The sequence below is a fragment of the Rhineura floridana genome, chromosome 9 (genome assembly GCF_030035675.1).
Source record: "Rhineura floridana isolate rRhiFlo1 chromosome 9, rRhiFlo1.hap2, whole genome shotgun sequence".
Classification (NCBI taxonomy): Eukaryota; Metazoa; Chordata; class Lepidosauria; order Squamata; family Rhineuridae; genus Rhineura; species Rhineura floridana.
Window position 1 is genome coordinate 105,726,106 of NC_084488.1, and position 203,093 is coordinate 105,929,198.

Consider the following 203,093-nt stretch of genomic DNA (forward strand, 5'->3'; position numbering starts at 1 on the left):
ACTCCACCTCCCTCCTGGTAAACAACTCTCTAAACCCCACCAAGCAATCCACTCTTTCTCTTCTCCCCCTAGATTCCACAATTCACCACCTCACATTCACCCAGATTTACCTGTCATCCTTTCATTTATACTGTCAGCCATTTTAAACATTCAGCCTATCATCAAGCATTCTATTGCCCATTCACTCCCCCTCCTCTTTCACTACTTACCATGTATACTCTAAACAACCAGCACTTACCATATATACACTAATATATAGGAACATCACATTTCCCCCCCCCCTTAAACAACTGCAGAGTATTATTCCTGTTCCAGGATTTATACGTCGCGTTAACAAATAAAAGTCTCTATGGGGAAAATGTCTTTCTTTGTTCCTCTGTCTGGTCACGTCACTGCAGTCCCAGCCACTTGCCTGGAAAGTCCATCGGCCAGTACATTGTCCTTGCCTTTGATGAACTGGAAGTCCACTTGATAGTCCTGTAGGGCCCAGGACCACCTCTGCAGCATAGTGTTATGTTTTTTCATAGTCTGCAACCATAACAAGGCCCGATGATCCGTAGTCACTGTGAATCTTCATCCCCACACGTATGGGCGCAACTTGTTCAGTCCCCACACGACCGCTAGGCACTCCTTCTGGACCGACGAATAGTTTTTCTCCCTCGGCGTCAGCTTGCGACTCAGGTACGCCACTGGATGTCTGGTGCCTTCTCTCTCCTGCGGCAAGACGACTCCCAGCGCGAGGTCCGACGCATCTGTAGCCACGATGAATGGTTTCTCATAGTCTGGTGCTATTAATATGGGTCCTTGGCACAAGGCTTGCTTCAGTAGATCAAAAGCCTTCTGACATTCATCCGTCCATACCACACACTCAGAACACTTCTTCTTTGTTAATTCATGCAAGGGGGTTGCTATTTCCTCAAAATTTCTCACAAACTTCCTATAAAATCCAGCCACACCCAGAAATGCCCTTACTTGTTTTTTGGTTAAGGGGATCGGCCACGCTTGTATTGCCTCCACCTTGCTCCATAAGGGGGTGATTTTCCCACTCCCCACCTTATGTCCTAAATAGATTACTTCCTTTAGTCCAAACTGGCATTTCTTAGCTTTTATTGTGAGGCCTGCTTTTCTTAAGGCCTCCAATACTGTTGTCAGGTGTTGGACATGCTCAGGCACCGACTTGCTAAACATGGCCACGTCATCGATATAGGCCACTGCAAAATCTGACATGCCTCGCAACACAGTATTGATTAGCCTCTGAAATGAACTTGGTGAGTTCCTTAGTCCCATGGGTAAGGTCACAAACTCATATAACCCATCTGGTGTACTGAAGGCAGTTTTGGCTCTGGATTGCTCGTCTAGTTCCATTTGCCAAAATCCTTTACAGAGATCTAGTATAGAGATAATGGTTGCTGCCCCCAATAACTCTAACATTGCATCTACCCTAGGCATAGGATACGCATCTGGGACAGTAATTTTATTGATTAGCCGATAATCAATGCAAAACCTGGTCGTTCCATCTTTTTTCGGAACCAGGACAATACTTGAGGCCCAGGGACTGATGGATTCCCTGATCACTCCTAATTCCAGCATCTCTTCCACCTCCTTTTTGATCTCATTCAAAACTTTCCCATTCACACGGTACGGAACAGATCTGATTGGGGCATGATCTCCAGTATCAATGGAATGTATAACTATACGGGTTCGGCCAGGTTTGTTGCTAAAGAGATTCCTATAGGTTTTCAAAACTCTCAGAATCTCCTCTTTTACTTCCTCCTTCACCTCCTCTGACCATTCCACTTGATCTACCCCTCCTTTGTCTTTGCTTTCCTGTACCAAATCTGGAAGTTCAGGCCCACTTCCCTCAGGGAATAAGGTAACTTGCAACACCTTTGCATCCCTGGTATGGTAAGGCTTTAACATATTTACATGAACCACTTTGCTTTTGTTTAATTGGTCTGTGGTGATTACATATGTCACTGTGTCAAGCCTTTCTCTGATGGTATATGGTCCTTCCCAGTTAGCCTGTAATTTGTCATGTTTCCTGGGTATGAACGCCATAACCATATCTCCCACATCATATACACGTTCTCTGGCTGTTCTGTCATACCAGTAACTTTGCTTCTCCTGTGCATGACTCAAATTCTCTTTCACTACTTCCATCATTGATGTTAATTTATTGCGGAATTCCAATACAAAATCTACTACAGAAGTTTTGTACTCTCCCAGAGTTCCTTCCCATGAATTTTTTAGCAGTTCCAAAGGTCCCCTCACTTTTCTAGTAAACATTAGTTCAAAGGGTGAGAAGCCTGTTGACTCCTGAGGGACTTCTCTGTATGCAAATAAGAAGCATCCCAAACGTTCATCCCAGTCTTGTGGGTGATCTTGAACATAGCTTCTTATCATGCCCTTCAAAACTCCATTGAATCTCTCAGTTAGCCCATTAGTGGCAGGATGGTAAGTAGTGTTCTTTAGATGTTTTAGACCACAACATTTCCACATACATTGCATCACTTCTCCCATGAATACACTGCCTTGATCTGTCAGCGCTTCATGAGGGAAACCCAGCCTCATAAAGATTTTTAATAAAGCCTCTGCCACTACAGGGGCTTCTACAGATCTCAGTGCTTCTGCGTCTGGGTACCTGGTGGCAAAATCCACCACCACCACTAGATATTTCTTGCCATGCCTTGTGGGTTTGGAAAAAGGGCCCACCAAATCTATTCCCACTCTATAAAAGGGTTGTCCAATTATAGGAAGGGGCTTTAAGGGTGCCTTGGTCTTTACTCCACTCTTTCCCACCTTTTGGCATATTCCACAAGATAGACAATGTTGTTTTACATCCTTGGAGATATTTGGCCAATAATAATGTGCAGCCAATCTCCTCTTGGTCTTTTTAATTCCCAGATGTCCTGCACATGGGACATCGTGGGCTACCTCTAGCAATCTGGTTCTGTATTTGCTAGGTACTATCAATTGCTTCGCTGGTTCACATTCATCCTTTCTCTCAGCAGGCAACCACAGTCTATATAAAATCCCATTCTCACACACAACTTGATTCCTCAGTTTGTCAGTGAAAGGAATCTGTTGGGTCAGGGCTTGTTCCTTTACCTGCTTCAAACTGATATCTTTATGCAGCTCTTCCCTGAATTGCTCTGCTTCTTTCCCAGAGACCACTTGATACAGTTTGTCTTCTTCAGCAGGCCTGCTAGTGGTTGCTATGGTGACCTGAGGCTGGTTAACAGATTCCACCCTGTTTGTTTCAGCCCCCCTTAATATGGCTTCTTTTTCTCTGCCAATTTGCTGTCTGGTCACTACATAGATCTTTCCTTGGGCGCCCATTACATCCCTTCCCAGTATTACTGGTTCTTGTTGCTGGGCATTAATGCCTACTTTATATCGGCCCTCTCGGCCTCTCCAAGTCATTTCCACCAGGGCCACAGGCAAACTTTCTGGTTGACCCCTCACTCCTTGGATAGTCACAGTTTCCTGAGGTAATATTACCTCAGATTTTATTAAATCTGGCCTCAGTAATGTCTGAGCGGCACCAGTATCAAGCAATGCCCAATAATTTGCCCCTTGTACTCTCACTTCCTCTCTCAGACTTGAATCAAGGTCTGTTACTTCTGTCCAGTTTATCTGGCAAAACTGAACCTTTTTCGCTGTTTCTAAAGCCTTGGGCTCTGTTTTCACTGCCCTTGTCTGAGCAGGATTACTAATGGGGTTGGCAACCTCACATTGAAAACGTAGGTGCCCCAGTCTACCACATTTGTAGCATAATTTCTCCTCACTTTTAGGGTACACAGATCCACTCTGGGGTGTCCTGTGCCCTTCAGATTTTACTGGAGGACTCACTCGCTGTGGTACCACATCCCTTCTGCCAGCACTATATGGTCTGGGTTTAAACTCTCTTGATGTTTTCCCCACCCAGCCAGTTCTATTGGAGGCGAAGTGATCCGCCATCTCTGCGGCCTCCTGCACAGATGTAGGGGAACGGTCTTTGACCAGGAGCCTTATTTCTGGTGGTAACTGATGGTATAATTGATCCAGTATCATGAGGCTTTTCACCTCTTCCACTGACTGAGCTTTGGCACTACTCATCCACTTTCCAAATATATCCATCAACTTTGCTCCCAGTTCCACAAAAGACCTCCCTGTCTGTATCTGGCAATTTCTGAAAAGCTTTCTAAAATAATCAGGCCCCAGTCTGAATCTTTTAAACACTGCTTCTTTGAATTCAGCATAGGTGACGGGCTTGTCTGAGGGGAAATATTGGTATACCTCAGCCAATTCCCCTTTAATCAGGTTTGATAAATACTGCATGTATTTATCTTCAGGTAGCCCCCACAACTGAGCTGCTTTTTCAAAGGTACTGAGGTAAATTTGAGGATCTTGACCAGGCTCATAGACAGCAAAGCCCTTTGGAGTAATTTTTATTCTTGCTCCATCTCTGTCCTTTCTTGTTTCATCAGAATGAAACTTCTCTCTTTCAAATTTTAACTTTTCTACTTGTAATTCAGCATCCAATGCTCGTTGCTTCTCCCTCTCCTCAAACCCCAATCTCATTCTCTCAATTTCCAACTCCCTCTGTTTTTCCTTCTCTGCACCTTCCATCCTCAATCTCTCAGCTTCCAACTCCCGCTGTTTATCTTTTTCCTCAGCCTCCATCCTCAATCTCTCAGCTTCCAACTCTCTCTGCTTGTCTTTTTCCTCAGCCTCCATCCTCAATCTCTCAGCTTCCAACTCTCTCTGTTTTTCCTTCTCTGCACCTTCCATCCTCAACTTCTCTCTCAAGTACTCTATATAAGCGGGATTGCTTAAATATCCTTCTGGGGTCTCTTCTCTGACAGGTTGTTTTTGCTGGGCAGTTGCAAATCCTATAAGTGCTACCCTCAATTCATCTACCCCTTTACCCTCATGAGGTAAATTGAATGTTATGCACTTCTCCACCAGCTCCTCTCTTTTCATTTTTATGTATTCAGCCATGGTGTTTGAGTTCACTCACTCTTTGCCACACACTCTTTGCCAGTCACTCTCACAAGAAATCTTGTTTTGTTATTTCTGTTTGCCACACAACTATTAGGGATTGTCTAGTATTCGTATCTCACTGCTACAGCCAACACCTGTGACGTAGTCTCCTTTGTCACCACGTGTCTTTGGGACTCTCTTTGGTTAGTATCTGGATTCTCTGTTGTTCGTATCCCACCGCTACTGACACCACATGTGATGCGTCCTTCCCTGGCTCTCCCTGTCAGGTTCCTACCTGCTCGTGGTTACTGCCTGTCTCTAGGCACCACCAGGGACTCCACCAGTCCGGACCGCACTCTCTTATGATTTACCTATCCCCGCTCTAGCACAGATCTCAACAGATCCCCCTGCTAGACAACCACCAGTAACGTCCCAATACTAGTATTCCCAGAGACTCTGAATACTGGTATTGTTATTCTCTTCACCGCTGCCACCATTTGTTACAGTTCCCCTTCAGCCTTGGTCATTACCTTACCCTCCCTTCTGGTCTGTGAAACCCCAGCCAAGGATCAGGCCTTTGGTAAACCAAATTAAGTATTTATTACAGATAACAAAGCTAACAAGATTAACAAGATTTCTTCTTAAGGCACATAAGCATATGGTTTTACTCAATACTAATCCGAACTCCACCTCCCTCCTGGTAAACAACTCTCTAAACCCCACCAAGCAATCCACTCTTTCTCTTCTCCCCCCAGATTCCACAATTCACCACCTCACATTCACCCAGATTTACCTGTCATCCTGTCATTTATACTGTCAGCCATTTTAAACATTCAGCCAATCATCAAGCATTCTATTGCCCATTCACTCCCCCTCCTCTTTCACTACTTACCATGTATACTCTAAACAACCAGCACTTACCATATATACACTAATATATAGGAACATCACAATACTGCCTTGCAAAAATGTGTGTATTAGGCAACATTGCATATAAAAATATGTATAGTAGGAGAAATTCACACAAAAACGCTGACACATTTTCATGAGAACTTTGTTTTTAAAAACAGCAAACTGATGAAGAAAGGTGTAGGATTGAACTTAATATTGAACGACAAAGAGAAAGTGAAACTGACATATTTGTCCACCAGTGGTTGCATCCAAAGGTACCAATGGAAAGGGTCTCCCTTTGGAGGAAGGCATGCAACCTAGATAAGTCCAAGGGTGCTTTGAGATGGATGCTTTTATTGTGGGATTGTAGCCAATAGGAGGCTTTTGCAAGGCTACTTGTAGCATGGAGCTGGTTTTGGGGGGAAGGGGGGAGTTGGCAGAACATTAAGAGGGAAAGATTTAGTCATTCCTACCCTGTGTTGACTATTCAAGAATGCATTCCTGCACCAGTGGAATGTGGCTCTCCAGGCAACTCTGTTTGGCCTTCAGAAGTCTCCCCAGGCCATATCCCTCACTGGTCTTGCTTTGCACCCTGAGGGTTATATTCAACTTACTCAGAGAAAGCCCAATGAAATTAATGAACCTAAGTTGGTCAAATACATTCACTTTAGTGGGTCTACTCTGCGTAAGACTAGCACTGAATACTACCCTGAAGGCTTCTGCCTGTCTGGAATGTATCCTTGAACTCTGATAATGCCTCTTGCTTCTCTGGATGGAGGATAGGGAGAGATGTGTACGTGTGTGTAGAAACTAGGCTACTGTACAGAAGCATTTGTTGCTCTGCCCATTTTTGCCTCTGACTCCTCCCACCACTGGTATGTGGCCCTCAGAAAGTTGCCAAGAAGGGAATGCGGCCCTTGGGTTGAAAAAGGTTTCCCACCCCTGAGACAGGAAATAAATTCTGTTCTAGGAGAGGGGTCAGCTCCAGGTGCTCTTGGATGAGACCGATTATCTGGATCCGTTTCAATCCGGTTTTAGGCCTGGTTTTGGCACTGAAACAGCCTTGGTCGCCCTGTATGATGACCTTTGTCGGGAGAGGGACAGAGGGAGTGTGACTCTGTTGATTCTCCTTGATCTCTCAGCGGCGTTTGATACCATCGACCATGGTATCCTTCTGGGGAGACTCGCGGAGTTGGGAGTTGGAGGCACTGCTTGGCAGTGGTTCCGCTCCTACTTGGCGGATCGTCACCAGAAGGTAGTACTTGGGGAACATTGCTCGACTCCTTGGACTCTCCATTGTGGAGTCCCTCAGGGGTCGGTTTTGTCCCCCATGCTTTTTAACATCTACATGCAGCCTCTGGGTGCCGTCACCAGGAGTTTTGGAGTGCGTTGCCACCAGTACGCTGATGACACGCAGCTCTATTTCTCCTTTTCATCTTCTACAGGTGAGTCTGTGGATGTGCTGAATCACTGCCTGACCGCGATAATGGACTGGATGAGAGCTAATAAACTGAGACTCAATCCAGACAAGACTGAGACACTGTTGGTGAATGCCTTCCCTGCCCAGATGGTGGATGCTTACCCTGTTCTAGATGGGGTTACACTCCCCTTGAAGGAACAGGTTCGTAGTCTTGGGGTTCTTTTCGATCCTTCCTTGTCTCTGGAGGCGCAAGTGGCCACGGTGGCAAGGAATGCATTCTACCACCTTCGGTTGGTAGCCCAGCTACACCCCTATCTGGACAGGGATGACCTCGCCTCAGTTGTTCATGCTCTGGTAACTTCTAGGTTGGATTACTGTAATGCGCTCTATGTAGGGCTGCCCTTGAAGACAGTTCGGAAGCTTCAGCTAGTGCAAAACGCAGCAGCCAGACTGCTGACGAGGACCAGCCGGTCAGCGCATATAACACCTGTTCTGGCCCGTTTGCACTGGCTACCTATTTGCTTCCGAGCCAGATTCAAGGTGCTGGTTTTGACCTATAAAGCCTTACACGGCGTGGGACCGCAGTATCTTGTGGAACGCCTCTCCCGCTATGAACCGACCCGGTCACTTCGCTCAGCGTCTAAGGCTCTCCTCCGGGTACCAACCCATCGGGAAGCCCGGAGGACAGTTACTCGATCTAGGGCCTTTTCTGTAGTGGCCCCCGAATTGTGGAATAGCCTCCCCGAAGAAATACGCCTGGCATCGATGCTTCTATCTTTTCGGCGCCAGGTTAAGACCTGGCTATGCTCCCAGGCATTTTAATGCGTTTAATGTTACAATTTTAAATCTCTTTGTTTCAGTTTATTTATTGTGATATTTTGTATTTCTGTACTTTTAATCTTTTGTACACCACCCAGAGAGCTATTCGCTATGGGCGGTTTAAAAATGAAATTAAATAAATAAATAAGATAAAGAAATAATTTCCCAATTTTTATAAACAAAATGACAACTGGTAAATGCTTATGGTGTGCTTAAGAGAGAGCCAGTTTGATGTAATGGTTAGAGTGTTGGACTACGACCTGGGAGACTAGGGTTCGAATCCCCACACAGCCATGAAGCTCACTGGGTGACCTTGGGCCAGTCACTGCCTCTCAGCCTCAGAGGAAGGCAATGGTAAACCATGTCTGAATACTGCTTACCATGAAAACCCTATTCATAGGGTCGCCATAAGTCAGGATTGACTTGAAGGCAGTTCCCATTCCCATAAGAGTAAAAAGCAGGCAGCCAGCCTGAAGACTTGGGTGGGTGGATGGAATCAAGATAGATGACTGAGTATGAGAGAAAAACCCATTTCATTCTGCCTTGGCCATATTGAGGGGAAACTCTTTTAAATTGGTCCGTAGATGGTAACTGATTCCCCACTCTTAGCAAAATTACCCAGAATGTGGATCCCATGTATTGGAGGGGGCCTGGGGAGACATTCTTCCATATACTATTCACTAATAGGCAAAAAATCTTGTGGTTTAAGAACGTACCTATAGCCCACAGATATTTCTATCCAACTTTAAAAAGCAGGGAAATTGGGCAGCTATAGTGAATGCACTGAGATATTGTACTGACCTACAAAGTTGTCAAAATACAAACACAATTTGGGTTGGTCTTTCACAGTCCAATCCACCTCCTGTGTAGCTTGGAAGAATTTGGTCACATGTGCCTCTGAGCATATGGTGAGTGGTGGCAACATCTGCAATTAGCCCAAATAACAGAAACAAGACATGTGCTGTGCTGATCTTGTTTTAGCAGGGAGGAAGCAACAATATTAAGAAGGACATGGGGAGTGCGACCCTGTTACTCTTACTTGATCTGTCTATGGCTTTTGATACAATTGACCATGGTATCCTTCTGATTAGCCAAGCCAAACAGCTGTTAGTCGGGCTTTTAGAATGCTGACAGTTGGTTCTTACTGAGCATGCTTGATGTTAATACAGACTTCAATGCTGAATTTCTTAAATTAATTAAAAATCAGCAAGGCATTTTTTAAGCTTTTAAACTGCAGAAGATGAAGGTCAGAGTATAGGGCAAGGTCAGTAATAAGATTACTGGCTGATTTTTAATTCATTTCAACAAATTATGAGAACTCTGACAGAAAAAAGTCCAAAAGGGGTCTGTTTTTTTTCTTTTTACACTTTGAACTCTTGATTCTCTCTGACTGTTTTGTGTATCGCCATGAAAACATAGAGGCTTGTTAAGCAAGCGTTTCTGAGTTCAGGACTATAAGTTTTGTAAGGTTTTGTTCTGAAATGAGCTCATGGGAAGCATCAGAATGCTATGGGGGTATTTTCAATTTAACATTGTGGAATGCGAAGAATCCACACTGGCTATGGTATACAGCCACTCTTGTGGCAGTATAATATATGGTTGACTTGCCCAGTTATCCAGATTTTTTTGGGAAAAAATAGTGTAATGAAACTGGTGTTATCACAGGACAGAAATTACCTCCTGATTCCCTTATGGCCCCACTATCGATTTTTCACCAAGAACATAAGACAGTACAGTTTAAAGACTTGGTAGCGTCATTGCAGCGGCTCGCATTGTTATTGCACATCACTGGAAAAAAATAGATTGTAACCTGATTGAGGAGCGGTATAACCAGTTATGGAATGTAGCACTCATGGAGAAATTAATCTAGCAACTGAGAAAGTGACAAAACCCATCAAAAAAGCACACGTTCCATACAAAATGGTTCATGGTTATAAGCTTTATTGCAAGTAAGGAACATGATCAGAGCCCATCTTCCATACATACTTCCTTATGGAAAAATACTCTTGGATAATCTTATACTGCTAAATTAACTTTTCTTACTATTTATGTTTCTGACCACTCGGACGATCTGTTCTTTAGTTATAATCTCCATTCCCTGAGGCAATGCACAATACATGTATGGTGTGGGACTTGTATGTTGAACTTATAGTGTAATGTAACACAAATAGACAACACCTGCTTAGTTACTATTGTATGCCCTCATTTCTCTTCCAATTTAATGTTGTTATGCCTATCTGCTCCTTTTTATCTTGTTTTAGTCCTTCTTTTTATACTTTATTGTATAATGATTGCTTTTCCCCCCTTTGTCATTATGCTATGAAGCAGGCCATATACACTGCCTTCTACCTTGTTTTCTTATAATGCTGAAACTTTAATAAAAATATTCTCTTTTTTAAGGGATGGTTGAATGAGATCAGTGTTTGAACTGTGAATAAGTATATGTGCCAAATATATTGTGACAATGGAAGAAAGTTTGGTGTGCTCTGCAGGAGGGGAAAACACACCAAATCCTGTTTAAAGACAAATCTTTACGTACTCCTAGATGACTTTTGTATGAGACATCTGAGCTTCATTCATGCTGTTTCTGTCACATGTCAGTGAGAAGTAGTGTGGGAGCCTATATGTCTGAAATTTGTCACTTGCATATATCATAATCTGTGTTCATTTTATGGTTCACAGGTGTAAAGCTTCTTCATAAAGATGGCTCAAAATCCACAAGTCAGTATCCCAATGTCAGAATCCAGTACAAATGGCATCCCAAGCAAGAATTTGATGAAAGCCACCACTGTCAGCTTTCACAACATTTGCTATAGAATGAAGACCAAGAGTGGCTTTATAGATTGCCGAAAAACAGTTGAGAAAGACATTTTGAGAGATATCAAGTATGTATTTCTTGCTATGTGCTCAGTTTCATTCCTTTATGATAATACTTAATATTTATATAGTGCTTTTAGTGTCCACTGTGTTTCACCTACATTCACATTATCTCTTTAATTCTTACAGCAACCCTGTTATGTATACTGGTGTATTATTATCCCTATATTACAAATGAGGAACTCAGCTCAAGATAATTGCAGTTATTTAAGGCCACTGGGTGAATTTATGGAGGATGGGTGCCGAATATCTTGACATACCAGCATAACCAAATCCCTTATCTGTTGTGCCAACTGTTGGTGAATCCCAGGCCTTGGGAAATCCACTGGGGCTTGGGTGATACTGGCTAGGACATGGAGACTGCAGAGTCCCTTCAGTTGGCCTTAAAATGCTCTGTAAAGTTAGTTGTGAGTCTCTGGGATGTCTTTAAAATAGTAATAAGAGGTCCTGGTTAATACTGGAATGGGGAAGAGAAAGCAGCATAAAATCAGAAGGAATGACTTGGTACGGGAGTTGGAGGTTCTAGAGAAGATGTATAAGCAAGATCTTTCAGATGCCATGAGAGGTTGGTTGTATTGAAAAATAGGGTTGACCTGCATGATACGATGACTGCAGAGAAATCTTTGGCAATGACAAAACAATGGTATTTAAAAAAGGCGGCTAAACAAAATAAGCTCCTCGCATGGCAGCCTACAAAGCAGCAAAAACAAAATTTGATACCTATGATTTAGACAGTTGTGGGACAAGTAAAGACCGATAGGAAGGTGATTGGTGAGTTTTGTAAGTATTATCAAGACCTATATACATCTCAAAACCCATCAATACACAATGTAAGTCAGTTTCTGGGAACTTTGCATACTCCTACTTTTACAGCTGCGGACAATCTATTAAAGGTCCAATTACAGAGGAGGAAGTCAAGTCAGCAAACGAAGAAAAACAGGACTCCCGGTCTTGATGCCACTAAAGCTTTTGATATAGTGGAGTGGTCATACTTGAGTTGAGGAAAGTTTGCAATGTGGCACCTAGGTTTATCAATGATGTAAAGTCAATATATTCAAGTCTGGTGGCAAAGGCTGTATAAAAGGCTGACAAGTTGAGTTTAAAAAGAGGGCCCTGGCAACAGAACCACTGGCCTGTGCTATCAGGGAGGAGCCACAAATTAAAGGTATTGAGGCCTCAGGGTCTCAGATCAAGATCACTCTTTATACGGATGACGTCATGCTCTCTATAGTTGATTATAGAGCTAGTCTTGCCCCAGTCTTTCGTATAATTGATCCATTTGGTAAAATCTCTGGGTACGAGATTAATAAACAGAAGACAGAAATTCTGACTATAAACTTGGCAGAGGATGAACAACAATTCATTGAGTAAAACTATGGGTTGAAGATTTTCGATCACCCAGTGAAATATCTGGATATAAAATTGGTAGCTGATGTGAACAAAGTTGCTAAATTGAACTATGACACTGTGGTACAAGCAACTAAAGCAGAGCTCAGTAGATGGCAGAAGCTAAATTTATCCAGGCTAGCCATGCTAAATTCCATTAGGACCAGAGCTTGGAAAAGTTACTATTTTTGAACTACAACTCCCATCAGCCCTAGCCAGCATGGCCAATGGATTGGGCTGATGGGAGCTGTAGTTAAAAAAAAGTAACTTTTCCAAGCTCTGATTAGGATGTCAATTGTCCCAAGATTTCTGTATGAGTTCACAATATTGCCATTATCTATTGATTTCAGAGAATTGAAAAGGTGGCATGGGATCCTAGACAGTTTTATCTGGAATGAGAAATGTCCCAGAATAGATTTCAATACTATGAAATGTCCAAGGCAAAAGGGAGGACTGGCTGTTCCAAACTTGGGGTTGTATTATGAGGCTGTGCAGCTTGCCTGGCTCCATGTATGGCTTTTCCCAGAATATAGGATATTATATAACCTGGAACAACAATTTGTAGCTATCTCACTGAATTCTGTTCCCTGGTGTCCTATAAGGGCAAGGGACATCTCAGTTCAGCAGACTTTTGTTCCACAACAATTACTGAGGATGTGGGATAAATATAAACACATTCTAAGTCTGGGAATCTCACAGTGGGACCTCTATTATAAGACCTGTGAACACCCTGCCACATCCAAAATGTTTGAAAAAAAACCCAAAACATTAGGTTGGATTCCACTGTGCTTCTGGTATTTTCAGATAAGATATTTTGTAATTAATTTACTAAGCCCAAGGCTGATCCTTAGCGAAGTGACTAAATGGGAAGAGGTGCTTGATAAGACTGTTATCAACCAATGACAACATATTGTTGGGTTTGAAAGCTAAAGAACCTGTTTTGAGGAAAAGATGGGAGAGAGACAGGAAGGGCACTCCCGGTAGACATGTGGATTAAAATTTGATTGATAAGACCTCTCTCTCTCTTTGTATGTGAATCCTAATATAAGTTGATGCTAAGATGGTAAAGTAGGGCCCCACTCATACGGCAGGTTCCATTCCGGACCGCTGCTGTAAAGCGAAATCCGCTGTAAAGCGGAACGCATTGACTAACATTGTCTAAAATGGCATCCGACGCCTGAAAAATGCCATAAAACCGGAAGAAGCGCCGTAGGAGCGGGGCCTTTCCGCAATTGACAACTGCTGTATCGGTGGAACGCTGCAAAGCGGAGCGCTGCAAAGCGAGGCCCTACTGTATCTGACACCAGAATATTTATACAAAATGCAGTCTGTAACTATAGTTTGGATGCTGGAAATGCCGCATTGTTAATGCCAATCTCAGACATAGGTGGTGGGATTGCCCCATTGTTTCGACATACTGGTCCCACATAATCCATGTTATCTTAGATATAATAGGTTCCCCCTTAAGATTAGCTTTGATGCTGATAATCTTTTAAAGTAATTCCAGATATCATTTTGGACTGTCTTAAATCACTGGTAGGTATAATGATCACAGCAGCAAAAGTCGTATGGGCCAGAAGGTAGAAAATGGCACATGACCCCACTTAAATAGCATGAATCACTAAAACTTCTTCCCCCAATTGCTGGAGGAAGTGCGGTGCATTGGGTTCTTACAAACACCTATGGTGGGAATGTAAACAAGTGCACTTGTTTGGGGTTTGTATTGTGAAAGAGATTATAAAGAACTGCCAAAACCTCATTCTCACTCCAGAACTGGCATTGTTAAATTTATTTGGGGGGGGGACAATTGTGAGACTCTTTATGAGAAACTGATAAGCTTTATGTTGATAGCAACTAGTATAATAGTTTGCTTTTGGAGAGAACTGAAGGGACTAACAGTAGATTGTTGGTATAAAGAACTATGGGAAATTGCCCTGCCGGAGAAGCTCATGATTAAGTTATAAATGTGAAAAAGAAAGAAGAAAAAGATGATTTCACAGCAGCCTGGTGGACATCTAGTTCTTTTATTGCAGGGGGTGGCATGAATCACCAAGTCCCAACGCCTTTTAAAGAGCTATGGGTAGTATAATTTTTTTAATTCTTATTTGAAATCAATGTATGCCTTGTCTGTGAGGATGTGATTAACAAGATTTTATCATTAAACAGGTGTTCTAGGGAGTGAAGGCTTGAGGGTGTTTCTTTTCTTATAGATCTGATATTGTGACTTCCGGGAAGGGTGACTTAGCCTGTGCCTGCTTTTGAGACGGGCTCCTGCCTCAAAAGAAGCTTATTCAGATATATCAGTCAGTTTTTTCTTTTTTTTTTGACTGATTAAACTTCTCCCGGGTAGGGAGAAACGAAGAGATTAACCTCAAAGCCTATTTTTGTTGGGACGACCAGATCTCATTAATTTATGGGACGAGGTCCAGCCGACGAAGGTGGGACGGATTTTCAACAGCAAGCTCTATCTGTTAAAGCGAACGTTCATCTTATCTTCTAAGAGAGAACGCACTAACAGGCAAGCACCCTTCTTTCTATATTTTTCTTTTACTTGACTTAAATTGTTGCTGTTTAAAAGAGATTTGCCAGATTGATCAGTTTTTGACATCTCACTGGGGAGCCATAACTTCTCTCTGCTACGCACTAATTAATAGCTTATCTCTGTTTTTGTTGCAAAAAGCTGTCCTGGATTTGCATTCTAAAGATATACACAGAAGAGGGATTTCTATTCCAGATTTTTATTTTGAAAAATATTATACTGTTTTGAGACTACTCTCTTTTTGGTCTATTTTATTTTGACGAATCTGTTTCTTGACGATTGCCATTAATTGTTTCGATCCTGGGAACTGCATTTTGTTTACTTAACTATTGGAGAGATAAGGCTGTCTGCTCTGTTTATACTGTGATGTCACCAAGTTTGGAGAATTAACCCAATTGTTGCTGAAATAAGAAGTGGTTTTCCTATATTTTTCTTTTAAAATGGCAATTAAGAAAGTGGCTGAAAATCTGGAAATAACTATGTTTCAGAAAATAATGGATGAGATTGAGATAATGAAAATTGAATTGAGTAAAATGAAGCAGGAGATTAAAGATATAAGGGTCCCTGTGAGAGAGGTGACCCTGGAAGGGGTCCCTGTGAGAGAGGAGACCCCGGAGATTGGAACAGGGGTCCCTGTGAGAGAGGAGACCCTGGAGACTGGAATAGGGGTCCCTGTGAGAGAGGAGATCCCGGAGATTGGAACCAACGTGGAACAGGAACAAGATTTGGAGTCTATGGACTTTAGAAATAAAATCTATTGTTTGGAACTCAATGTTATCTCTGAAGAAATGAATGAAGATTCTAGAGATAAAGTTATCAATGGCATGGATAATCTTCTGGACTGGAATGATGTGATGGAGCCCAATATAGAGAAAATCTATGGAATTAACTGCAGCCATGTGACAATGGAAAAACTTTTAAGAGATGACCCAGTGTATTTTGAAAAAAAGAACAGAGATATGATTTTACAGCAGTATTTCAGCAACCTATTCAGAATGGATGGCAAGAAAATATTTGGGATAGAGGTAATTCCCATCAGACTCTTACTATATGACTATGGCTTTGACAGCAAGATTATTATGGAATACTGATAATGGAAGATTGGATATTGAAATTACTGGACTTAACAAGACTACTGAAGATGGAAGATGGAAAATGGAACTAATAGAGATAATAGAACAATGGCTACTGAAATTATTGAACCTAACAGATTCTGATGTGATGGATTAATTGAAATGTTTATTTTGACTATGGTTATGACAATAAGATTATCATAATTAGTAATGAGATGGATTAATCGATATGCTTATCTGGAAAAAAAAATTGATAGATATATTTCTTAAAGAATTGAAACCTCTCTTTGACTTTTTGTGGAAAGAATAAAGTAATGTTTATGAGATTTGATGATTAAGTAAGATAACTACTGGAGGAAAGTGATTTTATAATATGACTTAAGAGACAGGATTGTTATATATTATAGACTTATAACTGATTTGATCTTTGACAAATGGGAAGTCAATATTTTACTTTTTATTTTTTATTTTTGTTTTTTTTTTTCTTTTTTTCTTTTTGTTTAACTATTTTTGATTTTGTTTTTTGTCTTTGAATGTTTTATGATTTTGTCTTGTATGTTTTATGAAAATCTGAATAAAAATTATTGAAAAAAAAAAAAAAAGATCTGATATTGTTTCTCTTTATTTTATTTATATTGTGTGAAAATTCAAATTTCAGAAATGTAATGAATAAAATGAAAAAAGGAGAAGGGAAAATGGCACAAACTCCTAATGAAAATGAATGGCTGGATAAGTGTTTAGAACTTGCTATAATGGACAAGTTTACTTATTTTGGGCACAGGAGAGAAGGGATATTAAGAGGCACAGAGTTTATGGAAAGGTGAGCAAAGTTTATCTAATACCAGAATGGCAGATATGGAAATTACAAGGTCAAGATGTTTTTCTTCCAGTAATTTACAATTAACTGACAGGAAGTGGGAAATGATTAGCTGTATTTTTTTTTATGTAGTGAATGTCCTTTATGCTTTTGAGTCTTGAGAGGACTTTTTTTCTCTTTGTCTATATAAATGGTAAACAATTAATATGTCTACATAAGCTTCCACTCTTCCTTTCTTTTCCTCTTCATATACATATAAGAGAGCCAGTGTGGTGTAGTGGTTAAGGTACTGGACTACAACCTGGGAGACCAGGGTTCAAATCCCTACGTAGCCATGAAACTCACTGGGTGACCTTGGGCCAGTCACTGCCTCTCAGCCTCAGAGGGAGGCAATGGTAAACCCCCTCTGAATACTATTTACCATGAAAACCCCATTCATAGGGTCACCATAAGTCGAGATCCTCGAAGGCAGTCGAACTTGGGACCTTCTGCATGCAAGGCGGATGCTCTACCGCTGAGCTACAGCCCCTTAAAAAGCTGTGCTTTTTAAAAATTATTATTTAATAACTTTAATTAGCAGTCACATGGGATAGAGGCTTAGATCAGAACCACCAGCCTGATTAAAATCTTCCCACAAGTGTATTTTCACACTGGAGAGAAGCTTTCATCCTTGCCAAATAGCAACTTTTGGAAGTGGGTGGGATGTGGCTCAGGGGGAAATAGTTAAATCTTCCTCCCTGCATGCCATTATCCTGATTGACCCTCCCTGAAGCTGCTATTTAGGGTTTAAAAAGCAAACATGCATCACCAAACTATGTGCCCAATATAACATGTAGTTTGGCATTTTGTGGTGCTGAGCAGTATTAGGTTAGTTTCAAGTGTAGCCTCTGTGGTGCCAATAGATGCTTCCTTTTAAATGCAAATAGCAGCTTCAGAGAGGGCAGTGGCAGGGAAAGAGTTACTCTACACACATGCACACACACACCATTAAATGTGCACATTAATTGCACACATTAATTAATTAATAATGTAATGGGTGATGTAGGTCATTTTGGGGGACAATTTAGTTCTTTTACCGCAGGGGGTGGCATGAATCACCAAGTCCCAAAGCCTTTTAAAGAGGTATGGCTAGTTTTAAACAGCTATGGGTAGTTACCCCCTCTAGGATGCACACCTTAACGTGGTGAGGGGGTTTCAGAGTGTTGAAGAAGCTAAGAGCAATGCCGTCAAGATTGTAGACCAAGAGGCTAGACTCCTAGCAGGGGCACCCAAGGTGGAATGGTCAAAGCTGAAACACCAGACTAAGATGCATCCAAACTCAGAGGAAGGCAATGGTAAACCACCTCTGATATCTGTTACCACGGAAACCCTATGAACAGAGTATCCAAAATGCAACACGAGATAGTGCTGGAAAATGAGACCCCCAGGTCAGAAGGCACTCACTGAGCTACTGGCGAAGAACAAAGGACAAGTACGAGTAGCGCTGTGACTATCCTTCACTAAAGTGACTATCCTTCACTAAAATAAATTTATCTAGACAGAAAACGTGGCTTCATATATTGAAGCCCAAGAAGGTCATAGTCCAGTCCTGAACAATTTTGCTGGAGTATTTGACTGTTCATACGATTCTTGTAAAATGCTGTGACCATGTCCCTGACTCTGATTCTCAGTGGAGCTGTTTAAATGATGAGTATGTGCTAATGGTACTCAATATTTTAGTCTTGACCAGGGAAAGCCAGGTAGAGCTATAGAGAATTCTTAAGTGAGGCCACATTCACACTGTACATTTATTCCACTTTAAACAATCACTCCTAGAGAATCCTGGGAAGTGTAGTTTGTGAAGGATGCTGAGACGAGACTCCTATTCCCCTGACAGCACTCCAGTGGCCAGAGTGGTTTAACAGTCAGCCTCTCTGATTGAAGCTCTGTGAGGGGAACTGGGCATCTCCTAGCAACTCTTAGCACCGTTCACTAACTACACTTCCCAGGATTCTTTGGGAGAAGCCATGACTGTCTAAAGTGAAATAAAGATCTGGTGTGGATGTGACCAGGGACAGCTTTGGTTTAAATTTGGGAGGTAGGCTACATGTGCCTGCTGTAGAATAAAAAAATGTGGGAAATGCTGAAAAGCAATGATACTGTTCACAATGTTTTCCTTTTGGAAGGGAAAGGGGCTTCCCCTCTTCCGAGTGCCCACCCACCGAATCTCCTCCCCCCTCCTTTTACCCTCCCTGCCCCTCCCCCAGGTCAGTGTTGGGTTACGACCTGGGAGACCAGGGTTCAATCCCCACACAGCCCCACATTTTTGTTGATGGCACGCATGTGTGCTATGCACATGCAGGGCTGCCATCAACCAAGATGGCGGCAGACATTTCAGCCTCTTAGGGAAACCTCAGCTGCCATTTTGGTTAAGGGCAGCGCTGTGCGTGCAGCTGCAAAACACAGGAAAGGTAGGTGGAGAGAGAGAATGTGCGGACGGTGCTATCTGCGGCCACGATTCTGCCGCGGATCGCGGAAAGGGAGCGCTATTCTCTCAACCTAAAGAGGGGCCCTGGGCCACAGGCCCTCAGCCAGGGCCCAATGTCACCGCCCTTTAGGGCTGGCTCTCCAGCCCTCCCTCCCTCCCCCCGGTTACTTTCACCTATCCTAAGCATGACTGCATTTGAGTAAATCCCACTAAACTCAATAAACATGCAAATGATCAAACCTGCCCTCCTCCCCTCCCCCTCCTTCCTGCTCCCCTCCGCCCTTCCTCCCCTCCGCCCTTCCTCCCCTCCCTCCTCCTCCCCTTCCCATCCCCTGTGGTCAGTTTCACTTTATTTAACATTTATTCAACACTATTTAATAAAGGTTAACATTATTAAGACAGTTGACATAGTTCAGATAGTCACTTTATGTCTGATTTACTTTGCAATTTTAGTGAAGTTTCCTATAGGAAATCATTTTCTTTTGCTTCTGTTTCAATGAATATGTGAAGTACAGCAACACTTCGCAAAATTTACACTAAAAAAAGCCAAAAATAATTGAGGAATAATGGCAATGACTATTTTGCAGAATAGTCTCCAGTGGATATCAGGAGTGTCTCAGTTTGCACAAGATAAAACAGTGGGAGGCTTCGAAATTAATAAAAATAAATTTGACACAGGTTTCTAGGGTGAATAATAAGAGAAATAAATTTGTCTAGATTAGATTCTCTGTAGAAACAAGAGTAACACAGGGATGAAGCAAAGTAAGAAGAACACCAACAAACATAAAAATGTAATTCATCTTTGGAGATGGCAGGTATTGCCACCACTCACCGTACGCTCAGAGTCACATGTTACCAAATTCTTCCAAGCTACACAGAAAGTGGATTGGACTGTGAAAGACCAACCCCAATGGTGTTTGCATTTTGACAAATGTGTAGGGCAGTCCAATATCTCAGAGAGGAGGTCAGGTCTCCTGCTCCCCTGGTGCATTCACTATAGCTACCCAATTTCCCTGCTTTCTAAAGTTTGATAGAAATTTCTGTTGGCTATAGGTACGTTCTTAAACCACAAGGTTTTTTTACCTATTAGTGAATCTCCTCACAGAGCTACAATTCCCAGAATGGTGGAAGAGTCAGTCCCTGCAAAACTCTTGGAATTGCAGCTCTGTGAGGGGAATAGGGGTCTCTTAACATATATTAGGGGAAAGTGGGCATAAACATAAAAATATTAGTGAAAATAACATACAAAAATGCATTGTGTTAGGAGAAACTGTTTGCAAAAATATGTACATTAGTCAAAACTCCATACAAAAATGTTTTTATTAGGAGAAAGTCGCACTAAAATGTTGGAAGAATTTTCATGTAGATTTGTTTTAAATTGCAAACTGCTGCAGAAATCTGAAAAACTGAATTTAAGATTGGAAAAATGAGAAACTGAGAAAACTGAAACTGACAGATCCTTCCATCCCTAACTACAACTCCCCTCATTCCTGGCCTTTGGACATGATAGCTGGGGCTGATGGGAACTGTAGTCCAACAACATCTGGAGGGCACCACCTTGGCTACCCATCATTTATTCATTAGTGTTGGTGTAATAAAACACATTCTCCACAAGATCCAAAATAGTTATTTGAGAACTTCTAATGTCATATCAAGTATGAACATAATACTGTAGGAACATAGGAGGCTGCCTTACCAAGTCAGACCATTGGTCCACCTAGGTCAGCGCTGTCTACACCAAGTGGCAGCAGCTCTCCAGGGTTTCAGGCAGGAGTCTCTCCCAGCCCTACCTGGAGGTGCCAGGGATTGAACTTGGGACCTTCTGCATGCAAGGCAGATGCTCTACCGCTGAGCTACAGCCCCTTAATATTTTCAATTTTTCCATTTTTATTAATTTTATTAATTTTCTGTTTTAAATAAGTATGCTTGTTATGTAAAATTGAATGCAGATTATAAATGTAAGAAACCAACACTTAGTTTGGCGAGCTGTGCTTTTTAAAAATTATTATTAAATAACTTTAATTAGCACTCACATGGGATAGAGGCTTAGATCAGAACCACCAGCCTGATTAAAATCTTCCCACAAGTGTATTTTCACACTGGAGAGAAGCTTTCATCCTTGCCAAATAGCAACTTTTGGAAGTGGGTGGGATGTGGCTCAGGGGGAAATAGTTAAATCTTCCTCCCTGCATGCCATTATCCTGATTGACCCTCCCTGCAGCTGCTATTTAGGGTTTAAAAAGCAAACATGCATCACCAAACTATGTGCCCAATATAACATGTAGTTTGGCATTTTGTGGTGCTGAGCAGTATTAGGCTAGTTTCAAGTGTAGCCTCTGTGGTGCCAATAGATGCTTCCTTTTAAATGCAAATAGCAGCTTCAGAGAGGGCAGTGGCAGGGAAAGAGTTACTCTACACACATGCACACACACACAATTAAATGTGCACATTAATTGCACACATTAATTAATAATGTAATTGGTGATGTAGGTCATTTTTGTGTTCTAGACTACTGGATATTTTAGCTGCACGGAAAGATCCTCATGGCTTGAGTGGCGATGTTCTAATCAATGGAGCTCCTCAGCCTGCCAATTTTAAATGTATATCTGGATACGTTGTACAGGTACGTAATTGATAATCTGATTTTATTATTTTACCATTTACAGAAGCCAGTGATAAATCAGGATTGTCCGATGTGAGGTGCAGTGAAGTTTCCTATATTCAACTAGGTGTGTGAGCAGAGTGGACTGTCCAATTCATTTTTAATTTAGCATTGCAGAGCCTAGAATAGAGAATGTTTGCATGGAGCTCCACGTATGCTTTGAGGCTTTTGTATCCACCTGGAGCTCCTCCTTGTGGAGACACATGTCCAAATGTTTTCTTTGGATTGTTTAGGATGATGTGGTGATGGGGACCTTGACCGTGAGAGAGAACTTCCAATTCTCAGCTGCCCTCCGATTGCCAAAGACTGTGAGGGAGCAAGAAAAGAAGGAAAGGGTTGACCAGATACTCAAGGAGCTGGGATTGACAAAAGTGGCCGATTCAAAGGTAATGGCTCAGTGTTTGTAATTGTAAGGGTGCTTCCAGACTGTTGATATTTTTGTCGTGGATTTCAGTGGCATACTGGCAAATTCAGGTTGTGCAATTGAAGTGGAATTGAAGGGTTTGCATGACAAACCCACTTCCAAATACATAGACTTTTTTGCAGTAAAGAAAATGATGATAAAATGCACTGAAAAGCCTGGGACAACAGTTGTTTGACCTGATATATAACCTTCCTGCAAACAAATCAGAATGAAAGCTCAATAAATAACCAATGTCCTTCAACTTTATACAAACAAACTGGGGTGAATGTTCCATAAAGAGGTCATCTGGGAGTGACCTAATTTTAAAGAGTGGAAGTGTCACATTTTAACCTCATTGTGCCCACCACCACCCATACTGTAACTGATTTGCTCTTACAATTGGATAACGTCTGGATGCTTCCATTAGAGATGATATGCAATGTTAATCCCAAAGACCATTGTTGAAATTACAGATTTAGGATTGTATCCAATGCTGCTATGGCACCGGCTGAACAGAATTCCATCTATGCAGCGGGACTTCCCTTTCCTCTTCTCCTCCCTGCACCCTTCCCCCGCACCCTCAAAATCTGCTCCAAAAGGGTTGGGAGTCGTGGAAGGAAGGAGAGCTCCCGTTGTGAGTGGAATTCCATTCATGCAGTATTGGATACAACCTTTAATGAGTAATGTTAGATATCACTTCAAGTGTTTAGTGTGGAGCTGTCATGATTTGTTTGCTCACTTTTTATGAGGCATCCATAGGATGCCTTCATTCCACCATTGTTCTGTTTTTCCACTGTGGTTCTTCCATCTTTTCTCAGATTGCAGAATGTCATACTTTTTTTCCAGAAGAACAGGTGTCTTTTTTAAAGCTTGGGTATTTGATGTGGACTGTGTCATACTGAGAAGGTGAACCCATCACAGCTTAGCACACATTATACCATTTATGGTGGGTCCCATCTTCAGACCTCTCCTTTTTAAATTGATCTTTCATTTATCAGTAAAACACACTCCCAGCTATACAAAAAAAATGAAAGAGAGGTATAGCACAATGCTATAATGCTGTTTTGTTTTTTAAACTAACCCTCCCAAAAGATTAAAAGAGAAACACACAAACATTCCAATTACTTTCAGTAACAATGTTGCTAAAACAGTGGTAACCAGATTTTAATTATTAAAATTAGTATTATTGCAATATAGTGTTGCATTATAATGCTGTACCTCTCTTTAATTAAAATAAAGTATAGCTATGTCCAATCTCAAAAGCCAAGAATTTGGAAGTCTTTCTATATAGGCACCAGCATTGGGGGGATGGGGGATCCCTAATTTAAAGGTGTACTATGAAGCCTGCCAGCTTAGCCATATGGTCTCATTTGTTCTGGAAGACCCAGTGAGACAATGGGTGCATCTGGAGCTTACAGAAATCAATGGGGGTTCCAATCAGTGTGTTCCCCTTTTATAAACAGAAGCTCAAGTCCCTCACTTGGTTAGACAATGATTTCACCCTCGCCGTATTTCGGGTATGGAAGGTGAGGGCACCTTTGTTAGCCCCTGGTTTGTCTCCTTTGGTTCCCTTGGCGTTCCACCCCGCCTTTTATAACAAATATAGATTGAATAAGATGGTTAGATGGAAGACCCAGCAGCTTTATAGGCTTCATGACTTTTACAGATGGGGTGGACTGCTAATGGAGTGGGAAGTCAGACAGAAATTTTAAGGGGTGCGGCTTTCCTGGCTGACTTGGAACCAAATTAATTCATTTATCTGTGCCCCAGCAGTGAGGGTTGCTGCAACTAGGAATCTGACCCAATGGGGACATCTGGTATTCTCAGATGCAGTGCGTTACAAAGGGCTGATCTTGCAGACCTATAAGATGCTTGTTGAATATTATATCGGCAGCCCTGATGCCATACGGCTGATCTGGGAAGGAGATTTAGGGGTACATATAGATGGAGCAGATTGGAATGCTTTATGGGACAAGCCTCCATTCCAAACTACCTCAGCCCAACATGGAGCGACAGCACTCATAGTGCTGCACAGATGGTATCTCATTCCCAAGCATCTCTCTTGCATTCGATGTGAGTCCCCTACCGCATGCTGGTGAGGGCATACCACAATTGGGACATATCTCCATATGTGGTGGGAATGTGCAAAAGTAACATCTTTTTGGCAAGCGGTTTTTACTGAAATTAAAAGCATTAGCAAGCAGACAGTTGAGAGAACCCGGAAATGGCTCTGCTTAAACTTTGTATAGGAGCTCTTAGAGATCTTAAATCTAAAGAGCTCATTCAACTGCTGCTAGTCGCTGCCCGGGCAGTCATCACGGCAGAATGGAAGACCCTAGGTGGCACCTCTCAAAGGTACCAATGGTATGACCGCACATGGCAACTTGCTCTCCTGGAGAAATTAACACAAAAGGTGTGGGTGGCCTAAGGTCAGAGTAAAAGCGACACCTTCTTTGCCATATGGTTTGATTTTATTGACTATACTAACCAACCAGAACATGGACGCTCCCCACCTTCAGCCTATGCACGGCAATGGATTTTGTAATACAAATCCCCCCTTTTTTCCCTGGTAGAGGTCTTTTTTTCCATTAACCAACTATTGCTGTTATTTCCGGACAACCTAGAAAAAGAAGTGATATGGAGGTTAGACCATGCTCCATATTATAATTACTCTTTCTGTATTTTGACTTCTCTATGTGTTTTATTGTATATTTTCTATATATTAAAAATTCAATTAAAAAGTTATTTTAAAAAAAAGTATAGCAGAGTGGTAAGCGGCAGTAACACAGTCGAAGCTCTGCTCACGGCCGGAGTTCGATTCCAACGGAAGGAGGAAGTCGAATCTCCGGTAAAAAGGGTCGAGGTCAACTCAGCCTTCCATGCATCCATGGTCAGTAAAATGAGTACCCGGCATATGCTGAGGGGTAAAGAAAGGCCAGGGATGGAACTGGCAATCCCACCCCATATATACAGTCTGCCTTGTAAATGTCACAAGACGTCACCCTAAGAGTCGGAAACGACTCGCACTATAAGTGCGGGGTCACCTTTACCTTTTTGAAAAAGCATTTTAGTGATAAAAGAGAACATTGAATATGCTTAACTTCAGATGGCCCTACCGCAGCAGCTATGTTGGGGATGGAATATAGTGAGATGTACACATAGAAAAAGTACAATGCTCTGATAATATGAAAATTCTATTGCAATTCTGCTTGTTGTAGCATACACCAGGAAGGCAATGATTGGGAAGTGCTAGGAGCCTCTTGTGACATATAACTGATTTCGAGTTAAGTCAAGCAGTTTCCTTTTCAAATTCATTATTCCGTCTTCTACTGTTGGATATAAAAATCAATGTCTGTATCTGAAAACACTCCTATTTGGAAGGATTGTCAGTCAGACAATGTCATGGAAATTCTTGTTTTTTATTAGGTTGGAACCCAGTTTATTCGTGGTATATCAGGGGGAGAGAGAAAAAGGACGAATATCGGAATGGAGCTTATTACTGATCCTGCAATCTTGTTCTTAGATGAACCAACTACTGGATTGGATGCTAGCACAGCCAATGCTGTACTGCTTCTCTTTCAAAGGTATCTATAGAAAAAGTATCAGCCTTTGGCTGTGTCTGGAATAAAAGAATACCTCTTTCTTCAACTTTGATGCAAGGAACTGTGATGTCAAAACTATGATTCTTTTGTGAGCCACTGGGATTTAGTGGATAGGGTTGGAGTTGGACCAGGGAGACCAGCAGTGTTCAAAGCCCTACTTAGCCTGTTATTTATTTATGTGAGCCTACCCTACCTCACAGAGTTGTCGGTGGGGGTAAGAAGGTCTCTTTACTTTGCACAACTGTATATTGCCGCTCTGAGGTCATATTGGGAGGAAGGGTGGGATATAAACCTTAATAATAATAACAATAATAATAATAATAATAATAATGTTGACCTGTTTTTTAGCTTACAGGAACAATATGTCTCACAAAACCTTAATCCAATTGACATCTTTCTTGCTGCCTACTCTGTTTACAGGATGGCCAGGCAGGGAAAAACAATAATCTTTTCCATCCATCAACCTCGCTACTCTATCTTCAGACTGTTTGATAAATTGACCTTACTGGCTGCAGGAAGAATGCTCTATCATGGACCTGCTCAGAATGCCCTAGAATATTTCAGATCTATTGGTAAGGTTTCAGAAGGCTCTGTATTGAATATTGTGGGTATGGAGAGCCAAACTATATGTAATTAGTGATCAGATCTCCCGATGTTGTTTTCTCTTCCTAAAGGAAGCTATGGGGCCCCACAGTCTAAGAGGATACTAGACCAGGAGGACCTTGGGTCTGGCCCAGAAGGCTCCCTTTGCCTCATGTTAAGGGGTACAGTCTGAGGAGGACCATACCATGTGCCTCTTCTGTTTCAGTTGGCCTTTATAAACCTTCTGAAAGATACTCCAACTGTTGTTTTGGCAAATTTTGAAAAGAAGAAAATGCCACATATGAGGGGCATCTGCTAAGAATGACTGTACTTTTTTGCTGTCCTAACACGGTGTGCATGGGTAATTCAGTGTACCCAGCCTTAAACCAATTTAAGCCTACTTATATTAAGCATGGGAATGCCAGTATTTTGTTATGTGCCTTCAAGTCGATTACGACTTATGGCGACCCTATGAATCAGCAACCTCCAATAGCATCTGTCATGAACCACCCAGTATTTATGCCAGTATTTATGTGGTCACAAGTGGGAGAAATCATGTACTGTGTAAACGTTTGATAATTTGGAGCCTGAATCCCTTGTCCCAAGTGCTTTGCTGTACATTTCCATCATCTCCTTGTTGAATGACCTGTGAGTATTTTATTTCTTTGTAGGTTATGAGTGCGAACCATACAACAATCCTGCTGACTTCTTTCTGGATATCATTAATGGAGACTCAACAGCTGTGGCTTCGAACAAAAATGATGAAATTGATATAGGTATGCAAAACAGTTTCTTTAGAGTTGCCACCTGCTGTGCAACATGGAGATGAATTTTGCACTGGTTAGCTTTATCCAGGATGTGGTCAACGCGTTGTTGTGGGAGGGAGTGGTTCCAGCAGCCCTGAAAGAGGTGGTGATCCGACCACTCCTGAAGAAGCGCACCCTGGGTCCATTGGTTTGTGACAACTACCGCCTCATCGCAAATAACCCCTTTTTTAGGAAGGTGATTGAGAGGTTTGTGGCGCAGCTATTGCAAGTACTCTTGGATGAAACAGATTATCTTGACTCATTCCAATCTGGGTTTAGGCCTGGTTATGGAACTGAATAGGCCTTGGTTGCCCTGATGGATGACCTTTATGGGGAGAAGGAAGGGGGACCCTGTTATTCTTGATGTCTCGTTAGCTTTTGATACCATTGACCATGGCATCCTTCTGGGCTGACTTGGTGAGATGGGTATTGGAGGTACTGTTTTACAGTGGTTCTGATCCTATCTCCAGGGTAGTTTTCAGAGAATAGCATTGGGCGATTGTCTTTTGGCCCCCTGGCAATTATGCTGTGGGATGCCGTAGGGTACCATCTTGTCCCCAATGCTGTTTAACATCTATATTAAGTCCTTGGGAGCGGTCATCAGGAGACTTGGGGCAAGGTGCCAGCAGTATGCTGATGATACCCAGCTCTGTTTCTCTGTAACACCTGAATCGGGATCCGACCACTCCTGAAAAAGCTCACCCTAGACCCATTGGTTTGTGACAACTACTGACCGGTTGCAAATACCCCCTTGTTTGGGAAGATGATTGAGAGGGTTGTGGTGCAGCAACTGCAAGTACTCTGGGATGAAACATATTATCTTGACCCATCCCAGTCTGGGTTTATGCCTGGTTATGGGACTGAATTGGCCTTGGTCACCCTAATGGATGACCTTCATTGGGAGACGGACAGGAGGAGCGCAACCCTTTTATTCTTACCTGATCTCTCAGTGGCTTTTGATACAATAGACCATGGTATCCTTCTGGGCCTACTTGGCGAGATGGGTATTGGAGGCACTGTTTTACAGTGGTTCCTATCCTATCTCCATGGTCGCTCTCAGAGAATAGCATTGGGTGACTGTCTTTCGGCCCCCTGGCAGCTGTGCTGTGGGGTGCCGCAGGGTACCATCTTGTCCCCTGTGCTGTTTAACGTCTATATGAAGCCCTTGGGAGCAGTCATCAGGAGATTTAGGGCAGGGTGCCAGCAGTTTGCTGATGATACCCAGCTCTATTTCTCCATAAAATCTGAATCAGAAGAGGCCATGCAAGCCCTGGACCGGTGCCTGGACTCGGTGGTGGGCTGGATGAGGGCCAATAAACTGAGTCTGAATCCTAGCAAGACGGAGGCACTGTGGATTGGTGGTTCCCAAGTTTGGATAATTGGTCAGTTACCTGCTTTGGATGGGGCTGTACTCCCTCTGAAAGAGCATGCCCGTAGTCTGGGGGTGCTCCTGGATCCATCTTTGTTGCTAGAGGCCCAGGTGACCTCAGTGTCTAGGAGTGCCTTTTACCAGCTTCGGCTGCTAAGATAGCTGCGGCAGTTTCTGGACTGGGATAGCCTGAGCACTGTTCACGCACTGGTAACCTCCAGTCTGGATTACTGTACTGCACTCTATGTGGGGCTACCCTTGAGGTTGATCCGGAAGCTGCAGCTGGTGCAAAATGAGGCAGTGAGACTGCTCACTGGGGCAGGGTATCGCCAACATGTCACCCCGCTACTGAAAGAATTTCACTGGCTGCCCATTTGCTACCAGGCCAAGTTCAAGTTTCTAGTCTTGGTGTACAAAGCCCTATACAGCTCGGGACCAGGATACCTGAAAGACCATCTTATTCCTTATTTACCCAGTTGATCACTGTGTTCTGCAGTTGAGGGCCTCCTGCCGATGACATCTTATCAGGAGGTTCGTTCTGCACAATATAGGAAATCCCGCTGCTGAAAGAATTTCACTGGCTGCCCATTTGCTACCAGGCCAAGTTCAAGGTTCTAGTACAAAGCCCTCTACAGCTCGGGACCAGAATACCTGAAAGACCATCTTACTCCTTATATACCCAGTCGATCACTGCGCTCTGCAGGTGAGGGCCTCCTGCAGATACCATCTTATCAGGAGGTTCATTCTGCACAATATATAAAATGGACCTTAGTGTGGCAGCACCTACCCTGTGGAATTTCCTCCCTTTGAACATTAGGCAGGAGCTATCTCTGCTATCGTTTCGGCACCTTTTGAAGACTTTCCCCTTTCAACAAGCCTTTTAAGTTGAGACCTATCCCAGTCTGCGTCTGTTAGAATTGCTTATTAATATGTGTTTTTTTAATAATATGTTTGTAATCCTTTTTTAAAAGATTTTTTAAAGATTTTTTTAAGAAATGTTTTTTTGTTTTAATGTATTTTAAGGTCTGTTTTTATGGTGTTTTAAAGTGTTTTTAGCGCTTCTGTTTGCCACCGTGGGCTTCTGCTGGGAGGAAGGGAGGGATATAAATCAAATAATAAATAAATAAAATAAATATTAAGAACATAAGAACATAAGAAGAGCCTGCTGGATCAGGCCAGTGGCCCATCTAGTCCAGCATGCTGTTCTCACAGTGGCCAACCAGGTGCCTGGGGGAAGCCCGCAAGCAGGACCCAAGTGCAAGAACACTCTCCCCTCCTGAGGCTTCCGGCAACTGGTTTTCAGAAGCATGCTGCCTCTGACTAGGGTGGCAGAGCACAGCCGTCACGGCTAGTAGCCATTGATAGCCCTGTCCTCCATGAATTTGTCTAATCTTCTTTTAAAGCCATCCAAGCTGGTGCCATTACTGCATCTTGTGGGAGCAAATTCCATAGTTTAACTATGTGCTGAGTAAAGAAGTACTTCCTTTTGTCTGTCCTGAATCTTCCAACATTCAGCTTCTTTGAATGTCCACGAGTTCTAGTATTATGAGAGAGGGAGAAGAACTTTTCTCTATCCACTTTCTCAATGCCATGCATAATTTTATACACTTCTATCATGTCTCCTCTGACCCGCCTTTTCTCTAAACTAAAAAGCCCCAAATGCTGCAACCTTTCCTCGTAAGGGAGTCGCTCCATCCCCTTGATCATTCTGGTTGCCCTCTTCTGAACCTTTTCCAACTCTATAATATCCTTTTTGAGATGAGGCGACCAGAACTGTACACAATATTCCAAATGCGGTCGCACCATAGATTTATACAACGGCATTATGATATCGGCTGTTTTATTTTCAATACCTTTCCTAATTATTGCTAGCATGGAATTTGCCTTTTTCACAGCTGCCGCACACTGGGTCGACATTTTCATCGTGCTGTCCACCACAACCCCGAGGTCTCTCTCCTGGTCGGTCACCGCCAGTTCAGACCCCATGAGCGTATATGTGAAATTAAGATTTTTTGCTCCAATATGCATAATTTTACTCTTGTTTATATTGAATTGCATTTGCCATTTTTCCGCCCATTCACTCAGTTTGGAGAGGTCTTTTTGGAGCTCTTCGCAATCCCTTTTTGTTTTAACAACCCTGAACAATTTAGTGTCGTCAGCAAACTTGGCCACTTCACTGCTCACTCCTAATTCTAGGTCATTAATGAACAAGTTGAAAAGTACAGGTCCCAATACCGATCCTTGAGGGACTCCACTTTCTACAGCCCTCCATTGGGAGAACTGTCCGTTTATTCCTACTCTCTGCTTTCTGCTTCTTAACCAATTCCTTATCCACAAGAGGACCTCTCCTCTTATTCCATGACTGCTAAGCTTCCTCAGAAGCCTTTGGTGAGGTACCTTGTCAAACGCTTTTTGAAAGTCTAAGTACAGTATGTCCACTGGATCACCTCTATCTATCTGTTGGCAGTTATCTGTTAATACTGTACTGTAAGCTGCTTTGATAAAAAGTATAAAAATATCTAAACGTGCTTCTAAATGGATGTTTATTGAGGGATCAGTGCTCCTCATTCAAGCAAGTTGCTTGCATCATATTCCACACAATGTTGTTGGCATCAAATGCTAGAGTGTATTTTTTCCCCCAGGGAAAATCTGGTAAGCAAAAACAACAACCTGTTGCCAATCACTTGTTTGTGTTATCTCAATGACCCGTTTGCAAATTCAGCCTCTGTCTGGAAACACCCTACATAAATAAATAGATTGATGCACTCCCACAGACTTGTGGCATAGGGACAGGCATACCCATAGCTTTTTGTAACTAGTAATTCTGAACTGTTCTCATTTTAAAAGTACAGGCATTCATAGTTTTTCATATACCCATTTCAGCAATGGTTCATTTCAGTCAAACAAAAGATAAAATCAAATTGAAAGGGAAGAGCAAAGGGCTTCACCTGACTAAGTGGTCTGTAGTCCATGAAACCTTATGCCATGACAAAGTTGCTGGTCTTTAAGTCATGGCACATGATGATTCTTTGTTGTGTTTTGTACTCTAGCAACTCCTATAGATCCAGAAGATCTTATTCAATGTAACCAATTTCCTCCCCTCTCTATACTCTGAAGATACCATTGACGAACGCACCTGTCACAATAAGTCATTGGCAGAGAAATTAGCAGAGAAGTATTCCAGTTCTGCTTCCTATGAAGAAACCAAAACAGAATTAGAAAAGCTGTCCTCGGGGAGCCAAAAGGAGACCACTTGTCGAGAAATCACCTACTCTACTTCCTTCTTTCACCAGCTCAAGTGGCTCTCTAAACGGATGTTCAAAAATCTGCTAGGCAACCCACAAGTCTCCATAGCACAGGTAATCCTAGCCATTTAAAGTGTTATCCATTTTACACACCAGTCCTACAACTCTTGCCACAGTTTGTGAAGCTGGTTGAGGCACTGTTGTGTGGACATAGAGCATGCTGATTCATGCAGGACACAACTGTAACCCATTGGGGGCTTCCAGGAGGGAGAAATCTCCCCACATTTTGTTTTGTGGATGGTAGTTGCATGAGTATATTGAATGATGCTCATCTGATATAACTCCTAAACCATTTATTTATTTATAAGATTTATATCCCATCCTTCATCATAAATGATCCCACTATAAATAATGCAGCTATTAAATATATCACAGCAATATAAAAAACACAACCAATAACTATGACAGTTAAAATAAGCAGAATCAAAATTTGAGTAAAATTCAATAGCAACCACATAGAGGTTCCATAACATTCACATCAACTACTACAGTTAAAATGCCTGGGAAATAGGTATGTTCTGAATTGGTACTGAAGGGACAATATGTAGGCGCCAACCACACATCTGGGGAAGAGCAATCCAAGCCATGGCACAACAACAGAGAAGGTTTTATTTTGTATTACTTCTTTTACTCTCTTGTCTGTATCACTTTGAATAACTAGGAGTCAGCACTCTCTTAAATTTCCCCTTCTATGTTTCTGTTCCTGCCTCCCACCACCAGCTTTCTGTTCATATGCTTGTCTCCAGGATTGCAAAATATTAATAATAATAATAAAATAGCAGCTAATCTTGTCTCCCAGCTCCTTCCTGAGAAGCAGTGCCCATGCCACTGAGACCTACGAATTGGGGCTCGGGGAAGTACATGCACTGTGGGCCAAACTAGAGATTTCATAGAGATCTGAGTTGAGGAGCCCAGGTGTCTGCCAACCATCTAAAACAGGGGTACAGAATCTCAAGGTCGGGGGCTAGATGCATCCCTCCAGGCCTCTTTATTTGCCCCTTGGGATGCTCCCCAGGCCATGTCCCCTCCCGAGGCACCCTCTCTTTCCCTAGGCCACATCCCTCACAGGCCTTGCTTGATATCGTCCATGGGTGTTTTGCCTGGCCTTTGAACTTCAATAATGACTCTTCCTTCTCTGGATATGCGGTTGTGTGTAGAAATTAGCCTGTTGTACATAGGAAAAATTCAGATTTGTTGCTCTGGACACTTTTGCCTCTGGCCCTGCCCACTGCTGGCATGTGACCCCCCACCCTCCCCCAAAGGTTGCCGCCAAATGAATGTGGTCCTCAAGCTGAAAAAAGGTTTCCCCACTCCTGATCTAAGATGTGGCAGAGATAAGGTATGGTTTGAAGTGGTGAGTGGGGGGACGGTGCTTAACCCAAGGCAACCTTATCCCTGCATTCTCTTCTCCAGGTGCTTTTCTCTGTGCCCCAACAAGCAAGCATCTGGATATTCTGAAAGAGGAGAATTATCTTGGGAAGGGGAGCGCGGGAGAGAAGAGGTAGGCCAAAGAAGGGTTGAGTTTCTCCCACCCTTGCACTTTAGATGTTCAGTAGAGTCCTGGACCTATTAGTCCCTTATAAGTCAGGCTCTAATAAAACACATAATTAGATCTGTTTGATTCCTTGTTACATCTTTGCTGTCCACAAACCAAACATCTCAGAATGCTGGCCTTTGATTCTGTGTTTGTTGATATTATGGAGATCTCTCTTAATTGGTTTCTAAAAGCTTGACCTTGTGACAAGAATTATGCCCTTTTTGACTTCCGGGAAGGGTGACTTCGCTTGTGCCTGCTTTTGAGACGGGCTCCCGCCTCAAAAGAAGCTTATTCAGATATAAATCAGTCAGAACATTTTTTTTTTGACTGATGAAATTTCTCCCGGGCAGGGAGAAATGTAGAGATCAACCTCAAAAGCCTGTTTTTGTTGGGAGGACTGGATTTCATTAATTTATGAGAAAAGGTCCCGCCAGCAATGCCGGACGGACTTCCGAACAAGCTCTATCTGATTAATGCGACACGTTTATCTTTTCTTCAAAGAGAAAACGGACTAACAGGCAAGCACCCTTCTTTCTATTCTTTTTTTTACTTGGTTTAAATTGTTGCAGCAAAAATAGATTTGTCAAATGAATCAGCTTTAAAGAACTTCTGGGTGAGCTATAACTCTTCTCTGTTATTCACGAAATTAACAGCTTATCTCTGTTTCTATTGCAAAAAGCTGTCCTGGAAGTGCATTCTAAAGATATAAACAGAAGAGGGATTTCTATTCCGAGGAGAAAAAAATAAAAAATATGAACTTTGGAACATTATATTGTCTGGGACTATTCTCTTTTTGGTCTATTTTATTTTGACGAATCTGCTTCTTCACGACGCCACTAACTGTTTTGATGCTGGGAACTAAATTTGTTTTGTATTCTTGAACATAGAGAGATAAGGCAGGCTGCTCTGTTTATACTGTGATGTCATCAAGCCTGGAATATTAACCCAATTGTTGCTGAAATAAGAAGTAGTTCTTCTTTATTTTTGTTTTGTTTTGTTTTCGTGGTTTTAAAAATGGCAATCAAGAAAGTGGCTGAGAATCTGGAAGTAATTATGTTTCAGAAAATAATGGATGAGATTGAGATAACGAAACAAACCCTGCGACAGGGCAGTAAGGAGCTGAAAATTGAACTGAGCAAAATGACGCAGGAGCTTAAAGAAATAGGGGATCCTGTGAGAGAGGAGAATGAGATCAGAGATGAGAAAAGAAAAAATAAAGGGAAGATACAAGCCCTGGAGATTGGAACAAATGTGGAATTGGAAAAAGATCTGGAGTTTATGGATATTAGAAATAAAATCTACTGTTTGGAATTTAACGTTATCTCTGAAGAAATTAATGAAGATATTAGAGATAAAGTTATCAATGGCTTGGATAATTTTCTGGACTGGAATGACGTGATGGAGCTTGATATAGAGAAAATCTATGGAATTAACTGCAGCCATGTGACAATGGAAAAACTCTCAAGAGATGAGCCAGTGCATTTTGTAAAAAAGAAGAACAGAGATATGACTTTACAACAATATTTCAGCAACTTATTCAGAATCGATGGCAAGAAAATATTTGGGATAAATTCCCATCAGACTCTTATTATATGACTATGGCTAGGTAGTGGTGAGGTACCTTGGTGAGGTAACTTGTCAAACGCTTTTTGAAAGTCTAAGTACACTATGTCCACTGGATCACCTCTATCTATATGCTTGTTGACACTCTCAAAGAATTCTAATAGGTTACTGAGACAGGACTTTCCCTTGCAGAAGCCATGCTGGCTCTGCTTCAGCAAGGCTTGTTCTTCTATGTGCTTAGTTAATCTAGCTTTAATAATACTTTCTACCAGTTTTCCAGGGACAGAAGTTAAGCTAACTGGCCTGTAATTTCCGGGATCCCCTCTGGATCCCTTTTTGAAGATTGGCGTTACATTTGCCACTTTCCAGTCCTCAGGCACGGAGGAGGACCCGAGGGACAAGTTACATATTTTAGTTAGCAGATCAGCAATTTCACCTTTGAGTTCTTTGAGAACTCTCGGGTGGATGCCATCCGGGCCCGGTGATTTGTCAGTTTTTATATTGTCCATTAAGCTTAGAACTTCCTCTCTCGTTACCACTATTTGTCTTAGTTCCTCAGAGTCCCTTCCTGCAAATGTTAGTTCAGGTTCAGGGATCTGCCCTATATCTTCCACTGTGAAGACAGATGCAAAGAATTTATTTAGCTTCTCTGCAATCTCCTTATAATTCTTTAGTACACCTTTGACTCCCTTATCATCCAAGGGTCCAATTGTCTCCCTAGATGGTCTCCTGCTTTGAATGTATTTATAGAATTTTTTGTTGTTGGTTTTTATGTTCTTAGCAATGTGCTCCTCAAATTCTTTTTTAGCATCCCTTATTGTCTTCTTGCATTTCTTTTGCCAGAGTTTGTGTTCTTTTTTATTTTCTTCATTCGGACAAGATTTCCATTTTCTGAAGGAAGACTTTTTGCCTCTAAGAGCTTCCTTGACTTTGCTCGTTAACCATGCTGGCATCTTCTTGGCCCTGGCGGTACCTTTTCTGATCTGCGGTATGCACTCCAGTTGAGCTTCTAATATAGTGTTTTTAAACAACTTCCAAGCATTTTCGAGTGATGTGACCCTCTGGACTTTGTTTTTCAGCTTTCTTTTTACCAATCCCCTCATTTTTGTGAAGTTTCCTCTTTTGAAGTCAAATGTGACTGTGTTGGATTTCCTTGGCAATTGGCCAGTTACATGTATGTTTAATTTAATAGCACTGTGGTCACTGCTCCCAATCGGTTCAACAACACTTACATCTCGCACCAGGTCCCGGTCCCCACTGAGGATTAAGTCCAGGGTTGCCGTCCCTCTGGTCGGTTCCATGACCAACTGGTCTAGGGAATAGTCATTTAGAATATCTAGAAACTTTGCTTCTTTGTCATGACTGGAACACATATGCAGCCAGTCTATGTCCGGGTAGTTGAAGTCACCCATTACTACCACTTTTCCTAGTTTGGATGCTTCCTCAATTTCATATCTCATCTCAAGGTCTCCCTGAGCATTTTGATCAGGGGGACGATAGATCGTTCCCAGTATTAAGTCCCTCCTGGGGCACGGTATCACCACCCACGATTCTGTGGAGGAGTCTGCCTCTTTGGGGGTTTCCAGCTTGCTGGATTCAATGCCTTCTTTCACGTATAGAGCGACTCCGCCACCAATACGTCCTTTCCTGTCCTTCCGATATAGTTTATATCCATGGATAACCGTATCCCACTGGTTTTCTCCATTCCACCAGGTCTCCGTTATGCTCACTGTATCAATGCTCTTCTCTAAGACCTTTTTTTAAAGATGTCTTCAAAGCTTTTTAAAAATGTTTTTACAGATGTTTTGTTTTAATCTATTTTAAAGTATGTTTTTATGATGTTTTAAAGTGTTTTTAATGCTTTTGTTTGCCGCCCTGGACTCCTGCTGGGGGGAAGGGTCGGATATAAATCATATAATAATATATAATCACAGCCATTGCCAGTTATGATACTTATTTTATTATTTATTATTATTATTTTATTTCAAAAGTATAGCCTGATTTCTCTTTATCAAATAAACTTAAAGCTGCTAACAAACCAAATAATAAAACACATTAGGGATGCAGTTCTATGCTCTAAGCTTGGGAGAAAGCCCCATTGTACTCAAAAGGACTTACATCCAAGTAGATATAGATAGGATTGGATTACACTGTAAAAAATCGATACAAAATAAATAAATGAAGCAAATCCATCACACTACAATATAAATAGCAGTAAGAGATAAAAATAAGACCTCACTAAAACAGCAATAATCAGAACAATAAGAATCAATGGTAAAACAGAAAACAACGCAGACAGCTTCAGGTGATTCCAAATGCCTCTTTCAAGAACCAGATATTTATCTGTCATGTAGTTTTTGAGCTACCAGGAGGATCAGCCCACAGAATTCCAGACTTCTATATGAAACCATGACGACTGTGGTGCTTGTGATGGTTGGCAGATTCTCTAGGTCAGGGGTTCCTAAACTGGTCCATGAGCTTCATTCAGGTGGTCTGTGGCATGTCCATATGACAGATTCATATTGATTTTTACTTGTATTTTATTCTTGTATTTCTTACGATGAAATACAATATATTACAACTTGAGTTCTGTGGAATGCAAATTGTTACATTATAAACAATGTAAGAAATAAAAACAATAAAAATACAACTAAAAATCATACCACATCTAGTACAGTCATTAAAGGCAGAAAAATCATTAAGCGGCCCGTCACGACCATCAGCATTTTTCAGTTGGTCCATGGAGGAAAAAGTTGGGGAACCACTACTGTAAAGTATTTTGTTGTTATTGATGGCTCCAATTTTCAAAGAAATAAATGTGCTTTGGGCCCTGCTGGAACAGGGCACCTAAATTATATTTGCCTTCAGACTTGTTGTAGATTGTGAGTGATGTTTGCACCATTACTGCATGTAAAATACCACTGCTGTATATTTTGTTGGATTGTTTATGTTTCAGCTATGTGCTACCATTTTCCTGGGATTAGTCGTAGGTGCCATATTCTTTGGAATGACAGACGATGCTAGTGGTTTGCAGAATAGGTGAGTAATTTGGAGCTGTGTGATGATAAAACAGCTGTTGTTTGATTCTACAAGAAACTTTCATCACTGAGGCTTGAAATGCAGTTTTGTCACTTTAAAACACAGCCTGTAAAAATAATGACTAGTTTCTGCTTGGACCTTGCACATTTGTTTCATTCTTAGGCTGGATAAGGTTGTCAACCAACCAGTATCTTAATGCTCAACTTGTAAAACCAGGCAAGGTATATTTGAGTATGAAAAGACAATACACTTCTGACTATGCCCTGGCTCTGACCCTTTGATCTGCTGGGTATCCCTCTAGCTCTTCCCTTAAAATTTTGGGTTCCTCCATGCTCTGCTGCTGTCCTGCAAGATTATGTGCTGGTTTCTCCCACTCTGGCTCCATTCCTCCCAAGGGGCTGTGGTGCTTAATGGAACATACGATCATCTGCATGCAAAGTAAGTGCCCTGCTACTGAGCTGTGAGCCTTCAAACAGCCATAGCTGGTTAGAGTCTTCCTGACAGCATTAGTGTCCTGTCTCTACTTTGCAGGAGCTCATGTGGGCACCCGTACTATAGACTCCAGAACCCTGACCCACAAACTAGCAGGATTTTAGCCAGTTTATTTCAGTTGGGGTTAAAATTGTTACTGGTTTGTGGATTTGTGACCTATTGTGCCAATACTGTGAATATTCTTTTCAAATCGAACCAAACAAAATTGGGACTTTATGAACTCCTAAGAGGTATGAAGGCTGTCGCTCATAAATCAGGGCACTTGTATTTAGGCCCGTTCAGGTCTCATAAAAGGAGGGGGCAACATTAGCACTCCCTCTGTTTCCAACGTTGAAAGGTGAGTGGTGCCATCCACACAGAAGAGGGAATTAACTGACCACAGAATGCTGGCTGACTGTTGGAGGGAGCATGAAATGGAAAACCAGTGGGCGGGATGAATGGAATGGAGTGTCTTCCAAGATGGCATGGCTGGCTAGCATCCTGAACAGGAACACTCCATGTTTCTACATTTTACAAGTGCTCCCACTTACGTTATATATTTTTGTAGCTGTACTTTGTACTGCATCAGGAAAAGAGATATTTTACATTTGGTACAAAGAGTAGAGCCATCCAGCTTCCAGTGCATGTGCCGTGTGAAATTAATGTTAAGAAAAACAGGCAGTATGCTGCTTTGCTGTTGGAGCCCAGCACTGCCTAAAACGCTATTTGAAAAGTCACACTTGCAAGTCTGTCTCCTGCTCCTTTTCTACCAGTATGTTGTGACTGCTGTTTGTATGCCCTGCAGTAGGACTGCTGGGAAAGCAGTGGCACAGCCAGCCATTGTATATGGGCTAAATAAAGAGGGAATTGGGTGGCAAGGGAAGATGAGATGAGGAAATAGGATTGTTCAGGGACACGTTTCTTAAAGAAGTGGGTTTTGAAGAGGAAAGAGGCTCCTTTTAGCTAATACCAAGTTATTTTTTAAAGGCTTGGTTTTGGATAGTTGACTTATATAGTGGTGATCTGATTTTCCCCCCCATAGGCTTGGTGCCATATTCTTTATGACCATCAACCAGTGTTTCAGTAGCATTTTCGCTATTGAACTTTTTGTTGTGGAGAAGAAGATATTTATGTAAGTAGAACATTGCTGAACAGGCAACACTGTTTTTTCAGCACCATTGATTGAGGTTTTTTAGATTGCAGTCCCAAAAAAGTACCACATTGTGATTGGCTAATAAGACATTTTCTTGCCACCCTGGGCTCCTACTGGGAGGAAGATTGGGGTATAAATCAACTAAATAAATAATAAATAAACTTATCAACCACTCACAGCTATGTGAGTGACCACAAGACCATTATATGAGGTACTAACAATGTGTGAATATGTGCAAACCTTAATTGATTAAATTAGCCATTTGAAATTTAACCATAGATTAAAAACATATACTGGCCTGGATTGAATGTAACGCTAAGTCAAACCATGTCTTAGTGCCAGAAACAAGTGTCTGGGCTCCCAAAGTGGAGATCATGGCTGCTTTGTTCCTTCCCATTTGTTTGTGTTAAGCTGTGGTTTGCCTTACATGTCATCTGAACCCAGGCTCATGATTTAGCTCTCTCTAGACAAAACATGAGCTATAACCCAGGATGGAAGGATCTCACAATTTTGGTTCTCTCAGTTGCTCATTTTTCCGATCTTAAATTCTATTCTCCACATTTTTGCAGCAATCTGCATTTTTTAAAATGAAGTCTCCAGCATTTCTTCTAATAAACACATTTTATATGCAGTTTTGAATAATGTACACATAAGTACACATAATGTACACATTGCAAGAAATTTCTCTTAATATAATGCATTTTTGTATGTTATTTTCATTATTCATTCTTATGCACAATTTCCCCTAATATAAGTATTTTTGTAAGCATTGTTAGGTTAGAGACCGCATTGCAAAATTCTGATGAGAATTTTGAAGGATGATTATGTATGAGTTCTCATATTGTTTTGGAAGGTGTGAATTTGATAGATTTGGATTCAAAACCAAAAAAAATTCTCCCCCATCCCTAGCTATGACCAAGGTTTGTCCTATGGTTTACAAGCTCATGGTTCATCTAGAAGAGCTAAATCAGGAGCCAAGATTCAAACAACATGTTAAGCCAACCACAACTTAGCGCAGCAGCAAAACAGCTGGAGAAGAGCAAAGCAGTCACAATCTCCTCTTTGGAAGCCTGCATGTTTGCTAGTTGACACAAAACCATGGCTTGGCTTAGTGTTACATGCAAACCAAGGGCACTGGGAGAAAAGTAAAGCAGGAGTATGAACTGAGGATACGTATGGATCGTTTTAATTAGATAGAAGTTGGTTTGCTATGAACAGTGGAGATAACACCATTACTGTTTTGTGATTAATTTTGTAACTTATTTCTACTAAATTTATTACACACCCCTCATCAGTAGGTCCCAAGGTGGGTCACAATATAAAATATAATATTAAAAACAGTTTAAAACAAATTACATTTACAACTAGAGAGGGTCCGAAAATGCATATTTTAAGTGTCAAAAACCAGGGTGAAGAGGTGCATCTTCAGCATATGATGAAAGGTGTTCAGTGAAGGTGCCATTTCCTGTGGGGAGGGAATTCCACAACCTGGGTGCTGAAACAGGGAACATATCACAAAAGTGATACATATTAATGGTCCTCTCTGTATACAAACATATTGGGTTGTATCCAGACCCAATCATGCTTAGAGTAGACCCACTGAAATAAATGAGATTTAAGTTAGCCGTGATTAGTCCAACTGAAATCAATGAGTCTTAAACTAGGTCTGTTTTAAGCATGACTAAATTTAGATCTAATCTATTGGTTTTAGGACCTTGTTCTATTTCCACCCCAAGGAATCCTGGGAAATGTAGTTTAGTGAATCTGTGTTAGAGACACTAACATCTCTTACTTAAACTACAATTTCTAGGCTTCTTTGAGAAGAAGGGAAAACTGTTTTATATCTGTGGCCTGGATGAACCCAGTGCCCATCTCTTTAAAATGATTTAGCTTCTAGTGTAACATATTCTTGAAAGACTGAGAAATCAAAGTTTTGCGCATGTATGTATAGATGCTGTTATTCTAATCATGATAAATTGAGAGTTTTGTCAAACTGCATAGAACATATCTTGGTTGTTTCTTTTGTGAAATTATTTGATTACTTGACTTGGTGATATTTTATTATTTATATTATAGACACGAGTACATCAGTGGATACTACAGAATTTCTGCATATTTCTTCTCAAAGCTAATAGGCGATTTAATACCCATGAGGACTTTACCGTGCATTATTTTCACGTGCATTGTTTATTTCATGTTAGGCAAGTATACTGACCTTTCAACTGTACAGCAGCACTTAGCAAGTGTGTCCTGCAACAAAATTACTCCTGTTCAAGTTGCCAGGCAAGTAGCTCTGCCTTCTTCTAGGATATTTCAATGTTTCTCTCCACTGTTCCTTTTTGTACTTTTGTAAACTTTGGGATTCTCTCTCATTACTGCTGATGCTTTCCTTTTTTTCCATGGATGATGTCATTTTGGCTACATAAGGATCTACATCCAGAGCACTGAATTATTATTAGCATGTAATATATATGGCTGCATACAAACTATACATTTAAAGCACATTATTTCTCCCGAAGTATCTTGCGAAATGTTGTTTGTTAAGGGCGCTGGGAATGGTAGTTCTGTGAGGAGTGAATTACAGTTCCCAGGATTCTTTAGGGAAAATACTGTATGGTGTGTATGCAGCCTCTATATCATCTGTATATAGTATATTTCTGTTACCCTTGCAATTATAACAATTGAAAATTCCCCCCATGCCGGACTTCCCAGGAGGATCCCTCCGCCTGTGCTGCCTCTGAGACGGGCTCCCATCTTGGATGAAACTTATCCAGTTTTAAATTCAGTCAAAAGGGTTTTTTCTGACTGGGGATGATTTCTTCCGGATAAGGAAGAAGCGTGAGATCTGCCACATAGTTTTGTTTTGATTGTTGGAGCCTGGAATTCATCAGAATTGTCTGTCTTCCAGCAGTTCAGACAGAGTAAGGATTTTATGCTAGCTCAGCTGGATAAGTGACCCGTTTTTTTTTAACGGACTAGCAGGCAAACCTCCTGTCTACATTTATCATTTTCTTATCTATATAGCTAAAGAGATTTGTCAAAGTAACAGCAATTAAGATAACCTAGATGAGGTAAGACTTTCCTTCTTTATTTACGGAACTAAGGGGGAAGAAAATATAAATAGCTTATCTTTTTTTTTTTATTGCAAAAAGCTGACATGGAAAATTGCGTTTTAAAGATTACAACAGATGAGAGCTTTCTGATTGGGAGAGATAAGAAATCTTTTTGATTTACAAGACTTTTGTGTAATATATATAAGGGACTATTTTTTCTGATCTACTTTTTTGTTGTTGTTGTTGACGAATCTGCTCATTCTCTCTGCTACTAGTTATTTGAACGCTGTGAACTAAAAGCTGTTTTTGCACTTCTGGACATTTAAGAGATAAGGACTGTCTAGCGTGTGACGTTAGTTGGTTGGAAAGATTAACTCCTTTGTAACTGGATAAAGAAATAAACTGCTCTTTGCTTGGGACATTGAAAATTGAAGGAGTTTTGTTCTTTTGGTTTTAAGAATGGCAATTAAGAAGATCATGGATGTACAAGAAGGGACTTTATTTCTAGACATGCTTCAGAAAATAATGGATGGGATTAACTCAATAAAACAAGAACTGAGAAATAATAGACAAGCGTGGAGAACTGAATTTCATGAAATGAGACAGGAGCTGAAAGAAACTCAGGATTCTATGAGAAAGGAGAATAAAGATAGATCTGGAAAACAAAAAAAGGATGAAAGAGAAATTAAAGGCAAGGTTCAATCTATGGAGATTGGCTTAAATATGGACATGAAAAAAGATTTGGATTTCCTTGTTGTGACGGATCCTGGAGATAAATATTACAGTTTGGAATACAGCGCTGTCTCTGAAGGAATTGAAGAGATTGGAGATAAAGATATTATCGGTTCAAAAAAATTCCTGGACTGGAAGGATTTGATGGAACTTGAAATGGAGAAAGTTAATAGAATTAATCCCTGTTTTGTGTCAATGGAAAAACCTTCAAGAAATGTACTAGTGTATCATGTGGAAAAGAGGAGCAGAGATGCGGCTTTGAAACAATACTTCAGTGTTACGTTTGGATTTGATGGTAAGAAAATATCTGTGATGGAGGAAATTCCTATCAGACTTTTATTATATGACTATGACAGCAAGATTTTTGGGTGCGTAAAGATGGAAGATGGACCCAATATGGATAATGACAGAAGAGCGATTTGAAACTACTGGACTTAGTAGACTTGATGAGTTGGATTATTTGACATGTTTATTTAGAAAAAAAAATTGATTGACATATATCTCAAGGATTGGAAACTTCTCTTTGACTTTTTGTGGAAGATTAAAATGATATGATGTTAATGAGATTTGAAACCAACTAAGATAACTGCTGGAGGAAGGTGATTTTATAATCTATTAAGAGATAGGTCTGTTATATATTATAGATTTATAGTTGAATTATAGTGTTTTGAAATTACTGGATTTAGTAGATTTGATGAGCTGGATTAATTGGCATGTTTATTTAGAAAAAAAATGATTGATATATATCTCAAGGATTGGAAACTTCTCTTTGACTTTTTGTGGAATATTAAAATGATATGATGTTAATGAGATTTGAAACCAACTAAGATAACCGCTGGAGGAAGGTGATTTTATAATCTATTAAGAGATAGGTTTGTTATATATTATAGATTTATAGCTGAACTATGACAAATCGGAAGTCAATATTTTTATATATATGTATTTTTTTTGTATTGTATTAGTTATTGATTTGTGTTGTTTTCTTTTTGTATTATTTTGGTTTTGAAAATTAGAATAAAAATTAATTGGAAAAAAAAAGAAAATTCCCCCCATGCCATTCTGATGCTTCCCATAAGCTCATTTCAAAACAAAACCTTACAAAACTTATAGTCCTGAACTCAGACACACTTGTTTAACAACCCTCTAAATTTTCATGGCGATACACAAAACAATCAGAAAGAACTGAGAGTTCAAAGTGTAAAAAGAAAAAAAAAGACCCCTTTTGGACTTTTCTGTCAGACTTCTCATAATTTTTTGAAATTAAACAAAAATCAGCTATGTTCACAGAGTACCTGTAATCCTATTACTCTGACCTTCATCTTATGCAGTTTAAAAGTAAAAAAAATGCATGGCTGAATTTTAATTAATTTAATAAATATAGTATTGAACTCAATGATAAGGCCAGGCACGTTCAGTAAGAACCAACTCTCAGTGTTCTAAAAGCCAGACTCATAGCTGCTGGGCTTGCCTAATCGGGGTCACACCCACACCAGACCTTTATTTCACTTTACACAGTCATGGCTGCCCCCAAAGAATCCTGGGAACTGTAGTTTATGAAGGGTGCTATGACGAGACTCCTGTTCTCCTGACAGAGCTCTATTAGCAAGAGGGGCTTAAGTGTTAGCCACTCTGATTGAAGCTCTGTGAGGGTAATAGGGCCTCTCCTAGGAACTCTCAGCACCCTTCATTAATTACACTTCCCAGGATTCTTTGGGAGAAGCCATGACTGTGTAAAGTGAAATAAAGGTCTGGTGTGGATGTGGCCAGAGAGCCAATGTGGTCTAGTGGTTAAGAGTGTTGGACTGTGACCTGGGAGACCTGGGTTTGAATCCCCACACAGTCATGAAGCTCACTGGGTGACCTTGAGCCAGTCACTGCCTCTCAGTCTCAGAGGAAGGCAATGGTAAACCACCTCTGAATACCACTTACCATGAAAACCCTATTCATAGGGTCTCCATAAGTCACAATCAACTTGAAGGCAGTCCATTTGTCATTTGTTTGTGGATGTGCCCAGGAACAGCTTTGGTTTAAATTTCGGTGGGTGGTTACATGTGCCTGCTGTAGAATAAATAGGTGAGAGAAACCCTGAAAAAGAATGATACTGTTCACAATGTTTTCCTTTTTGAAAGGAAAGGGGCTTCCCCTCTGCCCACCCATCCAATCTCCTCCTCTCCCTCCCCTTCTCCCCCCTCTTGCCCCTTCCCTGCCCCTTCCTTCCTTCCTCCTTCTCCATGGTCAGTTTTACCTATCCTAAGGATGATTGCATGGGTGTAAATCCCACTGAACTCAATAAGCATGCAAATGATCAAACGTGCCCCCCCCTCCTCCCTCCCATCACCTCCCTTTTGCCTGTTCCTTCCCCCTTCCTTCCCCCTTCCCCCTCCCCTTCCAATCCCCTGCTTCTCCTTCCCCTTCCAATCCCCTTCTTCCCCCTCCCTCTCCTTCTGCTTCCCTCTCCCCCCTTTCTCCTTCCCTCTACTTTTAAAGATATTCACTAATAGGCAAAAAACCTTGCGGTTTAAGAACGTACCTATAGCCAACAGATATTTCTATCAAACTTTAAAAAGCAGGGAAATTGGACAGCTATAGAGAATGCACTAGGGGAGCAGGAGACCTGACCACCTCTCTAAGCTATTGTACTGCTCTACAAATTTGTAAAAATGCAAACACAATTTAGGTTGGTCTTTCACAGTCCAATCCACTTCCTGTGTAGCTTGGAATGATTGGGTAACATGCGCCTCTGAGCATATGGGAAGTGGTGGCAACATCTGCAATCAGCCCAAAAAACAGAAACAAGACATGTGCTGCGTTGATCTTGTTTTAGCAGGGAGAAAGGAACAATATTAAAACAGTTGATATAGTTCAGATAGTTACTTTAAATATGCTTACTTTGCAATTTTAGTGAAGTTTCCTATAGTAAATCATTTTCTTTTGCTTCTGTTTCTGTGAATATGTGAAGTACAGCAACATTTTGCAACGCTAAGAAAAAGCTCCAAAAACAATTGTGGAATAATGGCACTGACTATTCTGCAGAATAGTTTCCAATGGACATGAAGAGTGTCTCAGTTTGCACAAGATAAAATAGTTTGTTTTTTCCAACAGCTAGATTTATTGCTTAAGTAGCAACATATTGTAATCAGTCTGATTTTACATCAAACTACAGTTTCAGATTCAACTGTTAATGCACCCAAAATAGAAATACAGCATAACCTCCAGTTTGAAACACAAAAGACTATCTTCACCATATGACATTGTCCAATAAAAAGGCTTTGAAATTAATAAAAATAAATTTGACATAGATTTCTAGGATGAATAATAAGAGAAATATAATTTTCTAGGTTAGATTTACTGTAGAAACAGAAAAGAAGCAAAGTAAGAACACCAACAAAGAAACAAAAATGTAATTCTCCATCTTTGGAGATGGCAGGTGTTGCCAACACTCACCATATGCTCAGAGGCCCATGTTACCAAATTCTTCCAAGCTACGCAGGAAATGGATTGGACGTTTGCTGACGACACTAAATTGTTCAGGGTTGTTAAAACAAAAAGGGATTGCGAAGAGCTCCAAAAAGACCTCTCCAAACTGAGTGAATGGGCGGAAAAACGGCAAATGCAATTCAATATAAACAAGTGTAAAATTATGCATATTGGAGCAAAAAATCTGAATTTCACATATACGCTTATGGGGTCTGAACTGGCGGTGACCGACCAGGAGAGAGACCTCGGGGTTGTAGTGGACAGCACGATGAAAATGTCGACCCAGTGTGCGGCAGCTGTGAAAAAGGCAAATTCCATGCTAGCAATAATTAGGAAAGGTATTGAAAATAAAACAGCCGATATCATAATGCCGTTGTATAAATCTATGGTATGGCTGCATTTGGAATACTGTGTATAGTTCTGGTCGCCTCATCTCAAAAAGGATATTATAGAGTTGGAAAAGGTTTAGAAGAGGGCAACCAGAATGATCAAGGGGATGGAGTGACTCCCTTACGAGGAAAGGTTGCAGCATTTGGGGCTTTTTAGTTTAGAGAAAAGGCGGGTCAGAGGAGACATGATAGAAGTGTATAAAATTATGCATGGCATTGAGAAAGTGGATAGAGAAAAGTTCTTCTCCCTCTCTCATAATACTAGAACTCGTGGACATTCAAAGAAGCTGAATGTTGGAAGATTCAGGACAGACAAAAGGAAGTACTTCTTTACTCAGCGCATAGTTAAACTATGGAATTTGCTCCCACAAGATGCAGTAATGGCCACCAGCTTGGATGGCTTTAAAAGAAGATTAGACAAATTCATGGAGGACAGGGCTATCAATGGCTACTAGCCATGATGGCTGTGCTGTGCCACCCTAGTCAGAGGCAGCATGCTTCTGAAAACCAGTTGCCGGAAGCCTCAGGAGGGGAGAGTGTTCTTGCACTCGGGTCCTGCTTGCAGGCTTCCCCCAGGCACCTGGTTGGCCACTGTGAGAACAGGATGCTGGACTAGATGGGCCACTGGCCTGATCCAGCAGGCTCTTCTTATGTTCTTATGTTCTTATGGACTGAGAAAGACCAACCCAAATTGTGTTTGCATTTTGACAAATTTGTAGTGCAGTACAATATCTCAGAAAGGAGGTCAGGTCTCCTGCTCCCCTGGTGCATTCACTAGAGCTGCCCAATTTCCCTGCTTTTAAAAGTTTGATAGAAATATCTGTTGGCTATAGGTCCGTTCTTAAACAGCAAGCGTTTTTGCCTATTAGTGAATATCTTTAAATGTTTTAAATATGTTTTATAATTATTATTATCAACATCACCATCAACAACATTTATTACCCGCCCTTCACCCAGAGAGGGTTACAACAAGTTTAAAATATGGCATTTAAAACGACGTAAAATTACAAAATAAGATGGGTCCTAACAATATATGTCTCAGGTGTCAAAGGCCAGGGCAAAGTGCATTGTTTTACTACTTGGTTTGCCACCCTAGGCTCCATTGGGACAAAGGGTGGGATGTAAATTTAATTAATAAATAGAATAACATAGATGATGTGGGTAGAATGTTGAGGCCTGAATCTAAGTGACAATTTCTAATCTTATTTTATTGATTGGATGCGTTCAGTCATTACTTGGCCCAGATTCTATCATGATGAAATCGTATATTCTCCCCTGCTCCTCCTCAGCATGCGAAGGAGAGACCAAATATACACTCAACACACTCAACATTTCTTCAAAAGCAGACTCTTCTGCTTTGGTGGTGAGCAGGGTATGGAAGGAGCAGGCAAGGATTTAATCAAGATCAAGGCCTGTTCCCATTCTTCCCTTTGGCATCATCCCAAAGGCCAAGTAATGGCTGAATGGACCATTGGCATGTTGCCCTCTTTCATCTTTCTCCCTAAAATTACAATAATAGTGTGTTACTTCACAGGGATGTTGTGATGATGCATAAGGCATATAAAACATTTTCCCATTCAGACATTATTAAAATAAGAATGCATGGTTATGAAAGTAAAATGTATGCAGTTTTTAAGTTGTATAATAAACTAGTAATATGGTACAAATTTTTACTGCAAACTCTCTGCCAACATTACCCTTCTTCTATTCTCTTAAGGTCTGAAACCAACAGCAAAGGCCTTCTTTATAATGATGTTTACTCTGATGCTGGTATCTTATACAGCTACTTCTATGGCGCTAGCTATTGCCACAGGACAGAGTGTGCTGGCTGTAGCTAATATACTCATGACCATCACCTTTATTTTTATGACTGTGAGTATCCTTAAATTGTTCACAGACTGTCATTGGCATTGTAGCAGCTAGGAAGCTGACAATGAAAAATGGCTAGCATCCAAACCAGGAAAAAAGAAGGGCAGAAACCAAGATACTAGAAGAGTAGGAATTTATTGTTTGTAAAAACCCAACGTGTTTCAGCCTGTTGATTTTCAGGCCTTCGTCAGGGGCTATAAATAAATGATACAGCAGGGACAAATTACTCACATAAACATGTAAAATCATACATATGAAATCTATAAATAAATCTGAAACTTACATTATAGGCTGGTGAGAAATTCAAATGAGCAGACCGCTTAAAACAGTGTAACAGTATAAACACCTCAAAGAACAGGACATGGGCGTGTGTATATACACAAGCAACCAGAAATGAGATGTAGGTGAAATCACTTAAACATTCTTCTTATTGTTAAATAACAAACACCTGAGAGTGGAAAACAAGTAAGGGACCATGGATATTATCTGGATTTCATAATAGAGGAAGGAGCTCGAATTCCTCATTTAAACCATTAGGGGTCATCGTTTTCAAATTCAATATCCATGATATCTCTCTCCTGAGTGAAATGTCAATGTTTTCATACTTTCTCCAAAACCCAAAACTTAAGCTTGGCAATAGAATAATGGCGATTATTGAAATGATCCAGTAAGGGGGCTCCAGCCCTCTTGTTCCTTATATTGCTGAGGTGTTCTCCTATGCGTTTTTTAACAATTCTAGAGGACTGTCCAACATACAATTTCAAAAATCCACACTGAATTACATAAATGACTCTGGCAGTATTACATGTTGAAAAATGGTTCAAAGTGTACTTTTTTATTGATAGGGTTGATAAACTCTGTCATTTTACAAGTGAACCTACAAAAGGCACAACGTCCACAGGGGTGGTGACCCTTAGGTGCGTTACTGCCTTGCAGGATACCTGTAATGGGATGAATATTATCCCTAAATTCACTTTTAATCAAGATATCTTTTAAATTCCTGGTTCTCTTGAAAGAAATCAGAGGTTGTTCATGACAACCAGGAATGTGATGTATGATATGCCAGTGTCTTTTTAGCTTTTTTGCAATATGTTGGTAACATGGTCAAATGTCAAATTGCAGTTTAAACAATCAGGAGCTTTCTGTACTGTTTGGTGCAAAACATCAGTGCGTTCTCTGTGGGCAACTTTCTTAAAACTATTTTCAACAATATGGCTAGGATACCCCCTCTTAATTAATTGGTTCGTCAGAATATGAGATTGCTTCACGAAGTCTCTTTCGGAGGAACAATTCCGTTTGATCCTTAAAAATTGCCCATATGGTAAATTCTGCCTAAGGGTCTTGGGGTGGGAGCTGTCAAATCTTAAATAGGTGTTCCTATCAGTGGGCTTCCTATATATTGTAGTGTACAGATGATTGTTTTCTTTTTTTAACCAATAAGTCCAAAAAATTGACCTCCCCCAAACTGTGGTGGAAATCAAATTGGATATTGGCACTCCTGTTATTAACCCATTCAAAGAATTTGTTTAGATCTACAACTGAACCCCTCCAAATCAAAAAGACATAGTGTATAAATCTCCACCACCCCACCAGTTGTTCGGAAAACAAACCAGAGGGCACGATGATTTCTTCTTCAAAGGATTCCATAAAAAAATTGGCTACTTCAGGGGCCATGGGGCATGCCATGGCTACCCCTTTAATCTGCCAATAATATGAGTTGCCAAACTTAAAATCATTTTTGCACATAGCTATTTCTGCCAAAGCACAGAGAAAATGTGTGGGAGGATGTCTGACAGTACGCTTGTCCAAAGTGCACCGAATAATATCTAGGGCTTGTTCTTGGGGAATGTTGGTGTAAAGGGATCTGACGTCCACGGTGACCAGGATATCCAAAGGTTCTATGAGGATGGGTTGTATCTTGTTCATGAAATCTGTGGAGTCCCTTATGTAGGATGGAATGGTGGGTATAAAAGGTTTCAAGAAGTGATCAACACACTGCGACAGGGGTTCCAAGATGGAATTGCAACCTGAAACGATGGGACAACCAGGAAGAGGCGTAACACCTTATAATGATGTTTACTCTGATTCTGGTATCTTACACAGCTACTTCTATGTCGCTAGCTATTGCAACAGGACATTGCTGGCTGTAGCTAATATACTCATGACCATCACCTTTATTTTTATGACTGTGAGTATCCTTAAATTGTTCACAGACTGTCATTGGCATTGTGGCAGCTAGGAAGATGAACCAGGCGCATGCCTGGACATGCAGCTAGCTGAATCTGTGAAAGTCCACACATATGTTTTTGGGCCAGTAATGACCATGTTGGGCACAACCCGTTTCAGTCTGCTAGGACATACTAGTGTGCTCGAAGAGAAGCTGGAAAAAATGTAGCATTTTGGATACATTTACTAACCATCTATGGGTCTTTGAGGCAAGAAGCCCCATACAGCCTTGATCTGCCAATATACAGGCACTTGCATCATTCCAGGAAGGAAATAAGGGAATGTTTGGGTTCCCTGATGGAAGCTAAGCAAAGTTAACAAACATTTTGAGGGGTTTCTGAAGAGGATTCTCCATTGCCCAGAAACCGCAGTTCTATTCCCCTATTAATTGACTAGGCAGAAGTTAGGCTGCCAGAAGGCAGTATTAACAGGACTGGATAGTTGTGAGAGAAATGCCTGCATACTGCAGTGGGAGCTGATTCAGAAAGTATAAATGAATTTTTGAGTGTAACAGTGAAGTATGCCTCTGGTTATAATCCTAAAAACAAAAAATGTGTCCTAAATACCAAAGGTATTTACCTGGTGTGATTACTGCATGGCCCTTCAGTTATCTGGTTATTTACTCACAATTCAATCACGCTGCTGAAGTGACATGTGAGCCAAGCCTCTCTTAATGAAATTATACATGCAGAGTTCAAATCAACTCTTATTCTGAATCTCATCTGTGTTCACTAGGACTGAATGCTCCACTGAGCAACTAACTAGATTACCTAGTGCGCCCAAAGTAATTTCCTAGTAATATCCCCCCTCTCATTTTCCAGAACAGTTTTTTAAAAAAACAACACTACATGCTTGTTTCTACCACAGTCTGTGTCACAGACAAGTTTTGCAGTTTTACTATAGTGACAAGGACTAGCCTTTGAGTAAGCGAATCAAACAGGAAATCCTGTTGTGTGGCCAAATGTAGCCTCATGCCCTATATTGTTTATGCATCCCCTTTGCAGATGATCAGTCACAACACTAACATGTATTTCTCTGCAGTTCTTCAAAGACTGCTTAAAACTGAGGGTTTGGGGAATAGCTCTGTTTTATACATCCTGCATATAGAAGAAACAGAACAGCTTTAGGTTAGAACATACACAATTCTAAAGGCTTTGTTGGTGCTGTTCACTGAGGTATTGCTTTCTTTAATGATAACAGTTAAATAACTACATTGGATTTAGATTTTTTAATTATGGTTTTGTTTGCAGATTTTCTCTGGATTGTTGGTAAATCTCACCAGTATACTGCCTTGGCTTTCTTGGCTCCAGTACTTCAGCATACCTCGATATGGGATGACAGTAAGTGCTACAATGTCTTGCGCTTTGTGCTAAGAATCATTGTTCAAAACGGAACAATTCTATTTATAATGGAATGTTGGTGAAAGACAGACTAACCAATTTGGCTCAAGTTCTTAACAAGTCTGTCCAGTATTTAAAAAACATATTGATTGATTTACAGAGTTTAACAGGCTTAGGCCCCCAATCCAGCTAAAGTCAGTTGTGAGTGACTAAGGTTGCAATTCTAAACATACTTGCTAGAGAGTAAACCCACTGAATATAGTAAGTCATACTCCTGATAAGCATGAATAAAATTGTGCTGTAAGGTCCGTTGAAACAATAGGGCTTAAATGGCTTTTAACATAATCCTGAAGCCTCCCACAATGCCAGGCTTAACATCTGCCCCTAAAGTTACATTCCTTTAGGACCTGGGCTGGAACACTTCAGGGGGTATCTGTATATTGAGCCATTTTATTGGGAGTGGGGAACAGCTTCCTTTCTTCTTCCCCACATACACAAAAAGGCTACTGTCCTGATATGCACCATTTTCAAACAACCCATATTTTAGATGATGATGATGCAAAGAATATGCCACATTCCTCAAATGTTCAAAGTATTTCAGATACATCTTTTGTATTCCTTACAATATTACTCCCATGTTGCCAATGGAAGAGAAATACCTAATGATAATGGCTTGCTCAAGGCTGCCTAGTGAACTTTAGAGCTGAAGTGAGGACTGAATCAACAAAGCAGACTCACAACTCATTCTCTATTGTATCCTAGCTAGAAGAGAATAATCTGCATACTACTACTTTTTTTACATGAAACTACACTGCAACAATTAAACCAAGCTCTCTTGCTTTTTATGCCTTTATAGCATTTTCTTTCTTACCTTCAAAGGCACTGCAGTTTAATGAACTTACCAATCTCAAGTTCTGCAACTTAAACGCAAATGAAAATTGGAGCAATTCTAACTGTTCGGAGGTTACCAAGTTACAGATGTAAGTACAATCTATCTTTTCATTCCAACCAATTCTACCCAAACAGCTGGAGGCACCTACCACCCCCCCGCAGGAGTATCGGTCACGTTAATATGATGGCTGCATTCAGACATCACGCTAAACCATAGTATAGCGTGATGTGAATGAGCTGAGGCGAGTCTTGGATTCAAGTGCTCCCCCATCCTTTCCAAAAATAGTCTTTGTTTTGGATGTCTGCTAAACAAACAAAATGGTTAGAAGGAAAAAGATATGTTATTATTTTTAACACTACACTATTTATTATAGTAGTAATCCTATGAATGGCTGTAGTCCTTTTCCCTTTAAAGAAGGAGTCTGGAAACCCCTGAGCCAAATCAGGTCTGAGAGACGCTTCCCTATATAAGTATCGAGTTGCATTACATGCACACAAAGAACAGTCATCTTAACTACAAATTAAGTAAAATCACATAACTAGGATCATGTTTACTGCCCACATTTATGCATTAGGAGAGTCCATGCATAGTCTGTAAGCTTTTCTTCTCTGTGCTGTACGTCTTTTAGAATTGCAGCTCAAACAAGAATTATTATTTATAACGGGTCTAAAATCGCTACACACAGTACAAAAATTAAAATAAGCACAGGCAGCCTGCCCTGCCTCCATTTTATGCAGAGTTTCTGACTCCTGATGGCAGTTGGGCCAGATGGTCCCACAGAACATAGCAAGTAGCTTTTCTTCAGGGGTGGTTAACCCTCAGCCCCAGCATTTTTTTCTCACCATCACAAGATCCAACCAATTTTGGCAAAAGTGGCAAAAAAAAGAAGAAAGTCAAAAGTAGGCACAACACTGGGTGGGGGTGGAGAAGTTTGCAGCTCTCTTGCCAAGCCCAGCACCCTATTGAGGATACATATTGCTCCCTCCCTGGTCATCAGATTGATCATTTGACGAGTGAAGAGGGCATGATAAAGCTTTTCAGCAGATATGAATGGATCAGTTGAGGATGGGGACTGTGTGATCATGAGAATGTAATGTCACCCGTTTTCATCCACATCCATTGCTGCCATGGAGCCCCACAGAGGTTTGGCCAAGGGTGAATGCAGCCCTTGGGGAAAAAGGTTAGCCACCCCAGCTTTATATTGAATCAGACCATTGGTCCAGCTGGTCAGTATATGACTATGAGCTATCCTAACCATGGGCTTTACCACTGAGCTACAGCCCTTCCCATGTGCTCTCTCCCTCTCTTAAGCTACAAAGTTGCTGGCTGCTGCCAGAGTCCAAGAGGGGAACAATTAAAATACATTGCACTAGATTAATTCTCAAAACCTCTTCTTTGTAGGTGCACTGGAGAACAATATCTGAAAAGCCAAGGGATCGAAGCAACTGCATGGGGCCTGTGGCAGAATCACATTGCACTTGCTTGCATGATGATAATTTTCCTTACAATTTCATATATCAAGTTACGGTTCATGAAAAAATTCTCTTAAAGACAAGTCTGTGATCCAGACTTCCCTGGGGATGTCCTAAGTAGAAGAGTTGGAGGCATGACTATTCTCTTAAGTCTTTTTTTCTTGAACACGTAATGGAAAAAACCAGTATTGCAAAATATCTGCATTTATAGTACACCTAAATATTATTTTTCTATATTGACATACTTGTTTGTGGCACGTCTACCCTAAGCAGCCAAAAGTCTGAGCAGTTTGGCAGGATCCAATCAAGACTGAGCACTTGCAAGCTCTGTAGATATAGGTGGGAGAGAGTTAATCATGTGCTTAATTCTCCCATAGAAACCAATGGGATATAAAGTGCTTAAGTCCAAAAGGATCAATATTAATTAAAATGCAGAACAGTTTTAAGAGGCATTGTCATGAACCAATGCAACTTAGGAGCAAGAAAGTTGGTTTTCTAAAACTAAGCTCTTTTTATTCACAGGATTATAGAATACACCTTCTGCTACTGCTTAGATGGCACTTCTGGTGTGTTCAGAACATGTCACACAGATTAGCACTATGCATATGAACCTCCTCATGTGTTCAGTGTATGACTGGAAGGAGCAAGGAACAGGACTGCATTTGCAGATCTCATTCCCCGCATTATGTGTTTCACCGGCCCTGGTCCCCGTTGCATTTGGCATGATGTTTGAAAAGGGGAAATATGTGCTTGTATACACACAAGCCTCCCTTTTCAGACACTACACAAAACATGTGGACTTGGAGACGGGGGTGGGGGCTTCCATGTGTTCATTGAATGTGGGGATGAAGTGTCATGTGAAACCCCCTTGGTTAAGTCAGTAAATTGGTTATGCCCAACTGCACAGGTTAGGCTCTTAACATCAAGGTTTGTTTTAGTGTTTAAGAAAGGCAGCTTTGAAAGAGGGTAGATTGTGGAAAGCGGGGAGGAGAACGGGCATTCATCCTTTTCCTCACTCCAGATCACCTCCTTCCCTGAATGGCTTCCTATCCACAGAGTTTCGCATCAGCTTGCCCACTCATACCAACTGAAAACTATTATTTCATTGCAATGTTCTCTTTTATGTAGTATCTTATTTCTAACTCCACCCCAAATAGGAGCCAGTCAATTAATTAGGATACCTCTAATTTAATTTAGAAATGCCTATATTTAGGGCATCAAATGAGTGGAAAGGTTTTGTATACAAATTCTGACTAAACAGCTGAAAAATGCTTAGTGTGGTGTAGTGGTTAGAGTGTTGGACTACGACCTGGAAGACCAGGGTTCAAATCCCTGCTCAGCTATGAAGCCCACTGGGTGACCTTGGGCCAATCACTGCCTCTCAGCCCCAGGGGAAGGCAACCCCCTCTGAATACCGCTTACCATGAAAACCCTATTCACAGGGTTGCCATAAGTCAGGATCGACTTGAAGGCGGTCCATTTCCATTTTATTATATATTTCATATAAAGGACTATGTTGAAGTGCAGTCAGACACCCAGTATAATTCTTTTGATTTTTAAAAAAACAAGTATTTCCTGTCTGTTTTGTAGTCTCTGTGGCCCACTCTGAGTTTAGGATGAGAACAGAACCTCATGAGCTGAGATAGATGCTGCATGGTTTACAGCTCTAAGATCTCGCCTCTCCCTGACCCTCCGCCACCTCTATCCCTGGGTGGGTTGAGGTTCTTGCTTAAGATTGTGAGCCATGGGGAACAAAGGCAGACTGGGTCTGTTATTTTATACTGGTACAGCATCTTGTTTCTGTTGATACCCTGGAAATTAAATAAATGAATAAACCAGATGCAGTGAATTAATGCAAGCTGCTGCTCCCTAAAATGGCAGTGTTGTCAGCACATGACATTTGGCAGGAGTCCAGGGCTCCTCACGCAGCAGGAGCAAGCACCACATTTTGAAGTACTGAAGTACTAACCCGTCCCCATTTAAAGAGAATCCCCCCACTGTAAGACCTCAACTAACTGTGCTAATGTCCCCCCACATTCCAAAAAGGGGAGAAAAAATAGTCAGCAACACTATCTTTAACTGAGCTGAACAGTGGGGGGAGGGGGAGTAAACCTGACAAATGCACTCAATACATTTTGAAACAAAATCTTCAAATTTTGGTAATCGTGAAAAAAATTATATTATTATCAGTACAAAAAAGCGCCTCCCTCTCTCGCCCATACACTACAAAATGTACAACCCAGAGACAGGTGGCACCAACCCGCAATTCCACACTCTTACATTGCTCAGCCCCGTACAGACTTCCGCTTCTGGGGCTCTGGTGTGGGTACCGTTTTTGGCACATGTGCAGCACCTCACCTCAGCAGTAGCTTCGTGACTGGATGAATGTGAGGGGTGAAGGCGGCTGAGTTGAAACAAGGGGAGGAGAAGGGGCTGGGAATGGAAGGGAAAAAAAGAAAGAAAGGCTGTGTTCTAGTACTCTGTGGAAACTATAGCAGAGGGGGGCGGGTGGTATGAAGGGCAAAAGCAATTTTTCATGGGGAAAAAAGAGGGAATCCCTCAGGAAACAACAACCGAGCACCAGCCAAACTTTGCCCTTTTTAAATTAGTTGAACTTCCGACTGGTCCTGTGTCCCTACCTGGTGGCTCTGAAATGTAGGTGGACCGCTGTATGAATGTTTGTAGGTGCTACATACACGTGGATCCAGAAGTGGGGGTTGGGGTTGGGGAGAGGATCTGACATTTAAGGGGAAAGGGGGCGATTCCCGAAATCATGATCATCCTCCAGTGACAATGCCGTATTTCATTTATATATTTGATTAACAAGAATATAATCCCCAACTCATAAACATATGACATCATTAAAACATAACATTATAAAATACAGAATAAATGACCAACGCTGAATCAAATTAACTGTCTAAACACATGCACTCTCTCTCTTACAAATACACCCACACTTTGCCTAGATACTCAACAGTGAGAAACTTAACAGCACCATTATATTTGTGTGCTTACTCAGAAGTAAGCTGTGGCCCATTTAATGGTGCTCATAGGTTGGTGCTGGGAAGGGTGTGCCTTTAGCAGATGATCTGTGGCTTGAGGGTCGCACTGGCCTTTTGTTGCAGCATTTTTAGTAGGTGCAACATGTGCTAATGATTTAAGGAAACATTTATATCCCACCTTTCCTGAACAGGGTTCACAAGGTGGCTAACAAAAAACAAAACCACAAATAAACAACTCAAGCCACGTTATTATCTTACTAATGTGAGGTATACCAGTGAGGAAGTTGTGTCACTCTGCTGTGGAAAGCAACAACAATGAGTCTTTGGCATCTTAAAGGCTCACAAATATGTAGTGGCATAAGCTTTTGTGAGTTCACTTCTTCCCAGATGCATAAAGTGCTCATCTCAGTGGACAGATTTATATATCCTGAATATATATAATACATAAAGAGAAGAAATAAATACATTTATATATCTTTTGTTGGCAAAGCCTTAATATAGGTCTGGAGGGAATTTTATTGGGCACGGGGACTACAAAATTTGCTGCAGTGTGGACAAGGAAGAGGACATTCTCGCAGACACAGACATGTCTGTATTAAGGCATATCTAAGAAGAACATTGCTGGATTAGACATTCCAGCCTGACACCCTGTTTTCAATGGTAGGCACGCAGCCAGATAGTTCTGGGAAGCCCATAAACAGGGCATGAAGGTTATAGCCATTCCCTGTTGGTTGCCCCATTGCCAGCCACTGGCATTTGGAGGAATGCAGCCTTTCAGATTAAAAATCTGTATATTGCAAAGGAAACATAATCATGTTTCCCAGTTATTGGGGAATAATTGTTCCAAATAATTGCCTTCACTGTGGGAGACGGGAGAGTGCTATTGCACTCAGGTCCTACTTTCATGCTCCTTCGGGAGGAAGGGCAGGATAGAAATTCAATTAACAACAATAATAAATAGTAATATGGATCTGGTTGTTCACTGGGAGAACAGGATGCTGGACTAGATTGGCCATTAGCCTGATCTAGCAGGCTCTTCTTACGTTCTTATTTTCTTGTGGTCTGAATTTTCATAAGCAAGAGCACAAGGCTAATAGCCAACCTGGTACCCTCTATATGTTGTTGGGACTCCAGCTCACATGCATCCTAGCCAGCATGGCCAAAGATCAGGGATGAAGAGATATGGGAGCCCAATGACATGTGGAGGCCACCACAGTGGCTATCCCTAGATCAGATGCATTAAGAGTATCTAGTCAATATATACCCAGTCGATCACTGCGCTCTGCAGGTGAGGGCCTCCTGCAAATACCATCTTATCAGGAGGTTCATTCTGCACAATATAGGAAACGGACCTTTAGTGTGGCAGCACCTGCTGTGTGGAATTCCCTCCCTTTGAATATTAGGCAGGTGCCATCTCTGCTATCTTTTTGGTGCCTTTTGAAGACCTTCCTCTTTCAACAAGCCTTTTAGGTTGAGACCTATCCCAGTCTGCGTCTGTGCTAGAATTGCTTAATATGTTTTTTAATAATGTTTTAACCTTTTTAAAAAGTTTTTTTAATGTTTTTAACACTGTTTTGTTTTAATGTATTTTAAGATCTGTTTTTATGATGTTTTAAAGTATTTTTAGCACTTTGTTTGTCGCCCTGGGCTCCTGCTGGGAGGAAGGGCGGGATACAAATTAAATAATAAATAAATAGTATGTGTGAGATGTGGAATTTGTATTACAAGGCAAGTTTTAAAGAAAAAGGTACATATCTGAAATAATCATACATACAACCATATATATCACCTTATAAAATGAAGTTCACCCATAAATTTGACACAGATTTCTAGGATGAATAATGAGAGAAATATAATTTTCTAGGTTAGATTCTCTGTAAAAACAGTAATAACACACAAAAAGCAAAGTAATAAGAACACCAACAAACATACAAAAATATAATTCTCCATCTTTGGAGATGACAACACTCACCATATGCTCAGAGGCCCATGTTACAAAATTCTTCAGAGCTACACAGGAAGTGGATTGCACTGTGAAAGACCAACCCAAATTGTGTTTACATTTTGATAAATTTGTAGGACAGTACAATATCTCAGAGAGGAGGTCAGGCCTCCTTCTCCCCTGGTGCATTCACTATAGCTGCCCAATTTCCCTGCTTTTAAAAGTTTGATAGAAATATCTGTTGGCTATAGGTACATCTTAAACCGCAAGGTTTTTTTGGCATATTAGTGAATATTTGCTAAGGCAAAGCAAAATGGAGAGATGGCAAAACATCAAATCACAATGTGAACTGCCCCTTAATGCTAAGCCAGACCATGGCTTGTTTCCTGGCAACACAACATTTGCAGTAGCGTAGGAGGAGCAAAGCGCCCATGATTTTTGCAGTGTGCACATTTAAACCATAGTTTAGTGATGTGCAAAGCTGCCCAGTGTGTGGCTTAGCTTACTTGCTTGAGTTATTTGATGCCACTTGCTGCTATTTGTCTTGCAAGCAGCCTTCCACAGTGCACACTCTTGCCACGCTCTTAGCATACCTTGCTCTGGATTATGTGAGTTGGCAGGGAAAAGCTGGTGGATGGATAACCAGAGAGCTGGAACAGGTGGCCCTTCCCTTTGGGCACTGGGAAACATTCTTTCACTCAGGGCACACTTTCTTTGCTCCCGCAGCAGCCCAGATGGAACAGAGCCAAACTCATACAGACTAGTGTTTTACCGGTAGCAGCAGGGACTCTTAAGTATAATGATCTTACTGTCAACACCATGCCCAGCTACCACTGGGGGAGGTGAGGGCTGTCTTTTCCAGCCAGAGCTTTTGGTGCCAGCCTTGCCTGCTTCCTCCCTCCCAACTTTGTGTGAAGCATATACTGCTGCCTCGAGACAAAATAGACTTACAAGGAGGTAGTCGGTGTATTTTGTTCAAAGCATCACCGTGATAGGTGAAATGGTGGACATATCTCCACATTAACACACATGTAGCCTTCATCTTTTTTTAAAAATAAATACAGAGAATTCTTTCAAAAACATTATTTCTTATATGAATGAAGGGAAAGGGATGGATTTGGTAAAGGGAGTTAAGGGCAGGCAGGCAAGAATTTGGCAGGGGGAGAGAAGGAAGTTAAAGAACGAGATAGTAAAATAACTACACTTTATGGCAGTTGTGGGAAAGATCTTTAAAAGGTATTTGTTTTTTGCTTTGGCCATGCCCACTTTTCCACCATGGCCACACCCATTTACCATCTTGGCCACACCCACTTTGCCATGCTGCTCTTGGAAGGTTAGATCAGTATGGCCCTCAGTCCCCCCAAAAAGGTAGCCCCCACTGCTTTACATACAACAAGTACCTAGCAAGGCAGTGCTTGCCAAAATGAAAAAGTCTTCACCACTGGTAAAAGACAACTGGAGAGGAGGCCATCCATGCTTCATGGGGCTAGGCAGTCCCTAAGAAGAGGGATTGATTGTTAAACCACTCTGGGAATTGTTCATGATTCAGATAATGCTAAGCACTCGTGTTCCATTGGTTTAAGCAATTGCTTACACTGTCCCATTGAAATCAGTGGGGGTTAAATATGGTTGGATCATACCTTTTGGGTTATAGCTCCATTAAATTAACTAGCAAACATACTTTCTTGTGTGCTTAGGAAAATCAATAGTGTGTCAGGGATGGGGAAATGCACCCCTTAATCATAATTATAACAATGCTGTGAAAGAGGAAAGATAAAAAAAGAGATGCTTCCATCTAGTGGATATAATGGGAATTGGGAGTTTTGAGTTCCAGACTAGCAAGAAGAAATGTTAGAAGTCAATGATCTTATGCTTTGCAACTTTAGATCCGCATTCCTTTGGGGATATGTTGTGTGTATTCTGTGGCGTATGGAGCCAGAGCAAAATGTGGGCAGAGTTTGCAGGATTGCATCTCTCTCTCTGCCACCCCATGTCCCTCTCTCTATCTTCCTATATCTCTGTTTTCCCCATTCTATATGTCCATCTGTTTCAGTTCTCCCACCCCCACTCATTCCAGCTTCTCCATTAACACAGTTCCATACTGATCCCTTGCAGAGAGGGCTTCCTACCGTTTCCTTCCATTTTGGTTTCCTTCATTTCTGTTTTCACCTTCCCATCCTTCCTTTCTCCAGGCTCTCACCGCTTATTACAACTCCCCTCACCATGATCACACCTACACTTTACATTTAAAGCACTCTTCTACCACTTTAAGAGTCTTGTTGTTGTTGTTATGTGCCTTCAAGTCGATTATGACTTATGGCGACCCTATGAATCAGCGACCTGTAAGAGCATGTCATGAACCACCCTGTTCAGATCTTGTAAGTTCAGGTCTGTGGCTTCCTTTATGGAATCAATCCATCTCTTGTTTGGCCTTCCTCTTTTTCTCCTCCTTTCTGTTTTTCCCAGCATTATTGTCTTTTCTAGTGAAGTCTTGGCTTCCCCTAAAGAGTCCTGGGAAATGTAGTTTGGTAAGGGTGCTGGGAATGGTTGTAGCTCTGGGAGGGGTCTCCTAACAACTCTCAGCACCCTTAACAAACTACAGTTTCCAGAATTCTTTTGGGGAAACCATGACTCCTAAAGAGGTTAGAAAAATACTTTAAGTGTATGGTGTGTCTGCTGTTGCAGCTACACCTCCTTCTCTAGCTCTCTCTCACACACAACATGGACAGTGGCTGCTAGTTTCCATCGGACCTGGTGAGACAGAAGGCAGGGCAGCGAATAGCAGATCGAGGAAGACACAAGTTACAACCATGGAGCTGACAGTAGGCATTTTCTGCATTTGTTTTTTTCTACTGGTCCCACTACTGTACCTTTAATAGCAGCCTGACATGAAAAAATGAAACAGATGAAGCTATTCATGGCATGGTTATTATCAACGGTGAGAAAAACTTGCAGCCTGAGCTTTCGCATGTGTACTTAGAAGCAAGCCCTGTAGTGATCAAGAGGATTTACTCCTTCGAGCACAGGGTTGCAGCATTCATCAGCTTATTTTTGCCTATCAGGCTGCTGCTAAACTCACAGGAGTAGAGAAAATAAAAGAAAGTTGGCAAGCCTGCTGCCACCATGCAGTTTAGAAAGATGCCACAGGCCTTACACTTGCAGGGGCAACTTAGTAGGGTTACTACCTTTTCTCCTCCAAGGGCTCAAAGCCTCCAAGAACTACCACTTTTGAGATATTTTTACTTCAGTTCTCAGGATAAGATATAAGATAAATGCCTATACATCCATAGTAAAGCAGCGAATACTGCATGCACACATTTAAGAACATAAGAACATAAGAAGAGCCTGCTGGATCAGGCCAGTGGCCCATCTAGTCCAGCATCCTGTTCTCACAGTGGCCAACCAGGTGCCTGGGGGAAGCCCGTAAGCAGGACCCGAGTGCAAGAACACTCTCCCCTCCTGAGGCTTCCGGCAACTGGTTTTCAGAAACACTTTCTCTGACTAGGGTGGCACAGCACAGCCATCATGGCTAGTAGCCATTGATAGCCCTGTCCTCCATGAATTTGTCTAATCTTCTTTTAAAGCCATCCAAGCTGGTGGCCATTACTGCATCTTGTGGGAGCAAATTCCATAGTTTAACTATGCGCTGAGTAATACCTGTCTGCAAAATTATCTTGTAAGAAGTCACCTTGAGAGTCCTGATAATTTAGGACTATTTTGTTGATGTAAACTGCTCTGTGCTGGGTTTCTGGATCAAAAGTAGGGGAAGAAACGCTCTTGAAATAAGCAAAAGTCTGTGATATATGCAATGCCAGTCAACTTCATTGACTGTGACAGTTCCTGAGGCCTGCTGTACATATGCAGCAGAATGAGGTGGTAATGTTCTGAGGTGATAGAATGGACTGTACCACATCAGGTCACAGGTGGGAAATACCACTTTTGAATGTGTAGGAACATAGGAGACCATTGATCCATCTAGCTCAGTATTATTTTCTATTGACATATAGCAATTCTCCAGGGTCTCATATATGAGTCTTTCCCAGCCTTATTTGGAGATGTCAGGGATTGAACCTGGGACTTTCTCTATGCCAAGCATGTGTTTTGCCACTGAGCAATGACTCTTAGGCACTCTGACCAGTCAGCCCCCTGATTTCTCATTTGCCTGTGGGACCTTGACTTGTCAGAGTGCATAAGAGAATGGGGTGCTATGTGGCCCTTTAGAATATAAACGTTCTTACTGTCCACCTGACAGTAAGCAAAGATACTCTAACCTCCTTCACAATCAGGGTGCTGCCACAAAAAAGTCCATGTCCTTCATTCCAGCCAACCTCACTTCTTCGGGTGGTGCGATACACAACAGGGTCTCAGAAGAGGATTGTTATCTATGGGCAGATTCATATGGGAGGAGGTGGTCTTTCAGATATCCTGATCCCTAGCCATTGTGGACTTTATAGATAAGCACCAGCACCTTGAACTGGACCTGGACCTGGATACAAATAGGAAGCCAGTGCAGTCCATGTAAGATTGGTGTAATGTGGTCTCTGAAACACATACCCGAAATCAATTTTGCACCACCTGCAGTTTCTGAACACTCTTCAGGGGCACTCCAACGTAGAGCATGCTATAGTAATTTAACTGGGAAGATACTTAGACATGCATCACTCTAGCTAAATCTGTCCTTCTTTAGGAAGGGAAACAGCTGATGCACAGGCATCTTCATCATTATGAATTTCAGTCTGTTTCGTATTCATTCCTAATAACCAAATTTTCACTTCCACAAGACCCTTGAGAATTTTGTTTTCAGGGAGTTTTATGGATTAAAGCTGCAGTCCTGAGAATGTCCCACTGACCTCAATGGGGCTTACTTCTGAGAAGACAGTATGCATAAGATAGCACTGTAAAGGAGTCAACAATCTCTTAAAGGGGGTACATATTCAATAAGTGAACCCTGAATAAGGCCAAGAAATGTCTGCTTTTAAGCAATCCCAACATACTTGGTATGGAGTCATATCTTGTCTTCCAGTCTTAAGTAAAATTTCAAATAAATATTTCCTAAAACATTGGTCAGAACTCAAAATAGTTTTCATACCTAAATCATGGCTTAGGATGAAAAAGCTGTAACATAATTTACTAATTGTCATAAATGCCTGATCTAAAAGGCCAAACACTTTTATACACTAGCTACTGAAGGGCATAATCAGTTTTTATTATATGGCTGTATTTGTATGGTTATACAAGTGGCTATCATGCATTTCTAGCAGAAAAGAACCCTGCTTTATTAACAGGGAGGAGAATCTCTCAATTCTCTCATATAATACCATGCTTCTTTACTGCACATTAATGAAACTGGGATAACTATTCATCACTCCATGATGAACTGAAACTTACATTAAACTCAACATAATTTTTAGTGAGGTTTCACTGATACGGACATTATCACCTTGACTGTTGTAATTATATCAGGAAAAGACTTGCCCAGAGCAGCTGACAGTGCAATTCCTTTTCTTTTCTACTCAGATGACCTACTGAACTCAGTGAGACTTCCTCCCCAGGTAAAGGGGTATAGGATTGCAGTTGAATAGTGCAATCTACACATTCCAAAATAAAGTCCCATGGAGTTCAGCGGGGCTTACTCCCAGAAAACAGTATAGATCCCTAACCCACAGGAGTCCCCCCATCCAGTGCAAACTACAGTTGCAGGCCTCCCAATTGGGGCTGCAGTGGGGGGCAGGGAGCAAAGGCTTAAAGTCCCCACTACCAGTGCACATGGAGACTGGCAGGGCAGAAGACAGAGGAACCAACAGTGAGTAGAGGCAGAGCCAACTAATTCTGGTTTGTCCTCTTCCCTGCTGAATTCCGCAAAGGCAATACTGAGACTAAGGCACAGGTAGCTGATAGGCAGTGCCACCACCTGGACTGGTTGCAAATAAGAAGGCGGGCAGGAGGGGACTGGCTGAGGGCAGACTGAAGTTGGTGGAACAGTGCCCCCTAATGGAGCAGCCTCCACTGCCCACCACCCATGCCAGGGTCCCGATCCAGATTGAGTCTCCTGTACAGATAACCTGTGAAAGAAAAAGCTTGCACTAAAGGACAAACTACATGATAAAATGTCACCTGTAGTTTAGCCATTAGCGTCTGGTAGCCAGCTTATCGCCAGGCATGGCACTATGGTAGGAATGTATGTTACTTCAGGGCCCCGCTTTGCAGCTTTCCATCGATACAGCAGTTATCAGTTGCAGAAAGGCCCTGCTCCTACAGTGCTTGTTCCACTTTTACGGTGTTTTTCGGGCGTCGGGCGCCATTTTAGACATTGTTAGTCAATGCGTTCTGCTTTACGGCTAATTTCGCTTTGCGGCGGCGGTCCAGAATGGAGCCTGCCGAATGAGCGGGGCCCTACTGTACTTTAGTGGCAAATGTACATTAGCCTTCCCCAACCTGGTACCCTCCAGATGTTGCTGGGCTACAGCTCCCATCAACCCCAGGTATTGTCCATGCTGGCTGAGGCTGATGGGAGTTGGTCCAAATTTTGGAGGACTCCTGGCTGGGGAAGGCTCTTCTATTTACTCTGGAAGCTAACAGCTTAATTCATGTACTCCCATATGTTCTGGGTTCTGTAAATCCTATTACCAGTACTTGCTCCTTGGGATTTCAGTGTCCCCATTTCTTACATTGGTCATCCCTTGGCCTGCTGCCAACACCCTGCTGGGTCCTCCTAGCTGTGTATAGGAAACAGGCAGAAGAAATGGGTGCAGGAACTCTGGGACTTGTTCTTGAGAGCATGTCACATAGATAGGCACTCTTCTCTCTGTCACTCAAGCCAAAAGCTCCAGAGTTTCCTGCAGAAGCTTTCTTTCAGTGTATGGGCCAGCAGCTCACTGTTCAAAACATTGCTCAATCCAATCTGCCTCTGTTTGGTCCTAGCCAAATCTCACAAGATCAGGACACAAATTTCACAGATCTGGAATAGACCCCTCTTTCCCCCACAGAGTTGCAGAGGTTCAATTCCTCTTCTCAGGGAACTCTGAGAATTGTCCCTGTATGAGGGGAGTAGCAGTCTCCTGACTACTGTCAGCACCCTTAACAAACTACAGTTCCCAGAGTTCTTTGGAGGAAACCATGACTGTTTCAAGTAGTGTACTACTGCTTTAAATGTATAGTGTAGATAGGGTCAAAGATACAGGGAAATCAGTTTGTATAACCAATTTTAAGCATCCTCAAGGAGGAAGATCTACATTTAGCCTTAATTTCCCCCTCACAATTATGGGCTTGCAGGCTAAATTGGGCCACCCTGAACCTACAGGGCCAGGTAAAATGCCCCCTTTCTCCCTATCATGCTTGCATCCTCCTCGCGTAGGAACAGAATGGAACTTGGTGTGTTGCTGAATGCCAACAAGTTTCTGCACACACATCAGGCTGCTCCTGTGGCATTGCCAGCTATCAGTCAAGAGAAAGTGTGTCTCTGTGCTTGCCCCTCCCTAAAGGAGACCTTTCAACCCTCCTTTAATTGCTGCAGAAAAGGGGAGGGATGAACTGTCTCCTTTACAAGGCCCTGCAAATAGGACTTGTTTGGGAGTGGAAGGGGGAGAACCTAGCTGGCTTCTCCGTGGATTACAGAAAGTGGTCCCTTGGATGCCCCATTCAGGGGAAGACTTTGCCTTCTTGCAAACTCTTCAGAAGGCTAGAACTAAAGTTTCACCATTCAGCCTTTCTTCAACCACCTCCAGTTTTGCATCTTCGTATATTATCCCATTCTGCTACTGCTGCCTCTTACACTCACTAAAGGTAAGTCCAAAATCGGCTTCTAGGAGCTGTTCTTCTGCTGTTTTTTTAAAAAATGTGACAGTTTTGCTCAAACTTACCATCTTCTGTGCATGATTGAAGAAGGGAGAGCAATAAGGAAGCACTACAGTTACCCACTAGCAAGAGAACTGGTAGGTTTCATAACTGTTCTAAGCTGATAAGCAATGCAGCAACTTGGGTGACTTTGGCCTGTTGCTTTTTGCCTATACTGTACATTTTATTCAAATTAAAAGGATTTTTTGGTTCACAGACCAAGGGAAGAAGGAGATGAAGACTTGCTACCTGCCTCTAAAGATATCAGTAGTTAATGAGGGAGGGATCCACCACATTACTTAAAATGACAGAAATATATAAATAGGTGTGAATGAGTATAATTGAGGCAAAAATGGGCAGAGATAAAAAGTTTTGGTGATCTAAGCCTGTGCAATGCTGATATCAGTTTAAATGTCCAGTAGCAGCATCTGATGGAATTTGAAAGGTTTTTCAACTTGACTGTAAATTGCTTAGAAATCTGTGTTAGGGGACTAACTAATAAAGTAAATACTAATGGCAGCTCTTGAATGGCTGATGGGGATAGGAAGAAATTTGGTTCGGTTCATGTATTTCTTCAAACAATATGCAAACCGAAACACAGCTATCCTTAACATTTGCAGTTCTGTATTGGTGAAAATAACATACAAAAATGTGTTACATTACAGAAAATTGCTTGCGTATTTGTGTAATTGTGTATTATAGGCAAAATTGCATTAAAATGTTTATATCAGGAAAAATGTGCAGAACTGGAAAAAAAAACCACACAAGAAATGTGGCAAACAGAATGTAAGAATGGAAAAATTAGGAACAAAGGGAGACCGAATTAGACAGATTCATCCATCTTTTTAAGTATACCAAGCATTGCGTGTTTTTTTAAGGGACTGATTCCAAACTCTTTAAAATAAGCAGGAGTTCAATAACTTCCCTGAGAGATGATAAATAATTAATTTAAAAATAAATAAACAGGAAGGCAGCTAACTAGCATAAAAGAGATTATTCCGCCTCCTCCCCTCAAGTAGCTTTCAAAAAGGCTCACGTTTAGCTAATACACCTGGCATAGTGAGGAAAAAAAAACTTGCATTTTCTTTGAAAATGTAGGGCTTCTTTCCCCATATCCATCGCTGTGTGTTTTTTTAAAAAAAATTGTAGACACTAAAGCATAGATTTATTCCGTTGCTATCACGTGTCAGTTCAGTGGGCTTTTACATATATTTTCTCATGTTGGTAATTCAAGTGTTAAAGTTTCAATGAATTTGAAAATGACTACCGTTTTCAGTGCCACATAAACAACATTTAAAAAGAATGAATTCCAAAACTAACAGCATGGTCCTGCTTGCTCATGGCCTGCTTCCGGCCTTCCCAGAGCCTTGCTAAACTAGATGGGCCTTTGGCCTGATCAAGCAGGGCTCTTAATGTTCTTATATCTTTGTTATATTTTATATAGACATTGATTAATATGAGAGCCAGTGTGATGTAGTGGTTAAGGTGTTGGACTACAACCCAGAAGACCAGGGTTTGAATCCCCACACAGCCATGAAGCTCACTGGGTGACCTTGGGCCAGTCACTGCCTCTCAGCCTCAGAGGGAGGCAATGGTAAACCACCTCTGAATACCGCTTACCATGAAAACCCTATTCGTAGGGTCACCATAAGTCAGGATCGACTTGAAGGCAGTCCATTTCCATTTTCATATGTAATATGAATTACACTTGAAGTAGGGCTTTCTTCCAGGAATGTGTGCATAGGATTATAATCTAAAAAGCATTCTTAGCATTGAGAGCACTCCACCTAGGATTTGTTTCCAATATTGCAATTAAGATATGGGTACAGTTACTCAGAATACAATATACAATTTGGGTTCAGACAAAAGGTACATGTAGTTTGCCACTTTGGAAGGATGCAACAGTCAGTGTTAGTCCATTCAAAATATGTGAGAACAGTGCCTTTCCTGGCCTTCCCGCTGTTTGTGTATATTTTTAAAGGGAGAAGTGGTATAGTCTGATGTGCTATGTGTACAACATCCTTCCAGATACTTGCGCTACATTAAATGCAATGAAATATCTGGTTCTTAATTACGCAGGCTGCAGCCCTCACAACCTCACAAAAACAATGGGATGCACAAGACCCCTGTCCCAATTTCAATATTTTCAAATAACAGGAGCAATATTTTCATTAATAAAGAAGTATGGAGCACTGAGAGATGAAAATAAATGTGAAATGTTGTTTACAAGCACAGATAAAACAGGGATTATTGCCAAATTCTACAATTTGATTCTAGGATTAGAAGATAAACCTGGTCATTTCATGAAGAAAATGGGGAAGGGATATAGGCCAGGATATAGACAATGAGGAATGGAGGTGACTCTGGAACCAGATCACACCTAAATTAATTGCTACAGATTAAGGACATTTTCTTCAAAATGCCATACCAATGATATCTGACTCCTCATAGGTTAAGCATGATCTATGAAATAGCATCAGTTAACTGTTGGAGATATGGAACTCAGTGAGCTGACTTTATGCATATATTTTATGAGTGCCCAATTATTCAGACTTTCTGGAATACAGTATGTAATATAGTTACTGAAATGACAGGATATTTATTGTCATTAGATCCCAAAATATTATTTTGGGATACTTAAAAATATTGTCCCATATGTAGATTTAGAGATTTATATTAAAAAATCTGATTTGTTAACATCTGTTAACAGCAGCAAAGGTCTGCATTGCAAAGACCTGGGCAAAATAACGTTCCATTAATACTAGGTTGATTTTTAGAAGTCTGGTCTACCGTAACATTGATTAAACTGACATATTATAGGAAAACACAGCACTGTCAGCTAAACAGATTTATGGAAAGATGGTCTCTGTTCATTATGTTTTGGAATTATACATTTGAAAGTGTCCAACTATATGTTACGTTATGGTTAGGGTTGCCATATTCCAGTCCCACAAATCCGGGCAGACTAATTTGCATATTATGCAAATTATTTGCTTATTAATATTTGGATTGTCCAGTTGTTTGGTTTTTGTGCCTAGGAATTACCACCAAAAACTGGGGAAAGATGTGAGAAATCTTTTTTTTAAAAGCAACATTTTCAGCCTTAAATGCCCAGACTAGTTTCCAACAGTATGGAATATTTATTGATTGATTAAGAAGATTTATATCCTGCCCTTCTGCTGTTAAAAACAGAGCTCAGCACAGCTTACAAATATAATAAAAACAATAAAAATACACAATCAATATAAAAACATAATAAAAACACAAAATAGCAACAAACAAAGTAAGTCAGGGCAGCAGTACGGTTAACCATATACGATATATTTCAAAGATGTGGTGGGTGGAGAAAAACGAGAAGCCAAAATGTTAGGAAAAGGAGTCTTTCACACCACATGGTCAGTTCTAAATACTGTTGCAGCAAGTTTTACAAGTTCCTTCAGTATTCCACTGGTGCAGGCACTCAGACATTTGAAGTATCTGTATTTTTCTTAGGTTTATAAAAGTGTAACAAACGCCCACAATATTTGTTTTATTGTTAGGTGAGGATCCGCTCCCAAGTACAAGGTTTCAATATTACTCAAGGAACGACGAAACGGTCTTAAAAGTAAAGCCAGAGTTTTATTGAAGCACTTGCAAGTGGAGAAACGAACAAAGCCGAGTCTGCCCCTCCCTGGTCGCAGCCAGGTCTTATACCCTTGGCACCACATACATCATGCATACATTAACTGCCTGCTCAGCCTACTTCCTTATTCCCAATCTTTTCCATATAAGGTCTTTTTGGCTCTTGGCCACATTCCTGAGACAGGCGTTGTCTCTTCACTCGGTGCCATTTGAAGCACTTGCAAAACTGGTTTTGCAAGCCAAGGTAGTTTACACAAACAAAGAGATAGCCAGGCCAGCTTATGTAAACAGCAAAGTACGTGCCTATGGAATGTTCACTAAGTCACCGGTATTGTCTTTATTTTCCTGAAGCTAAGCAAGTTTTACAAAAGCAAAATAAGCATTAGTTCTGGCAGCACTATTTTCTATTTCCTACAATTCCCCCCTCAAGAGCCCATTTTAATTTTACTAAATGGGCTCTTCCTTCTTCTCTCCTTTTGTCTCCCATGGATCTTCTTTATATACCCTTTGATACATTATTTTTCCATACAGTTGCATACTACTTCTTGTTGCTGCATTGTCCGCTATACTACGAATGCCATTCATGATTATTGGTAACAGACAGGGTAAAAGCATACATCCTACTAAAATTAGCATAACTAGTATAACCATAGTCTTCATTCCTCTGAACCAGTTGAACCATGAATTCCAATCCCCAAGATCGAGCCCTTTCCAGGTTTGTACCGGTACGTGTGCAAGCTTCTTCATCCTATTTGCCACATCTTTTACAATCTCACCATTGTCATCTATTTTGAGACAACATTCCGTTAGGTTGAGGAGCCCACAGACTCCTCCCTCTTTTGCCAATAAGTAGTCCAGAGCTAACCGGTTTTGGAGTATCCCCTCTCTCATTTGAGTTGATTGATCAGCAAGCAGAATTAAGGAATTTGCCGTCTGATTAGTGAGAATTTCTACCACAGCTTGTAACCGGATCAACCTATTCAATAAATAAATAGGAGTCCTGTATCCATACATACTATCCTGTGCCCAGGAGGCTGGATCATATGTGGCGATGATGCGTTCAGGTGGCCATTCATCCCTCCATCCATTGTCCTGTCCTCTTGCTAAGTTAACATTTATGGAGCGTTTTCTCTTATCGGTTCGCTCCTCATCGAACACTGGAATTAAAGGATTAAAACTACCTCCTTTTATGGTATAGAGGGGTTGTATGACTCCAACATAACAGGTGCCGGTCCAATTTAAGGGGAGAATGGCATACGCCTTACTCCCGCAAATCCAATAATGTCCTTTTAACGCAGGCCTAGTGCTATTATGCAAGATTGGGGATTTCTCTTTGTAGGGGATATAATAACTGTCCTCTGCCCCAAGGGGTCCTGTAACTATCCGGTACCCTCTCTCCTCATAACTGCATCTCCATATGCGAGAGTCATTTTTATATTTACAGATAGCGTAGTTATTAGTCTGATTCCATGTAGTCCAATAGTTATGAAATCCCTTGACGACCATTCCATTGAGGTGCGTCCACAACCAGCCTTGGTCCTTTAAGATTGTGGGAATCGTTAGATTCCTCTCCTGACATTCATTCACTTGGATGTCTACATTGGGATCATCACATTTGGATCGGCATGAACTTTGATTATGTGCATCAGGGATACATGAACACCATGTACCGTTTTTGAGTCGAATATGTGTGTTATTCCATTGAGAGGCCAACTGAGTACAGTTGGTGACTGGACAATCCCGTATGATGCAGTATGGGTGCCATCCCAATGTCCAATTACATCTGCTATCCCCAACTTGTATACCTCCCGTGATGTTCTGATGAATACAGTATTTGCCTACCCCTGCCCCGTGTAATTTCCAGATATGGGGTTCTGTCCAGGTGCTTAAATTAACATGCACTTCACTTACATTACTTAAGAGCCACCGGGGTGCCACCGGGAATGCAATCCACGGCCACTCTGGAAAACCTTTTGGACTCCCACAAATCCAGCAGTTTTTGAGATAAAATACTTTGGACACCTGATGGGCAAGTTCAACAAATGTGTTTGTCCTATCCATCTCGATGGATGCGGACCTGATATTTCTCAACTGCTCATTGCGAGATCGAGGTTGGTTAAAGAAATTTACACACAACAATACAATTAAAATTAGGGAACATAAGAGAATCGCCCCCAATCTAAATTGTAATACAGGATTCATGATTATAAACTGTCCCTTCTCCTGGAGAACTTGAGCTTCAGGTCAGAGCCCGACACGACCCTCGAAGACCACTTAGCTTTGGGTTCTTGATTGTTCACCCCGCCAGTTGGAGGGTCCTTCGCTACCCTCCTCTCTGGTTCCTGAATGGTAAGTGGTTCAGATGCTCTCTTTATACGGGAAACATGGATCCATTTGTCGCTTCCAAATACTTTTACTGCTGCCTCCGTCACGAGGGCGACTTGCTTCTCTGGTCCCCAGGTTGGTAGAAGGGGCTCCTTTTTCCACTGCTTGACCCGGACCCAATTGCCTGGACGGTAATTATGGATTGCCAAATCCAATGGAAGTCTCTGGAATTCTCGACTATGCCTGTGGAGAGAGGAGAGAACATCCTGCAAGGCAATTACATACTCTTTTAAATGTTTTGCACCCACATCCCCTGTTATGGGAGCCCTTTCTGTCTGGGGCCGTGACTCAAGGGGAGGTCGTCCGAAAAGGGACTCAAATGGTGTCAATTTAGTTTTTCCTCTGGGAGTGTTTTGCATAATGGTCAGAGTCAATGGTAAGGCTTGAACCCATTTTAGTGATGTCTCTCGGCACACCTTGGTCAGCAGTGTCTTAATTGTCCGATTGGCGCGTTCTACCTGACCGGATGATTGGGGCCGCCACGGGGTATGTAACTTCCAGTCAAACCCCAAAGCGGAACTTATATTTTTCACAATCTGGCTGACAAAGTGGGGTCCTTGATCTGATTCAAAAGTCTCTGGTAGGGAATACCGTGGGATGATTTCCTTCAGTAGGACTTTAGCAACAGTATTTGCAGTGGCATTACGAGTGGGAAACGCTTCTGGCCATCCCGTTAGTTGGTCAACGATTACCAACAAGTACTTATAGCCTTGGTTGCGGGGCATCTGCTATAGGGAGGACCACTTCAGGTGCCAGATCAGTGGCATTATTTCCTGTCCTTTGGTTTCGGGCTGCCTCCGCCCTTGCCCGGGAAAGAACGAGGCTCTTTTCCTCTTGTGTCAACAGCATATTCAAAAGTGTCTGTATATCCACCCAAGTGGGGTTGTGATTGGCAAAAATGGAGTCCCACATTTGATAATGTTTATCTGGGTCCTCCCGTAACCCCGGCATTTGGTTTTTCCAATTAAATAAATCTGAAGTGGAAAATGGGGCATGCACAAACGCGACCTGGGCATTTGCGTCCAACACCTCCCTCATTGGTGCCACAAAATTTATTTCCGAAACTGAGTTGGATCTATTCCTCCCGTATTGCTTTCCCCCTCTTAATGTCATGGGATCCTCCATTGTCTTTATAGCATTTATCAGCTCTTGTCTTTTCTTTGCAGTAGCCGCGGGTAACTCCTCCCGTTCCCTCTCTGCCAATTTCTCATAGAGTCTTAACATGTTCTCGTGTGCCACGTCACGTTCCCTTTGGGTCTGAGCCAACTCCTCCCGTAACTGTCGGGACCGAGCCAACTCCTCCCGCTCTCTTTCCGCTTGGTCGGGGTGCTCAGGCGGGGCAGTTGGTGGTGGAGCCCCTGCCTGGTCAGCATAGGGAGGCGGGTTCCCTGGTGGTGGCTGCGGAGGGGGCACTATTTGTTGTGGGGGGTGGGGCAGAGCTAGAGCCGGGCCCTCACCTGCACCCTCAGGTGGTGCCGGTGGTGCCACGACCCTCCTCCTAATGGCCAGATCATTAAAATCATCGCTGTCCGGCAGGACAGGTTTTTCCCCTTTGGACTGAGTCATGACCATTTCCAGCGCGCATTCTGTTGGCGGATTACGGCTTACTGCCCTCCACCCCTCTGCATAATGCCAAGAGTCGGCCGTCTCTGGTAAGGCATCATACAGAGTGGATATTAGGCGACTGATTTTCTTACTGTCCCAAGTCCCACCCGGTGGCCACGAAATTCCCAATTCTACCCAATCAATAAGACAAAACTGTTCTAATTTCTCCGGTGTTGGTACCGGACCCCCCGCCGAAACAACCCCAATTTTGAAGCTCAAGAAATCACTCAATACGCATTCAAGCGGTGTTTTACCCGGTTTTCCCTTTAAAGGCTGCCCACCCCTCCGCTTCGTCTTCTGGGCTGTCCCTTTGGCAACGGCTTTCGACGCACCTTGTCCCATGCTTGGGGTATTTTGGTGTCTAATACGAAACGCTCGTCCTTCAGGTGACAAAAACCCACCCTGTCTGTCTGTAACTATTTATCAGGTGACCCTCCCGGTCCCCGTTTCCCTTGTCAAGTGACCCTTTTTCGGTCCCTGGTTCCCCTTCTTTCTTTCTCAGAACACAGACAAGGACTTACGGACGAAAACAGAAAGGACAGACAACTTGCTCTTCCCTGCTGTCGTGGCCCGGCCTCTCGCGAGGACGCGGAAAACGCACTACTGGCCGGTCCGCTCTCGCTTCGGGATAACCGTTAGGATTCATCCCGTCTCATGCACACCTCATACACACTCTTACATTCACAAATTTCTTCGGCCCTGTTCCGGGCGACTTACCCCTTCCAAAGTCTGGCTTTACTCGTTTCGATTTCTATGGAGAGGCTTGGCGCTTACCCCGGCGCCCCGGCGCGCCCATCAACCACGCGGAACAGGCCTCAACGGGGCCCGGAGTGCTCTTTCCGCTCGGCCACGTCGCCCCGGAATGCCGTGGGGCGCTCAATTGCCTGTCCCTTCGTGGTCGCCAGTTGTAACAAACGCCCACAATATTTGTTTTATTGTTAGGCGAGGATCCGCTCCCAAGTACAAGGTTTCAATATTACTCAAGGAACGACGAAACGGTCTTAAAAGTAAAGCCAGAGTTTTATTGAAGCACTTGCAAGTGGAGAAACGAACAAAGCCGAGTCTGCCCCTCCCTGGTCGCAGCCAGGTCTTATACCCTTGGCACCACATACATCATGCATACATTAACTGCCTGCTCAGCCTACTTCCTTATTCCCGATCTTTTCCATATAAGGTCTTTTTGGCTCTTGGCCACATTCCTGAGACAGGCGTTGTCTCTTCACTCGGTGCCATTTGAAGCTCTTGCAAAACTGGTTTTGCAAGCCAAGGTAGTTTACACAAACAAAGAGATAGCCAGGCCAGCTTATGTAAACAGCAAAGTACGTGCCTATGGAATGTTCACTAAGTCACCGGTATTGTCTTTATTTTCCTGAAGCTAAGCAAGTTTTACAAAAGCAAAATAAGCATTAGTTCTGGCAGCACTATTTTCTATTTCCTACAATTGCAGAGCTTCGCTTAACTAAAAAATTCTTCTCCCTTTGATCAACCACATCTACACAGGTTCCACCTCCATACTCAAAATGAAACTGGGCCTGGAAGTGTGCAACAACCCCACACATACTTTGCTAATTAGATTACCAATGCCAGGATGTCTGTTTTATCAACTACTCTCCTGGTCCCTCGTCCCCCCCGGGCATCATGAAAGACCCAGTCCTGGGCTCAGAAAGAAAATAAATATCTAGTCCTCTTCAAAGTATTGATAAGCCTCTTGTTTTAATTGAAATAATAATTATAAATTCTTGCTGTTATCACTAATGGGAGTTAATTATCTTGCATATGCTGCTGTTGCTTCTATGGCTGTAACGGAGTGAGGTTAAAGATAAGTGAAATGCAAATAGGAAAAAAACAACACAAAAGGCAGTATCACTTTCCTAAATGTAATACCATACCAACCACAACAAGATTCTTATGAGTGAGATAGAAAACTCAGCATCCCACAACCAGTCAGGATTCATAAGCAAAAACCCAAATGAAAAAAATCCTAGCAGACAGTCAGCCAAGGTCACAGAAATCCCCATGCAGCACAACCTGACCTGGGGACTGCAGTTAATGCAGAATGCTGCAGCACAATTGCTGACATGAGTGAGATCCTATCAGCACATAATACCTCTGCTTTGAAATCTGCATTGGTGCTGATTTGCTACCAGGCCAAGTTCAAGCTGTGCTTTCCATGTTATGGGTGCCACATAGTACTTGTTCTGCTCTTGTAAAAAATCAGTCCTGTAAAGTGGCAGCACCTACACTTTGGAACTCTTTGCCTATTGACATTAGGTAGATGCCTCTTTTCAGCACCTGCTAAAATCAGTTTTCTTGAGGCAAGCCTCTCTAGGCATGTGGAAGCTATTGTGTTTTTAAATCTGTTTTTAACTCATTGCTCGTTTTATTATTTTGAATGTTTTTAAGTATCTGTCCTTAACGCTTTTGCCAATAATTTTATTGTTTTAATTCTTTCTGTAAACCGCTTTGAGATTTTTTACAATAAAGCAGTATATAAATGTTGTAAATAAAATTAAATAAATGTTGGAGTCACTGTGGCCCTTGAGTCTCTTCCCACTTTTAGGAACCAAGGAATCTGCCTTATACTGATTCAGGCCATTTCGTACCATGATTTTTTAAATGCAATACCATACCAACCACAACAAGATTCCTATGAGTAAGGCAGAAAACTAAGCATCTCACAACCAGTCAGGATTCCTAACCAAAAACCAAAAATATGATAAATGAAGAAATATTTATATAAGCATGACTATCAAATATATTTATTATTTACACAAACTGTAAAGATATTTATAGTGTAATCCTAGGTTTATTTATTCAGAAGCAAGTCCCAGTGTATTCAGTGGGGCTTACTCAAACAGGGACAGAAATGCAACCTCAAGTGATAAGCAACTTCATTCACACAACCCAAAATTCCGAATCATGCCACTTTACGCTGTTTTGCAACTGTTTATACTTGTTTTTATGGTTATTGGATTTTAAATGGCTTTATTTCTTGTTGTGAGCTGCCTTGGTTTCCAACCTTATCTCACAGGGTTGTTGGAAAGACTCCATACACACACGCACACACTGCAGATGTATAAATACATACAGCCCATATACTAGTTTATTGTCAAACCAGTTGGTCATTGCAGAAAAATCAATATTAGTTTAAAAAAAATCAGTATTAGTTTCCTGCAGAATAAAACCTGTAATACCTAAGTAAGCCCTGCCTACTTGCTTTAAAATAGGACTGGAGGGGGGGGGACAGAAAGAGAACACAAGCACAATTCTTTTTTACATTCACTCCAAAGTCCCATTGATTTTCAGCACATTCATAACCATGTCTACTCAAAAGTAAGTCCTATTGAATTCAGTGGGATTTACTGTGGGCATATGGGATTAGCATTGCTTTTACAAAAAGCAAGTATTGGGAAGGTTTTCAAAACACTGCCCAAGATCTGACTCCTGCACGCAAGAGGAAAAGAAACTGAAATGTATATACTTACCCAATTTATGAGATTTTCAGATAAACGGGGGGGGGGGGACCACCATTTTGTTTTCTAGGCACTGCCTCAGGTCAATGAAACTGAAATAATCCTGGCTTCACTGATTGGCTGCAATCCTGAACGGGCGGAGTTAAAGCTACAAAGTGCTATAATACTGTATACAGTACAGTTTAAAGAAAGATTTAACAGTCGGGGGGGGGCGGCTGACATTTTTATGTATATCTCAAGAACCGGACCACCTAGAAACTTAATTTTTTTAAAATTAAAGCTGAGAATCCGGGGCACCTAAGGGGCTAGCCGGGCACCGGGTGGCATGCAAAGAATCCGGGTAAAACCCGGCTAACCGGGCAATATGGCAACCCTAGTTATGGTTTATTTCTAGGCCGCCTTTTGGCCAAAAAGGCCCCCAAGGTGGGTTACACACAAATACAAAATACAAATAAAAACAATACAATTTACAAAAATTCAAGCCAACAAAATCCTAGCATTTCTAAAAAGCAACAACAGCTAAAAACCAAAAGTACTCATCTTCCTGATAAAGGACAGTCCCCAGAAAAATGTCACTAAGAGAAGGGGTGAGGGGGCAAGGCAGGTGGAGAAGGTTGTCCCTTGATGGTCCCAGCACAGTCTCACCCCTGCAACTATATAATGTTTTTGCCTTATTATAAATATGTAAGCACTATGTGTATATATGTTATGAGTGTGCAAACTCTACTTCTTTTAATAAAAATATCTCGCTGCAAACAAATGGGAGCAAATGTTCAATAAAGAGCAGATATTGTATAACAAGCTTTGTGCAAGCAAATCGTGATGAATGCTCAATAAACAGGTTGTATGGAGGAGCTCGGCTGGATTGTGCTCAATGTATGTGGGTTGTTGGTATGTACTGAGGGCCAGTTCACACAACCTGTGACTCTTGCTGGGCAAGAGGAACATCACTTGCAAAGCCTGAATGTGATGGGTCCCCAAACTCTGATGAATTGTGTTTGTGTGCCTGTTGCCCTATCATGTAACCTTGGCTTGGAGAAGTGCTAGAAGCAACAGCACTTCAGATATACTAAAGCTCGCAGATGGATGTAGAATTAATAGACTAGAAAGACAGATTTTTCCTGTGTCTACCCGATGCTCTTCTGAACAGGTCCTGAATTTGTACCAATTTTTACTTCCTGAGTTCCATATACATATTCACTAATATGCAAAAAACCTTGCAGTTTAAGAATGTACCTATAGCCCACAGATATTTCTATCAAACTTTAAAAAGCAGAGAAATTGAGCAGCTATAATGAATGCACCAGGGTAGCAGGAGACCTGACCTCCTCTCTGAGATATTGGACTGCCCTACAAGTTTGTCAAAATACAAACACAATTTGGGTTGGTCTTTCACAGTCCAATCCACTTGCTGTGTAGTTTGGAAGAATTTGGTAACATGTGCCTCTGAGCATATGGTGAGTTGGTGTTCTTCTTACTTTGCTTCTTTCCTGTGTTACTAATGTTTCTACAGAGAATCTAAACTAGAAAATTTTATTTCCCTCATTATTCATCCTAGAAATCTGTGTCAAATTTCTTTTTATTAATTTCGTATCCTTTTTATTGGTCAATGCCATATGACGGTGAAGACAGCCTTTTGTGTTTCAAATTGGAGGTTATGTTCTATTTCTTTTTTGTGTGCATTAAAAGTTGAATCTGAAACTGCAGTTTGATGTAAAATCAGACTGATTCCAATATGTTGCTACTTAAAGCAGGGACTGTCGGGAAAAACAAACTTGGCCTGCCCAAGATGCATGTTTTCAGCCTGCTATGCTTAAACTACTCCACTTAAGGAAAGGTGGGCATGGTCAATTAAAAACACAGAGTATATCTAGCATTTTGCTAGAATATATTTCACCTCCCACTGGTTTAACTTGTGGAAATTGAGACACTTCTGAGGTCGACTGGAGACTATTCTGCAGAATAGTCAGTGCCACTATTCTACAATTATTTTTGGAATGTTTTTAGTGTAAATTTTGCAAAGTGTTGCTGTACTTCATATATTCACAGAAATAGAAACAAAAGAAAATGATTTCCTATAGGAAACTTCACTAAAATTGCAAAGTAAATCAGACATATTTAAAGTGACCATCTGAACTATATCAACTGTCTTAATAATGTTGCTTCCTCCCTGCTAAAACACGATCAGCACAGCACATGTCTTCTTTCTATTATTTCGGCTGATTGCAGATTTCATTCTGCCTCGGCCATATTGAGGGAACACTCCATTAAATTGGTCCATAGATGGTACCTGGCTCCCCACACTCTCAGCAAAATTACCCAGAATATGGATTTCACATACTGGAGTGGGTCTGGGAAGACAGAGACCTTCTTCCATATACTATTTATGGTGGACATGCCCAATCGTCCAAACATTTTGGAATTTTTTTTTTTTATGAAACTGGTATTATCACAGAACAGATTGTAACCTGGTTGAGGAGTGGTATAACCAGTTATGGAATGTAGCACTCATGGAGAAATTAACCTAGCAACTGAGGAAGTGATGAAACCCATCAAAAAGCACACGTTCCATACAAAATGATTCATGCTTATAAGCTTTATTGCAAGTAAGGAATATGACTAGAGTCCACCTTCCATACATACTTCCTTATGGAAAAATACTCTTGGATAATCTTATACTGCCAAATTAACCTGTTTCTTACTATTTATGTTTCTGACCCCTAGGATGATCTGTTCTTTAGTTACAATCTCCATTCCCTGAGGCAATGCACAATACATGTATGGTGTGGGACTTGTATGTTGAACTTATAGTGTGATGTAACACAAATTGACAACACCTGCTTAGTTACTATTGTATGCCCTCATTTCTCTTCCAGTTTAATGTCCTTATGCCTATCTGCTCCTTTTTATCTTGTTTTAGTCCTTCTTTTTATACTTTATTGTATAATGATTGCTTTCCCCTCTTTTGTTATTGTGCTATGAAGCAGGCAGTGTCCACTGCCTTCTACGTTGTTTTTTATAATGTTGAAACTTTATAAAGATATTCTTTAAAAAAAAGATAGATGAATGAGATCAAAATTAGAACTGCAAATATATATAGCTGCCAAACAGATTGTGATGATGGAAGAAAGTTTGGTGTGCTCTGCCAGAGGAGAAAACACATGAAATCCTGTTTAAAGATAAATCTGTATGTACTCCTAGATGACTTTTGTGTGAGACATTTGAGCTTCATTCACACTGTTTCTGTTGCATGTCAATGAGAAGTAGTCTGGAGCCTATATGTCTGAAATTTGCATATATCATAATCTGTGTTCATTTTATGGTTTACAGTATGGCTCAAAATCCACAGGTCAGTATCCCAATGTCAGAATCCAGTACAAATGGCATCCCAAGCAAGAATTTGATGAAAGCCACTACTGTCACCTTTCACAATATCTGCTATAGAGTGAAGACCAAGAGTGGCTTTATAGGTTGCCGAAAAACAGTTGAGAAAGACATTTTGAGAGATATCAAGTATGTATTTCTCAGTTTCATTCCTTTATGATAATACTTAATATTTATATAGTGCTTTTAGTGTCCACTGTGTTTCACCTACACTCACGCTATCCCATTAATTCTTACAGCAACCCTGTTATGTATACTAGCATATTATTATCTCTATATTACAGATCAGGGACCGAGACCAAGATAATCGCAGTTACTTAAGGCCACTGAGTGAGTTCATGGAGGATGGGTGCCAAATATTTTTATATACCAGCCATAACCAAGTCTCTTATCTGTTGTGCCAACTGTTGTTGAAACCCAGGCACTGGGAAATCCACTGGGGCTTGTGTGATACTGGCTAGGACATGGCGACTGCAGAGTCCCTTCAGTTGGCCTTACAATGCTCTGTAAATTCAGTTGTGACTCTCTGATATGTCTTTAAAGCAGTAATAAGGGGCCCTGATTAATATTGAGGAGGGGGGGAAAGGCAGCATAAAATCAGAAGGAATGACTTCACACAGGAGTTGGAGAATCTGCAGAAGAGGCACAAGCAAAATTTTTCAGATGACATATATGAGAGGTTGGTTGTAGCAAAAAATAGGGTTGACCTGCATGATACGATGGCTGCAGAGAAATCTTTGGCAATGACAAAACAAACGTAAGGTGGAGTTAAAGCTACAAAGTGCTATAGTACTGTATACAGTACTGTTTAAAGAAAGATTTAACAGTCGTGGGGGCGGCTGATGTTTTTATGTATATCTCGAGAACCGGACCACCAAAAGGGCTAAACAAAATAAGTTCCTCACATGGCAGCTTGCAAAGCATCATAAACAAAATATGATACCTATGATTCAGACAGTTGCAGGACAAGTAAAGACCGATAGGAAGGTGATCGGTGAGTTTTGTAAGTATTATCAAGACCTATATACATCTCAAAATCTATCAATACACAATACACAAGAAAAGGAAAGCCTTCCAGATATGGCAGAAAGACACTAACTGTGCTGCTAAGAAAAAAATCTATGCCAGTGCAAAGGCTGAGGTCCAAAGAAGAACTAGAGAATTTAAGAACGCCTGGTGGATAAAGAAAGCTCAAGAAATCCAGCACTTTACAGATGCTCATGATGCACAGGGCTTTTTTAATGCCACAAAGGCTATCTATGGACCAACAAATTACGGTACAAATCCCTTATGTTCAATGGATGGTACCAAACTACTTAAGGATAAAGAGTCTATTGCACTGAGCTGGAAAGAGCATTACCATGACCTCCTCAATCGTAACTCTATTGTGGCTGATGAGGTCTTCTTGCAAATTCCACAACAACAAACTAGAGATGAGCTTGCAGTATCCCCAAATTTGGATGAAGTCAGTAAAGCCATTAATCAAATGAAGAACAACAAAGCTAGTGGACCTGATGGGATTCCTGTTGAAGTCTTTAAAGAAGGTGGGCCTGAACTTACACAACAACTTCATAAGCTCATTGAAAAAATCTGGATGAGGGAGGAGATCCCAGAAGACTTTAGGGTTGCTGTAATTATCACCCTTTTTAAGAAGGGTGATAGAACAGATTACGGGAACTGTTGAGGTACTCCTTTTCTGGCTACCACAGGTAAAATGCTTGCAAGGATCCTCGCAAATGGCTTCCTGCCGATCTCAGAGGATGTCCTCCACAAATCTCAAAATGGTTTCCATCCTTCCAGGACATGATCTTCACTGCACAACAGCTTCAAGAAAAATGCCAGGAGCAGAATCCACCTTTATATATGGCATTTATTGATCTCACTAAGGCCTTTGACACTGTGAATCGAACCGCTCTCTGGACCATCCTTCTGAAAACTGGATGCCCTGATAAATTCGTGAATATTTTGCTACTCCTTCATGACACCATGACAGCAACAATTTTGGACAACAATGGCTTTCAGAGCGATCCATTCAGAGTCAGATCAGGCGTAAAACAGGGATGCGTCATTCTTCCTACCTTATTTGCTATCCTTATTGCTGTGATACTACACCTTATTGAGGGAAAACTTCCTACTGGTGTGGAAATCATATATCGAACAGATGGAAAGCTTTTTAATCTCAGTAGGCTGAAAGCAAAAAGTAAGGTAATGTCAACCTCTGTCATAGAACTTCAATATGCCGATGATAATGTAGTCTCTGCACATTCAGAGAAAGAACTTCAAACTATCCTAAATGTCTTTGCAGAAGCATATGCAAAGCTTGGGCTCTCACTTAATATTAAAAAAACCAAAGTGCTTCATCAACAGGTGTAAAACTAGTCCCTCTGTAGCACCATCAATCCAGCTTAATGGTGTGACTTTGGAGAACGTTGATCACTTCTCCATCTCGGCAGCCATCTCTCTGTAAAAGCTGACAACGATGCTGAAATTCAACATCGTCTGAGCTCTGTGAGTGCCTCATTCTCCCGAATGAAGCATAGAGTGATAGAGGATTGGTATATTCTCAGGGAGACAAAAATGCTTATTTACAAAGCCATTGTACTACCGACCTTACTGTATGCCTGTGAAACATGGACCATTTATAAACGCCTGTCGTGCCCGGGTTGGGACTCAAGAACAGAATCACTTGATGAAAGCAAATCAGTTTTTATTAGAGTAATTTCCAGACATAGGCTTCTCCGCCTTATGAACTCTTAACATGAACCAAAACCCGTGACATGGAAAAGAGTTGATAGAACAGAGTATCAAACATTCCCTGTCCCTTATCAAGGGGGCTTTCGGGCGCGAATTCTCTCGCTCTGCCTCAAATTGCCCACATCTACGCCCCTTCCCTCCTCTTTTCTTTGGCGCCTTTTTAACTGTCTTCGGGTGCGGGGCGATGGGGGGGCGGCTGCCTCCTCCCCTTCTGATTCGGAAAGGATGGTAGGGAGTGGGGGGGGTTGGCCCAACACTTCAGGCGATTTCTCTCTACCCTTCTCTGCAGCCGGAGGGCCTTGGTCTCCCTCCTCCTCCCCCTCTGTCTGTAACTGCTTCACATTCCTAAGGAGGGAGTGCGTGGGAAACGAGTCTGTTGCCTGTTCAAGGTTTTCCCCTTCTATCTGGGAAGCCTCCTCCTCCCCTCCAGACGACTCAGCCCAACTGCCCCCCTCTCCTAGCTCATTCTCAGAAACATCAGAATCCCAACCATACATCCTGAAAACGCCACTCCCATCTTCTTGAAAGATTCCACCAATGCTGCCTCCGGAAAATTCTTCAAATTACTTGGGAAGACAGACGGACTAATGTTAGCGTTTTGGAAGAAGCAAAGACTACCATTGTTGAAACAATGATCCTTCAACATCAACTTTGCTGGACCGGCCATGTTGTTCGAATGCCTAATCACCGTCTTCCAAAGCACCTACTTTACTCCCAACGTAAGGATGGAAAACGGAACGTCGGTGGATGGCAACAGAGGTTTAAAGATGTTCTTAAAGCGAATCTAAAAAAATGTAACATGAACATCAACAACTGGGAAGTCTTGGCCCATGAACGTCCCAAATGGAGGTCGGCTATTATCAAAGGTGCTGTGCACTTTGAAGAAGCACGAATACAGGGCGAACGGGACAAACAAGCTAAGTGGAAGGCATGTCAAACAAATCCTCATCATGACCATCTTCCATCTGGAAACCTATGTCCTCACTGTGGGAGGCTGTGTGGATCCAGAATTGGCCTCCACAGTATGGACCCACTGTTAAAGACCTTATCTTGGAAGACAATCTTACTCGGCCACGAATGATCGCCAATGAATGAATGAATTATATTATCTGAAAATTTAATTTAAAAAGTATAGAAAAGTAATGAATAATATAAAAAAGAAGGGGGGAATGGCACAAACTAATGAAAATGAATAGTTGAATAAGTGTTTAGAACTTGCTATAATGGACAAGTTAACTTATTTTGTGCATAGGAGAGAAAGGATATTAAGAGGCACAGAATTTATGGAAAGGTTGGAAAAGTTTATCCAATACTGGAATGGCAGATATGGAAATTACAGGTTTGAGATGTTTTTGTTTTAGTAATTTACAATTAACTGACCATTATTTCTAGTACATTAGGGTATTACAAAGAGGAAAATGATTAGCTCTAATTTTTTTTATGTAGTGAATGTCCTTTATGCGTTTGAGTTTTGAGAGGACTTTTTTTCTCTTTGTCTATATAAACGATACATCATTAATATATCTATATAAACTCCCTCTCTTCCTTTGTTTTCCTTTTCATATACATATATATTCTATGTATTTTTTCTTTTTATTCTTTTGTGTATTCTTTTTGTGTATGTGCTAGAAATGAATGTATACTATATTTTTAAGCAATAATTTAAAAAAAATCATAGGGGGAGACATAATGCTGCCCTGTTGGTTGTATGATGTAACATTAACAAATCTTCCAAATAAGATGACAGAGTGGAATTTTGGTGGGAACTGCTGGATCTAAAATGGCAGTCCCTGCTGAGGAAAAGTTTCTGTATGAGCTATACCGTATGTTTAAATTTAGTTGTTTGTGACATATATGTGGAAAAAACTGAAAAATTAAATAAACAAAAATGGATCGGAGGCTTCCTGGTTCAAAATTCAGTCTCCTAATCGCTAAAATATGCAAGCTTACTTTCTAAGATAACAGACATCATCAAACAAGACTCCCCCCGACACCTACAGTGACCTCATGAGGAGGGAATGGGATTGCTTCCTCTGGCCATGTCTATTGGCCACATCCCCTGCTGCAGCCAACACATCTGCAGGCCACACTTTCAGGTGATCTCATATTCAGAATTAGTGAAAAAGGGCCCTATGCATGCATAGTTGTACATAGGGCTCTTCCTGTGATCAGAAACCCTGGACCAGTGGACCCACTTTATAGTCACAAGGAAGAACCATATATGTCTGGAGAGAGAGAGAGAGAGAGAGAGAGAGAGAGGTTTGACCAGAGGCAGTGGCCCTTCACATGCCCACTGAATGCACAGGGATGTGTCATGTGGACACTCGTAATGAGCTGTCCATCCAGAAGACATTGCTGAGTAGAATTCTTTTAACAGTGCAGATGTAGGAATACTATGCCCTATGTAATATTGCTATTGAAATAAATTAATGTGTCAGTGTGTTCATTTCAGTGCGTTGTATCAGTGGTGGCTTTATGCTAGGGGAAAGTGCGTTCACTTGTACAAGGTGAGGCATCTGCTTTTTGCTAGTCCCCATATCTACAGCAACCCTCACTGTCATATCTCATACTGTTCTAAAAGGTCGCTCAACTTGCAGAAGCAGATTTTGGGGAGACATGAGATCTGCAGTGGGCAATAGATTGGGGGCCTCACCTTGTGCTTTCCATGCAAAGTCATAATTGAATACAACCCGGTAAATGGGTTTATTTATTTTGACAATGTGTATGCCACTAAATTACAATTATGTATATTATGCACAGACAACTCAATGCAATGGAACTAAAAAAAGAGTTAAAACAATACAATCATAATTCAATTAAAAAGCCCACTGTTTTGCTTGCCATCTTAAAAAACCCAAGGAGACAAGACACTGCCCAGTTCTAAAAGTGGCTTGCCTCTCCAGCAATTGGAAGTGCTAAGAAAGAAAACACAACCACAGCAAGCAAAGCTCAAACTTCACGCAAAGCTCTCCCTTGTGCTTGCATGATTTTTCTTTGGATATTAACCTCAGACTTTTATTTTCCTTCAGTGTTAAGATATTTAAAGTCTTTGAAGTTCAATATTATATGACATCACACTGTCATATGGCTATAAATAATTAACTGAATTATATTGCTCTGTGTGCGAAAGGTGACAAGTCCACTCCCTGCAGAATATTTGGTAGCTTGCGGGAAGATAAGCTGAAACGATGTGTTATGAAAGCAGTAGGTATTAACTACAGGCAGCCATAGAGTTAATATGTAAGTTTTAGGGAACACCTGTGGATCCATGATCACAGGTGGATTAAACATTAGGCTACCAAGCCTTACACTGTCATGTTTTTTTAGCCCCTCACTGCTCAGGTGAATGACCTTGGGTTGGGTCACTCCTCTTTATTTATTTATTGCTTTCCTATCCTGCCTTTCTTTTCATGATTGAAACCCAAGGCGGCTTACATATGGTTCCCAGGCGGTCTCCCATCCAGGCACTGACTAGACCTGCTGGCCTTATGTGCCTTCAGACCATAGTCTGGGACTTTCTCCTCTCCTCTTTCTCAACCTTATGTTTCTCACAGGGTTGTGATTATTGTGAGGATCGGGATGAAAGGGAAATCCATGAGTGCCAGAGTGGTGTAGTGGTTAGAGTGTTGGACTGACACCTGAGAGGCGATGATGATGATAATAATAATAATAATAAATGATATGTATGCCATCCTGAAGGACAGCTTGTTCAGCATTACTGCTCTTGCGCTGTTATGTACAGCAGCATGGGCATGCTGAGAGTGTTGTATGGGAGTACTTTATGAGACCTTCAGCCTTTCATATCAATCTGCAATTTGATTAATTTTGATTAATAGATACAATGTACCAAATATGAAACAACTCACAAGAATTATGCTGGTTTTGTGTTGCAGTGGGATAATGAGGCCTGGACTGAATGCAATTTTGGGGCCAACTGGCAGTGGCAAATCTTCGTAAGTCTTGTGGCAATGAATGAAATTGTTAAGCATTAACTTGATTCCAATTCATATCCTTCACTAAAAGAAATTGATCCAGGCAGAAATCATGGCTTCACATATTGAAGCCCAAGAAGGTCATAGTCCAGTGCTAAACAATTTTCAACAGGGAGTATTTGACTGTTTCTACAATTCAGTAAAATGCTGTGACCATGTCCCTGGCTATGATTCTCAGTGGAGCTGTTTAAACAATTAGTTTAATGAGTACTAATGGTACTCAATATTGTAGTCTTGACAAGGCAAAGCCAGGTTAGAGCAACAGATAATTCTTAAGTGAGGCCACATTCACACTGTACATTTATTCCACTATTATGTCCATGCTCTGGTAACCTCCAAGTTAGATTACTGCAATGCACTCTACGTGGGGCTGCCTTTGAAGATAGTTCAGAAACTGCAGCTTGTGCAAAATGCAGCGGCCAGATCGGTAACAGGGACCAGACGGTCCAAACATATAAAACCGATTCTGGCCCGCTTGTATTGGCTGCCTGTATGCTTCCGAGCTCTATTCAAGGTGCTGGTTTTAACCTATAAAGCCTTACACGGCTTGGGACCACAATACCTGATGGAACGCCTCTCCTGATACGAACCCACCCGTACACTACGCTCAACATCTAAGGCCCTCCTCCGGGTGCCTACTCTGAGGGAAGCTTGGAGGGTGGCAACAAGGGAGAGGGCCTTCTCAGTGGTGGCCCCCAAATTATGGAATGATCTTCCTGACGAGGTGCACCTGGCTCCATCACTGTTATCTTTTCAGTGCCAGGTCAAGACTTTCCTCTTCTCCTAGGCATTTTACCATATGTTTTTAAATTGTTTTAAATGTTTTAATTGTGTTTTAAATTGTTTTTAAACGATGTGTTTTAAATTTGTATATTTGTTTTTAATGTTTTTAGGTACTGTAAACTGCCCAGAGAGCTTCGGCTATGGGGCGATATATAAATACAATAAATAAATAAAATAAATAAATATTATTCCACTTTAAACAGTCATGGCTTCCCCCAGAGAATCCTAGGACGTGTAGCTTGTAAAGGGTGCTGAGAGTTTTGTTAGGAGGCTCCTATTCTCCTCACAGAGCTACAATTCCCAGAATGGTGGAAGAGTCAGTCCCTCTTCGCAGGGAACTCTGGGAATTGGAGCTCTGTGAGGGGAATAGGAGTCTCTTAACATATATTAGGGAAAGGTGTGCATAAACATGAAAATATTAGTGAAAATAACATACCAAAATGCATTGTGGTAGGAGAAACTGTTAAATATGTACATTAGTCAAAACTCCATACAAAAATGTGTTTATTAGAAGAAATTCACACTAAAATGTTGGAAGAATTTTCATGAGGTTCTTTTTAAAAATTGCAAATTGCTGCAGAAATGTGAAGAACTGAATTTAAGATTGGAAAAACGAGACACTGAGACAAGTACAACTCTCCTCATTCCTGGCCTTTGGACATGATAGTTGGGGCTGATGGGAATTGTAGTCCAACAACATCTGGAGGGCACCACCTTGGCTACCCATCGTTTATTCAATATTGTTAGTGTAACAAAACACATTCTCCACAAGATCCAAAATAGTTATTTGAGAACTTAAAAGAACTTAAAATGTCATATTAAATATGAACATAATAGGAACACAGGAAGTACCAAGTCAGACCATTGGTCCACCTAGGTCAGTGCTGTCTACACCAAGTGGCAGCAGCTCTCCCGGGTTTCAGGCAGGAGTCTCTCCCAGCCCTACCTGGAGATGCCAGGGATTGAACTTGGGACCTTCTGCATGCAAGGCAGATGCTCTACCGCTGAGCTACAGCCCCTTAATATTTTCAGTTTTTCAATTTTTATTAATTTTATCAATTTTCTGTTTTAAATAAGTATCCTCCCTGCATGCCGTAGTCCTGATTGCCCTCCCCTGCAGCTGCTATTTAAAGTATAAAAGGCAAATATGCGTCGCCAAACTATGTGCCTAATATGACATGTAGTTTGGCATTTTGTGGTGCTGAGCAGTATCGGTGTACTTTCAAGTGTAGCCTCTGTTGTGCCAATAGATGCTTCCCTTTAAATGCAAATAGCAGCGCCAGAGAGGGCCGTGGCAGAGAAAGAGTTACTCTACACACACACACACACCATTAAAATGTGCACATTAATTGCACACATTAATTAATGAATGGAAATGTAATGGATGATGCAGGTCATTTTTGTCTTCTAGACTACTGGATATTTTAGCTGCAAGGAAAGATCCTCATGGCTTGAGTGGCAATGTTCTAATCAATGGAGCTCCTCAGCCTGCCAATTTTAAATGTATATCTGGATATGTTGTACAGGCAAGTAATTGATAGTTTAACTTAATTATTTTACCATTTACCGAAGCCAGTGATAAATCAGGATTGTCCGATGTGAGGTGCAGTGAAGTTTCATATATTCAACTAGGTGTGTGAGCAGAGTGGACTGTCCGATTCATTTTTAATTTAGCATTGCAGAGCCTAGAATAGAGAATGTTTCCATGGAGCTCCACGTATGCTTTGAGGCTTTTGTATCCACACTGGAGCTCCTGATCGTGGAGACACATGTCCAAATGTTTTCTTTGGATTGTTTAGGATGATGTGGTGATGGGGACCTTGACCGTGAGAGAGAACTTCCAATTCTCAGCCGCCCTCCGATTGCCAAAGACTGTGAGCGAGCAAGAAAAGAAGGAAAGGGTTGACCAGATACTCAAGGAGCTGGGATTGACAAAAGTGGCCGATTCAAAGGTAATGGCTCAGTGTTTGTAATTGTAAGGGTGCTTCCAGACTGTTGATATTTTTGTCGTGGATTTCAAGGAGCTGGGATTGACAAAAGTGGCCGATTCAAAGGTAATGGCTCAGTGTTTGTAATTGTAAGGGTGCTTCCAGACTGTTGATATTTTTGTCGTGGATTTCAGTGGCATAGTGGCAAATTCCGATTGTACAATTAAAGTGGAATTGAAGGGTTTGCATGACAAACCCACTTCCAAATACATAGACTCACCCCAGAGTTTTTTCAGTAAAGAATATGATGAGAGCCTGGGACAACAGTTGTTTGACCTGATATATAACCTTCCTGCAAACAAATCAGAATGAAAGCTCATTAAATAACCAATGTCCTTCAACTTTATACAAACAAACTGGGGTGAATGTTCCATAAAGAGGTCATCTGGGAGTGACCTAATTTTAAAGAGTGGACGTGTCAAATTTTAACCTCATTGTGCCCGCCACCACCCATACTGTAACTGATTTGCTCTTACAATTGGTTAACGTCTCGATGCTTCCATTAGAGATGATATGCAATGTTAATCCCAAAGACCCATTGAAATTACAGATTTAGGATTGTATCCAATGCTGCCATGGCACTGGCGGAACAGAATTCCATCTATGCAGCGGGACTTCTCTTTCCTCTTGTCCTCCCTGCACCCTTCCCCCGCACCCTCAAGATCTGCTCCAAAGGGTTGGGAGTTGCGGAAGGAAGGAGAGCTCCCATTGTGCAAGTGGAATTCCATTCATGCAGCATTGGATACAACCTTTAATGAGTAATGTTAGATATCACTCCAAGTGTTTAGTGTGGAATTGTCATGATTTGTATGAGGCATGCACATGATGTCTTCGTTCCACCACTGTTGTCCTGTTTTTTTCCCATCTTTTCTCAGACTGCAGAATGTCATACTTTTTTCCCAGAAGAATGGAAGAATAGCATGTAGACAGTGTCATACTGGGAAGGTGAACCCATCACAGCTTAGCACACATTATACCATTTGTGGTAGGTCCCATCTTCGGACCTCTTCTTTTTAAATTTATGTTTCAGTTATCAGTAAAAAACACTCCTAGCTATACTTTAAAAAAATGAAAGAGATTTATAGCACCATAATACCAAAATGCTATAATGCTGTTTTGTTTTTTAAACTAAAAAGACCCGCAATGATTAAAAGAAAAACACACAAACATTCCAATTACTTTCAGTAACAATGTTGCTAAAATGGTGGTAACCAGACTTTTTTTGTATTACTGAACACCAAAGTCAGGATCATTCAGACCATGGTATTCCCCTCTATGTATGGATGTGAAAGTTGGACAGTGAGAAAAGCGGATAAGAGAAAAATCAACTTATTTGAAATGTGTTGGAGGAGAGATTTGTGCATACCATGGACTACGAAAAAGACAAATAATTGGGTGTTAGAACAAATTAAACCAGAACTGTCAACTAGAAGCTAAAATGATGAAACTGAGATTATCATACTTTGGACACATCATGAGAAGACATGTTTCACTAGAAAAGACAATAATGCTGGGAAAAACAGAAGGGAGTAGAAAAAGAGGAAGGCCAAACAAGAGATGGATTGATTCCATCAAGGAAGCCACAGACCTGAACTTTCAAGTTCTGAACAGGGCGGTTCACGACAGATGCTCTTGGAAGTCACTGATTCATAGGGTCGCCATAAGTCATAATCAACTTGAAGGTACATAACAACAAGACTTTTTAAATTTTTAAAATTAGGGTTATTGCAGTATAGTGTTGCGTTATAATGCTGTACCTCTCTTTAATTAAAATAAAGGATAGCTATGTCCAATCTCAAAAACCAAGAATTTGGAAGTCGTGCTATATAGTCACCAGCATCAGGGGGGATGCGGGATCCCTAATTTAAAGGTGTACTATGAAGCCTGCCAGCTTAGCCATATGGTCTCATTTGTTCTGTGAGACCCAATGAAACAATGGGTGCATCTGGAGTTTACAGAAATCGTTGTGGGTTCCAATCAGTGTGTTCCCCTTTTATAAACACAAGCTCAAGTCCCTCACTTGGTTAGACAATGATTTCACCCTCACCATGTTTCGGGTATGGAAGGTGAGGGCACCTTTGCTAGCCCCTGGTTTGTCCCTTCTGGTTCCCTTGGCATTCCAACCCACCTTTTATAACAAATATAGGTTGAATGAGATGGTTAAATGGAAGTCCCAGCAGCTTTATAGGCTTCATGACTTTTACAGATGGGGTGGACTGCTAATGGAGTGGGAAGTCAGACAGAAATTTTAAGGGGTGCGGCTTTCCTGGCTGACTTGGAACCAAATTAATTCATTTATCTGTGCCCCAGCAGTAAGGGTTGCTGCAACTAGGACTCTGACCCAATGGGGACATCTGGTATCCTCAGATGCAGTGTGTTTCAAAGGGCTGATCTTGCAGACCTATAAGATGCTTGTTGAATATCATATAGGGAGCCCTGATGCTATGCGGTTGATCTGGGAGGGGATATAGGGGTACATATAGATGGAGCAGATTGGAATGCTTTGTGGGACAAACCTCCATTCCAAACTACCTCAGCCCAACATAGAGCGACAGCACTCAAAGTGCTGCACAGATGGTATCTCATTCCCAAGCATCTCTCTTGCATTCAATGTGAGTCCCCTACCACATGCTGGTGAGGGCATACCACTGTTGTAACATATCTCCATATGTGGTGGGAAAGTGCAAAAGTAACATCTTTTTGGCAAGCGGTTTTTACTGAAATTAAAAGCATTACCAAACAGACTGTTGAGAGAACCCTGGAAATGGCACTGCTTGAACTATGTATAGGACCTCTTAGACATCTTAAATCTAAAGAGCTCATTCAACTGCTGCTGGTCGCTGCCCGGGCAGTCATCACGGTGGAATGGAAGACCCTAGGTGGCACCTCTCAATTGTACCAATGGTATGACCGCACATGGCAACTTGCTCTCCTGGAGAAATTAACACAAAAGGTGTGGATGGCCTAAGGTCAGAGTAAGAGTGACACCCTCTTTGCCATATGGTTTGATTTTATTGACTATACTAACCAGCCAGAACATGGACGCTCCCCACCTTCAGCCTATGCACGGCAATGAATTTTGCTGTTATTTCTGGACAACCTAAAAAAGGAAGTGATATGGAGGTTAGACCATGCCCCATATTATAATTACTCTTTCTGTATTTTGACTTGTCCGTGTGTTTTATTGTATGTTTTCTGTATATTAAAAATTCAATTAAAAAGTTATTCAAAATAAAGTATAGCTGAAAAAGCATTTTAGTGACAAAAGAGTACATTGAATATGCTTAACTTCAGATGACCCTACTGCAGCAGCTATGTTGAGGATGGAATATAGTGGGACGTACACATAGAAAAAGTACAATGCTCTGATAATATGAAAATTCTATTGCAATTCTGCTTGTTGTAGCATACACCAGGAAGGCAATGATTGGGAAGTGCTAGGAGCCTCTTGTGACATATAAATGATTTCGAAGAAGTCAAGCAGTTTCCTTTTCAAATTGATTATTCAGTCTTCTACTGTTGGATATAAAAATCAATGTCTGTATCTGACAACTCTCCTACTTGGAAGAATTTTCCAGTCAATCAGACAATGCCATGGAAATTCTTGTTTTGTATTAGGTTGGAACCCAGTTTATTCGTGGTATATCAGGGGGAGAGAGAAAAAGGACGAATATTGGAATGGAGCTTATTACTGATCCTGCAATCTTGTTCTTAGATGAACCAACTACTGGATTGGATGCTAGCACTGCCAATGCTGTACTGCTCCTCCTTAAAAGGTATCTACAAGAAAAAGTACCAGCCTTTGGCTGTGTCTGGAATAAAAGAATACCTCTTTCTTCAACTTTGATGCAAGGAACTGTTATGTCAAAACTATGATTCCTTTGTGAGCCACTGGGATTTAGTGGATAGAGTTGGAGTTGGACCACGGTGACCAGCTGTCTTCAAAGCCCTACCTCACAGAGTTGTTGGTGGGGGTAAAACCCATGTCTTCTTTCCAGAGCTCCTTGGAGAAAAAGTGTTATACAAATATGGTAAATAAATGAGGGTTTGGAATATAGGCAAACAACCCAGCAACTTCAAAGTAAAGTTTTTGTTATTCAGAGAATCAATATTACTGTAGTTACTCTTTCCCACTTACAGTAACAGCACTTGTTTTGTCAGTGCTATAGTTCTTTAATGAAACCTGTAATCCTTCCAGCCTCATAACCAGACTCTGACAAATGAGGGAAGTACAGTGATAATAAATGCAAACTGGGTAGTGTGGTAAATGAGTGGGCAAGGCTTTGTATTCCTTTTTATGGTTTCCAGTGGCTCCTCAGTGAGGAATTGTAACAAGTCTTTAAAAAGCTCATTTTCTTGGAGATGTGTAGTGCATTTCTGTATTTACAGTTGAGCAGGTATTACAGAAGTACAGGAAGTATTAGTAACCTAACAATATCAATAATCTCAAACCCCGAAGCTGCTAGCCTGCTACCAGGTTTATATTGCCAAGACAGAGTTGATCCCCCCCCCAAAAAAAACCCCAATCTGCTGTGCCAAATGGGAGGCCTGGACCAGCTTTTCAGGTGGGTGGAACACTGACATCCCATCAATGCCTGTTATGCAAGTAGCAGTAGCTAATGGGCTCTACAGAAGAGAGAGAAGGGGGAGGAGCCTAAAGAGATGGTCTCTTCACGTTGTACAACTGTATATTCATAATGTTGACCTGTTTTTTAGCTTATTTCTCACAAAACCTTAAGCCAATTGACATCTTTCTTGCTGCCTGCTCTGTGTACAGGATGGCCAGGCAGGGAAAAACAATAATCTTTTCCATCCATCAACCTCGCTACTCAATCTTCAGACTGTTTGATAAATTGACCTTACTGGCTGCAGGAAGAATGCTCTATCATGGAGCTGCTCAGAATGCCCTAGAATATTTCAAGTCTATTGGTAAGGTTTCAGAAGCCTCTGTATTGAATATTGTGGGTTGTTGTAGTTATATGCCTTCAAGTCGATTACGACTTTTGGATACATTCACAAGATTTTCATGGTAAAGGGTATTCAGAGGTGGTTGACCATTACCTTCCTCTAAACCTATGGCACCCGTATTCCCAGGCGCTCTCCCATCCAAGTACTAACAAGGCCTGACCCTGCTTAGCTTCCAAGATCAGATGAGATCAGGTGTGTTCAGGGTAATATGGCCATAGATATTGTGGGTATGGAGGGCCAAACTATATGTGATTAGTGAACAGATCTCCCAATGTTGTTTTCTCCTCCTAAAGGAAGCTGTGGGGCCCCACAATCCAAGAGGATACTAGAGTAGGAGGACCTTGGGTCTGGCCCAGCACAGCTCCCTTTGTCTCGTGTTAAGGGGCACAGTCTGAAGAGGACCATACCATGTGCCTTTTCTATTTCAGTTGGCCTTTATAAACCTTCTGAAAGATACTCCAACTGTTGTTTTGGCAAATTTTGAAAAGAATAAAATGCCACAAATAAGGGGCATCTGCTAAGAATGACTGTACTTTTTTTGCTTTCCGAACATGGTGTGCATGGGTAATTCGGTGTACCCAGCCTTAAGCTAATTTAAGTCTACTTATTTTAAGCATGGGAATGCCAGTATTTATGTGATCAAAAGTTGGAGAAATCATGTAGTGTGTAATGTTTGATAATTTGGAGTCTGGATCCCTTATCCCAAGTTCTTTGCTGTACATTTCCGTTATCTGCTTGTTGAATGACCTTTTATTTCTTTGTAGGCTATGAGTGCGAACCATACAACAATCCTGCTGACTTCTTTCTGGATGTCATTAATGGAGACTCAACAGCTGTGGCTTCGAACAAAAATGATGAAATTGATATAGGTATGCAAAACAGTTTCTTTAGAGTTACCGCCTGCTGTGCAACATGAAGAGATGAATTTTGCAATGGTTAGCTTTATCCAGGATGTGGTCAATGCGTTGTTGTGGGAGGGAGTGGTTCCAGCTGCCCTGAAAGAGATGGTGATCCGATCGCTCCTGTAGAAGCGCACCCTGTGCCCATTGGTTTGTGACAACTACCACCCTGTCTCAAATAACCCCTTTTTGAGGAAGGTGATAGAGAGGGTTGTGGCGCAGCAATTGCAATCTGGGTTCAGGCCTGGTTATGGGATTGAATTGGCCTTGGTTGCCCTGATGGATGACTTTTATTGGGAGAAGGAAAGGGGACCTTGTTATTCTTGATCTCTCGGCAGCTTTTGATACCATTGACCATGGTATCCTCCTAGGCTGACTTGGTGAGATGGGTATTGGAGGCACTGTTTTATGGTGGTTCTGATCCTATCTCCAGGATCTTATTATTATTATTATTATTATTATTATTATTATTATTAGATATCTCCCAGCAGGAGCCCGCCCTTCCTCCCAGCATCCCGCCCTTCCTCCCAGCAGGAGTTTTCAGAGAATAGCATTGGGAGATTGTATTTCAGCCCCATGGCAATTCTGCTGTGGGGTGCAGCAGGGTACCATCTTGTCCCCAGTGCTGTTTAACATCTATATGAGGTCCTTGGGAGCGGTCATCAGGAGATTTGGGCAAGGTGTCAGCAGTACACTGAAGGTACCCAGCTCTCTTTCTGTGTAACAGCTGAATTGGGAGAGGCTATGCAAACCCTGGTCCGCTGCCTGGACTTGGTGGTGGGCTGGATGAGGGCCAATAAACTTGAGTCTGAATCCTAGCAAGATGGAGGGGGTGTGGGTTGATGGTTCCCGAGTTCAGATAATTGGTCAGTTGCCTGCTTTGGATGGGGCCATACTCCCTCTTAAAGAGCAGATTTGTAGTCTGGGGGTGCGCCTGGATCCATCTTTGTTGCTGGAGGCGCAGGTGACCTCAGTGGCTAGGAGTGCCTTTTACCAACTTCGGCTGGTAAAACAGCTGTGGCAGTTTCTGGACTAGGATAGCCTGACCACTGTTGTCCACGCACTGGTAACCTCCAGTCTGGATTATTGCAACGTGGTGTGTGCGGGGCTGCCCTTGAGGCTGATCTGGAAGCTGTGACTGGTGCAAAATGCCAGTGCTTACTGGGGCAGGGTATTGCCAACATGTTATTCCGTTGCTGAAATAATTGCACTGGCTGCCCATTAGCTACTGGGCCAAGTTCAAGGTTCTGGGTTTGGTCTACAAAGCCCTATGCAGCTCAGGACCAGGATACCTGAAAGACCATCTTATCCCTTATATACCCAGTCAATCACTGTGGTCTGCAGGTGAGGGCCTCCTGCAGATACCATCTTATTAGGAGGTCTGTTCCGCACAACATAGGAAGCAGACCTTTAGTGTAGTGGCACCTACCCTGTGGAATTCCCTCCCCTACAACATTAGACAGGTGCTATCTCTATTATCTTTTTAGCACCTACTGAAGACCTTCCTCGTTCAACAAGCTTTTTAAGTAGAGACCTTATCCCAGTTAACGTCTGTGTTGAAATTGCTTTTTAAGATGTTTTTAAAGCATTTTAAGATGTTTTTAAAGCTCTCCAAGATACGTCAGTAGAACCACTGATTTGTATAGTGCAGATGCCAGCAGATTGCTCCTTTCAGCTGTGGCCTGTAGTCCATGAAATCTTATGTCCTAACAAAGTCGTTGGTCTTTAAGTCATGGCACATTTCTTTCTTGTGCTTTGTACTCTAGCAACTCCTATAGATCCAGAAGATCTTATTCAATGTAACCAATTTCCCCCCCTCTCTATACTCTGAAGATACCATTGATGAATGCACCAGTCATGATAAGACATTGGCAGAGAAATTAGCAGAGAAGTATTCTAGTTCTGCTTCCTATGAAGAAACCAAAACAGAATTAGAAAAGCTGTCTTTGGGGAACCAAAAGGAGACCACTTTTCGAGAAATCACCTACACCACTTCCTTCTTTCACCAGCTCAAGTGGGTCTCTAAACGGATGTTCAAAAATCTGCTAGGCAACCCACAAGCCTCCATAGCACAGGTAATCCTAGCCATTTAAAGTGTTATCTTATCCATTTTACACACCAGTCCTACAACTCTTGCCGCAGTTTGTGAAGCTGGTGAGGTGCTGTTATGCTGATTCATGCAGGACACAATCTTAAGTCATTGGGGGCTTAAAGTCACATCAACCACTATCGTTAAAATGCCTGGGAAATAGGTATGTTCTGAATTGGTACTGGACAATATGTAGGCGCCAACCACACATCTGGGGAAGAGCAATCCAAGCCATGGCACAACAACAGAGGTTTTATTTTGTATTACTTCTTTTATTCTGTTGTCTGTATCACTTTGAATAACTAGGAGTCAGCACTCTCTTAAATTTCCCCTTCCACGTTTCTGTCCCTGCCTCCCACCACCATCTGAAGCTTTCTGTTCATATGCTTGTCTCCAGGATTGCAAAATATTATTATTATTATTAATAATAATAATAATAATAATAATAATAAAACAGCAGCTAATCTTGTCTCCCAACTTCTTCCTGAGAAGCAGTGCCCATGCCACTGAGGAGACCTATGAATTGGGGCTCAGGGAAGTACATGCACTGTGGGCCAAACTACAGTCTTCATAGAGATTTGAGTTTAGGAGCCCAGGTGTCTGCCAACCATCTAAAACAGGGGTACAGAATCTCAAGGTCGGGGCCCAGATGCATCCCTCCAGGCCTCTTTATCTGCCCCTTGGGATGCTCCCCAGGCCATGCCCCCTCCCGAGGCACCCTCGTTTTCCCTAGGTCACTTCCCTCACAGGCCTTGCTTCATATCATCCATGAGTGTTTTGCCTGGCTGGAATGGCCCTTGAACTCCGATAATTACTCTCGGTTCTCTGGATATGTGGTTGTGTGTAGAAATTAGCCTGTTGTACAAAGGAAAAATTCAGATTTGTTGCTCTGGGCACTTTTGCCTTTGGCCCTGCCCACTGCTGGCATGTGACCCCCCACCCTCCCCCAAAGGTTGCCCCCAAATTAATGTGGTTCTCAAGCTGAAAAAAGGGTTTCCCACTCCTAATCTAGGATGTGGCAGCAATAAGGTAAGATTTGAAGTGGTGAGTGGGGGGACGGTGCTTAACCCAAGGCAGCTTTATCCCTGCATTCTCTTCTCCAGGTGCTTTTCTCTGAGCCCCAACAAGCAAGCATCAGGATATTCTGAAAGAGGAGAATTATCTTGGGAAGGGGAGCGCGGGGGAGAAGAGGCAGGCAAAAGAAGGGTTGACTTTCTCCCACCCTTGCACCTTAGAAGTTGCGCTCTATAAAACACATAATTAGATCTATTTGATTCCTTGTTACGTCTTTGCTATCCACAAGCCAAAAATCTCCTCAGAATGCTGGAGTTAATGGCCTTTGATTCTGTGTTTGCTGATATTATGGGGATCTCTCTTAATTACTTTGTAAAAGCTTGACCTTGTGACAAGAATCATGCCCTTTTAGAGCTTTGTAATCTTCCAGGGTTAATGGTCCTGACTCCCCTCCCCAATCATTTTGATCTCTTTAACCTCATTAGGAATTGATTAGAAATGCGATCTTTGAATGCTCCTCAGTTCATTTAGCCCTCTTTGTTAAACTTCTAAAATTGGTCTTGCTATGATCCTTGTTTTCTACTACAATTGGCTTAGTGGTTGGATTATCCTTGACATTTGGTCCTGTCAGCAGGTTCTTAGCACTGTGGTACCTTGTATGGAGGGCCCTTTACTGTTCAAGCCCTGCTGCTAAAAAATGGTACTAAACTGCCTAATACTATCATCTTGGCTGCATTGTTAAATCATTTCTACTTAATTCTTGACACATAGACTTAACCATTCTGATAGTGCCAGTGAAAGACATTTTGGGTCCAAATTGCACCTCATCCACACTTTAAAACAGCCTTCTTCAACCTGGTGCCCTCTAGGTTGTTGGAGTACATTTCCCATCAGGCCCAGGCAGCATGACCAGTGGTTGGAGATGGTGGGAATTGTAGGGCAGTTTGGAAAAAATTGAAGACTGGAGAATCCTTCATCCATTCAAACACCAGTCTTTGCCCTCAACCTCTGTTGCAGCCCGGTGCCCTCCAATTATGTTAGTATTCCAATAGATATTCTACCTGTTCAAAAAATAAAATGTTCATAAACTGTGATGCTTAAAAAAACCCTTGTACACCTATCTTGCCTGTCTTTCGCAATTGATAAGTCTTGAACCGACATCCTCCCTCAAAGTATGTTCTGTATATAATCACAGCCATTGCCAGTTATGATACTTATTTTATATTTATTTATTTATTTATTTATTCAATTTATATGCTGCCCCATAGCCGAAGCTCTCTGGGCGGTTTACAACAGGTAAAAAACATCTGACATACAATTAAAACCTCATATTAAGCAGTTTAAAAATAAGTTAAAATATCAAGAATTAAAACATAATTAAACACACACTAAAATGCATATTAAATACTACTAAAATGCTGAAAATGCCTGGGAGAAGAGGAAGGTTTTTATCTGACGCCGAAAAGATAATAATGTTGGCGCCGGGCGTATCTCATCAGGAAGAATATCCCATAGTTTGGGGGCCACCACTGAGAAGGCCCTTTTTCTTGTCACCTTCCGGGCTTCTTTCTGAGTAGGCACCCAGAGGAGGGCCTTCGATGTTGAGCGCAGTGTGCTGGTAGGTTCATATCGGGAGAGGCGTTCCATCAGGTATTGTGGTCCCATGCCGTACAAGGCTTTATAGGTTAAAACCAGCACCTTGAATCGAGCCCGGAAACATATAGGCAACCAGTGCAGGCGGGCCAGAATCGGTGTTATATGTTCGGACCGCCTGATCCCAGTTATCAGTCTGGCCGCCGCATTTTGCACGAGCTGCAGTTTCTGAACCGTCTTCAAGGGCAGCCCCACATAGATTGCATTGCAGTAGTCTAATTTAGAGGTTACCAGAGCATGGACAACTGAAGCAAGGTTTTCCCTGTCCAGATAGTGGCATAGCTGGGCCACCAACCGAAGCTGGTAGAACGCACTCCGTGCCACCGAGGCTACCTGAGCCTCAAGTGACAGGGATGGATCTAAAAGAACTCCCAGACTATGAACCTGCTCCTTCAGGGGGAGTGCAACCCCATCCAGAACAGGTTGTACATCCACCATCCAGTCAGGGGAACCACCTACTAACAGCATCTCAGTCTTGTCTGGGTTGAGCTTCACTTTATTCGCTCTCATCCAGTCCATTATCGCAGCCAGGCATCGGTTCAGCACCTTGACAGCCTCACCTGATGAAGATGAAAAGGAGAAGTAGAGCTGCGTGTCATCAGCATACTGGTGACAACGCACTCCAAAACTCCTGATGACAGCACCCAGCGGCTTCATGTAGATGTTAAAGAGCATGGGGGACAGAACTGACCCCTGCGGAACTCCATATTGGAGAGCCCAGGGTGCCGAGCAATGCTCCCCAAGCACTACCTTCTGGAGACGACCCGCCAAATAGGAGCAGAACCACCGCCAAGCAGTACCTCCAACTCCCAAATCCGCAAGTCTTCCCAGAAGAATACCATGGTCGATGGTATCAAAAGTCGCTGAGAGATCAAGGAGAATCAACAGAGTTACACTCCCCTTGTCTTTCTCCCAGCATAAATCATCATACAGGGCGACCAAGGCCGTCTCCGTGCCAAAACCGGGCCTGAAACCCGATTGAAATGGATCCAGATAATTGGTTTCATCCAAGAGTGTCTGGAGCTGGTCCGCAACCACTCTTTCTAGAACCTTGCCCAGGAATGGGACATTCGCTACCGGCCTATAATTATTAAGATTTTCTGGGTCCAGGGAAGATTTCTTCAAAAGTGGTCTCACTACCGCTGCCTTCAGACAGCCTGGGACCTCTCCCTCACACAGTGAGGCATTAATCACTTCCCTGGCCCAGCCGGCTGTTCCATCCCTGCTAGCTTTTATTAGCCAAGAGGGGCAAGGGTCCAGAACCGAAGAGGTCGCACACACCCGTCCAAGCACCTTGTCAACATCCTCAAGCTGCACCAATTGAAACTCATCCAAAAAATCATGACCAGGCTGTGCTCCAGATACCTCATTTGATCCAACTGCTATAACATTGGAGTTCAAGTCCTGACGGATGCAAGAGATTTTATCCTGGAAGTGCCTAGCAAATTCATTACAGCGTGCTTCAGATGGTTCTACCGTGTCCCCAGGGCCAGAATGTAATAGCCCTCTGACAACTTTAAAAAGCTCCGTTGGACAGCAGATAGATTTAATGGTGGCAACAAAATATTGTTTTTTTGCGGCCCGTACTGCCCCTAAATACATCTTGGTATAGGCACTTAACAGTGCATAATTGCATCCATTAGGAGTTCGTCTCCATCTGCACTCCAGCCGTCTCCTATTCTGTTTCGTTGCTCTCAGCTCTGAAGTATACCATGGAGCTGTATGAGCTCTACATAGGAGAGGGCGCACAGGAGCGATCATGTCAACTGCCCGGGTCATTTCAGCATTCTACAGTTCGACCAGTGTTTCTACAGGAGCGCCAGTCCTATCAGCCGGAAAACTCCCCAGAGCCTTTTGAAAACCATCCGGATTCATTAGTCTCCGGGGGCGGACCATCTTAATGGGTCCTCCACCCTTGCAGAGGGGAAAAGCCGCTGTAAGTCTAAACCTCAACAAGCGGTGATCTGTCCATGACAAAGGGGCTGATGTAAGACTCCCTACATTCAGATCACCATCTCCATGTCCAGTTGCGAAAATCAGGTCTAGAGTATGCCCTGCCACGTGTGTTGGGCCAGTAGCATATTGGGACAACCCCATGGAAGCCATGAAGTCCTGAGCCGCCCCAGATAAGGCGGCCTCAGCGTGGATATTGACATCCCCCAGCACCAACAGTCTGGGTGATCTCAACAATACATCCGAGACCACCTCTGTCAGCTCAGTTAGGGAGTCTGTGGGGCAGCGGGGTGGACGGTACACCAACAGAATCCCCAATCTGTCCCCCTGATCCAACACAAGGTGCAAACACTCCAGACCAGTAATTGTATGGACATGGTGCTTGGAGAGAGAGATGGAACTCCTATAGACCACAGCAACCCCCCCCCTCCGGCCCTCAGATCTACCCTGATGCTGAACCAAGTACCCCGGTGGGCACAGCTGGGAAAGACTAACTCCTCCCTGCTCACCCACCCAGGTCTCAGTTATACACACCAGATCAGCTGCCTCATCCACAATTAAATCGTGGATGAGAGAGATCTTATTATGTACCGATCTGGCATTTAGGAGCAGCATCTGGAGATTGGAGAACTGGCTGATAGGACAACCAACAAACCTATGGGTGTGTGGAGGACCGGAACCCAGCACAGCCATTAGCTGCCTGGGCCGAGTTCCCCTCACCTGGCAAGTCCTCCACACAACGTCATATCTCCCTCTACCCATCACTACACTAATTGGGGCCCCCTCAAATCTTCCCAGTCGAAGATTATTATTTATTATTATTATTATATTTCAAAAGTATAGCCTGATTTCTCTTTATCAGATAAACTTAAAGCTACTAACAAACCAAATAATAAAACACATTAGGGATGCAGTTCTATGCTCTAAGCTTGGGAGAAAGCCCCATTGTACTCAAAAGGACTTACATCCAAGTAGATATAGATAGGATTGGATTACACTGTAAAAAATCAATACAAAATAAATAAATGAAGCAAATCCATCACACTACAGTATAAATAGCAGTAAGAGATAAAAATAAGACCTCACTAAAACAGCAATAATCAGAACAATAAGAATCAATGGTAAAACAGAAAACAACGCAGACAGCTTCAGGTGATTCCAAATGCCTCTTTCAAGAACCAGATATTTATCTGTCATGTAGTTTTTGAGCTACCAGGAGGATCAGCCCACAGAATTCCAGACTTCTATATGAAACCATGACGACTGTGGTGCTTGTGATGGTTGGCAGATTCTCTAGGTCAGGGGTTCCTAAACTGGTCCATGAGCTTCATTCAGGTGGTCTGTGGCATGTCCATATGACAGATTCATATTGATTTTTACTTGTATTTTATTCTTGTATTTCTTACGATGAAATACAATATATTACAACTTGAATTCTGTGGAATGCAAATTGTTACATTATAAACAATGTAAGAAATAAAAACAATAAAAATACAACTAAAAATCATACCACATCTAGTACAGTCATTAAAGGCAGAAAAATCATTAAGCGGCCCGTCACGACCATCAGCATTTTTCAGTTGGTTCTTGGAGGAAAAAGTTGGGGAACCACTACTGTAAAGTATTTTGTTGTTATTGATGGCTCCAATTTTCAAAGAAACAAATGTGCTTTGGGCCCTGCTGGAACAGGGCCCCTAAATTATATTTGCCTTCAGACTTGTTGTAGATTGTGAGTGATGTTTGCACCATTACTGCATGTAAAATACCACTGCTGTATATTTTGTTGGATTGTTTGTTTCAGCTATGTGTTACCATTTTCCTGGGATTAGTCGTAGGTGCCATATTCTTTGGGGTGACAGACGATGCTAGTGGTTTGCAGAATAGGTGAGTAATTTGGAGCTGTGTGATGATAAAACAGCTGCTGTTTGATTCTAGAAGAAACTTTCAACACTGAGACTTGAAATGCAGTTCTATCGCTTTAAAACACAGCCTGGCAAAATAATGATTAGTTTCTGCTTGGACCTTGCACATTTTTTTCATTCTTAAGTTGGATAAGGTTGTCAACCAGCCACTGTCTTAATGCTCGACTTGTAAAACCAGGCAATGTATATTTTGGTATGAAAATACAATACACTTCTGACTGTTCCCTGGCTCTGACCATTTGATCTGCTGCGTATCCCTCCAGCTCTTCCCTTAAAATTTTGGGTTCCTCCATGCTCTGCTGCTCTCCTGCAAGACTATGTGCTGGCTCCTCCTACTCTGGCTCCACACCCTCCCAGGGGGCTAGTGTCTTTAAAATAAGTTGGCAGCTGCCCACTGGCACGCACTGGAAAGCCTGTCCAAGCTTTTCTACCACAAATAGAAGTTCTGCCTCTTTTTCCCCACAGCAGGTGAAGGTTGGGTGAATGGGACTGGGAGAGAGGCAAAGTATATGAAGCTGCTCTCCGCTGAATTGGGCTATTGGTCCATTTTGGCCACTACTGGGTATTCTGAATGACAGTAAGGATACAGGCCTCTTCCATCACCTGCTCTCCTTATCCTTTGATTTGTGGTGCTGGATTGAACATGTGATCATCTGCTTCCCAGCAAGTGCCCTGCTACTGAGCTCTGGGCCTTCCAAAAGCCATGGCCGGTTAGAGTCTTTCTGACAGCATTAGTGTCCTGTCTCTGCTTTGCAGGAGCTCATGTGGGCATCCATACTAGAGACTCCAGAAGCCTGACCCACAAACTAGCAGGATTTTAGCTAGTTTATTTCAGTTGGGGTTAAAATAGTGTTGTTGGTCTGTGGATTTCAGCCCTATTGTGCCAATACTGTGAATATTCTTTTCAAATAGAACCAAACAAAATTGGGACTTTATGCACTCCTAAGAGATAGGAAGGCTGTAGTTCATACATCAGGGCCCTTGTGTTATAGGCCTGTACAGGCCTCATAATAGGAGGGGGCAACATTATCGCTCCCTTTCCAATGTTAAAAGGTGAGTGGTTCCATCTACACAGAAGAGGGAATTAACTGACCACAGAATGCTGGCTGACTGTTGGGGGGGGCATGAAATGGAAAATCATGGGTGGGATGAATGGAATGGAGTGTCTTGCAAGATGGCATGGCTGGCTAGCATCCTTAACAGGAACACTCCACGTTGCAACATTTTGCAAGAGGTCCCACTGTAGTCTTATATATTTTTGCAGCTGTACTTTGTACTGTATCTGGAAAAGAGATATTTTACATTTGGTACAAAGAATAGAGCCATCCAGCTTCCAGTCCATGTGCTATGTGAAATTAATGTTAAGAAAAACAGGCAGTATGCTGCTTTGCTGTTGGAGCCCAGCACTGCCTAAAAGGCTATTTGAAAAGTCACACTTGCAAGTCTGTCTCCTGTTCCTTTTCTACCAGTATCTTGTGACTGCTGTTTGTATGCCCTGCAGTAGGACTGCTGGGAAAGCAGTGGCACAGCCAGCCATTGTATATGGGCTAAATAAAGAGGGAATTGGGTGGCAAGGGAATATATGAGGAAATAGGATTGTTCAGGGACAAGTTTCTTAATGAAGTGAGTTTTGAGGGGACAAGAGGCTCATTTTAGCTAACACCAAGTTATTTTTTAAAGGCTTGGTTTTGGATAATTGATTTATATAGTGGTGATCTGATGTTTTCCCCGATAGAATTGGTGCCATGTTCTTTATGACCACCAATCAGTGCTTCAGCAGCATTTCCGCGATTGAACTTTTTGTTGTGGAGAAGAAGATATTTATGTAAGTAGAACATTGCTGAACAGGCAACACTGTTTTTTAAGCACTACTGATTGTGGGTTCTTTTAGATTGCAGTCCCAAAAATGTACCTCATTGTGATTGGTCAATAAGACATTTTCTTGCATTTATTAACCACTCACAGCTATATGATCTCTTGGAAACTCACAAAACCATTATATGAGGTACTAACGATGTGTGAATATGTGCAAACCTTGATTAAATTAGTCATTTGAAATTTAACCATAGATTAAAGACATATTGGCCTGGATTGAATGTAACGCTAAGTCAAACCATGTCATAGTGCAAAGAAACAAGTGTCTGGGCTCCCAGAGTAGAGATCATGGCTGCTTTGTTCCTTCCCATTTGTTTGTGTTAAGCTGTGGTTTGCCTTACATGGCACCTGAACCCAGGCTCATGATTTAGCTCTCTCTAGACAAAACATAAGCTATAACCCAGGATGGAAGGATCTCTCAGTTTTGGTTCTCCCAGTTTCTCATTTTTCCAGTCTTAAATTCTGTTCTCCACATTTCTGTAGCAATCTGCATTTTATAAAATCCTCATGAAAATTCTTTAGCATTTATTCTAATAAACACATTTTTAATATGCAGTTTTGACTAATGTACACTTTTTTCAAGAAGTTTCTCTTAATATAATACACTTTTGTATGTTATTTTCACTATTCATTCTTATGCACAATTTCCCCTAATATAAACATTTTTGTAAAGATTGCTAGGTTAGAGAACTGCATCACAAAATTCTGATGAGAATTTGGAAAGATGGCTGTGTGTCAGTTCGCATATTGTTTCAGAAAATGTGAATTTGATAGATTTGGCTTTAAAACCAAACAAAATTCTCCCCATCCCTAGCTATGACCAAGGTTCGTCCTATGGTTTACAAGCTCATGGTTCATCTAGAAGAGCTAAACCAGAATCCAAGGTTCAAACAACATATTAAGCCAATCACAACTTAGCGCAGCAGCAAAACAGCTGGAGAAGAGCAAAGTAGTCACAATCTCCTCTCTAGGAGCCTGGATGTTTGCTAGTTCACATGAAACCATGGCTTGGCTTAGTGTTGCGTGCAAACCAAGGGCATTGGGAGAAAAGTAAAGCAGGAGAATGAACTGAGAAAGGTATGGATTATTTTAATTAGATGGATGTTGGTTTGCTATGAACAGCAGACAACACCATTACTGTTGTTTTGTGATTAATTTGTAACTTATTATTTCTATTAAATTTATTACACACCCCTCATCTGTAGGTCCCAAGTTGGGTCACAGTATAAAATATAGTATTAAAAACAGTTTAAAACAAATTACATTTACAACTAGAGAGGGTTCTAAAATATATATTTCAAGTATCAAAAGTCAGGGTGAAGAGTTGCATCTTCAGCATATGATGAAAGCTGTTCAGTGAAGGTGCCATTTCCTGTGGGGAATTCCACAACCTGGGGGCTGAAACAGAGAACATACCACAAAGGTGATACATATTAATGGTCCTCTCTGTATTACAAACATATTGGGTTGTACCCAGACCTAGTCATACTTAGGAGTAGACCCCCTGAAATAAATGAGATTTAAATTAGTTATGATTAGACCAACTGAAATCAATGAGTCTTAAATTAGTTCTGTTTTAAGCATGACTAAATTTAGATCTAATCTATTGGTTTTATGACTTTGTTCTATTTCCATCCCAAGGAATCCTGGGAAATGTAATTTAGTGAAGGGCTGAGAAAATCTGTGCTAGAGACACTTACTTCTCTAACAAACTACGATTTCCAGGCTTCTCTGAGGGGAAAACTGTTTTAAATCTGTGCCCTGGATGAACACAGTGCCCATGTCTTTAAAATGATTTAGCTTCCTGTGTATCATATTTTTGACAGACTGAGACATCAAAGTTTTGCACATGTATGTACAGATGCTGTTATTCTAATCATGATAAATTAAAAGTTTTGTCAAACTGCATATAACATATCTTGTTGTTTCTTTGGTGAAATTATTTGAGTATTTGATTACCTGACTTGGTAATATTTTGTGTTTATATTATAGACATGAGTACATCAGTGGATACTACAGAATTTCTGCATATTTCTTCTCAAAGCTAATGGCTGATTTAATACCCATGAGGACTTTACCGTGCATTATTTTCACGTGCATTGTTTATTTCATGTTAGGCAAGTATAATGACCTTTAAGCTGTACAGTAGAACTATGCAAATGTGTCCTGCAATAAAATGCTGTTGTACACAATACTCCTGTTCAAGTTGCCAGGCAAGTAGCTCTGCCTTCTTCTAGGATATTTCCATGTTTCTCTCCACTATTTCTTTTTGTACTTCTGTAAACTTTGGGGTTCTCTCTTATTCCTGCTGATGCCTTCCTTTTTTTCCATAGATGATGCCATTTTGGCTACACGATCCACATCCAGAGTACTGAATTATTGTTAGCATGTAATATACAGTATATGGCTGCATACCCACCATACATTTAAAGCACATTGTTTCTCCCAAAGTATCTTGGGAACTGTCATTTGTTAAGAGTGCTGGGAATGGTAGCTCTGTGAGGAGTAAACTACTGTCAGGCCCAGGATGGGACTCAGGAACCAGACTGGTGGTTGAAAGCAATTCAGTTTTTATTAAGGTAATATCCAAACAGAGACTGCGCCTTCTCATGAAGCAACACAGAGTTACAGATCCTGCGACGTAGAAAGAGAGTTGACAGAGCAAGGGACTGCTATTCCGCCTGTCTCTTAAGAAGGGGGCAAACGGGCGTGAAGTCTTTCACTCCGCCTCAACGTACCCTCAGTCACCACCCTTCTTCCCCCCCCCCCTTTCTTGTCTTTTCAACTGTCTTCGAGTACGCGGCGACGGGGGAAGCACGGGCCCCTCCCCTTCTGAAGTCTCTGACTCCGGTATGGGGGAAAGAGGGGGGTCAGGTTTTAAACTGTCTTGCGGTTTCTCTTTGCTTGTCTCTGACTTAGGAGGCCCTCCCTCTTCCCCCACCTGTTCTGAACTTCGGAGAAGAGGAGGCGTGGGAACTTCAAGGGAAGGCTCTGAGACTGTGAAGCTTTCAAGGTCTCCGTTGCTAGGCAACTCTATCTCTGGAATTTCCTCTTCTTCTCCTTCACTCCGGCGAAATGGCCCCCTCCCTTTCCTCCTCTTCTTCTGAATCCTCAGGACCCCAACCCTGCACCCTGGCAACTACAGTTCCCCAGATTCTTTAGGGAAAGTGCTGTATGGTGTGTACGCACCTACATCTATATTGTATGTATATAGTATATTCCTGTTCCTGCTAACCTTGCAATTATTAGTGTGAGAGTATGTGACTGTTTTTAAAATGTTTTTATGTCTTATTATTTTTAAATGTTTTAAATATGTTTTATTATTATCACCATCATCAACAACATTTACGACCCACCCTTCACCCAGAGGACGCAGGGCAGGTTACAACAATGTTAAAATATGGCATTTAAAGCAACCTAAAGTCACAAAATAGGATGGGTCCTAAAAATATATGTCTGAAGTGTCAAAGGCCAGGGCAAATTGCATTGTTTTACTACTTGGTTTGCCACCCTGGGCTCTATTGGGGCAAAGGGTGGGATGTAAATTTAATTAATAAATAGAAATAAAAAAAATGATGTGGATAGAATGTTGACATCTGAATCTAGGCGACAACTTCTAATCTTATTTCATTGATCGGATGCGTTCAGTCATTACTTGGCCCAGGTTCTATCATGATGAAATCAGGAGAAGGCCTTGAGCTTGCTTATTCTCCCCTGCTCCTCCTCAACATGAGAAGAAGGGACCAAATATACCAGCACACTCAACATTTCTTCGAAAATGGAATCTTCTGTTTTGGTGGTGAGCAGGGTAAGGAAGGAGCAGGCAAGGATTTAATCAAGATCAAGGCCTGTTCCTATTCTTCCCTTTGGCATAATCCCAAAGGCAAAATAATGGATGAGTGGACCATGGGCAAGTTTCCCTCTTTCAACTTTCTCCCTAAAATTACAATAAGAGTGTGTTACTTCGCAGGGTTGTTGTGATGATGCATAAGGGATGTAAAACATGTTTCCCATTCAGACATTATTAAAATAAGAATGTGTGATTATGGAAATAATGTGTATGCAGTGTTTAGGTTGTATAATAAACTAGTAATGTGGCGCAAAATTTTACTGCAAACTCTCTGCCAACATTACCCTTCTTCTATTCTCTTAAGGTCTGAAACCAACAGCAGAGGCCTTCTTTATAATGATGTTTACTCTGATGATGGTATCTTATACAGCTACTTCTATGGCGCTAGCTATTGCCACAGGACAGAGTTTGGTGGCTGTAGCTAATCTACTCATGACCATCACCTTTGTTTTTATGATTGTGAGTATCCTTAAATTGTTCATAGGCTGTCACTAGCATTGTGGCAGCTAGGAAGCTGAACAAGGCACATCCCTGGACATGCAGCTAGCTGAATCTGTGAAAGTCCACAGATATGTTTTTGGGCCAGTAATACCAAATGGAGACAGTAGTCAAGAAATCAGAAGAAGGCTAGGACTGGGGAGGGCAGCTATAAGAGAATTGGAAAAGATCCTCAAATGCAAAGATGTATCACTGAACACAAAGTCAGGATCATTCAGATCATGGTATTCCCAATCTCTATGTATGGATGTGAAAGTTGGACAGTGAAAAAAGCAGATAAAAGAAAAATCAACTCATTTGAAATGTGGTGTTGGAGGAGAGTTTTGCGCATACCATGAACGGCGAAAAAGACAAATAATTGGGTGTTAGAACAAATTAAACCAGAACTATTACTAGAAGCTAAAATGATGAAATTGAAGTTATCATACTTTGGACACATAATGAGAAGACATGATTCACTAGAAAAGTCAATAATGCTGGGAAAAACAGAAGGGAGTACATAAGAACATAAGAAGAGCCTGCTGGATCAGGCCAGTGGCCCATCTAGTCCAGCATCCTGTTCTCACAGTGGCCAACCAGGTGCCTGGGGGAAGCCCGCAAGCAGGACCCGAGTGCAAGAACACTCTCCCCTCCTGAGGCTTCCGGCAACTGGTTTTCAGAAGCATGCTGCCTCTGACTAGGGTGGCAGAGCACAGCCATCATGGCTAGTAGCCATTGATAGCCCTGTCCTCCATGAATTTGTCTAATCTTCTTTTAAAGCCGTCCAAGCTGGTGGCCATTACTGCATCTTGTGGGAGCAAATTCCATAGTTTAACTATGCGCTGAGTAAAGAAGTACTTCCTTTTGTCTGTCCTGAATCTTCCAACATTCAGCTTCTTTGAATGTCCACGAGTTCTAGTATTATGAGAGAGGGAGAAGAACTTTTCTCTATCCACTTTCTCAATGCCATGCATAATTTTATACACTTCTATCATGTCTCCTCTGACCCGCCTTTTCTCTAAACTAAAAAGCCCCAAATGCTGCAACCTTTCCTCGTAAGGGAGTCACTCCATCCCCTTGATCATTCTGGTTGCCCTCTTCTGAACCTTTTCCAACTCTATAATATCCTTTTTGAGATGAGGCGACCAGAACTGTACACAGTATTCCAAATGCGGCCGTAGCATAGATTTATACAACGGCATTATGATATCGGCTGTTTTATTTTCAATACCTTTCCTAATTATTGCTAGCATGGAATTTGCCTTTTTCACAGCTGCCGCACACTGGGTCGACATTTTCATCGTGCTGTCCACTACAACCCCGAGGTCTCTCTCCTGGTCGGTCACCGCCAGTTCAGACCCCATGAGCGTATATGTGAAATTCAGATTTTTTGCTCCAATATGCATAATTTTACACTTGTTTATATTGAATTGCATTTGCCATTTTTCCGCCCATTCACTCAGTTTGGAGAGGTCTTTTTGGAGCTCTTCGCAATCCCTTTTTGTTTTAACAACCCTGAACAATTTAGTGTCATCAGCAAACTTGGCCACTTCACTGCTCACTCCTAATTCTAGGTCATTAATGAACAAGTTGAAAGTACAGGTCCCAATACCGATCCTTGAGGGACTCCACTTTCTACAGCCCTCCATTGGGAGAACTGTCCGTTTATTCCTACTCTCTGCTTTCTGCTTCTTAACCAATTTCTTATCCACAAGAGGACCTCTCCTCTTATTCCATGACTGCTAAGCTTCCTCAGAAGCCTTTGGTGAGGTACCTTGTCAAACGCTTTTTGAAAGTCTAAGTACACTATGTCCACTGGATCACCTCTATCTATATGCTTGTTGACACTCTCAAAGAATTCTAATAGGTTACTGAGACAGGACTTTCCCTTGCAGAAGCCATGCTGGCTCTGCTTCAGCAAGGCTTGTTCTTCTATGTGCTTAGTTAATCTAGCTTTAATAATACTTTCTACCAGTTTTCCAGGGACAGAAGTTAAGCTAACTGGCCTGTAATTTCCGGGATCCCCTCTGGATCCCTTTTTGAAGATTGGCGTTACATTTGCCACTTTCCAGTCCTCAGGCACAGAGGAGGACCCAAGGGACAAGTTACATATTTTAGTTAGCAGATCAGCAATCAGTAGAAAAAGAGGAAGGCTAAACAAGAGATGGATTGATTCCATAAAGGAAGCCACAGACCTGAACTTACAAGATCTGAACAGGGTGGTTTATAACAGATGCTATTGGAGGTCGCTGATTCATAGGGTTGCTATAAGTCATAATCGACTTGAAGGCATATAACAACAGCAACAATTCTTTAATGAAATACCACCCCCAAAATGTCAGTTTTAAGCAGTCTTTGAAGAACTGCAGAGAAATACATGTTAGTGTTGTAGTTGTGACTGATCTTCTGCATAGGGGATGCATAAACTATATAGGGCACGAGGCTACATATGGCCACAAAACAGTATTTCTTGTTTGTTTCACTTACTCAAAAAGCTAGTCCTCACCACTGCAGTAAAACTGCAAAACGTGTCTGTGACAGAGACTGTGGTATAAACAATCATGTCATTTTCTTTAAAAAAAATGCTGTGGAAAATGGGAGGGGGGATGTTATTAGGAAATGACTTTGGACAGACTAGATATTCTAGTTAGTTTCTCAGTGGAGCATTCAGTCCTAGTGAACACAGATGAGATTCAGAATAAGAGTTCATTTGAACTCTGCATGTATAATTTTATTAAGAGAGTCTTGGCTTACATGTCACTTCAACAGTGTGATTGAATCATGAGTAAATAACCATATGGCTAACTGAAGGGCCATGCAGGAATTACACCCGGTAAATCCGTACTTGAGAGTTTCCCCAACCTTTGGTGTTTGGGACACATTTTTTGTTTCTGTTTTTAGGATTATAACCAGAGGCATACTTCACTCTTACACTCAAAAATATACATTTATATTTTCTGAATCAGCTCCCTCTGCAGTATGCAGGCATCTCTCACAACTATGGGATTATTTTTTTCACAGTCCATAGTATGCGAAAGCTCTCCTCTAACACCACATTTTAAATGAGTTGATTTTTCTCTTATACACTTTTTTCACTGTCCAACTTTCACATATAGAGAGAGAGATCGGCAATACCATGGTCTGAATGATCCTGACTTTAGTGTTCAGTGATGCATCTTTGCATTTGAAGACCATTTCTAGTTCTCTCATAGCTGCCCTCCCCAGTCCTAGCCTTCTTCTGATTTCTTGACTATTGTCTCCATTTTGATTAATGACTGTGCCAAGGTATTGATAATCCTTAACAAGTTCAATGTCCTCGTTGTCAACTTTAAAGTTACAGAAATTTTCTTTTGTCATTACTTTCATCTTCTTGACATTCAGCTGTAGTCCTGCTTTTGTGCTTTCCGCGTCAACTTTCAGCAGCATTCGTTTCAAATCACTACTGGTTTCTGCTAGTAGTATGGTATCGTCTGCATATCTTAAATTATTGATATTTCTCCCTCCAATTTTAACACCTCCTTCATCTTGGTCCAATCCTGCTTTCTGTACGATATGTTCTGCATATAGATTAAACAAATAGGGTGATAAAATACACCCCTGCCTAACACCCTTCTTGATTAGGAACCAATCGTTTCCTCCATATTCTGTCCTTACAGTAGCCTCTTCTCCAGAGTATAGGTGGTGCATCAGGACAATCAGATGCTGAGGCACCCCCATTTCTTTTAAAGCATTCCATAGTTTTTCATGATCTACACAGTCAAAGGCTTTGCTGTAATCTATAAAGTACAAGGTGATTTCCTTCTGAAATTCTTTGGTCCATTCCATTATCCAACGTATGTTTGTGATATGATCTCTGGTACCGCTTCTCTTTCTAAATCCAGCTTGGACATCTGGCACTTCTCGTTCCATATATGGTAAGAGACCTTGTTGTACAATCTTGAGCATTACTTTACTTGCATGGGATATTAAGGCAATAGTTCAATAATTACTGCATTCCCTGGGATCTCCTTTCTTTGGAATTGGGATGTATATTGAACGCTTTCAGTCTGTGGGCCATTGTTTTCTTTTCCATATTTGTTGACAATTTTTTGTCAAAATTTGGACAGTCTCAGAAACTTGTAGCAACTCTATTGGTATGTCATCTATTCCTGGTGATTTGTTTCTTCCAAGTATTTTAAGAGCAGCTTTCACCTCACATTCTAAAATTTCTGGTTCTTCATCATATGGGTCCTCCATGAATGAATCTGTCATCCTGGCATCATTATAGAGTTCTTCAGTGTATTGCTTCTATCTTCCTTTTATTTTATCTTGGTCAGTCAGTGTGTTCCCCTGTTGATTATTCAACATCCCTACTCTTGGTTTAAATTTCCCTTTCATTTCTTTAATCTTTTGGAATAGGGCTCTTGTTCTACCCTTTTTATTGTCCTCTTCTATTTCTATACAATAACTATTGTAATAGTTCTGTTTGTCCCTACGTACTAGTCGCATTTAGGGTTCTAACCATGTTTCTTTCTCCTTTTGCTTTTGCTTGCCTTCTCTCTTTAACCATTTTAAGAGTTTCTTCAGTCATCCATTGAGTTCTTTCTCTTTTTTAACTAGAGATATTGTCTTTTTGCATTCTTCCCTGACAATGTGTCTGACTTCAATCCATAGTTCTTCTGTTTTTTTGTCAACTAAGTTTAAAGCCTCAAATCTGTTCCTCATTAGATCTTTATATTCTTCTGGGATGTTATTTGAATTGTATTTTGGCATTATGATTGCTTTGTTCTTCTTCTTTAGCTTTACTCTGATTTTCGATACAACCAGTTCATGATCTGTACCACAGTCTGCTCCTGGACTGGTTTTTGCAGAAAGTATGGAACTTTTCCAACTTCTGCTACCAATTAGATAATCAATTTGATGCCTACATTGACCATTTGGTGATGTCCACATGTACAGTCATCTTTTCATTTGCTCAAAAAATGTGTTTGCAAGAAACAAATTATTGGCTTCACAGAATTCAATGTCTTTCTCCGGCTTCATTTCTATCTCCTAAGCCCCATTTTCCCACAATTTCTAGTTCTTCTCTGTTCCCTGCTTTTGCATTTCAGTCCCCCATGGTTATCATCACATCTTGTTTTGGTGTGTGATCAATTTCTTCCTATACTTCTGCATAAAATATCTCCATTTCCTCTTGTTCTGCATTTGCGGTTGGAGCATAGATTTGGATGATGGTTATGTTCGTAGGTTTCCCGTTAAATCTCATTGATATAACTCACTCAGACTTTGAGTTATAGCTCCTAATTGCTGTTGCTACATCACTTCTCACTATTAAAGCAACCCCTTTTCTTCTTAATTTCTCATTTCCTGCATAAAAATATTTTGTAGTTGCCTGATTGGAAATGTCCCATTCCTCTCTGTTTTAATTCATTCATTCCATGTATTATAATGTTGATACATTCCATTTCTTGCTTGACAATTTCTAACTTTCCCTGCTTCATGCTTCTCACATTCCATGTTCCTATTTTGTACGTCATACAGCTCTGGACTCTACTTTCGCATCTGTGCACATCAGCCTCTGGGCTTCCTTTCGGCTTTGACCCAGCTGCATCATTAGTCACAGCGCTACTTGTACTTGTCCTTTGTTCTTCCCCAGTAGCTCGTGAGTGCCTTCTGACCTGGGGGGTCTCATCTTCCAGCACTATCTCGTGTTGCATTTTGGATAGTTTACTCATAGGATTTTCATGGAAAGAGGTATTCAGAGGTGGCTTACCATTGCCTTCCTCTGACTCTGGATGCATCTTAGTCTGGTGTCTCAGCTTTGACCATTCCGCCTTGGGTGCCCCTGCTATGAGTCTAGACACCTGATGGCATTACCTCCTCACCATATTAAGGTGTGCATCCTAGACGGGGTCACTTAAGAATAGCTCTGTTTTATACATCCTGCATATAGAAGAAACAGAACAGGTTTAGGTGAAAATATACACAATTCTAAAGGCTTTTTTGTTGCTGTTCACCAAGGTATTGCTTTCTTTAATGATCAGTTAAATAACTACATTGAATTTAGATTTTTAATTACGGTTTTGTTTGCAGATTTTCTCTGGATTGTTGGTAAATCTCACCAGTATACTGCCTTGGCTTTCTTGGCTGCAATACTTCAGCATACCTCGATATGGGATGACAGTAAGTGCTACAGTGTCTTGCAGTTTGTGCTAAGAATCATTGTTCAAAACGGAACAATTCTATTGATAACGGAATATTGGTGAAAGACCCACTAATCAATTCAGCTCAAGTTCTTAAAAAGTCTGTCCAGTATTTAAAAGCATATTGATTGATTTATAGAATTTAAAAGGCTTTGGCCCCCAATCCAGCTAAAGTCAGTTGTGAGTGACTAAGGCTGCAAACCTAAACATACTTGCTAGAGAGTAAAACCACTTAATATAGTGAGTCATACTCCTGATAAGCATCCATAAAATCGTGCTGTAAGGTCTGTTGAAAACCATAGGGCTTAAATCGCTTTTAACATAATCCTGAAGCCTCCCACAACACCAGGCTTAACATCTGCCCCTAAACTTAAATCCCTTTAGAACCTGGGCTGGAACACTTCAGGAGGTATCTGTATATTGAGTCGTTTTATTGGGAGTGGGGAACAGCTTCCTTTCTTCTTCCCCACATACACAAAAAGGCTACTGTCCTGATATGCACCATTTTCAAACAACCCATATTTTAGATGATGATGATGCAAAGAATATGCCACATTCCTCAAATGTTCAAAGTATTTCAGATACATCTTTTGTATTCCTTACAATATTACTCCCATGTTGCCAATGGAAGAGAAATGGTAATGGCTTGCTCAAGGCTGCCTAGTGAACTTAATAGCTGAAGTGAGGACTGAACCAACAAAGCAGACTCAGAACTCATTCTCTATTGTACCCTAGCTAGAAGAGAATAATCTGCAAACTACTACACTTTTTTTACATGAAACTACACTGCAACACTTAAACCAAGCTGTCTTGTTTATGCCTTTATAGCATTTTATTTTCTTTCTTACCTTCAAAGGCACTGCAGGTTAATGAACTTACTGATCTCAAGTTCTGCAACTTAAGTACAAATGAAAATTGGAGCAATTCTAACTGTTCGGAGGTTACCAAATTACAGATGTAAGTACAACGTATCTTTTTATTTCAACCAATTCTACCCCAACAGCGAGGCACCTACAATCCCCTGCAAGAGTATTGGTCACGGTAATATGATGGCTGCATTCAGACATCACGCTAAACCATAGTTTAGTGTGATGTGAATGAGCTGAGGCGAGTCTTGGATTCATGTGCTCCGCCATCCCTTCCAACAATGGTCTTTGTTTTGGATGTCTGCTAAAGAAAAAAAATGATTAGAAGGAAAAAGATATTTTGACACTAACTACTTATTATAGTAGTAGTCCTACGAATGGCTGTAGTCCTTTAAATAAGGAGTCTGGAAACCCCTGAGCCAGATCAGGTCTGAGGGACGCTTCCCTATATAAGTATCTTGTTGCATTACATGCCCACAAAGAACAGTTATCTTAACTAGAAATTAACTAATAATCACAAAACTAGGATCATATTTACTGCCCACTTTTATGCATATGGATAGTCCATGCATAGTCTGTAAGCTTTTCTTCTCTGTGCTGTACGTTTTGTAGAATTTCAGCTCAAACAGGAATTGTTATACAGCCACATGAGTGGCTGTATACTATAGCAGCATGGATTTTTCGCATTCTACAATGTTAAATTGAAAATACCCCCATGCCATTCTGCCGCTTCCCATAAGCACATTTCAAAACAAAACCTAACAAACTTACAATCCTGAACACACAAACACTTGCCTAACAACCCTCTGTTTTCATGGTGATACATGCAACAGTCAGAGAGGATCGAGAGTTCATAGTGTGAAATGAGAAAAAAATCCAGACCCCCATTGGACTTTTTTGTCAGTGGTCTCGTAATTTGTTGAAATTAATTAAAAATCAGCCATATTTACAGAGTACCTGTAATCCTATTACAGACCTTGCCCCATACTCTGACCTTCATCTTCTGCAGTTGAAAAGTTAAAAATATGCCTGGCCAATCTTAATTAATTTAAGAAATTTAACATTGAAGTCTATTATAATGTTCAGCATGCTCAGTAAGAACTGACTGTTAGTGTCCTAAAAGCCAGACTCATAGCTATTTGCTTGGCTACTCAGGTGGCCACACCCATGTGAGACATTATTTCCACTATAAACAGTCATGGCTTCCCCAAAGAATCCTTGGAAGTGTGGTTTGTGAAGGGTGCTAATAGTTGTTAGGAGACTCCTGTTCCCTTCACAGTCAACCACTCTCATTGAAGCTCTGTGAGGGGAACAGGGCATCTCCTACAAACTCTCAGCACCCTTCATTAACTACACTTTCCAGAATTCTTTGGGGGGAAGCCATGACTATCTAAAGTGAAACAAAGGTCTGGTGTGGATGTGGCCAGTGACAGCTTTGTTTTGAATTTAGGTGGGAGACTACATGTGTTTGCTGTAGAACAAAAAGGCGGGGGAAGCCCTGAGAAACAATGATACTGTTCACAATGTTTTGTTTTTGGAAAGGAAAGGGGTTTTCCCTCTGCCCAGTCCCTGTCCACTCAATTTCTTCCCCTCCCACTTCCTCCTCCACCCTGCCCCTCCCCAAGTTAGTTTCATCTATTCTAAACATGATTGTTCAGGGGTAAATCCCACTGAACTCAAAAAGCATGCAAATGATCAAACCTGCCCCCCACTCCTCCTTCCCTTCCAGTCCCCTCCACCTCCTTCCCTCTCTTATCCCCTCCCCCTCCCCATGGTCAGTTTTACCTATTCTAAGCATGATTGTATGGGAATAAATCCCATTGAACTGAATGAGCATGCAAATGATCTGACCTGCCTCCTTCCCCTCTCCTCTCCCTCTGCCCGCACCAGTACTCCCTCCTTCCTCCTCCTCCTCCTTGCCCATGGTCAGTTTCACCTTTCCTAAGCATGATTGCACCGGAGTAAATCCCATTGAATTCAATAAGCATGCAAATGTCTAATCCATTCTCAGCAAACTTGCACAGGATCCCATTTCATACCTCCCAGATTAAAAAACAGAAAAATTCACTAATAGGAAGCTACACAGGAAGTGGATTGAACTGTGAAAGACCAACCTAAATTGAGTTTGCATTTTGACAAATTTGTAGAGCAGTACAATATCTCACAGAAGAGGTCAGGTCTCCTGCTCCCCTGGTGCATTCACTATAGCTGCCCAATTTACCTGCTTTTTAAAGTTTGATAGAAATCTCTGTTGGCTATAGGTAGGTTCTGAAACCGCAAGGTTTTTTTTTGCCTATTAGTGAATTATTTATAAAGGGTCTAGAATCACCTCACACAGTACAAAAATGAAAATGAGCACAGAGCCTGCCCCCAGGCTCACAACTGAAACATTGTTAACGAGATGTCAAGAGGCCAATGAAAGGGTCTTTTTCTCTCTTCATTTTATGCAGAATTGCTGACTCCTGGTGGCAGCTGGGCCAGATGGTTCCACAGAACATAAAAAGCTTTTTTTCAGGGGTGGTTAACCCCCAACCCCAGCATTTTTTCTCACCACCACGAGGTCCCACCAATGTTGGCAATAGTGGCAAACAAAGAAAAAAGTCAGAAGCAGGCACAACACTGGGTGGGGGTGGAGAATTTTGCAACTCTCTTGCCAAGCCCAGCACCCTATTGAGGATACAAATTGTTCCCTCCCTGGTCATCAGATTGATCATTTGATGAGTGAAGAGGGCATGATAAACCTTCTTTTCAGCAGATATGAATGGATCAGTTGAGGATGGGGCCTGTGTGATCATGAGAATGTAATGTCACCCATTTTCATCCACATCCATTGCTGCCATGGAGCCCCTGGGGGGTTGGCCAAGGGTGAAAACAGCCCTTGGGCAAAAAGGTTAGCCACCCCAGCTTTATATTGAATCAGACCATTGGTCCAGCTAGTCAGTATATGACTACGAGCTATTCTAACCATGGGCTTTACCACTGAGCTACAGCCCTTCCCATGTGCTCTCTCCCTCTCTTAAGCTACAAAGTTGCTGGCTGCTGCCAGAGTCCAAGAGGGGAACAATTAAAATACATTGTACTTGATTAATTCTCAAAACCTCTTCTTTGTAGGTGCACTGGAGAACAATATCTGAAAAGCCAAGGGATCGAAGCAACTGCATGGGGCCTGTGGCAGAATCATGTTGCACTTGCTTGCATGATAATAATTTTCCTTACAATTTCATATATGAAGTTGCGGTTCATGAAAAAATTCTCTTAAAGACAAGTCTGTGATCCAGACTGCCCTGGAGACGTCCTAAGTAGCAGAGCTGTAGGCATGACTATTCTCTTCTATTAAGTCTTCTTTTTTTCTTGAACACGTAATGGAGAAAAACAGTATTGCAAAATATCTGCATCTATAGCACACGCAAATATTATTTTTCTATATTGACATACTTGTTAGTGGCACTTTTACCCTAAGCAGCCAAAAGTTTGAGCAATATGGCAGGATCCAATCAAGACTGAGCACTTGCAAGCTCTGTAGATATAGGTGGGAGAGAGTTAATCAAGTGCTTAATTCTCCCATAGAAACCAATGGGATATAAAGTGCTTAAGTCCAAAAGGATTAATATTAATTAAAATGCAGAACAGTTTTTGAGAGGGATTGTCATGAATCGATACAATTTAGGAGCAAGAAACTTGGATTTCTAAAGCTAAGCCCTTTTTGTTCACAGGATTATAGAATACACCTGCTGCTGCTGCTTAGATAGCACTTCTGGTGTGTTCAGAGCATGTCACACAGATTAGCACTATGCATATGAACCTCCTCATGCGTTCAGTGTATGACTGGAAGGAGCAAGAAACAGGACTGCATTTGCAGGTCTCATTCCCCATATTATGTGTCTCACTGGCCCTGGTCCCCGTTGCATTTGGCATGGTGTTTGAAAAGGGGAAATATGTGCCTACTGTTGTGTACACTCAGCACCCTCCCTCTCTCCCTTTACACAAAACGTGGACTTCAGGGCCAGGGGGCTTCCATACGTTCATTGAATGTGGGGGTGAAGTGTCATATGAAAGCCCCTGTTAAGTCAGTACTGCATATACATGGTTCCTAACACCAAGGTTTGTTTTAGTTTTTAAGAAAGGGATCTTTGGAAGAGGATGACTACATGCAGAGATTGTGCAGTGGGGGAAGGAGAAAGGGCATTCATCCTTTCCTTGCTCCAGATCACCTCCTTCCCTGAATGGCTTCCCATCCACAGACTTTCGTATCAGCTTGCCCACTCGTACAAATTGAAAACTATTATTTCATTGCACTATTTTATGCAATATCTTATTTCTCTTTCCACCCCAAATAGGAGCCAATCAGTTAATTAGCATATATAAAATTTAATTTAGAAATACCTATATTTAGGGCATCAAATGAGTGGAAAGGTTTTGCATACAAATTATAACTAAACTGCTAAAGAATAACTGCTTAGTTATTATATATTTCACATAAAGGATTATGTTGAAGTGCAATCAATTAGAAACATTACGTATTTCCTTTCTGTTTTGTAGTCTCTGTGGCTCATTCTGAGTTTAGGATGAGAACCGAACCTCATGAGCTGAGATAGATGCTGCATGGTTTACAGCTCTAAGATCTCGCCTCTCCCTGACCCTCCGCCACCTCCATCCCTGAGTCGGTTGAGGTTCTTACTTAAGATTGTGAGCCTTGCAGAACAAAGGCAGACTGGGTCTGTTGTTTTATACTGGTACAGCATCTTGTTTCTGTAGATACCATGGAAATTAAATAAATGAATAAACCAGACGCAGTGAATTAATGCAAGCTGTTGCTCCCTAAAACGGCAGTGTTGTCAGCACATGACATTTGGCAGGAGTCCAGGGCTCCTCACGCAGCAGGAGCAAGCACCACATTTTGAAGTACTGAAGTACTAACATGTCCTCTTTTAAAGAGAATCCCCCATTGTAAGACCTCACCTAACTGTGCTAATGTCCCCCCACATTCCAAAAAGGGGAGAAAAAATAGCAACACTATCTTTAACTGAGCTGATCGGGGTGGGTGGGGAGTAAACCTGACTAATGCACTCAATAAACTACATTTTGAAACAAAATTTTCAAATTTTTGTAATCGTGAAAAAAGATTATTATTGGTAAAAAAAAAAGCGCCTCCCTCTCTCCCCCGTACACTATGAGATGTACAACCCAGAGACAGGTGGCACCCACCCGCAATTCCACACTCTTACATTGCTCAGACCCATACAGACTTCCACTTCTGGGGCGCTGGTGTGGGTACCATTTTCGGCGCATGCGCAGCACCTCACCTCAGCAGTAGCTTAATGACTGGATGAATATGAGGGGTGAAGGTGGCTGAGTTGAAACAAGGGGAGGAGAAGGGGCTGGGAATGGAAGGAAAAAAGAAAGGAAGAAAAAAGAAAGGCTGTGTTCTAGTACTCCATGGAAACTATAGGCACATGTTACCAAATTCTTCCAAGCTACACAGGAAGTGGATTGGACTGTGAAAGACCAACCCAAATGGTGTTTGCATTTTGACCAATTTGTAGGGCAGTCCAGTATCTCAGAGAGGAGTTCAGGTCTCCTGCTTCCCTGGTGCATTCACTATAGCTGCCCAATAGAATAGCTGTGGGCTATAGGTATGTTCTTAAACTGCAAGGTTTTTTGCCTATTAGTGAATTTCCCTGCTTTTTAATCTGGGAGGTAAGAAATGGGATCCTGTCGAAGTTTGCTGAGAATGGATGGATCATTTGCATGCTTATTGCGTTCAATGGGATTTACTCCCCTGCAATCATGCTTAGGATAGGTGAAACTGACCGGGGGAGGGAGGGAGGGCTGGAGTGGGCAGGGGAGGAGGAAGGGAGAGGAGAGGAGAGGGGAAAAGCAGGTCTGATCATTTGCATGCTTATTTTCAATAGGATTTACTCCTATGCAATCTTGGTTAAGATAGGAAACACTGACCATGGGGGAGGAGGAGGGGAAGTGGGAAGGAGCGTATTGGAGGGGGGCAAAGGAAGGTGGAGGGGAGAGCAGGTTTGATCATTTGCATGCTTATAGAGTTCAATGGTATTTACTTCCGTGCAATCATGTTTAAGATAGGTAAAACTGACCATGGGGAGGAGGAAGGGGAAGGGGAAAGAGGGGATTGGAAGGGAATGGGGAGTGAGGGGCAAAGGAAGGGGGAGGGAAGGGGCAAGAAGAGGGGATAGGAGGAAAGAGAAGGGAGGGTGGGTTTGATCATTTGCATATTTTTTGAGTTCAGTGGGATTTATTTCTATGCAATCATGTTTGAAAATGAAAATGGACTGCCTTCAAGTCAATCCCGACCTGTTGTGACCCTTTGAATAGGGTTTTCATGGTAAACAGTATTCAGAGGTGATTTCATCATTGCCTTCCTCTGAGGCTAAGAGGCTGTGACTGGCCCAAGGTCACCCAGTCAGCTTCATGGCTTTGTGGGGATTCGAACCCTGGTCTCCCAGGTCGTAGTCCAACACTGACCCAGGGACGGGGCAGGGAGTGGGAGGGGAGGAGATTGGGTGGGTGGGCACTGGGCAGAAGGGAAGCCCCTTTCCTTTCCAAAAGGAAAACATTGTAAACAGAATCATTCTTTTTCAGGCTTTCCCCCACCTTTTTATTTTACAGCAGACACATGTAGCCTCCCACCCAAATTTAAACCAAAGCTTTCCCTGGCCACATCCACACCAGGCCTTTATTTCACTTTGGACAGTCATGGCTTCTCTCAAAGAATCCTGGGAAGTGTAGTTAGTGAAGGGTGCTGAGAGTTGCTAGGAGACGCCCTGTTACCCTCACAGACCTTCAATCAGAGTGACTGACTGTTAAACCATTCTCTCAGGGGAATAGGAGTCTCTTAGCATCCTTCACAAACTACACTTCCCAGGATTCTTTGAGGGAAGCCATGACTGTCTCACATGAAATCAAAGTCTGGTGTGGGTGTGGCCCTCCGATTAGGCAAGCCCAGCAGCTGTGAGGCTTTTAGAACTCTGACAGTTGGTTCTTACTGAGTATGTTCCACGCTATCATTGGGTCCCAGGCAAAATTTATTAAATTAATTAAAAATCAGCCAGGCATTTTTTTAAACTTTTAAACTGCAGCAGATGAAGGTCAGAGTATGGGGCAACGTCAGTATTAGGATTACAGGTACTCTGTGAACATGGCTGATTTTTAATGAATTTCAACAGATTATGAGAACAGAAAAAAGTCAAAAAGGGCTCTGAGGTTTTTCTCTTTTTACACTTCGAACTGTCGATTCTCTTTGACTGTTTTGTGTATCGCCATGAAAATTGAGAGGGTTGTTAAATAAGCGTTTTTGAGTTCAGGACTATAAGTTATGTAAGGTTTTGTTTTGAAATGAGCTTATGGGAAGCATCAGAATGGCATGGGGGTATTTTAAATTTAACATTGCGGAATGTGAAAAATCCCTGGTGGCTATAGTATACAGCCACTCTCGTGGCTGTATAATACAGAACAAATGACCAACATTGAATCAGATTAACTCTCTAAACACATGCACTCTCCCTCTTACATACAAATACACCCACACTTTGCCTAGACACTCACCTCAACAGTGAGAAACTTAACAGCACCATTATATTTGTGTGCTTACTCAGAAGTAAGCTGTGGCCCATTTAATGGTGCTCATAGGTTGGTGCTGGGAAGGGTGTGCCTTTAGCAGATGATCTGTGGCTTGAGGGTTGCACTGGCCTTTTGTTGCAGCATTTTTAGTAGGTGCAACATGTGCTAATTATTTAGTGAAAACATTTATATCCCACCTTTCCTGAACAGGGTTCACAAGGTGGCTAACAAAAAACAAAACCACAAATAAACAACTCAAGCCACGTTATTATCTTACTAATGTGAGGTATACCAGTGAGGAAGCTGTGGCTCTCTGCTGTGGAAAGCAACAACAATGAGTCTTTGGCATCTTAAAGGCTCACAAATATGTAGTGGCATAAGCTTTTGTGAGTTCACTTCTTCCCAGATGCATAAAGTGCTCATCTCAGTGGACAGATTTATATATCCTGAATATATAATACATAAAGAGAAGAAATAAATACATTTATGTATTTATTTTTTGTTGGCAAAGCCTTAATATAGGTCTGGAGGGAATTTTATTGGGCACAGGGACTACAAAATTTGCTGCAGTGAGGACAAGGAAGAGGACATTCTCTCAGACACAGACATGTTTATTAAGGCATATCTAAGAAGAACATTGCTAGATTAGACTATCCAGCCTGGCACCCTGTTTTCAGGGGTAGGCATGCAGCCAGATAGTTCTGGGAAGCCCATAAACAGGGCATGAAGGTTATAGCCATTCCCTGTTGGTTGCCCCATTGCCAGCCACTGGCATTTGGAGGAATGCAGCCTTTCAGATTAAAAATCTGTATATTGCAAAGGAAACATAATCATGTTTCCCAGTTATTGGGGAATAATTGTTCCAAATAATTGCCTTCACTGTGGGAGACGGGAGAGTGCTATTGCACTCAGGTCCTACTTTCATGCTCCTTCGGGAGGAAGGGCAGGATAGAAATTCAATTAACAACAATAATAAATAGTAATATGCATCTGGTTGTTCACTGGGAGAACCGAATGCTGGACTAGATTGGCCATTAGCCTGATCTAGCAGACTCTTCATAGGTTCTTATTTTCTTGTGGTCTGAATTTTCATAAGCAAGAGCACAAGGCTAATAGTCAACCTGGTACCCTCTATATGTTGTTGGGACTCCAGCTCACATACATCCTAGCCAGCATGGCCAATGATCAGGGATGAAGGGATATGGGAGCCCAATGACATGTGGAGGCCACCACAGTGGCTATCCCTGGATCAGATGCATTAAGATTTTGGACACGTGTATCTAGTATTAGTGTGAGAGGTAGAATTTGTATTACAAGGCAAGCTTTAAAGAAAAAGGTACATATCTGAAATAATCATACATACAGCCATATATATCGCCTTATAAAATGAAGCTCACCCATAAATTTGACACAGATTTCTAGGATGAATAATGAGAGAAATATAATTTTCTAGGTTAGATTCTCTGTAGAAACAGTAGTAACACACAAAAAGCAAAGTAATAAGAACATCAACAAACATACAAAAATGTAATTCTCCATCACTGGAGATGGCAGGTGTTGCCAACACCCACCATATGCTCAGAGGCACATGTTACCAAATTCTTCCAAGCTACACAGGAAATGGATTGGATGGTGAAAGACCAACCGAAATTGTGTTTACATTTTGATAAATTTGTAGGACGGTCCAATATCTGAGAGGAGGTCAGGCCTCCTTCTTCCCTGGTGCATTCACTATAGCTGCCCAATTTCCCTGCTTTTAAAAGTTTGATAGAAATATCTGTTGGCTATAGGTATGTTCTTAAACCGCAAGGGTTTTTTTTGCCTATTAGTGAATACTTGCTAAGGCAATCCAAAGGAAATTGAGAGATGGCAAAACATCAAATTGGAATGTGAACTGGCCCTTAATGCTAGGCCAGACCATGGCTTGTTTCCTGGCAACACAACATTTGCAGGAGTGCAGGAGGAGCAAAGCACCCATGCTTTTTGCAGTGTGCACATTTAAACCATAGTTTAGTGATGTGCAAAGCTAGCCAGTGTGTGGCTTAGCTTACTTGCTTGAGTTATTTGATACCACTTGCTGCTATTTGTCCTGCAAGCAGCCTTCCACAGTGCACACTCTTGCCATGCTCATAGCATACCTTGGTCTGAGTTATGTGAGTTGGCAGGGAAAAGCTGGTGGATGGATAACCATTCCTTATGCAGCAGAGAGCTGGAACAGATGGCTCTTCCGTTTGAGCACTGGCAAACATTCTTTCACTCAGGGCACACTTTCTTTGCTCTCGCAGCGGCCCAGATGGAACAGAGCCAAACTCATACAGACCACTGTTTTACCGGCAGCAGCAGGGACTCTTAAGTATAATGATCTTACTGTCAACACCACGCCCAGCTACCACTGGGGGAGGTGAGGGCTGTCTTTTCCAGCCAGAGCTTTTGCTGCCAGCCTTGCCTGTTTCCTCCCTCCCAACTTTGTGTGAAGCATTTACTGCTGCCTCGAGACAAAATAGACTTACAAGGAGGCAGTTGGTGTATTTTGTTCAAAGCATCCCCTTGACAGGTGAAATGGTGGACATATCTCCACATTAACACACATGTAGCCTTCATCTTTTTTAAAAAAAAAGAAATACAGAGGAATCTTTCAAAAACATTTCTTATATGAATGAAGGGAAAGGGATGAATTTGGTAAATGGGGTTAAGGGAAGGCAGGCAAGAATTTGGCCGGGGGAGAGAAGGGAGTTAAAGAATGAGGTAGTAAAATAACTACACTTTGTGGCAGTTGTGGGAAAGATCTTTAAAAGGTATTTGTTTTTTGCTTTGGCCATGCCCACTTTTCCACCACGGCCACACCCATTTACCATCTTGGCCATGCCCACTTTGCCATGCTGCGCTTGGAAGGTCAGCCATATATCAGTATGGCCCTCAGTCCCCCTAAAAAGATAGCCCCCACTCAGAGCTTGGAAAAGTTACTTTTTTGAACTACAACTCCCATCAGCCTCAGCCAGCATGGCCACTGGATTGGGCTGATGGGAGTTGTAGTTCAAAAAAAGTAACTTTTCCAAGCTCTGCCCCCTCTGCTTTACATATAACATCAAGTACCTAGCAAGGCAACGCTTGCCAAAATGAAAATGTCTTCACCACTGGTAAAAGACAACTGGAGAGGAGGCCATCCATGCTTCATGGGGCTAGGCCAGCCTTTCCCAACTAGTGGGCCACCAGATGTTGTTGGACCACAATTCCCATCTGTCCTGACCATTGGCAATGCTGGCTGAAGCTGATGAGAGTTGTGGTCCAACAACACCTGGTGCCCCACTAGTTGGGAAAGGCTGGGCTAGGCAGTCCCTGGGAAGAGGGGCTGATTGTTAAACCACTCTGGGAATTGCTCATGATTCAGATAATGCTAAGCACTCTTGGTCCATTGGTTTAAGCAATTGCTTACACTGTCCCATTGAAATCAGTGGGGGTTAAATGTGGTTGGATCATGCCCCAAGTCTGGTGTGGATGCGGTCCCCTGATTAGGCAAGCCCAACAGCAGTGAGTCTGGCTTTTAGAACACTGACAGTTGGTTCTTACTGAGCATGTCTGATAATATCATTGGCTTCCAGCCAAAATTTCTTAAATTAATTATAAATCAGCCAGGTGTTTTTTTAACTTTTAAACTGCAGAAGATGAAGGTCAGAGTGTGGGGCAAGGTTAGTAATAGGATTACAGGTACTCTGTAAACATGGCTGATTTTTAATTAATTTCAACATATTATGAGAACTTTGACAGAAAAAAAGTCCAACAGGGGTCTGTTTTCTCTCTCTTTTTACACTTTCAACTCTTGATTCTCTGACTGTTTTGTGTATCGCCGTGAAAATTTAGAAGATTGTTAAACAAGCATTTCTGAGTTCAGGACTATAAGGTTTGTAAGGTTTTGTTTTTAAATGAGCTTATGGGAAGCATCAGAATGGCATGGGGGTATTTTCAATTTAACATTGGGGAATGTGAAAAATCCATGCTGACTACAGTATACAGCTACTCTCGTGGCTGTATAATTTGCTGTGTGGTGTTTTTAGTTCAAGTGAAAAGGAAGAAAGGAGATTGGTGGAGATGCTGTTTATGTCACAATGGCCATAGCTAAGTACAGCCTGAGAGTGAAAGAGCTGGAGGTAGGATCAGCGACCTTTTCACCACCGGGGTGGGGGGAGAAGTAAGCGTCATCATTTTGGTTCCTGGTTCACCTGGTCAGCTTCTTTCTCCATCTATCACCTGGTTGGCCACCTCTTCCTCTTGCCGCAGAAGCACTTGAATGGATAGGAAGAGCATTGCAAAGATGGTATTGGGCATACCGGAGACTGAAGCCAGTGAGGATATTAAGGGTTTTATATTTATGTTATACCCTGCTTTTCAGGTGAAGTCCTCAAAGCAGCTCAGGTCACTTACGGTAGCGGGGACAAAGTGAAATGGAATGAGCCCAGCAGGAGCTTGTGCCTATTTCTACCTGCCTTCCTCTCTCCTTCCTGGCCTCCTTCCCAGAGAGCAGTTGGTTTCAGATGGCACTATGGTGGGGGAAGGAACTGTCCATGAGGCAGTGGCGGCTGGTCTATTAAGGCAAATGGGGGCACTGCTCCAGCAGCCTCAGTCTGCCCTCAGCCAATCTCCACCTGCCTGTTTTCTGACAACCATTCCAAAAAGTGGCACTACCTGTCAGCTTCTTCCACCTTAGTCTCTTGCCCTTGTAGAACTTAGCATGGAGGAGGATGTGGACAAAATTAGAATTAGGCCATATCCGCACCATTCATTTAAAGCATTATTATATTGCTTTAACTGTAATGGCTTCCCCCCCCAAAGAATCTTGGGAACTGTAGTTTGGTAAGGGTGCTGAGAGTTGTTCAGAGACCCCTATTACCCTCACAGAGCTACAATTCCCACAATGGTTTAATAATCAATCCCTCTTTCCAGAACTCTGAGAACTGTAGCTCTGTGAGGGGAATAAGGGTCTCCTAACAACCCTCAGCACCCTTCACAAACTACAGTTCCCAGGATTCTTTGGGGGAAGCCAAGACCCCTTAAATGGTACAATAATGCTTTAAATGTATAGTGCAGATGGGGCCTTAGTTGACTCTGGCTGTCATTAGCTCTGTCTCCACCTGTTGTCCTCTCTGCCTTCTGCCCTATCAATGGGCACCAGCTACTGCTGCTGTGAGGCAGCCACCTCAGACAACTGATTTTGGGTGTTGTGAAAGCACAGCACATTTTAAATATCTTGTTATAATTTAATTGGAGAGAAGCTCGTATGGTTTTCTACGTCACGTATCAAAAAAAAATTGTCTGGCCTCAGGTCACATGCACCTTGACCTGGTTTGTGGGGAAGAGTGTCATTTGCTGTCCTGCTTCAGGCAACAAAATGTCTTGGGCCAGCGCTGCAGCCAGAGCAGGCTGTGAGGCCTTCTTCATCTGCAACCCTTTCCCATAAAGCTTCCCACAGGACAGTTGGTGTTAGATGGCCCAATGGCACGGGAGGGGACAGTCCCCAGCTGGAGCAAGAGCAGGGCAGCAAGCCACAAAGAGGCTATATTGGGAAATGGCTGATTTTGCCCCAAAAGTGCCACCCAAGGGCAGGCTTTCAGCTTGGCTCGTGATTGGATGAGAACTGAGGAGAATGGAGCACTGAGGTTTATCAAGATGATATGGATGATGATGTCCTCTAACTGGAGAATAGTTAAGAGTAGTTTGTTTCAGTGTTACTTGGTGCCAATTGGGTTCCTGTTGCTGAATCTGGTTGATTCTCTTGTCAGTTGGCTTTTGAGTTAATTCTGAGTATGTTGAGCTACATCATTTTCTCTCATGTAGCACTCTTTAAAGAGAATTTTTATGGGCTGCATTAGGGAGGCTGAGCTGCCTAGACCCTCCACCTTCCTGAGGGGCTTTGCCTGTTCTATCAGCAGTGTTATCGCTGCTGGGATCCTGCAAGGGGGCTCCGTTAGTGTCCTTGTATCACCATCACTGTTAGGGTCAGGGAAGGCCTTGTAGGTGAGCTCACAAAAATGACTACAAACCTGCATTTTATTTACTTTTAGAAGCCTGCTCATACCTTGCTGGCTACAGAGGAGGAGAAGTAAAATAATAATAATAATTTTATTTATTTATTTATTTATTTATTTATTTATTAAATTTCTATACCGCCCCATAGCTGAAGCTCTCTGGGCGGTGCACAACAGTCAAACATAAAAATACAATAGGTCACATATAAACAAATTTAAAAACTTTTTAAAAACTTTAAAATTATAAAATACCCAGAAGAATCAAGACAGTTTTCAACACGTACTAAAATGCTAACATGCCTGGGAAAAGAGGGAAGTTTTAACCCGGCGCCGAAACGATAGTAATGTTGGCGCCAGGTGTACCTCATCAGGGAGATTGTTCCATAATTCGGGGGCCACCACTGAGAAGGCCCTTTTCCTTGTTGTCACCCTCTGAGCTTCCCTATGGGTAGGTACCCGGAGGAGGGTCTTCGATGTAGAGCGTAGTGTACGGGTGGGTTCATATCGGGGGAGGTGTTCCACCAGGTATTGTGGTCCCACGCCATATAAGGCTTTATAGGTTAAAACCAGCACTTTGAACCTGGCCCGGAAACATATAGGCAGCCAATGCAAGCGAGCCAGGATCGGTGTTATATGATCGGAACGCCTAGTCTCTGTTATCAATCTGGCCGCTGCATTTTGTACAAGCTGCAGTTTCCGGACCATCTTCAAAGGCAGCCCCACGTAGAGTGCATTGCAGTAATCTAACTTCAAGGTTACCAGAGCATGGACAACCGAAGCGAGATTCTCTCTATACAGATAGGGGCGTAGCTGGGCCACCAACCGAAGTTGGTAAAAAGCATTCGTGCCACCGAGGCTACCTAAGCCTCAAGTGACAGGGATGGTTCTAAAAGAACTCCCAAGCTACGAACCTGCTCCTTCAGGGGGAGTGCAACCCCATCCAGAACAGGTTGAACATCCACCATCTGGTCAGAAGCACCCACTAACAGCACCTCAGTCTTGTCTGGATTAAGCCTCAGTTTATTAGCTCTCATCCAGTCCATTGTCGCAGTCAGGCATCGGTTCAGCATATCGACCGCCTCACCTGAGAAAGATGAAAAGGAGAAGTAGAGTTGCGTGTCATCAGCATATTGATGGCAGCGCACCCTAAAACTCCTGATGACCGCACCCAGCGGCTTCATATAGATATTAAAAAGCATGGGGGACAGAACCTACCCCTGTGGAACCCCATATTGGAGAGCCCAGGGTGCCGAGCAATGTTCCCCAAGCACTACCTCCTGGAGACGGCCCGCCAAGTAGGAGCGGAACCACTGCCAAGCAGTACCGCCAACTCCCAAATCAGCGAGTCTCCCCAAAAGGATACCATGGTCGAAGGTATCAAAAGCCGCTGAGAGATCAAGGAGAATCAACACAGTCACACTCCCCCTGTCTCTCTCCCGACAAAGGTCATCATACAGGGCGACCAAGGCTGTCTCTGTGCCAAAACCTGGCCTGAAACCCGACTGAAATGGATCTAGATAATAATAACAACAAAACAGACTGCTAGAAAATTGGCTTCTACTAGGAAGGCTGGTGGAGGGGAAACAGAGAGAGACAGCCCCCAGTACTGAAATAAGATCCTCTACATGCTTGTCTGGATGGAGGATAGAGAGGGATGTGTATGTGTGTGTAGAAACTAGCCTACCGTACAAAAGCAATTTTTTCATTTGTTGCTCCACCCACTTTTGCCTCTAGCTCCTCCCACCACTGGTATGTGGCCCTCAGTCAGTTGCCCAGAAGGGAATGCAGCCCTTGGGCTGAAAAGGGTTCCCATCCCTGAGACAGGGAATGCATTTTGTTCTAGGACAGGGAATAAATAAATAATTTCCCAGTTTTTAGAAACAAAATGACAACTGATAAATGCAGTGCTTAAGAGAGAGAAAAGCACGCAGGCAGCCTGAAGACGGGTGGAATCAAGATAGATAGATGACTGAGTATGGGAGAAAAATCCATTTCATTCTGCCTTGGCCTTATTGAGGGAAAACTCCTTTAAATTGGTCAATAGATGGTACCTGACTCCCCACACTCTCAGCAAAATTACCCAGAATATGGATTTCCCATATTGGAGTGGGTCTGGGGAGACAGAGACCTTCTTCCATATACTATTTATGGTGGACATGCCCAGTCATCCAAACATTTTGAAAAAAAAAAGATTTATGAAACTGGTATTATCACAGGACAGAAATTGCCTCCTGATCCTCTTAGGGCCCCACTTTCGATCTTTCACCAAGAAGATAAGACCATACACTTTAAAGACTTGGTAGTATCATTTTTTTGTAGCAGCTTGCATTGTTATTGCACATCACTGGAAAAAATAGATTGTAACCTGACTTAGGAGTGGTATAACCAGTTATGGAATGTAGCGCTCATGGAGAAATTAACCTAGCAACTGAGGAAGTGACAAAACCCATCAAAAAGCACACGTTCCATACAAAATGATTCATGCTTATAAGCTTTATTGCAAGTAAGGAATATGACTAGAGTCCACCTTCCATACATACTTCCTTATGGAAAAATACTCTTGGATAATCTTATACTGCCAAATTAACCTGTTTCTTACTATTTATGTTTCTGACCCCTAGGATGATCTGTTCTTTAGTTACAATCTCCATTCCCTGAGGCAATGCACAATACATGTATGGTGTGGGACTTGTATGTTGAACTTATAGTGTGATGTAACACAAATTGACAACACCTGCTTAGTTACTATTGTATGCCCTCATTTCTCTTCCAGTTTAATGTCCTTATGCCTATCTGCTCCTTTTTATCTTGTTTTAGTCCTTCTTTTTATACTTTATTGTATAATGATTGCTTTTTCCCCTTTGTCATTGTGCTATGAAGCAGGCAGTGTCCACTGCCTTCTACTTTATTTTTTATAATGTTGAAACTTTAATAAGAATATTCTTTTTAAAAAAAGATCTGCCAAACAGATTGTGATGATGGAAGAAAGTTTGATGTGCTCTGCAGGAGGAGAAACATGAAATCCTGTTTAAAGATAAATCTGTATGTACTCCTAGATGACTTTTGTGTGAGACATTTGAGCTTCATTCACGCTGTTTCTATCGCATGTCAGTGAGAAGTAGTCTGGAGCCTATATGTCTGAAATTTGCATATATCATAATCTGTGTTCTTTTTATGGTTCACAGGAGTAAAGCGTCTTCATAAAGATGGCTCAAAATCCACAAGTCAGTATCCCAATGTCAGAATCCAGTACAAATGGCATCCCAAGCAAGAATTTGATGAAAGCCACTACTGTCACCTTTCACAATATCTGCTATAGAGTGAAGACCAAGAGTGGCTTTATAGGTTGCCGAAAAACAGTTGAGAAAGACATTTTGAGAGATATCAAGTATGTATTTCTCAGTTTCATTCCTTTATGATAATACTTAATATTTATATAGTGCTTTTAGTGTCCACTGTGTTTCACCTACATTCACATTATCCCATTAATCCTTACAGCAACCCTGTTATGTATACTGGCAAATTATTATCCCTATATTACAAATGAGGAACTTGGATCAAGATAATTGCAATTACTTAAGGTCACTGAGTGAGTTCATGGAGGATGGGTGCCAAATGTTTTTACATACCAGCATAACCAAGTCCCTTATCTGTTGTGCCAACTGTTGTTGAAACCCAGGCACTAGGAAATCCACTGGGACTTGTGTGATACTGGCTAGGACATGGAGACTGCAGAGTCCTTTCAGTTGGCCTTAAAATGCTCTGTAAATTCAGTTGTGATTCTCTGGGATTCTTTAAAGCAGTAATAAGGGGCCCTGATTAATACTGAGGTGGGGAAGAAAAGGCAGCATAAAATCAGAAGGAATGACTTTGCGCAGGAGTTGGAGAATCTGGAGAAGAGGCACAAGCAAGATCCTTCAGATGACATATATGAGAGGTTGGTTGTAGCGAACATAAGAACATAAGAAGAGCCTGCTGGATCAGGCCAGTGGCCCATCTAGTCCAGCATCCTGTTCTCACAGTGGCCAACCAGGTGCCTGGGGGAAGCCCGCAAGCAGGACCTGAGTGCAAGAACACTCTCCCCTCCTGAGGCTTCCGGCAACTGGTTTTCAGAAGCATGCTGCCTCTGACTAGGGTGGCAGAGCACAGCCATCACGGCTAGTAGCCATTGATAGCCCTGTCCTCCATGAATTTGTCTAATCTTCTTTTAAAGCCATCCAAGCTGGTGGCCATTACTGCATCTTGTGGGAGCAAATTCCATAGTTTAACTATGCGCTGAGTAAAGAAGTACTTCCTTTTGTCTGTCCTGAATCTTCCAACATTCAGCTTCTTTGAATGTCCACGAGTTCTAGTATTATGAGAGAGGGAGAAGAACTTTTCTCTATCCACTTTCTCAATGCCATGCATAATTTTATACACTTCTATCATGTCTCCTCTGACCCGCCTTTTCTCTAAACTAAAAAGCCCCAAATGCTGCAACCTTTCCTCGTAAGGGAGTCGCTCCATCCCCTTGATCATTCTGGCTGCCCTCCTCTGAACCTTTTCCAACTCTATAATATCCTTTTTGAGATGAGGCGACCAGAACTGTACACAGTATTCCAAATGCGGCCGCACCATGGATTTATACAATGGCATTGATATCGGCTGTTTTATTTTCAATACCTTTCCTAATTATCGCTAGCATGGAATTTGCCTTTTTCACAGCTGCCGCACACTGGGTCGACATTTTCATCGTGCTGTCCACTACAACCCCGAGGACTCTCTCCTGGTTGGTCACCGCCAGTTCAGACCCCATGAGCGTATATGTGAAATTAAGATTTTTTGCTCCAATATGCATAATTTTACACTTGTTTATATTGAATTGCATTTGCCATTTTTCCGCCCATTCACTCAGTTTGGAGAGGTCTTTTTGAAGCTCTTCGCAATCCCTTTTTGTTTTAACAACCCTGAACAATTTAGTGTCGTCAGCAAACTTGGCCACTTCACTGCTCACTCCTAATTCTAGGTCATTAATGAACAAGTTGAAAAGTACAGGTCCCAATACCGATCCTTGAGGGACTCCACTTTCTACAGCCCTCCATTGGGAGAACTGTCCATTTATTCCTACTCTCTGCTTTCTGCTTCTTAACCAATCCCTTATCCACAAGAGGACCTCTCCTCTTATTCCATGACTGCTAAGCTTCCTCAGAAGTCTTTGGTGAGGTACCTTGTCAAACGCTTTTTGAAAGTCTAAGTACACTATGTCCACTGGATCACCTCCATCTATATGCTTGTTGACACTCTCAAAGAATTCTAATAGGTTACTGAGACAGGACTTTCCCTTGCAGAAGCCATGCTGGCTCTGCTTCAGCAAGGCTTGTTCTTCTATGTGCTTAGTTAATCTGGCTTTAATAATACTTTCTACCAGTTTCCCAGGGCAGAAGTTAAGCTAACTGGCCTGTAATTTCCAGGATCCCCTCTGGATCCCTTTTTGAAGATTGGCATTACATTTGCCACTTTCCAGTCCTCAGGCACAGAGGAGGACCCGAGGGACAAGTTACATATTTTAGTTAGCAGATCAGCAATTTCACATTTGAGTTCTTTGAGAACTCTCGGGTGGATGCCATCCGGGCCCGGTGATTTGTCAGTTTTTATATTGTCCATTAAGCCTAGAACTTCCTCTCTCGTTACCACTATTTGGAGATGCATGCCTTGGTCACATCCCGCTTAGACCATTGTAACACGCTCTACGTGGGGCTGCCTTTGAAGACTGTTCGGAAACTTAAATTGGTACAAAGAGCTGCAGCCAGAGTACTAACTGGGGCTGGTTACAGGGACCATACAACTCCCCTGTTACAACAGCTCCACTGGCTGCCAATTTGTTTCCGGTCACAATTCGAAGTGCTGGTATTGACCTACAAAGCCCTATACGGCTCAGGTCCAGACTATTTGACAGATCGCATCTCCCTACATGAACCTGCCCGGGACTTGAGATCTTTAGGTGAGGCCCTTCTTGTGTTCCCTACACCTTCGCAAGCACATTTGACGCGGACACGAGATAGGGCCTTTTCGGTGGTCACCCCTAGGTTGTGGAACTCCCTCCCAAGTGAGGTACGATCAGCTCCCTCCTTGCCGTCTTTTTGGCGACAAGTAAAGACTGTTTTATTTCAGCGGGCATTTGGGACAGAGAACGACCAGGAGTAATGTCTTATAGGCTTGGTGATCATATTATATGATTATTATTTTAAATTGTTCGCTGTTTTAACTTTTATCTTATAGTTTTTAATTTTCCCTTATAGTTTAATTCTTTTTTAATAATATACTCTGTATGTTTTAATGATGTTGTTTTTAGTTGTAAGCCACTCTGAGTCCTATTGGAAAAGGGCGGGGTAAAAATAAAGTTTTATGATGATGATGATGATGATGATGATTTGTCTCAGTTCCTCAGAATCCCTTCCTGCAAATGTTAGTTCCAAGTTCAGGGATCTGCCCTATATCTTCCACTGTGAAGACAGATGCAAAGAATTCATTGAGCTTCTCTGCAATCTCCTTATCGTTCTCTAGTACGCCTTTGACTCCCTTATCATCCAAGGGTCCAATCGCCTCCCTAGATGGTCTCCTGCTTTGAATGTATTTATAGAATTTTTTGTTGTTGGTTTTTATGTTCTTAGCAATGTGCTCCTCAAATTCTTTTTTAGCATCCCTTATTGTCTTCTTGCATTTCTTTTGCCAGAGTTTGTGTTCTTTTTTATTTTCTTCATTCGGACAAGACTTCCATTTTCTGAAGGAAGACCTTTTGCCTCTAAGAGCTTCCTTGACTTTGCTCGTTAACCATGCTGGCATCTTCTTGGCCCTGGCGGTACCTTTTCTAATCTGCGGTATGCACTCCTGTTGAGCTTCTAATATAGTGTTTTTAAACAACTTCCAAGCATTTTTGAGTGATGTGACCCTCTGGACTTTGTTTTTCAGCTTTCTTTTTACCACTCCCCTCATTTTTGTGAAGTTTCCTCTTTCAAAGTCAAATGTGACCGTGTTGGATTTTCTTGGCAATTGGCCATTTACATGTATGTTTAATTTAATAGCACTATGGTCACTGCTCCCAATCGGTTCAACAACACTTACATCTTGCACCAGGTCCCAGTCCCCACTGAGGATTAAGTCCAGGGTTGCCGTCCCTCTGGTCGGTTCCATGACCAACTGGTCTAGGGAACAGTCATTTAGAATATCTAGAAATTTTGCTTCTTTGTCATGACTGGAACACATATGCGGCCAGTCTATGTCCAGGTAGTTGAAGTCACCAATTACTACCACATTTCCTAGTTTGGATGCTTCCTCAATTTCATATCTCATCTCAAGGTCTCCCTGAGCATTTTGATCAGGGGGACGATAGATCGTTCCCAGAATTAAATCCCTCCTGGGGCATGGTATCACTACCCACAACGATTCTGTGGAGGAGTCCCCCTCTTCTGGGGTTTCGAGCTTGCTGGATTCAATGCCTTCTTTCACGTATAGAGCGACTCCACCACCAATACTTCCTTCCCTGTCCTTCCGATACAGTTTATATCCAGGGATAACCGTATCCCACTGGTTTCCTCCATTCCACCAGGTCTCCATTATGCTCACTATATCAATGCTCTCCTCTAAGACCAAGCACTCCAGTTCTCCCATCTTGGTTTGGAGGCTCCTAGCATTGGCGTACAGGCACTTGTAAGCAGTGTCTCTCTTCAAGTGTCTTTGGCACTTGTGGTTTGGCCTGTGGTAATTTTGCCCTTCTGAATTTATATCCTGTGCCCCTGCTCTCACAATGGCTACTTCTAGGCCTACCCCTTTTACAATTTCATCATTTCTTTGGTCTTTATCCCAGGGGGGAGGTTTATTCTGAACCGGACCTTCCTCAGCTCCTGTTGGGTTTCCCCCCTCAGTCAGTTTAAAAGCTGCTCTGCCACCTTTTTAATTTTAAGTGCCAGCAGTCTGGTTCCATTCTGGTTCAAGTGGAGCCCGTCCCTTTTGTACAGGCCCGGCTTGTTCCAAAATGTTCCCCAGTGCCTAAAAAATCCAAACCCTTCCACCCAACACCATCGTCTCATCCACGCATTGAGACTGCTAAGCTGTGCCTGTCTGGCTGGTCCTGTGCGTGGAACCGGTAGCATTTCAGAGAAAGCCACCTTGGAGGTCCTGGCTTTCAGCATCCTACCTAGCAACCTAAATTTTGCTTCCAGGACCTCACGGCTGCATTTCTCCATGTCGTTGGTGCCAACGTGCACCATGACGACTCCTCCCCAGCACTGTCTACCAAACTATCTAAACGACGGGCAATATCCGCAACCTTTGCACCAGGCAGGCAAATCACCTTGCGGCCTACACGCCCATCACACACCCCACTGTCTATGTTCCTAATGATCGAATCACCCACTACAAGGATCCCTCCACCCCCTGGAGATATATCCTCAGCACGAGAGGATAGCTGCTCATCCCCCAAGGAATGGGTTCCTTCTAAGGGATCGTTTCCCTCTTCCTCAGCTGGATGCTCTCCTTCCCTGAGACTGTCATTCTCCATGATAGCAGAAGAGCTATCATCCTCGGAGTGGGACACAGCTATAACGTCCCTGAAGGCCTCCTCCACACACCTCTCTGCCTCTCTCAGCTTTTCCAGGTCCGCCACCTTGGCCTCAAGGAAATGAAGTCGTTCCCGGAGAGCCAGGAGCTCATTGCACCTAGAGCACACCCACGACTTCTGTCCAACAGGCAGATAGTCGTACATGCTGCAGGCAGTGCAAAACACTGTAAAGCCCCCACACCCCTGCTGGCTTTTTACCTGCATAATTTTGTTTAAGGTTTATTACGTCAATGGGTTGGGGACTGCGGTTTAGTTGAGGTCAGGGAACAGACGGGCAGAGTGGGGGGCCCTGGCCTCCTCGCCCTGCTGCCGAACTCGCTCTGCTGCTTAACTCGCCTTGATGCTTTGTCAGCTGGGGCCTTTAAGGAAGGCTAAAGCTGCCCTTTTTAGCAAGGACTGAGCTGACTCTCTCCCTGTATGTATTGGTGGAGTTTCCTTTTTTCCCTTCTCTCCGACTGGAATTTAGCCTTGTTTACAGTGTCCCCTGAAGCTTTCCTGCTAGGGTGGTGTTGAAGATTAGCTTTCTATAGGCTTCCTTCTCCTAGGATCTGTCTCCTAAGATATAGGTTCTTTCAGGATTTGGCTCCTAGCTCAGGGTGACCTTAGGTTGCCCTTATTACTTATTGCTCTGAGCTGTTTTAATTCAATTAATTAACGGAATAAATGGGAGCTACTTACCCTCTTTTCACTCTGCTGCTTAACTCGCCTTGACGCTTTGTCAGCTGGAGCCTTGACGCTTCGTCAGCTGGGGCTCCCTCTAGGATTGACTTGCATGATACGATGCATGATAGAATTGACTTGCATGATACAATGGCTGCAGAGAAATCTTTGGCAATGACAAAACAAACGTATTTCAAAAAAAGGGCCAAAGAAGATAAGCTCCTCACATGGCAGCTTGCAAAACATCATAAACAAAATCTGATACCTATGATTCAGAGAGTTGCGGGACAAGTAAAGACCAATAGGAAGGTGATCGGTGAGTTTTATAAGTATTATCAAGACCTATATACATCTCAAAATCATCAATACACAATGTAGGTCAGTTTCTGGGGACTGCATATTCCTACTTTTACAGCTGCAGATAACCAAGCTATTAGAGGTCCAGTTACAGAGCAGGAAGTCAAGTCAGCAAGCCAAGAAAAACATTTATTTTTAGGGGGACAATCATGAGGCTCTTTATAAGAAACTGATGCTTTATGTTGATAGCAGCTAGAACTATAATAGCTCACTTTTGGAGAGAACTGAAGGGCCTGACAGTGGGTTGTTGGTATAAAGAATTATGGGAATTGCCCTGCTGGAGAAGCTCACAATTAAGTTATGTATGTAAAAGAAAAAAGAAAAGGGATGATGTCACAGCAGACTGGTGGCCATTTATTTCTTTTACAGCAGGGGGTGGCATGAATCACCAAGTCCTGAAGCCTTTTAAAGAACTATAGATTTTTTAAATTGTTATTTGAAACCAATGTATGCCTTGTCTATGAGGATGTGATTGACAAGAATTTTGTGTTAAATGGGTGTTCCAGGAAGGGAACTAGGAAGAGCGTTTCTTTCCTTATAGATCCGATATTGTTTCTTATTATTGTTTATTATATTATATTATATTATATTATATTATATTATATTATATTATATTATATTATATTATATTACATTTGTATACCACCCCATAGACGAAGCTCTCCGGGCGGTTTACAACAATTAAAACATAAAAACAAATATACAAATTTAAAAACACATATTTAAAAGCCAATTAAAACACATGCTAAAATGCTTGGGAGAAGAGGAAAGTCTTGACCTGGTGCCGAAAAAATAACAGTGTTGGCGCCAGGCGTGCCTCGTCGCAGAGATCATTCCATAATTTGGGAACCACCACTGAGAAGGCCCTCTCCCTTGTTGTCAGCCTCCCAGCTTTCCTCCGAATATGCACCCAGAGGAGGCCCTTGGATGTGGAGCTTAGTGTATGGGTGGGTTCATGTTGGGAGAGGCGTTCCAACAGGTATTGTGGTCCCAAGCCATGTAAGACTTTATAGGTTAAAACCAGCACCTTGAATTGAGCTCAGAAACATACAGGCAGCCAATGCTAGCGGGCCAGAATCGGTTTTATATGTTCGAACCGTCTGGTTCCTGTTAGCAATCTGGCTGCTGCATTTTGCACAAGCTGCAGTTTCCAAACCATCTTCAAAGGCAGCCCCACATAGAGCACATTGCAGTAATCTAACTTGGAGGTTACCAGAGCATGGACAACTGAAGCCAGGTTATCGCTGTCCAGATAGGGGCGTAGCTGGGTCACCAACCAAAGTTGGTAGAAGGCACTCCGTGCCACCGAGGCTACCTGAGCCTCAAATGACAGAGATGGTTCTAGGAGATGGTTTCTATCCCACCTTTCTTTTCATGATTGAATCCCAAGGCGGCTTACATATGGTTCCCAGGCGGTCTCCCATCCAGGCACTGACCACAACTGACGCTGCTTAGCTTCAGCAGGGTGCTGGCCTTATGTGCCTTCAGACCATAGTCTGGGACTTTCTCCTCTTGTCTTTCTCAACCTTTCTCCTCTTTCTCAACCTTATGTTTCTCACAGGGTTGTGATTATCGTGAGGATAGGGATGAAAGGGAAAACCATGCGTGCCAGTGTGGTGTAGTGTTAAGAGTGTTGGACTAACACCTGAGAGGCGATGATGATGATGATGATGATAATAATAATAAATGATATGTATGCCATCCTGAAGGACAGCTTGTCCAGCATTACTGCGCTTGCCTGTTATGTACAGCAGCATGGGCATGCTGAGAGTGTTGTATGGGAGTACTTTATAAGACCTTCAGCCTTTCATATCAATCTGCAATGTGATTAATTTTGATTAATAGATGCAATGTACCAAATATGAAACAAGAATTATGCCGGTTTTGTGTTGCAGTGGGATAATGAGGCCTGGACTGAATGCAATTCTGGGGCCAACTGGCAGTGGCAAATCTTCGTAAGTCTTGTGGCAATGAATGAAATGGTTAAGCATTAACTTGATCCCAATTCATATCCTTCACTAAAAGAAATTGATCCAGACAGAAAACATGGCTTCATATATTGAAGCCCAAGAAGGTCATAGTCCAGTCCTAAACAATTTTCAACTAATGGTACTCAATATTTTAGTCTTGACAAGGCAAAGCCAGGTAGAGCAACAGAAAATTCTTAAGTGAGGCCACATTCACACTGTACATTTATTCCACTATTATTCCACTTTAAACAGTCATGGCTTCCCCTAGAGAATCCTAGGACGTGTAGTTTGTAAAGGGTGCTGAGAGTTTTGTTAGGAGGCTCCTAGTCTCCTCACAGAGCTACAATTCCCAGAGTGGTGGAAGAGTCAGTCCCTCCTCGCAGGGAACTCTGGGAACCGGAGCTCTGTGAGGGAAATAGGGGTCTCTTAACATATATTAGGGAAAGGTGTGCATAAACATGAAAATATTAGTGAAAATAACATACCAAAATGCATTGTGGTAGGAGAAACTGTTAAATATGTACATTAGTCAAAACTCCATACAAAAATGTGCTTATTAGAAGAAATTCACACTAAAATGTTGGAAGAATTTTCATGAGGATTTTTTTAAAAAATTGCAAATTGCTGCAGAAATGTGAAGAACTGAATTTAAGATTGGAAAAACGAGACACTGAGACAAAGGAAATTGACAGATCCTTCCATCCCTAAGTACAACTCCCCTCATTGCTGGCCTTCGGACATGATAGTTGGGGCTGATGGGAATTGTAGTCCAACAACATCTGGAGGGCACCACCTTGGCTACCCATCGTTTATTCAATATTGTTAGTGTAACAAAACACATTTTCCTTAGGTGGTCCGACATCATGTGGGATATAGCGCCATCTAGCGTTCAAACACAAGAATGGATCGAAGTCAAGACCTGGGGCATCGAACCCCTCCCACTCCAGTTCATTCTTGCCTTCCTTCGTTGGAGGCGTTTGGATCTTCTATAGCGTTGTTAAGTTTGTAATTGAGTATGTGGGACTGTGACTTTTCCTCTTGTTCTCCCTCCCTCCCTCACCCACTTTTTGTATTTCTGGGACGTTTTGGGGGGGGAATTCTATTTTATTTTTGACTCTTTTGTTTGCTTCCCTCTTTCAGTCCCTTAGTTGGGGAATCCGGCGGCTGCCGTTTTCCCTTTAGGCTCCCGTCTCTGTGAGACGAGCCTTAGCTGAGAGCCGCCATTGCGGCTCTCTCTTGAGCCACTTCATTGCCTTGCCGCCGTCTCTCTCCCAGGCGGCTGCTGTTTTGTGTGTGTGTGTGGGCTCCCGTCTGTGAGACGAGCCTTTGTTGAGAGCTGCGGCTGCGTCTCTCTCTTCAGCCCTTTCCTTACCTTGCCGCCGCCTCATATCCCAGGCGGTGTCCGTTTTTATTGTTTGTCTACTGCTTTCGGCGGCGGCTGCTATTTGGAGACTCCTGTCTCCTTGCTAAGCGGCGGTTGGAGCTCGCTGCTGCGGCTTTCTTTGATCGTTTTTACCGCCAGCGCCTTGATCTCCAGGCTTGGGGGGCACTTACAGGCGTTGCTGCCTCCCCCCCCCTAACTGTTGCCTGCCACTTACCGCAGCCGTGTTAGGCCTTTTTGGAGTGCGTGGAACCCTCTGCTTGTCCACCATTACTCCTCCTTCTTCCCGGCCGCCATTTTTAATTCAATTTCCCGCCCTTTTTTGCCGGCGCCATTTTAATTTCCCCCGTTTTTCTCTCCTTTTTTGTCCTCCTTGCTTGATTGTATAGTTACTAAAAAAAAAAAAGTCTCAAAGAAAAAGCCTGCAAGTCTAATTTCTACAACAGTGTCTCCACACTTGGTGGCATTTGGTGCTGTTCACCCCCCCCACACCTGTGGGCGTGTTCTAAGCTTTTACCTACACAACGTATTTACATTGGGGCTTACCTGCGCAGCAGCAACACATTGGAACTGTATATTGGGACTAGGGTTGCCAGGTCGGAACCATTCAAAAACCTGAGAAAATGGGGGCGGGCCCTAGTGACATCATGGGGTGGGCCGTAGTCATTAAACATGATATATTGTATCAACCACAGTTGCTTGGAGTATACCATTCAAACAAAAACATTTCTCTGATTGGAGATTAAAATAGAAATCTTACCTAAAATAGGGTGTTCCTAGGTCCATCTGAAGTGACAAGGTCATTCTTTCTCACAAGCTTAGGGTGATGCAAAATGGAAATGGACTGCCTTCAAGTTGATCCCAGATAGGATCTTCATGGTAAGCAGTATTCAGACAGAGGTGGTTTACTATTGTCTTCCTCTGAGTCTGAGAGGCAGTGACTGGCCCAAGGTCACCCAGGGAGCTTCATGGCTGTGTGGGGATTCAAACCCTGGTCTGCCAGGTCACAGTTCAACGCCTTTAGGGAACATTTAATCTAGCTTACTTGCTCCTGGCAAGAAGGATTTACGTGCCCTCAGGCCAGGCCATTATTGGAAGAAAGGAGCTTAGTGTTGCAGAGATGTTAGATGGGAGCACAGAGGGATGCCCCTGAAGGCAGCAACTGTAAGCATGCTTATTAAAGAACTAAGCCCCATAGAACTCAATAAGACTTACTTTTGAGTAGATACGGTTGCAACCATGTTAAGGACAAGGGAGGGCATTCTTGGCAAAACACAAATAATTGGGTCTCAGAACAAATTAAACCAGAACTATCACTAGAAGCTAAAATGATGAAACTGAGGTTATCATACTTTGGACACATCATGAGAAGACATGATTCACTAGAAAAGACAATCATGCTGGGAAAAACAGAAGGGAGTAGAAAAAGAGGAAGGCCAAACAAGAGAAGGATTGATTCCATAAAGGATGCCACAGACCTGTATTTACAAGATCTGAACTCAATAAGACTTACTTCTGAGTAGATACGGTTGCAGCCATGTTAAGGACAAGGGAGGGCATTCTAGGCAAGCAGTTGGCAACTGCCTGTCAGCATTGTGCTATTGCTAAGACTTGACTGGGGATCATCCACAAAGTTATCCATAAGGCACTGCAACTTTATGTGTTGGCTGGCTACTGTTCTATCCGTCTCTATTCAAAGAAATTGAACAATCACAATTATACAATTACCTCTAGTATTAAGGTAAAGGTAAAAACGTGAGAGAGAAATAAAACCAATAACACCAGGTTACAAACTATTTTTTTATTAACAAACACTATCTTTTAGAGAACAAAGGCAGGTTACATCACCAATGAATCTGCTAATCATAATCCAATTGCTAGTCCCAACTAGAGTACAGACCCACTGAAGCAATGGAATTGCAGCTGGTTTTAGACATTTATCTCTCTTACAAAAGAGAAGTGAATGACATCCAAGGGATGTTTTCAACCATTATAAACATTATAAACAGTATTTCTCTTTATAAAAGAAAAACAGAAATAATGAACAAGGTGCTTTCACTGTAGGAACTGGTGTTAAATAACTAAACAGGCTGAGTTTAGAATTTGTACTTCTAATTTGAAACACAAGCTTTAAGCAACCTTTGCTCTTCCTTCACATATTTAAAAAAATCAGCACAGTTCATGCCAAAGTTTAATTTGACACAAAGCTCTGCTTTCACAAGGGAAGATAATATACGGTTCCTGTTGTCAGTCCATACGTTGCCCATGAGTGAAAACACTCTCTCCATGAAAGCATTGCTTACTGGGATGGCAAACACTGCACTGACAACCTTCACCAGAATTTTTGATCTGATGCTCTTTAGCAACTGCACCCATTTCTCATCCAGAGAAAGATCAGATGTTTTGACCTCAGGCACAAACTTTTTAACCAGGCAAAGTTCATCAAAAAGTCCATCAACATCGACTTCAATGCCCAGATTTGAAGCCACTTTACTAACATGGTCCACTGTTAGCTCATCTGACTCTCTGTCCAGATCAAAGGCTGTGAAATCTTTTAATTGTGAGTTCTCAAAATCATACCATTTATCAAGGTATGGTATTGTCCGATTGTACATCTGGAGAGCATCTGTAGTGAAAGATGGACGTTGAGATTCAGGGAGGTGTTTTAGACCAGAAAGCACCTTTGCTCCAAAAACTCTGTTGTCCACACGATTTACCAGCTTCTCCCTCAAGCTGCACATGAAGGTGTGGAGATGTGGACTTACTGAGTGCTTTCTTTCCAAAATACTAATAGTCTCATGAAACAGTTGCATGTAGTGATGCACAAAGTAGAGGTAACATTCTGGGACAGAAATCTTTTCAGTTGTGTCACCAGTTGCCTCATCTGCCTGGTCTCCAATAAAGTTCCATATCATCTCATCGGTCTGTTCTTCCCCAAGCTCCAGGAAATAGGATTTTATAGCAGGCCACAATTGGAGTAGCCGCTCAACAGCTGGGAAAAGAGAGAGCCACCGTGTGTTTCCATGATTAATTACTGCATGGTACTGCATGCCTAGCTCATCAAAGCATTCCCTCAGTTTCTCATTTTTAAGGGTGCTCCTGGAGAACTCCGTGTATACCTTATGAACCAGATACGCAACATTGTACTTCCTGTTAAACCAGCCATGCCTGGCAGCATTGTGTAGAACATGGCAAAAACAGTTTGCCTTCACAATGGAACTGTTCTGTTGCTTTAGGAACTGGAATACAGAGTTCCTTACCCCGTAATTGACAGCAGCATTGTCTGCTGTGTAAGCCACTATATTTTCAACAGATAATCCAGATCAGTCATAGTCTTCAGAAGGCTATTGCTGATGGCAACAGCAGTCTCTGATGGTAACTCATAGAAGTCCAGCAGTTTCTCTTGAACTCCAAGGTCAGCATCAAAGTAACGCACAGCCACAGGAAACATTTTACGGTTGCCTTTGTTAGATGCATCCGTGGCAATTGAAAAAGAAACTTTTTTAGTGGAACATCCACCCAGTGCCAGCACCACATTTTCTACTGATTTTGGTCCAAGCACGTTTTCAACAATGCACTCTGCCTTGGTTCTTCCACAGTGCAGTTTTTTAACAAGAGCAGAGTCCTCGATAGTTGCAGAAATCAGTTTCATTCCACAATCCATGCTCATGTAACTGTGCTGGTGCATAACTGCATGATACACGTTGCTAACCTCTATAGCAGCAACACGGAGCATTTCTGGTGTACTTTTCTTTGCAAAGAAGGATGTCATGGCAGCACTCTGATTCACCATTCTTGAGGCTCTAATGTGTGCAGCATTTTCCTTGTGTCTCCGAACGGCCTTGACACCATCGTGTTTCACAGTGAAAGTAGAATTACAGTACTTGCATCTGGCAAGAGAGTCATCTACTTTTACGATCCAGTCTTTGAAATTATCATTCTGCAACCATTCAGTCTGAAATGATGCTGCATATTTCTTCTTCGGCTTCTCTCCTTCTGGCTGCATTGAAACAACAGATGTGCAGCACAACAGCACCTGTACAGGAAGAAGAGAGTGTTCATAAATCCACAGCCAAGCAATCCGTTTGTTAAGATCAACCCAAATGTCACAAACTAGTAAGCAAACTTTCAAGTTCTCCACAATGTTTTACCAAGCTGCATGGCAAAGCTGGCTTGCTGTTGTTGCCACAGAGTCTACATCTGGTCGCAGTCTGGACGGAGTGTAGGAAGAGGAGATTGTATTTCTTTACTTTATTTATTAGGTTTATATCCAGCCCTTTCTCCCAGTATGAGCCCAGGACGGAGATACCAGACTGGCAGCACAATCCTAAACTCAGAAGTAAGTCCTGCTGAATTCAATTGGGCTTACCCCTAAATAAGTGGAGTTCGGCTTGCATCCTTAGGCTGCCCTCTCACTTACTTGCCAAAAAGCCCTATTCAAGTCAATGAGACTTACTGCTGACCAGACATATAGAGGATTACACAGTTACGTTTGATTACTTTGCAAATCTCATTGCATTTAATGTAACATAGTAAATGTGTTTATTATTGAATCTGTGCAGTTGGATTAATTGGATGCTATGTGGTTTTCAGGTTGTGTTTCTCAATGTAGTAAGAATATGCTGATGGCAGTATGCATAGGATCAGGCTACCTGGACAGAGTTCCATCAACATAGCAGTAATAATTTTAAAAACTCACCACAGTGCTGTTGACTGTGCTTCACAAGTCAATCAAATGATCCTCCAAAGTTCTTCACAGAATATCCTTCGCTGCAGTGACAGGAATGAGTAATTGTCAAGAAGATTCTCTACAATTTATTGGCTACCCTGTTGTGGGCAGCTATAAAATCACTTTGAAAGACAACCCAAATCTAGTGAGTAATAACTGACAGAGAGAAAACACCCATGGTTTGGTCTATCTTCACAGGCAACAGCTTGTGAACAACAACTGCAGCCACACTTCCAAATATGTGAATTCTCTTTTACCATTAGTGGGCAAAAAACAAAACATCATGCATCCAACAAGGCACATCATCAATGGGTTTTAGGGGGTTGAGCTGACCACATGGAACCACTGTTGTTGCTTCTATGGATGTAAGGGAGGAGGGTCAAAGGTACATGAAATGCAAACAGAAAATGAAAAAACAAGACAGTGATGCTTTCCTAAATGCAATACCATACCAACCACAGCAACACATACCAAAGGGCCAGCGTAACCCTTCAACCTCTGGGTAGAACTCTTACTAGGACATTAGGGACATTTCTTGGGAGGTGCAGTTCTGATGCCTTCAGAAAAGAAGTGTCTTAGTTTTTTCTGGCCCGTGGAGGGTTCTTGCCATCTTGGGCACCGCAGAGGAAGAGGAAAGTTTAAGAGAACAGTGAAAGATGTTATCTGGAAGTAGGGACTAAATCAACCAACCTTTATTTATTTATTTATTAGATTTATATACCGCCCCATAGCCGAAGCTCCCTGGGCAGTTCACAGCAAACTAAAACTTCAGTATACAATTAAAACACATAATTAAACAATTTAAAACATAACATAGAAAAATTTTAAGATTAAAACATTTTAAAACACATACTAAAATGCTGAAATGCAAAAATGCCTGCAAGAAGAGGAAGGTTTTAACCTGGCGCCAAAAAGATAGTAGTGTTGGCGCCAGGCGTACCTCATCAGGAAGATCGTTCCATAATTCGGGGTCCACCACTTAGAAGGCCCTTTTTCTCGTTGTCATCCTCCGAGCTTCCCTCTGAGTAGGCACCCGGAGGAGGGCCTTCGATGTGGAGCGCAGTGTACGGGTAGGTTCATATTGGGAGAGGCGTTCTACCAGAACCTTGGCTTCCTTTGCGTCATTCAGCTTTCCTCCACTTACTAAAACTCAGGCCACATTCACACCAGACATTTAATCCACTATTAAACTGCTACATCAGACAATAATTTGCATTAATTAACTTATTTTGTAGAACCCGGACTTTCTTGTATATCTGTAGGAGTGTCATAGGCACTAATGCAGGGGCCTAGTGTTTTATCCTGCACACAAGTATGCCACAATGCTGCTGGAGGAGCCCTGTTGGATCAGAGTAAAGGCCCTTCATATCAGAAGCTGTATGGCTCTGTGTACCATTTGCTGGGAATCACAAGTGGGGACAGCGCTGCTGCACTCGGGTCCTGCTTGTGGGCTTCCCACAGGCATATAGGTGGTCACAAACAAGACGCTGGACTAAATGGGCCTTTGGCTGATCCAGCAGGGCTGTCCTTATGTTCTTCAAACCCAGCATCCAACCCTGGCCAGTCAAATGCATCCTGTAAACACACAACCAGACAGCAAGGCGATAGACCAGGGATTTGCAAACTCACCACCACTACTTGAACATTACTGAGGGTCTTGGCAGACCACTTAATGACTTTTTTGCCTGCTGAAGCAATCGAATGTTTTTTAATTGCATCAAGATGATACGTCTTATAAAATATTATACAAAATAAGAATAATCTTTTATAATGCTTGGGAAAATAGCAGGGAGTAGAAAAAGATGAAGGCCAAACAAGACATGGATTGATTCCATAAAGGAAGCCATATGATTCCATAAAGGCATGCCTACCAAGATCCTGCTGTGCGTGCTTCTTGGATGTTCTGGACCTCGTCCCGGCTATCTACAGCAAGATAAAGGTGGAGGGACAGGCACATCAGCGCTGAGAATTGTGTAGCCCACAGCCGCCCCCCCTCTCTCTGGGGTTATGCAGCCCATTGCTCTCTCTGCCACCCCCTCTGAGGTTATGCAGCCCTCTCCCTGAGGTTCTTCAGCCCCTCTCTGAGGGTTATTCAGCCCTCTCCCTGGGGTTCCTCAGCTCATCTCCCTGGGCTTCTTTTTTTTTTTTTTTTTTTTTTTTTTTTTTTCAATAATTTTTATTCAGATTTTCATAAAACATACAAGACAAAATCATAAAACATTCAAAGACAAAAAACAAAATCAAAAATAGTTAAACAAAAAGAAAAAAAGAAAAAAAAACAAAAATAAAAAATAAAGAGTAAAATATTGACTTCCCATTTGTCAAAGATCAAATCAGTTATAAGTCTATAATATATAACAATCCTGTCTCTTAAGTCATATTATAAAATCACTTTCCTCCAGTAGTTATCTTACTTAATCATCAAATCTCATAAACATTACTTTATTCTTTCCACAAAAAGTCAAAGAGAGGTTTCAATTCTTTAAGAAATATATCTATCAATTTTTTTTTCCAGATAAGCATATCGATTAATCCATCTCATTACTAATTATGATAATCTTATTGTCATAACCATAGTCAAAATAAACATTTCAATTAATCCATCACATCAGAATCTGTTAGGTTCAATAATTTCAGTAGCCATTGTTCTATTATCTCTATTAGTTCCATTTTCCATCTTCCATCTTCAGTAGTCTTGTTAAGTCCAGTAATTTCAATATCCAATCTTCCATTATCAGTATTCCATAATAATCTTGCTGTCAAAGCCATAGTCATATAGTAAGAGTCTGATGGGAATTACCTCTATCCCAAATATTTTCTTGCCATCCATTCTGAATAGGTTGCTGAAATACTGCTGTAAAATCATATCTCTGTTCTTTTTTTCAAAATACACTGGGTCATCTCTTAAAAGTTTTTCCATTGTCACATGGCTGCAGTTAATTCCATAGATTTTCTCTATATTGGGCTCCATCACATCATTCCAGTCCAGAAGATTATCCATGCCATTGATAACTTTATCTCTAGAATCTTCATTCATTTCTTCAGAGATAACATTGAGTTCCAAACAATAGATTTTATTTCTAAAGTCCATAGACTCCAAATCTTGTTCCTGTTCCACGTTGGTTCCAATCTCCGGGATCTCCTCTCTCACAGGGACCCCTATTCCAGTCTCTAGGGTCTCCTCTCTCACAGGGACCCCTGTTCCAATCTCCGGGGTCTCCTCTCTCACAGGGACCCCTTCCAGGGTCACCTCTCTCACAGGGACCCTTATATCTTTAATCTCCTGCTTCATTTTACTCAATTCAATTTTCATTATCTCAATCTCATCCATTATTTTCTGAAACATAGTTATTTCCAGATTTTCAGCCACTTTCTTAATTGCCATTTTAAAAGAAAAATATAGGAAAACCACTTCTTATTTCAGCAACAATTGGGTTAATTCTCCAAACTTGGTGACATCACAGTATAAACAGAGCAGACAGCCTTATCTCTCCAATAGTTAAGTAAACAAAATGCAGTTCCCAGGATCGAAACAATTAATGGCAATCGTCAAGAAACAGATTCGTCAAAATAAAATAGACCAAAAAGAGAGTAGTCTCAAAACAGTATAATATTTTTCAAAATAAAAATCTGGAATAGAAATCCCTCTTCTGTGTATATCTTTAGAATGCAAATCCAGGACAGCTTTTTGCAACAAAAACAGAGATAAGCTATTAATTAGTGCGTAGCAGAGAGAAGTTATGGCTCCCCAGTGAGATGTCAAAAACTGATCAATCTGGCAAATCTCTTTTAAACAGCAACAATTTAAGTTAAGTAAAAGAAAAATATAGAAAGAAGGGTGCTTGCCTGTTAGTGCGTTCTCTCTTAGAAGATAAGATGAACGTTCGCTTTAACAGATAGAGCTTGCTGTTGAAAATCCGTCCCACCTTCGTCGGCTGGACCTCGTCCCATAAATTAATGAGATCTGGTCGTCCCAACAAAAATAGGCTTTGAGGTTAATCTCTTCGTTTCTCCCTACCCGGGAGAAGTTTAATCAGTCAAAAAAAAAGAAAAAACTGACTGATATATCTGAATAAGCTTCTTTTGAGGCAGGAGCCCGTCTCAAAAGCAGGCACAGGCTAAGTCACCCTTCCCGGAAGATCATCTCCCTGGGCTTCTTCAGCCCATCTCCCTGAGGTTCTCCCCTGCCTGCCTGCCTGTGCCTCCGCCTCTCTCTCTCTGCGCGACGCCTGAGCGAGGGCCTACAAACGAGCCGGCCTCCAACCTGCTCCTGCCACCCAGCGCCCTTCTTATCCTGAGTTGATTCGAAATGACGAGGTGCTGTAGCGGCCGCGATGGAGACCGCAGGCAGAGACTGCTCAGCCCCATCGCGGCCGCTCCCACCCATCGGCGCCCACAGCACCTCGTCATTTCGAATCGGCTCCGGAGTCAGAAAAGGCCTCTGGGTGGGAGGAGCGGCTCCGATCGAGCTGAGCCGGAGGCCTTCTCACCACAGAGCCATGCCACGACGTGTTCTGGTCCCCGATCGGCGGCAAACCAAACTCACCACCACCACTGCTTGAACATTACTGAGGGTCTTGGCAGACCACTTAATGACTTTTTTGCCTGCTGAAGCAATTGTAATGCACTGTGTTAGATGCTGAATGGTTTTTAATTGAATCAAGATGAAACGTCTTATAAAAGATTATACAAAATAATAATAATCTTTCATAAAAGATTATAAAAGATAATAATGCTTGGGAAAACAGCAGGGAGTAGAAAAAGAGGAAGGCCAAACAAAAAGAGGAAGGCCAAACAAGAGATGGATTGATTCCATAAAGGAAGCCACAGACCTGAACTTACAAGATGTGAGCAGGGTGATTCACGACAGATGCTCTTGGAGGTCGCTGATTCATAGGGTCGCCATAAGTCGTAATCGACTTAGAGGCACATAACAACGGAAACTGCTGCTCTTACACTTAAATGTGTGTTTTAATTTATGTTTTTAACTGGTTGCCTTTCCAAAAAATCTGTTCCTACCCAATGATCATATAGCACTGTTGTGATATTGCTTTTAAAATATATATGATCTATTGTGGATGATAATGTTGTTAGCCGCCTTGGGGGCGAATTCTTTTTTTTTCTCTTTAAAGGCAGGGTACAAATTAAATTAAATAAGGGTGAGGTTCTTGCAAAGTGTAACCTCTAGAACGGGTGGGAAACCTTTGGCCCTCCAGATATTTCTGAACTACGACTCCCATCAGCCCCAGTCAGCATTGCCAATGGCCAGGAAAGATGGGAATTGTAGTCTAGCAACATCCGGAGGGCCAAAGGTTCCCCAGCCCTGCTCAAGAATGAGAGTGGGGAAGTGGAACAGGATCTGGCCAGCAGGGCTGATTCGTACCTCCCCATCCCAGCCAAATTCGACAGGCATGCCTCCTGGAGGAGGAATGGCTTCACCTTCTGGCCAGACAGAAAGAGGCCAAACCGGGGAGGCAGTGTGGGGGCAGGCATAGTACCCTCTAAACCCCTTCCCCTCCACAACCGGAGCCAATCCCAGAATGGAGGAGAAACCCAAATCCTGGCTAAACCCACCTTCCTCCACAACTGCATCTATGTTTTTTATCCATCTATGTTTTTTAATAATTTCGACAACCGCTTAAGCCTGTAGTTTCTAAGTGGTGTACAACATACACAAGAAAACGGTTTAAATTAACCGTAAGATCAGAAAAGCTCAGTTAAAATGCCTGTTTTACAGAAGCACTGGAAGTTCAACAGAGAGGGAGAGCTGTCTGATGTCAGCTAGGAGGGGGTTCTGCAGAATTGGGCTTGGGAGAAGGAAGGTGGGACACAGCCCACAGCTGCACATATCAACCCCTCACACTAAGGTATAGGGAAGGCTCCCTCCAATACTAGAATGGAAGAACCAAGCAACTAACTCTCTCCTACAAGCAGAGATCCCCCGCTGCCACCACCATGAGACAACATTTTTGCAAAAGGCAGGAAGGATAACCATCAGCAGCCTCTCTTTCTCTCTCTCTCTCCAGCCTCTCTTTCTCTCTCTCTCTCCAGACTCTCTCTCTTTCTCTCTCTCTCTCCAGACTCTCTCTCTTTCTCTCTCTCTCTCCAGCCTCTCTCTCCAGCCTGCCACCCACAGCAGCAGTGGACGCTGGACGGGGCCAGCTCCTTCTTAGCCCCGATGATGCCCGGCCGCTTCACCCCTCCTGCTGTGGGCACCGCTGGTGTGGGGGGAGGGGAATCACATGTTTGAATACTCCCACACCTTTTTTAAAAACAAAATCCCTGCACACAGACAGTCAGAACATCAGGAAAGAGGATAAGAATAATCACACATTACAGGTTGGGATTTACCTTTCATGAAAAGTTGCATGTTTTTGAAGCAAAATGTAACACAAAGCAATTCTCAAAACCAACTTTTTGTTCACCGAGTATGATTTTAACCACAACCTCAATCACCACAACTAACAGCAAAAAAAAATTAAAAATGGCATGCAGCCAAATCCTGTGCTTTTAAGTCCCATTGCATTTCATGGGGCTTACTCTCAACCTAGCCTATTTCACAGGGTTGTTGTTAGGATAACCTGGAGAGGAGCAGGGAGGCCCTATACCTCACCTTCAGCTCCTTTGAAAAAAGGTGAGATATACATGCAATAATAAATTAAATAAATAAAAAATTATATTCCTATTCTACCAGCAGAGTATCACAGTGGCTTCACCCTGTTGACAACTGCTAACATTCAAGAGAAGCAAGTAATAGGGTTCCAGTATGATTGCAACTGGATCCAGCCCATGTTTATATGGAAGTAAGCCCTACTGTGTTCTCTGTTTACTTCCAAGCAAGTGTCCAGCCTTACAGCAGAATCTTGTACCAGCTTACTCAGGAGGAAGTCCCGCTGAGTTCAACAGCACTTACTCCCAAGGAAGTGTGCACAGAGCTGCAGCCCTAGAATAAGGAATTAGCACCTGAAAAGTCCCAGGTCCAAACCCCTGTTCAGTTCCCAACCTGGCCATTCTCTTGCTTCAGTCTACCTCAAAGGGCTGTTGTTTCAAAGCGACAACAACCGGTGCCAGGAAAAAACCCTCCCGATCAGTGACAGTCATGGCTCTCCAAATAAAGGTAGAAACAAAACGAGGAGTCTAATCTGCAGAGAAACTCTGCAAACTAAACAAGCTTCCCATTTGCCAATCCGGCACACCACGAGGCACCTTCTTGGAAATTCAAACAACAACAAAAACCGAGAATGAAGGGTTATGGGGAAAACCTCCATGCGAGCGCACTTCAAAACCACTCGGATTCCCCATGCAAACTCCTACAACCCAAAACTTAATCCTGTGGGAGGAAACCCCCCAAAAACAACATGTCCACCACTCCACCCGGATCAAGCTTGCAGGGAGCTAAAAGCCGGGGGCCGGGCAACCTTTCGCCTCTCCTCCCTCTCAGACCTGCAAAGAAACCCTCCCATGCCAGGAGGCGAACTGCGGCAGTGGCGGCTGCCACCACCACCGACCAAAGGAGGGTGGAGAGAGAAGACCCGAAGGAAGGGAGTGGCGGTGGCGGCACCAACCTGGCTGTGAGGCTGCCTGCAGGTGGGAGCGTCCTCTCGGCTCGGCTTTGCCTGGGCAGCCTCGGCCGGCTTCTCCTCGCCCAGGCAGCTGCTGCCGCTGTCTGCGAGCGGCTTCTCGGGGACAAGGCGAGCTACGGCTGGGCGGGCAGAGCTGTGGCAGCGGCCGCTTGGAACCGAGGGCGGCTCGCCGCGCCTTGGCGCAGGCAGACGCAGCAGCAGCACCTGCCGCCAAAGTTGGGCAGCCGTGACTGGCTCGCTTGTGCGTGGCTCGTCCTTCTATCTCCTGGCAGGTAACCCCGGCTTTGAATCCTGCTAGCCTCTCAGCTTGGCCTACCTCGCGGGGTTGTTGGGAAGAGAACACGGGGAAAGGCTAAATCGCAACCTACCCTGAGCTGTCCGGCTGGGGCAGAGAGGCCGTCCTCAGACAACAACCGACCCAGCAAAGCTACCGCCCTGGACTCCTACTGGAAGGATATAAATCTAGTAAGTCAAAAAAAGTCATACCAGGCGGTCGCTGGACTCCCTTCCTGAATCGCGCGCCAGAGGAGGAGGAGAGATCCCGAAATTCGGTGTGGGGGGGGAACCGCCCATCTGGAATGGGCCTGGTGCACTTTCCTTGCTGCACGCATGAATGGGCCGCTTTTGCCTTCAGGCACCTGCTGGCAGCCGCTGTCTCTGCAGTCCCTGCCTGAGCCTGACTGAGAAAGGGCGGGAAGGTGGCCAGCCACAGCCCAACGTATGCGTGTGTCAATCATGCATGCGTGGCTGAGGGGGCCAATGAAAAGCCGGAGATCCTCCAGTTTAGACAAAGTATTGCCGGAGGCCGGAGATGGCCCCCTTTTGCCGGAGACTCCGGCAGAAAACCGGAGACCTGGCAACCCTAATTGCGACTTATCTGCGCAGTGGCTGCTTATTGGAACTGTACATACCTCGCCACACCGCACCCCTCACCTCTGTGCGTGTGTTTGTGATAGTCCCTTGCCACACCGCACCCACCACCTCTGTGCATGTGTTGGTGTCATATTTACCATGTGTTGCTGAAAGTCCCTTGCCACACTGCACCCCCCACCTCTGTGCGCGTGTTGGTGTCAATATATATATATATACAGCATTGCTGGGCGCTCAGAATGGCGGATCAACACTCAGAGACACATTCGGCAGCGGCAAAGAGACCCTGTAAGTCCTCCCACCACAAGTCTACCAATCAAAAACTACCCAGGCTTCACCACAAGGCCATGGCTAAAACTAAACACCACAGTGCCACTAAGCGCACACGTTACGTTTCGGTGCCACATTCTGAGGCTGCTAACCAAGAACACTTGACAGCACTCTTTCACTCTCCAGCTGGGTCGTCTGAGGATGACTTCGAGGGGTTTCCTAACCAGCCTGTGGACTGCCCCCCTCAATCCACTTTACCACCTGCGACTCATATGTCTCACCCGTCTAGTGAACCCCCTGCAGCTGTGCCTCAACAAAGACTACAGCCTTCTTTTTACAAGGCTCTTCAGTATAGTTGCTGTGTGCGTGCTGCAGGGTAAAGAGAATCCTATACAAGGCCCTTCAGTATAGTAGCCTGGATGTGTACTGAGGCTGGTTACTGAGCCTGTTTGGAACTGTACATTCTCCCCCATCTGTGGGCGTGCACTGAGGCTATTTGGAACTGTACATTCTCCCCCATCCATGGGCGTGTACTAAGGCTATTTGGAACTGTACATTCTCCCCCATCCGTGGTTGTGCACTAAGGCTATTTGGAACTGTACATTCTCCCCCATCCGTGGGCGTGTACTAAGGCTATTTGGAACTGTACATTCTCCCCCATCCATGGGCGTGCACTGAGGCTATTTGGAACTGTACATTCTCCCCCATCCGTGGGTGTGTACTAAGGCTATTTGGAACTGTACATTCTCCCCCATCCGTGGGTGTGCACTAAGGCTATTTGGAACTGTACATTCTCCCCCATCCGTGGGTGTGTACTAAGGCTATTTGGAACTGTACATTCTCCCCCATCCATGGGCGTGTACTAAGGCTGTCCGGGACTGTACATTCTCCTCTATCCGCTAATTAGCGGAAGATTGCTCCTCTGCCTCTGTTAAACAGCTTGAGCTTGCTATTATCACTCCCCTCTCCCTGGCGCAGCTCTCTTTGGCTAGACTGCATTTAGAGTCACTTGGTTGGGCCCTTTCTGACCTCTCCTCATACAGGTCCTGCAAGCCCTGCAGCAGCCTCCTTTTGAGCCCCTTCGATCTGTGCCATTACGTCTTTTGATCTTCAAAGTCTTGTTCCTCGTGGCGATCACCTCGACGAGAAGAATCTCAGAGTTGGGGGCACTGTCCTCGGCCCGCCACCTCTGTATTTTCCATAAGGACTCAGTGGTACTACGTCTCGATCCTTCCTTCCATCCCAAGGTCATTTCGGCGTTCCACTGTAACCAAGACATTGTTTTACCTTCGTTCTGTCCGGATCCTGCTCATCCGCTCGAGAAGGCCTGGCACTCGCTAGATGTCTGGAGGGCCCTCAAGACCTACCTGTCTCGTACCCAAGACATACGGTCAACTGATTCCTTATTTGTATCCTTTCACCCGCGTACTCTGGGGGAAAAAGGTGTCTCGCTCTACGTTAACTTGTTGGTTGCATGCCTGTATTGCATTGGCCTATGAGTCGCTTCAGCTGCCAGTGCCTCGTAACATAACGGCACATTCCACTAGGTCAGCTGCCACTACGTCTGCCTTCGCAACCAATGCTCCTCTAGCAGAGATTTGCAGAGCAGCTGTATGGTCTACCCCAAATTCTTTCATACGACATTATAAGATAGACCGTTACGCTTCTGCTGATGCCTCCTTCGGGAGGCGTGTGTTACAACAGGTTATTTCTGCTGAGTAGCCAGGAGGCGGTCCCTCCCTATTAGGGGCTGCTTTGGTACATCCCACGTGATGTCGGACCACCTAAGGAAAATGTACCATTGGTATCACCTGAAAGGTGATTTTATTAGGTGGTCCGACATCACGGCCCGCCCTTTTTGGAGGATATTGGGTTTTTTTGTTACCTTATCAATTATCACTCTTCAGAGTTATAATATTTAAACTTTTTTGCCAAGTCAAGACCAATTTGGACCTGTTTAATATGCTTGCGATCTTTGGGTCATGTTTTGGGACACTGTTTCCTTGCTGTTAGGCCTGTTGGCCTTTTCTGTCTTTTCAGATATGTCTCTCACTTCAGTCTTGTCACGAATGAACTGGAGTGGGAGGGGCTCGATGCCCCAGGTCTTTGATCCATTCTTGCCTTCGAACGCTAGATGGTGCTATATCCCATGTGATGTCGGACCACCTAAGAAAATCACCCTTCAGGTGATATCAATGGTACATTCTCCACAAGATCCAAAATAGTTATTTGAGAACTTAAAATGTCATATTAAATATGAACATAATAGGAACATAGGAGGCTGCCTTACCAAGTCAAACCATTGGTCCACCTAGGTCAGCGCTGTCTACACCAAGTGGCAGCAGCTCTCCCGGGTTTCAGACAGGAGTCTCTCCCAGCCCTACCTGGAGATGCCAGGGATTGAACTTGGGACCTTCTGCATGCAAGGCAGATGCTCTACCGCTGAGCTACAGCCCCTTAATATTTTCAGTTTTTCAATTTTTATTAATTTTATCAATTTTCTGTTTTAAATAAGTATCCTCCCAGCATGCCGTAGTCCTGATTGCCCTCCCCCTGCAGCTGCTATTTAAAGTATAAAAGGCAAATATGCATCGCCAGAGAGGGCAATGACAGGGAAAGAGTTACTCTACACACACACACACACACACACACACACCATTAAAATGTGCACATTAATTGCACACATTAATTAATGAATGAAAATGTAATGGATGATGCAGGTCATTTTTGTCTTCTAGACTACTGGATATTTTAGCTGCTAGGAAAGATCCTTATGGCTTGAGTGGTGATGTTCTAATCAATGGAGCTCCTCGGCCTGCCAATTTTAAATGTATATCTGGATATGTTGTACAGGTAAGTAATAGATAGTCGGACTTTTATTATTTTACCATTTACAAAAGCCAGTGATAAATCAGGATTGTCCAATATGAGGTGTAGTGAAGTTTCCTTTATTCAAATAGGTGTGTGTGCAGACTGGACTGTCCCATTCATTTTTAATTTAGCATTGCAGAGCCTAGAATAGAGAATGTTTCCATGGAGCTCCACGTATGCTTTGAGGCTTTTGTATCCACACTGGAGCTCCTGATCGTGGAGACACATGTCCAAATGTTTTCTTTGGATTGTTTAGGATGATGTGGTGATGGGGACCTTGACCGTGAGAGAGAACTTCCAATTCTCAGCCGCCCTCCGATTGCCAAAGACTGTGAGCGAGCAAGAAAAGAAGGAAAGGGTTGACCAGATACTCAAGGAGCTGGGATTGACAAAAGTGGCCAATTCAAAGGTAATGGCTCAGTGTTTGTAATTGTAAGGGTGCTTCCAGACTGTTGATATTTTTGTCGTGGATTTCAGTGGCATAGTGGCAAATTCAGATTGTACAACTGAACTGGAATTGAAGGGTTTGCATGACAAACCCACTTCGAAACACACAGACTCACCCCAGAGTTTTTTCAGTAAAGAATATGATGAGAGCCTGGGACAACAAGTGTTTGACCTGATATATAACCTTCCTGCAAACAAATCAGAATGAAAGCTCAATAAATAACCAATGTCCTTCAACTTTATACAAACAAACTGGGGTGAATGTTCCATAAAGAGGTCATTGGGAGTGACCTAATTTTAAAGAGTGGAAGTGTCAAATTTTAACTTCATTGTGCCCGCCACCACCTATACTGTAACTGATTTGCTCTTACAATTGGTTAACGTCTCGATGCTTCCATTAGAGATGATATGCAATGTTAATCCCAAAGACCCACTGAAATTACAGATTTAGGATTGTATCCAATGCTGCCATGGCACTGGCGGAACAGAATTCCATCTATGCAGCGGGACTTCTCTTTCCTCTTGTCCTCCCTGCACCCTTCCCCCGCACCCTCAAGATCTGCTCCAAAGGGTTGGGAGTTGCGGAAGGAAGGAGAGCTCCCATTGTGCAAGTGGAATTCCATTCATGCAGCATTGGATACAACCTTTAATGAGTAATGTTAGATATCACTCCAAGTGTTTAGTGTGGAATTGTCATGATTTGTATGAGGCATGCACATGATGTATTTGTTCCACCACTGTTGTCCTGTTTTTTCCCTGTGGTTCTTCCATCTTTTCTCAGACTGCAGAATGTCATACTTCCCCCCCCCCAGAAGAATGGAAGGATAGCACAATCTCCACAGGTGTCTTTTTTAAAGGATGTAGACAGTGTCATACTGGGAAGGTGAACCCATCACAGCTTAGCACACATTATACCATTTGTGGTGGGTCCCATCTTCGGACCTCTTCTTTTTAAATTTATGTTTCAGTTATCAGTAAAAAGCACTCCTAGCTATACTTAAAAAAATGAAAGGGATTTATAGCACTATAATACCAAAATGCTATAATGCTGTTTTGTTTTTTAAACTAAAAAGACCCGCAAAGATTAAAAGAGAAAAACACAAACATTCCAATTACTTTCAGTAACAATGTTGCTAAAATGGTGGTAACCAGACTTTTTTTTGTATTACTGAACACCAAAGTCAGGATCATTCAGACCATGGTATTCTCGATCTCTATGTATGGATGTGAAAGTTGGACAGTGAAAAAAAGTGGGTAAGAGAAAAATCAACTCATTTGAAATGTGGTGTTGGAGGAGAGCTTTGCGCATACGATGGACTGCGAAAAAGACAAATAATTGGGTGTTAGAACAAATTAAACCAGAACTGTCACTAGAAGCTAAAATGATGAAACAGGTTATCATACTTTGGACACATAATGAGAAGCCATGATTCACTAGAAAAGACAATAATGCTGGAAAAAACAGAAGGGAGTAGAAAAAGAGGAAGACCAAACAAGAGATGGATTGATTCCATAAAGGAAGCCACAGACCTGAACTTACAAGATCTGAACAGGGTGGTTCACGACAGATGCTCTTGGAGGTCACTGATTCATACAGTTGCCATAACTTTTTTAAGTTTTAAAATTAGGGTTATTGCAGTATAGTGTTGCGTTATAATGCTGTACCTCTCTTTAATTAAAATAAAGGATAGCTATGTTCCAATCTCAAAAGCCAAGAATTTTGAAGTCTTGCTATATAGTCACCAGTGTCGGGGGATGGGAGATCCCTAATTTAAAGGTGTACTATGAAGCCTGCCAGCTTAGCCATATGGTCTCACTTGTTCTGTGAGTGCATCTGGAGCTTACAGAAATCATTGTGGGTTCCAATCAGTGTGTTCCTCTTTTATAAACAGAAGCTCAAGTCCTTCTCTTGGTTAAAAAATGATTTCACCCTCACTATGTTTCGGGTATGGAAGGTGAAGACACCTTTGCTAGCCCCTGGTTTGTCCCCTTTGGTTCCCTTGGCGTTCCACCCCACCTTTTATAACAAATATAGGTTGAATGAGATGGTTAAATGGAAGTCCCAGTAGCTTTATAGGCTCCATGACTTTTACAAATGGGGTGGACTGCTAATGGAAGTCAGACAGAAACGTCAAGGGGTGTGGCTTTCCTGGCTGACTTGGAACCAAATTAATTCATTTATCTGTGCCCCAGCAGTAAATAAGTAAGTTGCCGCAACTAGGACTCTGACCCAATGGGAAGTCTGGTAACCTCAGATGCAGTGTGTTTCAAAAGGCTGATCTTGCAGACCTATAAGACGCTTCTTGAATATGATATAGGCAGCCCTGATGCCATATGGCTGATCTGGGAAGGGGATTTAGAGGTACATATAGATGGAACAGATTGGAATGCTTTGTGGGACAAACCTCCATTCTATACTACCTCAACCCAACATAGAGCAACAGCACGCAAAGTGCTGCACAGATGGTATCTCATTCCCAAGCATCTCTCTCACATTCGGTATGAGTCCCCTACCACATGCTGGTGAGGGCATACCACTGTTGGGACATATCTCCATATGTGTTGGGAAAGTGCAAAAGTAACATCTTTTTGGCAAGCTGTTTTTACTGAAATTAAAAGCATTACTAAGCAGACTGTTGAGAGAACCCCTATGTACATGACCTCTTAGAGATCTTAGATCTAAAGAGCTCATTCAACTACTGCTGGTTGCTGCACGGGCAGTCATCACGGCGGAATGGAAGACCCTAGGTGGCACCTCTGTGGACCAATGGTATGACCGCATATGGCAACCAGCTCTCCTGGAGAAATTAACACAAAAGGTGTGGATGGCCTAAGGTCAGAGTAAGAGTGACACCCTCTTTGCCATATGGTTTGATTTTATTGACTATACTAACCAACCAGAACATGGATGCTCCCCACCTTTGGCCTATGCATGGCAGTGGATTTTGTAATACCATTCCTCCTTTTTTCCCTTGTAGAGGTCTTTTGTTCCAATAACCAACATTTGCTGATGTCCGGACAAACTAGAAAAGGAAGTGATATGAAGTTAGACAGTGCCCCATATTACGCTTTCTGTATTTTGACTCGCCCATGTGTTTTATTGTATGTTTTTTGTATATTCAAAAATTGAAGGGTTACATTGAATATGCTTAATTTCAGATGGCCCTACTGCAGCAGCTATGTTGCGGATGGAATATAGTGGGATGTACACAAGAAAAAGTACTATGCTGTGATAGCATACACCAGGAAGGCAATGATTGGGAAGTGCTAGGAGCCTCTTGTGACATATAAATGATTTCGAAGAAGTCAAGCAGTTTCCTTTTCAAATTGATTATTCAGTCTTCTACTGTTGGATATAAAAATCAATGTCTGTATCTGACAACACTCCTACTTGGAAGAATTTCCAAGTCAGTCAGACAATGCCATGGAAATTCTTGTTTTGTATTAGGTTGGAACCCAGTTAATTCGTGGTATATCAGGGGGAGAGAGAAAAAGGACGAATATTGGAATGGAGCTTATTACTGATCCTGCAATCTTGTTCTTAGATGAGCCAACTACTGGATTGGATGCCAGCACAGCCAATGCTGTACTGCTCCTCCTTAAAAGGTATCTACAAGAAAAAGTACCAGCCTTTGACTGGAATAAAAGAATACCTCTTTCTTCAACTTTGATGCAAGGACCTGTGATGCCCAAAGTATGATTCTTTTGTGAGCCACTTTGATTTAGTAGATAGGGTTGGAGTTGGACCAGGGAGACCAGCTGTGTTCAAAGCCCTACTTAGCCATGTTATTTATTTATGTGAGCCTACCGTACCTCACAGAGTTGTTGGTGGGGGTAAAACCCATGTCTTCTTTCCAGAACACCTTGGAGAAAACGTGTCATACAAACATGGTAAATAAATGAGGGTTTGGAATATAGGCAAAACCCCCAGTAACTTCAAAGTAAAGTTTGTGTTATTCAGAGAATCAATATTTCTGTAGTTACTCTTTCCCAGGTACAGTAACAGCACTTGTTTTGTCAGTGCTATAGTTCTTTAATGAAACCTGTAATCCTTCCAGCCTCATAACCAGACTCTGACAAATGAGGGAAGTACAATGATAATAAATGCAATCTGGGTAGTGTGGTGAAAGAGTGGGCAAGGCTTTGTATTCCTTTTTATGGTTTCCAGAAGCTCTTCAGTAAGGAATTGTAGCCAGCCTTTAAAAAGCTCATTTTCTTGGAGATGTGTAGTGCATTTCTTCATTTACAGTTGAGCAGTTATTATAGAAGTGCAGGAAGTATTACTAACCTAACTATATAAATAATCAGCCTGCTCCCATGTTTATATTGCCAAGACAAAGTTGAACCCCCCCTCCACTACACCAAATGGGGGGCCAACTTTTCAGGTGGCTGGCACACTGACTTCCCATCAGTGCTCATTATGCAAGTAGCTGTAGCTAATGTGCTCTACAGAAGAGAGAGAAGGGGGAGGAGCCTAAAGAGATGGTCTCTTCATTTTGCACAACTGTATATTCATAATGTTGACCTGTTTTTTAGCTTACAGATTTTGAATGAGTAACAATATGTCTCGCAAAACCTTAAGCCGATTGACATCTTTCTTCCTGTCTACCCTGTGTACAGGATGGCGAGGCAGGGAAAAACAATAATCTTTTCCATCCATCAACCTCGCTACTCAATCTTCAGACTGTTTGATAAATTGACCTTACTGGCTGCAGGAAGAATGCTGTATCATGGACCTGCTCAGAATGCCCTAGAATATTTCAAGTCTATTGGTAAGGTTTCAGAAGACTTTGTATTGAATATTGTGGGTTGTTGTTATATGCCTTCAAGTCGATTATGACTTTTGGTGACCCTATGAATCTTTTGGATACATTCACAGGATTTTCATGGTAAGGGGTATTCAGAGGTGGTTTACCATTGCCTTCCTCTAAGCCTATGGCGCCCGTATTCCCAGGCGCTCTCCCATCCAAGTACTAACCAGGCCTGACCCTGCTTAGCTTCCAAGATCAGATGAGATCGAGTGTGTTCAGGGTAATATGGCAGTAGATATTGTGGGTATGGAAGGCCAAACTATATGTGATTAGTGAACAGATCTCCCAGTGTTGTTTTCTCCTCCTAAAGGAAGCTGTGGGGCCCCACAGTCCAAGAGGATACTAGACTAGGAGGACCATGGGTCTGGCCCAGCAGGTCTCTCTTTGCCTCATGTTAAGGGGTACAGTCTGAGGAGGACCGTACCATGCACCTCTTCTGTTTCAGTTGGCCTTTATAAACCTTCTCAAAGATACTCCAACTGTTGTTTTGGCAAATTTTGAAAAGAAGAAAATGCCACATGAGGGGCATCTGCTAAGAATGACTGTACTTTTTTGCTTTCCTAACATGGTGTGCATGGGTAATTCGGTGTACCCAGCCTTAAGCTAATTTAAGTCTACTTATTTTAAGCATGGGAATGCCAGTATTTATGTGACCAAAAATTGGAGAAATCATGTAGTGTGTAACGTTTGATAATTTGGAGTCTGGATCCCTTATCCCAAGTTCTTTGCTGTACATTTCCGTTATCTGCTTGTTGAATGACCTTTTTTTCTTTGTAGGCTATGAGTGCGAACCATACAACAATCCTGCTGACTTCTTTCTGGATGTCATTAATGGAGACTCAACAGCTGTGGCTTCGAACAAAAATGATGAAATTGATATAGGTATGCAAAACAGTTTCTTTAGAGTTACCGCCTGCTGTGCAACATGAAGAGATGAATTTTGCAATGGTTAGCTTTATCCAGGATGTGGTCAATGCGTTGTTGTGGGAGGGAGTGGTTCCAGCCGCTCTGAAGAAGCGCACCCTGGGCCCATTGGTTTGTGACAACTACCGCCTGGTCTCAAATAACCCCTTTTTGAGGAAGGTGATTGAGAGGGTTGTGGCGCAGCAATTGCAATCTGGGTTCAGGCCTGGTTATGGGATTGAATTGGCCTTGGCTGCCCTGATGGATGACTTTTATTGGAAGAAGGAAAGGGGACCTTGTTATTCTTGATCTCTCGGCAGCTTTTGATACCATTGACCATGGTATCCTTCTGGGCTGACTTGGTGAGATGGGTATTGGAGGCACTGTTTTACGGTGGTTCTGATCCTATCTCCAGGATATTATTATTATTATTATTATTATTATTATTATTATTATTATTATTATTATTATTATTATTATTATATATCTCCCAGCAGGAGCCTGCCCTTCCTCCCAGCATCCCGCCCTTCCAATAAACTTGAGTCTGAATCCTAGCAAGATGGAGGGGGTGTGGGTTGGTGGTTCCTGAGTTCAGATAATTGGTCAGTTGCCTGCTTTGGATGGGGCTATACTCTCTCTTAAAGAGCAGGTTTGTAGTCTGGGGGTGCTCCTGGATTCATCTTTGTTGCTAGAGGCCTGGGTGACCTCAGTGGCTAGGAGTGCCTTTTACCAAATTTGGCTGGGAAGACAGCTGTGGCAGTTTTTGGACTGGGATAGCCTGACCACTGTTGTCCACGCACTGGTAACCTCCAGTCTGGATTATTGCAATGCGCTGTGTATGGGGCTGCCTTTGAGGCTGATCTGGAAGCTGCAGCTGGTGCAAAATGTGGCGGCGAGACTGCAGGGTATCGCCAACATGTTACTCCGCTGCTGAAAGAATTGCAATGGCTGCCTATTAGCTACCAGTCCAAGTTCAAGGTTCTGGTTTTGGTCTACAAAGCCCTATGCAGCTCGGGACCAGGATACCTGAAAGACCATCTTATCCCTTATATACCCAGTTGATCACTGTGGTCTTGCAGGTGAGGGCCTCCTGCAGATACCATCTTATTAGGAGGCCTGTTCTGCACAACATAGGAAGCAGACCTTTGGTGTGGTGGCACCTACCCTGTGGAATTCCCTCCCCTACAACATTAGGCAGGTGCTATCTCTATTATCTTTTTAGCACCTACTGAAGACCTTCCTCGTTCAACAAGCTTTTTAAAGAGACCTTATCCCAGTTAGCGTCTGTGTTGGAATTGCTTTTTTTTTTCAATTAATTTTTATTCAAATTTTCAAAACCAAAACAATACAAAAAGAAAAAACACAAATCCATAACTAATACAATAAAAAGAAAAAAAATATAAAAAAATTGACTTCCGATTTGTCGTAGTTCAGCTAAAAGTCTATAATATATAACAAGCCTGTATCTTATAGATTATAAAATCACCTTCCTCCAGCGGTTATCTTAATTGGGTACAAATCTCATTAACATCATATCATTTTATTCTTCCACAAAAAGTCAAAGAGAAGTTTCCAATCCTTGAGATATATGTCCATCAATTTTTTTTTCTAGATAAACATGTCAATTAATCCAACTCATCAAGTCTACTAAGTCCAGTAATTTCAAATCGCTCTTCTTCCATTATCCGTATTGGTTCCATCTTCCATCTTCCATCTTTACGCGCCCAATAATCTTGCTGTCATAGTCATATAATAAGAGTCTGATAGGAATTTCCTTTTTCACAGATATTTTCTTGCCATCAGTTCCGAACATATCACTGAAGTATTGTTGCAAAGCCGCATCTCTGTTCCTCTTTTTTATATGATACACTAGCACATCTCTTGAAGATTTTTCCATTGACACAAAACAGGGATTAATTCTGTTAGCTTTCTCCATTTCAAGTTCCATCAAATCTTTCCAGTCCAGGAATTTTTTTGAACCGATAATATCTTTATCTCCAATCTCTTCAATTCCTTCAGTGACAGTGCTGAGTTCCAAACCGTAATATTTGTCTCCAGAATCCATCACAGCCAGGAAATCCAAATCTTTTTCCATATCCATATTTAATCCAATCTCCATAGTTTGAACCTTGCCTTTAATTTCTCTTTCATCCTTTTTTGGTTTTCCAGATCCCTCTTTATTCTCCTTTCTCATAGAATCCTGAATTTCTTTCAGCTCCTGTCTCATTTCGTCAAATTCAATTCTCCACGCTTGACTATTATTTCTCAGTTCTTGTTTTATTGAGTTAATCCCATTCATTATTTTCTGAAACATGTCTAAAGATAAAGTCCATGATCTTCTTAATTGTCATTCTTAAAGCCAAAGGAACAAAACTCCTTCAATTTTCAATGTCCCAAGCAAAGAGCAGTTTATTTCTTTATCCAGTTACAAAGGCGTCACACTCTAGACAGCCCTTATCTCTTATATGCCCAGAAGTGCAAAAACAGCTTTAGTTCACAGCGTCCAAAAAACTAGTAGCAGAAAAGATGAGCAGATTCGTCAAAAAAAAAAAAAGTAGATCAGAAAAAATAGTCCCAGACATATATTACACCAAAGTCTTATAAGTCAAAAAGAAAACCCTCATCCGTTGTAATCTTTATAATGCTATTTTCCATGTCAGCTTTTTGCAATAAAAAAAGATAGGCTATTTTTATTTTCTTCCCCCTTAGTTCCGTGAGTAAAAAAGAAGGAAAGTTTTGGCTCACCCAGGTTTTCTTAATTGCTGATTCTTTGACAAATCTCTTTAGCTGTGTAGATAAGAAAGTGATAAGCGTAGACAGGAGAATGCTTGCCTGTTAAACCGTTTTTCTAAAATAAAAAAAAACGGGTCACTTTTTCAGCTGAGCTAGCTAGAAATCCTCGCTCCGTCCGAGCTGCTGGAAGACCTTCTTTCACAGACAATTCTGACGAATTCCAGTCTCCAACAACCACAACAAAGCTGTGTGGGAAATCTCACGTTTCTTCCTTATCCGGAAGAAATTATCCCCAGTCAAAAAAGACCCTTCTGACTGGATTTAAAACTGAAAAAGTTTCATCCAAGACGGGAGCCGTCTCAGAGGCGCACAGGCGGAGGGATCCTCCTGGGAAGTGTGTTGGAATTGCTTTTTAAGATATTTTTAAAGCTTTTAAAGATGTTTTTAAAGCTCTCCAAAATACGTTAGTAGAACCACTGATTTGTATAGTGCAGATGCCAGCAGATTGCACCTTTCAGCTGTGGCCTGTAGTCCATGAAATCTTATGTCATAACAAAGTCGTTGGTCTTTAAGTCATGGCACATAACTCTTTCTTGTGCTTTGTACTCTAGCAACTCCTATAGAACTAGAAGATCTTATTCAATGTAACCAATTTCCCCCCTCTCTATATTTTGAAGATACCATTGATGAATGCACCAGTCATGATAAGACATTGGCAGAGAAATTAGCAGAGAAGTATTCCAGTTCTGCTTCCTATGAAGAAATCAAAGCAGAATTAGAAAAGCTGTCTTTGGGGAGCCAAAGGGAGACAACTTTTCAAGAAATCACCTACTCTACTTCCTTCTTTCAGCAGCTCAAGTGGGTCTCTAAACGGATGTTCAAAAATCTGCTAGGCAACCCACAAGCCTCCATAGCACAGGTAATCCTAGCCATTTAAAGTGTTACCCATTTTACACCCCAGTCCTACAACTCTTTCAGCAATTTGTGAAGCTGGTGAGGTGCTGTTATGCTGATTCATGCAGGACACAACCTTAAGCCATTGAAATCTCCCCACATTTTGTTTTGTGGATGGTAGTTGCATGAGTATATTGAATGATGCTCATCTAACTCCTAAACCATTTATTTATGTATCAGATTTATATCCCATCTTTCATCATAAATAAACCCACTATAAATAATGCAGCTATTAAATATATCACAGCAATATATAAAACACAACCAATAAAATACGACAGTTAAAATAAGCCAGATCAAAATTTGAGTAAAAATCAATAGCAACCACAAAGACGTTCGTTCCATAATATTCACATCAACCACTCCAGTTAAAATGCCTGGGAAATAGGTATGTTCTGAATTGGTACTGAAGTGACAATATGTAGGCGCCAAACACACATTTGGGGAAGAGCAATCCAAGCCATGGCACAACAACAGAGAAGGTTTTATTTTGTATTACTTCTTTTATTCTGTTGTCTGTATCACTTTGAATAACTAGGAGTCAGCACTCTCTTAAATTTCCCCTTCCACGTTTCTGTCCCTGCCTCCCACCACCACCTGAAGCTTTCTGTTCATATGCTTCGACCCTCCATAGTATGTCTTCAGGATTTAATAATAATAATAATAATAGCAGCTAATCTTGTCTCCCAACTACTTCCTGAGGAGTAGTGCCCATGCCTCTGAGGAGACCTATGAACTGGGGCTCGGGGAAGTACATGCACTGTGGGCCAAACTAGAGATTTCATAGAAATTTGAGTTTAGGAGCCCAGGTGTCTGCCAACCATCTAAAACAGGGGTACAGAATTTCAAGGTCGGGGCCCAGATGCATCCCTCCAGGCCTCTTTATCTGCCCCTTGGGATGCTCCCCAGGCCATGCCCCCTCCCGAGGCACCCTCGTTTTCCCTAGGCCACTTCCCTCACAGGCCTTGCTTGATATCATCCATGAGTGTTTTGCCTGGCTGGAATGGCCCTTGAATTCCGATAATGACTCTCGGTTCTCTGGATATGTGGTTGCGTGTAGAAATTAGCCTGTTGTACAAAGGAAAAATTCAGATTTGTTGCTCTGGGCACTTTTGCCTTTGGCCCTGCCCACTGCTGGCATTAGAGTTACCATGTCTCCGTTTTTCAGCTGGAGTCTCTGGTTTTTGGGGGGGCCCTCCAGCTCTCCGGCTAGCACCCCTTAATCTCCGGACTCTCAGCTTCAATGTAAAAAAAAATTAAGTTTCTAGGTGGTCTGGTTCCTGAGATATACGCCACAACGTCAGCCACCGCCCCCGCAACTGTTTAATCTATTTAACTGATACAACGCTGAAGTTGGTTCCTAGTTCCCAGTTCCTTATTTGCTTGAAAGTTCAAAACACTAAAAAAGAAGAGTTGACAACTAGAGCAACTTCAAACCAATCTTAACATGTCTCTGAACCCCGAAATATATGTTGGGGTACCCTGTATGATATATCACTGTGATCGGGGGACTCTCCCCGTCAAGAATAACAATACATTTATGCAATCAAAATCATCAGGCTTCTGATATTATCATAAATACATAATAATGTCATAAAATCATAAAAAATAAGTAACTGGGGGTGCCCACCCCAAACTCTGCTCTGGGACAGGACAAATCATATACCCCAGGAAAGGGGAGGGTGTCCTCTATGAGATGCCACTGCGTCCTGCCTGTCCTAGAGCTTCTGCTGGGTGCAGGGCACAGAGGAGGGCATCTATGCAAAACCAAAATGGACAAAAACACGTAGAAAAATAAGTAACTGGGGGTGCCCACCCCAAGCTCTGCTCTGGGCCAGGACAAATCATATACTCCAGGAAAGGGGAGGGTGTCCTCTATGAGTTGCCACTGCGTCCCACCTGGCCCAGAGCTTCTGCTGGGCGCAGGGCACAGAAGAGGGCGTCTATACAAAATCAAAGCAGAAAAAGACATACAGGAAAAATAAGTAATTGGGGGTGCATGTGACGTCCTTCCCCAGCACCACCAGTGAAGCTCTCACTTGTGGCTACCAGCAGCCAGGAACGTCAGGTTTTCCTCTTACCCTTTTCAGCTTTAGCACAGAGTTCAACAAATCCCCCTGTTAGGCCTCACTACCCCACACTCGGTATCTCTTATAGCCTTTAGACTATGCCTCAGTCTCTGCCAGGCTATCTCGATACCTTGTGTCTATTGGTATAGGTAATTCACAACACACACCCCTGGAGCCTCTTGTCTCTGAAGCATACAGCCCTGGGTTTCTCTGTGGGACTGGATACACTTTCCTCCGATCCGCCGCTGCCACCATTCGATACAACTGTTCAGCCTTGGTTACTTGCTATCCCCCCTGGTATGTGTTTCCCAGCTGAAGGAATCAGGCTTATGTTTAACCAAGAACGTATTTATTAAGTATTAGAAATAACAAGATTACTTTTAGAATGTTTCACAAGCGTATGGTTTCATCTATATTCTGTTAGGTACTTGCCTTCTTACTAATTGCCTCAGAACTCCGACTCACTCTCAACAACAACACTGACCATCAATCTCCAACCTCTCTCTCAACCTTTCAAACACCACCCTCCTTACACCTTCTAAACAACAACACCTGAACACCACCTCCACACCTCCTCAACCTTAACCTTCCATTTATACTCCCAGCTATTCAAACGCTCAGCCAATCATCCAGCATTCTACTGCTCATGTACTCCCCCCTCCTCTTTCACTCCATTTACCATATGTCTTCTATATAAACAGCAATTATCATATTTACAATATAAGCAGGAACATCACAGTGCCCACCCCAAAATCTGCTCTGGGCCAGGACAAATCATGCACCCCATGAAAGAGGAGGGTGTCCTCTATGAGATGCCACTGCGTCCCGCCTGGTCCAGAGCTTCTGCTGGGCGCAGGGAAAGGATGAGGGCATCTATGTAGACAGAAACGGTAGAGAATCTTCTTATTCTTACTCATTTCTCAGACCTCTTTCTGAAGTGAAGGGTCAAATCTGTAAAGAAGTTTGGAGCAGCCACATTAAAAGATAAGGGCAGGGCATTCCAGGCAGGGGGTTGCCAACCCTGCTTGGAGATGGATGTCTTTGCAGAGGATCCCTAGTCAAGCTTTACCAACAGCACAATCCAAGCTATATCTACTCAGAAGTAAGTCCTGTTGAGTTCTATGGGGGCTTAGTCCCTTAGTACGTGTGTTTAGAATTGCAGCCTTCAGGTGCATCCATCTTTACTCCCAAATGCTCCCATCTAACATCTCCACAACACTAGGCTCCTTTCTTCCTCCAGTGGCCTTCTGGTGACTGGCCTGGCCTGAAGGCACTTAAACCCTTCTTGCTGAAAGCAAGTAGGCTAGATTAAATGTTCCCTACCCAGGCTCCATCTTTTAGCTAAGATGTCTAGCTTAATTTCCAGTCAGTTTTTTTTTAATTGTACGCTCCAAGCCACTGTGGTTGATGCTTAATGTATCATGCTTAATGACATCACTTGGGCCCGCCCTGTGATATCACTTGGGTGTGCCCCGTGACATCACTTGGGCCCGCCCCTAAAATCTCAGGTATTGGGATGCTTCTGACCTGGCAACCCTAGCTGGCATGTGACCCCCCCACCCTCCCCCAAAGGTTGCCCCCAAATGAATGTGGTCCTCAAGCTGAAAAAAGGGTTTCCAAATCTTGATCTGAGATGTGGCAGAGATAAGGTATGATTTGAAGTGGTGAATGGGGGGATGGTGCTTAACCCAAGGCAGCTTTATCCCTGCATTCTCTTCTCCAGGTGCTTTTCTCTGAGCCCCAACAAGCAAGCATCTGGATATTCTTAAAGAGGAGAATTTTCTTGGGAAGGGGAGTGCAGGGGAGAAGAGGCAGGCAAAAGAAGGGTTGACTTTCTCCCACCCTTGCACCTTAGAAGTCTATAAAACACATAATTAAATCTATTTGATTCCTTGTTGCATCTTTGCTGTCCAGAAGCGAAAAATCTCAGAATGCTGGAGTTAATGGCCTTTGATTCTGTGTTTGCTGATATTATGTGGATCTCTCTTAATTGCTTTGTAAAAGCTTGACCTTGTGACAAGAATTATGCCCTTTTAGAGTTTTATAATCTTCCAGTGTTATTGGTCCTGCCTCCCCCCAATCATTTTGATCTCCTTAACCTCATTAGGAATTGATTTGAAATGCAGTCTTTAAATGCTCCACAGTTCGTTTAGCCCTGTTTGTTAATCTTCTCAAATTGGTCTTGCTATGATCCTTGTTTTCTACTACAATTGGCTTAGTGGTTGGATTATCCTTGACATTTGGTCCTGTCAGCAGGTTCTTAGCACTGTGGTACCATGTATGGAGGGCCCTTTACTGTTCAAGCCCTTCTCCTGCTACAAACTGGTACTAAACTGCCTAATACTATCATCTTGGCTGCATTGTTAAATCATTTCTACTTAATTCTTGACACATAGACTTAACCATTCTGATAGTGCTAGTGCAAGACATTCTGGGTCCAAATTGTGCCTCATCCACTGGGGCTAACACTTTAAAACATTCTTCTCCAACCTGGTGCCCTCTAGGTTGTTGGACTACATTTCTCATCAGGCCCAGGCAGCATGACCAGTGGTTGGGGATGATGGGAATTATAGGGCAGTTTGGAAAAGGCGGGAGACTGGAGAATCCTTCATCCATTCAAGCACCAGTCTTTACCTTCAACCTCTTTTGCAGCCTGGTGCACTCCAATTATGTTAGTATACCAATAGATATTCTACCTGTTCAAAAAAGAAAATGTTCACAAAGTATGTGATGCTTAAAAAAAACCCTTGTAGACCTACTTTGCCTGTCTTTCACAATTGATAAGTCTTGAACCAACATCCTCCCTCAAAGCATGTTCTGTATATAATCACAGCCATTGCCAGTTATGATACTTATTTTTTTATTTATTATTATTTTATTTCAAAAGTATAGCCTGATTTCTCTTTATCAAATAAACTTAAAGCTACTAACAAACCAAATAATAAAACACATTAGGGAAGCAGTTCTATGCTCTCAGCTTGGGAGAAAGCCCCATTGCACTCAAAGGGACTTACGTCCAAGTAGATATAGGTAGGATTCGATTTCACTGTAAAAAAATCAGTACAAAATATATAAATAAAGCAAATACATCACACTACAATAAAAATAGCAGTCAGAGATAAAAATAAGACCTCACTAAAATAGCAATAATCAGAAAAATAAGAATCAATGGTAAAACAGAAAACAATACAGACAGCTTCAGGTGGCTGAAGAACTCTCAGAACCGCTCTCTATTATCTTTGCAAAATAATGGAGGATCGGTGAAGGTAAAACCCTGTACGGTTTCGGCCCAGTTTACCTGAAAGAGCGCCTCCACCGCCACCAATTATGCCGCCCGACCAGATCAGCCACGCAAGGCCTTCTCTCAATCCCACCAACCAAAACAGCTAGGTTGGTGGGTACTAGGGACAGGGCTTTTTCTGTGGTGGGCCCCACTCTCTGGAACTCCCTCCTGTTTGATCTTTGACACGCCCCTTCCCTGGATGTATTCCGCAAGGCCTTGAAGACGTGGCTATTTCAACAGGCCTTTGAGATCCTTGGGATGGGTTAATCTCCATGATTTTGTCATCTATTATAATGCTGCAAATGTAAATGTTTTATAAATGTATTGATGACTGTCCAGTATTTTATTTATTGAGACTAATGTGACTGCATTTGATATTATTGTATTTTATCCCATTTTAATGTACGTCGCCTAGAGTGGCTATCTGCCAGATAGGCGACACACAAATTAAATATTATTATTATTATTATAAGTGCCGGATGACTGGAGGAGAGCTAATGTTGTCCCTATCTTCAAAAAGGGCAAGAAGGAAGAAACAGGGAACTACAGACCAGTCAGACTAACATCAATCCCTGGAAAAATTCTGGAGCAGATTATAAAGCAGTTAATCTGTAAGCACCTTGAAAGCAATGCAGTGATTACTAGGAGCCAACATGGATTTATGAAGAACAAATCCTGCCAAACTAATCTCATCTCATTTTTCGATCGGGTAACCTCCCTTGTAGACTGTAGGAATGCTGTGGACATAATATACCTTGACTTCAGCAAAGCTTTTGACAAAGTGCCCCATGATATTCTGATTAGCAAGCTAGCTAAATGTGGGCTGGATGGAACAACTATCAGATGGATCTACAGTTGGCTCCAGAATCGTACTCAAAGAGTGCTTATCAATGGTTCCTTCTCAAACTGTGCGGAAGTAACAAGTGGGGTACCACAGGGCTCGGTCCTGGGCCCAGTGCTTTTTAACATTTTTATTAAAGACTTGGATGAGGAGGTACAAAGCATGCTTATCAAATTTCCAGATGGAACAAAGTTGGGGGGCATAGCTAATACCGTGGAAGACAGAAAGAAAATTCAAAGGGACCTTGATAGGCTGGAGCATTTGGCTGAAAACAACAGAATGAAATTCAACAGGGATAAATGCAAAGTTCTACACTTAGGAAAAAGAAACCAAATGCACAGTTATAAGATGGGGGATACTTGGCTTAGCAGTACGACATGTGAGACGGATCTTGCAATTGTCATTGATCACAAGCTGAATATGAGCCAACAGTGTGATGTGGCTGCAAAAAAGGCAAATGCTATATTAGGCTGCATTAACAGAAGTATAGTTTCTAAATTGCGTGAAGTACTAGTTCCCCTCTATTCAGCACTGGTTAGGCCTCATCTTGAATACTGCGTCCAGTTCTGGTCTCTGCACTTCAAGAAGAATGCAGACAAATCAACAGGTTCAGAGGAGGGCAACAAAGATGATCAGGGGACTGGAAACAAAGCCCCATGAGGAGAGACTGAACAAACTGGGCATGTTTAGCCTGGAGAAGAGAAGACTGAGAGGAGATATGATAACACTCTTTAAGTACATGAAAGGTTGTCACATAGAGGAGGGCCGGGATCTCTTCTCGATCATCCCAGAGTGCAGGACACGGAATAATGGGCTCAAGTTGCAGGAAGCCAGATTTCGACTGGACATCGGGAAACACTTCCTAACTGTTAGAGCCATATGACAATGGAACCAATTACCTAGAGAGGTAGTGGGCTCTCTGACACTGGAGGCATTCAAGAGGCAGCTGGACAGCCATCTGTCGGGAATGCTTTGATTTGGATTCCTGCATCGAGCAGGGGGTTGGACTCGATGGCCTTATAGGCCCCTTCCAACTCTACTATTCTATGATTCTATGATTCCAAATGCCTCTTTAAAGAACCAGATATTTATCTGTCATGCAGTTTCTGAGCCACCAGGAGGATCAGCCCACAGAATTCCAAAATTCTATATGAATCCATGACGACTGGTGCTTGTGATGGTTGGTAGATTCTCTAGGTCAGGGGTTCCTAAACTGGTCCATGCGCTTCATTCAGGTGGTCTGTGGCATGTCCAAATGACATATATTGGTTTTTACTTGTATTTTTATTCTTTTATTTCTTATATTGCATTTCATACAGTTTGAATTCTGTGGATTGCAGATTGTAATACATTAAAAATAATGTTAAGAAATAAAAACAATAAAAATACAAGTAAAAATCATACCTCATCTAGTACAGTTCATGAGAAGACATGATTCACTAGAAAAGACAATAATGCTGGGAAAAACAGAAGGGAGTAGAAAAAGAGGAACGCCAAACAAAAGATGGATTGATTCCATAAAGGAAGCCACAGACCTGAACTTACAAGATCTGAACAGGGCGGTTCGTGACAGATGCTCTGGTAGGCCGCTGATTCATAGGGTCGCCATAAGTCGCAGTCGACTTGGAGGCACATAACAACAACAAATCTAGTACAGTCATTAAAGGCAGAAAAATCATTAAGCGGCCCGTCACGACCATCAGCATTTTTAAGTTGGTCCATGGAGGAAAAAGTTGGGGAACCACTAATGTAAAGTATTTTGTTGTTATTGATGGCTCCAATTTTCAAACAAACAAATGTGCTTTGTGCCCTGCTGGAACAGGGCCCCTAAATTATATTTGCCTTCAGACTTGTTGTAGATTGTGAGTGATGTTTGCACCATTACTGCATGTAAAATACCACTGCTGTATATTTTGTTGGATTGTTTATGTTTCAGCTATGTGTTACCATTTTCCTGGGATTAGTCGTAGGTGCCACATACTTTGGATTGAAAGATGATATTAAAGGTTTGCAGAATAGGTGAGTAATTTGGGGGCTGTGTGATGATAAAACAGCTGCTGTTTGATTCTATAAGAAACTTTCAACACTGAGACTTGAAATGCAATTCTATTGCTTGAAAACACAGACTGTCAAAATAATGATTAGTTTCTGCTTGGACCTTGCACATTTTTTTCATTCTTAAGTTAGATAAGGTTGTCAACCAGCCACTGTCTTAATGCTCGACTTGTAAAACCAGGCAATGTATATTTTGGTATGAAAAGACAATACACTTCTGACTGTTCCCTGGCTCTGACCATTTGATCTGCTGCGTATCCCTCCAGCTCTTCCCTTAAAATTTTGGGTTCCTCCATGCTCTGCTGCTCTCCTGCAAGACTATGTGCTGGCTCCTCCTACTCTGGCTCCACACCCTCCCAGGGGGCTAGTGTCTTTAAAATAAGTTGGCAGCTGCCCTTTGGCACGCACTGGAAAGCCTGTCCAAGCTTTTCTACCACAAATAGAAGTTCTGCCTCTCTTCCCCCCCAGCAGGTGAGGTGCTATGTGAAGGTTGGGTGAATGGGACTGGGAGAGAGGCAAAGTATATGTAGCTGCTCTCCGATAAATTGGGCTATTGGTCCATTTTGGCCACTACTGGGTATTCTGAATGACAGTAAGGATACAGGCCTTTCCATCACCTGCTCTCCTTATCCTTTGATTTGTGGTGCTGGATTGAACATGTGATCATCTGCTTCCCAGCAAGTGCCCTGCTACTGAGCTCTGGGCCTTCCAAAAGCCATGGCCGGTTAGAGTCTTTCTGACAGCATTAGTGTCCTGTCTCTGCTTTGCAGGAGCTCATGTGGGCATCCATACTAGAGACTCCAGAAGCCTGACCCACAAACTAGCAGGATTTTAGCCAGTTTATTTCAGTTGGGGTTAAAATAGTGTTGCTGGTTTGTGGATTTGAGCCCTATTGTGCCAATACCGTGAATATTCTTTTCAAATAGAACCAAACAAAAGTGGGACTTTATGCGCTCCTAAGAGATAGGAAGGCTTTAGTTCATACATCAGGGCCCTTGTGTTATAGGCCTGTACAGGCCTCATAATAGGAGGGGCCAACATTATGACTCCCTCCCTTTCCAATGTTAAAAGGTGAGTGGTTCCATCCACACAGAATTAACTGACCACAGAATGCTGGCTGACTGTTGGAGGGGGCCTGAAAGGGAAAATCATGGGCGGGATGAATGGAATGGAGTGTCTTGCAAGATGGCATGGCTGGCTAGCATCCTGAACAGGAACACTCCACGTTGCAACACTTTGCAAGAGGTCCCACTGTAGTCTTATATATTTTTGCAGCTGCACTTTGTACTGTATCACGAAAAGAGATATTTTACATTTGGTACAAAGAGTAGAGCCATCCAGCTTCCAGTGCATGTGCTGTGTGAAATTAATGTTAAGAAAAACAGGCAGTATGCTGCTTTGCTGTTGGAGCCCAGCACTGCCTAAAAGGCTATTTGAAAAGTCACACTTGCAAGTCAGTCTCCTGCTCCTTTTCTACCAGTATGTTGTGACTGCTGTTTGTATGCCCTGCAGTAGGACTGCTGGGAAAGCAGTGGCACAGCCAGCCATTGTATATGGGCTAAATAAAGAGGGAATTGGGTGGCAAGGGAATATGAGATGAGGCAATAGGATTGTTCAGGGACACATTTCTTAAAGAAGTGGGTTTTGAGGAGACAAGAGGCTCCTTTTAGCTAACACCAAGTTATTTTTTAAAGGCTTGGTTTTGGATAATTGATTTATATACTGGTGATCTGATTTCCCCCCCATAGACTTGGTGCCATGTTCCTTATGACCACCAACCAGTGCTTCAGCAGCATTTCCGCGATTGAACTTTTTGTTGTGGAGAAGAAGATATTTATGTAAGTAGAACATTGCTGAACAGGCAACACTGTTTTTTAAGTACTACTGATTGAGGGTTCTTTTAGATTGCAGTCCCAAAAAATACCTCATTGTGATTGAATGTAACGCTAAGTCAAACCATGTCATAGTGCAAAGAAACAAGTGTCTGGGCTCCCAGAGTAGAGATCATGGCTGCTTTGTTCCTTCCCATTTGTTTGTGTTAAGCTGTGGTTTGCCTTACATGGCACCTGAACCCAGGCTCATGATTTAGCTCTCTCTAGACAAAACATAAGCTATAACCCAGGATGGAAGGATCTCTCAGTTTTGGTTCTCCCAGTTTCTCATTTTTCCAGTCTTAAATTCTGTTCTCCACATTTCTGTAGCAATCTGCATTTTATAAAATCCTCATGAAAATTCTTTAGCATTTATTCTAATAAACACATTTTTAATATGCAGTTTTGACTAATGTACACTTTTTTCAAGAAATTTCTCTTAATATAATGCATTTTTGTATGTTATTTTCACTATTCATTCTTATGCACAATTTCCCCTAATATAAACATTTTTGTAAACATTGCTAGGTTAGAGAACTGCATCACAAAATTCTGATGAGAATTTGGAAAGATGACTGTGTGTCAGTTCGCATATTGTTTCAGAAAGTGTTAATTTGATAGATTTGGCTTTAAAAACAAACAAAATTCTCCCCATCCCTAGCTATGACCAAGGTTCATTCTATGGTTTACAAGCTCATGGTTCATCTAGAAGAGCTAAACCAGGATCCAAGGTTCAAACATGTTAAGCCAACCACAATTTAGCGCAGCAGCAAAACAGCTGGAGAAGAGCAAAGCAGTTACAATCTCCTCTCTAGGAGCCTGGATGTTTGCTAGTTCACACAAAACCATGGCTTGGCTTAGTGTTGCGTGCAAACCAAGGGCATTGGGAGAAACGTAAAGCTGGAGAATGAACTGAGAAAGGTATGGATCGTTTTAATTAGATAGAAATTTGTTTTTTTATGAACAGCAGATAACACCATTACTGTTGTTTTGTGATTAATTTTGTAACTTATTATTTCTATTAAATTTATTACATACCACTCATCAGTAGGTCGGTGGGTCACAGTATAAAATATAGCATTAAAAACAGTTTAAAACAAATTACATTTACAACTAGAGAGGGTTCTAAAATATATATTTCAAGTATCAAAAGTCAGGGTGAAGAGGTGCGAAAGCTGTTCAGTGAAGGTGCCATTTCCTGTGGGGAATTCCACAACCTGGGGGCTGAAACAGAGAACATATCACAAAGGTGATACATATTAATGGTCCTCTCTGTATTACAAACATATTGGGTTGGATCCAGACCTAGTCATGCTTAGAGTAGACCCACTGAAATAAATGAGATTTAAATTAGTCATGATTAGACCAACTGAAATCATTGAGTCTTAAATTAGGTCTGTTTTAAGCACTAAATTTAGATCTAATCTATTGGTTTTATGACTTTGTTCTATTCTCATCCCAAGGAATCCTGGGAAATGTAGTTTAGTGAAGTGCTGAGAAAACCTGTGTTAGAAACACTTCTCTAACTTAAACTACAATTTCCAGGCTTCTCTGAGGGGAAAACTGTTTTAAATCTGTGGCCTGGATGAACACAGTGCCCATGTCTTTAAAATGATTTAGCTTCCTGTGTATCATATTTTTGACAGACTGAGACATCAAAGTTTTGCACATGTATGTACAGATGCTGTTATTCTAATCATGATAAATTAAAAGTTTTGTCAAACTGCATATAACATATCTTGTTGTTTCTTTGGTGACATTATTTGAGTATTTGATTACCTGACTTGGTAATATTTTGTGTTTATATTATAGACATGAATACATCAGTGGATACTACAGAATTTCTGCATATTTCTTCTCAATGCTAATGGCTGATTTAATACCCATGAGGACTTTACCTTGCATTATTTTCACTTGCATGGTTTATTTCGTGATAGGCAAGTATAATGACCTTTAAGCTGTACAGTAGAACTATGCAAATGTGTCCTGCAGTAAAATGCTGTTGTACACAATACTCCTGTTCAAGTTTCCAGGCAATCAGCCATGCCTTCTTTTAGGATATTTCCATGTTTATCTCCATTATTTCTTTTTGTACTTCTGTAAACTTTGGGGTTCTCTCTTATTCCTGCTGATGCCTTCCTTTTTTCCCATAGATGATGTCATTTTGGCTGCACAAGGATCCACATCCAGAGCACTGAATTATAGCATGTAATATACAGTATATGGCTGCATACCCACCATACATTTAAAGCACATTGTTTCTCCCAAAGTATCTTGGGAACTGTCATTTGTTAAGAGTGCTGGGAATGGTAGCTCTGTGAGGAGTAAACTACAGTTCCCCAGATTCTTTAGGGAAAATGCTGTATGGTGTGTACGCACCTACATCTATATTGTATGTATATAGTATATTCCTGTTCCTGCTAACCTTGCAATTATTAGTGTGAGGGTATGTGACTGTTTTAAAAATGTTTTTATGTCTTATTATTCTTAAATGTTTTAAATATGTTTTATTATTATCACCGTCATCATCAACATTTATTACCCACCCTTCACTCAGAGGTCGCAGGGCGAGTTACAACAATTTTAAAATACGGCATTTAAAACAACCTAAAATCACAAAATAGAATGAGTTCTAAAATATATGTCTCAGGTGTCAAAGGCCAGGGCAAATTGCATTGTTTTACTACTTGGTTTGCCACCCTGGTCTCCATTGGGGCAAAGGGTGGGATGTAAATTTAATTAATAAATAGAATAAAATAAAATAAATGATGTGGATAGAATGTTGAGATCTGAATCTAGGTGACAACTTCTAATCTTATTTCATTGATGGATGTGTTCAGTCATTACTTGGCCCAGGTTCTATCATGATGAAATCAGGAGCAGACCTTGAGCTTGCATATTCTCCCCTGCTCCTCCTCAGCATGAGAAGGAGGGACCAAATATACCAGCACACTCAACATTTCTTCAAAAACAGAATCTTCTGCTTTGGTGGTGAGCAGGGTAATGAAGGAGCAGGCAAGGGTTTAATCAAGATCAAGGCATAATCCCAAAGGCCAAGTTATGAATGAATGGACCATTGGCAAGTTGCCCTCTTTCAACTTTCTCCCTAAAATTACAATAAGAGTGTGTTACTTCACAGGGTTGTTGTGATGATGCATAAGGGATGTAAAACATTTTTCCCATTCAGACATTATTAAAATAAGGATGCATCATTATGGAAATAATGTGTATGCAGTGTTTAGGTTGTATAATAAACTAGTGATGTGGTACAAAATTTTACTGCAAACTCTCTGCCAACACTATCCTCCTTCTATTCTCTTAAGGTCTGAAACGAACAGCAGAGGCCTTCTTTATAATGATGCTTACTCTGATTATGGTATCTTATACAGCTACTTCTATGGCACTAGCTATTGCCACAGGACAGAGTGTGGTGGCTGTAGCTAATCTACTTCTGACCATCACCTTTATTCTTATGATTGTGAGTATCCTTAAATTGTTCACAGGCTGTCACTGGCATTGTGGCAGCTAGGAAGCTGAACAAGGCACATGCCTGGACACGCAACTAGCTGAATCTATTGAAGTCCACAGATATGTTTTTGGGCCAGTAATACCAAATGGAGACAGTAGTCAAGAAATCAGAAGAAGACTAGGACTAGGGAGGGCAGCTATAAGAGAACTAGAAAAGATCCTCAAATGCAAAGATGTATCATTGAACACCAAAGTTAGGATGATTCAAACCATGGTATTCCCTATCTCTTTTTTTTTCAATAATTTTTATTCAAATTTTCATAAAACATACAAGACGAAATCATAAAACATTCAAAGACAAAAAACAAAATCAAAAATAGTTAAACAAAAAAAAAAAAGAAAGAAAAAAAAAAACAAAAATAAAAAATAAAGAGTAAAATATTGACTTCCCATTTGTCAAAGATCAAATCAGTTATAAGTCTATAATATATAACAATCCTGTCTCTTAAGTCATATTATAAAATCACTTTCCTCCAGTAGTTATCTTACTTAATCATCAAATCTCATAAACATTACTTTATTCTTTCCACAAAAAGTCAAAGAGAGGTTTCAATTCTTTAAGAAATATATCTATCAATTTTTTTTCCAGATAAGCATATCGATTAATCCATCTCATTACTAATTATGATAATCTTATTGTCATAACCATAGTCAAAATAAACATTTCAATTAATCCATCACATCAGATAGGTATTCCCTATCTCTATGTATGGATGTGAAAGTTGGACAGTGAAAAAAGCAGATAATAGAAAAATCAACTCATTTGAAATGTAGGGTTGGAGGAGAGTTTTGCAGATACCATGAACTACGAAAAAGACAAATAATTGGGGACTTCCGGGAAGGGTTACTTCGCTTGTGCCTGCTTTTGGGACGGGCTCCCGCCTCAAAAGAAGCTTATTCAGATATAAATCAGTCAGAACGTTTTTTTTTTTGACTGATGAAATTTCTCCCGGGCAGGGAGAAACGTAGAGATCAACCTCAAAAGCCTGTTTTGTTGGGAGGACTGGATTTCATTAATTTATGAGATAAGGTCCAGCCAACAATGCCGGACGGACTTTCGAACAAGCTCTATCTGCTTAAGCGATACGTTTATCTTTTCTTTAAAGAGAGAACGGACTAACAGGCAAGCACCCTTCTTTCTATTATTTTTTTTACTTGGTTTAAATTGTTGCAGCAAAAGGAGATTTGTCAGATTGATCGGCTTTGGACAGCTTCTGGGTGAGCTATAACTCTTCTCTGTTATCCACGAAATTAACAGCTTATCTCTGTTTCTGTCGCAAAAAGCTGTCCTGGAAGTGCATTCTAAAGATATACACAGAAGAGGGATTTCTATTCCTGATTTCTATTCCAAGGAATATTATATTGTCTGGGACTATTCTCTTTTTGGTCTATTTTATTTTGACGAATCTGCTTCTTCACGACGCCACTAACTGTTTTGATGCTGGGAACTAAATTTGTTTTGCATTCTTGAACATAGAGAGATAAGGCAGGTTGCTCTGTTTATACTGTGATGTCATCAAGCCTGGAATATTAACCCAATTGTTGCTGAAATAAGAAGTGGTTTTTCTTTATTTTTGTTTTGCTTTGTTTTCGTGGTTTTAAAAATGGCAATCAAGAAAGTGGCTGAGAATCTGGAAGTAACTATGTTTCAGAAAATAATGGATGAGATTGAGATAACGAAACAAACCCTGCGACAGGGTAGTAAGGAGCTGAAAATTGAACTGAGCAAAATGACGCAGGAGCTTAAAGAAATAGGGGATCCTGTGAGAGAGGAGAATGAGATCAGAGATGAGAAAAGAAAAAATAAAGGGAAGATACAAGCCCTGGAGATTGGAACAAATGTGGAATTGGAAAAAGATCTGGAGTTTATGGATTTTAGAAATAAAATCTACTGTTTGGAATTTAACGTTATCTCTGAAGAAATTAATGAAGATATTAGAGATAAATTTATCAATGGCTTGGATAATCTTCTGGACTGGAATGATGTGATGGAGCTTGATATAGAGAAAATCTATGGAATTAACTGCAGCCATGTGACAATGGAAAAACTCTTAAGAGATGAGCCAGTGCATTTTGTAAAAAAGAAGAACACAGATATGACTTTACAACAGTATTTCAGCAACTTATTCAGAATGGATGGCAAGAAAATATTTGGGATAGAGGAAATTCCCATCAGACTCTTATTATATGACTATGGCTACAACAGCAAGATTATTATGGACTACTGATAATGGAAGATTGGACACTGAAATTACTGGACTTAACAGGACTATTGAAGATGGAAGATGGAACTAATAGGGATAATGGAATAATGGCTATTGAAATTATTGGACCTAACAGATTCTGATGAGATGGATTAATCGAAATGTTTATTTGGACTATGGTTATGACAATAAGATTATTATAATTATTAACAAGATGGATTAATTGACATGTTTATTTGGAGAAAAATTGATAGATATATTTCTTAAAGAATTGAAACCTCTCTTTGACTTTTTGTGGAAAGAATAAAGTAATGTTTATGAGATTTGATGATTAATTAAGATAACTACTGGAGGAAAGTGATTTTATAATATGATTTAAGAGACAGGATTGTTATATATTGTAGACCTATAACTGATTTGATATGTGACAAATGGGAAGTCAACATTTTATTTTTTTTTGTTTAATCATTTTTGTTTTGTTTTGTTTTTTGTCTTTGAATGTTTTATGATTTTGTTTTCTATGTTTTATGAAAATTTGAATAAAAATTATTGTAAAAAGAAAAAGAAAAAGACAAATAATTGGGTGTTAGAACAAATTAAACCAGAACTATCACTAGAAGCTAAAATGATGAAACTGAAGTTATACTTTGGACACATCTTGAGAAGACATGATTCACTAGAAAAGACAATAATGCTGGGAAAACAGAAGGGAGTAGAAAAAGAGGAAGACTAAACAAGAGGTGGATTGATTCCGTAAAGCAAGCCACAGACCTGAACTTAGAAGATCTGAACAAGGTGGTTTATAACAGATGCTATTGGAGGTCGCTGATTCATAGGGTTGCCATAAGTCATAATCGACTTGAAGGCATATAACAGCAACAATTCTTTAATGAAATACCACCCCCAAAACTTCTGTTTTAAGCAGTCTTTGAAGAACTGCAGAGAAATACATGTTAGTGTTGTAGTTGTGACTGATCTTCTGCATAGGGGATACATAAACAATATAGGGCACGAGGCTACATTTGGCCACAAAACAGTATTTCTTGTTTGATTCACTTACTCAGAAAGCTAGTCCTCACCACCGCAGAAAGTTGCTAAAACTTGTCTGTGACAGAGACTCTGGTAGAAACATGCATTCAGTGGGTTTTTTTTTAATTTGTTGTGGAAAATGGGAGGGGGATGTTACTAGGAAATGACTTTGGCCAGACTAGGTGTCTCATGAGATGGACTGAGTAAATTAATAAAATGCTAACCCCTTACAAAACCATGTCAAGGGTGCAGGCAGATATAGAGTGGTGCAACATGCCACAGGTATTCTAGTTAGTTGCTCAGTGGAGCATTCAGTCCTAGTGAACACAGATCAGATTCAGAATAAGAGTTCATTTGAACTCTACATGTATAATTTCATTAAGAGAGTCTTGGCTTACATGTCACTTCAACAGTGTGATTGAATCATGTGAGTAAATAACCATATGGCTAACTGAAGGGCCATGCAGCAATCACACCAGGTAAAACCATACTTTAGAGTTTCCCCAGCCTTTGGTGTTTGGGACACATTTTTTATTTCTGTTTCTAGGATTATAACCAGAGGCATACTTCACTCTTACACTCAAAAATGTACATTTATATTTTCTGAATCCGCTCCCACTGCAGTATGCAGGCATTTCTCTCGCAACTATGGGATAGTTCTGGTTCTAACACCCAATTTGGTTTTTTTCGCAGTTGAAAGTGTGATGTCCCTGTATATATATAATACTGTAAATATGGTAAGTGTGGGTTTATTCGAGTGTATGTGGTAAGTAGACTGAGTGAGAGGGTGGAGTACATGGGTTGGAATGTTGATGAGTGTTGTATGATGATTGGCTGAGTATTTGAGTGTCTGAAGGTATAAATGAGATGATGACAGTTAGTTGGAGTTCATTTTGTGAGGCTTTTAGAGAATTGTTGGGTGGACTGGATTAGGCAGGTAGTGAGGCAGGATATTGATGACTAGACACATAAAGAGTAACGCATCTTATGAAACCACACGCTTGTTGACTATATCTTTAAGTAATCTTGTTATTCCCTGTGTATATAAATAAATATTTCTTGGTTTACCAAAACGGCTGATCCTTGGCTAGGGATTTCACAGAACAGAAGGCTGGACAGGGCATATACCAAGGTTGGGAAACAGTATCAATGGTGGCAGCGGCGAAGAGATAGTGTAAGATCATCAGGTATCCAGAGCAACCCAGGGCTGTAATCTTTATTGGAACAAAGATACAGGGGGGTTGAGGCCTGTAAGTGCACCCAGACACAACGTATCAATAAGCCAGGAGGAGACTAAGGCACAGTCTCAAGCCAATATTGTTTACAGGGAGTGTCTGGTGGTGCTGCCTAACAGTGGATCTTGAGAGATCTTTGCTAGAGCCGGTGAGAGAACTGTGTTGAGAGCAGGACCCTGAGGTGGGACCGTGTCAAGGTGGTGACCACAAGCGGGATCATACCAGGTGGCGCCTGAGGTGGGATCCTGAAGGGAGGGGCCTGACAGAAAGCTCTCCTCCAACACCACATTTTAAATGAGTTGATTTTTCTCTTATCCACTTTTTTCACTGTCCAACTTTCGTTATACAGCCACAAGAGTGGCTGTATACTATAGTCAGTGGGGATTTTTCACATTCCGCAATGTTAAATGGAAAATATCCCCCCATGCCATTCTGAGGCTTCCCATAAGCTCATTTCAAAACAAAACCTTATAGTTCTGAACTCAGAAACGCTTGCTTAACAACCCTGTCAATTTTCATGGCAATACACAAAACAGTCAGAGAGAATCGAGAGTTCAAAGTCTAAAGAGAGAGAAAAAAACCTCAGAGCCCTTTTGGACTTTTTTCTGCGAGTTCTCATAATCTGTTGAAATTCATTAAAAATCAGCCATGTTCACAGAGTACCTGTAATCCTAATACTGACGTTGCCCCATACTCTGACCTTCATCTGCTGCAGTTTAAAAGTTAAAAAAATGCCTGGTTGATTTTTAATTAAGTTAAGAAATTTTGGCTGGAAGCCTATTATAATGCGGAGCATGCTCAGTTAAGGACCAACTGTCAGTGTTCTAAAAGCCTCACAGCTGCTGGGCTTGGCTAATCAGAGGGCCACACCCACACGACTTGATTTCACTTGAGACAGTCATGGCTTCCCTCAAAGAATCCTGGGAAGTGTAGTTTGTGAAGGGTGCTAAGAGACTCCTATTCCCGAGAGAATGGTTAACAGTCAGCCACTCTGATTGAAGGTCTGTGAGAGGAACAGGGCGTCTCCTAGCAACTCTCAGCACCCTTCACTAACTACACTTCCCAGGATTTTTTGAGAGAAGCCATGATTGGCTTTGAGCCATGGCTTTGAGAGAAGCCATGATAAATTGTTTTAAATTGTTTTTAAGAGATGTGTTTTTAAATTTGTATATTTGTTTTTAATGTTTTTAGTTATTGTAAACGGCCCAGAGAGCTTCGGCTATGGGGCGGTATATAAATACACTAAATAAATAGATAAATAAATAATGATTGTCCAAAGTGTAATAGAGACCTGGTGTGGATGTGGCCAGGGACAGCTTTGTTTTAAATTTGGGTGGGAGGTAGGGTTGCCAGGTTCAGGGCCTGAGACTGATCCTGTATCTTTAGAAGAAGAGAAAGTCAGCCAAGTGCAGGTATGCTTGCAACATTGTAATGGGAAAAACCACAAGGCAGAATTGTCCCTTCCCCCTGCCCAACTGTGAAAGATACAGAAGACGTCTTGGTTGGTCAGTTTTACCTATCCTAATCATGATTGCATAGGAGTATATCCGATTCAACTCAATAATCATACAGATGATCAGACCTGCCTTTTCCCTCCTTCCCCTCCCCTCTTCCTTCTTCCGCCTTCCCTGCCCACTCCAGCTCTCCGTCCCTCCCCCTGTCAGTTTTACCTATCCTAAGCATGATTGCACGGGAGTAAATCCCACTGAACTCAATAAACATGCAAATGACCACATCTGTCCTTCTCCCCTCCCCCTCCTGCCTGCTCCCATCCCAGTCCTCCCCTCTGCCTTTCCACTCCTCCCCCTCCTCCCTTCCCCATCCCCTGTGGTCAGTTTCACCTATCCTAAGCATGTCTCCCTGGTGTGTGTGTGTGTAAATCCCACTTAACTCAATAAGCATGCAAGTGATCAATCCATTCTCAGCAAACTTGCACAGGATCCCATTTCTTACCTCCCAGATTAAAAAGCAGGGAAATTCACTAATAGGCAAAAAACCTTACGGTTTAAGAATGTACCTATAGCCCACAGATATTTCTACCAAACTTTAAAAAGCAGGGAAATTGGGCAGCTATAGTGAATGCACCAGGGGAGCAGGAGACCTGAACTCCTCTCTGAGATATTGTACTGTCCTACAGAGTTGTCAAAATGCAAACACCATTTGGGTTGGTCTTTCACAGTCCAATCCACTTGCTGTGTAGCTTGGAAGAATTTGGTAACATGTGCCTCTGAGCATATGGTGAGTGGTGGCAACACCTGTAATCAGCCCAAATAATAGAAAGAAGATATGTCCTGTGCTGATCTTGTTTTAGCCGGGAGGAAGCAACATTATTAAGACAGTTGATATAGTTCAGATGGTCACTTTAAATAGGTCTGATTTACTTTGCAATTTTAGTGAAGTTTTCTATAGGAAATCATTTTCTTTTGCTTTTGTTTCTATGAATATGTGAAGTACAGCAACACTTTGCAAAATTTATACTAAAAACACTCCAAACGTAATTGTGGAATAATGGCACTGACTTCTGCAAAATACTCTCCAGTGGACCTCAGAAGTGTCTCAATTTGCACAAGATAAAACAGTGGAAAGTGAAATATATTCTAGCAAAATTCTAGGTGTGCTCTATGTTTTTAATTGATGGTGAACACCTTGCCTTAAATAAAGTGCTGGTGTTGACCTATAAAGCCCTATACGGCTTAGGTCCAGGCTATTTATCAGACCGTATCTCCCTGTATGAACCTGCCCGGGCCCTGAGATCCTCAGGAGAGGCCCTTCTCTCAATACCCACATCTTCTCAAGTACGACTAGTGGGGACGCGTGAGAGGGCCTTCTCGGTGGCTGCCCCTAGGCTTTGGAATTCCCTTCCTAGGGAGGTAAGAATGACCCCCTCTCTGCAGTCCTTCCGCCGACAAGCAAAGACCTTCCTATTCCAACAAGCCTTTGGAATTGAAGGCTAAGGATAGGGCGTGAAGGGTGCTGCATTGCTAATGTCTATTATATCATTTTTAAACTAGTTTGAACTTTTTTAGCTATATGTGTATGGTTTTAATATTGGAAATAGCTTAATCTTATTTTAATGTAGACTTTGTATGTTTTTAATTATATGTATTTTTAATCTGGAAGCCGCCATGACTTCCAGTTTTGGGAAAATGGCGGGGTATAAATAAAGATAATAATAATAATAATAATTAAACATAGCAGGCTGAAAACATGCATCCTCTTTTTTTCAACAACTAGAGTCATTGCTAAAGTAGCAGCATATTGTAATCAGTCTGATTTTACATTAAACTGCAGTTTCAGGTCCAACTGTTAATGCACCCAAAATAGAAATAGACCATAACCTCCAGTTTGAAACAAAAAAGGCTATCTTCACCATCATATGACATTGACCAATAAAAAGGCTTTGAAATTAATAAAAATAAATTTGACACAGATTTCTAGGACGAATAATGAGGGAAATAAATTTTTCTAGTTTAGATTCTCTGTAGAAACATTAGTAACACAGGAAAGAAGCAAAGTAAGAAGAACACCAACAAACATACAAAAATATAATTCTCCATCTTTGGAGATGGCAGGTGTTGCCACCACCCACTATATGCTCAGAGGCACATGTTACCAAATTCTTCCAAGCTACACAGCAAGTGGATTGGACTGTGAAAGACCAACTCAAATTGTGTTTGCATTTTGACAACTTTGTAGGGCAGTACAATATCTCAGAGAGGAGGTCAGGTCTCCTGCTCCCCTGGTGCATTCACTATAGCTGCCCAATTTCCCTGCTTTTTAAAGTTTGGTAGAAATATCTGTGGGCTATAGGTACATTCTTAAACCGCACGGTTTTTTGCCTATTAGTGAATATCTATATAGAGACAGGGAATACCATGGTCTGAATGATCCTGACTTTAGTGTTCAGTGATACATCTTTGCATTTGAGGACCTTTTCTAGTTCTCTCATAGCTGCGCTCGCCAGTCCTAGCCTTCTTCTGATTTCTTGACTATTGTCTCCATTTTGGTTAATGACTGTGCCAAGGTATTGATAATCCTCGACAAGTTCAATGTCCTCATTGTCAACTTTGTTACATAAATCATCTGTTGTCATTACTTTCGTCTTCTTGACGTTCAGCTATAGTCCTGCTTTTCTGCTTTCCTCTTTATCTTTCAGCAGTATTCATTTCAAATCACTACTGGTTTCTGCTAGTATGGTATCATCTGCATATCTTAAATTATTGATATTTCTCCCACCAATTTTCACACCTCCTTCATCTTGGTCAAGCCCGCTTTCTGTATGATATATTCTGCATATAGATTAAACAAATAGGGTGATAAAATACACCCCTGCCTCACACCCTTTCCAATGGGGAACCAATTGGTTTCTCCACATTCTGTCCTTACAGTAGCTTCTTCTCCAGAGTATAGGTTGCGCATCAGGACAATCAGATGCTGTGGCACCCCCATTTCTTTTAAAGCATTCCATAGCTTTTCATGATCTACACAATCAAAGGCTTTGCTGTAATCTATAAAGCACAGGGTGATTTCCTTCTGAAATTCTTTTGTCCATTCCATTATCCAACGTATGTTTGTGATATGATCTCTGGTACCTCTTCCCTTTCTAATCCAGCTTGGACATCTGGCACTTCTCGTTCCATACATGGTAAGAGCCCTTGTTGCACAATCTTGAGCATTACTTTACTTGCATGGGAAATTATACTTGATAATTACTGCATTCCCTGGGATCTCCATTCTTTAGAATTGGGATGTATATTGAACGATTCCAGTCTGTGGGCCATTGTTTCCTTTTCCATATATGTTGACAATTTTTTGTCAAAATTGGGACAGATTCAGTCTCAGTAGCTTGTGGTATGCCATCTGTTCCTGGTGATTTGTTTCTTCCAAGTATTTTAAGAGCAGCTTTCACCTCACATTCTAAAATTTCTGGTTTTTCATCATATGGTTCCTCCATGAATGAATGTCATCCTTGCATCTCTTTGATAGAGTTCTTCAGTGTATTGCTTCCATCTTCCTTTTACTTTATCTCGATCAGTCAGTGTGTTCCCCTGTTGATTATTCAACATCCCTACTCTTGGTTTAAATTTCCCTTTCATTTCTCTAATCTTTTGGAATAGGGCTCTTGTCCTACCCTTTTTATTTTCCTCTTCTATTTCTATACAATAACTATTGTAATAATTTCCTTTGTCCCTACATACTAGTCGCATTTAGGGTTCTAACCATGTTTCTGTCTTCTTTGCTTTTGCTTTCTTTCTCTCTTTAACCATTTTAAGAGTTTTGTCAGTCATCCATTGAGGTCTTTCTCTCTTTTTTAACTAGAGGTATTGTCTTTTTGCATTCTTGCCTGATAATGTCTCTGACTTCAATCTATAGTTCTTCTGGTTCTCTGTCAACTAAGTTTAAAGCCTCAAAACAGTTCCTTATTTGATCTTTATATTCTTCTGGGATGTTATTTGAATTGTATTTTGGCATTATGATTGCTTTGTTGGTCTTCTTTAGCTTTACTCTGATTTTCAATATTACCAGTTCACGATCTGTACCGCAGTTTGCTCCTGGACCTGTTTTCGCAGAAAGTATGGAACTTCTCCATCTTCTGCTACCAATTAGATAATCAATTTGATGCCTATATTGACTATTTGGTAATGTCTACGTGTACAATCTGCTTTTCAGTTGCTCAACAAATATGTTTGCAAGAAACAAATTATTGGCTTCACAGAATTCAGTGTCTTTCTCCTGCTTCATTTCTATCTCCTAAGCCCCATTTCCCCACAATTTCTAGTACTTCTATGTTCCCTGCTTTTGCATTCCAGTCCCCCATGGTTATCAGCACATCTTGTTTTGGTGTGTGATCAATTTCGTCCTGTACTTCTGTGTAAAATCTCTCCAATTCCTCTTCTTCATTTGCCGTTGGAACATAGACTTGGATGATGGTTATTGTTAATAGGTTTCCCGTTATATCTCATTGATATCACTCGCTCAGAGTTTGAGTTATAGCTCCTAATTGCTTTTGCTACATTACTTCTCACTATCAAAGCAACCCCGTTTCTTCTTCTCATTTCCTGCATAAAATATTCTGTAGTTGCCTGATTGAAAATGTCCCATTCCTCTCTGTTTTAATTCACTCACTCCAAGTATTGTAATGTTGATACATTCCATTTCTTGCTTGACAATTTCTAACTTTCCCTGCTTCATGCTTCTCACATTCCATGTTCTTATTGTGTACGTCATACAACTCTGGACTCTCCTTTCGCATCTCTGCACATCATCCTCTGGGCTTCCTTTCAGCTTTGACCCAGCTGCATCATTAGTCACAGCACTGCTTGTACTTGTCCTTTGTTCTTCCCCAGTAGCTTGGTGAGTGCCTTCTGACCTGGGGGACATCTCATAGGGTTTTCATGGAAAGAGATATTCAGAGGTGGTTTACCATTGCCTTCCTCTGAATCTGGATGCATCTTAGTCTGGTGTCTCAGCTTTGACCATTCCGCCTTGGGTGCCCCTGCTATGAGTCTAGACACCTGCTGGCATTACCTCCTCACCATATTAAGGTGTGCATCCTAGCGGGGGTCACTTAAGAATAGCTCTGTTTTATACATCCTGCATTATAGAAGAAACAGAACAGGTTTAGGTGAAAATATACACAACTCTAAAGGCTTTTTTGTTGCTGTTCACCAAGGTATTGCTTTCTTTAATGATCAGTTAAATAACTACATTGAATTTAGATTTTTAATTACAGGGTTTTTTTGCAGATTTTCTCTGGATTGTTGGTAAATCTCACCAGTATACTGCCTTGGCTTTCTTGGCTGCAATACTTCAGCATACCTCGATATGGGATGACAGTAAGTGCTACAGTGTCTTGCAGTTTGTGCTAAGAATCATTGTTCAAAACGGAACAATTCTATTTATAATGGAATATTGGTGAAAGACCAATCAATTCAGCTCAAGTTCTTAAAAAGTCTGCCCAGTATTAAAAAGCATATCGACTGATTTACAGAATTTAACAGGCTTTGGCCCCCAATCCAGCTAAAGTCAGTTGTGAGTTACTAAGGTTGCAAACCTAAACATACTTGCTAGAGAGTAAAACCACTTAATATAGTGAGTCATACTCCTGATAAGCATGCAGAAAATTGTGCTGTAAGGTCCATTGAAAGCAACAGGGTTTAAATGGCTTTTAACATAATCCCGAAGCCTCCCACAACACCAGGCTTAACTTCAGACTCTAAAGTTAAATTCCTTTAGGACCTGGGCTGGAACACTTCAGGGGAACAGCTTCCTTTCTTCCTCCCCCCCATACACAAAAAGGCTACAGTCATGATATGCTCCATTTTAAATGATATTTTAGAGGATGATAATAGTGATAATGATGATGGAAAGAATATGCCACATTCCTCAAATGTTCAAAATATTCCAGATACATTTTTTGTATTCCTTACAATATTACTCCCATGTTGCCAATGGAAGAGAAATGATAATGGGTTGCTCAAGGCTGTGTAGTGAACTTTATAGCTGAAGTGAAGACTGAACCAACAAAGCAGACTCAGAACTCATTCTCTATCGTACCCTAGTTAGAAGAGAAAAATCTGCATACTACTACTTTTTTTACATGAAACTACACTGCAACAATTAAACCAAGCTCTCTTGTTTTCTTATGCCTTTATAGCATTTTATTTACTTTCTTACCTTCAAAGGCACTGCAGGTTAATGAACTTACTGGTCTCAAGTTCTGCAATGTAACCATAGATGAAAATTGGAAGAAGAAGTCTAACTGTTCAAAGGTTAAATTACCGATGTAAGTACAACATATCTTTTTATTTCACCCAATCCTACTCCAACAGTTGGAGGCACCTACAACCCCCTGCAATAGTATTTGTCACATTAATGTGATGGCTGCATTCAGACATCATGCTAAACCATAGTTTAGTGTGATGTGAATGATTCATGTGCTCCGCCATCCCTTCCAAAAATGGTATTTGTTTTGGATGTCTGCTAAAGAAAAAAAATGATTAGAAGGAAAAAGATATATTATTTTGACACTAAACTATTAAAAATAGTAGTAGTCCTACGAATGGCTGTAGTCCCTTAAATAAGGAGTCTGGAAACCCCTGAGCCAAATCAGGTCTGAGGGACGATTCCCTGTATAAGTATCTTGTTGCATTACATGCCCACAAAGAACAGTCATCTTAACTACAAATTAACTAACAATCACAAAACAAGGATCATGTTTACTGCCCACTTTTATGCATATGGATAGTCCCTGTATAGTCTGTAAGCTTTTCTTCTCTGTGCTGTACCTTTTGTAGAATTTCAGCTCAAACAGGAATTGTTATACAGCCACATGAGTGGCTGTATACCATAGCAGCATGGGTTTTTCGCATTCCACAATGTTAAATTGAAAATACCCTCCATGCCATTCTGCCGCTTCCCATAAGCACATTTCAAAACAAAATCTTACAATCCTGAACTCAGAAACACTTGCCTAACAACCCTGTATGTTTTCATGGCGATACACGCAACAGTCAGAGAGAATCGAGAGTTCAAACAAGAGAATAAAATCCAGACCAGTTGGACTATTTTGTCAGTGGTCTCATAATTGGTTGAAAATTAATTAAAAATCAGCCATATTTACAGAGTACCTGTAATCCTATTATTGACCTTGTCCCATACTCTGACCTTCATCTTCTGCAGTTTAAAAGTTAAAAAAAATGCCTGGTCAATTTTTAATTAATTAAGAAATTTAACATTGAAGTCTATTATTATGTCGGGCATGCTCAGTAAGAACCAACTAGTGTTCTAAAAGCCAGACTCACACCTGTTTGCTTGGCTAATCAGGTGGCTACACCCATGTAAGACATTTATTCCAATATAAACAGTCATGGCTTCCCCAAAGAATCCTGGTTAGTGTAGTTTGTGAAGGGTGCTGATAGAAGCTCTGTGAGGGGAACAGGGCATCTCCTACAAACTCTCAGCACCCTTCACTAACTACACTTCCCAGGATTCTTTGGGAGAAGCCATGACTGCTTAAAGTGAAATAACAGTCTGGTGTGGATGTGGCCAGGGACAGCTTTGTTTTAAATTTAGGTGGGAGACTACATGTGCCTGCTGTAGAATAAAAAGGAGGGGAAAACCCTGAAAAACAATGATACTGTTCACAGTATTTTGTTTTTGGAAAGGAAAGGGGTTTTTCCTCTCCCCAGTGCCTGCCCACCCAATCTCCTCCCCTCCCACTTCCTCTTCCTCCCTGCCCCTTCCCCAAGTTAGCTTCACCTATTCTAAACATGATTGTAGAGGAGTAAATGCTGTTGAACTCAAAAAGCATCCAAATGATCAAATCTGCTCTCCTCTCCTCCTCCCCCCTCCCTTTGCCCCTCCTCATTCCTTTCCAATCCCCTCCCTCTCCTTCACTCTCCTGTTCCCTCCCCCACGGTCAGTTTTACCTATTCTAAGCATGATTGTACGGGAGTAAATCCCATTGAACACAATGAGCATGCAAATGATGAGATGTGCCTCCTTCCCCTCTCATCTCCCTCCTCCTGTGCCCACTCCAGCCCTCCCTCCCTCCCTCCTCGACCATGGTCAGTTTCCCCTTTCCTAAGCATGATTGCACGAGAGTAAATCCCATTGTACTCAATAAGCATGCAAATGACCAATCCATTCTCAGCAAACTTGCATAGGATCCCATTTTATACCTCCTGGATTAAAAAGCAGAGAAATTCACTAATAAGAAGCTACACAGGAAGTGGATTGGACTGTGAATGTCCAGCCCAAATTGTGTTTGCATTTTGACAAATTTGTAGGGCAGTACAATATCTCCCTACTTTTTACAGTTTGATAGAAATATCTGTTGGCTATAGGTACGTTCTGAAACCGCAAGGTATTTTTTTTTTGCCTATTGAATTATTTATTAAAGGTCTAAAATCACTTCACACAGTACAAAAATGAGAATGAGCACAGGCAGCCTGCCCTCAGGCTCACAACCAAAACATTGTTAACTAAGGAAAAGCCAGTGTGAATAGCTGTCAAGAGGCCAATGAAAGGGTCTTTTTCTCTCTTCATTTTATGCAGAATTGCTGACTCCTGGTGGCAGTTGGGCCGGATGGTCCCACAGAACATAAGAAGCAGCTTTTTTTCAGGAGTGGTTAACCCCCAACTCCAGCATTTTTTCTCACCGCCAGAAGGTCCCACAAATTTTGGCAAGAGTGGCAAAAAATCAAAAGCAGGCACAACACTGGGTGGGGGTGGAGAAGTTTGCAACTCTCTTGCCAAGCCCAGCACCCTATTGAGGATACAAATTGTTCTCTCCCTGGTCATCAGATTGATCATTTGATGAGTGAAGAGAGCGTGATAAACCTTCTTTTCAGCAGATACGAATGGATCAGTTGAGGATGGGGCCTGTGTGATCATGAGAATGTAATGTCACCCATTTTCATCCACATCCATTGCTGCCATGGAGCCCCTGGGGGGTTGGCCAAGGGTGAAAACAGCCCTTGGGCAAAAAGGTTAGCCACCCCAGCTTTATATTGAATCAGACCATTGGTCCAGCTAGTCAGTATATGACTACGAGCTATTCTAACCATGGGCTTTACCACTGAGCTACAGCCCTTCCCATGTGCTCTCTCCCTCTCTTAAGCTACAAAGTTGCTGGCTGCTGCCAGAGTCCAAGAGGGGAACAATTAAAATACATTGCACTAGATTAATTCTCAAAACCTCTTCTTTGTAGGTGCACTGGAGAACAATATCTGAAAAGCCAAGGGATCGAAGCAACTGCATGGGACCTGTGGCAGAATCACGTTGTACTTGCTTGCATGATGATAATTTTCCTTACAATTTCATATATGAAGTTGCGGTTCATGAAAAAATTCTCTTAAAGACAAGTCTGTGATCCAGACTGCCCTGGAGACATCCTAAGTAGCAGAGCTGTAGGCATGACTATTCTCTTCTATTAAGTCTTCTTTTTTTCTTGAACACGTAATGGAGAAAAACAGTATTGCAAAATATCTGCAATATGGCAGGATCCAATCAAGACTGAGCACTTGCAAGCTCTGTAGATATAGGTGGGAGAGAGTTAATCATGTGCTTAATTCTCCCATAGAAACCAATGGGATATAAAGTGCTTAAGTCCAAAAGGATTAATATTAATTAAAATGCAGAACAGTTTTTGAGAGGGATTGTCATGAATCGATACAATTTAGGAGCAAGAAACTTGGATTTCTAAAGCTAAGCCCTTTTTGTTCACAGGATTATAGAATACACCTGCTGCTGCTGCTGCTGCTTAGATGGCACTTCTGGTGTGTTCAGAGCATGTCACACAGATTAGCACTATGCATATGAACCTCCTCATGCGTTCAGTGTATGACTGGAAGGAGCAAGGAACAGGACTGCATTTGCAGGTCTCATTCCCCATATTATGTGTCTCACTGGCCCTGGTCCCCGTTGCATTTGGCATGGTGTTTGAAAAGGGGAAATATGTGCCTACTGTTGTGTACACTCAGCACCCTCCCTCTCTCCCTTTACACAAAACGTGGACTTCAGGGCCAGGGGGCTTCCATACGTTCATTGAATGTGGGGGTGAAGTGTCATATGAAAGCCCCTGTTAAGTCAGTACTGCATATACATGGTTCCCAACACCAAGGTTTGTTTTAGTTTTTAAGAAAGGGATCTTTGGAAGAGGATGACTACATGTAGAGATTGTGCAGTGGGGGAAGGAGAAAGGGCATTCATCCTTTCCTCGCTCCAGATCACCCCCTTCCCTGAATGGCTTCCCATCCACAGACTTTCGTATCAGCTTGCCCACTCGTACAAATTGAAAACTATTATTTCATTGCACTATTTTATGCAATATCTTATTTCTCTTTCCACCCCAAATAGGAGCCAATCAGTTAATTAGCATATATCAAATTTAATTTAGAAATACCTATATTTAGGGCATCAAATGAGTGGAAAGGTTTTGCATACAAATTATAACTAAACTGCTAAAGAATAACTGCTTAGTTATTATATATTTCACATAAAGGATTATGCTGAAGTGCAATCAGTTAGAAACATTACGTATTTCCTTTCTGTTTTGTAGTCTCTGGCTCATTCTGAGTTTAGGATGATAACCAAACCTCATGAGCTGAGATAGATGCTGCATGGTTTACAGCTCTAAGATCTCGCCTCTCCCTGACCGCCACCTCCATCCCTGAGTGGGTTGAGGTTCTTACTTAAGATTGTGAGCCTTGCAGAACAAAGGCAGACTGGGTCTGTTATTTTATACTGGTACAGCATCTTGTTTCTGTAGATACCATGGAAATTAAATAAATGAATAAACCAGACGCAGTGAATTAATGCAAGCTGCTGCTCCCTAAAACGGCAGTGTTGTCAGCACATGACATTTGGCAGGAGTCCAGGGCTCCTCACGCAGCAGGAGCAAGCACCACATTTTGAAGTACTGAAGTACTAACACGTCCTCTTTTAAAGAGAATCCCCCCACTGTAAGTCCTCACCTAACTGTGCTAATGTCCCCCCACATTCCAAAAAGGGGAGAAAAAATA

The 203,093-nt window shown here is 41.9% G+C and overlaps 3 protein-coding genes, 1 long non-coding RNA gene and 2 pseudogenes across 6 annotated transcripts; 3 read left to right on the forward strand and 3 right to left on the reverse strand.

The window, feature by feature from the left end:
* Window positions 1-10,798: 10,798 nt before the first annotated feature.
* On the forward strand, window positions 10,799-57,004 carry LOC133363680 (broad substrate specificity ATP-binding cassette transporter ABCG2-like). The gene is made up of 14 exons (XM_061582948.1): window positions 10,799-10,980; window positions 21,763-21,877; window positions 22,150-22,302; window positions 25,746-25,903; window positions 26,342-26,493; window positions 27,175-27,279; window positions 31,796-32,037; window positions 38,040-38,122; window positions 39,636-39,725; window positions 41,823-41,947; window positions 49,115-49,269; window positions 52,743-52,832; window positions 53,712-53,812; window positions 55,126-57,004. Exons 1-14 carry the CDS (start codon window positions 10,799-10,801, stop codon window positions 55,271-55,273), a joined length of 1,899 nt encoding a protein of 632 aa, XP_061438932.1. The 3' UTR covers window positions 55,274-57,004.
* Window positions 57,005-67,687: 10,683 nt separating this feature from the next.
* On the forward strand, window positions 67,688-124,780 carry LOC133363736 (broad substrate specificity ATP-binding cassette transporter ABCG2-like). Of its 3 annotated transcripts, none has more exons than XM_061583055.1 (16): window positions 67,688-67,925; window positions 82,410-82,573; window positions 89,092-89,151; window positions 91,385-91,499; window positions 91,773-91,925; window positions 95,580-95,737; window positions 96,739-96,890; window positions 97,694-97,798; window positions 99,662-99,903; window positions 106,339-106,421; window positions 108,195-108,284; window positions 110,327-110,451; window positions 112,489-112,643; window positions 118,734-118,823; window positions 119,700-119,800; window positions 122,821-124,780. In XM_061583055.1, the coding sequence occupies exons 1-16, from the start codon at window positions 67,773-67,775 to the stop codon at window positions 122,966-122,968; spliced, it is 2,094 nt and encodes a 697-aa protein (XP_061439039.1). In that variant the 5' UTR covers window positions 67,688-67,772; the 3' UTR covers window positions 122,969-124,780. The 3 variants fall into 3 exon arrangements, with proteins under 3 accessions (XP_061439039.1, XP_061439040.1, XP_061439041.1); XM_061583056.1 differs by having other exon boundaries at window positions 67,842-67,925; window positions 82,391-82,573; XM_061583057.1 differs by lacking the exons at window positions 67,688-67,925; window positions 82,410-82,573; window positions 91,385-91,499.
* Window positions 97,032-97,149, reverse strand: LOC133364603 (5S ribosomal RNA; annotated as a pseudogene).
* On the reverse strand, window positions 115,884-146,581 carry LOC133363739 (uncharacterized). The gene is made up of 3 exons (XR_009757746.1): window positions 146,498-146,581; window positions 142,591-142,738; window positions 115,884-118,583 (listed from the first exon to the last, which is right to left on the reverse strand). It is a non-coding gene; the product is annotated as an uncharacterized LOC133363739 (long non-coding RNA).
* LOC133363738 (broad substrate specificity ATP-binding cassette transporter ABCG2-like) lies at window positions 136,523-201,566 on the forward strand. The gene is made up of 16 exons (XM_061583058.1): window positions 136,523-136,704; window positions 144,825-144,884; window positions 162,471-162,585; window positions 162,860-163,012; window positions 166,499-166,656; window positions 167,671-167,822; window positions 168,639-168,743; window positions 172,175-172,416; window positions 180,581-180,663; window positions 182,448-182,537; window positions 184,383-184,507; window positions 185,894-186,048; window positions 197,313-197,402; window positions 198,252-198,293; window positions 199,681-199,721; window positions 201,281-201,566. The coding sequence occupies exons 1-16, from the start codon at window positions 136,523-136,525 to the stop codon at window positions 201,426-201,428; spliced, it is 1,941 nt and encodes a 646-aa protein (XP_061439042.1). The 3' UTR covers window positions 201,429-201,566.
* On the reverse strand, window positions 167,981-168,098 carry LOC133364645 (5S ribosomal RNA; annotated as a pseudogene).
* Window positions 201,567-203,093: the final 1,527 nt, after the last annotated feature.

Coding starts and splice junctions, on each gene's coding strand:
- LOC133363736 (XM_061583055.1), top strand. CDS start 67,773: ATGCCCCATTCAGGGGAAGACTTTGCCTTCTTGCAAACTCTTCAGAAG. Junction 96,891..97,693: donor AGAATATTTCAAGTCTATTG/GTAAGGTTTCAG, acceptor ATTTCTTTGTAG/GCTATGAGTGCGAACCATAC. Junction 106,422..108,194: donor GCTAGTGGTTTGCAGAATAG/GTGAGTAATTTG, acceptor TTTCCCCGATAG/AATTGGTGCCATGTTCTTTA.
- LOC133363680 (XM_061582948.1), top strand. CDS start 10,799: ATGGCTCAAAATCCACAAGTCAGTATCCCAATGTCAGAATCCAGTACA. Junction 22,303..25,745: donor CAAAAGTGGCCGATTCAAAG/GTAATGGCTCAG, acceptor GTTTTTTATTAG/GTTGGAACCCAGTTTATTCG. Junction 32,038..38,039: donor CACAAGTCTCCATAGCACAG/GTAATCCTAGCC, acceptor TTTATGTTTCAG/CTATGTGCTACCATTTTCCT.
- LOC133363738 (XM_061583058.1), top strand. CDS start 136,523: ATGGCTCAAAATCCACAAGTCAGTATCCCAATGTCAGAATCCAGTACA. Junction 136,705..144,824: donor GACATTTTGAGAGATATCAA/GTATGTATTTCT, acceptor TTTGTGTTGCAG/TGGGATAATGAGGCCTGGAC. Junction 168,744..172,174: donor AAATGATGAAATTGATATAG/GTATGCAAAACA, acceptor TATATTTTGAAG/ATACCATTGATGAATGCACC.